The sequence below is a fragment of the Ranitomeya variabilis genome, chromosome 5 (assembly GCF_051348905.1).
Source record: "Ranitomeya variabilis isolate aRanVar5 chromosome 5, aRanVar5.hap1, whole genome shotgun sequence".
In the NCBI taxonomy this organism is placed as follows: Eukaryota; Metazoa; Chordata; class Amphibia; order Anura; family Dendrobatidae; genus Ranitomeya; species Ranitomeya variabilis.
In genome coordinates, this window is record NC_135236.1 from 647,022,413 (window position 1) to 647,310,770 (window position 288,358).

A 288,358-nucleotide genomic window follows, 5' to 3' on the forward strand; every position below is an offset into this window, starting at 1 on the left:
CCCTTTTGCTCCCTCTTCTTCAAGCCCATAAGGAATTTCTGTAGAAGAAGTGGGGCATGAATATTTTCTTTGGACTCCCAAGACCTTTCCTCAGCGCCAAATCCCTTCCAGTCAACTTAGAAAAAGGTTTTTCCTTTTACCCTCTTCAAGGCTAGAATTTTCTTTATTTCAAAGACATCTTCGGAGTTGATGGGATCAAGTGTGACACCAGGATCCTTAAAGAACGAACTCAAAATGACCGGCTTCAGGAGGGACACATGAATGAAATTGGATATTCGTAAGAAGGCTGGTAGCTCAACTTATAGAATATGGCATTAATTTGCTTGATGTCAAAGGGACTGATGAAGTGACGACCCAACTTGTAGGATGTGATCTTAAGATGGATGTACTTAGAAGATAACCACACCTTATCTCCTGGATGATAACAAGTTGGATCCAAGCGTATCTTGCCCGCATACCTCGTCGTAGGTTCAGACGATTTCTCTAGAGTGGCTTTAGTGTCCTCTCATATCGTCGAGAAATCCTTTGTAAGATCAGCTGCTGGTATGCCAGAAGTGGCTGACACCGGAAGGCTATGTGCACACGTTGCGGATTTTGCTGCGGATCCGCAGCGGATTTGATGCTGCGGATCTGCAGCTGTTTTCCATGCATTGTACAGTACCATGTAAACATATGGAAAACAAAATCCGCAGTGCACATGCTGCGGAAAAAAAACGAGAGGAAATGCAGCGGTTTACACCTGCTCCTCAATAGGAATCAGCAGGTGTAAAACCGCAGGTGGAATCCGCACAAAAACCACACAAAAAACGTGATAAATCCGCGGGTAATCCGCAGTGCGGTTTACCTGCAGATTTTGCAAAAACAGTGGGGAAAAATCCGCACACCAATCCGCAACGTGTGCACATAGCCTGATTCTCTCTACCTGTCTGATTGAGGGTGGTATGCAGATGAGAAATCCAGTACAACGTTCAGAAGCTGGCACAAAGCTTGCTAGAATCTAGATGTAAACTGGACACCTCGGTCGGAAACAATGTAATCCGTGAAAATGGAAAATGTCCTTGATGAATTTCTCTGCAAGCTCCAGTGAGGATGGAAGGCCCGGCAATGGGATGAAATGTACTATCTTCGAGAAGCAATTCACCACCACCCAGATGACGAAACAGTCTGAAGACACAGGAGGGTCTGTAATAAAGTCCATGGCTCTATGCTGCCAAGGCCCTCCGAGAACACAGGAAGTGGTAAGAGCCGCCCAGAGGAAAGTTGCCTAGGAGTCTTGTTGTGGGCACAGAAAGGACAGACGTGAACTAATTCCATGATTTCCTTACGAATGGTAGGCCACCAGTAGTGATGTGATATAATCTGTAATGCCTTTCTCTGCCCGGCATGACTGGCCTCCAGTGTCTGCCCTGGTTAGCGTTCCAGAGTCCATGCTGTTGGAGTCTGTTCCAGTATTTGAATCCTATCCGAAACCTGTCCTGCCTGTGACTCTGAGTCAGTGTCTGTTCTGACCAGTGACTCAGAATCTGTGTTGTCTGAACAGAGGCTGATTTCTGTCCTGCCAGTGACTCTGAGCCCGTGTCCATTTCTGAGATTCTGACCCCTCGGGTCAGCAGCTGCAGTACCGGTGACTACCTAGGAGTGGTATATCTGGTGGCTACCTGCCGCTCAAGCATAACTCCACCATCAGGTGCTCTAATCAAAACCAGGTTGCCTCTTAGCTATGCCCCTTCTAGGTAAACCTGCACCAGTGACACAGTGGGCCCACGATTCACGTGTGTGACACAAAAAAATCAAAACTAAAATTTATTGGGTATTGAATAGGATAAAGAATATATCTGATAGATCAGAGTACCCTGCCAACAGCCGCTTGTCACATTCACTTTAATGAAGAGGTGTCAATATGAGAATATATGGGGGTTATGGAGAGAGACAGATGGGTAAATCCTATAGATTATAATGAGAGAGCCCTGCACAAGTGAGGAGAACTCTCCATTGAAGCCTCATGTATCAGCAAGCAAGGATTTTCTCCAGAGAAGGACATTTATAGGACATATGGCATATCATGTGGAGACCACCCTCTGAACTCATAAATCTATGGGAACAGGGGTATAAATCCATAAAGTACAAGTCATACAAAATTGCTCCCCATATGTGTGTGTGCGCCCAATATGTATTTGTTGCATGTGATCTTTGATCTTCCATATCTAGTTCTGTATTAGGTCAGTTTTTATCGTTCAATTATTTTTAGACATCACCCGAAAGACAATCCTCTGTTGTAATAATTCACTAATAGATAGAAAAACAGACAGATACATCAGCAACAGATAGATGGATATATGAAATAGGCAGATAGGTAGACTGTTGGTTGGTTAGACAGATGGGATAGAAATAATGGATATATACAGTAGATGATAGATAGATAGATAATAGATAGATAATAGATAGATAGATAGATAGCTAATAGATAGATAGATAATAGATGGATAGATTAATAGATAGACAGATAATAGATAGATGATAGATAGATAGATAGATAGATAGATAGATAGATAGATAGATAGATAGATAGAGATAATACATAGATAATAGATACATCAGCGGTAGCCCTAAAACTGAAGAATGGTGCCAGCCTACAGGTTGCGGCCCAACAGCCACACCATATAAAAATTAATAAAAGTAGGCAGCACACAGAATTCATATTGTCCATGTGAAAAAAAAAAAATTTGAATCAGTCCATGTGTGCCATGGCTACGTTTTGGCTCCACAGAGCCTTAGTCAATCAGTTCATATAATGTAGCAGTCTGGTATAAATAGATATAAACATTAGCATAATGGCATAAATCAATCAATTAAGTGTGTAAAAGTAACGGCGCATTCAGACGTCAGTAGAAATCGGACAGCGGTCAGGCCACAATGCACGGACTGGCCGTGCATTAGAAATATATGAAGATGTCATGTCACACTCAGAAATGTGGCTCACAAATCTAAGGGAATCTAATAAATATAATACACAGAAATGCAACACCCACGCTGCAAATCTGAGGGATGCAAATATTAAGAAAAAAGTAGATCCAGTGCGGGAAGATCACCAGAGGTCAAAAGTTCCAAATCCCTATGGTGCATGCATGTACCGAGATCCCAGCAGGGTCATAATGACAGGGAATAAGTAAACTAATGGTCAGGCTCATCAGCCTATAGAGGAGCAGTAACGCCATATTTGAAAAGGGCATAACATAAGCTGACAATACTAGAGCGATAATAGAACAGCGCCCTCTGTGGCAATGTAGAATAGTGTCAGTGGGTTCAAAGCACAATTGGGCATGTAGATTTAGAGTGTACTGGTTGGAAAAAGGTATATATACCAGTAACAAAAAACACAGCCTTATTGGGAATATATAGCCATAAATTGTCACAGATAAGGTGGATAAAGATCCAAGTCCATGGGATTACCCTGGGGTCATTCTGACAGACCGGCAAGCAGAGTGTCCCAAGGCCAAAAACAGTGAAAAGGGCGTATCCCTAAATAATGGACACAGACTTTTCCCATAACCTCTAAGGCCTTATCGGTTATGATCCCACCATATAGACATAAATGGTACAGCAATTCCCCAAGGCATAAGTGTATAATATGTACTATAATCCCTCCACATCAATAGAATATAAAGAAAGTAAAATATTGAACTGTGGCACTAAATAAAAGGGTTAGAGTGATTTTGGAAGATTTAGGCTCATCCGTACTAGACCCAGAACACGAATTTAAAAAAATAGAAGAGAAATATGGAAAAAAAACATCATTTTTATTTAATTAATGAAAGTAAAAGGATAATAATAAAAACATGATGCATAAATAATAAACAAAAAAATTATTTCCAAATTGAAATAATGGTGTGGGGCATTCCACCTTGAATTTTCAAAAAACTAAGAAAAGGAGATAACTCATCCATAGTATCATCCCAAATGAGGAAGATATCGTCAGTGTATTGCCACAATCTAATAACATGTTGGAAGTGGTGGCAGACATACACAAGACACTCATATAGAACCCCCATAACAATGTTTGCATATGCAGGCGCTATATTCGTGCCCATTGCGGTCCCCTTTATGGTTTGTAGCAGCCATCACCAAAAGAAAGTAGTTATGTTGCAACACAAACTCAAGCAATTGAATAATAAATTTGATACTTTCAATGGGAAATGCAATACCTTGCAATCTCTAACAGCCTGCAAGCCACTCTCATGATAAATAACCGTGTACAAAGAGATAGCATCAAAAGAACCAAAACTACGTTGTTATGTAAATTGACTCTATTAAAGTTTTTAGAAAGTCAGCTGTATTCTGTATTAAAGATGCAGTACTGAACTAAGGACTTTATCTAAAAAAAAATCCAAATATTGCTAAAAAAATAGATGTCAGCTGGTTTGATGTTGACATTGCTGTTACTGGACTAGTCACACAAAGCAGACATCTCCGCAGTGGTCATATTTGCATGATGAAAAGAATAATCAATATTCAATTTTAACCCCTTCCCAACCTGTGATGCCACGTAGGAGTCACGAAAGTTGGTGCCAATCCGACCTGTGACGCCTATGTGGCGTCATGGAGGGATCGCGTCCCTGCAGATCGGGTAAAAGGGTTAACTCCAATTTCACCCGATCTGCAGGGACAGGGGGAGTGGTATTCCAGCCCGGGGGGGGGGGGGGTGGCTTCGCCCCCCCGTGGTTACGATCGCTCTGATTGGCTGTTTCACTTTCAACAGCCAATCAGAGCAATTTGTAATATTTCACCTATGAAAAGTGGTGAAATATTACAATCCAGCCATGGCGGATGCTGCAATATCATCGACCATGGCTGGAAACCCTGATCTGCCCCCCGCCACCGATCTCCTCCCCAGTCCTCCTTTCTGCCTCGTACTGTCGTCCGCTCCCCCCGTGCTCCGATCTCCCCCCCTCATACTTACCGAGCCTCCCGGTGTCCGTCCGTCTTCTTCTTGGGCGCCACCATCTTCCAAAATGGCGGGCGCATGTGCAGTGCGCCCGCCGAATCTGCCGGCCGGCAGAATCGTTCCAGGTACATTTTGATCACTGTGATAAAACCTATCACAGTGATGAAAATAAAAAAATAGTAAATGAACCCCCCCCTTTATCACCCCCATAGGTAGGGACAATAATATAATAAAGAAAATATTTTTTTTCTTCACCCCACTAGGGTTAGGGCTAGGGTTACGGCTAGGGTTAGGGCTAGGGTTAAAATTAAGGTTAGAACTAGAGTTAGGGTTAGAATTAGGCTATGTGCACACGGTGCAGATTTGGCTGCGGATCCGCAGCGGATTGGCCGCTGCGGATTCGTAGCAGTTTTCCATCAGGTTTACAGTACTATGTAAACCTATGGAAAACCAAATCCGCTGTTCCCATGGTGCGGAAAATACCACGCGGAAACGCTGTGTTGTATTTTCCGCAGCATGTCAATTCTTTGTGCGGATTCCGTTTTACACCTGTTCCTCAATAGGAATCTGCAGGTGAAATCCGCACAAAAAACACTGGAAATCCGCAGGTAAAACGCAGTGCCTTTTACCTGCGGATTTTTCAAAAATGGTGCGGACAAATCTCACACGAATCCACAATGTGGGCACATAGCCTTAGGGTTAGGGTTGGAATTAGGGCTAGGGTTGGAAATAGGGTTAAGATTAGGCTTGTGGTTAGGGCTGTGGTTAGGGTTGGGATTAGGGTTAGGATTAGGGTTAGGGTTGGGATTAGGGTTAGGGGTGTGTTGGGGTTAGGGTTGTGAATAGGGTTATATCTAGAGTTGGGATTAGGGTTTGGGGTGTGTTGGGGTTAGTGTTGGAGTTAGAATTAAGGGGTTTCCACTGTTCAGGCACATCAGGGGTCTCTAAACGCCGAATGGCGCCACCATTGATTCCAGCCAATCTTGTGTTCAAAAAGTCAAATGGTGCTCCCTCCCTTCCGAGCCCCGACGTGCGCCCAAACAGTGGTTTACCCCCACATATGGGGTACCAGCGTACTCAGGACAAACTGGACAACAACTATTGGGGTCCAATTTTTCCTGTTACCCTTGCAAAAATAAAAAATTGCTTGCTAAAACATCATTTTTGAGGAAAGAAAAATGATTTTTTGTTTTCATGGCTCTGCATTGTAAACTTCTGTGAAGCACTTGGGGGTTCAAAGTACTCACCACATATCTAGGTAAGTTCCTTGGGGGTCTAGTTTTCAAAATTGGGTCACTTGTGGGGGGTTTCTACTGTTTAGGCACATCAGGGGCTCTGCAAAGGTAACAGGCCCGCAGACCATTCCATCAAAGTCTGCATTCCAAAACGACACTACTTCCCTTCCGAGCCCCGACGTGTGCCCAAACAGTGGTTCCCACCCACATATGGGGTATCAGCGTACTCAGGACAAACAGGACAACAACTTTTTGGGTCCAATTTCTCCTGTTACTCTTGTGAAAATAAAAAATTGAAGGCTAAAAAATAATTTTTGAGAAAAGAAAAATGATTTTTTATTTTCACGGATCTGCGTTATAAACTTCTGTGAAGCACTTGGGGGTTTAAAGTGGTCATCTAGATTAGTTCCATGGGAGGTCGAGGTTCCAAAATGGGGTCAGATGTGGGGGAGCTCCAATGTTTAGGCACACAGGGGCTCTCCAAAAGCGACTGTAATAATTATAGGGGATAATTCAGGAGACTCTTTGTGTGGAACAAGACAACAGGACACAGTTTTATAAGTGGTAAAGTTTATATTATCGCAGCTTAGCAGTCAATAGGAAACTTCAGAGGTAGATGCAAACAAACCGAAAGTCTATGAAGCACAGTTATTCTTGAGGAAACTTGACACGAATAGATCCTTGACTTAGTCCAGACACAGATAGATATGCTATTAGGCAGTTCAAATCATATCTTAGCTCAACCAGGGAGGCCTGGTTAATAGTCTCAGGTTTTGCAGAGCAGAAACAGCTTACATGTCCAGCAAATGCAGATGGAAGTAACACGAGCAGCAGATGAAGGAGGATTTCTGAACACTGGTGTATGCAGCAGGAACTCAGAGCAGAGTGGCAGGATCTCCAACACAGGTTCACAGGAGCAGGTGCAGGTGCAAGGCCAGGGAGTAATCAGGAGCTGGATGCAAAGCAGAATAATCTAGCACAGACTGAAGGCTGGGGTGGAGTTTTATAGCAGGAAGACAAGTGCACGTGAGACCAAAGACGCCATGTTGGAAAAGGGCAGTAATGCACAAAAGGTAAAAAATGTTCAGAGTCCTGACATTACTCCCTCCTTAGAAGCGGCCTCAGGACGATCCTGGACCTGGTTTCTCAGGGAATCTCTGATGAAAGCGAGAAATCTTCCGTTGGGCATTGATGTTTTCCACAGGTTCCCAAGAGTCTTCCTCAGGGGGATATCCCTGCCATCTTATCAGATATTGGAGCCGATTCCTGCGAATCCTGGAATCAATAATTTCCTCCACCACGAATTGTTCTTGCCCATCAATCACCACAGGCTGCGGAGGTGGCACAACACATCCCTGGAAGGTATTAGGAGATTCAGGCTTTAGTAAAGATACATGAAAAACTGGGTGTACCTTCATTGTCCTAGGTAGCTTCAGGCGGCAGGCCACAGAGCTCACAATACCGTTGATCTTGAAAGGGCCAATGAATCTCTGTCCAAGCTATTGTGAAGGAACATTTAACTTCAGATGCTTAGTTGCTAACCACACGGAATCTCCTACCTTGAACATGGGTGCAGGTTTACGGAATCTATCAGCCGATCTCTTATAATGTTCTTGAGCCGTGGTCAGGGATTCCTTCAGAACCTCCAGATTTTGTCTCATCGCAGTCAGCCTTTCCTCCACTGCTGGAACCGGAGAATTAATTGGAGACCTAGGTAAAATACACGGATGATAACCCAGATTGGCAAAGAAAGGTGTAAATTTAGTGGAGGCGCTCTGAGAATTATTATATGAAAATTCGGCTAACGGCAACAACTCCAACCAATCATCCTGGAGATGGCTGACATAGCATCTTAGATATTGTTCCAGCGTCTGGTTGGTATGCTCAGTCTGACCATTTGTCTGGGGATGGTAAGCAGAAGAGAGACAGACATTAATATTGAGTGCAGAGCAAAACCCCTTCCAGAATCTTGAAGTGAACTGTACTCCACGGTCAGAGATGATCTCATCCGGCACCCCATGCAACCGAAAGACATTCTGTATAACCAAGTTCACTGTATCTTTAGCAGAGGGGAGGCCGGTGCACGGAACAAAATGAGCAGCCTTAGTCAGGCGATCAACTACCACCATGATTGTATTCATGCCCCCCGATGTAGGCAGCTCCACAATAAAGTCCATTGATATAGACCCCCAAGGGTGGGATGGAACAGGTAATGGTTGTAGAAGACCCGTAGGTGCCACATGAGGAGTCTTGTAACGGGCACATACCTCGCAAGAGAGAACATAGTCCTTGGTATCCTTCAGGCAAGTTGGCCACCAGAAGAATCGGCTCAGGAACTCTTGTGTCTTCTGTACCCCCCTGTGACCAGCCAACTTGGAGTCATGTACCAACTTGAGGATCTGCAGACGGACGACCTCCGGGACGTAGATACGTCGATCTCTGAACCACATGCCACCCTTAAAGATAAGATTAATATCCACAGGTGGGTTGGCCAGAAATACATCACCTTCATAGGCCTCCCTGCACTCCTTCCACAAGTCCTGATCGTGGATAACTCCGATGAAATTGGCATCAGATAGAATGGTCTTGGACGGGGCTCCAGGTACGGAATCCGCAGCATGGATTCGGGATAAAGCATCAGCCTTCCCATTACGAGAACCTGGATGGTACGAGATAACAAAGTTAAACTGATTTAAGAATAAGTTCCAACGAGCCTCACGAGGAGAAAGACATCTAGCGGATCTAAGGAACTCTGGATTGCGATGGTCAGTTAGCACTATGATCTGTTGTGCAGCTCCTTGCAGATGATGCCTCCATTCTTTGAAAGCCGCAATAATAGGCAGCAATTCCTTGTCTCCCACGTCATAATTCTTCTCTGCTGAGGTTAGTCTACGAGAAAAGAAAGCACAAGGATGTAGCAGACCTTTCTCTCCAGTTCTTTGGGAGAGAATAGCCCCCAAAGCATTATCAGAAGCGTCCACCTCCACAATGAAAGGATGTGTTGGATCTGGGTGTATCAACAGCGGTGCTGATGTAAAACAGATCTTCAGCCGATCAAAAGCTTCTTGAGCCTGTGATGACCACTTAAAGGGCTTTTCCTTCTTTGTCAAGGAAGTAATGGGACGGACAATATCAGAAAAATTTTGAATGAAGCGTCTGTAAAAATTTGCAAAACCAATAAAACGTTGGACCTCCTTAACGTTCTTGGGTACCGGCCAGTCAAGGATAGCCTGAATCTTACCAGATTCCATGTTCAGCCCCTGGGGAGAGATGATATAACCCAAGAACTGTATCTCAGAACGATGGAACTCGCATTTCTCCGGCTTGATATACAGTTGGTTCTCTTTCAGAAGTCTTAAAACAGTTTTGACATGTTCTTCATGTTCCTGTAGAGAGTCAGAAAAGATTAGTATATCGTCCAAATAGATCACCACAAACTGGTCCAACAAATTTCTGAAGATGTCATTAACAAGGTGTTGAAATGCTGCAGGGGCGTTACAAAGCCCGAAGGGCATCACAAGAGATTCAAAGTGTCCATACCGGCATCTGAATGCTGTCTTCCACTCATCCCCTGGACGAATACGCACCAAATTATAAGGCCCATGAAGATCCAGTTTAGAGAATACCTTAGCATGGCGGACTCTTTCCAGTAATTCGGGAATCAGAGGCAAAGGGTAACGGTTTCGTATGGTTACCTTATTGAGTTCCCGATAGTCAATTCAGGGTCTCAGGGTCCCATCCTTCTTCTTTACAAAAAAAATGGGTGCCCCTGCTGGTGAGGAAGAAGGACGTATGAAGCCTTTGGCCAGATTTTCATCAATATACTCCTTTAAGGCTTGAAGCTCGGGTGCCGCCAAAGGGTATACGTGACCGAAAGGAATATCTGCCCCAGGAAGCAACTCAATGGAACAGTCATAATGCCTGTGTGGAGGAAGTTGATCTGCATTCTTCTTGTCACAGAGGTCAGAGAACTCTTTATATGCTGGAGGTAAAGAAGATACCTGTACATGTGGTTCCGTAGCCGTGGACTCAGGGACAGCTTCTGTTAACGCTGAGTTGCTCCTTGTTGGAAAGATAATCTCCTTTGTCTCCCAGTTGATAATTGGGTTCTGAGAACGCAACCAAGGAATGCCTAAAATCACAGGAAAATGAGGAGAAGAAATTAGCAAGAAAGAAAGTTACTCCTGATGATTAGGCTCCAACAAAATTTCAAGGGGTACGGTCTCCTGATCCACAGGCCCAGAGATTAAAGGTGACCCATCCACTGTTTCCATGGTAATTGGAGAGGCTCTTTGCTGAATTTTAATACCATGTTCCTTGGCAAATGCGATATCCATGAAATTGCCACCTGCCCCAGAGTCAATCATATCTTAATAGGGAGAGAACAGTGAGAGTTCTTTTCCTTCAGCTCCTTGGGGGGTGAAGTCATAGAAAGTGAATGGAATACAGCGTTTAAAGGCAGGCTACATTCAGAGATGTCAGATTCATCATCACAGTTGTCATACTCCCCTACTGCTGCTAGCACCTTGTTAGGCCGTCTAGGACACTTAGGACAATTGATCAAGAAGTGGTCAGACTGGCCGGGGTAGAAACATAGACTTTCACGAAGGCGATGCTCCTGGCGCTCATTGATCTCGCGTCTCTGAACGGAATCAATTTGCATGGGCACCTCCTCCACTTCCTGAGATGTTTTACCTGCAGGCTCTTTGGAAGGAAGGGAAAAGTTAGAAATACGGTTATATGCAGCAAATTTCTCCTGCCTACGCTCAGTAAAGCGAATGTCTATGCGCACACAATGCTGTATAAATGTCTCTAGTTCTTGTGGTGACTCAGAGCGGGCTAGTTCATCTTTTATAATACTAGATGGACTCCTTTTAAAAATAGGCAATTGTGCATAACTGTCCCAATTGGTATCTACCGCCAATCTCCTGAATTCAGTGGCATACTCAATAACAGAACGTTTAGCCTGGCATAAAGACAACAAAGCAGATTCAGCGGTTGCACGGCGATTAGGGTCATCAAACATTAATTCCATAGCGGCCAAGAAATCATCCAAGTTATTTAACCGTGGGTCACGAGACTTAATCATCGGATTCGCCCAGGCGAGCGCTTGTTAGGTCAGTAGCATTATTACACACAATACTTTGGATCTATCAGTAGGAAATCGGTCAGCATGCACATCAAAATATAGCATACATTGATTCACAAAGCCACAAAATTTTTCGCGATCACCATTAAATCTGAATGGGGGCAACTTAGGTGGTCTAGCTGGTGGCGGTTGCCCAGAGGGTAAAGTCACTTGTGAAGCTATTTGCGTGCTTATGTCCTGAAAAGCCCGTCCATACTGGGACTCTATGCCAGCAAGTTTGTTTTCCTGGGCTGCCATGCGATTGGTCAAGTCCTGCAAAGTTTGTCCAAACACTTGTTGATTGTGTTCAAAGCTTCCAAACTTCTTTTGCAGACCTTCCACATCTTTCTGCAGTGATCTAATTATGGAAAACACCTGCTCTAATCTGCTCTCTGCAGTCATTGTTCCAGCAGTCTCCTTTTTTTTATGGCTAGATTATCCTGTAATAATTATAGGGGATAATTCAGGAGACTCTTTGCGTGGAACAAGACAACAGGACACAGTTTTATAAGTGGTAAAGTTTATATTATCACACGGTGATTCAAGCAGGTGCAGAGAGAAACTCAAGTCCACAACACTTGGAGTAAATAATAAACGCAGCTTAGCAGTCAATAGGAAACTTCAGAGGTAGATGCAAACAAACCGAAAGTCTATGAAGCACAGTTATTCTTGAGGAAACTTGACACGAATAGATCCTTGACTTACTCCAGACACAGATAGATATGCTATTAGGCAGTTCAAATCATATCTTAGCTCAACCAGGGAGGCCTGGTTAATAGTCTCAGGTTTCGCAGAGCAGAAACAGCTTACATGACCAGCAAATGCAGATGGAAGTAACACGAGCAGCAGATGAAGGAGGATTACTAAAAACTGGTGTATGCAGCAGGAACTCAGAGCAGAGTGGCAGGATCGCCAACACAGGTTCACAGGAGCAGGTGCAGGTGCAGGTGCAAGGCCAGGGAGTAATCAGGAGCTGGATGCAAAGCAGAATAATCTAGCACAGACTGAAGGCTGGGGTGGCGTTTTATAGCAGGAAGACAAGTGCACATGAGACCAAAGACGCCATGTTGGAAAAGGGCAGTAATGCACAAAAGGTAAAAAATGTTCAGAGTCCTGACAGCGACATGGTGTCCACTAACGACTGGAGCTAATTTTTCATTCAAAAAGTCAAATGGCGCTCCTTCCCTTCCGAGCCCTGTCGTGTGCCCCAACAGTGGTTTACCCCCACATGTGAGGTATCGGTGTACTCAGGAGAAATTGCTCAATAAATTTATTATCCATTTTATCCTGTTGCCCAAGTGGAAATGAACAAATTGAGGCTAAAAGAAATTTTTTGTGAAAAAAAAGAAGTACTTTTTCATTTTTACGGATCAATTTGTGAAGCACCTGGGGGTTCAAAGTGCTCACTATGCATCTAGATAAGTTCCTTGGGGGGGTCTAGTTTCCAAAATGGGGTCACTTGTGGGGGAGCTTCAATGTTTAGGCACACGGGGGCTCTCTAAACGCGACATGGTGTCCGCTAAAGATTGGAACCAATTTTTCATTGAAATAGTCAAATGGCGCTGCTTCCCTTCCGAGCCCTGCCGTGCGCCCAAACAGTGGTTTACCCCCACATATGGGCTATCTGCATACTGAGGACAAATTGTACAATAACTTTTGGGGTCCGGTTTCTTTTTACCCTTGAGAAAATAAAAAAAATTGTTGCTAAAAGATCATTTTTGTGACTAAAAAGTTAAATGTTAATTTTTTCCTTCCATGTTGCTTCTGCTGCTGTGAAACACCTGAAGGGTTAATAAAATCTTGAATGTGGTTTTGAGCACCTTGAGGGGTGCAGTTTTTAGAATGGTGTCACTTTTGGGTATTTTCAGCCATATAGATCCCTCAAACTGACTTCAAATGTGAGGTGGTCCCTAAAAAAATAATCGTTTTGTAAATTTCGTTGTAAAAATGAGAAATCGCTGGTCAAATTTTAACCCTTATAACTTCCTAGCAAAAACAAAATTGTGCTGATGTAAAGTAGACATGTGGGTAATGTTATTTATTAACTATTTTGTGTCACATAACTCTCTCTTTTACCAGAATAAAAATTCAAAATTTGAAAATTGCGAAATTTTCAAAATTTTTGCCAAATTTCCATTTTTTTCACAAATAAACGCAAAAATTATCGACCTAAATTTACCACTAACATGAAGCCCAATATGTCTCGAAAAAACAATCTCAGAATCGCTAGGATCCGTTGAAGCGTTCCAGAGTTATTACCTCATAAAGGGACACTGGTCAGAATTGCAAAAAACGGCCAGGTCATTAAGGTCAAAATAGGCTGGGTCATGAAGGGGTTAAACATGTTATATCAGACTGCAGTGCATTAAAGGGAATATGTCATCAAAAAGAAAATTTTAAAAAACTGAAAAAATGTAAAGCGTTAATTTTTTACTTACAAAAATAGTAACTTTTTTTAATGGTATAAAATCTGAAAAATGTTTTTAAAAGTTTTGATAGTCTCCACTTTTAAACACTAGGGGGAGCAGCTACTGAAATTTGCCATGAAAACCTAGTGTGCTGCATTATGACTGCAGTAAATGTGGGCGGAGTCTTGTCACATGTGTCTAATGTCTCCTCCCCTTCTGGGCATTTGCAAAACTATAAGGGAGGATGAAGTTTAGGATCACAGTGCGGAGACATTACTGGTGACTGCAAAGTGATACTGAGACGTGGACATTGTCATCGAGGACTGCTGTTAGTTGGTGCTGCTCTCTGTATCCTGGGATTAGATCTGTGGATTGTATCACATGCTGGGATTAGATAGAGAGCTAAGCATGGGATTAGATACAGGGCTCAGCGTACTGTATCACATGATGGGATTAGATACAGGGCTCAGTGTAGTATATCACATGATAGGATTAGATACAGGGCTAAACATGGGATTAGATACAGGGCTCAGCGTAGTATATCACATGATAGGATTAGATACAGGGCTCAGCGTAGTATATAACATGATGGGATTAGATACAGGGCTCAGCATAGTGTATAACATGATGGGATTAGATACAGGACTCAGTGTAGTATATACCATGATGGGATTAGATACAGGGCTCAGCATAGTGTATCACATGATGGGATTAGATACAGAGCTAAGCGTAGTGTATCACATGATGCGATTAGATACAGGGCTCAGTGTAGTATATAACATGATGGGATTAGATACAGGGCTCAGCATAGTGTATCACATGATGGGATTAGATACAGGCCTCAGCGTAGTATATAACATGATGGGATTAGATACAGGGCTCAGCATAGTGTATCACATGATGGGATTAGATACAGGCCTCAGCGTAGTGTATAACATGATGGGATTAGATACAGGCCTCAGCGTAGTATATCACATGATGGGATTAGATACAGGGCTCAGCGTAGTGTATCACATGATGGGATTAGATACAGGGCTCAGCGTAGTGCATCACATGATGGGATTAGATACCGGGCTCTTTGGAGTGTATCACACAGGATGGGACTAGATGCATGGCTCAGTTCCATCTTGTGTGGCACAGTCCACTGGGACATGCATCTCATCCCAAAATTTTTTTTTTGGGTTGTCGCTACATTGCAGTAAAATGGCCATATTGACAGAACAATAAAAAAGTTATGGCTCTGGGAAGAAGGGGAGTGTAAAATGGAAATGCAATAACGGAAAATAGCCCGGGGGATAAGGGGTTAAAATTCCCTGCCCCCAGTAGTATACTTCATCTTAGATAAATGGCACCACTCCAGCAACGCAATAAACACTGGAGTGGTGCTTTAAAGGGGTTGTCCGGTCTTAAAGGGAACCTGTCATGTTAAAAAAAAAGAACACCGGAAAGACAGCTGTGATGACTGGAATCTCCTTTTGCAGACATTGCTATTCAGTATCGGTGCACCCCTATGTTTGTTGGCGTTGGCCATAAATTTGGGGCAAAAAATGAGAATGTTGTAAAAACAGCAGTTTTATGTGAGGTAAACGGTGGGAGAGCTGGAGAACAGGTCACAGATTAGGGAAGGCCGCCGTGTCATGGCTCAGGTGTGCGGCTCTTCTGGGACAGAAGTGACAGGAGCCCTCAGTGACCACCAGGAGAGAGGAAGGTCGGTGCTCTGAGTGCTGGGAAGGGACTCGAAACTATGTCACTTGTGTGTTGGTTGTTTGTTTATATAAAGTTTCTTTAAAAAAAAAAAAAAAACACGGACGCGCAGCTGTCCCACAATGCACCTGGAGAGCTGTACCCGGAAGTAGCGTTACAGGAAGCACGTGGTGGTGGCTGAGGAGGAGGCAGAGCACGCAGGCTCTAGGAGCACCATGGCGAAGCGCAACACAGCGCTGCTGGCGCTCATATACAACCACCTCCTGCAGCATGGATTGTTGAAGACGGCCAGGAAGCTGCAGCAGGAGAGCGGAGAGGTGAGGGAGCCATGTGCTGGCTGCTGCGGCGGCTGCACTCGTCTGTGTTTGCCCCCAATACACTGGACATGTCATACAGTGCACAGCCCTGTGTGGAGCCAGGCTGGGGGTGGGGGGGGTGTAGACTTTGGTTACAGAGACCAGACCTGGTGCCTTAAACCTTTTTTAAAATGTATCGATTATATATATATATTATTTGATCCATCCACCCAGTATCTCACTATCAGACTATTATATGGCCGCCAGGCTGTATGAGGACATGTTATATGTTATATTGCAGGGATTAAGGAAGGGCCAGTTTGTGTAATGATCGTTCCTAAAACTTAATATTTGCTTTATTTTTTATTGTGAAACAGGTTAAAATAACTGAAAACTGCAGTGTGCATAACTATTCACCCCCAAGAGTCAGTACTTTATAGAGCAATTACAGCTGCAAGTCCCTGTGGATAAGTCTCTGAGCTTTCCATATCTTGACACTAGGATGTTTGCCCATTCATCAAGGCAAAACTGCTCCTGCTCCTTCAAGTCAATAGTTTCCTCTGGTGAACAGCAATCTTAACGTTTGATCACAGATTCTCAGGTCAGGGCTTTTACTAGCCAACTCCAGAACGTTTACACGCTTCCCCTTAAACCGCTCGAGTGTTGCTTTAGCTGTCTGCTTTGGGTCATAGTCTTGTTGGAAGGTGAACCTCCATCCCAGTCTCAAATCACTGACAGACTGAAACAGGTTTTGCTCAAGAATATCCCTGTATTTCGCACCATCCATCTTCCCCTCGATTTGGGCCATTTTTCCTGTCCCTGCTGCTGAATAACATCCCCACAGTATGATGCTGTCACCACCATGTTTCACTGTGGGAATGGTGTTCTTGGGGTGATGAGCTGTGTTGGTTTGGCGCCAGACATAACGTTTACCTCATTGGCCAAAAAGTTACATTTTGGTCCCATCTGACCACAGCACCTTCCTCCATATGCTTGGGGAGTCTCCCACATGTCTTTTGGTAAACTCAAAACAAGCTTTACAGTTTTTGTGTTGTAATACAGGATTTTTTTTTGTCCACTCTTCTATAAAGACCACCTCTATGGAGTGTATGGCTTATTGTGATCGTATGTACAGATACTCCAGTCTTCTCTTGGGAACTCTGCAGCTCCTTCAGTGTTACCTTTGGTCTCTGTGCTGCCTCTCTGATTAAAGGGAACCTGTCACCCCCAAAATCGAAGGTGAGCTAAGCCCACCAGCATCAGGGGCTTATCTACTGCATTCTGTAATGCTGTAGATAAGCCCCCGATGTATCCTGAGGGTATGTGCACACGTTGCGGATTTTGCTACGGATGTTGATTCGCAGCTGTTTTCCCTGAGTTTACAGTGCCATGTAAAGCTATGGAAAACAAAATCAGCAGTGCACATGCTGCGGGAAAAAACGCAAGGAAACGTAGCGTTTATTCCGCAGCATGTCAATTCTTTGTGCGGATTCCGCAGCAGTTTACACCTGCTCCTCTATAGGAATCTGCAGGTGTAAAACCGCAGGTGGAATCCGCACAAAAATCGCATTAAATCCGCAGGTAAAACGAAGTGCTTTTTACCTGTGGATTTCTCAAAACAGGTGCAGAAAAATCCGCAGAGGTTCCATCTACGTGTGCACATACCCTGAAAGATGAGAAAAAGAGGTTAGATTTTACTCACCCAGGGACGGTCCCGCTGCAGTCCGGTCCGATGGGCGTCGCAGTCCGAGGCCTCCCATCTTCTTACGATGACGTCCTCTTCTTGTCTTCACGCTGCGGCTCTGGCGCAGGCGTACTTTGTCTGCCCTGTTGAGGGCAGAGCAAAGTACTGCAGTGCGCAGGTGCCGGGAAAGGTCAGAGAGGCAGACAAAGTACGCCTGCGCCGGAGCCGCAGCGTGAAGACAAGAAGAGGACGTCATCCTATGAAGATGGGAGGCACCGGACCGCGACACCCATCGGATCGGACCTCCCCCCCCCCCCGCCCCCCAGGTGAGTATAATCTAACCTCTTTTTCTCATCTTTCAGGATACATCGGGGGCTTATTTACAGCATTCCAGAATGCATTCCAGAATGCTTTAGATAAGCCCCTGATGCTGGTGGGCGTAGCTCATCTTCGATTTTGGGGGTGACAGGTTCCCTTTAATGCCCTTCTTGCTTGGGCTGACTGTTTTGGTTGTTGGCCCTCTCTTGGCAGGTTTGTTGTGGTTCCATGTTCTTTCCATTTGATGGTGCTCCGGGGGATCATCAGAGATGGGGATATTTTTTTATAACCCAACCCTGACTTGTACCTCTCGACAACTTTGCTCCTGACTTGTGTGAAGATCTCCTTGGTCTTCATGGTGTTTGGTTAGTGGTGCCACTTGATAATGGTTTTGCAGCCTCTGTGGCTTTTTGTCTATTTTTCTCACTTCACTTCACCAACTTGGTGCTGATGCATCACACACAAATCTGATTACAAAAATATTTAAACACCGGCTGTAATGTAACACAATAGGTAAAAAACCGAGGGGGTGAATACTTTCGGACGTCACTGTATGTTCACACGCAATTGACATGGAAAAAATACATTGCTGGAAATTCAGCGGTGAATGAATTGCAAATATTACATGTTCGGTGATTTGCTGCTGATTCCCGCATTTCATTACTAAGGGTGAAAATCTGCATTGATGGCATGCACCAGATTTAGGGCACGTTCCTTTGTACATCACACCACAATGAATGTTGTTACATTGCGATCTGATCATTGCCCGATCGCAGCACACAAGTCATAAGAATTCATGCAGATTCCACATTTTACTGTTGGGTCACAACACATCCACATTCACTTATCTCCATGCAATGCAGCGTCCGGCCATAAGACGAGGTGATAAGCGTCAATTGTTTGAGAAATACCTTACTTATCTTTCTCTCTACAGCATTTTAATTCACACAAGAAGACACTTGAAAACATGTTCAAGCACTGGAATAAGTAAGTCGTCATCATCCTACTCTGTAAATATGAGGGGTCCAAAGACCACAACATAATATAGTGCTGGCACTGTACACTTGCAAGGATGTGAGTGCCATGGAGGTCAGACCAGAATGACTTTATCCCTTACTGGATGGGTGAGCCCCTCTTATTCATCATGCTGACAATCTACTCTAAACTTATGGGGGGAGGGCAGCAGTCAGACCCCACCGATCAGCAAGTTACCACCTATTCTACAGGCAACTGATGGCTTCTAAAGATGGGATGGGTCTGTACCACGTGCATTTCTCCATAGTGGAAATGAAGCTGCCATTATAGTAATGAGTGGGAGACGGACTCTTGTTTGGTAAGGGCTGGGGTGTAACGATATTTGACAGATTATTATGAGGCTGTGAACCACAATACAATTTATTTGTTTTCTTATTCCCAGGAAAGACAAAAAGAAAAGAGAAAAGAATGATGCATCGAGCAATAAAACCTGCCAGCAGGAACCCATCAGTGCCGAAGCCTCTGGCGACAAGGGTGATGGTAAGAAGGGGACAAATATTTTGTGGGAATCATTGTTGAATGTGATAGATTAGTGTCAACTTATTGACCTTAGCATCACTCTGGAGTTTATTTTTTTTACTTCTCCCCCGGAGTGGTATCACTAATGCCGGTTTCCTGCCCGTAGTAAAATACTGTGCCGCTCTTACCCTGCACCACCCTGATCCTGTGCCGCTATCTTGCGACCACAGCTCCTGACTGACCAGAAGTCAGAGGTAATTGTTCTCAGTGTAAGTCTGTGAGAGCCGCGTTCTGGCCTCGTTCTGCCTCTCATAGACTTACATTGAGGAGTGACTTCCGATCTGCCCAGAGCGATTTGGCAAGTCACAAACCGCAGAACAGGACTAGAGCGGTGCTGAGAACAGGAGAAGACGGCGGCTGGTAATGATTCTGCTATAGACAGGGAACAGACATTAGTGATACCACTCCGGGACTGGATTGAAAAAAATGCCCGACTGTTGCCTTAATGGCTTCTTGCGTGGTTTTTTGTTGTTGTTTTTTTTACTATTGCAGTGGGGGGAAAAGTATTTAGTCAGCGACAAATTGTGAAAGTTCTCCCACTTAAAAAGATGAGAGGCCTGTAATTGACATCATAGGCAGACCACAGCTATGAGAGTCAAAATGAGAAAACAAATCCAGAAAATCACCTTGTCCGATTTGGCAAAAGTTATTTTGCAAATTGTGATGGAAAATAAGTATTTGGTCATTAACAAAAAGTTCACCTCAGTATTTTGTTATATATCCTTTGTTGGCAATGAGAGGTCAAACGTTTTCTGTAAGTCTTCACAAGGTTGCCACACACTGTTGGTGGTATGTTGTCCCATTCCTCGATGCAGATCTCCTCTAGAGCAGTGATGTTTTGGGCCTGTCACTGGGCAACACAGACTTTCAACTCCCTCCAAAGGTTTTCTATGGGGTTGAGATCTGGAGACTGGCTAGGCCACTCCAGGACCGTCATATGCTTCTTACAAAGCCACTCCTTCATTGCCCTGGCAGTGTGCTTGGGATCATTATCATGCTGAAAGACTCATCCATGTTTCATCTTCAATGCCCTTGTTGATGGAAGGAGGTTTGCACTCAAAATCTCACAATGCATGGAGCCATTCATTCTTTCATGTACACGGATCAGGCGTCCTGGTCCCTTTGCAGAGAAATAGCCCTAAAGCATGATGTTGCCACCCCCATGCTTCACAGTAGGTATGATGTTCTTTGGATGCAACTCAGCATTCACCCTCCTCCAAACACGATGAATTTTGTTTCTACCAAACAGTTCTACTTTGGTTTCATCAGACCATATGACATTCTCCCAATACTCTTCTGGATAATCCAAATGCTCTCTAGCAAACTTCAGATGGGCCCGGACATGTACTTGCTTAAGCAGGGGGACACGTCTGGCACTGCAGGATCTGAGTCACTGGCGGCATAGTGTGTTACTGATGGTAGCCTTTGTTACGGTGCTCCCAACTCTATGCAGGTCATTCACTAGGTCCCCCGTGAGGTTCTGGGATTTTTGCTCACCGTTCTTGTGATCATTTTGACCCCACGGGATGAGATCTTGCGTGGTGCCCCAGATCGATGGAGATTATCAGTGGTCTTGTATGTCTTCCATATTCTTATTATTTCTCCCACAGTTGATTTCATCACACCAATCTGCTTGCCTATTGCAGATTCAGTCTTCCCATCCTGGTGCAGGACTACAATTTTGTTTCTGGTGTCCTTCGACAGCTCTTTGGTCCTCACCATAGTGGAGTGTGACTGTTTGAGGTTGTGGACAGGAGTCTTTTATACTGATAACAAGTTCAAACAGGTGCCATTACTACAGGTAATGAGTGGAGGACAGAGGAGCCTCTTAAAGAAGAAGTTACAAGTCTGTGAGAGCCAGAAATCTTGCATGTTTTTAGGTAACATAGTAACATAGTTATTACGGTTAAAGGAAGACTTTAAGTCCATCTATTTCAACCCATAGCCTAACCTAACATGCCCGAACATGTTGATCCAGAGGAAGGCAAAAAAACTGACAAAATACTTATTTTCCACCATAATTTGCAAAATAAATCTTGCCAAATGAGACAAGATGATTTTCTGGATTTGTTTCCTCATTTTGACTCATAGTTGTGGTCTACCTATGATGTCAATTACCGGCCTCTCATCTTTTCAAGTGGGAGAACTTGCACAATTGGTGGCTGGCTAAATACCACCCCCCCCCCCCCCCCCACACACACACACACACACACACACACACACACACACACACACACACACACACACACACACACACACACACACACACGCTCTGTTTTAGGTGTTAATTTGTGTTTCAAAGATTACAATAATTTGTCTTTTATTTGGTAGTGTTTTTGGTTTTTTTTGTTAATCAGAATTTTGTTGTCTTTCATGCATGCAAAAAAAGCAGTCCTGGTGACCCAAGACAAGAAGGTTCCTGTAAAAAGAACTGTCAAGGTGAGATCTTCTCTTTCTTTCAGCCTTCCCTTATACCCTCATATCTTCTCAGAACACAATCTGCTATCCCCGGGCACTCATGGGAGACTCGTTTTCTTTGCTTGTTTGCTAAAACTGTCATCCAGAAACTCCCTACTCACTTTCCACAAACTAAAAATGTAAATGGGGCTAAAAAATCCTTTTCATCTGCTGTGGATGTGGATTGATGGTGGAATTGAGTGTTCGGGTGCCTTTTCTATCAGACAAATCCTCCTCCTTCTCCTCTCACTTCCTAAAGCTCAATGTGGACAAAAACAAACTTGTTTTTCCTCCATCCTACTTAACTCCCCTACCTGATCTATCTATCGCAACAAATGAGATCACGCTTTCCCCTTTTACCTGAGGTCCGCTTCCGCAGAGTAACCCTTGACTCTGCCCTGTCCTTCAGACCACACATCCAAGCTCTCTCCATCTTCTGTTGCTTCCAACTCTAAAAATATGTCCGTTCCTCAACCCTGAATCTTCTAAAATGTTAGTGCATGCCCTCATTTTTTCCGCCTTGACTACTGCAATATCTTCCTCTGTGGCCTCCCTGCTAACACACTCGTACATCTCCAGTCCATTCTTTGCTGCACAAGTAATCTACCTCTCTCCTCACTACTCCTCCACTTCTACCTATCCTTCATTGGCTCCCAGTTCCCCAACATATCCAGTTCAAATTACTAACACTGACCTATAAAGCCGTCCATAATCTGTCTCCACCATATATCTCCAAACTAACCTCCTAACATCTTCCAACACGCAACCTCCGGTCCTCCCAAGACCTCCTTCTCTCCTCCACACTCAACTCAAACGCCTCCAAAACTTCTCCCAAGTATCCCCCATGCTCTGTAATTCTGTGCCCCAACACGTCCGAACTTTCAGACGCAACTTGAAAACCCATTTCTTCAAGAGAGTTTACAGCCTGCAAAGACCCCTCTGCCACCCCACCATCACCACCACCGGAGCCGCCGCAACCCCCCAACCTACTGTCATTACTCTGTAGGCTGTAAGCCCACAAGTGTATGGCTCTCCTCTCTATTTTAGTCTGTCAATGTTAGTTTGTTCTTTGTAGTTTATATTTGTAATAATGAGACATGTGATCATATCGTTATTGTCTCCATATTGCCACTTATGCATATCATTTAGGATCGTTTTGTTAAATAGCAACAGTCTGATCCATTTTACCCTGCGGCAGTCCCAGAACCTCAGCAATCACCAGGACTCCTTCATGTTCAAAACTGTAGTCAGACTTTGTATCCGAAACTCCACTTTCCATAGTGGTTGATTGTCGGCCAATGGACGGGACTTCATCCACACTGCCACACTGTCTTGCCAGAATTTTAGGAGACGTTCCTTTAACTGGGGTTTTTCCTTGTGATTGATTGTGCTGAATTGATCCCCCTTTCTGAGCATTCACAGGGTTGTCTGATGAAGACAAGTTATCAGTAGTGATGAGCGAACATGCTCGGATAAGGTGTTTATCCACCCATGCTCGTGTGCTAGACGTGTGTCTTCGGCATGCTCAAATACTATGTCCGAGTCCCTGCGGCTGCATGTCTGGCAGCTGTTCAACAGCCACAACACATGCAGGGATTATCTGTTTGTTAGGCAATCCCTGAACGTGTCAGAACAGCCGCGAGACATACAGCCGCAGGGACTCGAACATATTCGAGCACGCCGAAGTCACTCGATTAGCACCCGAGTATGGGCAGATAACACCTTATCCCAGCATGTTCACTCATCACTAGTTATCACCTATCCAAAGGCTCCATAGTAATTATATAGATTGATGGGGTCTGATTGCTGGGACCTGCACCAATCAGCAGAAGGGGGCACTTTTACATCTGTTAAAATGGAGCAGCAGTACGCATGCTCGACCGCCGCTTCTTTCGTTCCCTATGGGGCTTGCTGAGCACTGCGCTCACATTTTCCGACAGCCCCATAGGGATTGAATGAATGGAGTGGCAGTCAGGCGTCTGACCTGCTGCTCCAATTTATGGGGGTAGAAAAAGATAAAATCTGGGTCAGTCTGACACCCACGTGATCTTTTGGATTGGTCATGACTTGTTTTCACTCACCAGCCCCTTTCAGGGCAGTCGGACCCCTTTTGCGTACATTCTGTATCAGTCCAATTCAGACTTTTCTGCATCACATTTTTTTTCACAGCGCATCCTCCGTTCAGTATAAGGTTTACATCTCCTTCTGTCGGCCAGAATTTCCTCATGGCTGAACTGCTTTATTAAAATGCAGACACTCGGAAGAGAATGTGTCTGGTTTCATTCTGTTGCTCCGGGCCGTCCAGTTGAGGACTTGACGTTCCTCTGACTGCCCAGAGGGTCACTGTAGCTACAGACTGGACACTGGGATTTTGGGCTCCCCTTCTGGTAGCGGGGCCACACGCATGTTCTGTCTAGCAGTCCGGCAGTGATACTACTTTATTAGTAAGGAAATGATACTCACCCTTGTGAATGGAGGCACACCCCGATTATTGCTCACCGAGCGCACCAAATCGTGAGCAAAGTGCTATGCATCGGAGAAGAAACTCCCCGCCAGATGTTTACCCCAAAGGGATCTCTGTGGAAGGGTTAATTTTCTGCTCGACGGCTTTTTATCACACGGTCGGATTGTCGGCATTTGCAGAACTTTTTTTAAAAAGATCATTTACAGCTTCCGGGATAAATGCTGCCACGTTTCAGAATCTCCTGCATATCTTCATAGCTTGTTATTTTTTTTTTTTTTGACCAGAGGAAAATTGTCGATCCCGAGGCAATGGATGCTACTAAAAAGCCAGCATCAAAAGCAAGAGCTGCCCCTAGGAGCAGAAAGCTGGCCACACAAAGCAAGCCATCGGCTACCGAGATTCCTGCAGTGTCGGCTCAAGGCATCGATGACCCTGATGGGATGGAGGTGATGGCTTCACCAGTAACAGGTAAGGGCTCTGTCCTCAGTATTTTTAGGCTTTGGAACAAAATTAATCACTTCCTGATGAGGCCAATTTTGTTTATATTTTCACGTCCTTTAAGAGACATAACTTTTTTTTTTTTTTTTTGCCACGAGGACTTATTTTTTATATTTTTTTGCAGGGTGATCTGTAGTTTTGAACGAGATAATACAATTCACCATATAATGTACTGAAATACATAGGATGTGATACAATTTCATTGAGATTTTTTTTTTCTCATGTGGAGCAATGATGGAGTAAGTGCAGCCGTCCTAGATCTAATCACGGTCAACCAGCAGCAGCGATCACCACTATGCCTCATTCAGATGTCCATCTTCCACTGTCAGTGAGACTTTTGCACCTCTCAACAGGTGTTTTGGCCGCTCCTCAAGAGCAAACTGCTCCAGTTGTCTCGTGTTTGAAGGCTGCCTTTTCCAGACGGCATGTTTCAGCTATTTCCAAAAATGCTCAATAGGATTTAGGTCAGAGCTCATAAGGCCACTTCAGAATAGTCCAGTGTTTTCCTCTTAGCCATACTTGTGTGTTTTATCTGTGTGTTTTGACCTGCGACTGAGACCAAGCTTTCTGACACTAGGCAGCACATTTCTCTCTAGAATCCCTCGATAGTCTTGAGATTTCATTGTACCCTGCACAGATTCTAGACACCCTGTGCCAGATGCAGCAAAGCAGTCCCAGAACATAAAAGCCTCCTCCATGTTTCACAGTAGGGACAGTGTTCTTTTCTTGATACGCTTAATTTTTCTGTCTGTGAACATAGAGCTGATGTGCCTTGCCCAAAAGTCCCATTTTTGTCTCATCTGTCCATAGGACATTCTCCCAGAAGCTTTGTCAGTTGTCAACATGTAGTTTGGCAAATTCTAGTCTGGCTTTTTTATGATTTTTTTTTTTTTTTTTTTTTCAACAATAGTGTCCTACTTGGTCGTCTCCCATGAAGTCCACTTTGGCTCATGCAACAACGGATGGTGCGATCTGACACTGATGTTCCTTGAGCTTGAAGTTCACCTTTAATCTGTTTAGAAGTTTTTCTGGCTCTTTTGTTACCTTTTTTATTATCCGTCTTTGATTTGTCATCAATTTTCCTCCTGGGGCCACGTTCAGGGAGGTTGGCTACAGTCCCATGGATCTTACATTTCTGAATAATATGTACAACTGTAGTCACAGGAGCATCAAGCTGCTTAGAGATGGTCTTATAACTTTTACCTTTAACATGTTTGTCTATAATTTTCTTTCTAATCTGAGACCACTTTCCTTCACTTTCTCTGGTCCATGTTGAGTGTGATACACACCATATCACCAAACAGCACAGTGAGTATCTGTAGCCCTATATACCGGCCACTCACTGATTCCAAGATTGTAGACACCTGTGATGCTAGTTAGTGGACACACCTTGATTTTAACATGTCTCTTTGGTCACATTATTTTCAGAGGTACCATCATTTCTGTCCAGGACTATTTCATGAGTTTTATTTATTTATTTTTTTAATTCTGCGGAATCATGGTTGAAAAGCAATGTCTGACTTTCATTTGTTCAATTTCATAGATCTTTTATTTATTACTTTTGTCAGATTCAAGTTATTTCTGTGACCATTTTGGATTTTTCCTGTTATTAAGCGAGGGGCACCAATAATTTTGACCACGTATGTAGTATTTGGGGTTCATAGTCCCAATTTTCACTTTTCCACCCCTTGGGGAAAAAAAATTCTGTCCATTTTTACCCAAATCACTGACACATGGTTCTGTGAAAAACTTGTGAAGCTCTGCTTCCATTCGTCACTGACTGTTAGCTAGGAGAAGCTGGGAAAGCTGTCCTAAAAAGTCATCTGAATAAGACCACACTATGCTGTCAGGAAGGGGGTCACTAATAAAGTATAAAGTTCCTGTCACTTGGCTGCAGACACAGACTTTTGGGACAAGTCTATTTTAAATCCTCTTTAGGGGTAGAACGTTATTTGCTAGATAATTATACTACTAGGCCACGTCCACACTTTGCAGTCACCGTTCACTTTTTGCTATGATTTTTTTTTTTTTTTACATTTTTGCTGCAAAAAAACCCCTTTGGGTATATACTTGGTGAGATATCATCCAGACGGCAAAGCTTCATCCAATGCGAACCACAGCCGCTTTCACTCTATGCTTTATCTTAGGTTTTGTCCGTGCCAATTTTACTTTTATCAATTGCTCAATCATTTTTCTCATCCCGCAGAGCCCCCATTAAAGCCTACTCGAGCAGCAACCATAAAAAGCAAGACCACCAATTCCAGGGCAGCAACGCAAGTAAGTGTCCCAAGTAGATGGTCAATCTCTGCACCGTGGACAGCCCATACTTGTTAGAAGGGTCTTGTACAGGGGTTGTCCAGTCAGATCATTGGTGACGTAGACCTATGATAGGTCTTCAACATCAGATCGGTGGAGGTCCAGCACCGGGTCACCCTCACAGATCAGTGGTTATTGGCTCTGGCGGTAACTGAATGCAAGCACTGAATGGAGCTGTGATACCGAGGTGCAGTTTATTAAAAAAATAATAGTCAGTCTCCGCTGCTGCTCCGAAACCCAGAAACTCTGCCTTTGTAGACAAACGCTCCACTGCGAGCCAATGAGCTTCTTAATTGACGGCTGCAATGTCAACGTAACGTATGTGGTGGACACAGTAAGGGACACGGAGCAGCGGCAGAGACTCAGCGCTGGACCAGAAAAATAAAAACCGCACCTGGGGACCTGGATTTTCTGAAAAGGGACAACTTTTAATTTCCCTTGTAGGTTACAGGGAAATGGATTTTCTACTGGGCTTTCAGGCTGTCACTCAATAGCCCCCATATATCCGTTACCCCCAGTTCTGTAAAGCCTGTTAAGTATATTTCTGGTTGTGGCACACGAGCAGCTGAAAAATTGCTCCAAATTCATTGGACGTGCACCTTTTTAAGGAATTTGACATTTTACACCAACAGACCCTGTATATCGCCAGTCTTGAATGATTCTCTCATAAGTGTTACTTTTTTGATAGTTGCCCTTCTGCAGACCCTTCTACAGGCGATTTTCACTCTGAAGACTCTTTAATAGTAATCAATAATAATTTTATTTCTATAGCGCCAACATATTCCGCAGCACTTTACAAATTATAGCGGGGACTTGTACAGACAATAGACATTACAGCAAAACAATAATCACTGTTCAGAACAGATACCAAGAGGAGTGAGGGCCCTGCTCGCAAGAAAAAAAATTAAATCCTTAAAACGCTAGTTAAAATGAAGCTCCAAAAATATATTAAAAAAATACTCAAACCCTGACGATGGTCAAAGACATCAAAAAAGTGTTCAGAGAACAACCAGAAAAAGCTAAAAAAAAAATGTAAAAAAAATGCAGGTTTCTAAAAATCCAGACAAAATGAGCAATTCTTAAAGCATGTTGCTCTAGAAAAACTGACTGAAAACGACGGAGTTTACTTGCTACGTTCCTACCATGAGGTTTTGGTATCGCAGAATTAGGTTACTTGAATTTTTTTTTTAAGTACGCAATGTAAAAAACTCATTGTGGGAACGTAGACCAACAATTTTTGCCTTTTTAATTTTTATTTTTTTTTAATACTTTTTTTTAGCCCAAGAGAGCATCTGCTAAAACTCCTGCTTCTGCTATCGAATCCCTTGAAGCCGTCAATAGCACAGCCGTGGTTAAGAATGATGGTTCTGAGAGCAGCGATGAGACTGACATTGAGAAACAGGTGAGTCAAATGTAACGAGTGAAGGACCCTACGAAGATGTCTGTAGGGTCTTCTGAAAAGAATCCGATGATCGGTTTTCTGAGTTGGAACCATCAATGATCAGCTATGAGCCTCGGGGTAACCTGACGGCAAGCATTTGCTCCCCCTGCACCGCAGGAAATGAAGCGTTACCCTGAGCTCATTGACATCAATGTCAGATTCACTTTTGTGTAGTCTTGAGCATCAATTTAAGATGTAAACTTTTTAACGGTCTCCCTCTTGTGTAATTAAACAGAAGGCAACGGCCCCAGCAGCTTCTAAGGTGAGAGCGCCAAGAGCTGCAAAGACCACAGCAGCGCAGGCGAAAACTAAAAGGGGAAGCTCCAAAGCTACAGGTGTGACCCCAACATCCAAAGTCCGCAAAAGGTCTTCCACCAAGACCAAGGAGAACGTCGAGGACTTAAACACTGACGGCAAGGTAAGGCATAATCTGCAGTGATGAGCGAGCGTGCTGGGATAAGGTGTTATCTGAGCATGCTCTTGTGCTAACTGACTTTGGCATGTTCGAAAAATATACTCGAGTCCCCGCAGGCTGTTCGTCAGCTGCAACACATGCTGGCACGGTGACTGGAACGTATTTTCCGAGCATGGCAAAGACACTCGGTTAGCACACATGCATGCTCGAATAATACCTTACCAGAGCATGTTCGCTCATCACTAATAGCAAACAACCCATATATTTTTTTTTTTTTACGTATTACAATCTGTATTAAAAAAAAAAAAAATTTGAACTCTTGCAGTTTTCACACTGGCCACTGCAGCTTTTCTAGACTCAAATTTCCTATTTTTTCAGGTATCACATGCACATTAGCTTCAATACACTGACTCAGATGCTATATCACCATTGCACTGAAGCACCTAATGAGCATGTGCAAAGGTCACTGTGAAGTGAGGGAGGGATCTGTGACATAGCCCATTGTGATTGGTGGATCCCGTGTTATCAGCTGTGTATAGAGGTGTTACCTGTCACTGCAATCCTGCCTTTGATGGTAATGAGACCTCTGAAAACTAATCATGAAAGGCCAGGAAATATGAGCATAAAAAGACCCTGATGGCCAGGGTGGAAAATTGAAAGATTACTAACATGTTTTAATAAAGATCGTCATATAAACAATAAAGAAAAGGAAATTGCTGAGTTTATAGACAATATATTCAACGCAAGAAACTGATTTAAACAATGCATGACATATTTCCGACAGGGTTTTTTTTTTTTTCCATTTTTCTATCCACATACCCTTATGAGGACTTGTTTTATTCCGGGTAAGTTATACATTTGAATGACACCATTCAATTTACCACTTTACTCAATAACGAGAAAAAATCTACATGCGGTGACATAATGAAAAGAAAACAATTCCACCTTAGATTTTTTTTTTTTTAATGACTTTTCTTTTATGGTAAAAATGACCTGGCAATTTGATTCTCCTATGGAAAATATATACATTTTATATTTTATTGGTTAATTAGATTGTTGATCAAAAAATAAATGGTTTGTTTTCTATTTCTCATTCGTCTTATTGGGGAGCGAACACCCGAATGCTCTGTCCCGGAGAAGGAGAGAGAAAAATCACAAAAAAAGCTGAACTGGAGAGATCTCTCCCCGAAGGAGGGCTGAACCCTTAGAGGTCAACCAGATGGCAGTGAATAATCTGGTGGGAGGGAGTTTTCCCTTCCTGGGGCGGGCAGTCCTGACCTATAAGATAAATTCCGCTGGACCAGGAGGCTCACATGGTCAGCTTGCCCTATACCTGGCAGGTAATGGCAGCGATCGCTAACTGGTAACAGTGCACAGGCATGTGACCGCATCATTCTATGCGCCCATCGGCGTACCCGTGAAATGATCGCAGGGCGTCAATGGGTTGCTATAAGAGCCTTGGGTCTGTTGAAGACCTCCTTGCTTGTCATTCTGTAGCTCCCTTGAAGCTCAGTCTGTGGTCAGGCATCAAATTAAGCTGTGAGTTTTACTATATGCAGCAATATAGTGGTACTGTGTATAGTACAAGTGATTGCAGGTTCAAGTCCCCTAAAGGTACTAAAGGAAAAAAAACCAAGCAGAAACACAAGTTAAAATGACTCTCACCCCATTAAAAATTAAGGTAATAGAAAATAAAAATACACATGATATAGCCACGTTCAGGAGAGTTTAATCAATCAAAATATAAAAATAATTAGCCCGATCTGTAAACTCCATAAAAGGAAAAAAATCAACTCCAAAATAAACTTTTGGTCACTGCAACACCATAAAAAATGCTGTAAAACAAGCGATCAAATTGTAATATCCATTTCAAAATGATGTCCAAAGAAGAATTTTTGGTACACAAAGTAAAATCTTTCTTAGAGCCTTCATTGGGGGACGCAGGTAACCATGGGTGTATGCTTCTGTCGCTATGAGGCTGACGCCAAGCAAAAACAAATAAATAAAGTTGGCTCCTTCTTGGTAGGGTATACCCACCGACTGGCACAAAGCTCATCAGTTAGTGGAAAAGAAGCAGTAGGAGAAGCAACAACAAAGAACTATACTTTGGCACAACATAAGCTCAAACTTAGTGTGCGGTGTCCCCCAATGGTCTATCCTTGACTCGATAAGCTTCCAGTGTAATAGAGCGGATCCAGTGAGCGATAGTGGACTTGGAGGCAGGGAGTCCCTTATGATGACCCACAGGAATGACAAGGCATCCAAACGTCAGAAGGATGCAGTCCTTGGGAGGTAGAGACGTAAGGCTCCTGACTTAAGTCCAGGGGACGGCCAGAATGAAGGAAAATATCCTCGTTGGTATGGAATGAGGAGACTTATTTGGGAAGGAACTGGTCATAGGACCACATTTGTCCTGGTGGAGGATAAGGAAAGGAGATCCGCAAGAGAACTGCCAACTCTGAGACCTGTCTGATGGAAGGGAAGTGATTGCAACCAAAAAGGCAACCTTCCAGGAGAGAATGGAGAATGCAAAGTCCTGAATGGGTTCAAAGGGAGGTCCCTAAAGAGCGCTCAAAACTGGCTTAAGGTCCTACTGGTCCACGGGGGAACGATATGGTGGCGCAAGGCGAGCAACTCCCTGACGTAAGGTCTTGACTGGAGATGAGCGAATATTTCAATATTCTGTTCAGATTACGACTGCCGTATTTGCAATATTCGCCGAACGCCATTGGAGGTAATGGGTTTACAGATGAGCAAATGTTCAGAAATTATCGTCAAACGTAAATTCGGTATGAATTTGGCTAATTCAGAGAGAGTTTTCCTAACACATTTGCTCATTTCTAGTCTTGAGCTGGGGATGAGGGGCTAAATCCTGTTAAAACAGAATTGAGAGTGCGGAGACCTGACCCTTAAGGGTACTAAGAGATAACCCGGACTCTAGCCCTGATTGTAAGGGTATGTTCACACGCTGCGGTTTTTGCTGCGGATCCGCAGCGGATTTGGCACTGCGGATCCGCAGCTTTTTTCCATGTAGGTTACAGTACAATGTAACCCAATGGAAAACAAAACCCGCTGTGCCGACGATCCTTTTTTCCCCAGGCAAATCCGCAGCGGTTTTGCCTGCAGAAAAAAGAAGTACCTGTCAATTCTTTCTGCGGATTCTGCTGCGGGTTTCCAGCAGCCCCAATAGGAAACTGCAGTTGGAAACCCGCAGTGGAATCCGCAGAAGAAAAAGGATCAAAAACCGCAGCGAAAAATCAGTGCGGATTTTAGCTGCGGTTTTTCAAAACAGGACCTGAAAAAAAAAAGGACGGAAAAAAGGATCGTGTGAACGTAGCCTTAGGACGCCAAGATGGATGGAATGGAAAAAGACATGGGAGCTGTATGGCTGCCTTAACACCAGCGAAAGAGGGCCTTCGATATCCAGTGATAAATCCATGAGGACCTCTCCTTGTTCATGGTCTGTATGACCTGGGACGAGAAGCCAGCCTCCCTCAGGACTTTAGCTACGACAGCCTTGCCATTAAATTGAGACACCAAGCATTCTGGTTGAAGAGGGGACCTTGAAAGAGTAGGTCTGGGAGTTTCCAGGATACATCTGCAACTTGACTGACTGACTTCATGCCAGGCTTTTCTTTGCCAGTCTGGAGCCATTGGGATGACTGGAACTCCTTCCTTCTTGATCTTCTTGACGAGTTTGGGGATCAGAGGAAGAGGTGGAAAAAGGTACAGAAGTCGAAACTGATATCATGGAATGACCAGGGCATCGTAACTGACCACCAGTGGGTCGTGAGACCTGGCCCCAAAACAAGGGACCTTGTGATACAAGATGCCATTAGATCAACGTCGGGAGTATCCCACCTCTGACAGATCTGTTTGAACACAGAGCGGTTGAGGGATTGCTCCCCCGAGGAGAGGCTCTAATGACTTAAAGTTGGTGGCCCAGTTGTCCACGCCTGGAATGTGCACCGTTGATAATGCTGGCACGTGACACTCAGCCCAAGCCCAATCCGTGAGACCTCTAACACGATGGACTTGCTGCTTGTCCCGTCCTGGTGATATGTATGCCACGGTCGTGGCATTGTCCGATTGAATGTGAACTGGCCTACTTGAAGGTCCTTCCAGTGGAGAACGGAGAGGTAGATGGCTCTGAGCTCCAGGAAATTCATGGGTTAAGAGGTTTCCTGAGAGTTACAGCAACCCTGTACTGTCGCCCCCCCACCCCAACCTTCTGAGGGGACTGGTGTCCGTCGTAACAACCTGCCAGTGGAGAGGGAGGAATGATCTCCTGTGCCGAATGGAGGGGGAGAAACTCCATCATACCAATTACTGTCTGTCTGAGAGGCTGAAGTATGGGGCGATCCAGGGAAGAGATCCTTTTGTCCCAAGCTGACAGGGAGCAAGTTGAAAGGCTTGGGTATGGAACTGTGCAAAAGGGACTGCTTCCATCTTGGCAATCGTCTTTCCTTGTACTCCTGTAGAGTCAAAGAGATCGGGGGATGGGTGTCTTAGGGAACAAATCCCCATCTGGAGTGCTGAGATCTTCTTTGGGAGAAGGATTCTGGTGTGGGCGATATTGAACAGCATGCCTAGGAAAACCTAGGTGCTGGGCCGGGATCAGAGACTAATTCACAGGTAAGTGTGTGTAGTGTGATCTGAAGACTTACGTAACAGTCTTGGAAGGGACAAGCCATGACCTTCGTGAACACTCTGGGAGCAGAGGCCAGTCCGAAGGGGAGAGCTGTTAACTAGTATTGGGCCCCTGGAGCAGGAAATGGAGAAACCTCTGATGTGCGACACAAATCACAATGTGAGACTATTAGATCGGTATCCTGACAGCTTAGCAAAGCGACGCTTTGGACACCATGTCGAGTTTCGAGGATGGCTTGTTTTCTCTTGATGAGAAGGATTCCGTTCTCGCCGAGAGGAGGTCCTGGGGAGGTAAACTGTTGAAAGGAGCAAAATTAAAGAGGGGCGTGATCCCTGGAATTGGAGAAGATTGGTAAGAGATTTTTTAGATGCCGTGGCCTATAGCTAGAGTATTCTGAGCATGGTTATAATATTGCTAGTTATGCGGGCGGAGCAACTGGCATGGTCAAGAGCCCAGGCGGAGACCTACTTGGCTACTCATTTGGAAGTGAAGGCGAAAACAGAAGCTCCCGCAGCTTCAAAGGCGGTCTTGGCTAGGGCTGCGATATGACTGAAAGTCCGTGAGGGAGGAAACATCAGGGAGTGCCAGAACAGTGGTGGTGGACAGGCAGATGACTGGTGGATCCACGGCTGGGGTATGTGCAAATTTTCTGAGATCGGACCCGAAAGGATATAAGATGTTTCCTACAACTGTTTCCTACCCAGGAACCGCTTTTCCGGGTGCTTCCACTGTTTGGTAAAGATTTCCTCAAATGCCTTGTGGCTGGAAAACACGCCAGGAGGGAATTTTGCCTTTTTGAATGAGTTGGAGTTATCTGAAGGTTTAATATTGAAGGTATGATTGATAAGAGGCTGTCGACCATGTCCTGGAGCTTAAAGGCTTGGTCTGTCAGGATCGGAGTCTGACTCTGAAGCAAGGTCGGACTTTGGGGCCACCTCATAGGAGGAGTTGAATACCAAGGGTATCCTGGAGCAAGGGGAAGGGGAACCAGACTAGTAGCTGAAATGAGCCTGCTTCTTGGACCTTATCCTTGATCTGCCATGCTGAGGGTGGTGGGTGGAAGCTGCGAGTCGTCATGAGAAACGATCGGAGCACTGGTGACTCCCTCTTCGCAATCCAGGTTAATGCATCCGGAGCCCCCAAGTGAGGGGGGTTCACTGGAAATTGTCGACCCTGGGGTTTGGAGGGTTGGGGGGGGGGGGGGGTGGGGTTGACACTGAGAGGTGACCACAGGCTTCCTCCTGGCACTGATCTGAGAGGAGGGCTGGGGTGGGGAACAAAGTAAGGACCATCCGCCCTGAGACACGCTTGAAGTGTCAGGGGGTAAGTTCCTGCCTCGCAGACCAGAGAGGATATGGTGTGCATAGCACCATACTGTTTTCCTACTGTAATTTAGTTGGGAAATCGGGGGGAGAAGTTATGGGTTGTTGTAGAGAATAATCAGAAAAACAAAGAGAAAAGATTGACACACAACATGGTGACCTAAAGAACAAAATGGATCTGGGATCAAATCCAGGTCTGCCTCCAACTATAACACTAAGCTAAAACTTACGAGCTTTGTGCCAGTCTGTGGGTGTCACAACTACTGAGGAGCTAACTTTTTACTTTTTTTTTGGGGGGGGTGCAGTGTTGGCCTCCTAGCGACCGCAGCACACGCCCATGGTTACCTGTGTCCCCCAATGAAGCGAAAAAGAAGAAAACAATGATCTTACCCTGCAAAAAAGTAATCAAACAGCTCAATCAACTGAAAAACGAAAAAGTTACGGGTCTCGGAAAATGGTGACACAACCCCCAAGTGTTTTTTGTTTTGTTTTTTTTTCTGCTGTCTTTTTTTTTTTTTTTTCCACACTAAAATAATTTAAAAAACCTGGACATGTTTAGTATTGCCGTAATTGTGTTGATGAGCAGAATCATATTGTGAGATTGTTTTTCCCTTGCACTGCACGCCATAAAAACAATTCTCTAAAATCAATGTCAGAATTGTGGGTGTTTTTTCAGTTCCATCGTGCTTTGGAATGTTTTTTTTTTTTTTGGTAAAATGAATGGTGTCATTCAAAAGTACAACTTGTCCTTCAAAAAAAACAAGCTCTGTGGACAGGAAAAAAAAATATGGCTCTGGGAGGGAAAAATTAAAAAGCAAAAATGATAATTGGCCCCATCAGGAAGGGGTTAAATGCCAGAGTGGCATTTAAATGGTTAAACACCAGGTGTACTTAGAGATGACTTTGTGTAACACAGCCGGCATCCGCTGCGTGTGCTGTGGGCTCAACTCCTGAGGCCGCTCCATAAATACAGACCTAAATTCACTGCCAAATGCTCCAGCCAGTTAATAAATTTAACGATCCCCATCTTTTCTGATTAAGCAAAAGTCGCCAACCCCAACAGCTTCTAAGGCGAAAGCCGCTGCGTCAAGAGCAGCCAAAACGACAGCAACAAAGGCTAAGAAGGGGAGCGCCAAAACTGCAGCTGCGACGCTGGCATCTAAGAGTCGCACCACAGCAAGGAAATCTTCCACGATCACTATGGAGAAGAGCGAGGAATCGGACCATGACAGCGAGGTAAGTCTGGTTATTAGAAGTTTCCTGACTTAATCATTTGTTAGGGGTTGTTTTTTGGCATAAGTATTCTGAGGGCTCAGGAGCAGGTACCAGATGAGGGCTCAGGAGCAGGTACCAGATTGGCCTTAACTCCTTAGATGATTGTAGTATCTATGGAGTTTAAAGTGAGCATCCTCTGTAAGCTAATCCATGTCGCCATAATATCCTGGGGGTGATGTTACCCTAATATCCAGGTCTTAATAATGACCCCCAAGCCTGCCATATGCCAGACGAGGTTTTTGTATGTAAAGTGGTTTTACATTTTCAAAAATCTCCTGTTTTCTGCCGGCTGCAGTTTTGCGCTTTTTACCTCCCCTTTCTGGGTCTATTGAGTCTCCACAGCTGCTTCCGGTGTCTGATTGTCCGCAGCGCTCCTGTCACATCGACAGCGCTGCATACAATCGGTGAGCACTTCACATGTAGGCGAAGCGCCCTGCTCAGATCCGCTGAGGTCATTGATTGACGCTGATCACTTTAAAGTGACATCAGCACTACAATCACACACCCTTAACTTGGGTTGTAACTCAGCGCTGGACCTGGTGAGGGTGAGTGAGGTTTTGCTTGCAGTATGTGTTTTTTTTTTTTGTTTTTTTTTAACTGCAGCCTGGAGACGAGGGCTTTACAAAACTTGAATGCAAGTCTGCACTAAGGATCTGTGGCGATTGCACTGGCCAGACCCCCACTTCTGGAAGGCTTACAATATTACTCAGCAATTTAAGCAGATTGTGTATAATTTATCTTCATCTAGTCGCAGTTTGTTCCTTCAACGCCGGAAGCCGCGGCACCAAGTAACGTGCCGACATCAAACCAAAAAGCTCCGGTCCGACCCACAGCCCTGCAGTCCATGACGGATGATAGCTCAGAAAGCAGCGAGACGGAAAGCGAGGAAGAAACTGTGGTACAGGTATATAGAATATTACTAATGTAAGAGGAGTAATGTACACATGTAGCTGCCAGCTCGGGGTCACACCGTACCACGTGATACATGGCGGCATTGATTGGTCATGTTTGATCTGTTGGGTCAGAATATGTACAGGACTAAAGGCCACTTTACAGCAGTCGGGACCATCTGCTTACTCGGTCGCCTCATTGGGGGACACAGGACCACGGGATTACAGATGAAGAAAAGAGGGTCTCCTGTGAGACTCCGGGCATGGCTCCTTCCTCGGCCCCCTATTATGGAGTGCCCAGTTGAAGTAGAGATGGCTATGAGGAAGGAGCCATGCCGGGAGTCTCACAGGAGACCCTCTTTTCTTCATCTGTAATCCCGTGGTCCTGTGTCCCCCAATTAGAGGCTAAGAGAAAGAGATTTTACGGTGAGTACACAAAAATCTCCTTTTCTGGGCAGCTATTATAATTGACTAGTGAAGGTGGAGATCGAGACTATTGGCAGCGACATTATCAAAATTGTGCCAGTAATGTCGCTTTTTGTATTTTTGCTCATTTTGAAGCGTAATATGTCAGATTTGTTCAAAAGAAATACACGGCAGAAAGATTTATTAAAAATTGCACAAAAGTTAAAAAAAAAAAAAAAGAGCAACTGCCCAAACACACCGGTGACATTTCATCTTGTTCAGAGGCACCCTCGGATATTTGAGAAGTGATCGGCTCGTTATGGGCTGCTCCTTCACTTCGCATCCTCGTGTTTTCCCAACACCTTTTCTAATGCTCAATTTTTACATTGTTTTGTTGGAGCAAAAGGTGTCGGAGGTCTCAGCTTCACAAGATAAAGTAGAGCCAACAAGGGTCGAAGCTGTGACTGACTGTCCATACCAAGAGCGATTGATGGAACTGAGGCAAGTGCCGACACGGCCATTATATCCGCAAACGGGGCTTCACCAGGGAAACCCAGAGCCCTGGTGAGGCTGACGTGTCTGAGACCAGTGGTTGCTCAGACAGTGCGGTGCTTTAATCGGCAGCAGAAACGCTGCGGCCGGAGGGATGGAGGCTTTCCTACAATGTAAATGTGTCGCCAAGTACTATCTAACATAGTTGGACCTGTAGCCACTAGTCGTTTCCCACATTTTGCAGTCTTGGGGATCGCACCTGCTTTTACATACTGGGAGCAAGAGTATTAGTCACCAGAATAATTTGTTTCCCCGAAGGATCATGGGTTTCTTTTTTTTTTTTTGTATTTCAGGAGAAAACCACATCACCAAAGAAAAGGACAATCCATGCTAGTCTTGCAAAAGTTGCTAGTGCCCAGGGTCCAAAGCCTGAAGCAGCCACACAGGGCTCAGAGAGCAGTGACGAGTCTGACAGTGAACCGGAGATGAAGGCAGCCCAGGTAATATTGTGCAGTCATATCTCCTGCTTGTACAGCGACAACTTAGTCCACACTGCTTAATGGCCATTATCATCGCCGTCCCAAATGGGGCTCACAATCTGTTTCCTATCACTACATGTCCATGTTGTCCTTCGTGCAGCAAACCAATGGTAGTAACCACTGAGCCCTGCAGCTTCGGCCTTCTGGGATTAGCTATGAGGATCTGTGGGCAAAGCAGACATTCTGACTTGGTTGTATTTTTGGGTACAAGTAAAGGTACCTTCACATTAAGCGACGCTGCAGCGATAGCGACAACGATGCCGATCGCTGCAGCGTCGCTGTTTGATCGCTGGAGAGCTGTCACACAGACCGCTCTCCAGCGACCAACGATGCAGAGGTCCCCGGGTAACCAGGGTAAACATCGGGTTGCTAAGCGCAGGGCCGCGCTTAGTAACCCGATGTTTACCCTGGTTATCAGCGTAAAATGTTAAAAAAACACAGTACATACTTACATTTGCGTCCCCCGGCGTCCGCTTCCTGCAATGACTGAGCGCCGGCCCTAACAGCAGAGCGGTGACGTCACCGCTGTGCTGTACTTTCACTTTACAGCGCTCAGTCAGTGCAGGAAGCGGACGCCGGGGGATGCGAAGGTGAGTATGTACTGTTTTTTTTTTTTTACATTTTACACTGGTGACCAGGGTAAACATTGGGTTACTAAGCGCGGCCCTGCGCTTAGTAACCCGATGTTTACCCTGGTTACCAGTGTAAAACATCGCTGGTATCGTTGCTTTTGGTGTCAAACACGATGATACACGCCGGTCTGACGACCAAATAAAGTTCTGAACTTTGTTCAACGACCAGCGATATCACAGCAGGATCCTGATCGCTGCTGCCTGTCACACTCAACGATATCGCTAGCCAGGACGCTGCAACGTCACGGATCGCTAGCGATATTGTTTAGTGTGATGGTCGCTTAACACATTAATATAAGTGTCTGGTAGCCGCCTAGAGCTTTCTATAAAATTCACTCTCCGATCATAATAGATACCAGATTCATCCAAGATGCACCAAAATGTTGCATCTTTTAGCGTTCTCAAACTATTTTCACCCAGGTCCAACAATGTGGCCGGAGATGGGGCAGGACAGGGTCATGGTAAATCCCCTCCTATCAAATTCATAACGAGTTTCAGCATTCCTTACACCACAGACCTTATTCCCAAGATTTGTGGTGAGGCTTTTACGGAATCGGGAGCGTCTGACTTCCGGCATGCCAGTGTTGACAAATCAAGCCCATTGTCATTACCCCCCTAACAGTGTCACACATACACATCATTATCTGGGGGGGGGGGGGTGTATCACACAGGATGCTGCACACCCATGGTGATAGTGGAGGCACCGAACAGTGTCCACCTGGGGCGTGTTTAGGACTGACAGCCGGTCTCCTGCTCCGATGACCTCGATCATAGATCACCAAAATCACAGGCTTTTTACTCCATAGATGCCGTGGTCAATAGCGACTGCAGCATGTACGTACTCCCTCTGTCATCCCGCGATACCTGCATGATTAGCGGTTTGCACGGTGCCCCACATGGGCTTCTATTTTAGAGGGGATCCCAATCCGGAAGGGCAGAATGAAGAATTTGTAATTCTATATTCCTTTTTCCTTGATTACAGTTTTACACTTTTGACATCAATATTATATTTGCTGACTTTTTTTCTTTAAGGTGCCAACGCCAACCATAGTAGCCACAAAGTCCAGGGCTAAACCTACAGCTATGACCCCGGCGTCCCAAAGCAGCGCTGCAGTGGTGGGAAGTCCTGCCAAGATGGTGGCAGATGAGAGCAGCGAGGAATCGGACAGTGGCCATGAGGTATTTTTTTTTTTTATTTATTTTTTTTTTACCTAGTATGACTATTTTTTAGTGATGTGAAAAAGTGGAGATCAAACTGTGCTGTATTGGTCGCTCTGACAGACTGGCAGCAGTGATGGGAAAGAACTTCATCGTTTTGTTCTTCTTTTTTGGGAGACCATGCGTTTGACCTCTGCTCATTTTCTCTTGCAGCCCCTGAGGCTCCTTCCTACTGCCAGTCTATCTAGCAACTAGTGGTGGTCCAAGCTGCCTTTCCACAGGGCATTGAGGACATATCTCTCTTATATTTTGTGTTTTAGTATTTGGGCAATTACAACTAAACCTTTTTTACTACCTTCCCAGCCTAGTTCTGCGTTAAAAGCCCCTGGTCTGACTATAGGCAACCCATCACCTAAACCGTCTCTACCGATCCCGGCACTTGTTCCCGATTCAGATGCCGAATCTGAAAGCAGCGACTCCTCCGACTCGGAACTGCAACCGGTATATCAATAACTTTCCTATGATTTCATATTTATTACTAACTTTTTTTTATGTTTCAATGCACTATAATTCTAATTTTCCATTATGTATGGGTTTTGTAGGGACAGAAAGTCATTGCAAGCCAGAATAAAACTGCTGTAAAGCCTCAAACTTCAGCAAGCAAGACTATTGTGACCGGGAAGATGGTCGCACAATCAAAGCCATCGCAAGACAGTTCAGAGACCAGGGAGTCGGAGGAGGAGGAACATCAGGTAACGTCTCTTTTGATCTAGTGTCATAATTCACGACCTATATCTCTTCAATGTAACATCAGATATTTTAAACTGTTATCCATACCTTTAAAATATATCCCCCCCCCTTTTTATAGGCTGCTGTGGCCACCCCACAACAGAGAACGCTGGCACTTGGAGCCAAAGGAATAAGAGAAGTTTTTTCATCTCCACGGCCTGATGAAGAAAGCAGTTCAGAAGAAAGTGAAGATGACTCCGATGAGCCTGTGAAACCCGTAAGTCAGGTAAGGAAGGGATAATATAACTGACTTTTTCTAGACAATAGATGCCTGGGCACAAGTGTGTCTACACCCGAGCATCCAGAAATAAACGAGGACCAGACATGTTGGGTTACCACCCATATGATTCCTCCCTCTGGAGCCCACCGATGATGAAAAGATGGCTAAACAAGGTCTCTGTTTTTTTGTGTTCTGCCTCTTTCCAGGAGACCCCCTTCTTACCCAGTATCGTTTTTATTTTTGGCTATATGTCAGTTTCCAGCATAAATCAAAATTCATCCTCCATTGGAAATTCGGTTTATTTACAAAGCTTTCTGTTATTTTGCAATAACAGAATGAAACGAGAACAATGTAAATGGCTCAACATAACATGACAAGTGTCTTTAGTACTTAGCAGAGGCCTTCCGGCTGTTATAACCTGCTGCACAAGGGATGCATAACCAGACTTCTGCTTCTGGCAGTTTCTGATAAATTTTGGCTCATTTCTCATGGTCCGTAACCTCCAGGTCACAAATATTCTTGATTTTCGTGCTGCAAATGCTTCCTTCTTCAAATATCATCAAAGGTTTCCTATCGGTTTCAAGTCAGATGACTTTGACAGCATCTCCATAATCTTCCAGGACTTCCTTTGACAATTAAGTTCCTAGAGATACATTTGGAAGCAGAGTTTGCAAGTTCAATGTTATAAAATAAATTTCATAAATCAATACTACTTAGACTTAAGATTTTTAGCAGTTTCTAATTTTTATCAGAGAATCTTTTCTCCTCCTGGACTGGTCTCTGATTTTTCACTCTGAATTCATGGGTAAATTCTGTCTTGTTCACATTACTAAGATAGGAGATGACAGTTGCTGCTCATAAAATACTATGGAGGGAGGAGGAGAGGCAGCTACAGACATTTTTTTTAAAGATTACCTGAAGCAGTTTCACGTAAAGATCACTGACTACCTGGACGTGGCGTGGCCTCTGGATAAGCTGTTGTCTGGATGAGTAAGAATGAAGCATACACTGCCTACAGTGAAACACAACTGTGATCCAATGTTGCCTGTTGTGAAGCACGGTGGTGGCTCCGTGATGCCTGCAGTGAGGCATGGCGATGGCCTGGGGATGCCTGCAGTGAGGCAAGGTGGTGGCCCGGGGATGCTTGCAGTAAAGCATCAAAACAAGATGTATCCCATGCCCCAATCCATATCCCATGCAGACTTGGTATGGCCCCTCAACTAGGTTCAAAAAATTGCATGTACTCTTAAGAATCCAAAGCCCCGAGTATCTTCCTTCCACAAACATGTTTGACACCAGTGTATACACAGGAAAGTTAGCAACATTTCGGCCATACAAGGCCTTTGTCACGCTTCCTGTGAAGCATGGCGGTGGCTAGGGGAGGCTTCCAGTGAAGCATGGCGGCGGCCCTGGGAGGCTTCCAGTGAAGCATGGCGGCGGCCTGGGGAGGCTTCCAGTGAAGCATGGCGGCGGCCCGGGGAGGCTCCGCGTATGCTTTGCGTTTTCAGGCACTGGAAATCTGTAGATTGCGGAGGGCAAGATGGATTTAATCAAATATCAGGAAATTCGAGGAGGGAATGTCATGTCTTCTGTGAGGAGGCTGAAGCTTGGATGTAATTGGAGCTTCCAACAGGACGGTGATTCCAAGCATGCAACAGAGTCAAGCAAGGTTTGGCTTCAGAAGTCCTGGAAGACTCTTCAGTGGCTGTCACTGGAGCAGTTTGCCATAGAAAATTATTTTTTCCTATTCTGAGTAGAACAGTAAAATAGGCAGAAAAGGTATAAATAATGCTGCAGCTCATGATCCATTCTGCTAAACCTCCTTCACCAGCTCCTGAAGACGGGGAGTCCTTTATTCACTTATCCAGGATTGCATTGTTACACTTGTGACTTTTTTTTTTTCAATCTTAATCACTTTTTTTCTGTTTTTACCAGAAGGTACCAACTCCAGCAGTCACAGCCAGCAAGCTGAAGTCCACAATTGTACCTACAGCGGCGACTCCATTGTCCCAGGGCAGCTTTGCGGCTGTGAAAATTCCTGCCGAGATGGCGGCTGATGAGACAAGTGAAGAATCAGACAGTGACGATGAGGTACCTCTGCTTGTTAGGGATATGTTTTGTTTTTTTTTTCTAGCATGAATGACCTGCAAGAACGTACATATGTCGCTTATTACTTCCAATTTTTCTCTCGACCAGTAGAAGTTCCAGCGCTCGGGTCTTTACCATTGGGGAATGATGGCATTTTTTTATTGCATTTTAGTATGGGGAGACTACAGCTAAACCATTTTCATTTTTTTTTACGCTTTTCCCAGCCTTGTCCTGTTGTAAAAACCCCAGGTCTAACCAGAGGCACCCCATCACCTAAGACTTCTGCACCGATCCCGGCACGTGTTGCGGATTCAGATGCCGACTCTGAAAGCAGCGATTCCTCCGACTCGGGAGAAAATGTGGTAGGTTAAGTCACGACTTTATTCATTTTTTCTATCTAATGCATCACTTTGTGTCCACAGTTCCCATGTAGAGCTATGCGTTTACTTACTCCAAACAAGCAGGATCAGAATACTATAGTTGGGGAGGATTGTCCATTAATTTGGAAACGTCCTGGTCTGTATAGAAGCTGCAGACAGAATTGAAGATTATTAATTTTTTTTAAATTCTGGACTAACAGTCATAAGTTATTCAAGTGCCTCCACTTTTGCCGTTAAGATTTCACTTTTTATATATTTAGGGACTGAAACACCAGGCAAGCCAGACCAAAATCACTGTAAACCGTTCATCTTCAGTAGTGAAGACTGAAGTGGATGAGAAGACGGTCGCACAATCTAAGCCATCCCAAGACAGCTCCGAGACCAGCGAGTCAGAGGAGGAGAAGCCTCAGGTATGTTGTATTTGCTGTAGTTCTCCTTATGTAACAGAGTCCATAACTTAATAGCTTTGATTCGCCTTCCCCCTCTTTACAGCTTTCTGTAGCTACGCCGCAACAAAGAAAGACAGCACTTGCATCTACGCCGCAACAAAGAAAGACAGCACTTGCATCTACGCCGCAACAAAGAAAGACCGCACTTGCAGCTACGCCGCAACAAATAAAGCCAACACTTGCAGCTACGCCACAACAAATAAAGCCAGCACTTGCAGCCAAGGGGATGCAAGGAATTCCTGCAGTTGCCAGATCTGATGAAAGCAGCTCAGAAGAAACTGAAGATAGCGATGAGCCTGGAAAATCCGTAAGTCCTAAGGATGGCTTAACGCTCGCCATAACCTGTCATCCAGTTTGCTCACCTTCCTTGGGCAGAGGTTAATCTATTCCACTCTCGGGCGTCCTCCTTGTAGGCATCTGGTTACCCTGTGCCAAATGCTGATTTAAGAGCAGATCTCGACACTTGACTGCTCGCAGCATTAGAAAGGCAGACAAGAAGCAAAATGAGCCAGACCTTTCCATAAAAATAAAACAAACCATTTGGGGAACAGTTTACATCAGAAGGTCTCAAAATTTGTTGTGCTTTGGTAGAACAGGAATAAAAGATATGCCGGCAAATGTTGCAGGTCAGGAAAGATCTATGATCAGTCCTAGTAAACCTACCTGAAAGATGATTGCAGTATTACACTTGTAAGTTTTGTTATTTATTTTTTTTGTTTCGTTTAATTGAAGGTACCCACTCCAGCATTATCAGCCAGAAATCTAAAGTCCATATCTAAATCTACAGCTTTGACCCCAGCATCTCAAAGCAGCGTTGCTGCAGTGAGAAGTCCTGCCAAGATGGCGGCTAATGAGAGCAGCGAGGACTCGGACAGTGACAATGAGGTAACTCTGCAGCTAGTTCATTTTCTCAAACAGTATGGCAGACATTGCAGTGAGTTGCTGGTTTTATTACAGCTAAGCAAAAAGCAACTGCATTTATATCTGTGAAAGAGCTGGAGAGTGATTTGTTTTTAAGCGTGATTTGTCTTAAAAAGGTTGTCCGGGACATTTAACCCCTTCCTGACGTCGGACGGGAAAGTACGTCCGACGTCAGGTCCCCTGCTTTGATGCAGGGCTCCGCGGTGAGCCCGCATCAAAGCCGGGACATGTCAGCTGTTATGACCAGCTGACATGTGCCCGCAATAGGCGCGGGCAGAATCGCGATCTGCCCGCACCTATTAACTAGTTAAATGCCGCTGTCAAACGCAGACATCGGCATTTAACTACCGCATCCGGCCGGGCGGCCGGATATGACGTCATCGCCGACCCCCGTCACTTGATCGGGGGTCGGCGATGTGTCAGGAAGGTAACCATAGAGGTCCTTGAGACCTCTATGGTTACTGATCCTCGGTAGCTGTGAGCGCCCCCCTGTGGTCGGTGCTCACAGCACACCTGTATTTCTGCTACATAACAGCGATCTGATGATCGCTGTTATGTAGCAGAGCCGATCAGGCTGTGCCTGCTTCTAGCCTCCCATGGAGGCTATTGAAGCATGGCAAAAGTGAAAAAAAAAAGTTTTTAAAAATGTGAAAAATAAAAAAATCATAAGTTTAAATCACCCCCCTTTCGCCCCAATCAAAATAAATCAATAAAAAAAAAAATCAAACCTACACATATTTGGTATCACCGCGTTCAGAATCGCCCGATCTATCAATAAAAAAAAAGCATTAACCTGATCGCTAAATGGCGTAATGAGAAAAAAAATCGAAACGCCAGAAATACGTTTTTTTGGTCGCCGCGACATTGCATTAAAATGCAATAACGGGCGATCAAAAGAACGTATCTGCACCAAAATGCTATAATTAAAAACGCCAGCTCGGCACGCAAAAAAATAAGCCCTCACCTGACCCCAGATCACGAAAAATGGAGACGCTACGAGTATCGGAAAATGGCGCAATTTTTTTTTTTTTTTTAAAGTTTGGAATTTTTTTTCACCACTTAGGTAAAACATAACCTAGACATGTGAGGTGTCTATGAACTCGTACTGACCTGGAGAATCATAATGGCAGGTCAGTTTTAGCATTTAGTGAACCTAGCAAAATAGGCAAGCAAAAAACAAGTGTGGGATTGCACTTTTTTTGCAATTTCACTGCACTTGGAATTTTTTTCCCATTTTCTAGTACACGACATGGTAAAACCAATGATGTCGTTCAAAAAGTACAACTCGTCCCGCAAAAAATAAGCCCTCACATGGCCAAATTGACGGAAAAATAAAAAAAGTTATGGCTCTGGGAAGGAGGGGAGCGAAAAACGAACACGGAAAAATGAAAAATCCCACGGTCATGAAGGGGTTAATATTGATGCCGTATCCTAAGGATAGGTCATCAATGTCTGATCATGGGGGTGCGACATCCGCGCCCTCCACTGCCAATTGGCTGTTTCCTTTGTTGGCCGGAATTCCTCAGTTTTGAAGCTGCACAGCACAACTTTGTGAACTGTGTAGTTCACGGCCGCAGGGCTATAACGTCAACTGAGTTGTACAGCTCCATAGCTGAGAAGTTCTGGTCGATACTGGCAACAACTGATCAGACGTTGATGACCTATTCTAATGATTGGCCATCGATGTTAATGTCCGGCAACACCTTTAAGTGTAACTTGCGATTCAGTGAAGAGGTATTTGGGAATCCTGCGTCATATACCTGTGTGCATTTCTACCTAACTCATTAATTTAATTGCATCTCTTATTTTACTTGTTTTTTTCCTACAATCTTACTTTAGCTATATTTGTGTTAAGGGTTAGCTACATTGTGTTTAAGGATACATTCTGAGGTATAGGTATACTCACAAAGGGTTACTAAAAGAAACAGTTGAATAGCTAATTACAGTTAGGAAGAGGCTTATAAGGAGGAGAGGTTTGAGGGGTACTACTCAAACCTATTTGTGGTCCCGAAGAAGAATGGAACAGGGAGGTCCATCCTGGACCTAACACTCCTAAACAAATTTGTCAAGGTCCAACACTTCAGGATACAGTCCCTTCGCTCTGTCATCTCCTTGATGGAGAAGGGGGAGTTCCTAGCATCCATCGACATCAGGGATGCATACCTTCACATCCCGATCTTTCCCCCTCACCAGAAGTTCATGCGCTTCACTGTCCGAGAGGAACATTTCCAGTTCACAGCCTTGCCCTTCGGCCTCGCGACCGCCCCCAGAGTGTTCACAAAGGTCATGGCGGCCATCTTGTCCATTTTGCGCACTCGGGGCATGGTCATGTAGCCTTACCTAGACGACCTCCTAATCAAGGGACCGTCCTTCCAGGGCTGCGCGGAGTTCATGCCCATCACTATGGGTACTCTTTCTCGCCTGGGCTAGGTGATAAACCTAAGCAAGTCTTCCCCCGTTCCATCTCAGCAGATGTCCTTTTTAGGTATGACCGTGGACACTTCTCGCGGGTTGGTGATTCTTCCTCAAGACAAGGTTTTAGCCCTTCAAACTTTGTCGTCCTTATCCTCACTCTATCCGCTTCTGCATGGGGCTCCTGGGTAAGATGATGGAGGCAATAGAAGCTCTTCACTTTGCCCAGCTACACCTCCGCCTTCTGCAGCATGAGTTTCTGGCAGCCTGGGATAGGAATCCGTTCTCCTTCGACAGACCGTGCCGTTTGTACCCCCCCCGCTGGTTAAGCAGGTGCTCGGGTAGTGGACTTTGTAGTCTTCCCTCATCCAGGGAAAATCCTTTCTCCCAGTTCATTAGCTGGTGGTCACTACCTATGCCAGCCTCCGTGGCTTCCGTCACTGCCCAGGAGAGTTGGTCACCTCGGGAATCGCGTCATCCGATCAACGTCCTGGAGATTCGGGTGATTGGGTTGTCCCTGCGGCGTTTCCATCTTCTGGCGGGTCACCCCATCCTAGTTCAATCGGACAATGGTGGCATATATCAATCAAGGGGGGCAACCGCAGCAAGGCGGCAATGCGCGAGGTGGAACACATACTCCGCTGGGCCGAGAGAAACCACTAAGTCATCTCGGCAGTTCACATCCTGGGTGTGGAAAACTGGGCGGCAGACTTCACTTCTTCTGGAGGTCTTCCAACAAACCAACAGATTTGTCTTCCCTGGGGGACTCCGGATGTGGATCTGATGGCATCAAGACTAAACGCGAAGGTGCCAGAGGTCATAGCTCGGTCCCGGGTTCCAGAAGCCATCGGGGCGGACACACTGGTTCTTCCGTGGCGTCAGTTTAGTCTTCCGTACATGTTTCCCCCACTTCCGTTACTCCCAAGGGTCATCAGGAAGATCAAGGCGGAGGGGGGGTACCAGTGATCCTGGTCGCTCCGGACTGGCCACGCTGGGCGTGGTACACAAAGTTGATGCAACTTGATGTCGGCGTCCCCTGTTGACTTTCTGATCGTCCAGACTTACTCTCCCAGGGCCCGATTTGCCACCAGAACTCAGGGGCCCTGTGTTAAACGGCATGGCCTTTGAAACCTGGGTTCTAGCCAAGCTGGGTTCTCCAAAGAAGTAGTTTCCACCATGATTAGCTTTCGGAAGCCTGTATCTGTGTGCATCTATCACCGCACCTGGAAAACTTTTTTCGCATAGTGTAGAGACGGCGGTCATCCTCTTGTCTTTTCCATCCCCACCATATTGGAGTTTCTTCTTCAGTCCAGTCTGGACTCAGGTCTAGAGCTTAGGTCTCTCAAAGGTCAGGTTTCCGCTTTATCGGTTTTGTTCCAGGGCAGGATCGCTTCCAAGCCGCAGGTGAGGATTTTCATTCAGGGGTTCTCCCACGTGGTGCCTCCCTATAGAATGCCTTTGGATGCCTGGGATCTTAACTTGGTCCTGGGTGTTCTACAGGAGTCTCCTTTTGAACTACTGCGGGACGTTTTGCTAACCCACCTTTCATGGAAGGTCGTGATGACGTCAATCGGGCGAGTTTCAGAGCTGGCCACTCTGTCCTTTCGAGCTCCTTTAATAATTTTCCACCAGAACAAGGTGGCTCTCAGGCCATCTCCGTCCTTCTTGCCCAAAGTGGTCTCCTCCTTTCACCTTAACGAGGACATTGTCCTGCCCTCATTTTGCACACCTCCTGTACACCAGGTTGAAAGGGCTCTTCACATTCTGGGTCTGCTGAGAGCTCTCAGAAGGCACGTCTCATGGATGGCGCTTTTCCGTCAGACGCGTCGTTCGTGTTTCCTGAAGGTCACAGGAAGGGACTAGCCGCTTTAAAGTCTACAACAGCCAGGTGGATACGCTCGGTTGTTCACCATGCTTACCGTGTCAGGGGCAAGCCTATCCCAGTAGGGGATTAAGGCACACTCCACTCGGTCGGTGGGTACTTCTTGGGCCATTCGGCACCAGGCGTCGGACAGGTTTGTAAAGCTGCGACTTGCTCCAGTCTGCACACATTTTCGAGGCATTACAATATTCACACTTAGACTTCAGCAGATGCGGGCCTGGGCAGATGGATCCTGCAAGCGGCGGTAGCGCATCTCTAGACAGTTGGTACTTATGTCTATACTTATGCCTACTGCGCCAACAGCATTTCAGAGTAAAACAGACCAGGCAGCGATAAAGCAGCAGGTCTCTGCTTCATGCCTCCAGTGTTTCTGGCAGCATGAGCCTCTTGATGGGTTCTCTTTAATGAGCCAAAGTCTTTATCATACATGTGATGGTGTTTTGGTTTCTTATTTCCTAAAGCCGTTTCCAAAGAAGTGATATTTATTATAAAATATATTGTATCCTTATTATGATATATTTCCTTTTATTTCTATATAGTCTTTCGTGCACTGTTTTTCTGATTCGCGGTCTCTTCAGTATCTCTGTAGAATCACTGTCAGCTCCTCAGGCTACCGTGCCTCAGTACGTGACATTTTAACCTGGATGCTATGTTTCTGAGCAATGAATCAGAGAGGGAAACTAAGCGGGTATTATCTGGGTATGAAGTAAAATTGAACCTGGGATTGCTAGTTTTGCAGTTGCCTATTTTAACCAATGCTGTTACTATCGTAGGTTGAAGTTTTGGCACAGATTCCTGTTAACCCAACGGTCAAAAAAGTCAAAACCGCTTTGGCCCAAACACCAACACCATCCAAATTGGGGATTTTGAAGTCTGCAGGTAAAACTCCTGTTGCAATGGCACAAGCGGCTGGAACGATGTCGAGCAAATCCCCTGAAATGGCCTCCTACAAAGAGGTAGCTGCTAAGGTACGTGCTTTTTGCTCTCATCAGGTTGATCGTGGTTTGTGGTCTTATAACTTTTTCTACCGTATTTGCCCTTATAGGCTTGTGTACAGCTTTGCATCATTTTTATTACTAATTTGCTTAATTAATGTAAAGTTGAGCAGCCTTCTAAATAGTCTTCCTTAAATCTACCATTTTGTTTCTGATGAATTTCTAGAAGTCCTTTTCTCTAGCTTGGTGATATGCAAAAAGTGTTAGACTGAAACTTCGTGGTTACTTTTAGTTTAACCCCTTCATGACCCAGCCTATTTTGGCCTTAATGACCTTGCCGTTTTTTGGAATTCTGACCAGTGTCCCTTTATGAGGTAATAACTCAGGAATAGTGTTGAGCGATACCGTCCGATACTTGAAAGTATCGGTATCGGAAAGTATCGGCCGATACCGGCAAAGTATCGGATCCAATCCGATACCGATACCCGATACCAATACAAGTCAATGGGACTCAAGTATCGGACGGTATTCCTGATGGTTCCCAGGGTCTGAAGGAGAGGAAACTCTCCTTCAGGCCCTGGGATCCATATAAATGTGTAAAAGAAAGAATTAAAATAAAAAATATCGCTATACTCACCTCTCCGACGCAGCCTGGACCTCAGCGAGGGAACCGGCAGCGTTGTTTGTTTAAAATTCGCGCTTTTACTTGGTTACGTGAAGTCCCGGCTTGTGATTGGTCAGGGCGGCCATGTTGCCGGGACGCGGACCAATCACAGCAAGCCGTGATGAAATTACGTCACGGCTTGCTGTGATTGGTCCGCGTCCCGGCAACATGGCCGCCATTAACCAATCACAAGCCGGGACGTCACGGGAGGCTGGACACGCGCCCATTTTAAAAAGCGCGCGTGTCCAGCCTCCAGTGACGTCACGGCTTATGATTGGTCACGGCGCCATGTTGCCGGGACGCGGACCAATCACAGCAAGCCGTGACGAAATTACGTCACGGCTTGCTGTGATTGGTCCGCGTCCCGGCAACATGGCCGCCATTAACCAATCACAAGCCGGGACGTCACGGGAGGCTGGACACGCGCCCATTTTAAAATGCACGCGTGTCCAGCCTCCCGTGACGTCACGGCTTGTGATTGGTTGCGTCTCCCATGTGACTGCGACGCAACCAATCACAAAGCCGGGACGTAATTTTAAAATCCTTAAGGACCTGAAATTACGTCACGGCTTGCTGTGATTGGTTGCGTCGCCCATGTGACTGCGACGCAACCAATCACAACGCCGGAACGTAATTTTAAAATCCTGAAGGACCTGAAATTACGTCACGGCTTGCTGTGATTGGTTGCGTCCCGGTCACATGGGCGGCACGCAACCAATCACAAGCCGGGACTCACGTAAAGGAAAGAAAAGCGCAAATTTTAAACAAAGAACGCTGCTGCTTCCCTCGGTAAGGTGCAGGCTGCGTCGGAGAGGTGAGTATAGCAATATTTTTTATTTTAATTCTCTCTTTTACACATTTTTACATTAATGTTGTTTCGATACCGATACCCGATATCACAAAAATATCGGATCTCGGTATCGGAATTCCGATACAGCAAGTATCGGCCGATACCCGATACTTGCAGTATCGGAATGCTCAACACTACTCAGGAACGCTTCAACGGATCCTAGCGATTCTGAGAATGTTTTTGCGTGACATATTGAGCTTCATGTTAGTGGTAAATTTAGGTCGATAATTTCTGAGTTTATTTGTGAAAAAAACGGAAATTTGGCAAAAATTTTGAAAATTTCGCAATTTTCACATTTTGATTTTTTATTCTGTTAAACCAGAGAGTTATGTGACACAAAATAGTTAATAAATAACATTTCCCACATGTCTACTTTACATCAGCACAATTTTGGAAACACATTTTTTTTTTTGCTAGGAAGTTATAAGGGTTAAAATTTGACCAGTGATTTCTCATTTTTACAACAAAATTTACAAAACCATTTTTTTTAGGGACCACCTCACATTTGAAGTCAGTTTAAGGGTTCTATATGGCTGAAAATACCCAAAAGTGACACCATTCTAAAAACTGCACCTCTCAAGGTGCTCAAAACCACATTCAAGAAGTTTATTAACCATTCAGGTGTTTCACAGCAGCAGAAGCAACATGGAAGGAAAAAATTAACATTTAACTTTTTAGTCACAAAAATTATTTTTAGCAACAATTTTTTTATTTTCCCAAGGGTAAAAGGAGAAACTGGACCCCGAACGTTGTTGTCCAATTTGTTCTGAGTACGCTGATACCTCATATGTGGGGGTAAACCACTATTTGGGCGCACGGCAGAACTCGGAAGGGAAGGGAGCGCCATTTGACTTTTTGAATGAAAAATTGGCTCCAATCTTTAGCGGACACCATGTCGCGTTTGGAGAGCCCCCGTGTGCCTAAACATTGGAGCTCCCCCAAAAGTGACCCCATTTTGGAAACTAGACGCCCCAAGGAACTTATCTAGATGCATAGTGAGCACTTTAAACCCCCAGGTGCTTCAGAAATTGATCCGTAAAAATGAAAAAGTACTTTTTTTTCACAAAAAAATTCTTTTAGCCTCAATTTTTTAATTTTCACATGGGCGACAGGATAAAATGGATCCTAAAATTTGTTGGGCAATTTCTCTTGAGTACATCGATACCTCATATGTGGGGGTAAACCACTGTTTGGGCGCATGGCAAGGCTCGGAAGGGAAGGCACGCCATTTGACTTTTCGAATGGAAAATTAGCTCCAATCGTTAGCGGACACCATGTCGCGTTTGGAGAGCCCCTGTGTGCCTAAACATTGGAGCTCCCCCACAAGTGACCCCATTTTGGAAACTAGACCCCCCAAGGAACTTATCTAGATGCATAGTGAGCACTTTAAACCAACAAGTGCTTCACAGAAGTTTATAACGCAGAGCCATGAAAATAAAAAATAATTTTTCTTTTCTCAAAAATGATTTTTTAGCCCGCAATTTTTTATTTCTCCTTCGCCTCATTGGGGGACACAGGACCATGGGTTATGCTGCTGTCACTAGGAGGCTGACACTAAGCTGAGACAAAAAAAGGTTAGCTCCTCCCCTGCAGTATACACCCTCGTACTGGCTTCCAGACACCCAGTTCAAGCTTAGTGTCCGTAGGAGGCACACTGATTTTTATTCTCACGGATTTTTTTTCTTTTTAATCCATTCCGGACGAAGGGGGCGACGGATTCTTTCGAGGTCCGATCTCCCCCGAACCAACAACAGGCGAGCACGGGAGTTTCACCTCTCCGTATCCTCTCCTGCGACGTGGGAGCCACTGCCTGAGCTGACCATTTTTGGGCGACGGTTTTTTCCCTAAAAGGGGCGCCGATCTCCCCATGTTGTACAGAGGAGCACTGGTGTTTTACCTCCAGTATCCTCCTCTGCAGCCAGGCCTTTTTACTGCCGGACATCTGCCCTGTCCACCAGGTTCTACCCTCGGCTGTACAGTGGCCCTATCCCCGTGGCGTCCGCGCAGACCACACTGCATCACCAATGTTCCGTGTGACTCAGGTGGTGGACGGTTCCTCTCCACTCCCCTATCTGGGGCTGGTGGATGGAGGCTTCCCATCCCCTGCACCGTCCCAGCCATCCTAAGGCTCCTCTCACCTCCTCGGGTAAGTGTCTCGTGGGGGATGGGGGGGGTCGCCGGCGGTCCGGAGGGCTCCTCCTAAGCAGGGCACATTAGGGGCTGTAGCGCACTATCGGTGGCCTGTAACGTCGGCACTTTGCGGCCGCGCGCCGGGCCGAGGCCGCAAATTTAGCTCCCGGCTTCGGCCTAGCCGCTGGTCGCTGCCGATAGGCTCCGCCCACTCCTGCGCGTCATCGGCGGCGCCGCCCCTGGTCCCTGGCGCTTCTCGCAGCCGACGAGATCTCCTTCCTGATCTCGGCGGCCATCTTCACACTACATGCTGCAGCTCCTGCTCGGACGCACCTCGGTGTCACAGCGCCCACGTGCAGCCAGTTTCCTATCTCAGGCTTCTCAGTTCGGCTTCCCAGGACAGCGGGACACAGGACCGGGGTAAGGAGACATCGTCAGCTTCTTCCCTGCAGCGTCTCCCTCTGCTTCCCAGGCCAGTTTATAGTCCCTGTGGCCTCTTTCTGCATTAGAATCATGTCGCAGTCAAGGTCTAAAAAACTATCTAAAGTACATACGACCTTTTTTTCTGCGTGTACCTCCTGCCAGGCCCCACTTCCTAAGCCTCAAAGTTCTCCCCTCTGCTCTGCCTGCGATGCCCCATGTGCCCAGGAGCCCTCCACCGCCACCGACTCTGGCGTACCTAGCCCCCCCCCGTGGGTCGCTTCACTCTCGCAGTCCGTGGATTTTTTAGCCAACGCCATCAAATCCATTCAAAATCCTCCCGGGGTTCGGGGTAATCCGCTACAGGCGTTAGGAGATCCCTTCATAGCAGGGGAATCGTCGGCCAGCAGGGGCCGCTCTCCACTTAAAGAGGCTCGGTCATCCAGAAAACGGATTCGCACTACCTCTCCTGGGCGCTCTCCTCGCCGCTCAGACTCTGCCAGCTCCACCTCTCGCTCACCCTCTTTGGGGGCTCACAGCGTTCACGACTCTGAACATGAGTCCGAGGTATCATTGGACCCGGAGGCTCCGGAGTTCAGAGCTACGGTTGACTCCCTCATTGTAGCTGTCAATCACACACTTAAGGTGGATGATGACGCTAATTCCGCTCCGGAACACGCGGTCTCTTTTACCAGATCCAAACGTTCCCACAAATCTTTTGCCTCTCATCCAGCTTTTCTGGGTATAGTCAGGCGTCACAGGGAGCATCCAGATAAGCGTTTCACGGGTAAGAAGGACCTGGTATCAAAGTATCCCTTTTCAGCGGATCTCGTGAAAGACTGGACGGATCCCCCTTTAGTAGATCCGCCGGTCTCTCGCCTAGCTTCTTCATTGCTATCAGAAGGGCTCTTTGGCTCAGGGAGTGGCGCGCAGACTCCTCCTCTAAGAAATCTCTGATCTCCCTCCCTTTTCAAAGCGGGCGTCTTTTCGGCGAAAAGCTTGACCAGCTTATTTCCGACGCCACAGGGGGAAAGAGCAAGTTCCTTCCCCAACAGAGGCCCAAGGCGGCTTTCTTACTTTCGTTTTCGGCCTTTTCGTACCAGCCCAGCCTGGTCCAATCCCTCCGGGCTTTCCAGATCAGACCGTTCCTCTCGCACTGACAGAGACACTCGTCCCTCCTTCAGGCCGAATCCTTCCTGGCGCGGGAAACCGAGGCAGCCCAGAACCCGAGGTTCCAGACCTCCCAGATTCCCGTCTCAATGACTCGGGAACGGTGCCAGTCGATACCATCAGAATAGGAGGACGCCTACTCTTTTTTCAGCAAGCCTGGCTCTCCGTCGTGCACGACGAATGGGTCAGGGATCTGGTATCGTCTGGCTACAAGATAGAGTTCTCCTCTCCTCCTCCAACTCGGTTTTTCCCCTCTCGTCTTCCCAGTTCGGCAACTCAGACTCGCGCCCTTCTTTGCGCCATTCACATCCTCCGCCAGAGCGGGGTCATTGTCCCGGTCCCGGAACACGAGAGGTTCAAAGGTTTCTACTCAAACCTCTTCGTCGTGCCAAAGAAGGACGGAAAAGTGCGGCCCATTCTGGATCTGAAGCTCCTGAACAAGTGCGTAAGAGTCCGGCACTTCAGGATGGAATCGCTCAGATCGGTCATCTCTTCGATGGAAAGAGGGGAATTTCTGGCCTCGATAGACATCAAAGATGCCTATCTTCACATCCCGATTTTCCCGTCTCATCAGAGGTTCCTCCGCTTTGCCATTCTGGAGGATCACTTCCAGTTCACGGCCTTACCCTTCGGTCTCGCCACGGCGCCCAGGGTATTTACCAAGGTCATGGCGGCTGTCATGGCCATCCTTCATTCTCGAGGAGTCGTCGTGTTACCTTACTTAGACGATCTCCTCATAAAGGGCCCGTCTTTTCAAGCCTGCGAGTCCAGCGTCCACATTACCCTGGATTCTCTTTCGCGCCTAGGTTGGTTGATCAACTGGGACAAGTCCTCTCCCGTTCCTGCCCGTCGGATCTCCTTTCTGGGAATGATCCTGGACACTTCGAGGGGGCTGGTCTTGCTTCCTCGGTCCAAGGCCCAAGCACTTCAGCAAGGAACCCAAACGCTCTGTCATCCTCGCCCGCGAACCATTCGGTTCGCCATGAAGATCCTGGGAAAGATGGTTGCAGCAATCGAAGCAGTTCCTTTTGCTCAACTCCATCTCCGTCCCTTGCAACAGGCTTTGCTGGACAACTGGGACAGGAGTATCTCTTCTCTCGACCGCCCTTGTCCCCTGTCCCCGCGGGTCAGACAATCTCTCGTATGGTGGACCCTGGGCCCATCTCTTCTCCGGGGGAAGTCCTTCCTCCCGATCCGCTGGTTAGTGGTAACTACCGACGCCAGTCTTCTTGGCTGGGGGGCGGTGTTCCTCCACCACTCTGCCCAGGGCCTCTGGACAGTTCGGGAATCCAAACTCCCCATCAACATCCTGGAGATTCGTGCTATCAGACTTGCTCTGAGTCGCTTTCACCCCCTGCTCGCGGGTCACCCAGTACGAGTCCAATCCGACAACGTCACGGCGGTGGCTTACATCAACCACCAGGGGGGTACCCGCAGCAGGGCGGCGATGCAGGAAGTCTCCCTCATCCTTCGTTGGGCCGAAACCAACCATTCCATCATCTCTGCGGTGTACATTCCGGGAGTCGAGAATTGGGCGGCGGACTTCCTGAGCCGCCAGGGCCTTGCCTCGGGGGAGTGGGAACTCCACCCAGAGGTTTTTCACCAGATCTGTCTTCGCTGGGGGACCCCGGACGTGGATCTGATGGCGTCCAGATTGAACGCCAAAGTCCACAACTTCATTGCTCGATCTCGGGATCCCCAGGCCATAGGAGTGGACGCGCTGATTTCTCCGTGGCATCATTTTCAGCTCCCATACGTGTTCCCTCCCCTTCCCTTACTGCCGAAGGTGATCCGAAAGATCAAGACGGAGGGAGTTCCAGTCATTCTGGTCGCCCCAGACTGGCCTCGTCGCGCTTGGTACGCGGAGCTCGTTCAGCTCGTAGCCGACGTTCCCTTGCGGTTGCCAGACCGCCCAGACCTGCTTCGCCAAGGACCGATTTACCATCAGAGCTCAGGGGCCCTACGTTTAACGGCGTGGCTGTTGAAACCTGGGTTCTAACTCGTGCCGGTTTCTCTCAGCAGGTCATCCCCACCATGTTAAGTGCTCGCAAGGCGTCTTCCGCCTCCATCTACCACCGCGTCTGGAAATCCTTCTTCTCATGGTGTAGGCTCCGGGGTCTCCCTCCTCTTGTTTTCTCTATCCCTTGCATCTTGAATTTCCTTCAGGCTGGTCTGGACTCCGGTTTGGCCCTGAGTTCCCTCAAAGGTCAGATCTCAGCGTTATCCGTACTTTTCCAGCGTAGGATCGCCACCAACCTTCAGGTCAAGACTTTCATCCAGGGAGTCTCCCATGTGGTTCCTCCCTACAGGATGCCGCTGGAGACCTGGGATCTCAACTTGGTCCTAGGGGTCCTTCAGGAACCTCCGTTCGAACCCCTTTAAGACGTTCCGCTCTCGGTCCTCTCTTGGAAGGTTGCCTTCCTGGTAGCGGTGACGTCCATCAGAAGGGTTTCAGAGCTCGCCGCTTTATCCTGCCGGGCTCCTTTCCTTGCCTTTCATCAGGACAAGGTAGTCCTACGTCCTTCTCCGGCTTTTCTTCCAAAGGTGGTCTCTTTCCACCTCAATGAGGACATCATTCTTCCCTCCTTTTGCCCACAGCCCAAACATAGAGTCGAGAAGGCTCTCCATACTCTGGACGTGGTTAGGGCCCTCAGGAGGTACATCTCCAGAACGGCTCACTTCAGAAAATCGGACGCCCTTTTCGTGCTCCCGGAGGGTCACAGAAAGGGTTTGGCTGCGTCTAAATCCACGATAGCCAGATGGATTCGATCTGCTATCCAGGAATCCTATCGGGTCAGAGGCAGTCCTATCCCGGCGGGGATTAGAGCTCATTCCACTCGGTCGATGGGTGCTTCCTGGGCCATCCGGCACCAGGCAACAGCGGAGCAGGTTTGCAAGGCCGCAACGTGGTCTAGCCTGCATACCTTCACAAAGCATTACAATGTCCACATTCACTCCTCTGCGGACGCGGCCCTTGGCAGGTGTATCCTGCAAGCGGCCGTTGCGCACCTGTAGTCAGATGGTACACGGAGGTATTTGGTTGTATTGTTTCCCTCCCAGGGACTGCTTTGGGACGTCCCATGGTCCTGTGTCCCCCAATGAGGCGAAGGAGAAATAGGGATTTTTGTGTGTACTCACCGTAAAATCCTTTTCTCCGAGCCACTCATTGGGGGACACAGCACCCACCCTGGTAGCCTTTTCGGCTCGTGATCTTGTTTTTGATCTTGACTGTTTGTTTGACATGTTATATTCTAATGTTACTTGTTATATTGTTTCTATCCTACTGCTTTTGCACTGAACTGGGTGTCTGGAAGCCAGTACGAGGGTGTATACTGCAGGGGAGGAGCTAACCTTTTTTTGTCTCAGCTTAGTGTCAGCCTCCTAGTGACAGCAGCATAACCCATGGTCCTGTGTCCCCCAATGAGTGGCTCGGAGAAAAGGATTTTACGGTGAGTACACACAAAAATCCCTATTTTCCCAAGGGTAACAGGAGAAATTTGACCCCAAAAGTTGTTGTCCAGTTTCTCCTGAGTACGCTGATACCCCATATGTGGGGGTAAACCACTGTTTGGGTGCACGGCAGGGCTTGGAAGGGAAGGCACGCCATTTGGCTTTTTGAATGGAAAATTAGCTCCAATCATTAGCGGACACCATGTCGCGTTTGGAGAGACCCTGTGTGCCTAAACATTGGAGCTTCCCCACAAGTGACCCCATTTTGGAAACTAGACCCCCAAAGGAACTTACCTAGATGTGTGGTGAGCACTTTGAACTCCCAAGTGCTTCACAGAAGTTTATAACGCAGAGCCGTGAAAATAAAAAATCATTTTTCTTTCCTCAAAAATAATTTTTTAGCCCACAATTTTTTATTTTCCCAAAGGTTACAGGAGAAATTGGACCCCAAAAGTTGTTGATCAGTTTCTCCTGAGTACGCTGGTACCCCATATGTGGGGGTAAACCACTGTTTGGGCACACGTCGGGGCTCGGAAGGGAGAGAGCACCATTTGACTTTTTCAACGCAAGATTGGCTGGAATCAATGGTGGCGCCGTGTCGCGTTTGGAGACCCCTTGATGTGCCTAAAAAGTGGAAACCCCTCAATTCTAACTCCAACACTAACCCCAACACACCCCTAACCCCAACACACCCCTAACCCTAGTCTTAACCCTAATTCCAACCCTAACCTTAAGGCTATGTGCTCACGTTGCGGATTTGTGTGTGGATTTTTCCGCACAGCTTTTGAAAAATCTGCAGGTAAATCGCACTGCGGACCGCGGATTTCCAGTGTTTTTTGTGTGGATTTCACTTGCGGATTCCTATTATGGAGCAGGTGTAAAACGCTGCGGAATCCGCACAAAGAATTGACATGCTGCGGAAAATACAACGCAGCGTTTCCGCGCTGTATTTTCCGCACCATGGGCACAGCGGATTTGGTTTTCCATAGGTTTACGTGGTACTGTAAACGTGATGGAAAACTGCTACGAATCCGCAGCGACCAATCCGCTGCGGATCCGCAGCCAAATTCGCACCATGTGCACATAGCCTAATTCTAACCCTAATTCCAACCCTAGCCCTAATTCTAACCCTAATTCTAACCCTATCCCAAAGTGCAACCCTATCCCAAAGTGCAACCCTATCCCAAAGTGCAACCCTATCCCAAAGTGCAACCCTATCCCAAAGTGCAACCCTATCCCAAAGTGCAACCCTATCCCAAAGTGCAACCCTATCCCAAAGTGCAACCCTATCCCAAAGTGCAACCCTATCCCAAAGTGCAACCCTATCCCAAAGTGCAACCCTATCCCAAAGTGCAACCCTATCCCAAAGTGCAACCCTATCCCAAAGTGCAACCCTATCCCAAAGTGCAACCCTATCCCAAAGTGCAACCCTATCCCAAAGTGCAACCCTATCCCAAAGTGCAACCCTATCCCAAAGTGCAACCCTATCCCAAAGTGCAACCCTATCCCAAAGTGCAACCCTATCCCAAAGTGCAACCCTATCCCAAAGTGCAACCCTATCCCAAAGTGCAACCCTATCCCAAAGTGCAACCCTATCCCAAAGTGCAACCCTATCCCAAAGTGCAACCCTATCCCAAAGTGCAACCCTATCCCAAAGTGCAACCCTATCCCAAAGTGCAACCCTATCCCAAAGTGCAACCCTATCCCAAAGTGCAACCCTATCCCAAAGTGCAACCCTATCCCAAAGTGCAACCCTATCCCAAAGTGCAACCCTATCCCAAAGTGCAACCCTATCCCAAAGTGCAACCCTATCCCAAAGTGCAACCCTATCCCAAAGTGCAACCCTATCCCAAAGTGCAACCCTATCCCAAAGTGCAACCCTATCCCAAAGTGCAACCCTATCCCAAAGTGCAACCCTATCCCAAAGTGCAACCCTATCCCAAAGTGCAACCCTATCCCAAAGTGCAACCCTATCCCAAAGTGCAACCCTATCCCAAAGTGCAACCCTATCCCAAAGTGCAACCCTATCCCAAAGTGCAACCCTATCCCAAAGTGCAACCCTATCCCAAAGTGCAACCCTATCCCAAAGTGCAACCCTATCCCAAAGTGCAACCCTATCCCAAAGTGCAACCCTATCCCAAAGTGCAACCCTATCCCTAACAGAAAAACAAAAATAAATATATTTTATTATTGTTCCTACCTATGGGGGTGATAAAGGGGGGGGGTTATTTACTTTTTTTTTTTTTGATCGCTGTGATAGAACCTATTACAGTGATCAAAATGTGCAAGGAACGAATCTGCCGGCTGGCACACTGCGCATGCGCCCGCCATTTTCCAAGATGGCGGCGCCCATGGAGAAGACAGGCGGACACCGGGAGGGACGTCGGAGCTAGGTAAGTATGGGGGGGTGGGATCGGAACACGGGGGGGGACCGGGGGAGCGGACAGGAGGACCGGGGGAGTGGACAGGAGGGAGGAGGGGAGCGGACAGGAGATCGGGGCAGAAAGGACGACTGGGGAGGCGATCGGTGGCAGTGGGGGGGCAGATCGTGGTCTCCAGCCATGGCAGATGCTATTGCAGCATCGGCCATGGCTGGATTGTAATATTTCACCATTTTCATAGGTGAAATATTACAAATCGCTCTGATTGGCTGTTGAAAGTGAAACAGCCAATCAGAGTGATCGTAGCCACGGGGGGGGGGGTGAAGCCACCCCCCCTGGGCTGTAGTACCACTCCCCCTGTCCCTGCAGATCGGGTGATATGGGAGTTAACCCTTTCACCCGATCTGCAGGGACGCGATCATTCTGTGACACAGCATATGCGTCACAGGTCGGATTGGCACCGACTTTCATGACGTATACGCTGTGTCACAGATCGGGAAGGGGTTAAAATAAGAATTTTTGGACTCGCCATAAAATTCCTTTATTGGGGAACACCAGAAACCAAGGGTGATTGCTCCTGCAAATAGGTGGCTGAAACTAAGAATTACACTTCGTCTTCTATCCTGCAGATTACATCCCCTTGCAGACGCCGTACTAAACTACTTAGTGAGGAAGCAGTAGGAGAAGCTGTACAACTACTAAGAACGGTACAGTAGAACAGAGTTAAGTCCTAGGCCACAATGGAAATAACACATCCCAAAGGGACATTGGAGCTCTGCCACCCCATCAAAGGTTACGAGAAAGATATTTTATGTCAAGTATAAAAATCCTCTTCTCTTGGTCGCTTCATTGAGAGGGACACAGGAAACCATGAGATGGCCCAAGGTTGGGGATCAGATGAACACCAAGGTGTAAAGAGAGAGCCTAAGGGATCGGATTTACTATAAACCAGGTGATTACCGCTTGCTCTTCCACCCAGACTTGCGTCAGTCATCTCGAAGATATGAGCTCTAACAATTTGAGAACTTGTCGATGGAGGACCAGGTCACAGCCTACAGAACTGCAGAACAAAAGCTTAATGATGAATGGTTCAGGAAGTTCCCACCACCTGGGTGGAGTGAGTCTTAATTCCTGGGGGAGGCATTCTGTCCTTAGCCAGATACACTTCTAGAATGGTAGAACGTGTCCAGTGAGCAATGGAAACCTTAAAGATTTTGTAGAGATCCTTCTGGAAGGACAAACGGAGTCTGAACATCTGAATGAAGCAGTCATCGACAGACACACTGCTCTGACCATGTCCAACATGCGTAAAAATTATTCAGTCAGATGAGAAAAGAGATATGAACAGAAGGAAGGTAGAACACTTTCCTCATTAGGGTTGAAAATTTACCTTACGGAGAAAAGAATGTATTATAGAAAGACAAGGAACAGAGAGCTTACAGGAGAGAGCCACCAGCTGGAAAATGGTCTAATGTAAGTAATGGCTACCAGGATAGCAACCTACCTGGAGAGCAAGAGTGAGGAGATGTGAGCCATATCCTGAAGGAAAGATCTGATTTAGGGACCTGGAAGCCAGATGCTTCTAAAAAGGAGTAGTCTGGCAAGAAAACTTTTCCTATAGTGAGCTGAGACACGGACTCAAAACCCATCTGCAAGAAAGCGAGAAGGTCATAGTGGTAACATGGTGAGATACACACCAACTAATAAAGGCCTTCCAACTACGAAGAAGGGAAATTGACAAGAAGGGGCCTCCGTGCTCCAATCAGAATGATCGGGAAAAACTGGAGACTTTAGAATTTCAGCTTCAACAACCATGCCGTTAAAGTGAGCGACCGCGAATATCTGTGTAAGCAGGCACCCTGGGAAGTGATCCGGATGATCCAGTAGTTTCCATGGACCAGCTGAGAGGAGATTGATTACTTAAGCCAGGATCTTCTGGGGCTATGCAGATGACGGGAATTCCTTCCGACTTGATTTTATTGAGCAATTTTGTTCAGTCTGAATGGCATAAGGTCAACGTCTGAAATCGCAACCACCAGAAACAAATCTGGCTGAAGACATTTCTGCGAAGAGAACACCTCCCACCAAAATCCCTTTTTGGCTAGGAAATCTATGGCCTAGTAGTTCACTATGGATATATGGACCACTGAGATCGCAGAAATTCTTAATTCTGCTGATTCTGGTTGGGGTTATGCCATGGCGGTGGAACCGTCAAACATTATGTTGAATGTGGCCTGAGCAGAACAGTTGTCAGCTGTAAACGGGACAAAGCAGAAACACGGACTGCATCCGTAAATGATCCTGCCATCCAGATGAGAGGATTTGGCCTAACCCTTGGCAGACTATATACTCCGCCATCTTTTGTATCAGGACCACAGAGAGGCCCGTTTCCCTATCTAGAGGAGAAAAGAGAAAGATTAGAAAAAAATACCAGCGGCAGAGACTTTTTTTTCAAGTGTACTTCTTGGTGTGCGCCTCCTGGTGGCAGCAACACACCCCTATGGTTTCCTGTGTACCCCAATGATGCCCACTGAGAGAGTTATTTGTTAGTAACCTTAAAACAACTGTATCCCAATGGATATGATATCTGGAAGAGTATGCATAAGATATACCTCATATTGTGGGTGAAAAAAAGATGGGTACTACTTCTACCTGATGTTTTCTTTAGCAAATACTTAAATCCCCCTGTTATTCCTCCTGGAAATGTTGACAACTGTCAAGATACAGACCCCATCCAGTTAATGCTGACACCCTCAGATTCATCCAATGTTGTATTGTTGGCTGAAAAATGGGAGTATGTGCTCCCAATGTTGAGTCTGGTTTAGATTTGCCTGGCTGTATTATCAAAGTATGACTACCGGCTATGTGGTTGTAACCTGGTGTGTACTTGCCCTAACGGCCTTTAAAAGTTACTTCTATATTTTACTTATTCCACAGGGAAGAATGGAGAGTGTCCTATCAGGTCAGAAGACGGTGAAGAAAACTGCTGCCAAAGTCTCTGAAGATGGTAAGTAATAGTCACCATCTATGCCACTTCTAGAAAATGATTGCATTTTTAAGTCCCCTATTGGGATTTAAAAAAATAAATAAGTAAAAAAACACTCCAGCATATATGGTACAACGGCCGAAATGGTGAATACCCTTTTTAAAAAAAAAAAATATATATATATATATATATATATATATATATACATACATACATACATACATACATACATACATACATACATACATACATACATACATACATACATACATACACACATACACACATATATATATATATATATATATATATATATATATATATATATATATATACACTTTATAAAACCATTTTAAGTTTTTTGTTTCTTCATTACTGTTATGTCCCACCAAATACCTACCAGCCATTTTAACCACATTGATAGCTGTAGATACTCAAAACAAAAATCCCAGAAATTTTTTTTGTTCTTCAAAAAACGTATAAATATGCTAGAATTTCCCATTAAACAATATAACTTGTCCTGTGTTATAAAAAAAAATACCCTCTTATGGGTATGGTATTTAAAGTTATGGCTTTGGAAGGCAAGTAGGAAAAATGAAAAAAAGCTGCAGCTAAGGACACTGAGCCCACAAGGAATTAATATCTCAAAGCAGAATTTTCAAGTGATGGCAAAATTAAAAAAGTTGAACATGGACTGTAAGCTCACGGGTTAAGTACTTGTCTTTTCCCAGTACCTGGAACAGCTGGTGTCTTTGCGGATGATGCAAGTGAGCCAGAAAATTCCCAGGTATGTGTCGCTAAGTGCGCTTCTCTATATTGGTGCTAATTAGTGATGAGGAAATGTGCTGCATGCTCGAAAAATACGCTCGAGTCCCCGCGGCTCCATGTCTCGCGGCTGTTCGATGGCCACAATACATGCAGGGATTTCCTAACAAATAGGCAATCCCTGCATGTGTTGCGGCTGTTGAACAGCCGCGAGACATGGAGCCGCGGGGACTCGGATTAGATTTTTCAAGCACGCTGAAGACGCTCGGTTAGCACCCGAGCATGGTGGATAACACCTTACCCCAGCACGTTCGCTCATCACGATTTCTAATCATTGTACATTGTCCTAAGCGCTTCCTGATTTATTTTTTTTAGAGTCTTCTAAAAGCCACACCTAAAAAACGAAAGCTGTTCTTAGAGAAAAAAGACAAGACCACTCCAGCTAATGAGAGTACCGAAATGACAAGTGGGAAGAAGTCCAAAGTTAAAACACAGCTGGAAGCAAAGCCGACTCCACCTGCTCCGATCACCCCAGCAGGTTAGTGCAATTGTAATTGCGGAATCCAACGCTTAATTGTATATGCCGTTGAAAAGATTTTCTGAGGCTTTTGTAAAATTTGATTAAAGAGTATATAGCCAGATCTGTCACTTGTTTAATACCTGGTAAAAATCACTGAGCTCTCCCGAATCTGCCACTCGCTTCCGTTTTTTGTGCTGTATCACTCCATTGCAGAGATAAACATTTGTTGTTTTTTGGAGAGCAGTATGTGAAATCTCTGATAACAGAACAACTGGGCGTTTGTTCACAATCTTCTCTAAGGATGTGCCTTCATCCCTCCCTCACTGATGCCGCCAATCACAGTTCAGTAGCTGCTGAGCTTTGATTGGTAGTGTCTGGGAGGGAAGAGTGAAAGTGCACCCCCCCTAGAAAAGTCTCTTAAGAAACCTCTCGTTGCAGCACAAGTAGAGATTTCAAATATTGAGCTTCAGAAGAAACAAGTGTGGCTATCTCCGCAGTGGAGCGATACACAGCACAAAACGGAAGACTGGCAGAATCAGGGGGGCTCAGGGATTTATCTACAAAATATTTACACTTTTTTTGCGTAAACAGGTCCTATTTAAGTGGTCCAATTTGGAGATGGCGGGCGTCTATTGTTACCTTTGCACTGTTCACTTACAAAACTCATCTATCACCATTATCTTTGTGATCCTTTGTATCTTGGGAGGATTTCAATTTAACATAAAGACAAGCTGTGGAAAAGTTTCCATGACGTCTAAACCAATTTTACCCCCCAAAAAATAGATTTTTTTTTTGTCTTGTTTAGCATCGGTTTTACTTGTGTTCTTTCTCTAAAAGGTCTGTTGGACTCTGAAGAAGAGACGGTTTTGGCCCTTTTGGAAGGAAGAAGCCCCAAAAAGGCAAGACTGAAGAAAAATTCAAAGAGCGGGGATGTAGCAGCTGCGCCAGTGACCGTCCAGGATAGTAGTGTCCTTGAGAGAAGTCTCCCCCGACATGTCACCTCATTCCCTTCAGAAGACGAAGATTTTATTATAAAATCCCCCGCTGTCCCAGAACTCGGTCAGTTGTCTGCAAAGAAAAGTAGCAAAAAGCGGAAGAGCGCCTCTCAGGACAGTTTGTGTGAAGAAAAAGATAAAAAGGCTAAGAACGCAAAGAGGGAGGAGAAGCTGATGGCAGCTGTTGTTGCAGAAGAGACTACCAGCCTTATTCCCTCCAAAAAGGAGAAATCCGAAAAGAAAAGTGAGTGACTGCAAAGTTGGTCTGTGCGTACATGTGCCGATCATTGGGTTACACATGGGCGAGCTGCACTCGGAAGGCTTTTAAAAAGGGGGGTTTTCTCAAAATCTGCTATGCAGGAGCGCACCGCTCCCCTGCGTCCTTTAGCGATGGGCTGTGCGCTACTGATGGACAGTTTGGACCAATGGAATGGTCACATACTGCTTGCCTAAATTGTGGGTTCCCCATTCTGCAGCATCGGCGGAGGGAAGAGGATCCAGCGATCCGGCCATCTTCAGAGCAGGGCTTGCAGTCACACGCACCTTGCCTAGGAAGACTGGCCACCGCTGATGGACAGCAGAGGTGGTCAGCAATCTAGGCAATAAGCAGTAAACTACAGTAGTAATCCCTTTGTATTGGTAAACGAAGAGGATTTGTACTGAGGTAAATTGTGAAGTTACTTGTTTTGTGTTTTTTTACAAATACTTTGCCATTTTACCTATTTAACAAGATGAAACAATCCCTTTAACCCCTTCCCTACCTCCGCCATACTATTACTGCGGAGGTCGGTACCCCCGCTTTGATGCGGGCTACGGCGGTGAGCCCGCATCAAAGCCGGGACATGTCAGCTGTTTCACCCGCCGCTATTAACTAGTTAAATGCCGCTGTCAAACGCTGACAGCGGCATTTAACCGGCCATCGGGCCGGAAATGAGCGCATCGCCGACCCCCTTCAGGGCAAGGTCTTGTAGGGGTTAATATTACTCTCTTTGCACCTCTGGGGAAATGAAATATACACAGTTCCCATTGAGATCAGTTGGCTGACGGATTTATCTGGGAAGTTCTCTGCCTGCGGCTCTAATACAGAGATATTGTTCCCTGCAGAAGACGGCAATAAAACGAGAAAAGAAAGCAAGAAGCTGATGGAAAGTTTAATGGTTTCATTTGGAGAGTCCACAGATTCTGGAGTCGGGCTTCAGTCAAAACCCAAGAAAAAGGCAAGTATCGGCTATATAGGTGAATATCGTCTTTAATAAGGGGCAGCCCCCAGCTCATTATTTCAGGCGTCCGTTGTAGATTAACACTAGTGGCTCCTCAGATTCCAGGACTTTTAGAGGACGGATCCACATGTCCAAGTTGCCTCTCCAGCAGTGCTGCTCAGTGCCCATCACCACCGCCTACGGGGGCCATGGGCAATTCTCAGCCACACATGTTGGTTTGGGGTCATATATTACATGTTATACCCAGTTTAACCCCTTCCCATATGCTGCACATAGATCAGCTCTATCCTCATTAATGGCTTTATTACAATAAACTAAAAATGACCATTAACCCCCGGTAGGACCCTGGTGAGAGGAGCAGTCGGATCTCCTGGCATGTCTCTTCTGGTAATAAATGAGTAGCAGCGCTTTGGACGGAGCGTATTTTCGCTGCCTTCTGTTGAACGCATGTGATCACTGAACCGTGCGGATTTACCGCCTTCAATACATTCTATTGATGTAATTTCTGTTAAGGAGACTCGCATCTTCACAAAAAAATTGACACGCTTGCGGTCCTGTAAGACGCGCCGCATGTCAGTGTCCGCAGGCACACATGCACGTATTTCTAGAAATCCCATCCACTATGCTGTCACATCTAGCCGCTGTAGTTTCATCGCTGCATAAATACGCAGCGTGAAAACTGCAGCAATTCCTAATCGTCAGATTGTACCCTTATCTCTCTGTTATTCCTCCTGAAAATATCTATTAAATGTTTTTGTTTTTTGTTTATATACAGAGGGGAAAGAGTGACAAAGAATAACTTGCTCATAGAAGCGAAGGTAAGTGTTATTTTTGTCTATTGCTGACAGTTTATAGATATACAGCAATATTCTGCCATTTGGCTTTTAGATGAAAACAACCATTATGGATGAACCAGTGTCAAAAATAATGGTGGCACGTCTATTGTCCTTGTAAGGTGCAATAATCCTGTATGTAGAGGGGTGGCGGACCCCACTTATAGGATAACTTGGGCCCACTAATGGCTTTTGACATGTTTCCAAGCTTTGAATTGCAACAAAAATGTAGCCCCTTCACGACTTTTGACGTATATTTGTCACTAGATGGTGGCCCGATTCTAACGCATCGGGTATTCTAGTATATGTATGCTCACATAGTATATTGCCCAGTGACGTAATATATTGCCCAGTGACGTAGTATATTGCCCAACCACGTAGTATATTGCCCAGAACGTAGTATATTGCCCAGTGACGTAGTATATTGTCCAGAGCCACGTAGTATATTGCCCAGTGACGTAGTATATTGCCCAGTGACATAGTATATTGCCCAGTCACGTAGTATACAGCACAGAGCCACGTAGTATATTGCCCAGTGACGTAGTATATTGCCCAGTGACGTAGTATATTGCCCAGCGACGTAGTGTATTGCCCAGTGACGTAGTATATTGTCCAGAGCCACGTAGTATATTGCCCAGTGACGTAGTATATTGCCCAGTGACGTAGTATATTGCCCAGTGACATAGTATATTGCCCAGTCACGTAGTATATTGCCCAGTCACGTAGTATACAGCACAGAGCCATGTAGTATATTGCCCAGCCACGTAGTATATTGCCCAGTGACATAGTATATTGCCCAGTCACGTAGTATACAGCACAGAGCCATGTAGTATATTGCCCAGTGACATAGTATATTGCCCAGTCACGTAGTATACAGCACAGAGCCATGTAGTATATTGCCCAGCCACGTAGTATATTGCCCAGTGACATAGTATATTGCCCAGTCACGTAGTATACAGCACAGAGCCATGTAGTATATTGCCCAGTGACATAGTATATTGCCCAGTCACGTAGTATACAGCACAGAGCCATGTAGTATATTGCACAGTGACGTAGCCCATTGTCAAGCTACGTAGTATATTGCCCAGCCACGTAAGTGACAGGTGAAAAAATAAACATACTCACCTTCCGATCCGAAGTCCCCTTGTAGTGCGTACATACTCACCATACCTGTAGTTCTGTCGCCTGTGCTGCGCGGTACAGGCTGCAGCTTGAGGTCCTTGGGTGTGCTGACGCCGCGGTCACATGACCGTGACGTCACGGCAGGTCCTGTTCGCGCAGGCGCACAGGGCCTGTGATGACGCCGCGGTCACATGACCGTGACGTCATGGCAGGTCCTTCTAACGCGGTCCGTTACCGCTGCCATTAACCCTGTGTGAGCGGAGGGGTGTATGCGGGCGCCGGGCAGTGAGTGCGGGGAGTAAGGAGCGGCCATTTTCTTCCGGACTGTGCGCGTCGCTGATTGGTCGCGGCAGCCATGACAGGCAGCTGCCGAGACCAATCAGCGAACGAATAACGGTGACAGAAGGACAGATGGAAGTGCCCTTAGACAATTATATAGTAGATATGACGTGCCCCTTCCTTTGATGTCGGCTCGCACGCTGAGCCCATATCCTTTTTTTTTTTTGTTTCCTCTGCATATGATGACTGAGTTAAATGTGTTGTCCACTATTAGGACAACCCCTTCTTAAAGTAAATGTTTGGCCCCGAAAAAATAATAAAACCTATACTCCCCATCCCGGGACACTGATGCAGTGTCACAACAACCACATGGGAGAGCGAGTGCCGACGTTTTTTGGGAACTGCGCCGACACAGGAGGCGAGTATAGGCTTCATTATTTTATCAGGGCCAGACATTTAGTTTAAGAAGGGGTTGTCCTAGAAGTGGACAAATCCTTTAACCAGCCCATAATGTGCCTTTAACAGCCGTGCATGGATCGGAATTCTGTCCACGACTGTTAAACAGGTAAATACCAATGTCAATTTCTTAACAGCTGGATTTAAAACACGCCTGTGTGTAGGTCATAGGAAGCTGAATAAAATGATACCTTGCTAGCTGCGATTCGATGTCTTATTTCAGAGAAATCCACGTTTTTCTTAATATGTAAATGAGCTGTTAGGATCTATGGGCCGGACATAGATCTCCCTGAGAAATTGCTTCTAGATCTTGTTATAAATGACAGAGAAAGTTACCAGTGTGAGCCATGTAATGACTGACAGTCTGCTCTCCTGATCTACGTGCCTCACACTGGTCCCCTTTCATTTACAGTAAGCAGTGGAGGACCGTCCGGCCCATAGATCTTAACCCCTTACTGACATCGGACGTACTATCCCGTCCGATGTCGGCTCCCCTGCTTTGATGCAGGGCTCCGCGGTGAGCCCGCATCAAAGCCGGGACATGTCAGCTGTTTTGAACAGCTGATATGTGCCCGCAATAGCGGCGGGTGAAATCGCGATTCACCCGCCGCTATTAACTAGTTAAATGCCGCTGTCAAACGCAGACAGCGGCATTTAACCACCGCATCCGTCCGGGAGGCCGGAAATGACGTCATCGCCGACCCCGTCACATGATCGGGGGTTGGCGATGTGTCAGGACAGTAACCATAGAGAGGTCCTTGAGACCTCTATGGTTACTGATCGCCGGTAGCTGTGAGCGCCACCCTGTGGTCGGCGCTCACAGCACACCTGATTTTCTGCTACGCTGCTATGTAGCAGAGGCGATCGTGCTGTGCCTGCTTCTAGCCTCCCATGGAGGCTATTGGGAGGCTATTGAAGCATGGCAAAAGTTAAAAAAAGTAAAAAAAAAATGTGAAAAAAATAAAAAAAAATAAAAGTTTAAATCACCCCCCTTTCGCCCCAATCAAAATAAATCAATAAAAAAAATCAAATCTATACATATTTGGTATCGCCACGTTCAGAATTGCCCGATCTATCAATAAAAAAAAGCATTAACCTGATCGCTAAACGGCGTAACGAGAAAAAAATCGAAACGCCAGAATTACGTTTTTTTGGTTGCCGCGACATTGCATTAAAATGCAATAAGGGGCGATCAAAAGAACGTATCTGCACCGAATTGGAATCATTAAAAACGCCAGCTCAGCACGCAAAAAATAAGCCCTCAACCGACCCCAGGTCATGAAAAATGGAGACGCTACGAGTATCGGAAAATGGCGCAATTCTTTTTTTTTTTTTTTTTTTAGCAAAGTTTGGAATTTTTTTTCACCACTTAGGTAAAACATAACCTAGACATGTGAGGTGTCTATGAACTCGTACTGACCTGGAGAATCATAATGGCAGGTCAGTTTTAGCATTTAGTGAACTTAGCAAAATAGGCAAGCAAAAAACAAGTGTGGGATTGCACTTTTTTTGCAATTTCACTGCACTTGGAATTTTTTTTCCCATTTTCTAGTACACGACATGGTAAAACCAATGATGTCGTTCAAAAAGTACAACTCGTCCCGCAAAAAATAAGCCCTCACATGGCCAAATTGACGGAAAAATAAAAAAAGTTATGGCTCTGGGAAGGAGGGGAGCGAAAAACGAACACGGAAAAACGAAAAATCCCACGGTCATGAAGGGGTTAACAGCATATTAACCCCTTCCATTTTTTTCTTCCGCTTTCTCTTCCCCTTTCCAGAGCCATAACTCTTAAGGTACCGTCACACTAAGCGACGCTGCAGCGATAGCGACAGCAATGCCGATCGCTGCAGCGTCGCTGTGTGGTCGCTGGAGAGCTGTCACACAGACCGCTCTCCAGCGACCAGCGATGCCGAGGTCCCCGGGTAACCAGGGTAAACATCGGGTTGCTAAGCGCAGGGCCGCGCTTAGTAACCCGATGTTTACCCTGGTTACCAGCGTAAAAGTTAAAAAAACAAACAGTACATGCTCACCTGCGCGTCCCCCAGCCTCTGCATCCTGACGCTGACTGAGCTCCGGCCCTAACAGCACAGCGGTGACGTCACCGCTGTTGCTTTCACTTTCAGTTTAGGGCCGGCGCTTTAGTGTCAGGAAGCAGAGGCTGGGGGACGCGCAGGTGAGTATGTACTGTTTGTTTTTTTAACTTTTACGCTGGTAACCAGGGTAAACATCGGGTTACTAAGCGCGGCCCTGCGCTTAGTAACCCGATGTTTACCCTGGTTACCAGTGTAAAATATCGCTGGTATCCTTGCTTTTGCTGTCAAACACGGCGATACACGGCGACCTAGCGACCAAATAATGTGCAGACCTTCTAGCAGCGACCAGCAATTTCACAGCGGGATCCAGATCGCTGCTGCGTGTCAAATACAGCGATATCGCCATCCAGGTCGCTGCAACGTCACGGATTGCTGGCGATATCGCCTAGTGTGACGGTACCTTTATTCTTCTGTCCCCATAGCTGTGTGAGGGCTTATTTGCGGGAAGAGTTGTAGTTTTGGATGACACCATTCATTTTACCACATTTTACTGGAAAACTGGAGAAAAAATTAAAGTGCGGTGAAATTGCAAAAAAAAAAAAAACCTTCAATTTTGACACTTGTTTTGTTGAGAATTGTTTTTATGACTTACCTTGTGTGGTACAAATGACCTAGCAACATAATTCTCATTAGTCTGATTACTTTGATGCCAAACTTTTCCAGGTTTTATATTTTAGTGGTGGAAATTTTTTTTTTTTAATTTTGCCAAAAAGATTTGAGGGATTGTCGCCATTTTCCGTCACCTACAACTTTAACATTTTTCAGCTGATGGAACGGTTTGAAGGCTTAAATTTTGCAGTGCAAGATAATTTATTTTTCGTTGATGCCATTTGGGGATGGATGTGACATTTTGATCACTTCTTACAGCATTTTTTGTGGTAATATGGCAACAACAAAAAAAAAAAAATTAATTGTTCTATTTACGGTAGTTACCAATTGAGTTAATTATTTTTATATTTTGATTGGACTTTTCTGGACACAAATGCCAAATATGTATTAATTTTTAAAAGGTGAAAAGGGGTTGATTAAACTGTTTAATTTTTTCATATTTTTATTTATTTTTTTTATACTTTTCATTACTTATTAGTCCCCTTAAGGAACTTGAACCTGTGATCGTCTGACCGCTTGTATTATACACAGCGATAACACAGTACCGCTGCATAAAATAAAAATGACAGCCGTCTTTGACTTTTCGACACATGCTGGGTTTCGGAAGCGCTCCATAATTACAGGAATGGAGGTCTTCTACATACCCGTCATAGTAGCTCATCAGCACCCCACATTCCCATCATAGGAGCGCCAATGAGCGCATAAAATTGTTGGCAACTTTTCCTGCTGGTACTCGGAGAATTTCCAGTGTTTGGTGTATGACCACGTGCAGTAGTTGAGGGGGGAAATGATCCCACCTTTAAAAGTTGTCAACCATCCATAGACATAATGGTGGGGTCTGACCCTTTTTGAGCCACCACCGATCTCCAGAATGCCCCATCTGGATGGAGCTGTGACTGGCTTTGCGCTCTACCACTCCATTGTTTCTCCATCAGACTGCTGGAGTAGACAGAGAATGAATGGAGCAATGCTGTGCATGTCCGGCCACCGACACGTTCAGACTGGGTACTTTAGAGCCCTGTAGTCAAGCTTGGTGAGGGTGCAGGTGGTCCATTTGCCACCGCCCCAGCCAGCCCCCTATGTACACAGCACTGGTCATGTGTAACAGAGGTTACCCTTTTTGTTTTTTAGCAGAAAACCTCTTAAAGAGGCCATAAATAAAAATTGTGTGTGTGCGCATGCTGCTGTTCTCCTGAATCCGGCGTTGCTTTTCTTTTGTTCCTGCTCCTCTCTATTCCTGAGATATGGCCTCCTCTTCCTTGTAAGTATATCTAGTGTTAGTCAAATGGGTGGGGTCCTCACCAAGCCATGCCCAGCTGGCTTTAATAAATATATATAATTAGATTTATATACAGAGAAGAGGCGGCTAGATTTCAGGAACGGAGAAGTGCAGGAACAAAAGAAAAACGGCGGATTCAGGAGAACAGCGACATTTACACCAGGGAAAAAATAATTACCGTATAAGCCGAGAATTTCAGGCCATTTTTTAGGCTGAAATTGCGCCTCTCGGCTTATACTCGAGTCATACCCAGGGGTCTGCAGGGGAGGGGGAGCAGCAGCTGTCTAATAATATTCACCTGCTCCTGGCGCGGTCCCTGCACGTCCCTGATTCTCCGGGCGCTGACAGCTTCTTCCTGTAGTGAGCGGTCATATGGTACCGCTCTTTACAGTGATGAATATGGACCCCACTCCACTCCCATAGGGGTGGAGCTGCATATTCATTATTGTAATGAGCGGTACCATGTGACCGCTCAATACAGGAAGAAACTGTCAGCGCCCGGAGAACCAGGGACCGCGCCAGGAGCAGGTGAGTATAACGCAGTGCGCGATATTCACCTGTTCCGCGTTCCACCGACAGCCGCCGCTGTGTCTTCCCCATCCTCTGTCTGCAGTGACGCTCAGGTCAGAGAGCGTGGTGACGCGATTAGTGTTCACCGCCCTCTGCCTGAGCGTCACTGCAGAGGACTGGGAAGACACAGCGGCGGCCGTCGGTGGAACGCGGACCGTTGAATATAGCAACTGCCGGGGGCCTGAGAGGTATGTCATTTTTTTTTTTAATCGCAGCAACAGCATATGGGGCAAATATCTGGAGCATCTTATGGGGCCATGTGCAGCGTTATATGGGGCAAATGTCTGTATGGAGCATCTTATGGGCCATGTGCAGCATTATATGGGGCCATGTGCAGCATTATATGGGGCAAATATCTGTATGGGGCCATGTGCAGCGTTACATGGGGCAATATCTTTATGGGGCCATGTGCAGCGTTATATGGGGCAAATATCTGTATGGAGCATCTTATGGGGCCATGTGCAGCATTATATGGGGCAACTATCTGTATGGAGCATCTTATGGGGCCATGTGCAGCATTATATGGGGCAACTATCTGTGTGGGGCCATGTGCAGCGTTATATGGGGCAAATATCTGTATGGGGCCATGTGCAGCATTATATAGGGCAAATATCTATGGGGCCATGTACAGCATTATATGGGGCAAATATCTGTATGGAGCATCTTATGGGGCCATGTGCAGCGTTATACGGGGCAAATGTGTCTATGGAGCATCTTATGGGGCCATAATCAGCATTTGTGGAGCATTATATGGGGCAAATGTCTGTATGGAGCATCTTATGGGGCCATAATCAACATTTGTGCAGCATTATATGGGGCATATTTTAATATGAAGCATCTTATGGGGCCTTGTATGGAGCATTATATGGGGCTTCTGATTCAATATGGATATTCAAAAACACTTAACCTACTGATGTCTCAATTTCTCAATTAATTTTACTTTTATTGGTATCTATTTTTATATTTGACATTTACCGGTAGCTGCTGCATTTCCCACCCTAGGCTTATACTCGAGTCATTAAGTTTTCCCAGTTTTTTGTGGCAAAACTACGGGTCTCTGCTTATACTCGGGTCAGCTTATACTCGAGTATATACGGTAAATCTTTCTGGCAAGTGATTAGTCTTACGTAAAGAGCTTGAGGATCCCCCATCACTGTTATCAGCCCTGTTTTCATCCATCTTGATGTCTTACAAGTAATACCTGATTCTATTTTCCTTTCTTTCAGAACATCGTTGGATGGAAGACTTTAGACGTCGTTTTGTTTTATATGTATATTTTGTCTACACCGTTACCAGGCTAACCAGTAGAAGATAATATTTTATTACTTTTTTTAGACCTTTTATTTAAGGTTTTGTGCGCTACTCGGTTTCTACAGACGTTGCTGAATAAAGCCTGCACAGATCCGGTCCGGATATGGAACTTCTTATATTCTGCTTTTTGACCTCTTTTTGATGCTTGTATATTTATAAAAACTGATCAGTTCAAACAGAAGCAGATGACATCCCGGCTTCATTGTGAACATTATATATATATTTTTTGTCTCTGTAAGATATTTTTATACTTTTTAAGAAGCTTTACTTTGGTGAAGTGAATGATTTCGTTTGCTTTCTTTAGACTTAAGAGGTTAACGGTGACATTGTAGTGATGGTAAGAGTGACATAGGGGTTACTCTGTACCGTTCCACTGAAAATAAAATAGCAATGCTGTGATAATGCTGAAGGTGCGGGTAACTTCATCTACCTGGAATGGTACGTTATATTTCTGGCTGCCTTTAGTCACCACTAGGGGGAGCTTACGGCATACTGATGAACCAGATAAGTATACAGCGCCCTCTAGTGGAGGCTGAACGCAAGCTGAATTTTGTAATTTAAAGGGAACTTTGTGAAGGACAGAACTCCGTATATCTGTAGATAATAGGTTTATTCTGCGGGTAAATGGCATTAAGTCATGTTTGGCTGTCTTATTGGAGCAAGGGCTAAAGGAAAAACATTATATCCTCCCTGTGGCCACTGGCTTCCAGTCACTGAGGTGGTGCAGAGAGCGTTTAGTAGCTGTCCGATGACTGGAAGCGAGCGGCTACAGGGAGGATATAAGTTAAATTTTCTCCCTGCAGCTGCTGCTCCAGTAAACTAGCCCAACATGGTTAACCCTATATCTGCAGGGAAATGGTGCTTCTGGAAGTGATGGCTTCCGTTTAAGACTTTGTTCACACTGCATCCATCAAAGAATTTATTTAGAGGTATACACTATACCATGTGTTCCTCCATGAGAGGTTGCAATGTATGCAAATGTACAACAGTAATGTTTTGGATAATAACCGATATGACAAAAAATAATGGTTTCCTTTTTTTTATTATTCGGAATTGTACATTAAAAAAAAATAGTTATGACACGATAAAGACTTTGTAGAGTTGTTCCTGGAAGCCTTCATCACCTTTATGTTGAATAGGAGAGTTAGATCGGTTGTGGTCTACGGGATCCGCATTGATCCACACAGTCTGAAATCTTTGTCCTCCAGGTGCAAGACTTGCACAGAGAGTTTAAGGCCATGTTCAGACGTTTTTTTCCTCCATGTACGCAGAATAATGGAACGTGAGTCATCAGTGTTTTGGATCAGTGAGTCATCGGTGTTTGCTCCGTGCTTTTCACGTGTGGCTTAATTACGAATCTTCATATGCTTTGCACTGTTAATCATTTCCATTGGTATTTTTCATCCGTGATACCGGAAAAAACACGTACCCATGATATTCTATGGGGCTGTTCACATGTCCGTGTTGTAGCTGTGAAAACGCAGAACACCTATGTCTGAGTGTAGCCCACATAAAACCAGCCCATGTCTGCAACTTTAATTTAACCCTCTCAACCTACTTGAAACTCTTTTTATTTCTTCCGAGTCCTCAGCAGTGACCACTCCTGACCTTTTTCCTTCCCACTATGAGTTGTAATAAATAATATACACACTTGTATAAATGAGACAAGCAGCTGACTTCTGGGTTACATTGTCTTGTTCGAGAGTGTGCACAGCTATAAAATAGATTTCTACTGCAAAAATAAGAAGTACGGTAGATACAAGGGGAGGATTGCACAGCTCGTTTGCTACAAGATACAGAGGTAAGTTGATTAAAGGGGAGGAGAGCAGAATTGCACAGCTAACCTATTATGAAAAACAAGCCGGCAACTGAACACTTGGTTATGATGAAAGTTCAACAACTTTCCACCTGTGTCGGGCATTGCCTGTATGTAGCGGCACCTTCTGTGTAAGAGATGGGATGAGCTCCAGGCCTGTAAAGTGACATCTCTGCTCTCTGTAATCTCCTGCTTGTCCGTAACTGTAGACTGATCAGTCTTGACAACAGGCAGTGGACGGCAAACTGCTCAGAATGGAAAATCCCAGTAACTAGAGACCAATTTCTCTTTAAAAAAAAAAAAGCTTTTGGTAATGGAAAAAACGTTCTACTTTTGATGGTATCTATATTGGAAAAAGTTTGTTGAAACTACAGTAAGCATTTTTTTTTTTAAATCAGATAATTTTTATAAAGAAAATGACACATTTTTACAAAAAGATCAGTAGAACAAAGATTTTTAGTATTACATGGCATCAATATATATTATACATAAGATACAATAAAGTTGCCATCTTCCAAGGATTTGTGTTTTTTTTTCAATCCAACAAACTAATAAAAGCACCTTTCCCCCTAATAACACGTTATACTATTTTTTTTAATGATGTATGTATCTGTTAGGATATCTGCCCTAATATTTAGTTGTGCTTGTGTAATGACCATAGTTATATCATTTGACCTGGAATGATCATACCACAGGTGTTCCTGAAGCCAGAAATTGCCATATGTCATATCTCAGGAATACTCCAGATGGCAGGCCTGGAACATTCAACCAGCGTCCCCAAATGCTGTCAAATTTCTAGATTGCTTTTTTCTTCCTATATACCGCATTTTCCAACCAAATAATATTGTTTAGCTTATTTGTCGGTGGTTGAGCATCTAGCCACTGTTCGATAAGTTTATGTGCTTGATGCAATGTTCGCGAAAGACCTATAGCCATCGGGGATTCAAAATCGACAGATTCTCCCATATACCCCAATATACATATTTTGGGGTCTGCTTGGATTCGCACATCAAATATCCGTTATATTATTAATGGTGTTTGTCCAGTAGGAGCCCAATTTTCTGCACTACCACAACATGTGCAAATGTGCATCTCCTGTTCCACATCTTGGACAATCAGCATTTGGATGTCCCCCAATTTCTAAAGAGAAAGCTCTGTGTTCTATATACTCTGAATAACATACATCTGCGAGAGCCCACGAGATTCACATGAGGACAGTCTAGGAGTGCTTTCCAACACCTCTTACCACTGTTCTTCCTTAATCAGCCCCACATCTGCTTCCCATTTTCATTTTGTCGTTGGGATTGTCTCCCATGCGAGATTGCGTTACTGCCTCTATTGAGTCTAGTAAATAATGTTTCCGTATATCCACTGCCGCAGCGTTAAACTGAGTCAGCTATGCATGCCTAAGTTGTAGGTATTGAAAGAAGAGGTCGTGAGGAATCCAAATGCTTTTTGTAGTTTTGTTTTGTTAACCCCTTTTTCGTTTTTGCGTTTTTCTGCTCCTTTTTCCCCACAGCCATAACTTTTTTTTAATTTTTCTGTCAATATGGCCATGTGAGGGCTTATTTATTGCGGGACAAGTTGTACTTTTGAACGACACCATTGGTTTTACCATATTTTGTACTCAAAAACGGGAAAAAAATTCCAAGTGTGGTGAAATTGCAAAATAAAATTGCAATGCCACAATATTTTTGGAGATTTTTTTTTTCTTTTTTAACCATGTTCACCAAATGCTAAAACTGACCTGCCATTATGATTCTCCAAGTCATTACAAACTCGTAGACGCCAAACATGTCTAGTTTCTTTGTTATCTAAGTGGTGAAAAAAAATCCAAAGCTACGCTGTTTAGCGATCAGGTTATTTTTTTATATTAATTCTGGCAATTCTGAACGCGGCGATACCAAATATGTGTATATTTTTTTTATTATTGTTTTATATTGAATGGTGCAAAAGGGGGGTGATAGAAACTTAGAAACTTATATATATTTAAAAAAAAAACATATTTTTTTTTTTTTTTTTACTTTTGACTTACTTGAATAGTCTCCATGGAAGACTAGAAGCTGCCATAGCCCGATCGCCTCTGCTACATGCAGGCAATGATCAGATCACCTGTATGTAGCAGAATACCTCACTTGCTAAGATCGCTGACCCATCGGTGACCCGCGATCACGTGATGGGGGTCACTGATGGGCGGATTTCGGTGTGATGGCCGGAAACGCGCATTAAATGCCACTCTCAGCGTTTGACAGCGGTATTTAACAGGTTAATAGCTGCAGGTCGATCATTCAAAACAAATGACATGTCCCGGGAAAGATGTGGGCTCACCGCCGGAGCCCACATCAAAGGGGGAGACACGACATGCGCAGTACTAGTACAGCACATGTTGGGAAAGGGTTAAAGCTGTGTATCCACCAGACTTCTGCACAACACAACTGATGGTCCCAACCCCATTTATAAGACAAGAAATCCCACTTATTAAACCTGAAAGGGCACACCTGTGAAGTGAAAACCATTCCCGGTGACTACCTCTTGAAGCTCATCAAGACAATGCCAAGAGTGTGCAAAGCAGTCATCAAATCAAAAGGTGGCTACTGTGAAGAACCTAGAATATAAGACATAATTTCAGTTGTTTCATACTTTTTTAAGTATATAATTCCACATGTGTTCATTCATAGTTTTGATGCCTTCAGTGTGAATGTATAATTTTCATAGTCATGAAAATACAGAAAAATCTTTAAATGAGGTGTGTCCAAACTTTTGGTCTGTACTGTATATATGTGTGTGTATATATATATATATATATACTGTATATACACTACACACATATACCTTATATACACCACATCACTATATAATTGTCTAAGGGTCACTTCCGTCTGTCCTTCTGTCTGTCACGGATATTCATTGGTCGCGGCCTCTGTCTGTCATTGAAATCCAAGTCGCTGATTGGTCGCGGCAAAACGGCCACGACCAATCAGCAACGGGCACAGTCTGGCGGCAAAATGGCTGCTCCTTCCTCCCCGCGGTCAGTGCCCGCTCCATACTCCCATAGCACAGCCTATGCGGCATCAATAGTAAGAAGATCTAATGTTAAAAATAAAAAATAAAATGGTTATATATTCACCGTCCGTCGGCCCCTCGGATCCAGAACCGGCCTTCCCCGCTCCTCGCGACGCTCCGGTGACCACTCTATGCATTGTGGTCTGCGAGATGATGACGTAGCGGTCTCACCTCGCGAGACCGCAATGCACTCTTGGGACCGGAGCGTGCGAGGAGCATCTGTAAACGCTTTGCCTGGATCCGGGGCCAACGGAAGGTGAGCATATAACTATTTTTTATTGCTATACATTGCTATACACTACGTGGGCTGTGTTATACACTACGTGTGTGGGCTATTATATACTACGTGGCTGTGCTATGTACTACGTGGGCTGTTATATACTACATGGCCGGCCGCGAACAATCAGCGACAGGCGCAGTCTGGTCGTGAATTGGCGCGGGATTTGAACCACGCTTCGCTAATGGGTCGCGGTTGGCCGAATTCTGAGTATTCAATGGATTATTCTAAAATCTTCATAAATAAACTACATACATATTCTAGAATACCCGATGCTTTAGAATCGGGCTACCATCTAGTAAGTATTTATATATACACCACACACACACACATATATATCTTATATACACCACACACATATATTATATACACCACATTTATATTATTAATTCATATTGAAGAAAAAAAAAACTTGCCATAGTTCTTCCTGGACATCACTATAACCCGCTCACTGCAGACCCGCCACTCTAGCCAGTGCGGTAAAGAGGCGACTAGAATGGGGGTCTATGAGGGGCTCTTGAATCTCCTCCATTCTAGTCACCTCAGCACTGACCTGTCCACACTGGAGCTGTTGTGTTGTTGGAGAAAGCCCTCACAGGAGCGTCCAAGCTGCACACATCCAAGACTAACACTGATTGGCTGCAGCTTTGATTATACTCTCTGTCCATTGGCTGCACAGCTCAGCTCAGGTAAGAAGCTGTGCTGTGATTGGTGGAGAGTTTGCAGCGCGGTTGGTAACTGAAGAGTGGGCAGTCACTGTGAAGAACAGAGAAAGGTCCCGGCTCTGCTGCCTCTGGGCCAAATACAGTAAGTGACCTGTTTCCCTGAGTGGCGTTATGGCTCCTCACGGACTGGGCCCCTCCTGGCTCCTCACTGACTGGGCCCCTCCTGGCTCCTCACGGACTGGGCCCCTCCTGGCTCCTCACTGACTGGGCCCCTCCTGGCTCGTCACTGACTGGGCCCCTCCTGGCTCCTCACTGACTGGGCCCCTCCTGGCTCGTCACTGACTGGGCCCCTCCTGGCTCCTCACTGACTGGGCCTGTCCTGGCTCGTCACTGACTGGGCCTGTCCTGGCTCCTCACTGACTGGGCCCCTCCTGACACCAGCAATGTCAGTGGGGGGTCCACAGTAAAGGGTGACTCAGTGCGCCCCCATCTGGCTGGATTCACAGCTCCACTAATCAGGGCCGGGTGCAGGAGAGAACCGCTGAGGAAGAGCTGCCCCCCCCCCCCTGTCAGAGGAGCCGGAGCACAGCCGCAGTGTGTGACCCTGCTGTCTCCTGAGGGGAGCGGGGGAGGGGGTCTCTCTGCTGCAGGAGCCGGAGCACAGGTACAGGGTGGGGGGATTGCGGCCTGCACAGACCTATAGACCACAGTGTGCACAGCAGCCTGGTACAGAGGCAGGGAAACTGCTGCACATTGCAAACACCTCACTGCTGAGTGCACAGGACTGACACCTCATAGCCCAACACATAGGAAATAGCAGTGCACATAAGGCTTCTTTCACACTAGCGTCGTACTCGGCCCGTCGCACCGACGCTAGCGTTCTCTGCGCCGCACAACGGGTGCAGCGGATGCTGTTTTTCCATGCATCCGCTGCCCCATTGTGAGGTGCGGGGAGGAGGGGGCGGAGTTCCGGCCGCGCATGCGCGGTCGGAAATGGCGGTCCGTCGGCAGCAAAAAACGTTACATGTAACGTTTTTTGCAGCCGACGGTCCGCCACAACACGGCACAACCGTCGCACGACGGTTGCGACGTGTGGCAATGCGTCGGTAATGTTAGTCAATGGGGAAAAAACGCATCCTGCAAGCACTTTTGCAGGATGCGTTTTTTCGCCAAAACGACGCATTGCGACGTATTGCAAAAAAACGCTAGTGTGAAAGTAGCCTTATGTGTGTATAGCAGAGCTCTGTGCGTCTGTTATGCATCCATCTATCATGTGTCTATCCATCTCATACAGGTGCTTCTCCCAAAATTAGAATATCCTCAAATAGTGAATTTATTTCAGCTCTTCAATACAAAAAGTGAAACACATATATTACAAACAGAGTGATCTATTTCAAGTGTTTATTTCTGTTAAAGGGAATCTGTCACCCCCAAAATTCGCCTATAAACTTAAGGTACCGTCACATTTAGCGACGCTGCAGCGATCTAGACAACGATCCCGATCGCTGCAGCGTCGCTGTGTGGTCGCTGGAGAGCTGTCACACAGACAGCTCTCCAGCGACCAACGATGCCGAAGTCCCCGGGTAACCTGGGTAAACATCGGGTTACTAAGCGCAGGGCCGCGCTTAGTAACCCGATGTTTACCCTGGTTACCAGTGTAAATGTAAAAAAAAAAAAACACTACATACTTACATTCCGTGTCTGTCGCGTCCCCCGGCGTTCTGCTTCCCTGCACTGTAAGCGCCGGCCGTAAAGCAGAGCGGTGACGTCACCGCTGTGCCCTGCTTTACGGCCAGCCGGCGCTAGACGCTGGGGGATGCGACAGACACTGGAATGTAAGTATGTAGTGGGGTATTTTTTTACATTTACACTGGTAACCAGGGTAAATATCGGGTTACTAAGCGCGGCCCTGCGCTTAGTAACCAGATGTTTACCCTGGTTACCAGTGAAGACATCGCTGAATTGGCGTCACACACACCGATCCAGCGATGTCAGTGGGAGATCCAGCGACGAAATAAGGTGCTGGCCTTCTAGCTCCGACCAACGATGTCACAGCAGGATCCTGATCGCTGCTGCTTGTCAAACTCAACGATATCGCTATCCAGGACGCTGCAACGTCACGGATCGCTAGCGATATCGTTGTTAAGTGTGAAGGTACCTTAAGGCCACCGGCATCAGGGGCTTATCATCATGGGGTCACTGCCACAGCATCTGTCCCTAACCTGAAACAAAGCATTATCAGTAACCACCAGCTGGGAAAGTCCCTGCTGTATTGAGCATGCATCGGCTGCAATTCCTTCGTGTGCTCAGTACGAGCTCCCTTCTTACTGTGCAGTATTGAATTTCTCCGCGCACAGTGACAGTGCGCTCCTTCACCGACTGTGAGAAGTGAACTGTCAGTGACCATTGTAAGGAGATAACCTGGCAAGCAGAGACCAGCCCCAAAACAGACATCACTTGCATTGAGTGTCGGTACCAGAACAACAATCAACCTACCCATTTTTGGAATGGAGGGCTTGTCATGGAGGATGACCCTGGCTGCAGCATTTGGAGCAGAGGGAAATGTCCTCATTGTCGCTGAAGAGCACACTGAATTTGCATGAATCGTTCAGCAGAAAGATAGTTGGGCCCAGGGAGAAAACCGGGGCGGCACAGGCTCATGTGCAGGTAGAGAGCCCACAGGAGAGCATGATTGGAGAGAAAGTGGAGGCGTGGGCTGCTGCACTGGGCTAGGCCACAGGGAGGCTGGGCCGAAATTAGAGAATTAAAGAATGGCCTGCGAGCCTGCTAGGCCGCAGTAGAAGACGGGACCTAAAATGAGGCCCTGCTGCAGGGGGAAAAGCTCACATGGAAGCCTACTAGCCAAGACCTAAGTTAGAGACCCGGCTTTAGCGAAAGACCTGGAAGGTTGTGGGAATCATGAAGAAGCCAGGACTAAAGTAGGGATCAGTTAGACAGTGACAGTGGAGACTGCGAGATGGCGCCAAAAAGAATTGGAACGATGTGACGTAGATGCCAGGGCACAGGGTGCCCACTGTGGACAGGCAGAAGAGGTGGCCTAGAAAAAAACAGTATATACACACGTGGTTAAAATTGTTGGTACCCATCGTTTAATGACAGAAAAACCCACAATGGTCACAGAAATAACTTGAATAATGACAAAAGTAATAAAAAGTAAAAGATCTATGAAAATGAGCAAAAAGTCAGACATTGCTTTTCAACCATGATTCCACAGAATTAAAAAAAATAAAACTCATGAAATAGGCCTAGACAGAAATGATGGTACCCCTGAAAATAATGTGACAAAAGGGACATGTTAAATCAATGTGTGTCCAAAAATTTGCATCACTAATGTCTACAATCTGGGAATGATGGTACCCTTAACTTAATATTTTGTTGCACAACCTTTTGAGGCAATCACTGCAATCAAACGATTTCTGTTACTGTCAATGAGACTTCTGCACCTCTCGACAGGTATTTTGGCCCACTCCTCAAGAGCAAACTGCTCCAGTTGTCTCGTGTTTGAAGGTTGCCTTTTCCAGACGTCATGTTTCAGCTCTTTCCAAAGATGCTCAATAGGATTTAGGTCAGGACTCATAGAAGGCCACTTCAGAATAGTCAAATGTTTTCCTCCTAGCCATTCTTGGATGTTTTTAGCTGTGTGTTTTGGGCCATTATCCTGTTGCAAGACCCATGACCTGCGACTGAGACCAAGCTTTCTGACACTGGGCAGCACATTTCTCTCTAGAATCCCTTGATAGTCTTGAGATTTCATTGTGTTCTGCACAGATTCTAGACACCCTGTGCCAGCTGCAGCAAAGCAGCCCCAGAACATAACAGAGCCTCCTCCATCTTTCACAGTAGGGACAGTGTTCTTTTCTCCTACACCTCATTGGGGGACACAGGACCATGGGTGTTATGCTGCTGCCACTAAGTAAACAGAAAGATTAACTCCTCTGCAGTATACACCCCTTCACTGGCTACAATTCAACCAGTTCTTGCTTAGTGTCTATAGGAGGCACTTGGGCCTGTTTTCAGACCCCAACTTATTTTAATTTTTATTTTAATTTTTATTTTTCTGTAAATTTTTATTCAACGGAGTGAAGGGGGCGACGGATCCCTTTTATAGGGCCCGCTCTCCCCCGAACCAGCATCTGGCGAGCACGGCGAGTATACCTCCCCGTCCCTCTCCTGCGATGTTGGAGCACGCCAATTTTTACGGGGGCGACGGTTTCCATCTTTGGTCCCGATCTCCCCTCCCCCCTACAAGACGACGAGTACATAGAGCCTGCTCTAATGTACCTCTCCGGGGGCCCGACAGACAAGGCCCACACTGCATGGCGTTGCAGAAAAGGATTCCAGAAGAGGATGGAAGCTGAAAGGGGGGCACCAAATGGGAACTGCAGCAGGCACAGGATGGATGGAGCGCGCAGGTGACGGGGTCCTGCATTACCGGAGGGCACTGTGAGTACACATCCCTCCTGCGCTCCAAAGCTCTATGGGGACAGGCCCCGGCGGTACTTGCGGCAGAGTCCCTGGGGAGAGGCGTCGGGGGTCTGCGGTGGTCAGCGATGCTCCGTTGCGGCCGCTGCCGTGCATTGCCGGGCAGGCCGGAAATTTAGTCCCCGGCTTTTCAGCCGGAGTAGGCCGCAGTGGGCAGATCCCTCCCACGGCCGTAACCCCGCCCCCTATATCGGAGCTTCTCATCTGGGCCGAGAAGCGCCCTGCAGATCTCGGGGGCCATATTGCCATCTCTCTGCAAGGTGGCCCACGCTGACCAGGAACCGCCACGGCTACATTCCTCCCCGGGGACACAGGCACAGGACCGTGGGTAAGCTGCTTCAAGAAAGCTTAACCCTTCCCTGCGTATACTGCCCCGCTCTGTCTCTAAAGACACTATGTCTCAATCCAAGGAGACTAAAAAGGGTAACAAGAAGCACACAGTGTTTTTCACTGTATGTGCCACTTGCAATGCGGCCCTGCCCCGAGCTCACAGTAACCCGTTGTTGTGTGCAGCCGCCTCCCGCCGATGCCGTCGACCCTGTAGAGCCTAGCCCCCCTGAGTGGGCAGCTTGTCTGTCACGATCTATGGCTTCCCTAGTCAGGGCAATTGACTTCCTCCGGGGCCCCCCTTCAAGTCAGACCGCGGAGGATTCGGGCGACGGTACGGATACGTCCACCAGCAGGGGGCGTACTCTGTCACTTTCTACTCGGGGTTCCAGAAAACGTACCCATGCTCCATCCCCTGACCACGGGCCAGTTGGTTTTTCAGCGTCGGCGAGCTTCGCTTCCCGGTCCCCTTCTCCAGACAACCCAAACGACTCTGAATATGAGTCTGACGATTCCTACATTCAGGATTCCTCCACCTCCCAAGAGACACTCGATTCTCTCATCGAAGTGGTCAACCAGACCCTGAAGGTGGCCGAGGAATCCGTATCTACACCCGAACACGTGGTGTCGTTCAAAAAGACTAAACGTGTCCCAAAGGTTTTTGTCACTCATCCTGAGTTCAAGGAGATTGTACAAAAACACAGGGACCGTCCCGATAAATGCTTCATGGGCCAAAAGCCCATCGAGGCCAAATATCCTTTTCCTCAGGAACTAATCAAGGACTGGCTGCAGTCCCCCTCAGTGGACCCTGCTGTGTCACATCTCGCTTCCAAAACCATCCTGTCCCTGTCAGACGGCTCCTCGGTTAAGAACCCCTCTGACCGTCAGATTGATTATCTGGCTCGCTCCGTCTTCGAAGCCACAGGAGCCTCTCTCTTCTCATCTTTCGCTGCCTCTTGGGTGGCTAAGGCTATGGTCGCTTGGGCCGAGACGATTTCCACGACCATCCAAGTAGGCGATCAACCTAGCTAACCAGATAGCCCAGGCTGGGGATTTCATAGTCAACGCCTCAATAGACGCAGCCAATTGCGCTGCACAGGCAGCCGCGAATGCAATCTCCATTAGAAGAGCCCTGTGGCTCAGGGATTGGCGAGCAGATTCGGCTTCCAAGCGCTCTTTGACATCTCTGCCCTATGAGTCGGGTCATTTATTTGGAGAAAAATTAGACCAAATAATCTCGGATGCCACTGGGGGAAAAAGTAAATTTCTCCCCCAGCAAAAGCCTACCAGGCCGTTTCGGTATCAACAACAATCCCGATTTCGGCCCTTTCGTAACAATACCAACTGGTCATCTACATCCTCTGCCTCCGCATCAGGACGAGGCTCGCGTGGTGACCGAGGCTCCCAGGTCTCTTACAGACCTAACTGTAACTGGAAGCCCAGACCGAGACCACCCGGGTCTAAGGGATCCAGATCCCTTAGATTCTCCACTCAATGACTCCTTGCAACATCCGGGGGGCACCAACAAAGTAGGAGGGCATCTCCTTTTGTTCCGTCAAGCCTGGCTCTCGGTCGTTTCCGACGAGTGGGTCAGGGAACTGGTGTCCACCGGATACAAAATAGAATTTTCCTCCCCCCCCCCCCCACACACTTCTTCCAGTCTTGCCCTCCCAAATCGAAGACAACAGCCTTTCTCCAGGCCATACGGCCACTACAAAGGGACGGAGTCATCATTCCTTTTCCCCCAGACCAAAGGTTCAAAGGGTTCTACTCGAACCTATTCGTGGTCCCAAAGAAGGACGGATCGCTGCGTCCGATTCTGGACCTGAAACTTCTAAACAAATTTGTCAAAATTCGACATTTCAGAATGGAATCCCTCCATTCTGTGGTCGCGTCCATGGAAAAAGGAGAATTCCTGGCGTCCATAGACATCAAGGATGCTTACCTCCACATCCCAATCTTTCCTCCGCATCAGCAGTTCCTCCGCTTCGCATTTCGCGGAGAACACTTCCAGTTTGTGGCCTTGCCTTTCGGTCTCGCCACTTCTCCCAGAGTCTTCACGAAGGTCATGGCAGCTGCCATAGCCATTCTTCATTCCAGGGGAGTGGTGGTACTTCCGTACTTGGACGACCTACTGATAAAAGGTTCATCTTACCCAGCCTGCGAAGAGTCCGTCGTTCTCACAGTGGATACACTTTCTCGCCTGGGTTGGAAGATAAACTTCGAAAAATCCTCTCCGATTCCGGCCCAACGGATCTCCTTCCTTGGAATGACACTGGACACTTCTCGCGGTCTGGTCATTCTCCCTCAAGACAAGGCCTTGGCCTTGCAGCAGGGAGCTCAGAGTCTTTCCGGTCCAGTCTCCCACTCCATCCTTTTCAGCATGCGCATTCTCGGGCAGATGGTAGCAGCCATGGAAGCGGTTCCATTCGCGCAATTTCACCTCCGTCCCCTACAGCATGCGCTACTGTTGGCGTGGGACGGCAACCCGTCCTCCCTCGACCGCCGCTTCACTCTGTCCCCACGGGTCAGGAAGACCCTCAGGTGGTGGACGCTGAAGTCCTCCCTAATCCAGGGAAGGTCTTTTCTCCCAGTGCGGTGGCTGGTGGTGACCACCGATGCCAGCCTCATGGGCTGGGGGACGGTTTTCAATCACAGCACAAGGGCAGTGATCCACTCGAGAGTCTCGCCTTTCCATCAATCTTCTGGAGATATGAGCTATCAGGCTAGCGTTGTTCCGGTTTCACCATCTTCAGAATCCAGTCCTGACAACGCCACGGCCGTGGCGTACATCAACCCGCCAAGGGGGAACCCACAGCAAGACAGCTATGCTTGAGGTGTCCCACATCCTGCGTTGGGCCGAGTCCAACCATTCGCCCATCTCGGCGATCCACATACCAGGTGTGGAGAATTGGGTGGCGGACTTCCTCAGCCGCCAGGGTCTCGCCTCGAGCGAGTGGTCCCTTCACCCGGAGGTTTTCCAGCAGATTTGTCATCGCTGGGGGACCCCGGATCTGGATCTCATGGCATCCAGGTTGAACAACAAGGTTCCACAGTTCTTTGCATGGTCACTCGACCCACGGGCCATCGGAGTAGACCCCCTGGTCCTGCCGTGGCGTCAATACCGCCTCCCGTACATTTTTTCCCCCTCTTCCCCTGCTACCGAGGGTCATCAAGAAGATGAGGGCAGAGGGGGTACCGGTGATCCTCGTCGCGCCGGACTGGCCGCGCCGAGCATGGTACGCGGAACTGGTTCAGCTAGTCGCCGACATCCCCTGGCGTCTTCCAGATCGCGTGGATCTTCTCTCACAGGGCCCGATTTACCACCAAAACTCAGGGGCCCTGTCTTTGACGGCCTGGCCGTTGAATCATGGATTCTAGGCCAAGCGGGTTTCTCTCCCAAGGTGTCTTCCACTATGATCAGGGCTAGGAAACCTGTGTCCATGCGCAGTTACCACCGTACCTGCCGAATTTTCTTCTCATGGTGCGACGCACAACGACGATCTCCTCTGGTATTTTCTATCCCTGCCATATTGGATTTTCTCCAATCTGGACTAGAGTTGGGACTTGCACTTAGCTCTCTAAAAGGTCAGGTTTCGGCATTGTCAGTCCTTTTCCAACGAAAGATTGCCAATAGATTGCCGGTGAAGACTTTTTTCCAGGGAGTTTCCCGTGTGGCGCCTCCCTACAAAATGCCTTTGGATCCGTGGGATCTTAATTTAGTCCTCGGAGCTCTTCAGGAGACTCCCTTCGAACCGCTACAGGACGTTTCCCTGACCTTCCTCTCCTGGAAGGTAGTTTTCCTAGTGGCTATTACGTCCATCAGACGGGTTTCGGAGCTGGCGGCACTCTCCTGCCGCCCTCCGTTTCTAATTTTTCATCCGGACAAGGCAGTATTGAGGACCTCTCCTGCTTTTCTGCCCAAGGTCGTTTCTTCTTTCCACCTCAATGAGGAGATTGTTCTGCCTTCGTTCTGTCCGGCACCAGTCCATCGCATCGAAAAGGCTCTGCACACTCTTGATGTGGTAAGGGTTCTTCGACGGTACGTCTCTCGGACGGCTCCCTTCCGCACGCAGGATGTCCTGTTTGTACTTCCAGAGGGACCAAGGAGGGGTTCTCCCGCTTCCAAAGCTACTCTAGCCAAATGGATTCGGTCGGCTATTCAAGAATCCTATCGTGTCAAAGGTGTTCCTATCCCATAAGGGATTAAGGCCCATTCTACTCGGTCGGTGGGCGCCTCGTGGGCCATTCGGCACCAGGCGTCAGCACAGCAGGTCTGCAAGGCTGCGACATGGTCCAGTTTGCACACTTTTACCAAACATTACCACATTCATTCTCTCTCTTTTGCAGACGCCGCCCTTGGCAGGCGCATTCTACAATCGGCAGTACCTTAGCCATAAGCCAGTGGTACATGGGGTATTAGCATATGTTGCTCTCCACCCAGGGACTGCTTTGGGACGTCCCATGGTCCTGTGTCCCCCAATGAGGCGTAGGAGAAAAGGAGATTTTTGTGTACTCACTGTAAAATCTTTTTCTCCGAGCCAATCATTGGGGGACACAGCACCCACCCTGTTAGCCTTTTTGGCTTGTTGTTACTTCCTTGGCTTTGACATACGGTAGTTTGTCATTTGTTCATGCTCCTACTGCTTTACTACCGAACTGGTTGAATTGTAGCCAGTGAAGGGGTGTATACTGCAGAGGAGGAGTTAATCTTTCTGTTTACTTAGTGTCCTCCTAGTGGCAGCAGCATAACACCCATGGTCCTGTGTCCCCCAATGATTGGCTCGGAGAAAAAGATTTTACGGTGAGTATACAAAAATCTCCTTTTCTTGATATGCCTCATTTTTCCATCTGTGAATATAGAGCTGATGTGCCTTGCCAAAAAGTTCCATTTTTGTCACATCTGTCCATAGGACATTCTCCCAGAAGTTTTGTGGCTTGTCAACATGTAGTTTGGCAAATTCCAATCTGGCTTTTTTATGATTTTTTTTCAACAATGGTGTCCTCCATGGTCATCTCCCATGAAGTCCACTTTGGCTTATACAACAACGGATGGTGCGATGTGACACTGATGATCCTCAAGCTTGAAGTTCACCTTTAAGCTGTTTAAAAGTTTTTCTGGGCTCTTATGTTGCCATTCGTATTATCCGTCTCTTTGATTTGTCATCAATTTTCCTCCTGCGGCCACGTTCAGGAAGGTTGGCTACAGTCCCACGGATCTTACATTTCTGAATAATATGTGCAACTGTAGTCACAGGGACATCAAGCTGCTTAGAGATGGTCTTATAACTTTTACCTTTAGCATGTTTGTCTATAATTTTCTTTCTAATCCCCTGAGACAACTCTTTCCTTCGCTTTCTCTGGTCCATGTTGAGTGTGATACACACCATATCACCAAACAGCACAGTGAGTATCTGTAGCCCTATATACAGGCCCACTCACTGATTCCAAGATTGTAGACACCTGTGAAGCTAGTTAGTGGACACACCACGATTTAACATGTCCCTTTTGTCACATTATTTTCAGAGGTACCATCATTTCTGTCCAGGACTATTTCATGAGGTTTTTTTTTTTTTGTTTTTTTGTGGAAGCATGGTTGAAAAGCAATGTCTGACTTTCATTTGTTCAATTTCATAGATCTTTTATTTATTACTTTTGTCAGATTCAAATTATTTCTGTGACCATTGTGGGTTTTTCTGTCGTTACACGAGGGGTACCAACAATTTTGACCATGTCTGTATGATCACTGGGGGCAGAAACCATGTGGAGCCAGCACAATGCAGCAGGACACAAGGAGGGGGCCATACTTTCATATGGTATGTTCATCCAGCTCTCCTACTATGAAGTGCACATAATACATCACCCAGCTTTGCACATAGACTTCCCTGCTCTTTACTTTCATATGGTATGCCTTTCAGCTAACCCCAGCTTGCCCTGTGTTATTTATGACATTGTTTACTTAGGCTTGATTGTATGCATCTGGTCCACCCTTAATTCTCTGACCAAGATGAGCAGAGACCACTCCTCTCTGCTCCACACCTGAACGCACTTAGTTTTCCATATATTGCATAGCACAAGTCTGCATGACTTCAGTCTGCAGTGTGATTTCTAGAAGTGTGTTCTAAAAGTGTAGATTACATTAGAATTAAAACCTGAATTGAACCTGAAGGGAACTGAAGGTAACTGGCCAGTCACTGTAAACAATGTTTCTGTTGTCACTTTTACCCCTATATTCTTTCACTTTCTGCTACCTCCCCCAATCCCCACACCAAGTAAGGAACTGTTCATCTCCTCTTCAATCCTCCCCATCCATCTCACCTCCTCCTCAGAACTGTTCCTTAACATACAATCCTCTGTCTCAAAGCACAGGCAGCCCCCTCACGCCCTCTCCTGCTCCCACCTGCTAACACTTTCTCTGCTCCTTCTCACTGCTGGTGATATCTCTCCAAATCCTGGTCCTCCTCACCATATTCCCACAGTCATTTCTACCTCCCACCCACGCTCCATCACAAACTTCCGTAACCTCTCTAACCTTATACCCATTCACCCAGCCTCCGCTTCCCCAGTCCCACTAACAGGAGCTCTGTGGAACGCTCGCTCTGTCTGTAACAAGCTTTCCTACATCCATGATCTTTTTGTTACTACCAAACTTTCCTTCCTCGCCATCACCGAAACCTGGCTCACCCCTTCTTACACAGCCTCTCCTGCTGCACTCTCTTACGGTGGCTTCCACCTTTCTCACACACCCCGCCCCAGCAGCAAGCATGGCGGAGGAGTTGGTTTTCTCCTGTCAGATAACTGCTCCTTCACCCCAATCCCACTGCCACCCTCTGTTACCCTCCCTTCCTTTGAGGTGCACTCTGTGTGCATCTACTCCCCCTCCAACCTCCAACTGGCTGTCATTTACCGCCCCCCAGGGCCAGCCACCATCTTCTTTGACCACTTCACCACCTGGCTACTTCATTGCCTTTCTGCAGACATCCCCACTATCATCATGGGTGATTTCAACATCCCCATTGACACTTCCCTCTCAGCTGCCACTAAACTTCTATCTCTCTCTTCCTCCTTCGGCCTCACTCAATGGTCTTCTGCAGCCACTCACAAAGATGGTCACACACTGGACCTCATCTTCACCCGCCTCTGCTCCCTATCTAACCTCTCTAACTCACCTCTTCCACTCTCTGACCACTACCTTCTCACAGTCTCATCTCTCTCCACTCCATGTCTACAATCCCCACCCCACAAACTTTCACACCCTCGCAGAAATCTTAAACATCTTGACCTACATTCATTCTCTGAATCCCTCCTCCCTCTCACAGACATAAGTTCCATACACAATGCGGATGACGCTGTCGCTCTATATAACACCACAATAGCTGTAGCTTTGGAATCTGCTGCCCCACTTACACATACCAAAGCTCGCAAAATCAACAGACAGCCCTGGCACAGCAGCCTGACCAAAGAACTGAGGCGAGCTTCCAGGGCCGCTGAGCGCAGATGGAAAAGATCCCACTCCAACGACCACTTAATCACATTCAAACAGTCCCTCACTACTTTCAAGGCCACACTCGCCACAGCTGAACAAACCTACTTCTCATCTCTCATATCCTCCCTGTCTCACAACCCTAAACAGTTATTCAACACCTTCAATTCTCTCCTCCGTCCCCCAGCACCTCCTCCCTCCCCACTTATCTCTGCTGAAGACTTTGCCTCATTCTTCAAGCAGAAGATTGATAACATCAGAGACAGTTTTGGTCAACAAGCCCCAGAGCCCTTCCTCCCGAATTCCCAGCCCTCCACCTCCAAAACCAACTACTCCACCATTACAGAAGATCAATTCGCCACTCTACTCTCAAGATCGCATCTCACCACCTGTGCACTTGACCCGCTCCCATCCCACCTCATCCCAAACCTCACCACAATCTTCATCCCAACCCTAACCCATCTCTTCAACCTATCACTAACAACTGGTGTTTTCCCCTCAAGCTTTAAACATGCCTCCATCACACCTATCCTCAAAAAGCCCTCTCTTGACCCATCCTCTGTATCTAGCTATCGCCCTATATCACTTCTCCCCTATGCCTCAAAACTACTGGAACAACACGTCTACCTTGAACTGTCCTCCCATCTCTCTTCTTGCTCCCTCTTTGACCGCTTACAATCTGGCTTCCGGTCACACCATTCCACTGAAACTGCCCTAACTAAGGTCACCAATGACCTCTTAACCGCCAAGAGCAAGCGACACTACTCTGTTCTCCTCCTCCTCGACCTGTCGGCTGCCTTTGACACAGTGGACCATTCCCTATTATTACAGACCCTCTCATCGCTTGGCATCACAGACTTGGCCCTATCCTGGATCTCATCATACCTAACAGACCGGACATTCAGCGTCTCCCACTCACACACCACCTCCTCACCTCGCCCCCTATCTGTCGGAGTTCCTCAAGGTTTAGTCCTTGGGCCCCTGCTCTTCTCCATTTACACCTTTGGCCTGGGACAGCTCATAGAATCTCATGGCTTTCAGTATCACCTCTATGCTGATGACACACAGATCTACATCTCTGGACCAGATATCACCTCCCTACTAACCAGAATCCCTCAATGTCTGTCCACTATTTCATCCTTCTTCTCTGCTAGATTTCTGAAACTTAACATGGACAAAACAGAATTCATCATCTTTCCCCCTCCTCACGTGACCCCCCCAACGAACCTATCCATTACAGTAAATGGCTGCCCACTCTCCTCAGTCCCACAAGCTCGCTGCCTCGGGGTTATCCTTGACGCTGATCTCTCCTTCAAACCACATATCCAAGCCCTTTCCACTTCCTGCCGACTTCAACTCAAAAATATTGCACGAATCCGTACATTCCTCAACCAAGAATCTGCAAAAACCCTACTCCATGCCCTCATCATCTCTCGCCTTGACTACTGCAACCTCCTGCTCTGTGGCCTCCCCTCGAACACTCTCGCACCCCTCCAATCTATTCTAAACTCTGCTGCCCGACTAATCCACCTGTCCCCCCGCTATTCCCCGGCCTCTCCCCTCTGTCAATCCCTTCACTGGCTCCCCATTGCCCAGAGACTCCAGTACAAAACCCTAACCATGACGTACAAAGCCATCCACAACCTGTCTCCTCCTTACATCTGTGACCTCATCTCCCGGTACTTACCTACACGCAACCTCCGATCCTCACAAGATCTCCTTCTCTACTCCCCTCTTATCTCCTCTTCCCACAATCGTATACAAGATTTCTCTCGCGTATCACCCCTACTCTGGAACCCTCTACCACAACACATCAGACTCTCGCCTACCATCGAAACCTTCAAAAAGAATCTGAAGACCCACCTCTTCCGACAAGCCTACAACCTGCAGTAACCACCGATCAACCAACCGCTGCATGACCAGCTCTATCCTCGCCTACTGTATTCTCACCCATCCCTTGTAGATTGTGAGCCTTCGTGGGCAGGGTCCTCTCTCCTCCTGTACCAGTTATGACTTGTATTGTTTAAGATTATTGTACTTGTTTTTATTATGTATACCCCTCCTCACTTGTAAAGCGCCATGGAATAAATGGCGCTATAACAATAAATAATAATAATAATCACCTGTCCTAAAATGGGTTGATTCTGGAACACACAATCTTCTGATCTGGAGTTAGATATGATACCATTGAACCACAGAGGTGGGGTATCCTGGATTTTCTTCTCTCCGTGAAACTCACTATGCTTTGGGGGCAGACAGGAGACAAGGGGCACGGACCGTCTGCACCTGTACCGGAACGCCGACTGCATCAGGAAATGATCCTGCCATACAGACAAGAGACGATGTGGCCTGACCTAGTAAATATTTGCATTCACCATAAAAAAAACTAGTACTCTGTACAATTTCTCTGCTATTCCTCTTGGAAATGTTGACATCTGTCCAGAGAAAGACGTCATCCAGTTAGTGCTGACCCCATCAGACTGTAAAGACCCATCCTATTACTTGGTATTGTTGGCAGAAAAATTGGAGTATGTGCTCCTTCTAAATATCCATGAAAATCACTTCGATGTTGAGTCTGGTTTAGAAGGTTTGCCCGGCTGTATTATCGGAGTATGGGGGCGTGGGTGTAACCTAGTTTGTACTTGTCCCAACAGCCTTTAGAAGTTATTTCTATATTTTACTTATTCCACAGGGAAAAATGGAGAGTGTCCTATCAGGTCCGAAGACGGCGAGGAAAACTGCTGCCAAAGTCTCGGAAGATGGTAAATAATAGTCACCATGTGTGCAACTTCTAGAAAATGATTGCATTTTTAAGTCCCCTATTGGGATTTAAAAAAAATAAATAAATAAAACTTTAGTAAAATGTAAAAAAGAAACAAAACCACAAGAATATTAATACCCCTAATTGGTACAAAAACCAAAATGGTGAATAATAAAATAAATATAAAAATAATATAATGTTTTACTACTTTACAAAATATTAATAATTAAAAAAAAGCTAAGGTTAGTATCTGCATTACCGTTTTGGCCCACAAAATACCCAGCAGGCATTTTATAGCGACACTGTACACCATAGACACACATAAAGAAAACTATCCCCAAAAAATGACTATTGTTTTTTTTTTCCACAATGTGAAGAATTTCTCAATACATTATAAGATGACATTAAACAATACAACTTGTCCTGTGTTCGCAAAAAAAAAAAAGTCTTCATATGGGTATGTAAAGGTATAGCTTTTGAAGAGCAAGGAAGAAAAAAACTAAAAATCCGCTGCAAATAGACACTGAGCCCCAGATGAGTTATTACCTCAAAGCAGAATTTTGAACTGATAAATTGTAGTATAAATTTTTTTTTAATATGGACTGTAAGCTAATGGGTTAAGTCCTTGACTTTTTCCCAGTACCTGGAACAACTGGTGACTGTGCGGATGATGCAAGTGAGCCCCGAGATTCTCAGGTATGTGTCGCAAAGTGCTCTTCTATATACACTTCCATTCCTCTCATTGGACATTGTTCTAAGCGCTTCTTGAGTTGGTTTTTTTTACCAATTATTACAGCGTCTTCTGCAGGCCATACCTAAAAAACGAAAGTTTTGCTTAGACAAAAAAGACAAGACCACTCCAGCTAATGAGAGTACCGAAAAGCAAAGTGGAAAGAAGGCCAAAGTTCAAACAGAGCCGGCAGCAAAGCCAACGCCACCTGCCCGGATCACCCCAGCAGGTCAGTACAGTTGGGATTCAGGAACCAAACATTGAATTGTATGGTTTTCTGGGATTTCTGTAAAAACTAGGTAAAGAGTATAAAGCCGCATTTAAAGAGGACTTGTCACTTGCTGAAAAAAAATGAAATACCTTGTAAAAATCTCTACGCTTCCCTGATTCTCTCGCCCTTTTCCGTTGCGCTCTGCGTTACTCCATTGCAGAGATATTCACATTTGTTGCTTTTGGAGCGCGGTATGTGAAATCTCTGCTTGCAGTCCAACTAAGCGTTTCTTCACAATCTTTTCTTTAAAAAAAAAAATGACTACACAGACGTAATTATTTTTTTACAACAAGCAACTTTTTAAAAGCTGTAAAATATGAAACAAACTAAATATAGTTTGTATATTTGTACCCACTGTAGTCTGTTGTGAAATTGGATTTTGGGCTCCCCCTGTGGCCACTGGTGGAATTGAACTGGTGTGCATCATCCTCTCTGTTCACCTGTTTCCATCAGGATGTGGGAGTCGCTATTTAGCCTTGCTCCTCTGTCACTTCCATGCCGGTCAACATTGTAATCAGAAGCCTTTCTGTGCATGTTCCTGCTGCTAGACAACTCCCAGCTAAGTTGGACTTTAGTCCTTGTTTGTTTTTGCATTTTGTTCCAGTTCACAGCTGCAGTTTCGTTTCTGTGTCTGGAAAGCTCTTGTGATCTGAAATTGCCACTCTGATGTTATGAGTTAATACTAGAGTCTTAAAGTAATTTCAGGATGGTGTTTTGATAGGGTTTTCAGCTGACCATGAAAGTGCCCTTTCTGTCTTCCTGCTATCTAGTAAGCGGACCTCAATTTTGCTAAACCTATTTTCATACTACGTTTGTCATTTCATCTAAAATCACCGCCAATATTTGTGGGGGCCTCTGTCTGCCTTTCGGGGAAATTTCTCTAGAGGTGAGCCAGGACTATATTTTCCTCTGCCAGGATTAGTTAGTCCTCCGGCCGGCGCTGGGCGTCTAGGGATAAAACGCAGGCAACGCTACCCGGCTACTGTTAGTTGTGCGGCAGGTTTAGTTCATGGTCAGTTTAAGTTTCCATCCTTCCAAGAGCTAGTTCTTATGTTTGCTGGGCTATGTTCTCTTGCCATTGAGAACCATAACAGTTTGACCGGCCCAAAAAATTGACAGAGAAAGGAGAGAAAGGAGAAGTCTGCTGAAGATTTTTTTTTTTTTTTTCTCAGTTCTGAGTGTGCTTGTAATTGAATCTCTTGCAAGTCTGCCTATATTGCAGCCTTTCTCTCTCTCTCTCCTTCTAATCCTGGAATGGCTCTGTGTTCACCTGTTTAAAATGGATATTCAGAGTTTAGCTGCAGGTTTGAATAATCTCACCACGAAAGTTCAAAATTTACAAGATTTTGTTGTTCATGTTCCTATATCTGAACCTAGAATTCCTTTGCCTGAATTTTTCTCGGGGAATAGATCTTGCTTTCAAAATTTCAAAAATAATTGCAAGTTGTTTTTGTCCCTGAAATCTCGCTCTGCTGGAGATCCTGCTCAGCAGGTCAGGATTGTGATTTCCTTGCTCCGGGGCGACCCTCAGGATTGGGCTTTTGCATTGGCTCCAGGGGATCCTGCGTTGCTCAATGTGGATGCGTTTTTTCTGGCCTTGGGGTTGCTTTATGAGGAACCTCAGTTAGAACTTCAGGCGGAAAAGGCCTTGATGTCCCTATCTCAGGGGCAAGATGAAGCTGAAATATACTGCCAGAAATTCCGTAAATGGGCTGTGCTTACTCAGTGGAATGAGTGCGCCCTGGCGGCGAATTTCAGAGAGGGTCTCTCTGATGCCATTAAGGATGTTATGGTGGGGTTCCCTGTGCCTGCGGGTCTGAATGAGTCCATGACAATGGCTATCCAGATCGATAGGCGTCTGCGGGAGCGCAAACCTGTGCACCATTTGGCGGTGTCTACTGAGAAGACGCCAGAGAATATGCAATGTGATAGAATTCTGTCCAGAAGTAAACGGCAGAATTTTAGACGAAAAAATGGGTTGTGCTTCTATTGCGGTGATTCAACTCATGTTATATCAGCATGCTCTAAGCGTACTAAGAAGCTTGATAAGTCTGTTTCAATTGGCACTTTACAGTCTAGGTTTATTCTTTCTGTGACCCTGATTTGTTCTTTATCATCTATTACCGCGGATGCCTATGTCGACTCTGGCGCCGCTTTGAGTCTTATGGATTGGTCCTTTGCCAAACGCTGTGGGTATGATTTGGAGCCTCTTGAAACTCCTATACCCCTGAAGGGGATTGACTCCACCCCATTGGCTAGCAATAAACCACAATACTGGACACAAGTAACTATGCGGATTAATCCGGATCACCAGGAGATTATTCGCTTTCTTGTGCTGTATAACCTACATGATGTGTTGGTGCTTGGATTGCCATGGCTGCAATCTCATAACCCAGTCCTTGACTGGAAAGCTATGTCTGTGTTAAGCTGGGGATGTAAGGGGACGCATGGGGACGTACCTGTGGTTTCCATTTCATCATCTATTCCCTCTGAGATTCCTGAATTCTTGACTGAATATCGTGACGTTTTTGAAGAACCTAAGCTTGGTTCATTACCTCCGCACCGGGAGTGCGATTGTGCCATAGATTTGATTCCGGGTAGTAAATACCCTAAGGGTCGTTTATTTAATCTGTCTGTGCCTGAGCATGCTGCTATGCGAGAATATATAAAGGAGTCCTTGGAAAAGGGACATATTCGTCCTTCGTCATCTCCCTTAGGAGCCGGTTTTTTCTTTGTGGCTAAGAAAGATGGCTCTTTGAGGCCGTGCATTGATTATCGGCTTTTGAATAAAATCACGGTTAAATATCAATATCCGTTGCCACTGCTGACTGATTTGTTTGCTCGCATAAAGGGGGCCAAGTGGTTCTCTAAGATAGATCTCCGTGGGGCGTATAATTTGGTGCGAATTAAGCAGGGGGATGAGTGGAAAACCGCATTTAATACGCCCGAGGGCCACTTTGAGTATTTGGTGATGCCTTTTGGTCTTTCAAATGCCCCTTCAGTCTTTCAGTCCTTTATGCATGACATTTTCCGCGATTATTTGGATAAATTTATGATTGTGTATCTGGATGATATTTTGATTTTTTCGGATGACTGGGACTCTCATGTCCAGCAGGTCAGGAGGGTTTTTCAGGTTTTGCGGTCTAATTCCTTGTGTGTGAAGGGTTCTAAGTGCGTTTTTGGGGTTCAAAAGATTTCCTTTTTGGGATATATTTTTTCCCCCTCTTCCATCGAGATGGATCCTGTCAAGGTTCAGGCTATTTGTGATTGGACGCAACCCTCTTCTCTTAAGAGTCTTCAGAAATTTTTGGGCTTTGCTAACTTTTATCGTCGATTTATTGCTGGTTTTTCTGATGTTGTTAAGCCATTGACTGATTTGACTAAGAAGGGTGCTGATGTTGCTGATTGGTCCCCTGCTGCTGTGGAGGCCTTTCGGGAGCTTAAGCGCCGCTTTTCTTCCGCCCCTGTGTTGCGTCAGCCTGATGTTGCTCTTCCTTTTCAGGTTGAGGTCGACGCTTCTGAAATCGGAGCTGGGGCGGTTTTGTCGCAGAGAAGTTCCGATTGCTCCGTGATGAGACCTTGTGCTTTTTTCTCGCGTAAATTTTCGCCCGCCGAGCGGAATTATGATGTTGGGAATCGGGAGCTTTTGGCCATGAAGTGGGCTTTTGAGGAGTGGCGTCATTGGCTTGAGGGGGCTAGACATCAGGTGGTGGTATTGACTGACCACAAAAATCTAATTTATCTTGAGTCCGCCAGACGCCTGAATCCTAGACAGGCGCGCTGGTCGTTGTTTTTCTCTCGGTTTAATTTTGTGGTGTCCTACCTGCCGGGTTCTAAGAATGTTAAGGCGGATGCCCTTTCTAGGAGTTTTGAGCCTGACTCCCCTGGTAATTCTGAACCTACAGGTATCCTTAAGGATGGAGTGATATTGTCTGCCGTTTCTCCAGACCTGCGGCGGGCCTTGCAGGAGTTTCAGGCGGATAGACCTGATCGTTGCCCACCTGGTAGACTGTTTGTTCCTGATGATTGGACCAGTAAAGTCATTTCTGAGGTTCATTCTTCTGCGTTGGCAGGTCATCCTGGAATCTTTGGTACCAGGGATTTGGTGGCAAGGTCCTTCTGGTGGCCTTCCCTGTCTCGAGATGTGCGAGGCTTCGTGCAGTCTTGTGACGTTTGCGCTCGGGCCAAGCCTTGTTGTTCTCGGGCTAGTGGATTGTTGTTGCCCTTGCCTATCCCGAAGAGGCCCTGGACGCACATCTCGATGGATTTTATTTCGGATCTTCCTGTTTCTCAGAAGATGTCTGTCATCTGGGTGGTGTGTGATCGTTTCTCTAAGATGGTCCATTTGGTTCCCCTGCCTAAGTTGCCTTCTTCTTCCGAGTTGGTTCCTCTGTTTTTTCAAAATGTGGTCCGTTTGCATGGTATTCCGGAGAATATCGTTTGACAGAGGTACCCAATTCGTGTCTAGATTTTGGCGAGCATTCTGTGCTAGGATGGGCATAGATTTGTCTTTCTCGTCTGCTTTCCATCCTCAGACTAATGGCCAGACCGAGCGGACGAATCAGACCTTGGAGACATATTTGAGGTGTTTTGTGTCTGCAGATCAGGATGATTGGGTTGCTTTTTTGCCTTTAGCGGAGTTTGCCCTCAATAATCGGGCCAGCTCTGCCACCTTGGTGTCTCCCTTTTTCTGTAATTCGGGGTTTCATCCTCGATTTTCTTCTGGTCAGGTGGAATCTTCGGATTGTCCTGGAGTGGATGCTGTGGTGGAGAGGTTGCATCAGATTTGGGGGCAGGTGGTGGACAATTTGAAGTTGTCCCAGGAGAAGACTCAGCTTTTTGCCAACCGCCGGCGTCGGGTTGGTCCTCGGCTTTGTGTTGGGGACTTGGTGTGGTTGTCTTCTCGTTTTGTCCCTATGAGGGTTTCTTCTCCCAAGTTTAAGCCTCGGTTCATCGGCCCGTACAAGATATTGGAGATTCTTAACCCTGTGTCCTTCCGTTTGGACCTCCCTGCATCTTTTTCTATTCATAATGTTTTTCATCGGTCATTATTGCGCAGGTATGAGGTACCGGTTGTGCCTTCCGTTGAGCCTCCTGCTCCGGTGTTGGTTGAGGGCGAGTTGGAGTACGTTGTGGAAAAAATCTTGGACTCCCGTGTTTCCAGACGGAAACTCCAGTATCTGGTCAAATGGAAGGGATACGGTCAGGAGGATAATTCTTGGGTGACTGCCTCTGATGTTCATGCCTCCGATTTGGTCCGTGCCTTTCATAGGGCTCATCCTGATCGCCCTGGTGGTTCTGGTGAGGGTTCGGTGCCCCCTCCTTGAGGGGGGGGTACTGTTGTGAAATTGGATTTTGGGCTCCCCCTGTGGCCACTGGTGGAATTGAACTGGTGTGCATCATCCTCTCTGTTCACCTGTTTCCATCAGGATGTGGGAGTCGCTATTTAGCCTTGCTCCTCTGTCACTTCCATGCCGGTCAACATTGTAATCAGAAGCCTTTCTGTGCATGTTCCTGCTGCTAGACAACTCCCAGCTAAGTTGGACTTTAGTCCTTGTTTGTTTTTGCATTTTGTTCCAGTTCACAGCTGTAGTTTCGTTTCTGTGTCTGGAAAGCTCTTGTGATCTGAAATTGCCACTCTGATGTTATGAGTTAATACTAGAGTCTTAAAGTAATTTCAGGATGGTGTTTTGATAGGGTTTTCAGCTGACCATGAAAGTGCCCTTTCTGTCTTCCTGCTATCTAGTAAGCGGACCTCAATTTTGCTAAACCTATTTTCATACTACGTTTGTCATTTCATCTAAAATCACCGCCAATATTTGTGGGGGCCTCTGTCTGCCTTTCGGGGAAATTTCTCTAGAGGTGAGCCAGGACTATATTTTCCTCTGCCAGGATTAGTTAGTCCTCCGGCCGGCGCTGGGCGTCTAGGGATAAAACGCAGGCAACGCTACCCGGCTACTGTTAGTTGTGCGGCAGGTTTAGTTCATGGTCAGTTTAAGTTTCCATCCTTCCAAGAGCTAGTTCTTATGTTTGCTGGGCTATGTTCTCTTGCCATTGAGAACCATAACAGTAGTCATACTGAGGAATTGTGTTACCAGCTCATTTTTGCCTCACATTGAACACCATATAACCTAAAAAAAACAGTGGCGGAATTGCAAGTGTTTTTTTAATCCATTTCATCCCACTTGGAGGTTTTTTTTAACACATTATTCGGTGAAGGGACTGTTGCCATTAAAAGAACTAAAATCCCTCCTGCAAAAAATGAGCCCTCATGTGGGTATATCAGCGGAAAAATAACAAAAAAGTTATGGAAGAAGGGAAGGAGAACAGAAATAAATTAAAAATGAAGGAGATAAAGATTGTGGACACATTCAGAGACCTTTAAATGAAAGCATTTGATTGATTCTTTCAGTGAGCTCATTCTGACAGGAGTATTTTTAACTATTGTTTTCCTTCTTCGGAGCCACTCTCAGCTGATTTATGACCACATGAAAGTTGAGCTGAACTTTGTGGTCATAAGTCAGGTGAGAGAAGCTCAGAAGAAGGAAGATGAGTTGTTACACTCTCCTATCAGAATGAGCTCACTGATGGACTCTCAGTTGTCTCATTCTGGAACACAAGGACGACAAAAGACAAGCATTGCAAACGTTTTAATGGCACCCAATTACAAAAGTACATTTTTGCCCAAACATTTTTTGCTTAGCATCTGTTTATTTTCTTTCTCTAAAAGCTCTGCTGGACTCTGAAGAAGAGACGATTTTGACCCTGTTGGAGGGAAGGAGCCCCAAAAAGTCAAAATTGAAGAAAAATTCCTCTACAAAGATTAGGGATGTAGGGATTAGGGATAACAAACAAAAAAGCAAAGAAGGAGAAGAAAGTGATGGCGGAAGAGACCACCTGCCCTAAACCCACCAAAAAGAAGAAATCTGATAAGGACAAGAAAAGTGAGTGACTCTGTTAGGTTGGTCTGAGTGTCCCTTACAGATGAGCCGATCATTGGGTTTCCACGTGGGGAAGCTGCCCTCAGTGGGGCATAGGTCTGAAGAGGAGGTTTCCTCAGGTATGCTATTCAGGAGCGCAGTGCTCCTCTGCCTCCCAGCTTCCTGTGTAGCGGTGGATGGTGCGCTCCTGATGCATAGTTTGGAATAATGGCCCTAAAGGAGAGGCATCTTTGCAGCATCGATGGAGGGAAGGGGATACAGCCATCCGGCCAGCTTCAGAGTAGGGCTTGCAGTCACACGCTCCTTGCCAAGGATACCGGCCACTGCTGATAGGCTGCAGAGGTGGTCGGTAATCTAGGCAATAAGCAGTAAACTACAGAGTTAAAAATTCCTTCACTTTTGAGAACTGAGAGGATTTTTAATAAGAGGTAAATTGCAAAGTTACTTGTTTATTTCAATTTTAGACATTTAACAGGATGAAACAATCCCTTCAATATTCCTCTAGCGCCACCGCTGGTGAAATGAAATATATCTCAGCTACGGTATCTAATACAGAGATATTGTTCCCTGCAGAAGGCGGCGATAAAGCTAAAAAAGAAAGCAAGAAGCTGATGCAAGGTTCAGCAGCTTCATTTGGAGAGTCCGCAGATTCTCGAGTCGGGCTTCAATCAAAACTCAAGAAAAAGGCAAGTATCGGCTATATAGGTGAATATCGTCCTTAATATGGGGCAGCCCCCAGCTCTTGTTATTTCAGGGGTCCCTTGTAGATTAACACTAGTGGCTCCTCAGATTCAAGGACTTTTAGAGGACCGATCCACATGTCCAATTCGCCTCTTCAGCAGTGCTGCTCAGTGCCCACCACCACCGCTTACGGGGGCTATGGGCAATTCTCACCACACATGTTGGTTTGGGGTCATATATTACATGTTATACCCAGCTGGTGTCAGATCCAGTTTAACCCCTTCCCATCTGCTGCACATAGATCAGCTCTTTCCTCATTGATGGGTTAATACAATAAAATAAAAATTAACCATGAACCCCCGGCAGGACCCTGGTGAGAGGAGCAGGCGGCTCTCCTGGCATTTTATCTTCTGGTAGTAAATTAGTATTCCTTATGAATAGAATATAATAAAACGCTAGGACTTCTCGTAAAACCCTGCATTGTGCTATTCCTCTGTTATTCCTCCTGGAAATGGCTATACAATAATCTGTGTCTTTTTATATATCTACAGAAGGTAAAAGTTGACAAAGAATAACTAACTTGTTCATGGAAGCTAAGGTAAGTTTGATTTTTGTAGTTTGCTGTCATTTTACAAGTAAAAAGCAATATTCTGCTATTATTTGGCTTTTAGATGAAAACAACCATTCAATATGGATCCGAGACAAAAATAATGGTGTCATATCTCCTGCCCGTGTAACTTGCAATAATCTTGTATGTAGAGGGGATGCGGATCCTGCTTTTAGGATAACTTGGGCTCACGAATGGCTTCTGACATGTAGCCAAGTTGTGAATTATTTGATACAGAAACTTGCATCTTAAGTACAGTTATATGTAGGTGAATGAAGTGTAACAGCAGGTGAAAAAGTCTGGTTTGGAAGTGTGTAGCGTGGAGTGTCTGACGCGTTTCCGGCTGGTGCTAGGAGAGTTTCCAGTGTTGGTTTGTGATGGAAATGTATACATTCATATAGATCTCACTTGCATATATACTCACAGCTAATATATACACTATAATCAATTGCTTAACTTGACCCCATGAGCCAGATCAGCTCAAACCAGACAGCTCCTCGGCATTTCTAGACACCAAAAACAGGAACCAACACTAGATGTCTTGGCTGATGTCTAGATTTTTGCTGAATAGCAGGAAAAAACGACAGCTACTTATGAAGTGCTAACTCAGCTTGTTGTTATGCCTTAACCAGAATCTTTCATGTATTCAGACAACCAATAACAGAGGAGCTTGACAATATGGTGATTACCTAACCACCCCTTTCTATATGCAATTATAAAACCGTGTATGTACAATAAACCATCAGTATTGGTGGAATGTTATTCTGTCACGATGGTGTACAGTGTCATTCTTGATGAGCACTCAAAATACTCAGTTTTATTGGGAACAGCCGCATCACACACAGGGATAGATTTATCCAAACCAAATTTCCATAACATCTGGCGCCTGCACGCTGGGCAGTGGACAAAACACACGGGGACCATGCTGACCGGAGAGACAGGGGTGTCGGCCGCGGCCTTGGCTCACGGGACGGAGACTGCAGCTCCATAGTAAGGTAAGAAAATCTTGTCATCTTACCTGAATGTCCCTTGTGCCCAGTCCGGGTCTATACCTCTTGCCGGTCAGATGTGGTCACCACCGCATTCCCATGTAGTGTAAAAAGTCCACGCCTTTTCCAAACCCTGGGATATAAGTCAAGGTGTCTGCTGTGTGTCGTGTATGTGTTTTATGTCTGTGTAGATCCGGGAGATAGTTGGAACAGTGGCTGATTTGCTTGTGGTGGCTGGGAAACCGATAACAGGAAGTCAAATCGCTCGATAAGTTATCACAGATTCCCGTGCATAGGAGGGACAGGTGGTCCCAGACGTCCAGGCTCGGATGGTGATAACTTAGAGGGATACCACAGATTCCCATAGCCAGCGAGCCAGGCAGGACGACCGGAGCGGAGGGTGCTAAGCATTCCCACCTGCCACACAGGGGGCCCGAGCATTTGAGTGCTCTGTGCGATTGGCAGTTGTCACCGATGCAATGGATCAAGGGGGCTGGCTGGCTGACTTGTTTCAATGGCCAAGCCAGCCTCCTTGTCTCAGGTTTGTTGTTATGTTTAGGAACATTATCCAACCTCTAAAATTCTAGACCTATCTGTAGGCATAACTATGAGGTGGGACCCTTTGAGCCCCCCACTGATCTGCACAATGAGGCTGTGAAATGCCCTTTCTGAACAGAGAGGTGACTGCACTTGTGCACCTCAGCGCCATTCATTCTCCAGCAGACCCCTAGAGAAAGACCCCACACACGGAGCTGAAACATATCTGCTGTTGGTGAATATGGGATTCTTACTTTTTACTATTTTGAATGTGCTGTCTCTTTTTTAGATTTTTATATCTTTTGATAGGAAAGTTTGCCAGTTGGTACACATTTTTTTATCCTTTTTTAGTATACAACTTTAAAAGTTTCTTAAAAAGGACATAAATGTGTGCATGAATTTTTGTGTTTTTATATATGCCGCCGATCTCCTGAATCCGGCGTTGTTTTTCATTTGTTCCTGCTCCTCTCCATTCCTGAGCTATGGTTAAGTCTTCCCTGTATGTAAATCGTCCTGTTAGCCAACTGGGTGTGGTTCTCATAAAAATGCAAAGAGGAAAAAATAGGACCACGCCCGGTTGTCTAAAAAAAAAGACCAGATTTATATACTGGGAAAAGAGGGACATATCTCAGGAACGGAGAGGAGCAGGAACAAAAAGAAACACATCTCTGGATTCAGGAGAACAGCGGCATTTACACCAGGGAAAAATAATTAGATATTTCTGGCAAGTGATGGGTCTTACGAAAAGAGCTTGAGGATCCCCCGTCCCCATCACTATTATCCAGCCCTGTTTCATGCACTTGTCTGTCTTGATATCTTACAAGTAACATCTGATTATATTTTCCTTTCTTTCAGAACGTTGTTGGATGGAAGACTTTAGACTTCGTTATGTTTTATATGTATATTTTGCCTACATCGTTATGTCAGGCTAGTCAAAAGAAGATAATATTTTATTACTTTTAACTTTTAAAGCCTCTATTTAATGTTTAAAGCGTTACTCGGTTTGTAGTTGGTTTACTTTTTTTTCTTTGTTTTGTTTTTTACTTTTTATTGTACATGAGAAAAATAGAGTTCTGATACAATAAAGACTTCGTAGAGCTGTTCTGGTCGAAAGCTTTCATCACCTTTGTGCCGAATAGGAGCGTTAGATCGGTTGTGGCCTGAGCTCTGGGATATGCAGCAATCTACAAAATGGGAAACATCGGTCCTCAGGGTGCAACACTGGAGCGAAGAGTTTAAGGCTTCAGATGTGGGTTTTTTCCACATACGCAGAATAATAGAACGGGGATCACGTGATTTTCACAGACCGATTGGCTGTGCATTTTGTGACTGGCTACGAGAAAATATGGCCTTGTAGATAGTGTTGAGCATTCCGATACTGCAAGTTTCGGGTATCGGCCGATATTTGCTGTATCGGAATTTCCGATACCGAGATCCGATACTTTTGTGGTATCGGGTATCGGGTATCGCAACAACATTAATGTAATAATGTGTAAAAGAGAGAATTAAAATAAAAAATATTGCTATACTCACCTCTCCGACGCAGCCTGGACCTCAGCGAGGGAACCGGCAGCGTTGTTTGTTTAAATTTCGCGCTTTTACTTGGTTACGTGAAGTCCCGGCTTGTGATTGGTCAGGGCGGCCATGTTGCCGGGACGCGGACCAATCACAGCAAGCCGTGACGAAATTACGTCACGGCTTGCTGTGATTGGTCCGCGTCCCGGCAACATGGCCGCCATTAACCAATCACAAGCCGTGACGTCACGGGAGGCTGGACATGCGCGTATTTTAAAAAGCGCGCGTGTCCAGCCTCCAGTGACGTCCCGGCTTATGATTGGTCACGGCGCCATGTTGCCGGGACGCGGACCAATCACAGCAAGCCGTGACGAAATTACGTCACGGCTTGCTGTGATTGGTTAATGGCGGCCATGTTGCCGGGACGCGGACCAATCACAAGCCGTGACGTCACGGGAGGCTGGACATGCGCGTATTTTAAAAAGCGCGCGTGTCCAGCCTCTCGTGACGTCACGGCTTGTGATTGGTTAATGGCGGCCATGTTGCCGGGACGCGGACCAATCACAGCAAGCCGTGACGTAATTTCGTCACGGCTTGCTGTGATTGGTCCGCGTCCCGGCAACATGGCCGCCCTGACCAATCACAAGCCGGGACTTCACGTAACCAAGTAAAAGCGCGAATTTTAAACAAACAACGCTGCCGGTTCCCTCGCTGAGGTCCAGGCTGCGTCGGACAGGTGAGTATAGCAATATTTTTTATTTTAATTCTTTATTTTACACATTTATATGGATCCCAGGGTCTGAAGGAGAGTTTCCTCTCCTTCAGACCCTGGGAACCATCAGGAATACCGTCCGATACTTGAGTCCCATTGACTTGTATTGGTATCGGGTATCGGATTGGATCCGATACTTTGCCGGTATCGGCCGATACTTTCCGATACCGATACTTTCAAGTATCGGACGGTATCGCTCAACACTACTTGTAGACATTCCCTTTAATCCCTGTATGCATATGGAGGTAACGTTTCGTCATGGCAGGGGTACATTTATGTGGAGCTGAGTTATACAGCTGTAATTTGCCTGTAATAGCTAGCTCCGATCACTGCTGTTTAGCGGTTTAAGATGCTGCTACCAGTCACTAACAGCGGCATTTAAGCGGGTTATAACAGCAGGTGAGGGCTACCATGGCTGACACAGGCTGGGCTTCATAGGAGACCATCATCTGCACGATATTATGCAATACCATAGTATATAGAACAAGCGATCCATGGATCGCGGAGGTTTTAAGTCCTCCAAGGGAAGTAAAAAAAATAAGGTAAAATGGTTTTAAAAATATAAAAAAAATTATAACACTTTAATCATCCCCACCTTTTTCTATTGTAAATATAAAATTAAGTAAAATCTGGTTTCATATCGTCTGTAAAAAGCCTGATCTATCAGAATAAAAGTAATTAATTTATATGGTAAATGCTTTAAGAAATAAAAAAAATACCATACGTAAAAAAAATGCAATTAAAATGTCATACATATTGGACTTTTTTTTCCTTATTTTTAAGTACATTATATACTGTATATGGTAAATCATAAAAAGTTATGGCTCTTGGAAGAAGAGGAGGGAAATGAAAAAAAGTGCAAAAATGAAAAATCATGTACCATCTAACCAGTGTTTCCCGTTGACAGTGAATCTTACAATCTCTAAGACAAACTGTTGCCGCAAGGAGACGGATGAATGGAGGGATCACGTTACTGTAATTACGTCTTTATTTGATTTTGTGCATATCTTTATATAATTCTTAAAGATAAAAAAAAGTCAGTTTAACCCTCGCAGCAAAGAAAACATTTCTGAATGTCTAACACACACTTAAAATCATTATGACAATTTATCTGTAACATTAAGTACGTCTGTAAAATGAAATCCTAAGCGCACGATATAAAGCGGTCAGATTACTGTAAGAAACACTAAACTACAGAGAATTAAAGGCCACCAATCTTTTTGCTGCACGTACGATACTTTGCTGAGACTAAACTCTTTGGCCCTGATTCATGGAGCAGTTTTTGTCAGAATTCTGGCATAAAATGGCTTAAACTGTTGTAAAAAAAATGTCTTTAAAAATTGGATGTGAAATTGTAATACACTAATTTATTGTTCTGTCTGTTTCATAAGATAAGGCATAGTCCATTATCATAAACTTAAAAAATATGGATTTTATGGGGGACATTTTATTTTAACTTTAAGGCGTGTCTAAAAAAAAAAAAAAGCACATCTGCAAAAAGTTTTTCTGAAAAATGTTGAGTCGCTTGGATTCTGCAGCTTCTGTGTATCACCGTACATAATAGAGAGCAGAAAGAGTTAACAGCAAATCTGCCAGTGAGCTCTTCTGACTGCAGATTTTGTAACCATTATCTCTTTTTCTACATCCACTTCTAAGCTGGTATTTATGACCAGTTTGACAGTTAAAGGGAACCTGTCAGCTGATTCATGCTGTCCAAACCGCGGGCAGCGTTTTTTTTCTGCTGTATATGTAGCAGAATGGTGAGCTAATGATATCCCCGCCCACACCACTGATTGGCAGCTTCCTGTGTACCCTGCCAGCAAGCTGCCAATCAGTGCTGGGGGCGGGGTTACACAGACTAGCTGGACTGCCTTTCACGTGAGACCTAGTCAGGCAGTAATCTGCTGATAAAAGACACTGATTGTATTGAAACAACAACACACAGCCTAGTAAGTGATACATCCCTGGAATCAGTGTTTCTATCCCTATACAATTCTGTCCTCAGATTAAATATTAAAAATCTTGTGACAGATTCTCTTTAAGGGCTCATTCAGACCAGTTTCGCAAAAGAAAAATGGATCATGCATTTGGCATTTGATTTTTACGGATACATTGCACTTGTTAACCCCGGAGTTTGTGTTCGATCATGTACATGTTATACTGCTGATATATAAATATGGATGCCACACAGATGAAAAATCCGGTCACATGGATGAAAGTTTTCATACGCTTGGCTGAACTCCGCTACAGATGAGCTTCTTAAAAATCGTCCCAGTCAATCATTGAAAAAACTCAAAAGATTTTCAACTAATGTTCATCTGTGTGTCCGTTTTTGACGCCCCTGTCCGACCCTATCCTTGGTTCCTGAAAATTGCTACCACTTAAATGTCATAGTTAGGGCTGAATTGGACTCGTTGGTAAAATTGTGCTGGATTTCTTTGGTTTCTCATTCCATGACATGGGGGACTCCAGTGTATTGGGGATGGTGAAGTCAGAGGCGCCTGCTTTATTAAGAAATAAAGGTGGCGTACCCCTCCGGGACTGGGGAAAGATTTGTGGTATAAGATATGCCACACATCGCCCTGAGTTAGACAAGCAGGTGTTGCCACATCCCTTCCTGATATGTAATTAGAGCAGCATGAAAATGTAGGCACAGAGACCCTGATTCCAGCGATGTATCACTTACTGGGCTGCATGCTGTCATTTTGATATAATCACAGTTTTCGCTGCTGCAGAGCTCAAAATGCTGAGCAGTGTATAACCCCGCCCACAACACTGCTTTTTTTGTGCATATTGACAGAAAACTGCCAATCAGTGGTGGGGGCGGGGTTACGCAGAGCAGTTGACTAGAAGGCACAAGACACCTAGTCCTGTAGTGATAATCTCCTGCTGACAAAATACTGATTTTAACGAAACTCACAGCCCAATAAGTGACACATTGTTGGAATCAGGATCTCTGCTGCTCTCAGATCATATAGCAAAAGCTGCTGACAGACTCCCTTTAATAAAGTTCTTGTCTTGAGCCAGCAGAGGCCCATAGAGTGTTGGGTTGGTAATACATCAGCATTTCTATCACTCTGCTGTACTGCTTTCCCATACCACAAGCCATTGCAAAAAAAAGTATACAGCCCCATATGCCCTTTTTACAGTTGGAATCAATGGAAGCAACGTATGCCTATGCTGTGTATGTCCATGGGCCATGTTTCATAGTGCAGCTGATCTTCATTAAAGTAAATAGGGCTGAAATGCAATAACTCATGGACTGATGTGGTGCTACTTCTGAAAAAAAAGGTATTTTTACTAATACTGGCCAATATCACTGAATAAATTTGAGACCCTTTATTTTTTGGGAAGGTTTATGACAATATATGTTGATTCTCTTCCCTGTCAAACAGCGCCATTCTTGTCTACAGGCTGTGTGTGGTATTGCATTGCAGCCACCTTTGAGTTAATGGAGCTGAGCTGCGTTACTTCACACAGCCCAGGAGCAAGTGGTGCTGATGTTTGTGGCGTAAAGCAGCCATGATTTACCATTCTTACACAAGCACTTTATGGATCTTGTGGTTCATACTCGGGAGCTAAGGTTAGAATTCCGATCAAGGATGTGAAACATTAATGATTTCATAAACGCTCTTATTCTTATGGATTAAATGAACTAGCGCACGCCTGACACAAAGCTTTTATTCTCCTTTCTCAAAGTGATAAGTAACAGCAGACTAAATTACAAAGCTTGTGCTTTAAGCTGGAACCTGACAGCCTTTAGTACGGAAAGTGCAGCTCTGCGAAATCACCAATTAGTCTCCAGAAAGAGTATTTTTTACCTGTAGAATAAAATGAGAGAGAATTATACAAAGATGTAAGCAAGAACGATACGTCGATGGGTGTTCAGCGTTAATGCTCTATTATGTCACATGCACGTGACTGCGTTATTCCCTGTTTTGTGCGGAGCTGTGATAACCCTACCATTCCTCTGTGCCGGAAATTTTTTTTCCTTATGAATTTTTTTGTGAATTGAGTCGAAAAATGATTTTATTCCTTTAATAGTTCATTAAAAGCTTGTGAGTAAATACACAAAGGAAAAAAAAAATGGGCCGGATTCGTTATCGTATCTATGCCTTTTTTTTTTAGTTTGCACCATTTTTTAATTTATGCCTTGTTCTTCTTTTAATTTGCGCCTTTTTTAAAGCCTATATTATGTGTCCACTTTCTTTTGTTTTTTTTTTTGCAAATGTCCTTTTTTTTCTTTTGCTCTGATTTCATACGTTTTAATTTTTTTTTTTTTTTTGCAACATTTTAGCGGAACGTGTGACTTCTTGCTCTAAAAAATAGCAAAAGAGGTTGAGGACAAAAACGAAGAGCGTCTTTGATTAAGCACAAAATTCATGCAACATTTTGAAGATTTTGGAGCAAAACACGGCAGCGAAGACCACAAGACAAAAAAAAAAGGGATTTAAAAAAAAATGCAAATCATGAATCGGGGCTTATAGTGCGTTTTGTTCCGCAAAAATAATCTAAGACAGACTTCGGCTTCTGTCGCAGATTTCAGGTGGATTTCAATAATTGACAAGTGACTTAATAAAGTGGTTTTGAAAAGCGGGTTGAGACAACTCCATATTTGACACTGCACTATTAGTTTTGGCTTCCAAATACTGATGTAAAATACTGCACGTGTGAACATGGCCTTACATTCAGTCAATTGGATAAGAACCAATGCCCCGTAGCTGCGCATCTCGCACTTACCATTAATGCATTATTCATCATAAAGCATTTCTCCCTCTTGCTCCATCATTGGGTCATTAATGACTGTGGGGGAGGGAAAAAAAAGTGTGTTAGATGATTTATCTTTAGAGGTGTTGTCCATCCTCGGTCTCCTTCCCGATCAACATACGTGTAGAGGGGCTGATGTATGACGCAAACGAGATCAGACAGATGAATGTTATAGAAGCTTCCCATCATTCATGATGAGTTAACAGTGCTGGACAACCCCTTTAAAGGGAATCTGTCAGGAGGTTCTTGTTACGTAATCTGAGAGCAGCACGGAGGGGCTGAGACCCTGATTCCAGCGTTGTGTCACTTACTGGGCTGTGTTTTGCTATTTCAATAAAATCAGTGTTTTATCAGCAGGAGATTATCCTTACAGGACTCGGTGTCTCGTGCCTCCTGGTCCAATCTCACCCTCACAAATGATTGGCAGCTTTCTGTCAATACACAGTATACACAGAAAGCGGCCAATCAGTGGTGTGGGCGGGGTTATACAGGACTCAGCATTCCGAGATGAGATCTCCAGCTTAGAAAACAGTGATTGTATTAAAATGTCGGCAAGCAGCCTAGCAAGTGGCACATCACTGGAATCAGGGTTTCAGCCCCTACATCATGCATTACACAACAAATACCTGGTGACAGATTCCCTTTAACCTCACAGATTATAGCGCAGTGTTCCTTTTTGCTAAACCACAATTCCTAACATGCAGACAGCCGCTATTATATTTCTGTGAGCCCCGATCTGACAACCCTACAATATAAAGTCTCATACAGTCGACACATTCTCATGACTCTTTTCACGTAGTTTGTGTGATTGCAATGATATACGGGCTGTTATTACCGCTGCAGTCAAGCCTGCCCCGAGTCCTGGTTTCTGGGATCTCCGTTCCATTTCTGTAGACACACCAGCAATATCCTGTGCCCCTCCAGTGCTTGAGAAATCCCCATTGTCGTCGCACTGAGGCACAAAGGCACCAGGCATGGTGTGTTGTTGGGCTCTCATTTGGCATTGGGTCATCAATGGGGCACCTGAGACATAAAACAGTAAGTGTGAATGGTCCGTAGGCATTTGTGATGGCTCCATCTTACTGAGACGACTTCAGTGCACAGGGGAGACATAAACCAGAGAAGACAAGTGGTGGCCGAAAACCAGGAAAATGTGGAGGATTTGGGGGTTTATTTTAAATTGTTTTATAGTTTCCTATTTTAAGTTATTAATGTCACTTATAGGATATGGACACCTACTGGGGCAAGTTTTTGCGTTAACTCACATGTTGGTATTTGGGGCTAAATATCATTTAAGGTGAGGAACATGGTTGTTTATTTTTTTTTACAGGGGACAAGGGCTTCAATGGATTATAGGTGTAAAGGTGAGTATAACTGTTTTTTATTTTAAATGTGTAATACGGTGTTGAGTTTTATTTCAAATACAGGATTTTATTCTTGCTGTGTCCTTTTTACAATATGACTATGAGGTTAGTAATGTGGGTGTCTTATAGACACCTCTCCATTACTAACCTCTGGGCTTGATGTCAGCTGACAATACAAAGATGACATCAACCACAACCCTATTTCCCCACTTGCCACTGCCATAGGGCAAGTGGGAAGAGAGAGGCTAAGAGACAGATTTGGAGCATCTTATGAATGCTCCGTTTCTGGGGCTGCTGCAGGCGTTTGCTGGTAGCCTGGGAGGGGGGGGCAATATATATTGCATTTTCCCAGGCTACTAATATCAACCCACAGCTGTCTGTTTAGCCTTTGCTGGTTTGAATTTATAGAGGGACCCCAAGTCATTTTTTTTTTTTTTGGGGGGGGACCCAACTAAATTAACCAGTAAAGGCTAAGCAAACAGCTGTGAGCTGTTATTAACATAAGCCACAGTCATGGGCTTTTCCTCTGCTGGTTTTGAAAATTACGGAGGCGCCCACTCCATTTTTTTTATTTAATTCTTTGTTTTACACAGAATGTACCCAGCGGGATGGCACACGGACCACTGATCTCGCTAATACTGGTTTTTCCTGTACAGTAATCACCAGAATGTGTGAAGGAGGCCTTGGAATGAGCTCACTGGTGGATTGCAAATTAACTTATTATCTGACCAAAAAATGTGTAGGGCAACAAGGAGCCTGTAGTAGTCAAATGGTGCCAAATCTTTAATGAAACCTAGTTGCAGACATTATTTTTTAGCTCATGGGTTTTAAGTATTAAAAAAATTGTCCCACATTTAGAGATAACGGAGTTCTCCTGGAATTGTAGTTTTTATAATCACTAAGGGTACGTTCACACAGGACTTTTTTGCTGCTTTTTTTTGCTGCTTTTTTTTATGCTAATTTTCAGCTGCTTTTTACAGTACCAGTAAAACCTATGAGATTTCAGAAATCTCATGCACACACGTTGGTTTTTTGTTTGATCAGTTTTTTCTGCTTTGCTGCTTTTTTTGGACATAGGGCATGTCACTTCTTTCAGCGTTTTTGCAGCGTTTTTGCAGCGTTTTTTCACCCATTGACTTGAATGGGTGATGAAAAAAACGCTGCAAAAACGCTGAAAAAACGCATGTAGCATTATTTGCTGCGTTTTTTGTGCAGAAAATCATGGCCAGCAGGAAGGGATCTCACAGCCAAGAGCTTAGGGGTGTGGTTAGTGAGGTGTGAAGAGCCATTGTGAGCCATTGTGAGGTGTGAAGAGCCATTGTGAGGTGTCCTGTTTGTGATCTATTGTGAGGGAGTTCCTGGTAGTGAGGTGTGAAGAGCCATTGTGAGCCATTGTGAGGTGTCCTGATTGTGATCTATTGTGAGGGAGTTCCTGTAAGTGAGGTGTGAAGAGCCATTGTGAGCCATTGTGAGGTGTCCTGATTGTGATCTATTGTGAGGGAGTTCCTGGTAGTAAGGTGTGAAGAGCCATTGCCAGGTGTCCTAGCAGCTGAAAATTGGCATAAAAAAAGCAGCAAAAATCTGCAGCAAAAATCTGCAGCAAAAAAGTCCTGTGTGAACGTACCCAAAAAACGCACCAAAAACGCACCAAAAAAACGCACCTAAATTAGCATAAAAAAAGCAGCAAAAAAAAGCAGCAAAAAAGTCCTGTGTGAACGTACCCTTAGCAGGATTATGCAGAACGGCGCTTGTCTGACAAATTATTACATAGCCGAGATTCCTTGTTTTATTCTTAATAATTAAAGGGGTGTCCCAAAAGCTATATATGGGTCTTCTCTCTAATCTGCGACCACTGACTGGCTGCAGCGGTGAAAAGTTGGAAGAGAGAGAAAGGAAACTGGGTGGGGATAGGGACTGAGGTCTGGATGAACAGCGAGAGTTTAGAGCAGGTTATGTTCACCATGAGTTTATGTGTTTCCATAGTGGAAATGAAGCTGCCATTATAGTAATGAGTGGGAGACGGACTCTTGTTTGGTAAGGGCTGGGGTGTAACGATATTTGACAGATTATTATGAGGCTGTGAACCACAATACAATTTATTTGTTTTCTTATTCCCAGGAAAGACAAAAAGAAAAGAGAAAAGAATGATGCATCGAGCAATAAAACCTGCCAGCAGGAACCCATCAGTGCCGAAGCCTCTGGCGACAAGGGTGATGGTAAGAAGGGGACAAATATTTTGTGGGAATCATTGTTGAATGTGATAGATTAGTGTCAACTTATTGACCTTAGCATCACTCTGGAGTTTATTTTCCAGGTCACCACCTGACAGCACACTGGAGGACGTCCTTCTTATCCATGATGGGACAGGAAACACGAGAGGTTAAAAGGACCCTCCCCCTACCACCCTTCAGTGTTTTTTCCTGTCCCATTATGGATAGGAACGGCGAGAGGAGCTACCGTTCTGTGCGGGGGGATTGTGGATCGGGGGGCTTTGCCTCACCCTTCCCTCCATGAGGCACCCGCTGGCCGACACCCGCCCGAGGGTCCCTCTGCCTACCAGTGTAGCGCTGCTCCTGGATGAGGATCGCTTCCCCCTGCCGGGGGCTCTCGATCCTTCCGTCACGCCCCCTGGTGCATGCGATCCTGCCGGTTGCCTCTGCGGACGTCGGCGTCTCCATGCGGCCGGCATGAGGAAGCAAATCGTCGCTGCACTATCCTCTCTTTCCGGCCGCGTCACTTCCGGTTTGCGGCTGAGGGGGGCGGGCGGCGTCTCCGAAACAGGAAGCGGTAGTGAGCGCAGGAGCGCTGTACAGATGAACAGACGAGCAGAAATATAAGGTATGTGCAGTAAGCGATCTCCGGTGCATCATGGAGGACGCAGCTAGAGAAGGGCAGGAGTCCACGGCGCTAGTGAGTAGACCAGGGGACCGGTATTATGGACATTTAAAAAAAAAAAAAAAAAAAATGGGGCATTATCCTGGAGTTTTGTTATTTTTCTATAGGCGGCCTCATTACCAGAAAAACCGTTAAAGAAGCCTGGCAAAAGCAAAAAATGTCCTATTTGCGCAGCCAAACTGAAAGATACCTGGCAGAAACCCCTATGTGAAGCGTGCACCTGCAGAATCATAGGAGAGGAGCAGGCTTCTCTTATGTCAAATATGAGAGCCATGATAAGAGAGGAGGTCCAGGCTTCTGTATCAGGTCTGGCACTACCTCAAGCCTCACCTTCAGAGAGACCGAGCAAAAGGCAGAGGGTCGATTACTCTTCAGGAGATTCGTTATCTGCTGTATCGGATATAGAGGAGGAAGAGGAGAGCAGAGACCCCCCACGGAGAGGGAGAAAATACTTATTCTATGCGGCAGACATAGTAGAACTGTTGGAGGCTGTGCGGCATACTATACAGATTGAGGATCCACAACCATCTTGTTCAGTTCAGGACGAAATGTTTGGTGGCTTGCGCTCACAGACTGCAAAAGTGTTTCCAGTAAATTCCCATATCAGATCCATGATTTTGGATGAATGGGAGGAGGCGGAGAAGAGATTGACTATCCCTAAAGATTTCCGACTCCGCTTGCCGTTTGACCCGGATGAAGTTAAAGAATGGGTCGATATACCTAAAATAGACATTCCATTGGCTAAAGTGTCCAGAAGAACCTCAATCCCTTTTGAGGACTCTTCCAACCTAAAAGAGCCCATGGACAGAAAGGCAGATGGACTTTTAAAAAGGACCTGGGAGAGTTTTTCGGCGGTTATCGGAGCTAATATCGCAGCAACATCAGTGGCTCGCTCCATGGACCTGTGGCTAAATGATCTTCAGGATCAATTAATAGCCAAAACTCCTAGAGATACTATCATGAAATCTCTGCCTCTGTTAAAATTGGCAACCGCCTTTTTGGCAGACGCGTCCGCGGAGACGGTTAGGTTCGCGGCTAGAGGTCAATCTCTCTCTAATGCAGCCCGAAGAGCTATCTGGCTCAAAAATTGGTCGGGTGATATGCACTCCAAAAATAAATTGTGTTCCATACCCTTCTCTGGGGGCAGGGTCTTCGGACCGGTCCTCGACGATATATTAGAGAAAGCCTCAGACGTAAAAAAGGGGTTCCCCGAAGAAAAGCCTAAAAAATTCCAGCCCTTTCGGAGACCCCGCTATAATCAGAAACAGGATTACAGGGGTAAAGGGAAGCAAGGTAGATGGAGCTACCAGAAAGGGGGAGACAGTAGACCCAAAACCAAAGACTCGAGTTACTCAGGTCCGAGGTCTAGCTACCATAGGAAATGACGCCATCAGAGTAGGGGGTCGTCTAGCCGGATTCCTAGAAGGTTGGAGGGGAATAACAACGAGTCCTTGGGTGTTACAGGTGGTGTCCCAGGGGTACAAAATCGAATTTTTCTCCCTTCCGCCCGAAAGATTTCTGGTGTCCAGCACACATCTAAAATCATCATCCCCCATGTGGTCGGATATACAGGACCTCCTAAAAATGGCGGCAATTGTTCTGGTCCCCTCCCAAGAAGAGTACAGAGGTCATTACTCGAATCTCTTCTCAATAACAAAACCATCGGGAGAGTCGAGAACGATAATAAATCTGAAGCACCTAAACAACTGGGTGGTATACAAAAGATTCAAAATGGAGTCAATTCGGTCTACCATTCCTCTGTTGGGAAGGGGTATGGTGATGTGCACTCTAGATCTAAAGAGTGCATATTACCATGTTCCCATTTACCTAAACCACCAAAAATTCCTGCGGTTTGCGGTAAACATGGAAGGGAAGATCTACCACTTTCAATTTCGCTGTCTCCCCTTCGGCCTGGCGTCGGCTCCCAGGGTTTTTACAAAACTTATGGTAGAGGTAGTCGCATATCTGAGAAATCGGGATGTGATGGTAATCCCTTATCTAGACGACTTTTTGATAGCGGCAGAGTCAGTAAACCAGCTCAGGGTCAACTGTCAGTTCCTCATCTCCACACTAGAGAGTCTCGGTTGGATTATAAATTGGAAGAAATCGGATCTAATACCGAAATCCAGAATAAAATTCCTAGGAGTCATGCTCGACTCAGAAACAAGAATGTCCTACCTTCCGGAAGACAGGCTAAAGGGTATAATAAAAAAGGTCCATCATTTCTCCCGAGGCCGAAATACGATCAGAGACGGGATGAGAATACTGGGATTGATGACGGCCTGCATCCCTTGCGTGAGATGGAGCCAGTTTCATTCCCGACAGCTTCAGCAGGGAGTTCTGAGGAGCTGGAACAGGAGGCAAAATTCTCTAAATCAAAGACTGAATCTTTCTTTTCAGATCAAGAGGTCTCTGGTGTGGTGGACTCTCTCCAAAAATCTCCGGGTAGGAGTGTCATGGCTTCAAACCCCAAGTGTGTCAGTCACGACAGACGCAAGTCAGGAAGGTTGGGGAGGTCATGTCCTAGGAAGATATTTCCAAGGTCGTTGGGAAAGAAAGGACAGCAAGAAGTCATCAAACCACAGAGAGTTGCATGCGGTTTGGAAGGTCCTAACGGCGGCACAACATTTGCTGAAGAACAAGCATGTAAAAATCTTTTCGGACAATACGACGACTGTAGCCTTCCTTCGACATCAGGGGGGCCCAAGACATCTGGCATTACAAGATCTGGCGGAACAGATCTTCAAGTGGGCAGAGAAGTCGGTGCGGTCAATCTCGGCTGTACATCTGGAGGGATCCAAGAACCAGTTGGCAGATTTCCTGAGCAGGAAAAGTGTATCCCCTACAGAGTGGGAACTGAACAGCGAAGTATTCAGGGATCTTTGTCATCGTTGGGGGAAGCCGACTGTGGATCTATTTGCTACAAAGCAAAACGCAAAAGTCGAAACCTTTTACTCCCTAAACCCCTGGGAAAGTCCAGCTGCGATCGATGCCCTGTCACAACCCTGGAGCAACGGTCTTCTCTATGCGTTTCCGCCTCTAGCATTGATTCCAAGGACACTCAGGAAAATTTGCGAGGACGAGGCCAAAGTCATCCTCATAGCTCCTCACTGGCCGAAACGAAGTTGGTTTCCATTGTTAAAAAAATTGTCAGTGGAAGAGCCTCTCCTGTTACCAGTAAGAGAGGATCTTCTTCTACAAGGTCCAGTTCTACACCAGAACCCAGGAGCACTTCAGTTGGCAGCATGGATCCTGAACGGAAGATCTTGAGAGCAAAAGGTCTTTCAGATGACGTCATTTCTACCCTTCAAGCCAGCAGAAAGCCGGTGACATCTGCAATCTACACAAAAATATGGAAAACATTTTGTGGATTCTGTGGGGAGATGACAGTTGATACTGACCATCCAGATATCCCGAAAATTCTTGATTTCTTGCAGTCAGGATTTCAAAAAGGTCTTAGACCAAGTACATTAAGAGTCCAGATAGCGGCCCTAAGTACATTCTTTGATTTTTCTCTATCTACCCACCCCTGGATTAGTAGATTCTCTAGAGCAGTCCAGAGGCTAAGGCCATTCATTAGGAAATCAGTCCCGCCGTGGGATCTTAATCTGGTCCTGAATTTTCTGTGTGATCAGTCCTGGGATATAACTGGAGACATAGATATTAACAAACTCTCTCTTAAAACCGCGTTTTTAGTTGCGATCACATCGGCAAAAAGATTGGGGGAACTACAGGCTCTTTCGGTACAGAACCCGTATTTACAGATCTTTGATGATAAAATAGTACTAAGGCTAGATCCGGCCTTTCTCCCTAAGGTCGTCTCCGATACTAATATGAATCAGGAGATTGTTTTACCGTCATTTTGCCAATTCCCTAAAAACCAAAAAGAAAGATTTTTTCATAACCTTGATGTAAGAGAGTCAGTACTCAGGTACCTTGATCTATCTAGACCCTGGAGACAGGACAATAACTTGTTCGTTCAGTTCAGGGGTTCAAATAAGGGGAAAAAAGCGTCTAAAGCGACTATCGCACGGTGGATAAAATCTACAATTGATTTAGCCTACAAAGCTAAAGGTTTGAATTCCCCAGTTAATCTTAAAGCCCACTCATCTAGGGCCATGGCCACATCATGGGCGGAGAAAGGGGGGGCTACGGCAGACCAGATCTGTAGAGCTGCATCATGGTCTAATCTTAGTACCTTTTCTAAACACTATAAGTTAGATGTAGTTTCGCCTCAGTTGGCCTTTGGTAGAAAGGTACTTCAAGCAGTGGTCCCACCCTAAATACCATTCTCCTTTGGTATTTCTCCAGTGTGCTGTCAGGTGGTGACCTGGAAAACAGTAATTAGACTTACTGGTAATTGTATTTCCAGGAATCCATCCTGACAGCACTGTTAGTTCCCTCCCTATTGTTTGATCTTTATACTTATGTGATGTAACATTTGTATGATTGATTATTTTGTTGTAATAAAACTTGTTTTTGCATCCATCCAGATGTGTTACTTTGGAAAAACACTGAAGGGTGGTAGGGGGAGGGTCCTTTTAACCTCTCGTGTTTCCTGTCCCATCATGGATAAGAAGGACGTCCTCCAGTGTGCTGTCAGGATGGATTCCTGGAAATACAATTACCAGTAAGTCTAATTACTGTTTTTTTTACTTCTCCCCCGGAGTGGTATCACTAATGCCGGTTTCCTGCCCGTAGTAAAATACTGTGCCGCTCTTACCCTGCACCACCCTGATCCTGTGCCGCTATCTTGCGACCACAGCTCCTGACTGACCAGAAGTCAGAGGTAATTGTTCTCAGTGTAAGTCTGTGAGAGCCGCGTTCTGGCCTCGTTCTGCCTCTCATAGACTTACATTGAGGAGTGACTTCCGATCTGCCCAGAGCGATTTGGCAAGTCACAAACCGCAGAACAGGACTAGAGCGGTGCCGAGAACAGGAGAAGACGGCGGCTGGTAATGATTCTGCTATAGACAGGGAACAGACATTAGTGATACCACTCCGGGACTGGATTGAAAAAAATGCCCGACTGTTGCCTTAATGGCTTCTTGCGTGGTTTTTTGTTGTTGTTTTTTTTACTATTGCAGTGGGGGGAAAAGTATTTAGTCAGCGACAAATTGTGAAAGTTCTCCCACTTAAAAAGATGAGAGGCCTGTAATTGACATCATAGGCAGACCACAGCTATGAGAGTCAAAATGAGAAAACAAATCCAGAAAATCACCTTGTCCGATTTGGCAAAAGTTATTTTGCAAATTGTGATGGAAAATAAGTATTTGGTCATTAACAAAAAGTTCACCTCAGTATTTTGTTATATATCCTTTGTTGGCAATGAGAGGTCAAACGTTTTCTGTAAGTCTTCACAAGGTTGCCACACACTGTTGGTGGTATGTTGTCCCATTCCTCGATGCAGATCTCCTCTAGAGCAGTGATGTTTTGGGCCTGTCACTGGGCAACACAGACTTTCAACTCCCTCCAAAGGTTTTCTATGGGGTTGAGATCTGGAGACTGGCTAGGCCACTCCAGGACCGTCATATGCTTCTTACAAAGCCACTCCTTCATTGCCCTGGCAGTGTGCTTGGGATCATTATCATGCTGAAAGACTCATCCATGTTTCATCTTCAATGCCCTTGTTGATGGAAGGAGGTTTGCACTCAAAATCTCACAATGCATGGAGCCATTCATTCTTTCATGTACACGGATCAGGCGTCCTGGTCCCTTTGCAGAGAAATAGCCCTAAAGCATGATGTTGCCACCCCCATGCTTCACAGTAGGTATGATGTTCTTTGGATGCAACTCAGCATTCACCCTCCTCCAAACACGATGAATTTTGTTTCTACCAAACAGTTCTACTTTGGTTTCATCAGACCATATGACATTCTCCCAATACTCTTCTGGATAATCCAAATGCTCTCTAGCAAACTTCAGATGGGCCCGGACATGTACTTGCTTAAGCAGGGGGACACGTCTGGCACTGCAGGATCTGAGTCACTGGCGGCATAGTGTGTTACTGATGGTAGCCTTTGTTACGGTGCTCCCAACTCTATGCAGGTCATTCACTAGGTCCCCCGTGAGGTTCTGGGATTTTTGCTCACCGTTCTTGTGATCATTTTGACCCCACGGGATGAGATCTTGCGTGGTGCCCCAGATCGATGGAGATTATCAGTGGTCTTGTATGTCTTCCATTTTCTTATTATTTCTCCCACAGTTGATTTTCATCACACCAATCTGCTTGCCTATTGCAGATTCAGTCTTCCCATCCTGGTGCAGGACTACAATTTTGTTTCTGGTGTCCTTCGACAGCTCTTTGGTCCTCACCATAGTGGAGTGTGACTGTTTGAGGTTGTGGACAGGAGTCTTTTATACTGATAACAAGTTCAAACAGGTGCCATTACTACAGGTAATGAGTGGAGGACAGAGGAGCCTCTTAAAGAAGAAGTTACAAGTCTGTGAGAGCCAGAAATCTTGCATGTTTTTAGGTAACATAGTAACATAGTTATTACGGTTAAAGGAAGACTTTAAGTCCATCTATTTCAACCCATAGCCTAACCTAACATGCCCGAACATGTTGATCCAGAGGAAGGCAAAAAAACTGACAAAATACTTATTTTCCACCATAATTTGCAAAATAAATCTTGCCAAATGAGACAAGATGATTTTCTGGATTTGTTTCCTCATTTTGACTCATAGTTGTGGTCTACCTATGATGTCAATTACCGGCCTCTCATCTTTTCAAGTGGGAGAACTTGCACAATTGGTGGCTGGCTAAATACCACCCCCCCCCACACACACACACACACGCGCACACACACACACACACACACACACACGCTCTGTTTTAGGTGTTAATTTGTGTTTCAAAGATTACAATAATTTGTCTTTTATTTGGTAGTGTTTTTGGTTTTTTTTGTTAATCAGAATTTTGTTGTCTTTCATGCATGCAAAAAAAGCAGTCCTGGTGACCCAAGACAAAAAGGTTCCTGTAAAAAGAACTGTCAAGGTGAGATCTTCTCTTTCTTTCAGCCTTCCCTTATACCCTCATATCTTCTCAGAACACAATCTGCTATCCCCGGGCACTCATGGGAGACTCGTTTTCTTTGCTTGTTTGCTAAAACTGTCATCCAGAAACTCCCTACTCACTTTCCACAAACTAAAAATGTAAATGGGGCTAAAAAATCCTTTTCATCTGCTGTGGATGTGGATTGATGGTGGAATTGAGTGTTCGGGTGCCTTTTCTATCAGACAAATCCTCCTCCTTCTCCTCTCACTTCCTAAAGCTCAATGTGGACAAAAACAAACTTGTTTTTCCTCCATCCTACTTAACTCCCCTACCTGATCTATCTATCGCAACAAATGAGATCACGCTTTCCCCTTTTACCTGAGGTCCGCTTCCGCAGAGTAACCCTTGACTCTGCCCTGTCCTTCAGACCACACATCCAAGCTCTCTCCATCTTCTGTTGCTTCCAACTCTAAAAATATGTCCGTTCCTCAACCCTGAATCTTCTAAAATGTTAGTGCATGCCCTCATTTTTTCCGCCTTGACTACTGCAATATCTTCCTCTGTGGCCTCCCTGCTAACACACTCGTACATCTCCAGTCCATTCTTTGCTGCACAAGTAATCTACCTCTCTCCTCACTACTCCTCCACTTCTACCTATCCTTCATTGGCTCCCAGTTCCCCAACATATCCAGTTCAAATTACTAACACTGACCTATAAAGCCGTCCATAATCTGTCTCCACCATATATCTCCAAACTAACCTCCTAACATCTTCCAACACGCAACCTCCGGTCCTCCCAACACCTCCTTCTCTCCTCCACACTTAACTCAAACGCCTCCAAAACTTCTCCCAAGTATCCCCCATGCTCTGTAATTCTGTGCCCCAACACGTCCGAACTTTCAGACGCAACTTGAAAACCCATTTCTTCAAGAGAGTTTACAGCCTGCAAAGACCCCTCTGCCACCCCACCATCACCACCACCGGAGCCGCCGCAACCCCCCAACCTACTGTCATTACTCTGTAGGCTGTAAGCCCCCAAGTGTATGGCTCTCCTCTCTATTTTAGTCTGTCAATGTTAGTTTGTTCTTTGTAGTTTATATTTGTAATAATGAGACATGTGATCATATCGTTATTGTCTCCATATTGCCACTTATGCATATCATTTAGGATCGTTTTGTTAAATAGCAACAGTCTGATCCATTTTACCCTGTCGGCCAATGGACGGGACTTCATCCACACTGCCACACTGTCTTGCCAGAATTTTAGGAGACGTTCCTTTAACTGGGGTTTTTCCTTGTGATTGATTGTGCTGAATTGATCCCCCTTTCTGAGCATTCACAGGGTTGTCTGATGAAGACAAGTTATCAGTAGTGATGAGCGAACATGCTCGGATAAGGTGTTTATCCACCCATGCTCGTGTGCTAGACGTGTGTCTTCGGCATGCTCAAATACTATGTCCGAGTCCCTGCGGCTGCATGTCTGGCAGCTGTTCAACAGCCACAACACATGCAGGGATTATCTGTTTGTTAGGCAATCCCTGAGCGTGTCAGAACAGCCGCGAGACATACAGCCGCAGGGACTCGAACATATTCGAGCACGCCGAAGTCACTCGATTAGCACCCGAGTATGGGCAGATAACACCTTATCCCAGCATGTTCACTCATCACTAGTTATCACCTATCCAAAGGCTCCATAGTAATTATATAGATTGATGGGGTCTGATTGCTGGGACCTGCACCAATCAGCAGAAGGGGGCACTTTTACATCTGTTAAAATGGAGCAGCAGTACGCATGCTCGACCGCCGCTTCTTTCGTTCCCTATGGGGCTTGCTGAGCACTGCGCTCACATTTTCCGACAGCCCCATAGGGATTGAATGAATGGAGTGGCAGTCAGGCGTCTGACCTGCTGCTCCAATTTATGGGGGTAGAAAAAGATAAAATCTGGGTCAGTCTGACACCCACGTGATCTTTTGGATTGGTCATGACTTGTTTTCACTCACCAGCCCCTTTCAGGGCAGTCAGACCCCTTTTGCGTACATTCGGTATCAGTCCAATTCAGACTTTTCTGCATCACAATTTTTTTCACAGCGCATCCTCCGTTCAGTATAAGGTTTACATCTCCTTCTGTCGGCCCAGAATTTCCTCATGGCTGAACTGCTTTATTAAAATGCAGACACTCGGAAGAGAATGTGTCTGGTTTCATTCTGTTGCTCCGGGCCGTCCAGTTGAGGACTTGACGTTCCTCTGACTGCCCAGAGGGTCACTGTAGCTACAGACTGGACACTGGGATTTTGGGCTCCCCTTCTGGTAGCGGGGCCACACGCATGTTCTGTCTAGCAGTCCGGCAGTGATACTACTTTATTAGTAAGGAAATGATACTCACCCTTGTGAATGGAGGCACACCCCGATTATTGCTCACCGAGCGCACCAAATCGTGAGCAAAGTGCTATGCATCGGAGAAGAAACTCCCCGCCAGATGTTTACCCCAAAGGGATCTCTGTGGAAGGGTTAATTTTCTGCTCGACGGCTTTTTATCACACGGTCGGATTGTCGGCATTTGCAGAACTTTTTTCAAAAAGATGATCTACAGCTTCCGGGATAAATGCTGCCACGTTTCAGAATCTCCTGCATATCTTCATAGCTTGTTTTTTTTTTTTTTTTTTTGACCAGAGGAAAATTGTCGATCCCGAGGCAATGGATGCTACTAAAAAGCCAGCATCAAAAGCAAGAGCTGCCCCTAGGAGCAGAAAGCTGGCCACACAAAGCAAGCCATCGGCTACCGAGATTCCTGCAGTGTCGGCTCAAGGCATCGATGACCCTGATGGGATGGAGGTGATGGCTTCACCAGTAACAGGTAAGGGCTCTGTCCTCAGTATTTTTAGGCTTTGGAACAAAATTAATCACTTCCTGATGAGGCCAATTTTGTTTATATTTTCACGTCCTTTAAGAGACATAACTTTTTTTTTTTTTTGCCACGAGGACTTATTTTTTTATATTTTTTTTGCAGGGTGATCTGTAGTTTTGAATGAGATAATACAATTCACCATATAATGTACTGAAATACATAGGATGTGATACAATTTCATTGAGATTTTTTTTTTCTCATGTGGAGCAATGATGGAGTAAGTGCAGCCGTCCTAGATCTAATCACGGTCAACCAGCAGCAGCGATCACCACTATGCCTCATTCAGATGTCCATCTTCCACTGTCAGTGAGACTTTTGCACCTCTCAACAGGTGTTTTGGCCGCTCCTCAAGAGCAAACTGCTCCAGTTATCTCGTGTTTGAAGGTTGCCTTTTCCAGACGGCATGTTTCAGCTATTTCCAAAAATGCTCAATAGGATTTAGGTCAGGGCTCATAAGGCCACTTCAGAATAGTCCAGTGTTTTTCCTCTTAGCCATACTTGTGTGTTTTATCTGTGTGTTTTGACCTGCGACTGAGACCAAGCTTTCTGACACTAGGCAGCACATTTCTCTCTAGAATCCCTCGATAGTCTTGAGATTTCATTGTACCCTGCACAGATTCTAGACACCCTGTGCCAGATGCAGCAAAGCAGTCCCAGAACATAAAAGCCTCCTCCATGTTTCACAGTAGGGACAGTGTTCTTTTCTTGATATGCTTAATTTTTCTGTCTGTGAACATAGAGCTGATGTGCCTTGCCCAAAAGTCCCATTTTTGTCTCATCTGTCCATAGGACATTCTCCCAGAAGCTTTGTCAGTTGTCAACATGTAGTTTGGCAAATTCCAGTCTGGCTTTTTTATGATTTTTTTTTTTTTTTTTCAACAATAGTGTCCTACTTGGTCGTCTCCCATGAAGTCCACTTTGGCTCATGCAACAACGGATGGTGCGATCTGACACTGATGTTCCTTGAGCCTGAAGTTCACCTTTAATCTGTTTAGAAGTTTTTCTGGCTCTTTTGTTACCTTTTTTATTATCCGTCTTTGATTTGTCATAAATTTTCCTCCTGGGGCCACGTTCAGGGAGGTTGGCTACAGTCCCATGGATCTTACATTTCTGAATAATATGTACAACTGTAGTCACAGGAGCATCAAGCTGCTTAGAGATGGTCTTATAACTTTTACCTTTAACATGTTTGTCTATAATTTTCTTTCTAATCTGAGACAACTTTCCTTCACTTCCTCTGGTCCATGTTGAGTGTGATACACACCATATCACCAAACAGCACAGTGAGTATCTGTAGCCCTATATACCGGCCACTCACTGATTCCAAGATTGTAGACACCTGTGATGCTAGTTAGTGGACACACCTTGATTTTAACATGTCCCTTTGGTCACATTATTTTCAGAGGTACCATCATTTCTGTCCAGGACTATTTCATGAGTTTTATTTGTTTATTTTTTTAATTCTGCGGAATCATGGTTGAAAAGCAATGTCTGACTTTCATTTGTTCAATTTCATAGATCTTTTATTTATTACTTTTGTCAGATTCAAGTTATTTCTGTGACCATTTTGGGTTTTTCCTGTTATTAAGCGAGGGGCACCAATAATTTTGACCACGTATGTAGTATTTGGGGTTCATAGTCCCAATTTTCACTTTTCCACCCCTTGGGGAAAAAAAAATTCTGTCCATTTTTACCCAAATCACTGACACATGGTTCTGTGAAAAACTTGTGAAGCTCTGCTTCCATTCGTCACTGACTGTTAGCTAGGAGAAGCTGGGAAAGCTGTCCTAAAAAGTCATCTGAATAAGACCACACTATGCTGTCAGGAAGGGGGTCACTAATAAAGTATAAAGTTCCTGTCACTTGGCTGCAGACACAGACTTTTGGGACAAGTCTATTTTAAATCCTCTTTAGGGGTAGAACGTGATTTGCTAGATAATTATACTACTAGGCCACGTCCACACTTTGCAGTCACCGTTCACTTTTTGCTATGATTTTTTTTTTTTTACATTTTTGCTGCAAAAAAAACCCCCTTTGGGTATATACTTGGTGAGATATCATCCAGACGGCAAAGCTTCATCCAATGCGAACCACAGCCGCTTTCACTCTATGCTTTATCTTAGGTTTTGTCCGTGCCAATTTTACTTTTATCAATTGCTCAATCATTTTTCTCATCCCGCAGAGCCCCCATTAAAGCCTACTCGAGCAGCAACCATAAAAAGCAAGACCACCAATTCCAGGGCAGCAACGCAAGTAAGTGTCCCAAGTAGATGGTCAATCTCTGCACCGTGGACAGCCCATACTTGTTAGAAGGGTCTTGTACAGGGGTTGTCCAGTCAGATGATTGGTGACGTAGACCTATGATAGGTCTTCAACATCAGATCGGTGGAGGTCCAGCACCGGGTCACCCTCACAGATCAGTGGTTATTGGCTCTGGCGGTAACTGAATGCAAGCACTGAATGGAGCTTTGATACCGAGGTGCAGTTTATTAAAAAAATAATAATAATCAGTCTCCGCTGCTGCTCCGAAACCCAGAAACTCTGCCTTTGTAGACAAACGCTTCACTGCGAGCCGATGAGCTTCTTAATTGACGGCTGCAATGTCAACGTAACGTATGTGGTGGACACAGTAAGGGACACGGAGCAGCGGCAGAGACTCAGCGCTGGACCAGAAAAATAAAAACCGCACCTGGGGACCTGGATTTTCTGAAAAGGGACAACTTTTAATTTCCCTTGTAGGTTACAGGGAAATGGATTTTCTACTGGGCTTTCAGGCTGTCACTCAATAGCCCCCATATATCCAGTTCTGTAAAGCCTGTTAAGTATATTTCTGGTTGTGGCACACGAGCAGCTGAAAAATTGCTCCAAATTCATTGGACGTGCACCTTTTTAAGGAATTTGACATTTTACACCAACAGACCCTGTATATCGCCAGTCTTGAATGATTCTCTCATAAGTGTTACTTTTTTGATAGTTGCCCTTCTGCAGACCCTTCTACAGGCGATTTTCACTCTGAAGACTCTTTAATAGTAATCAATAATAATTTTATTTCTATAGCGCCAACATATTCCGCAGCACTTTACAAATTATAGCGGGTACTTGTACAGACAATAGACATTACAGCATAACAATAATCACTGTTCAGAACAGATACCAAGAGGAGTGAGGGCCCTGCTCGCAAGCTTACAAACTATGAATGAACTTTGTACTTTTTCAGTACAAGTCAATACTTTTTAAACTTTTTATATGTTAGAGGTTTTCCTTTAAAAAAAAAACACACACACAAAAAAAGCTATCGGTTTCTTCATTTTTGAGCAGAGTTACAAAAAAAATTAAATCCTTAAAACGCTAGTTAAAATGAAGCTCCAAAAATATATAAAAAAAATACTCAAACCCTGACGATGGTCAAAGACATCAAAAAAGTGTTCAGAGAACAACCAGAAAAAGCTAAAAAAAAAATTTAAAAAAAAATGCAGGTTTCTAAAAATCCAGACAAAATGAGCAATTCTTAAAGCATGTTGCTCTAGAAAAACTGACTGAAAACGACGGAGTTTACTTGCTACGTTCCTACCATGAGGTTTTGGTATCGCAGAATACGGTTACTTGAATTTTTTTTTGAATACGCAATGTAAAAAACTCATTGTGGGAACGTAGACCAACAATTTTTGCCTTTTAATTTTTTTTTTTTTTTAATTTTTTTTTAGCCCAAGAGAGCATCTGCTAAAACTCCTGCTTCTGCTATCGAATCCCTTGAAGCCGTCAATAGCACAGCCGTGGTTAAGAATGATGGTTCTGAGAGCAGCGATGAGACTGACATTGAGAAACAGGTGAGTCAAATGTAACGAGTGAAGGACCCTACGAAGATGTCTGTAGGGTCTTCTGAAAAGAATCCGATGATCGGTTTTCTGAGTTGGAACCATCAATGATCAGCTGTGAGCCTCGGGGTAACCTGACGGCAAGCGTTTGCTCCCCCTGCACCGCAGGAAATGAAGCGTTACCCTGAGCTCATTGACATCAATGTCAGATTCACTTTTGTGTAGTCTTGAGCATCAATTTAAGATGTAAACTTTTTAACGGTCTCCCTCTTGTGTAATTAAACAGAAGGCACCGGCCCCAGCAGCTTCTAAGGTGAGAGCGCCAAGAGCTGCAAAGACCACAGCAGCGCAGGCGAAAACTAAAAGGGGGAGCTCCAAAGCTACAGGTGTGACCCCAACATCCAAAGTCCGCAAAAGGTCTTCCACCAAGACCAAGGAGAACGTCGAGGACTTAAACAGTGACGGCAAGGTAAGGCATAATCTGCAGTGATGAGCGAGCGTGCTGGGATAAGGTGTTATCTGAGCATGCTCTTGTGCTAACTGACTTTGGCATGTTCGAAAAATATACTCGAGTCCCCGCAGGCTGTTCGTCAGCTGCAACACATGCTGGCACGGTGACTGGAACGTATTTTCCGAGCATGGCAAAGACACTCGGTTAGCACACATGCATGCTCGAATAATACCTTACCAGAGCATGTTCGCTCATCACTAATAGCAAACAACCCATATATTTTATTTTTTTTTTTTACGTATTACAATCTGTATTAAAAAAAAAAAAAATTTGAACTCTTGCAGTTTTCACACCGGCCACTGCAGCTTTTCTAGACTCAAATTTCCTATTTTTTCAGGTATCACATGCACATTAGCTGCAATACACTGACTCAGATGCTATATCACCATTGCACTGAAGCACCTAATGAGCATGTGCAAAGGTCACTGTGAAGTGAGGGAGGGATCTGTGACATAGCCCATTGTGATTGGTGGATCCCGTGTTATCAGCTGTGTATAGAGGTGTTACCTGTCACTGCAATCCTGCCTTTAATGGTAATGAGACCTCTGAAAACTAATCATGAAAGGCCAGGAAATATGAGCATAAAAAGACCCTGATGTCCAGGGTGGAAAATTGAAAGATTACTAACATGTTTTAATAAAGATCGTCATATAAACAATAAAGAAAAGGAAATTGCTGAGTTTATAGACAATATATTCAACGCAAGAAACTGATTTAAACAATGCATGACATATTTCCGACAGGGGTTTTTTTTTTTTTCCATTTTTCTATCCACATAACCTTATGAGGACTTGTTTTATTCCGGGTAAGTTATACATTTGAATGACACCATTCAATTTACCACTTTACTCAATAACGAGAAAAAATCTACATGCGGTGACATAATGAAAAGAAAACAATTCCACCTTAGATTTTTTTTTTTTTTTTTAATGACTTTTCTTTTATGGTAAAAATGACCTGGCAATTTGATTCTCCTATGGAAAATATATACATTTTATATTTTATTGGTTAATTAGATTGTTGATCAAAAAATAAATGGTTTGTTTTCTATTTCTCATTCGACTTATTGGGGAGCGAACACCCGAATGCTCTGTCCCGGAGAAGGAGAGAGAAAAATCACAAAAAAAGCTGAACTGGAGAGATCTCTCCCCGAAGGAGGGCTGAACCCTTAGAGGTCAACCAGATGGCAGTGAATAATCTGGTGGGAGGGAGTTTTCCCTTCCTGGGGCGGGCAGTCCTGACCTATAAGATAAATTCCGCTGGACCAGGAGGCTCACATGGTCAGCTTGCCCTATACCTGGCAGGTAATGGCAGCGATCGCTAACTGGTAACAGTGCACAGGCATGTGACCGCATCATTCTATGCGCCCATCGGCGTACCCGTGAAATGATCGCAGGGCGTCAATGGGTTGCTATAAGAGCCTTGGGTCTGTTGAAGACCTCCTTGTCATTCTGTAGCTCCCTTGAAGCTCAGTCTGTGGTCAGGCATCAAATTAAGCTGTGAGTTTTACTATATGCAGCAATATAGTGGTACTGTGTATAGTACAAGTGATTGCAGGTTCAAGTCCCCTAAAGGTACTAAAGGAAAAAAAAACAAGCAGAAACACAAGTTAAAATGACTCTCACCCCATTAAAAATTAAGGTAATAGAAAATAAAAATACACATGATATAGCCACGTTCAGGAGAGTTTAATCAATCAAAATATAAAAATAATTAGCCCGATCTGTAAACTCCATAAAAGGAAAAAAATCAACTCCAAAATAAACTTTTGGTCACTGCAACACCATAAAAAATGCTGTAAAACAAGCGATCAAATTGTAATATCCATTTCAAAATGATGTCCAAAGAAGAATTTTTGGTACACAAAGTAAAATCTTTCTTAGAGCCTTCATTGGGGGACGCAGGTAACCATGGGTGTATTAGGGTTGAACAATTAATATAAATGTTCAATTCTCTAGTTGCCTACTCCTGGCCTAATGGATATTGATCATGTGCACTAAAGAAATACACCAGACACAGTCAGCTGTAACTCTCCTTGATCAATGTGTGGCTCAGCTCCAAGAAGAAATTTATTAGTCAAACACAATGTTATATATCTCCTGTAAGGGGGCTCGGTTAGCTCTAAAATGGGAGTGATCGGATGTATTCCATTGGTTAGTGGGTTGGGCATGAGCAAGTCCATGGGCGGATCCATGAGGTCATCAAGGTGGGTTGGTCCGTGAGGTCATCAAGGTGGGCGTCACTGTGGGTGGATCCATGAGGTCATCTGGGTGGGCGTCATCTTGGATACCAGACCGCATGGTCTGCTAAAACAGGAAATGGCAGCCATCTTCAGTGTCTTCATTGTTCATCTTGGATACCAGACCGCATGGCTCTGGTATAGGAGATGGCAGCCATCTTAAGTGTCTTACTTTGTCTGAGGAAAACTTATGTAAGGTTAAACAATACATGTTATGGGTTACTTCTCTCAATTACCTTATGTGTTGAGGTTAATTAAGTATTTGATCTTATGGCTCTCCTCAACAGTCCCCCCTAAATACTTTATTAACCTTTTCTTTTATCTTGATCCCACCGTGGTTCCCTAACCCATCGATGTTAAGTGTTATTATGACATCAGAGGCTTCATGACAATATGGATGCTATAGACACCAGAGAATGTGTGACTGATTATGGGTATACTGCGGAGGTATATCGGAGCGTGTTACCAGTGTCCTCGGGACTTCCCAAACTGCTGGATCTATTACTCTCCAATCTCCCATCTCCATGGTTACTTAGAGTAAAATACACATGTGCGACTAACCCTGTTGTACACATCCTAGATCTGACCGTCTTGCCCGGGAGGGGGAATTGGAGTTTTCACCAGTTTAAGACAAGTTTTCCCTTGTGGAAAACCTCCCTTTGTAGCTGGACTTTGACAAGCAGGTCAGATCCTACTCTGTCCCTACCTGTCTAAGAAGTTTACAATGTGAGAGATGGATCCAGGAGGCGCTCAGCAATCCTGACCGAAGTGGGCACAAACTTGCATACAGCTGCTCTGACTGCCTAGTTGTGGACTGTAAAAGACCGAAGAGGGCCTAGCTGTTCTATGTCTGCAGAATAACTCACCTCCTGAGCTATGAAAATGGGCACTGATGTTTTTACTCCCCTCTCGATCATTTTCCTTACACAGGGAAGAACACAACAAACAATAATAGCTGCAACGATTAGGACGACGAGGATAACTACGCCTATCTGAGCTAGCCATTTCTGCCACCCTTTTATCCATGAAAAGTATTGGTCCCAGGGATCTTCTACACCTGAATTTTTCTTTAATTCTTTTTGTAGGGAGTTCAGCTTTTTTATGGCTACTGTAACCTTCCCTGTGGGACCTGTATTATCTGGAATATAGGTACAGCATGCAGATTTCACCATTTTGCAAACACCTCCTTTTTCTGCCAATATCATGTCAAGGGCCATTCTGTTTTGAAAAGCCATTATTGATGTAGGGCCTAGTTGGTCTGCCAAACCTTGAAGAGCTTCTCTAGTGTAATTGACAAATCTCTGTTGATTATAATAGATGTAATTGATCCAGTCTACATTTTTATTTATAGTCACTAGGGGTAAGATAAACGATTCAAAACCTGCTTTGACTTGATCCCTGGCTTTAAATTCATCTGGTACCCCCCTTGGGACTCCTATAGCGTCGATATAAATGTGGGGGTCAAAACTGCCTCTTGGTTCTAGATTTGTTTCCCGTTTTGTTCTGTGGAGATTTTCTGAAGTTAGGGTTTCCTCACCTTCTGCTGCTATGTAGAAGGGCATTATGGCTTTGGCTAGTGTACATTCTCCTATCCACTCTCCTTCTAAATGAGTTCTGATCTTCATGTCTCCACATATCCAGAAAACATCAGAAATAGACTGGGTTTGGTTAATCAGGTCCCCCCTGCTTGCATTACTGTATCTGCTGCAATATCCCTTTGTGAAATTACCCAAAAATATGCTCCCTTCAGTATTAGTGTAACAGGTGTACTTTCCTGGGTATATGGTGATGCCTTCACCTGGATTAGGTGTTTTTGTGACTATGGGATACTTCTTTTTCCAATTTTCGCAATTTGTTTCATTAAGGGATTTGTTAGTAAACAGACTCAGGAAACATTTTTCCACATCTGGGGGTAAATCTAGAGGGACAGATCCCAAGTGGGGTCTCGCTCCTGCACAGACAAAGCAATTAGATTTATTATATTGATTGGCTGTATATTTCATCCACTTCAACCATAAGTTGGTCTCAGTGTATCCTGTTTCAATAGCAAGAATATCTTCAAATGTGGGGTTTGCAATGGCTGTCACCTTGTTAAGAGGGTTTGAATGCTTATTTTTATCTTTTGGGGACATTTCTTTTATATCTGCTAATATGAATTGACCTAGATGGGCACAACTGGCACACACACCATTTACATATGTACCCAGCAGATAGGTGCCATTATCGCCAGGTTGAGGGTTCTCCAGGTTGAGGACTAAAGGGTTGCATTGGCCAATGGTATCACAGGGTTTGAGGACTTTTGTACGGGAGAGTGTCATCCTAGTGAGTAGGGATTTGCCCTGTGAGTCCTGTTTTCTTGAGGCTGTGTTTGGTCTATACCCCCAATCTTCACCAGTGTTCCACCCGACCGCCCCCCATGAACTACATGTTCGTCCCCATCCATCACCTGTAACACATATATATTGTTGTCCTGATCTCAGCTGTGCCGGTTGACTCATTGTGGAAGGTGAGGAAACCCACTTAGTGTCGCACTGTACTACATCACAATAGTCAAATTTAAAAGAAGCAACGTGTGCAGTAGTATTGTACCAGAATGTGATCACCCCCCCAGTTTGGGTGATTGCGACCTGTTGTGCTCCTACAAAGGAGTATAGAATGGCACAACACACAAAGTAAAGGATATGCAACATTATGTAGAGGGTTCTGATGGTGGCACGAACTTCTTGCAGTGAGAGGCGTGTATCCACGTCGGTCTTCCTTCAAGTTTGACCGAAGTAGGAGTAGTCAGGAGCACTTGGTAGGGACCCTCAAATCTCAACTCCAGGGAAGTCTTTCTGACGAACTTCTTAACCAGCACGTAGTCACCGGGTTGGAAAGTATGGGTACCTTCAATGGAATCTGGATCTGGAATGGATGATAAAACTCGTGCATGTGTTACTGACAGTTCTTTAGTAAGGGCAATGACATATTTCACCAAAGTATCACTTCCTAAGGCTAGCTGTTGTGGAAAATATTGACCCAGCCTTGGAGGCCCCCCAAAAAGAATCTCGTATGGTGTGAGTTTAGTGGGACCCCTTGGAGTGTTTCTGACTGAGTATAAGGCAATGGGCAAAATGTCTGTCCAAGGAAGTCTGACCTCCTGACTGGCTTTCAGTATTTTATTTTTCAAGGTGCCATTCAATCTTTCTACTTTCCCACTGCTCTGAGGGTGATATGGAGTATGTAAACCCAAATCCGCTCCCACCAGTGTCCATAGTTCCTTAGTCAGTGCTGCAGTGAACGCAGGTCCTTGGTCACTCTCAATTACCTCTGGGACCCCATATCTGCAGACTACTTCAGTCATCAGTCTCTTAACAGTCACTCTGGCAGTCATGTTTGTTACTGGATAGGCTTCGGGCCATCCTGAGAACATGTCAGTCACTACCAGTACATACTCGTACTTCCCTACTTTTGGCATTTGAATGTGATCAATCTGAATCCTCTGAAAGGGATAAAGTGGTTTAGCCAAATGTTTCTGAGTAACTTTCTGAGGCGGTGCTGGATTGCATGTTGCACACACAAGGCAGGACTTGCAATATTTTTGGGTAACAGTAGAGATTCCAGGTGCCATATAAGTCTTCCAAATTAGGTCATTCATCTGATTCTTGCCTCTGTGGGTGATACCGTGTGCCCATTCTGTCACTGAAGGGTACAGATTACGGGGTAGACAGACCTTTTTGTTCATCCTCCAGACTCCATCCTCATCCTTTTTAGCTCCTCCTTCTTGCCATGACTTCTTCTCATCATCTGATGTCTTGTCTTGATGTAGATGGATGATCCTCATAAGAGAGCCTTTAGTCCCTTCTTCAGTGTCTTGTGACACGTACACCGCTGCTTTTTCTTTCCCAAATGGATCCACAGCATAGGTTTTTGCTGTTTTGTCAGCAAAGAAGTTCCCCCTTGCTTCAGGAGAATCCAATCTCCCGTGAGCTTTGATCTTGATCACTGCAACCTCCAAAGGTAGATCTAGAGCGGCCACAAGTTCTTGTATGATAGCAGCATGTTTTACAGGAGTTCCACTGGACATTAGGTATCCTCTGGCTGCCCAGATACTGCCGAAGTCATGAGCCACTCCAAAAGCGTATCTTGAATCCGTGTAGATGTTGACCACCTTCTCCGTCGCTTCCTGACAAGCCAACGTCAAAGCTTTAAAATCCGCTTCTTGTGCAGACATGTGCGGTGGTAGCGATCCAGCTGAGATGACCTGGTCATGTGTAACCACGGCATACCCCGTATGGAATCTTCCAGTTTCATCTGCAAATCTGGAACCATCAGTGAAGAACGTCAGGTCAGCATGTGGGAGTGGGTCTTCAGACACGTTTTTCTTGGAGGCTGCTTCTTCCTGCATTTGTTCGAGACAGTCATGATCCTCTGAGTGTGTAGAGGCGTCTTCTCCGAGAGCATCAGTATCATCATCCACATCCCCCCTGGAAAGAGGAAGCAGCGTGGACGGGTTGAGGATGGTGCAGCGGACAAGAGTGACATTATCCGGAATCAAGAGGGAACATTGGAGTCTCATATGACGCTGTAGCGACAGGTGTTTAGGTTGAGTCTGGCCTAGAATAGCTTTTATGTCGTGTGGAGCCATTAAGAGAATCGGATGTCCTAAGAAGATATCAGAAGTTTTGTCCAGAAGCATATGTGCAGCATGAACAGCTCTGAGGCAAGTCGGGGAAGCTTGAGACACAGAGTCCAGGCGGGCAGAGTAGTAGCCGATTGGTCTTGTTCTTCCCCCATGTTTTTGTGCTAGGACTCCGGAAGCATGTCCTGCTACTTCACTGACAAACAAGTAAAAAGGTAGTTGATAATTTGGGATTCCAAGAGCTGGTACAGACTGTATGGCCTGTTTAAGAGCATAGAAGGCTTCAACAGATTTGGGACATAGTGGAAATGCTGACGTCTTAAGGTCATCGTACAACGGTTGCATCAGCTTGGAGGCGTCTGGAATCCATTGGCGACAATATGTGATAAGTCCCAAAAAAGCTTGTAACTGCTTAGGTCCTTTTGGTAGAGGAACGGTCTTAATAGCAAGCTTCCTTTCATCCGTTAGGTGTTTCAATTTCGGAGAGAGACAGTGACCTAAAAACACGACTTTAGGCTGACACCACTGGACTTTGTTGAGGGACACCTTACAGTTTTGTTGTGCAAGATGAAGAAGAAGACTGAGACTTGACTCTTCAGCGGTCGCCTGATTAGGACAGCATAGTAGGAGATCATCCACATATTGAAGGAGGACAACTTGATGGTTAATCTCTCTCCATGGCTGTAGACAAGTGGCAAGGGCCTGAGAGAAATGACTTGGTGAGTTCTGTGCTCCTTGTGGTAAGACCGTCCAGGTATATTGTGATCCTCTGTAAGTGAAAGCAAACAGGTACCAATCTTCTGAATGCAGTGGTATGCTGAAGAAAGCATTGGCCAGGTCTATGACAGTGAAACGTTCTGCATCTGATGGTATTTCCGACAGCAATGTATGTGGATTGGGCACAATTGGACTTTCTAGTACAGTTGCTGCGTTAACAGCCCGGAGATCTTGAACCATACGATACTTTGGAGCTTCTCCTTTTAATGTCCTCTTCTTTACTGGAAACAAAGGTGTGTTACAGGGAGAGTTACATTTGACTAGTGCCCCGTTCTCCAAGAGAGTCTTGATTTGAGTGGCCAAAGACTCTTCTTGGACAGATTTGAGTGGATATTGGGGCACCCTTGGAAGCTGAGCTCCAGGTTTAAGAATGACCCGCACCGGGGGCACAGCAAGACGTCCAATATCTTCAGGGCCAGTAGACCATAGAGTAGATGGAACTTGTGACATCACTTCTGGCGGAACACTCGAGACTGTTTTAGCAGCTTCATCCATCATCATCAGCAGAGGTGCAGCTTGAAGTTGACACTCTTCGCTCGGATCGAGCGGGTCAGTGATGGTGATGGTGAGACCATCTGATGAATAAGCTATAGTTGCTCTCAGCTTTTGGAGAAGGTCTGCTCCCAGAAGGTTGGTAGGACAAGTGGGGGACACTACTAGACGCATAAACATATCTTCGTATGGTCCAACCTGTATCTTACGGGTGAGCTTGTTAGAAGTAGGCTTGCCATCCACTCCCACGCATGTCACGGCTTCAGAGGATATCAGATCGGGAAAAGGCAGGTCCTGTAATCTGATAACACTTCTGGCTGCACCTGTATCCACAAGAAACGGTAAGGGTTTGCCTTGAACGTTGATAGTTACTTTGGCTATAGGACCAGACATGGAAGCCAAAGTAGTGGACACGGGCTTGCCCTTGTCCTATCGGGTACTTAGATCCATCAGAGCTGCGGTGTGATTGACATCGGGATGCATCTGAGCTTGTAGTGGTCGTTCGTAGTATTGGTCATTGTAACGAGGATAGTTGAATCTGCGATTATCATCGTTGTGATTCCTGAATCTGCGTCTTGGGAAAGGGACCCTACAATCTCGTTTTCAGTGACCTGGGTTGCCACAATTGAAGCAGACGTCTTTGCTACGAGGTGATAGAAGTTGCTGGTTTTGATATTGTACATCAGTCCATAGAATATGGGTCTTTTTGTTTGAGGGTATCAATTTTTAGGGAGTGTTTTTTCGAATCCCTTAGCTATTGTTAAAACATCCTTAGGATCCAATGTAGCATATTCAGGTCTGATTGCTTGAAATTGCTTCCTCAGGGCTTCTCGTAGACCTTCAACAAAAGAGGAGACGAGCAGTGTCCGTTGAACTTTTATTTGGTTACTGAAGCCAAGGTCATTAAACATTTGGGCTAAACGAGCATGATATCTCTCCACTGATTCCCCTGGTTCCTGCGTGACATCCTTGAAAGATGTTGACTGATCCGCCAACTTATCCGAGGCCCATGTCTTAAGTTGTTGGCAAAACAAAATACCAGAGTCCCATGTGGTGTCACTGGCAAGTGAGGCATCATTGAATGCGGCCTCCATAACAGGCCAATATGCATCGCCCGCTTTAAGATTTGCCAGGGAAATGAGATCTTGCCACGTGGCTGAGTAATTCCTTTGTATTTGAAGCATGCTCCTGTAGAAAGGCATCGGCTGTTTTTCTGGATCTGGAAGCTGGTTCAACAGAGTAGCAGCTTGCTGGGGTGTAAACTTGACATAGAGGGTGGGCTCTTCAGACATGAGCATCGGCACTGTTGGTGGCGGCACCTGAGGCGGGAGTAGAGATGGCACCGCGAGTACAGATGTAATCCCTTGTTTATGAGGAGCAGGAGGAGGTAACAGTCCTGGAATGAGGGGCTCTATTTGGGCAGCTCCAGTATCATGGTGTGGGGTCCAGGTGATGCAGGCAGTCTTAAAAGCTTTAACAGTCCTGTCCTCATTACTAATTAACCTGATTTCAGAAAGGCAGCAAATGCTTGGGGGGCTACACTTGTTTATTATAATTTCAACGATTTCCCTTGTACATGCATGAACAGGGAAACCGAAAATGCCAACACCAATGGCGGGAATTGTCAAGGTCTCAATGTGCTCACTAATATTTGCATACTCTAAAATGCGAGTTATTGCTGCACGAAGTTGTTGAGCACTAACGTCTGGATGAATAGGGTCATAAGTAGGGGTCACAGCATGTATGATCATTCTACATGGAAGATTGCCAGCTTTAGTCACCGCTATGTCCCCAACAGCTATCTGACCACGTGACTCAACAATGATATGACTGTCAGCTTGAATAGTCGCCCCTCCTGCTTCCACTATAGCTCTAGCTACACCTCCATTGTGCTCTAACCGAGAATTGGCAGCATTAACAATAGCGTCTGTCTCCATTGTTGTTATGTCACCCTTTCCCACCACTAACAAGGGTCCCTCAGGAAGTTCTTTTTCAAAAATAGGTTGCCAACATTCCCTCCCCTTTGTGCTTCCTGTGCTATTGGTATCCCCCTCCCACATTGAGCCCCCCCTTGATGCAGTCGCCACCGTCCCATACAGGTGTGCGCTTGGCTGCGAGACAGCCTGTGAGGTACTGGGCATAGGGTTATGTAGGCTGCGTTAGAGTGCTGTCGTGGAAGCATTGGGAGGAGAGGCCGCTGCTTGGAGCATCTCATGTGGGTGTGCGGCTAAATTGGCAGTGGAAGTGACAGTAGAAAGGGTAGGTGCTGGGGACGATCCAGGTGGGAGGACTGCTGGATTCACAACAGGAGTGATAGAGGAAAGGGTTGGTGCCCCATTGGAAACAACAGAGATAGGAAACATGGGTAAAGCCTGTTCACTTCCCGAAGGAATATAGTATTGGCCGTTAGTGGTCATTACTGGGTAACAAGGATTTGGTGATGTGGCGTGTAGCCTTAATCTGAGATGTTCACCACCAGGAGCAGCACATTCGCCATCCACAACATGGCTGCCGTCAGAATTACATTTACCACCAACAAGATGGCCGCCGTCAGAACTATATTTATCACCAACAAGATGGCCGCCGTCAGAATTATATTTACCACCAACAAGATGGCCGCCGTCAACTATATTTACCACCAACAAGATGGCCGCCGTCAGAATTATATTTACCACCAACAAGATGGCCGCCATCAGAATTATATTTACCACCAACAAGATGGCCGCCATTACATTTAGCACCTGGCTCTGGGCCACCATTTTGGCTGCTCTTACATTTAACACATTGGCCATTAACAAAATGGCCACCATTACATTTACCACATGGCTCTGGGCCACCATTTTGGCTGCTCTTACATTTAACACATTGGCCATTAACAAAATGGCCACCATTACATTTACCACATGGCTCTGGGCCACCATTATACGGTGGTGGCCGCTCACAGGATATATTTTTGTAATACACATAGGTCAAAACTCTACCTCTTTTTTTCCTTTCCTCCTCTATCCAATTTTCTCTATACAGACTTTCAGAGACTCTTTCCCATGCCCTAGCAGTAGACAACAATCCATTGTCTTCTAGGATACCTTTTCTTTCTTTCAAGACAAGCTTCCAGTCCAGGGGCTGCAACCTTCCCCCTTCTGGCATTCCACACAACTTCATAAGCTTTTTACATTGCTTAATATGACTCTTCCCTTCACGAGTCGCTACTAATGTGCATGAGTCTAACTTGCCATCTGAATTTGGCTTAGTGCCTATACGGCAGAACTGCATTAATTTCTCCATCTTTCTATAGATATACAGTATATATATCTATCTATCAAGATAACAAACACCAAACAAACAATAAGACGGGGGAGATGACTCAAACCTGAGATTCTAAAGGGAACTGAGTCTGCAGTACTCAGTTCCTATGCCTTCTTGTCACGTGGTCCCTGTCTGACTTCCGTGCTCCGTACTTTACAAACCAATTATTCCCTACTTTGTCAAATTGCTCCCTAACTTACCGGTCCCCGTGCAGAGTCAACTCACTCGATGTCACGGGGCAAAAAAAAGAAAAACTATAAATTTAATTGGCCCAAACTGAGCCAATTCGCTCCAAGTTTCAATGAGCCGCTACACAATTTATTATGCCCGAACTGAGCCAATTCGCTCCAAGATTTACCGGGCCCCCCTAGGCCGAGTCAATTCACTCCAGGTCCTAGTCTCTCTTGTACAGAACTGAAAATCTTATCACAGGCGACAACCGTATACCACAGACAAAAATTATTTTATTTTTTCTACACTTGCTTGCTTTCCTAGAAACCCGTCCTGTTCCAAACACAATGCTTCTCTTTAACTAAAAACAAACCTGTTTTTCCTGTTTTTCACTTGTTTTAGCCCTCTGTAGAGAAAAAAAAAACTTGCTTGCTTTTATCTTTTAGTCATCTCCCCTCTTCACAACATGTAACAGGCAGTAGGCAACTAAAACATGTGACGGTTCTTGCAATTAAATGACCAGCAGCGGAGATACCCTTTCTGCCGTCTTACAGATACCAAGAAAACCGGACACGGTCAGGCAATCTGCACAGGATACCCCGAAAGACACAGGTAAAGACTACAGATTATAAAAAAATCAGCAGACTTACCGTGTTCTGTTAAAGAGGTGATCAGTCTCCAGATTCGGGGTACTCAGTGCATCCAGCCGTTCCACCCGCCGGTTTTACAGGGTTCAGGGCTCTCCTCTGCTGGCCCCAGGTTGGGCGGCCAAATATTAGGGTTGAACAATTAATATAAATGTTCAATTCTCTAGTTGCCTACTCCTGGCCTAATGGATATTGATCATGTGCACTAAAGAAATACACCAGACACAGTCAGCTGTAACTCTCCTTGATCAATGTGTGGCTCAGCTCCAAGAAGAAATTTATTAGTCAAACACAATGTTATATACAGTGGGGCAAAAAAGTATTTAGTCAGTCAGCAATAGTGCAAGTTCCACCACTTAAAAAGATGAGAGGCGTCTGTAATTTACATCATAGGTAGACCTCAACTATGGGAGACAAACTGAGACAAAAAAATCCAGAAAATCACATTGTCTGTTTTTTTATCATTTTATTTGCATATTATGGTGGAAAATAAGTATTTGGTCAGAAACAAAATTTCATCTCAATACTTTGTAATATATCCTTTCTTGGCAATGACAGAGGTCAAACGTTTTCTGTAAGTCTTCACAAGGTTGCCACACACTGTTGTTGGTATATTGGCCCATTCCTCCATGCAGATCTCCTCTAGAGCAGTGATGTTTTTGGCTTTTCGCTTGGCAACACGGACTTTCAACTCCCTCCAAACGTTTTCTATAGGGTTGAGATCTGGAGACTGGCTAGGCCACTCCAGGACCTTGAAATGCTTCTTACGAAGCCACTCCTTTGTTGCCCTGGCGGTGTGCTTTGGATCATTGTCATGTTGAAAGACCCAGCCACGTTTCATCTTCAATGCCCTTGCTGATGGAAGGAGGTTTGCACTCAAAATCTCATGATACATGGCCCCATTCATTCTTTCATGTACCCGGATCAGTCGTCCTGGCCCCTTTGCAGAGAAACAGCCCCAAAGCATGATGTTTCCACCACCATGCTTTACAGTAGGTATGGTGTTTGATGGATGCAACTCAGTATTCTTTTTCCTCCAAACACGACAAGTTGTGTTTCTACCAAACAGTTCCAGTTTGGTTTCATCAGACCATAGGACATTCTCCCAAAACTCCTCTGGATCATCCAAATGCTCTCTAGCAAACTTCAGACGGGCCCGGACATGTACTGGCTTAAGCAGTGGGACACGTCTGGCACTGCAGGATCTGAGTCCATGGTGGCGTAGTGTGTTACTTATGGTAGGCCTTGTTACATTGGTCCCAGCTCTCTGCAGTTCATTCACTAGGTCCCCCCGCGTGGTTCTGGGATTTTTGCTCACCGTTCTTGTGATCATTCTGACCCCACGGGGTGGGATTTTGCGTGGAGCCCCAGATCGAGGGAGATTATCAGTGGTCTTGAATGTCTTCCATTTTCTAATTATTGCTCCCACTGTTGATTTCTTCACTCCAAGCTGGTTGGCTATTGCAGATTCAGTCTTCCCAGCCTGGTGCAGGGCTACAATTTTGTTTCTGGTGTCCTTTGACAGCTCTTTGGTCTTCACCATAGTGGAGTTTGGAGTCAGACTGTTTGAGGGTGTGCACAGGTGTCTTTTTATACTGATAACAAGTTTAAACAGGTGCCATTACTACAGGTAATGAGTGGAGGAAAGAGGAGACTCTTAAAGAAGAAGTTACAGGTCTGTGAGAGCCAGAAATCTTGATTGTTTGTTTCTGACCAAATACTTATTTTCCACCATAATATGCAAATAAAATGATAAAAAACCAGACAATGTGATTTTCTGGATTTTTTTGTCTCAGTTTGTCTCCCATAGTTGAGGTCTACCTATGATGTAAATTACAGACGCCTCTCATCTTTTTAAGTGGTGGAACTTGCACTATTGCTGACTGACTAAATACTTTTTTGCCCCACTGTATCTCCTGTAAGGGGGCTCGGTTAGCTCTAAAATGGGAGTGATCGGATGTATTCCATTGGTTAGTGGGTTGGGCATGAGCAAGTCCATGGGCGGATCCATGAGGTCATCAAGGTGGGTTGGTCCGTGAGGTCATCAAGGTGGGCGTCACTGTGGGTGGATCCATGAGGTCATCTGGGTGGGCGTCATCTTGGATACCAGACCGCATGGTCTGCTAAAACAGGAAATAGCAGCCATCTTCAGTGTCTTCATTGTTCATCTTGGATACCAGACCGCATGGCTCTGGTATAGGAGATGGCAGCCATCTTAAGTGTCTTACTTTGTCTGAGGAAAACTTATGTAAGGTTAAACAATACATGTTATGGGTTACTTCTCTCAATTACCTTATGTGTTGAGGTTAATTAAGTATTTGATCTTATGGCTCTCCTCAACAGGTGTATGCTTCTGTCGCTATGAGGCTGACGCCAAGCAAAAAATAAATAAATAAAGTTGGCTCCTTCTTGGTAGGGTATACCCACCGACTGGCACAAAGCTCATCAGTTAGTGGAAAAGAAGCAGTAGGAGAAGCAACAACAAAGAACTATACTTTGGCACAACATAAGCTCAAACTTAGTGTGCGGTGTCCCCCAATGGTCTATCCTTGACTCGATAAGCTTCCAGTATAATAGAGCGGATCCAGTGAGCGATAGTGGACTTGGAGGCAGGGAGTCCCTTATGATGACCCACAGGAATGACAAGGCATCCAAACGTCAGAAGGATGCAGTCCTTGGGAGGTAGAGACGTAAGGCTCCTGACTTAAGTCCAGGGGACGGCCAGAATGAAGGAAAATATCCTCGTTGATATGGAATGAGGAGACTTATTTGGGAAGGAACTGGTCATAGGACCACCTTTGTCCTGGTGGAGGATAAGGAAAGGAGATCCGCAAGAGAACTGCCAACTCTGAGACCTGTCTGATGGAAGGGAAGTGATTGCAACCAAAAAGGCAACCTTCCAGGAGAGAATGGAGAATGCAAAGTCCTGAATGGGTTCAAAGGGAGGTCCCTAAAGAGCGCTCAAAACTGGCTTAAGGTCCTACTGGTCCACGGGGGAACGATATGGTGGCGCAAGGCGAGCAACTCCCTGACGTAAGGTCTTGACTGGAGATGAGCGAATATTTCTCCTTCGCCTCATTGGGGGACACAGGACCATGGGTTATGCTGCTGTCACTAGGAGGCTGACACTAAGCTGAGACAAAAAAAGGTTAGCTCCTCCCCTGCAGTATACACCCTCGTACTGGCTTCCAGACACCCAGTTCAAGCTTAGTGTCCGTAGGAGGCACACTGATTTTTATTCTCACTGATTTTTTCTTTTTAATCCATTCCGGACGAAGGGGGCGACGGATTCTTTCGAGGTCCGATCTCCCCCGAACCAACAACAGGCGAGCACGGGAGTTTCACCTCTCCGTATCCTCTCCTGCGACGTGGGAGCCACTGCCTGAGCTGACCATTTTTGGGCGACGGTTTTTTCCCTAAAAGGGGCGCCGATCTCCCCATGTTGTACAGAGAAGCACTGGTGTTTTACCTCCAGTATCCTCCTCTGCAGCCAGGCCTTTTTATTGCCGGACATCTGCCCTGTCCACCAGGTTCTACCCTCGGCTGTACAGTGGCCCTATCCCCGTGGCGTCCGCGCAGACCACACTGCATCACCAATGTTCTGTGTGACTCAGGTGGTGGACGGTTCCTCTCCACTCCCCTATCTGGGGCTGGTGGATGGAGGCTTCCCATCCCCTGCACCGTCCCAGCCATCCTAAGGCTCCTCTCACCTCCTCGGGTAAGTGTCTCGTGGGGGATGGGGGGGGTCGCCGGCGGTCCGGAGGGCTCCTCCTAGGCAGGGCACATTAGGGGCTGTAGCGCACTATCGGTGGCCTGTAACGTCGGCACTTTGCGGCCGCGCGCCGGGCCGAGGCCGCAAATTTAGCTCCCGGCTTCGGCCTAGCCGCTGGTCGCTGCCGATAGGCTCCGCCCTCTCCTGCGCGTCATCGGCGGCGCCGCCCCTGGTCCCTGGCGCTTCTCGCAGCCGACGAGATCTCCTTCCTGATCTCGGCGGCCATCTTCATACTACATGCCACAGCTCCTGCTCGGACGCACCTCGGTGTCACAGCGCCCACGTGCAGCCAGTTTCCTTCTCAGGCTTCTCAGTTCGGCTTTCCAGGACAGCGGGACACAGGACCGGGGTAAGGAGACATCGTCAGCTTCTTCCCTGCAGCGTCTCCCTCTGCTTCCCAGGCCTGTTTATAGTCCCTGTGGCCTCTTTCTGCATTAGAATCATGTCGCAGTCAAGGTCTAAAAAACTATCTAAAGTACATACGACCTTTTTTTCTGCGTGTACCTCCTGCCAGGCCCCACTTCCTAAGCCTCAAAGTTCTCCCCTCTGCTCTGCCTGCGATGCCCCATGTGCCCAGGAGCCCTCCACCGCCACCGACTCTGGCGTACCTAGCCCCCCCCCCCGTGGGTCGCTTCACTCTCGCAGTCCGTGGATTTTTTAGCCAACGCCATCAAATCCATTCAAAATCCTCCCGGGGTTCGGGGTAATCCGCTACAGGCGTTAAGAGATCCCTTCATGGCAGGGGAATCGTCGGCCAGCAGGGGCCGCTCTCCACTTAAAGAGGCTCGGTCATCCAGAAAACGGATTCGCACTACCTCTCCTGAGCGCTCTCCTCGCCGCTCAGACTCTGCCAGCTCCACCTCTCGCTCACCCTCTTTGGGGGCTCACAGCGTTCACGACTCTGATCATGAGTCCGAGGTATCATTGGACCCGGAGGCTCCGGAGTTCAGAGCTACGGTTGACTCCCTCATTGTAGCCGTCAATCACACACTTAAGGTGGATGATGACGCTAATTCCGCTCCGGAACACGCGGTCTCTTTTACCAGATCCAAACGTTCCCACAAATCTTTTGCCTCTCATCCAGCTTTTCTGGATATAGTCAGGCATCACAGGGAGCATCCAGATAAGCGTTTCACGGGTAAGAAGGACCTGGTATCAAAGTATCCCTTTTCAGCGGATCTCATGAAAGACTGGACGGATCCCCCTTTAGTAGATCCGCCGGTCTCACGCCTAGCTTCTAAAACGCTTCTTTCAGTTTCGGAGGGCGCTTCAATTAAGAGTCCCACTGAACGCCAGCTAGACTCTCTAGCTCGTTCAGTGTATGAAGCCTCTGGCTCTTCCCTGGCCCCCTCCTTCGCCGCGGCTTGGGTGACCAAGGCTATGGTTTCCTGGGCGGATGCTCTAGCGAAATCCATTAATGAACAGGACCTCCCGTCTGAGATGGCAGACCTAGCCAAGCAGTTAGCCATGGCTAGCGATTACGTGATGTTCGCTTCCCTCGACGCGGCGAATTGCGCAGCATCGGCGGCTTCCAACGCCATTGCTATCAGAAGGGCTCTTTGGCTCAGGGAGTGGCGCGCAGACTCCTCCTCTAAGAAATCTCTGATCTCCCTCCCTTTTCAAAGCGGGCGTCTTTTCGGCGAAAAGCTTGACCAGCTTATTTCCGACGCCACAGGGGGAAAGAGCAAGTTCCTTCCCCAACAGAGGCCCAAGGCGGCTTTCCAGCGCCAGCCTTACTTTCGTTTTCGGCCTTTTCGTACCAGCCCAGCCTGGTCCAATCCCTCCGGGCTTTCCAGATCAGACCGTTCCTCTCGCACTGACAGAGACACTCGTCCCTCCTTCAGGCCGAATCCTTCCTGGCGCGGGAAACCGAGGCAGCCCAGAACCCGAGGTTCCAGACCTCCCAGATTCCCGTCTCAATGACTCGGGAACGTTGCCAGTCGATACCATCAGAATAGGAGGACGCCTACTCTTTTTTCAGCAATCATTTATCCGGAGAACAATGAGTGGAATAATATACCAAACCATCAAATTTAGATTAAATAGCTATTTTTATTTATTTCATGCCATCAAACTTAAAACATAAATACCAATAAATACAAAGGTCATATATGTAAATTCTTGTGAATCACACTAAAGTGCAAGTTTATGACACAGGGTAGATTAGGTCAAGCTGCAATTGCAGGGCAAACTAATGGGGGACCATCAGATTTCATACATTGTATACTGATTTAATCCCACGGAATTCATGTATTGATACCGAAACTGATTCATTCCCCCTTATATTACCATATTGACACCATTCACAATGAATGGTTAATGAAACAAAGTGCCAATTGGAAAAAGCCCATTATCCACATAGTGTACTGCAAATAACTTAGTTCCTCATTTATCTATTCAAAAAGTAATATCATTTACCCATGGTGGGATGAGGCGTCCTGTTTCCAGCCTGTGTCAGAGTCCTTTTGGTAATTAATTGTTCATTAACTGATCCCTTTTTCCATTATTGTTATTGTTTTTGTTTTGGTGTACTTCTGTATTTTGCCATTTTTATGTATTTGCTATTGGGTACGTTTAGATATAGTCTTGTGATAAATTGATGTAAAAAGGTCCATATTATTAATATTCATGCACAGTACACTTTAATTGTACACATTGCACATTATTAGAATAGGCGATATATGCCTCCAAAAGAAGTTTACATGCACTGAGCACTTTAATTAATTATTTTTCTATATTTAATATGAACACTCTATTGTAATTAATTGCGGCACATTTTGTTACCAATGGCGCACCTGACGTCCCAGGTAGTCATTCTTCTGGCCCCTATGCGGCTGTTCGTCCTGTATGAGCGTGGTGCGAGGCCTGGCGCCGGCCCGCCCACGTGATTCCGGGATGACGTCCGCTCTGGGTCCTGTTGATATGACGACGGGACGCGGTGCGCACGCGCACGCGCACTACACGCGGTCACTGTTAGGCTGCTGCCTGGTTGATATGACGACGGGACGCGGTGCGAGTGCGCACGCGCATTAACCGCGATCATTGATAGGCTGCCGCCTGGTCTTGTGACCGGAACGGCGCACTATTTAAACTCAAGTAAATTATCACTTAAGCCACGCCCCCTGAGGAAGCGGCACACGTTGCACGCGAAACGCAGCGTTGGGGACTCTGACACAGGCTGGAAACAGGACGCCTCATCCCACCATGGGTAAATGATATTACTTTTTGAATAGATAAATGAGGAACTAAGTTATTTGCAGTACACTATGTGGATAATGGGCTTTTTCCAATTGGCACTTTGTTTCATTAACCATTCATTGTGAATGGTGTCAATATGGTAATATAAGGGGGAATGAATCAGTTTCGGTATCAATACATGAATTCCGTGGGATTAAATCAGTATACAATGTATGAAATCTGATGGTCCCCCATTAGTTTGCCCTAGCAATTGCAGCTTGACCTAATCTACCCTGTGTCATAAACTTGCACTTTAGTGTGATTCACAAGAATTTACATATATGACCTTTGTATTTATTGGTATTTATGTTTTAAGTTTGATGGCATGAAATAAATAAAAATAGCTATTTAATCTAAATTTGATGGTTTGGTATATTATTCCACTCATTGTTCTCCGGATAAATGATAGTTATATGAGTTGTTATACCTACATGGGTCAGTGATTGCTTCTGGTGTTGTATAGAGTAATCTTTTTTCAGCAAGCCTGGCTCTCCGTCGTGCACGACGAATGGGTCAGGGATCTGGTATCGTCTGGCTACAAGATAGAGTTCTCCTCTCCTCCTCCAACTCGGTTTTTCCCCTCTCGTCTTCCCAGTTCGGCAACTCAGTCTCGCGCCCTTCTTTGCGCCATTCACATCCTCCGCCAGAGCGGGGTCATTGTCCCGGTCCCGGAACTCGAGAGGTTCAAAGGTTTCTACTCAAACCTCTTCGTCGTGCCAAAGAAGGACGGAAAAGTGCGGCCCATTCTGGATCTGAAGCTCCTGAACAAGTGCGTAAGAGTCCGGCACTTCAGGATGGAATCGCTCAGATCGGTCATCTCTTCGATGGAAAGAGGGGAATTTCTGGCCTTGATAGACATCAAAGATGCCTATCTTCACATCCCGATTTTCCCGTCTCATCAGAGGTTCCTCCGCTTTGCCATTCTGGAGGATCACTTCCAGTTCACGGCCTTACCCTTCGGTCTCGCCACGGCACCCAGGGTATTTACCAAGGTCATGGCGGCTGTCATGGCCATCCTTCATTCTCGAGGAGTCGTCGTGTTACCTTACTTAGACGATCTCCTCATAAAGGGCCCGTCTTTTCAAGCCTGCGAGTCCAGCGTCCACATTACCCTGGATTCTCTTTCGCGCCTAGGTTGGTTGATCAACTGGGACAAGTCCTCTCCCGTTCCTGCCCGTCAGATCTCCTTTCTGGGAATGATCCTGGACACTTCGAGGGGGCTGGTCTTGCTTCCTCGGTCCAAGGCCCAAGCACTTCAGCAAGGAGCCCAAACGCTCTGTCATCCTCGCCCGCGAACCATTCGGTTCGCTATGAAGATCCTGGGAAAGATGGTTGCAGCAATTGAAGCAGTTCCTTTTGCTCAACTCCATCTCCGTCCCTTGCAACAGGCTTTGCTGGACAACTGGGACAGGAGTATCTCTTCTCTCGACCGCCCTTGTCCCCTGTCCCCGCGGGTCAGACAATCTCTCGTATGGTGGACCCTGGGCCCATCTCTTCTCCGGGGGAAGTCCTTCCTCCCGATCCGCTGGTTAGTGGTAACTACCGACGCCAGTCTTCTTGGCTGGGGGGCGGTGTTCCTCCACCACTCTGCCCAGGGCCTCTGGACAGTTCGGGAATCCAAACTCCCCATCAACATCCTGGAGATTCGTGCTATCAGACTTGCTCTGAGTCGCTTTCACCCCCTGCTCGCGGGTCACCCAGTACGAGTCCAGTCCGACAACGTCACGGCGGTGGCTTACATCAACCACCAGGGGGGTACCCGCAGCAGGGCGGCGATGCAGGAAGTCTCCCTCATCCTTCGTTGGGCCGAAACCAACCATTCCATCATCTCTGCGGTGTACATTCCGGGAGTCGAGAATTGGGCGGCGGACTTCCTGAGCCGCCAGGGCCTTGCCTCGGGGGAGTGGGAACTCCACCCAGAGGTTTTTCACCAGATCTGTCTTCGCTGGGGGACCCCGGACGTGGATCTGATGGCGTCCAGATTGAACGCCAAAGTCCACAACTTCATTGCTCGATCTCGGGATCCCCAGGCCATAGGAGTGGACGCGCTGATTTCTCCGTGGCATCATTTTCAGCTCCCATACGTGTTCCCTCCCCTTCCCTTACTGCCGAAGGTGATCCGAAAGATCAAGACTGAGGGAGTTCCAGTCATTCTGGTCGCCCCAGACTGGCCTCGTCGCGCTTGGTACGCGGAGCTCGTTCAGCTCGTAGCCGACGCTCCCTTGCGGTTGCCAGACCGCCCAGACCTGCTTCGCCAAGGACCGATTTACCATCAGAGCTCAGGGGCCCTACGTTTAACGGCGTGGCTGTTGAAACCTGGGTTCTAACTCGTGCCGGTTTCTCTCAGCAGGTCATCCCCACCATGTTAAGTGCTCGCAAGGCGTCTTCCGCCTCCATCTACCACCGCGTCTGGAAATCCTTCTTCTCATGGTGTAGGCTCCGGGGTCTCCCCCCTCTCGTTTTCTCTATCCCTTGCATCTTGAATTTCCTTCAGGCTGGTCTGGACTCCGGTTTGGCCCTGAGTTCCCTCAAAGGTCAGATCTCAGCGTTATCCGTGCTTTTCCAGCGTAGGATCGCCACCAACCTTCAGGTCAAGACTTTCATCCAGGGAGTCTCCCATGTGGTTCCTCCCTACAGGATGCCGCTGGAGACCTGGGATCTCAACTTGGTCCTAGGGGTCCTTCAGGAACCTCCGTTCGAACCCCTTCAAGACGTTCCGCTCTCGGTCCTCTCTTGGAAGGTTGCCTTCCTGGTAGCGGTGACGTCCATCAGAAGGGTTTCAGAGCTCGCCGCTTTATCCTGCCGGGCTCCTTTCCTTGCCTTTCATCAGGACAAGGTAGTCCTACGTCCTTCTCCGGCGTTTCTTCCAAAGGTGGTCTCTTCTTTCCACCTCAATGAGGACATCATTCTTCCCTCCTTTTGCCCACAGCCCAAACATAGAGTCGAGAAGGCTCTCCATACTCTGGACGTGGTTAGGGCCCTCAGGAGGTACATCTCCAGAACGGCTCACTTCAGAAAATCGGACGCCCTTTTCGTGCTCCCGGAGGGTCACAGAAAGGGTTTGGCTGCGTCTAAATCCACGATAGCCAGATGGATTCGATCTGCTATCCAGGAATCCTATCGGGTCAGAGGCAGTCCTATCCCGGCGGGGATTAGAGCTCATTCCACTCGGTCGATGGGTGCTTCCTGGGCCATCCGGCACCAGGCATCAGCGGAGCAGGTTTGCAAGGCCGCAACGTGGTCTAGCCTGCATACCTTCACAAAGCATTACAATGTCCACATCCACTCCTCTGCGGACGCGGCCCTTGGCAGGCGTATCCTGCAAGCGGCCGTTGCGCACCTGTAGTCAGATGGTACACGGAGGTATTTGGTTGTATTGTTTCCCACCCAGGGACTGCTTTGGGACGTCCCATGGTCCTGTGTCCCCCAATGAGGCGAAGGAGAAATAGGGATTTTTGTGTGTACTCACCGTAAAATCCTTTTCTCCGAGCCACTCATTGGGGGACACAGCACCCACCCTGGTAGCCTTTTCGGCTCGTGGTCTTGTTTTTGATCTTGACTGTTTGTTTGACATGTTATATTCTAATGTTACTTGTTATATTGTTTCTATCCTACTGCTTTTGCACTGAACTGGGTGTCTGGAAGCCAGTACGAGGGTGTATACTGCAGGGGAGGAGCTAACCTTTTTTTGTCTCAGCTTAGTGTCAGCCTCCTAGTGACAGCAGCATAACCCATGGTCCTGTGTCCCTCAATGAGTGGCTCGGAGAAAAGGATTTTACGGTGAGTACACACAAAAATCCCTATTTCAATATTCTGTTCAGATTACGACTGCCGTATTTGCAATATTCACCGAACGCCATTGGAGGTAATGGGTTTACAGATGAGCAAATGTTCAGAAATTATCGTCAAACGTAAATTCGGTATGAATTTGGCTAATTCAGAGATAGTTTTCCTAACACATTTGCTCATTTCTAGTCTTGACCTGGGGATGAGGGGCTAAATCCTGTTAAAACAGAATTGAGAGTGCGGAGACCTGACCCTTAAGGGTACTAAGAGATAACCCGGACTCTAGCCCTGATTGTAAGAACGCCAAGATGGATGGAATGGAAAAAGACATGGGAGCTGTATGGCTGTCTTAACACCAGCGAAAGAGGGCCTTCGATATCCAATGATAAATCCATGAGGACCTCTCCTTGTTCATGGTCTGTATGACCTGGGACGAGAAGCCAGCCTCCCTCAGGACTTTAGCTACGACAGCCTTGCCATTAAATTGAGACACCAAGCATTCTGGTTGAAGAGGGGACCTTGAAAGAGTAGGTCTGGGAGTTTCCAGGATACATCTGCAACTTGACTGACTGACTTCATGCCAGGCTTTTCTTTGCCAGTCTGGAGCCATTGGGATGACTGGAACTCCTTCCTTCTTGATCTTCTTGACGAGTTTGGGGATCAGAGGAAGAGGTGGAAAAAGGTACAGAAGTCGAAACTGAGATCATGGAATGACCAGGGCATCGTAACTGACCACCAGTGAGTCGTGCGACCTGGCCCCAAAACAAGGGACCTTGTGATACAAGCTGCCATTAGATCGACGTCGGGAGTATCCCACCTCTGACAGATCTGTTTGAACACAGAGCGGTTGAGGGATTGCTCCCCCGAGGAGAGGCTCTAATGACTTAAAGTTGGTGGCCCAGTTGTCCACGCCTGGAATGTGCACCGTTGATAATGCTGGCACGTGACACTCAGCCCAAGCCCAATCCGTGAGACCTCTAACACGATGGACTTGCTGCTTGTCCCGTCCTGGTGATATGTATGCCACGGCCGTGGCATTGTCCGATTGAATGTGAACTGGCCTACTTGAAGGTCCTTCCAGTGGAGAACGGAGAGGTAGATGGCTCTGAGCTCCAGGAAATTCATGGGAAAAGAGGTTTCCTGAGAGTTACAGCAACCCTGTACTGTCGCCCCCCACCCCAACCTTCTGAGGGGACTGGTGTCCGTCGTAACAACCTGCCAGTGGAGAGGGAGGAATGATCTCCTGTGCCGAATGGAGGGGGAGAAACTCCATCATACCAATTACTGTCTGTCTGTGAGGCTGAAGTATGGGGCGATCCAGGGAAGAGATCCTTTTGTCCCAAGCTGACAGGGAGCAAGTTGAAAGGCTTGGGTATGGAACTGTGCAAAAGGGACTGCTTCCATCTTGGCAATCGTCTTTCCTTGTACTCCTGTAGAGTCAAAGAGATCGGGGGATGGGTGTCTTAGGGAACAAATCCCCATCTGGAGTGCTGAGATCTTCTTTGGGAGAAGGATTCTGGTGTGGGCGATATTGAACAGCATGCCTAGGAAAACCTAGGTGCTGGGCCGGGATCAGAGACTAATTCACAGGTAAGTGTGTGTAGTGTGATCTGAAGACTTACGTAACAGTCTTGGAAGGGACAAGCCATGACCTTTGTGAACACTCTGGGAGCAGAGGCCAGTCCGAAGGGGAGAGCTGTTAACTAGTATTGGGCCCCTGGAGCAGGAAATGGAGAAACCTCTGATGTGCGACACAAATCAGAGTGTGAGACTATTAGATCGGTATCCTGACAGCTTAGCAAAGCGACGCTTTGGACACCATGTCAAGTTTCGAGGATGGCTTGTTTTTTCTTGATGAGAAGGATTCCGTTCTTGCCGAGAGGAGGTCCTGGGGAGGTAAACTGTTGAAAGGAGCAAAATTGAAGAGGGGCGTGATCCCTGGAATTGGAGAAGATTGGTAAGAGATTTTTTAGATGCCGTGGCCTATAGCTAGAGTATTCTGAGCATGGTTATAATATTGCTAGTTATGCGGGCGGAGCAACTGGCATGGTCAAGAGCCCAGGCGGAGACCTACTTGGCTACTCATTTGGAAGTGAAGGCGAAAACAGAAGCTCCCGCAGCTTCAAAGGCGGTCTTGGCTAGGGCTGCGATATGACTGAAAGTCCGTGAGGGAGGAAACATCAGGGAGTGCCAGAACAGTGGTGGTGGACAGGCAGATGACTGGTGGATCCACGGCTGGGGTATGTGCAAATTTTCTGAGATCGGACCCGAAAGGATATAAGATGTTTCCTACAACTGTTTCCTACCCAGGAACCGCTTTTCCGGCTGGAAAACACGCCAGGAGGGAATTTTGCCTTTTTGAATGAGTTGGAGTTATCTGAAGGTTTAATATTGAAGGTATGATTGATAAGAGGCTGTCGACCATGTCCTGGAGCTTAAAGGCTTGGTCTGTCAGGATCGGAGTCTGACTCTGAAGCAAGGTCGGACTTTGGGGCCACCTCATAGAAGGAGTTGAATACCAAGGGTATCCTGGAGCAAGGGGAAGGGGAACCAGACTAGTAGCTGAAATGAGCCTGCTTCTTGGACCTTATCCTTGATCTGCCATGCTGAGGGTGGTGGGTAGAAGCTGCGAGTCGTCATGAGAAACGATCGGAGCACTGGTGACTCCCTCTTCGCAATCCAGGTTAATGCATCCGGAGCCCCCAAGTGAGGGGGGTTCACTGGAAATTGTCGACCCTGGGGTTTGGGGGGGGGGGGGGGTTTGACACTGAGGGGTGACCACAGGCTTCCTCCTGGCACTGATCTGAGAGGAGGGCTGGGGTGGGGAACAAAGTAAGGACCATCCGCCCTGAGACACGCTTGAAGTGTCAGGGGGTAAGTTCCTGCCTCGCAGACCAGAGAGGATATGGTGTGCATAGCACCATACTGTTTTCCTACTGTAATTTAGTTGGGAAATCGGGGGGAGAAGTTATGGGTTGTTGTAGAGAATAATCAGAAAAACAAAGAGAAAAGATTGACACACAACATGGTGACCTAAAGAACAAAATGGATCTGGGATCAAATCCAGGTCTGCCTCCAACTATAACACTAAGCTAAAACTTACGAGCTTTGTGCCAGTCTGTGGGTGTCACAACTACTGAGGAGCTAACTTTTTACTTTTTTTTAGGGGGGGGGGTGCAGTGTTGGCCTCCTAGCGACCGCAGCACACGCCCATGGTTACCTGTGTCCCCCAATGAGGCGAAAAAGAAGAAAACAATGATCTTACCCTGCAAAAAAGTAATCAAACAGCTCAATCAACTGAAAAACGAAAAAGTTACGGGTCTCGGAAAATGGTGACACAACCCCCAAATGTCTTTTGTTTTGTTTGTTTTTTCTGCTGTCTTTTTTTTTTTTTTTTCCACACTAAAATAATTTAAAAAACCTGGACATGTTTAGTATTGCCGTAATTGTGTTGATGAGCAGAATCATATTGTGAGATTGTTTTTCCCTTGCACTGCACGCCATAAAAACAATTCTCTAAAATCAATGTCAGAATTGTGGGTTTTTTTCAGTTCCATCGTGCTTTGGAATGTTTTTTTTTTTGTTTGTTTGTTTTTTGGTAAAATGAATGGTGTCATTCAAAAGTACAACTTGTCCTTCAAAAAAAACAAGCTCTGTGGACAGGAAAAAAAAAATATGGCTCTGGGAGGGAAAAATGAAAAAGCAAAAATGATAATTGGCCCCATCAGGAAGGGGTTAAATGCCAGAGTGGCATTTAAATGGTTAAACACCAGGTGTACTTAGAGATGACTTTGTGCAACACAGCCGGCATCAGCTGCGTGTGCTGTGGGCTCAACTCCTGAGGCCGCTCCATAAATACAGACCTAAATTCACTGCCAAATGCTCCAGCCAGTTAATAAATTTAACGATCCCCATCTTTTCTGATTAAGCAAAAGTCGCCAACCCCAACAGCTTCTAAGGCGAAAGCTGCTGCGTCAAGAGCAGCCAAAACGACAGCAATGAAGGCTAAGAAGGGGTACGCCAGAACTGCAGCTGCGACCCTGGCATCCAGGAGCCGCACCACAGCAAGGAAATCTTCCACGATCACTATGGAGAAGAGCGAGGAATCAGACCATGACAGCGAGGTAAGTCTGGTTATTAGAAGTTTCCTGACTTAATCATTTGTTAGGGGTTGTTTTTTGGCATAAGTATTCTGAGGGCTCAGGAGCAGGTATCAGATGAGGGCTCAGGAGCAGGTACCAGATTGGCCTTAACTCTTTAGATGATTGTAGTATCTATGGAGTTTAAAGTGAGCATCCTCTGTAAGCTAATCCATGTCGCCATAATATCCTGGGGGTGATGTGTTACCCTAATATCCAGGTCTTAATAATGACCCCCAAGCCTGCCATATGCCAGACGGGGTTTTTGTATGTAAAGTGGTTTTACATTTTCAAAAATCTCCTGTTTTCTGCCGGCTGCAGTTTTGCGCTTTTTACCTCCCCTTTCTGGGTCTATTGAGTCTCCACAGCTGCTTCCGGTGTCTAATTGTCCGCAGCGCTCCTGTCACATCAACAGCGCTGCATACAATCGGTGAGCACTTCACATGTAGGCGAAGCGCCCTGCTCAGATCCGCTGAGGTCATTTATTGACGCTGATCACTTTAAAGTGACATCAGCACTACAATCACACACCCGGAACTTGGGTTGTAACTCAGCGCTGGACCTGGTGAGGGTGAGTGAGGTATTGCTTGCCTTGTGTGGGTTTTTTTTTTTTTTTTTTTAACTGCAGCCTGGAGACGAGGGCTTTACAAAACTTGAATGCAAGTCTGCACTAAGGATCTGTGGCGATTGCACTGGCCAGACCCCCACTTCTGGAAGGATTACAATATTACTCAGCAATTTAAGCAGATTGTGTATAATTTATCTTCATCTAGATCCAGTTTGTTCCTTCAACGCCGGAAGCCGCGGCACCAAGTAACGTGCTGACATCAAACCAAAAAGCTCCGGTCCGACCCTTCGCCCAGCAGTCCATGACGGATGATAGCTCAGAAAGCAGTGAGACGGAAAGCGAGGAAGAACCTGTGGTACAGGTATATATAATATTACTAATGTAAGAGGAGTAGTGCACACATGTAGCTGCCAGCTCGGGGTCACACCGTGCCATGTGATACGTGGCGGCATTGATTGGTCATGTTTGATCTGTTGGGTCAGAATATGTACAGGACTAAAGGCCACTTTACAGAAGTCGGGACCATCTGCTTTCTGGGCAGCTATTATAATTGACTAGTGAAGGTGAAGATCGAGACTATTGGCAGCGACATTATCAAAATTGTGCCGGTAATGTCGCTTTTTGTATTTTTGCTCATTTTGAAGCATAATATTTCAGATTTGTTCAAAAGAAATACACGGCAGAAAGATTTATTAAAAATTGCACAAAAGTGAAAAAAAAAATGGAGCAGCTGCCCAAACACACCGGTGACATTTCATCTTGTTCAGAGGCAACCTCGGAAATTTGAGAAGTGATCGGCTCGTTGTGGGCTGCTCCTTCACTTCGCATCCTCGTGTTTTCCCAACACCTTTTCTAATGCTCAATTTTTACATTGTTTTGTTGGAGCAAAAGTTGTCGGAGGTCTCAGCTTCACAAGATAAAGTAGAGCCAACAAGGGTCGAAGCTGTGACTGACTGTCCATACCAAGAGCGGTTGATGGTACTGAGGCAAGTGCCGGCATGGCCATTATGTCCACAAACGGGGCTTCACCAGGGAAACGCTGAGGCTGACGTGTCTGAGACCAGTGGTTGCTCAGACAGCGCGGTGTGCGGTGCTTTAATCGGCAGCAGAAATGCTGCGGCCGGAGGGATGGAGGCTTTTTCCTACAATGTAAATGTGTCGCCAAGTACCATATAACATAGCTGGACCTGTAGCCACTAGTTGTCTTCTCTCCCACATTTTACAATCTTGGGGATCGCACGTGCTTCTACATACTGAGTGCAAGAGTATTAGTCACCAGATTAATTTGTTTCTCCAAAGGATCATGGGTTGTTTGTTTTTTTTTGTATTCCAGGAGAAAACCACATCACCAAAGAAAAGGACAATCCATGCTAGTCCTGCAAAAGTTGCTAGTGCCCAGGCTCCAAAGCCTGAAGCAGCCGCACGGGACTCCGAGAGCAGTCACGAGTCTGACAGTGAACCGGAGATGAAGGCAGCCCAGGTAATATTGTGCAGTCATATCTCCTGCTTGTACAGCGACAACTTATTCCACACTGCTTAATGGCCATTATCATCGCCGTCCCAAATGGGGCTCACAATCTGTTTCCTATCACTACATGTCCATGTTGTCCTTGGTTCAGCAAAACAATGGTAGTAACCACTGAGCCCTGCAGCTCCGGCCTTCTGGGATTAGCTATGAGGATCTGTGGGCAATGCAGATATTCTGACTTGGTTGTATTTTTGGGTACAAGTAACACATTAATATAAGTGTCTGGTAGCCGCCTAGAGCTTTCTATAAAATTCACTCTCCGATCATAATCGACCCGATTCATCCAAGATGCACCAAAATGTTGCATCTTTTAGCTTTCTCAAACTATTTTCACCCAGGTCCAACAATGTGGCCGGAGTTGTGGCAGGACAGGGTCATGGCAAATCCGCTCCTATCAAATTCATAACGAGTTTCAGCATTCCTTACACCACAGACCTTATTCCCAAGATTTGTGGGGAGGCTTTTAAGGAATCGGGAGCGTCTGACTCCAGCATGCCAGTGTTGACAAATCAAGCCCATTGTCATTACCCCCCTAACAGTGTCACACATACACATCATTATCTAGGGAGGTGTATCACACAGGATGCTGCACACCCATGCCATGGTGACAGTGGAGGCATCGGAGCGGTGTCCACCTGGGGAGTGTTTAGGACTGACAGCCGGTCTCCTGCTCCCGACGACCTCGATCATAGATCACCAAGATCACAGGCTTTTTACTCCATAGATGCCGTGGTCAATAGCGACTGCAGCATCTACATACGTACGCCCTCTGTCACCCCGCGATACCTGCATGATTAGCGGTTTGCAAGGTGCCCCACATGGGCTTGTATTTTAGAGGGGATCCCAATCCGGAAGGGCAGAATGAAGAATTTGTAATTCTATATTCCTTTTTCCTTGATCACAGCTTTACACTTTTGACATCAATGTTATATTTGCTGACTTTTCTTAAAGGTGCCAACGCCAACCGTAGTAGCCACAAAGTCCAGGGCTAAACCTACAGCTGTGACCCCGGCATCCCAAAGCAGCGCTGCAGCGGTGAGAAGTCCTGCCAAGATGGTGGCAGATGAGAGCAGCGAGGAATCTGACAGTGATGATGCGGTATTTTTTTATTTATTTTTTTATCTAGTATGACTGTTTCAGTGATGTGAAAAAGTGGAGATCAAACTGTGCTGTATTTGTCACTCTGACAGACTGGCAGCAGTGGTGGGAAAGAACTTCATCGTTTTGTTCTTCTTTATTGGGAGAACACTCGTTTGACCTCTGCTTCTTTTCACTTTGCAGCCCCTGAGGCTCCTACATACTGCCAGTCTATCTAGCAACTAGTGGTGGTCCAAGCTGCCTTTCCACAGGGCATTGAGGACATATCTCTCTTATATTTTGTGTTTTAGTATTTGGGCAATTACAACTAAACCTTTTTTACTACCTTCCCAGCCTAGTTCTGCGGTAAAAGCCCCAGGTCTGACTATAGGCAACCCATCACCTAAACAGTCTGTACCGATCCCGGCACTTGTTCCCGATTCAGATGCCGAATCTGAAAGCAGCGACTCCTCCGACTCGGAACTGCAACCGGTATATCAATAACTTTCCTGTGATTTCATATTTATTACTAAGTTTTTTTTTTGGTTATGTTTCAATGCACTATAATTCTAATTTCTTTCTCGCTTCATTGGGGGACACAGGTAACCATGGGTGTATGCTGCTGTCACTAGGAGGCTGACACTATGCAAATAAAGAAGTAACTCCTCCCCGGCAGTATACACCCTCCGACAGGCACCAGGCAACTCAGTTTTTGCTTAGTGTCTGTAGGAGGCGGACCTGGATCTAACACCAGATCCGCATTTCTTTTACAGGGATTTGTTGTTTGTTTTTAATCATTTTCCCTTTCTTTTTCAGATACTTTCTTCAGGGTAACAGGGTGCAGTTTTCTCACCCTGTCTTCCCCACTTTGAGCGACCGAGAGAGCAGTGTGGTATCACCCACATCGCACCCTCTCGGACCCGCTGGGCAGGACTTTGTCCCCTGTCACCCATTTAGGTGTTCAGGGTGACCCTTTCTTCGGTGGCCAGTCCTGCCCGTTTCCCCTCCTCATCCCTCTCCTCGGAGCGGGCTGAGAGGAAGACGGCGGTCACATCCAGTGACCCTCTCCCCCTGTTCAGGGGTCGACGCCGTCTTCTGCGCCGGAGAGTCGTGGCGCGGGAAGGAGGACTACTTCCAGGACCCTCTATCTACCAGGGATCCTGATGATTCCTCATCTGCAGGTAGGGAATCTTCAATCAACAACCCCCCCCCCCACCCCCACCAATTCCCTGCCCAGCAGCGATCTCCTCTTACCATAGGGGAGCATCTGACAGGGAAGTGGGCTGCATATTCGGGCGTTGAGACCACGTAGGAATGAGAGCAGGAAGGCTGGCATCTTTTCCCCCTCCTTATTCAAACTTGCAGGCTCGTTCGCCCGCCATTTCTCTCTGCCTCATTTTCCCTTTCTTAGCGCTTGAGCGCCCTCTGGTGGTGGCCGGAATTAGTGCGGCCGGGATGTGCAGCGTCTCCCTGCTTTTCCCTTTCTTGCCGCTTGAGCGCCCTCTTGTGGCGGTCGACGGTATAGCGGCCGGATTGCTTTCAGTTTTACAGGGGGCGTTCCTTTCTTTCCCCCCTTCGGTCCTGTGCACGCCCACAGCGTCGCACTTCTCCGCGCTCTTTTCTCCTGCTTCCTGCTCCCTGTCAGCGTCTGCTCATCGCGTGGGACACAGGATTTCTCGGGGGAACACAGGCACCTGCGGTTACCGCTGTCTTTCACCAGGCTCAGCGCTACCTCCTACTCCACCTGGCAGTATTCTCTGGGGACAAGGTAATATCCACCTATGTCCGACCCCACCCCGGCCTTTGCCCCTACGGCCATCCATTACGCCTGCGCTCACTGTAAGAAAAAGTGGGTTTCAGGTCAGCCATCTCCTTTCTGCCCGTCCTGCGTTCCTCCCACCATGTCAGCTCCCCTGGAAGCTTCAGGGTCCCGGGACGAGTGCACCCCCCCCTCCCCCGGAGTGGGCTGTTGCTATGTCTCAATCTGTGTCCGACCTGACTAAGGTTTCTCAGTCCCTGGTCCAGGCACTTGAACGCATCCCGCTTCTCTCTAATGCCACCAGTGCCACGAACGCCTCTCACGGCGATTCGCCCGCACCTGTCCTAGACTCTCACAGAGGCAGACCGGACAAAAGAGACAGAAAACGGACTTTATCTAGATCCTTCTCCAGTTCACCGGACCACATCGGGATTCCCCTATCTGCCCGTTCCCCTTCCTCACAGGCGGACCTCGGGTCTGACGTAACTTCTCAGTCGGAATCTGACTCGGATGCAGATCAGACTTCCGGAACACAAGACATGGTTGATAGCCTTATCTCAGCTATCATTCAGACGCTTGATCTTAAGGAGGATGAGGCAAGCTCTCAGGACGTCTCCATTGCTTTTAAACGGATTAAACGTCCCTCTAGGGTTTTCCCTAATCACAAGGAGTTTGACAACACTACCGCCACTCACTGGGAAAACCCTGGCAAGCGTTTCCCAGGCAGGAAACTGCTTGATGTGTTATACCCTTTTCACTCCGACCTGGTCTCCAAGTGGTCCGAGTCTCCTAAGGTCGACCCGCCTGTGTCCAGGCTATCCTCACAGACAGTTCTGTCTATTCCGGACACGGCTTCCCTTAAGGACCCCTCGGACAGACAAATCGAGGCGCTAGCAAAATCAGCATTTGAGGCCTCCGGAGCCTCCCTTTGCCCTAGTTTCGCCTCGTCATGGGTAGCCAAGGCTGTTTCAGCCTGGGCCAAGACCCTGCGCAGGGGCATTTCGGCCTCTGCTCCTGCTGAAGAACTGTCTGAATTAGCGGATCAGATTTCACTGGCAGGAAAATACCTGATGAATGCCTCCCTTGATGCAGCGGCCTGCTCTACCAGGGCTAATGGCAACATTGTCGCCATTCGCCGGATTCTTTGGTTAAAGGCGTGGAACGCTGACCCCGCATCTAAGAAATCGCTCATGGGTCTGCCCTTCCAGGGCTCCAGACTCTTCGGCTCGCAGCTAGATCAAATGATCTCGGACGCTACTGGCGGTAAGAGTACCTCCTTACCCCAGTCCAAGCCGAAACGTCCCTTCAACAGGAGGGGTCCCCAGTCCTTTCGTCCCTTTCGGTCTTTTGCCTCTTCAGGAAAGGAAACCCCGTCCAGGACCGTTCCTCCTCACAAGGGGACCGAAGAAAACCTTCTTTCAGGCCTCCGCCACGCTGGAGAGCCAAGAGCCACCCCGCAAAACCATCGGGATCTCGGGGCCGCAGGTTTTCTAATAAATGACGGGTCGCCCCCACCTGGAACTCCTTCCAGGGTGGGAGGCCGCCTTCTTCTATTCTCAGAGGTTTGGCTTTCAGTAGTCGACGACGCCTGGGTCAGGGAGATCGTCACGTCAGGCTACAAAATAGAGTTTTCTTCGCCCCCAGGAAGACGTTTCATGCTCTCTCGTCCTCCCAAAAAGCCCTCTCATCTCCCAGGGCTTCTCCAAGCCGTCGATTCGCTCCTCGCCTCGGGAGTCGTAGTGCCGGTGCCTTTTCGTCAGCGGTTTTCCGGGTTTTATTCAAACCTGTTCGTGGTTCCAAAAAAGGACGGCTCTCTCCGTCCGATTCTGGATCTCAAACGATTGAACCGCCACCTTCGGATTCAACACTTCAAAATGGAATCTCTGCGCTCGGTGATCGCGTCCATGGAGCCGGGAGAGTTTCTGTGCTCAGTGGACATTCGGGATGCGTACCTTCACATTCCTATTTGCGTGCAGCATCAGAGGTTCCTCCGATTCGCGATCAGGGAGCATCATTACCAGTTCACTGCCCTCCCCTTCGGGCTGGCATCTGCTCCCAGGGTCTTTACGAAGGTCATGGCAGCTGTCATGGCCATCCTGCGTTCAAAAGGGATTCTGGTAATCCCATACCTCGACGACCTATTGATCAAGGGCTCATCCCAGGGGGATTGCAGCCAGAGCCTCCATCTTACTCTGGACACCTTAGTTCGCCTAGGCTGGTTGATCAACTACCAGAAATCTTCCTTGATTCCAACCCAACAGCTGGAGTTCCTAGGCATGGAATTCGATACCTTTCGGGCTCAGGTCTTCCTTCCCAAGGAGAAGTTTCTTTCTCTTCGTCGGGGTGTCAGATCGCTAAAGGGTCCGAGTCCTCTGTCCCTTCGTCTAGCCATGAGAGTTCTGGGGAGAATGGTCGCTTCTATGGAAGCGGTCCCCTATGCTCAGTTCCACTCTCGTCCCCTCCAGCTGGCTCTTCTGTCTGCCTGGGACAGGAACCCGCTTTCCCTGGACCGTCTGTTTCGCCTCTCCCCCAGGGCGAGACAGTCTCTCTCTTGGTGGACGCTGTCCACCTCCATTCTGCGCGGGAAGTCATTTTTACCCCCCCACTGGCAGGTGATTACCACCGACGCCAGTCTCCAAGGTTGGGGAGCGGTCTTTCTCCACCTCACAGCCCAGGGCCGCTGGACTGCTCAAGAGGCGTGCCTCTCGATCAACCTCTTGGAAATCAGAGCCATCTTCCTAGCCCTCATCCGCTGGGAGTCTCTCCTTTCGGGAAAGCCGGTCCGCATTCAGTCGGACAACGCCACGGCCGTGGCATACATAAATCACCAAGGGGGGACTCGCAGCAGTCAAGTCATGGCGGAAGTAGCAAAAATTTTCCGCTGGGCGGAGGGTCATGTTCCCTCTCTGTCAGCCGTCCACATCCCAGGAGTGGACAATTGGGAGGCCGACTTTCTAAGTCGCCAGGGCATCGTGGCGGGCGAGTGGTCTCTTCTTCCAGCAATCTTCAGCCAGATTTGCCAGCGGTGGGGCGTTCCGGACGTCGACCTGATGGCCTCCCGGGCAAACCACAAAGTTCCCCAGTACGTCGCCAGGTCTCGGGACCCGATGGCCGTCGGATGCGACGCTCTCGTGATCTCTTGGGCCCAGTTCCGGATGCCCTATCTGTTCCCGCCTCTCCCTCTGATCCCAAGGGTCGTAAAGAAGATCAAGTCGGAAGGGGTCCCCGTACTCTTGGTAGCTCCAGATTGGCCTCGCAGAGCATGGTACGCAGAGCTGATAAACATGTTATCGGATGTTCCGTGGAGACTTCCGGATCTTCCGGACCTTCTTTCACAGGGGCCTCTCTCCCACCCGAATTCTCGGTCGCTGAATTTAACGGTATGGCCGTTGAGGCCGCGGTCCTGAAGAACGCGGGTTTTTCTCATAGCGTCATCCAGACTATGATAAGAGCGAGGAAACCGGCCTCATCGCGTGTCTACCACAGATGTTGGAAGGCCTTTTTCCGGTGGTGTCAGGATAACAATCTGTTTCCTATGACCTTTTCCCTTCCTTCCCTTCTCAGCTTTCTTCAAACGGGCCTAGATTCGGGTCTTTCCCTTAGCACCTTGAAGGGTCAGATCTCCGCTCTATCAATTCTTTTTCAAAGAGACCTGGCTTCCCTGCCTCAGGTGAGGACCTTCATCCAGGGGGTCGCTCATATAGCTCCCCCTTACCGGTCTCCTGTTGAGCCTTGGGATCTCAACCTCGTCTTAGCTGCCCTGCAGCGGCCGCCCTTTGAACCGCTTCAGGATGTTTCCTTCTCGCTTCTATCCTGGAAGGTAGCCTTTTTGATCGCCATCACCTCCATTAGAAGGGTTTCAGAGCTGGCGGCTTTATCCTGTCGTTCTCCCTTTCTGGTCCTGCATCAAGACAAGGTGGTTCTTCGTCCGGTTCCTTCCTTCTTACCGAAAGTTGTCTCATCTTTTCATATCAACGAGGACATTGTCCTCCCGTCCTTTTGCCCTTCCCCGGTTCATCCATTAGAGAAATCCCTTCACAAGCTGGATGTGGTCAGGGCTATCCGGATTTACATCGCCAGAACTGCCTCTTTTCCTATCGCCACGACAGCACCCACAACGAGAGAGGGGATCCGCCCACCTTCCGGACAGGAACCTACAGGTTAAAAAAGGGCGGCCCCCCCTCGCCCTCCAGTTTTGGGTTCCTGTCCGGACGGCGGGAGCCTACAGGTCAGCTTACCCAGGTCCGCCAAGCCTCTGTGCGGTGTCCGGGTGAGAACGGCAGAGTCGGGGGCCTGGAAGCAGCGTCGGGGGAGGTTCTGTGTTCAGCCTCCCCCCTCGTCTGGCAGGGACCGGCTCGGTGGAGAGAGCGGTCGTAGTGGCGTTCCCGGGGGAAGGCACGCCGCCCCGGGTCGACCACGCGCGCAGGACGCTGGAAAGATGTCGGCGCTTGTGACCCGGAAGTAGATGAACGACTTCCGGAGGAGGCCGGGAGGAAGAGCGCGGGACCTTTGAAAAGAAGGCAGCGCTTGGTGAGTAGTGTGCGGCAGCATGTCTTCTACAGGAGACGCCGAACACCGACCGTTAGGTGAGCAGAGGAGCAGCAGCAGATCTCACGCTGGAGATGTGGCACGTGGGCAGCAGGACCCTGGCACGTCACGTCGCATCTCACCCCCTCAAAAACCGGTACTTTATTGTTTCATCAGCAGTGGTGAGTTTTATATTAAACCATTGACTGATACAGATTGTCCCCTGTACTATGTTTTCTTATAGGGAAAAAAGACCTCAAAATCCAAGCATAAGCAATGTGCGTTATGCACGGAGCCACTACCTGACACCTATCTAAAAAAGCTATGTCAGTTGTGTATATGCCGCACGTTAGAGGAAGAGGCTCCCCTCCGTGTATCAGATTTAAGGGAAGTAATTAGGGAGGAAATAAAATCATCCCTTAAAACCAAGCGGCATGAAAAAATCAGCATGGAGGTGATATCTGATTCCAGCCCTTCATTACAAGAGGGCGAGTGCTCGGACACCTCATCATCGGCCTCCTCGGATGAGGAAGGAAGACCTTGTTTCTCCACGGAAAATATGGACGCGTTAATTAAAGCAGTCCGTACAACGATGGGGGTGGCAGAGAGCAAAGAGCCAAAAACCACCCAGGAGATCATGTTTGCAGGACTAAACCAGAGGAATCGTAAAGCCTTCCCCGTGGTTGAGACCATTAAAGATCTAGTCAGACGGGAATGGGACAAACTGGATAAGGGGTTCTTACCTTCGGCTGCAAAAAGGAGGTATCCCTTTGAAGATGACACCTTGTCTCAGTGGGTAAAAATCCCGAAAGTGGATGCGGCAGTAGCCTCTACTTCAAAAACTGCCTCACTACCATTAGAAGATGTGGGACTCCTTAAGGATCCCTCAGATAGGAAGGCTGACATGCTTCTTAAAAAAGTGTGGGAAGCATCATCTGGAGCCTTTAAACCTGCAATTGCAGGCACCTGTACGGCAAGGTCAATCATGGTCTGGGTGACGCAGCTAGAAGAACAACTTAAAGCAAAAACACCTAGGGATAAGTTGTTGAACTCCCTATCTCAGGTCAGAGAAGGAGCGGCTTACCTTGCAGATGCCTCAATCGACTCCCTGAAATTAGCTGCGAGATCGGCGGGGCTCTCAAACGCAGCCCGAAGGGCACTTTGGCTAAAGTCTTGGAAGGGGGATGCCCAGGCTAAAGCCAAGTTGTGCTCTATTCCGTGTAGGGGTGAGTACCTGTTCGGCTCGGTGCTGGATGAAATACTTGCAAAGGTGGAAGATAGAAAGAAGGGATTTCCTAAAGCATTTAATCCCACTTTTAGGAACGCCTTCCGGAGACGCATGCCCTTCAGGAAGTTCCAGTCAGACCAGCAGGGATATAATCGTGACTGGGAGTCGTCGGATCAGAAAAAGAAAGGTGGATACTATAAAAACCCTTCATCTTTCTCAAGACGGAGACGCAGATAAAGCAGGTCTGCCAGTAGGTGGAAGATTAAAGTTCTTCTCAGCAGAGTGGCAGAAGATAACATCTAGTGCCTGGATAATGGGGGTAGTCGGGGCAGGCTTAAGATTAGAATTTCTGAAGACTCCCCCAGATCGTTTTATTGTAACATCACTAGATACTCTGGCCCAACAACAGGCCTTAGAGTTAGAGATTCAACAATTACTGACAAAGCGAGTCATTGAAGAAGTACCAAGAGATCAGGAGAAGACTGGCTTTTATTCTCCGCTGTTCTTAATCTCTAAGCCTGATGGGTCCTTTAGGACCATTATAAATTTACGCAGATTGAATGAATATCTTCAGTACCGCGCCTTTAAAAATGGAATCCATCAGATCAACATCTAAGCTTTTGTTTCCTAGGTGCTACATGTCTGTGTTGGATCTAAAAGATGCGTATTACCATCTTCCAGTTCACCGGGATCATCGGCAATTCCTCAGGATGGCTGTATGGGTAAACCATCAGATTAAGCATTTCCAGTTCTTAGCAATGCCCTTTGGCCTATCCATGGCTCCTAGAATTTTTACAAAGGTTGTGTCAGAAGCAATGGCCCATGTCAGGGAAAGAGAAACCCTGGTGGTGCCCTATCTAGACGATTTTTTAATAATTGGAAATTCTATCGCTCAGTGTACATCTAGGGTAAATGCCATAATATCATCCCTACAGGGTCTCGGGTGGATAATCAACTGGAAAAAGTCAAGACTAGAACCAACAAGACATCAATCATTCTTGGGAGTTCTTTTAGACTCAGAAAAGCAGGCATCCTTCCTACCAGAAGAAAAGAAACAAAGGATCATTCAGAAGATCAAGGCCGTAAGGAAAGCTCCAAACTTAAGGTTAAGAGACGCAATGTCTCTTCTAGGTTCTTTGACGGCATGCATATCGGCGGTGAGATGGGCTCAATCTCACACCCGAATGCTTCAGTACGAGGTGCTTCAGGCAGAGAAAGATCTTCACGGAGCTCTAAGCAAGAAGTTCAGTATAACGCCTGCCACTCTTCACGATCTCAGATGGTGGCTCAATCCAGTAAATTTGTCGAAAGGAGTCCTCTGGACCATCACCCCGGACAACGTAGTCACGACAGATGCCAGTCCGTTCGGTTGGGGAGCCCATATGGGAGATATTCTAACCCAAGGGCGTTGGTCAAGTCTAGAGTCCCAGAACTCTTCAAACCTAAGGGAGCTGTCAGCAGTCAACCAGGCTCTTCTTTCCCTGCTACCTTCCCTGGAGAGTTCACATGTTCAAATACAGTCAGACAATATGACTGTAGTATCCTACATCAATCATCAGGGAGGGACAAGGTCACGTTCCCTAATGACCACTGCAGCACAGATATTGTCTCTGGCCGAAGATCACTTACAATCTCTGACAGCGGTTCACATAGAAGGGAAACTCAATATAGAAGCAGACTACCTCAGTCGCCATTCCCTTCGTCAGGGAGAGTGGTCCCTAAACCAGCACATATTCAATCACATAGTCAATCTATGGGGATTACCGACAATAGATCTGTTTGCTACGAGGGAGAACAAGAAAACCAGGAGGTTCGCATCCTTACACAGGGCAGACCATCCTCTCATAGTAGACTCCCTTCGTGTCCGTTGGAACTTCCGACTAGCGTATGCATTCCCTCCTATGTGTCTAATTCCGATAGTTCTCAGGAAGATCCGGGAGGAAGGAGCCAGAGTAATCTTAATCGCCCCCTTCTGGCCCAGGAGGCCTTGGTTCTCTCTCCTCAAAACAATGTCTGTCACCGATCCCTGGGTATTACCAGTAGTTCCAGATCTCCTCTCTCAGGGTCCATTCCGTCATCCAGATTTGGAGACTCTTCACTTAACAGCGTGGAACTTGAGAGGGAGCTTCTGAGGGAGAGGGGGTTCTCCGAAGCTTTAGTAAATACCTTGTTAAAAAGCAGGAAGGAGGTTACAACAAAAATCTATTCAAAGATTTGGAAAAGATTCCTTATGTTCTACCAAAAACCATTGGGGAATAATGCTCCGATCTCAGCCATTTTAGAATTCCTTCAAAAGGGCTGGGAGTTGGGTCTAGCGGTCAACACTCTAAGAGTTCATGTATCAGCCCTAGGAGCTCTGTACAACAGTGACATAGCTGGTAATAGATGGGTGGCTAGATTTATTAAAGCATGTCAGCGTTCTAACCCAATCCATATTGCCAGGGTACCTCCTTGGGACCTCAACTTGGTGCTTGAGGCATTGACTGAACCCCCCTTTGAGCCCTTAGAATCTATTTCGATTAAAAATCTCACTTTAAAAACAGCCCTGCTCTTAGCGTTAACATCTGCCAGAAGGGTCAGTGATATTCATGCCTTGTCAGTAGATCCTCCCTACTTGATAATTCTCCAAGATAAAATTGTCTTAAAACCTGATCCTGCGTACTTGCCAAAAGTGGCAACTAAATTTCATAGGAGTCAGGAGATTTATTTACCATCTTTCTATGAAAATCCGGGTTCAGATGAGGAGAAAAAATATCACACACTAGATGTTAAGAGGGTAATATTAGAATACCTGAATAGGACACAAAGCTGGAGGCAGAGTAGGGCTCTGTTTATTTCTTTCCAGAATCGGAAAAAAGGTTCTGGTGTCACGAAAAGCTCTATCGCCAGATGGATTAGAGAAGCAATATGTCTTGCCTACTCTGCCAAGGGAGTAACACCACCTGAAGGCATCAGGGCGCACTCCACTCGGGCCATGGCATCATCCTGGGCGGAGAAGGCAGATGTCCCCATTGAAATGATATGTAAGGCGGCAACTTGGTCATCACCTTCCACCTTTTATAAGCACTATCGCCTTGATCTATCTGCTAATTCCACCTTACAGTTTGGCCGCTCAGTGCTTAGTGCTGTGGTCCCTCCCAGTTAATAGTCTTTGAAAGTCTCTCGTTGTGGGTGCTGTCGTGGCGATAGGAAAACCGGTTTTTACGTACCGGTAATAGGATTTTACAGAGTCCACGACAGCACCCATACATTCCCCCCCGTATTTAGTTACTTATTCCTGCACTCTGTTGAGGGTGTGCTTTAGAGATCACTCTATAGAGGTGGTGGTATTTAGTAATGTTTAAGATAATATTGTCATGTACTGATTCATTGGCGGTATCCCTTGTACTCTGGAACACAAACTGGAGGGCGAGGGGGGGCCGCCCTTTTTTAACCTGTAGGTTCCTGTCCGGAAGGTGGGCGGATCCCCTCTCTCGTTGTGGGTGCTGTCGTGGACTCTGTAAAATCCTATTACCGGTACGTAAAAACCGGTTTTCGTCAGGCCGATCCTCTGTTCGTCGTCTCGGATGGGCGTCGAAAGGGTCTTCCTGCCTCCAAGTCCACGATTGCTCGTTGGATCCGTTCAGCGGTTTTGGAGGCATACCGCGTCCAAGACAAACAGCCTCCTTCGGGGGTGAAGGCTCACTCTACCCGGGCAGTGGGAGCTTCCTGGGCAGTTCGTCACCAAGCTTCGGCCTCGCAGGTTTGCAAGGCCGCTACGTGGTCTTCCATGCACACCTTTGTCAAATTCTACGGGGTGCATACTCAGGCTTCCGCGGACGCGAGCCTGGGTAGGAGGATACTGCAGGCGGCGGTTTCTCACCGGCCAACCTGACTCCTCTTTTTCTGCAGAATACCCGCCCTAGGGACTGCTTTTGGACGTCCCATGGTTACCTGTGTCCCCCAATGAAGCGAGAAAGAAAGAGGGATTTTTGGTTCTTACCGTAAAATCTTTCTTGGAGCCTTCATTGGGGGACACAACACCCTCCCTTGAAGTTGTACCGTGTTGGCTAACGTGCCGTTGTTGTGGGTTGGTACATAGGTTGAGTTTTATATTACCTGTTCCTACTACTGCTTTTGCACCAACTGAGTTGCCTGGTGCCTGTCGGAGGGTGTATACTGCCGGGGAGGAGTTACTTCTTTATTTGCATAGTGTCAGCCTCCTAGTGACAGCAGCATACACCCATGGTTACCTGTGTCCCCTAATGAAGGCTCCAAGAAAGAGATTTTACGGTAAGAACCAAAAATCCCTCTTTTCCATTATGTATGGGTTTTGTAGGGACAGAAAGTCATTGCAAGCCAGAATAAAACTGCTGTAAAGCCTTCAACTTCAGCAAGCAAGACTATTGTGACCGGTAAGATGGTCGCACAATCAAAGCCATCCCAAGACAGTTCAGAGACCAGCGAGTCGGAGGAGGAGGAACCTCAGGTAATGTCTCTTTTGATCTAGTGTCATAATTCACGACCTATATCTGTAATCCATACCTTTAAAATATATCCCTCCCCCCCCCCCTTTTATAGGCTGCTGTGGCCACCCCACAACAGAGAGCGCTGGCACTTGGAGCCAAAGGAATAAGAGCAGTTTTTTCAGCTGCACAACCCGATGAAGAAAGCAGTGCAGAAGAAAGTGAAGATGACTCCGATGAGCCTGTGAAACCCGTAAGTCAGGTAAGGAAAGGGATCATATAACTGACTTTTTCTAGACATTAGATGCCTGGGCACAAGTGTCTACACCCGAGCATCCAGAAGTAAACGAGGACCAGACATGTTGGGTTACAACCCATATGATGCCTCCCTCTGGAGCCCAATGGAAAGATGGCTAAACAAGGTCTCTGTTTTTTTGTGTTCTGCCTCTTTCCAGGAGACCCCCTTCTTACCCAGTATCGTTTTTATTTTTGGCTATATGTCAGTTTCCAGCATAAATCAAAATTCATCCTCCATTGGAAATTCGGTTTATTTACAAAGCTTTCTGTTATTTTGCAATAACAGAATGAAACGAGAACAATGTAAATGGCTCAACATAACATGACAAGTGTCTTTAGTACTTAGCAGAGGCCTTCCGGCTGTTATAACCTGCTGCACACGGGATGCATAATCTAAGACATCTGCTTCTGGCAGAGTTTCTGATAAATTTTGGCTCATTTCTCATGGTCAGTAACCTCTAGGTCACAAATATTCTTGATTTTCGTGCTGCAAATGCTTCCTTCAAATATCATCAAACGGTTCCTATCGGGTTCAAGTCAGGTGACTTTGACGGCGTCTCCATAATCTTCCAGGACTTCCTTTGACAATTGAATGTTCCTAGAGATACATTTGGAAGCAGAGTTTGCAAGTTCAGTATTAAAGACAAACCATTGTTATAACAAAACTTTCATAAATCTATACTGCTTAGACTTAAGATTTTTAGCAGTTTCTAATTTTTATCAGAGAATCTTTTCTCCTCCTGGACTGGTCTCTGATTTTTCACTCTGAATTCATGGGTAAATTCTGTCTTGTTCACATTACTAAGATAGGAGATGACAGTTGCTGCTCATAAAATACTATGGAGGGAGGAGGAGAGGCAGCCACAGACATTCTTTCTCCTTCGCCTCATTGGGGGACACAGACCGTGGTGTATGCTGCTGCCACCAGGAGGCTGACACTAAGGCTACTTTCACACACAGCATATTTGCTGCGTATTTTTACGCGCGCGTATTTTGCTGCTGCTTTACCTGTTTTTTTAAAAAAGGGAAAAAACATGAACGGCCGGGACATCACCTGATTGGTCCAATCAGCTGATGTCCCGGCCCGTTCAGTTGATTGATAGGGATACCCACAAACCACCCGATGTCCCGGCCGGTCAGCGAGACAATCAGCTGATCTGCCAGACGCTGGAAGCCGCGGAGGGGACCGGACGCCTCATCCATCCATAGGATAGGTGAGCATCCATTTTTTTTGCTTTCTGTATGTAGTGCAGACATGCTGCCACTACATACAGTGCACGGGGGACACACACGGCACACGCACAGGGGGCACACACACGGGGGATACTTACCGTCTCGATCAGCAGCCCCACGTTTATGCTCATTCTGTTGAAGGACTCCATGCTGCTTCACTGGGGGGCGGGGGCTTCCCTCTTCCTGTCCGACGTCACGTCCGGTCCTGGGTGTCAACCCCTCCGTACAAAGACGCCGACACCCAGGACAAAGGCGCTGTGTGTGGACGGTAATATGGGGCCCTATGGGGATACGCAGACACGCCGCTGCGTAAAGAATTGACATGTCAATTCTTTTTACGCCGGCGTGTTTGCAGACAAAAGCGCCGCGTTTTTTTGCGGTGTGTCTGAACGGCAAAGTGAATTTCTCATTCACTTTGCCGGCAGACGAAAATGACATTTCGCATTTTTGAAAAGCGCCCGCAAAATAGCGCTCAAAAATGCGCTATGTCTGAAAGGAGCCTAAGTATTACAAAGAAAGCTAGCTCCTCCCCTGCAGTATACACCCCTCTGCTGGCTCCCAGCTAACCAGTTCTTGCTTAGTGTCCGTAGGAGGCACACGGACTGGTCTGCTATTCAGACCCAAAGAATCTTTTTACTTTTACCTTTTACCGGACGAAGGGGGCGACGGATTCTTTCATGTTCCGATCTCCCCCGAACCAACAACAGGTGAGCACGGGAGTTTTACCTCTCCGTATCCTCCTGCGACGTGGGAAGCCACTGCCTGAGCTGATTCTAGGGGCGACGGGCCCCTTCATGGGACCGATCTCCCCCTCCCTTATCAGACGAGCACTGGAGTGTCACCTTCAGTATCCTCTTCTGCAGCCAGGCCTATTGCCGGGCATTCAGCCCTGCCCACCAGGTTTTACCCTCGGCTGTACAGAGGCACAATCCAGCGTGGCGTCCGAGCAGCCCCCACTGCACCACCACTATTAAGAGCGGATGGTACAAGGAGGTGGACGGTTCCTCTCCTCCTCCCTAACAAACGGATGATGGATTGAGGTTTATCCCTGCACCGTCCACGCTGCACAGAACAGCGCTGAAACCCACATCCGCGGCGGCTCCATGCCGGGACGCGCACCGATGGTGAGTGGATCCATCTTCAGAGGGATATCCATAAAGGCGCAGGCAGCCTTAGCCACTTTCCTGTGGCCCACCTCTCTGAGGTAACGCTCTGGCCGGCTACAAAAATTTAGCCCCTGGCTTCGGCCGATGTGTAGGCCGCATCCCGGAAGTCTCCTGAAACGCCCCGCTGGTGTCGCCCGCCTGCTACAGAAATTTAGGCCCCGGCTTGGGCCTATTCAGCATCGTGTCCGTCGCTCCGCCCCCCGAGTTGGCGCTTCTCGCTCTCTGCGAGATTTTATCTACTCTGCAGCTCACAGTGGCCATCTTGGTCCACCCGGCCGGCTCACACTGAGGCAACGATTTTTAGCATTAAGGGGGCACAACCACTCTACATCTAGGCATTAAACGCGCAAGTATTCTCCCTTCTTAAAGGCACATGTAGTATTGTCTGGTTTTAAAGGCGCATGTCCAGTATTGTCTGTTCTTAAAGGCGCATGTCCAGTATTGGCTGGTCTTAAAGGAGCATGTCCAGTATTGGCTGGTCATAAAGGCGCAGGTCCAATATTGTCTGTTCTTAAGGGCGCATGTCCAGTATTGTCTGGTCTTAAAGGAGCATGTCCAGTATTGTCTGGTCTTCAAGGCGCATGTCTAGTATTGTCTGGTCTTAAAGGCACGTGACCAGTTTTCCCTGGTCTTAAAGGCACATGGCCAGTATGCCCTGGTCTTAAAGGCGCATGACCAGTATTCCTGGTCTTAAAGGCACGTGACCAGTATTCCCTGGTCTTAAAGGCGCATGACCAGTACTTCTTGGTCTTAAGGGCACATGTCCAGTATTACCTGGTCTTAAAGGCACATGACCAGTATGTCCTGGTCTTAAAGGCACGTGACCAGTATGCCCTGGTCTTAAAGGCACATGACCAGTAGGCCCTGGTCTTAAGGGCACATGACCAGTATGACCTGGTTTTAAAGGCACGTGACCAATATGCCCTGGACTTAAAGACACATAACCAGTATGCCCTGGTCTTCAAAGCATATGACAAGTATGTCCTGGTTCTTAAAGGCACATGACCAGCATGCCCTCCTCCTAAAGGCACAAGACCAGTATACCCTGGTCTTAAAGATGCACGACCAGTATTCCCTAGTCTTAAAGGCGCATGACCAGTATTTACTGGTCTTAAGGGCACATCATCAATCCGAAGCTGGTCACCCTAACTGAGCTCTGGAGCCTTCGCCACTCATCCCCTAACCGCAACCCATGGTTTTCTCGGACCAAGAGATTGAATCCCTCTGTGAACCCTCTGTGGCTCGGAGTGCTCGCAGGACCGAGATACATGGTCCCTCTCCTACATGGGAGCGTCCGCTAGCAGGGGCCGCAAGTGTTCTAGAAAAACGTACAGGTGTCTGCAAAACGGAAGTTTTTCATTTCCTAATCTCTCCCCCATGATTTGTTGAGAACAACGCTGAATATGGATCGCATATTGCCTTGGATTGCAAGAGCTTCAGAAAAGGAGGGACTCTCCTATTTATACCATCAACAAATCGACGAGCAATTCACTGGACAGAAGCCGCTAAGTAGGTTGCCATACCTGGTCTGATTTTTATGGGCGACGGGTCCTTTTAAGGGCACCGATTCCCCCCACATCTTCAACAGACGAACACATGCAGTGTCGCCTCTGTATCCTCTTCTGCATCCAGGCCTAATGCCAAACAACCTGCCCTGTCCACCCGGGGACCTCAACTCTGGGGATGTACAGAGGCACACATCTTTGGCGTCCGAGCACCCCCCTTTGTATCAATTTAGGGGATGATGCAAGAAAGCGGACGATTCCTCTCCACGTCCCTGTTAACAGAATGGTGGATCGAAGGTTCCTAATTTTCTACTCTGCACGAAGATGGCAAGAGGCCTGCTGGTTGCAGCCCCGTATTCTGCCACTTGGCAGTCTAACCGGGTGGAATTTCTTGTAGTATACCTACCAGTATCCCTGCCCGATGTATCATCAATTAAAAAACCACAGACGGTCGGATAGCAAATCTGGTTCGTTCCGTCTTGTGGCTTCGGGTTCAGCGCTCTACCCTTCTTTAGCGCCACATGATGTTGCTTGACCAATAGTCTCCTGGTCAGAGACCTTATCTACTTCAATTCAAATCAAATCTTCTGAGCGGGAGACTAACAAGGGATCGTATTTTTCTACAGACCCATCCAGCAGTAGAAGCATTGTCCTGGACAGTCTAGATCTAAGAGATCTTGGTTTCACGAAGGAGAAAATGAAAAGTATGATCATTCCTGGACCTCAAACTTCTAACAACCTTTGACAAGGCCCTCCTTTTTCAGATGCAGTTCCTCCGCTCAGCCATTACTTAAAAAAAAAAAAAAAAAGTGGAGTTTTCTGGCATCCATCGACATTCGGTTTTCTTACCCTCACATGCCTACTTTTTTCCCCTCTACAATTATCTCTTCTCCTTTCCATTCGCGAACAGCATTTTCAAGTCACGACCTTGCCCTTCAGCCTGGCTACCGCACCACAGTGGTCGCAACGCTCATAGCAGTTGTCATGTGCTTCTTGCACCCTAGAAACATGGTCGTCCTGCCCTACTCGGTCGACTTTCTAGCCGCTCTACAAGGACTACGCTAAGTCGTCTATATCACTTGCAGTACCCACTCACTTGGGCTAGCAGCTAAACTTAGACAAGTTTTTTCCTCATTCCCAGCCCAGCAGATCCTCTTTGACGATGATCCTGCACAAGAAGGATGGTAATTCTCTCTCTCGAGTCAAGGTCGTGGCCCTTCAACACGGAGCTTGTGCACTTGATCACTCATTCCCTCGGTTCATTCAATTAGCTAGGAGGGTTCTGAGCAATAAGACGAAAACGGAAGTAGTTTTCTTTTGCTCCGCTCGTTTTCAGCAAGTCAATCAGGCTTTCAAAAGGTAGTCTCTAAGCTCCTTCCTCATCCAGAGCCTTCTTCTGGTCCAATGGTTATTAGGGATACCAATGCCCGTCTTCTTCTCCCGATCATTTCTCTGGGGATCCGAACAGTACGGCTAATCCTACAGCAGGTCCACTGCCCTTAGGCGGGTCAACCATCCATCTTCAATTTGGATAATGCCACGGCTGTGCCATACGTCAATCATCTCGCAGGTACCCACAGTCAAGCGCCATGGCCGAGGTACCTCGCACTCTCTGATGGGCCGAGATCTATCATTCGGTGATCTCAACAGTACATGTCCCTGGAGTAGAACACTGGGCGGCTGACATATTCAGCCGTCAGGGTTTTCTCCTCAAGTGAGTGGAAACTTCACTCGGAAGTCTTCCTTCACATCTGCCTTCACTGGAGTACTCCAGATGTAGGTCGGATGGCGTCCAAGCTGAACGCCTATGTACTCCAGTTCATGGTTTGGCTTCAAGATCCAAGTCCATCGCAGTGCATGCTCCGTCTCTTCCACGGTACCAATTTCCATAACTCCTCTTCCACTACGTCTTGAGATCTTTTTGGAAGCAGAAAAGGCCCCCAGTGATCCCGGGAGACCCGCACTGACCATGTCAGGTTTTCTCGCTTGCGGTAATAGTATTTCTCTGTCTTATTTCGTCAAAACTGGAAATATGGACCTTCTCGCAGGGAGCCTTCACCTGTAGTTCTTCCCTACCGCGTACCGTTAGATCTGGGGGACCTTAATGGTCCTGGGGATCTTACAGTAGACTCCTTTTTCGATCCAGAAAGACTTTACTATCAGGGAACGTCACTCCCCTTTTTTCTCTGCTTTCTTGTCATCCTGATGAGTCTTCAGAGCTTGCCACTCTGTTCCTTTCAGTCTTTTTTCCTTATTACCATCAATGCATCGTTGCCCTCAAGCCATCCCCTTCCCTCATTGCCAAGGTGGTTTTGTATTCCCACTGTTGCAGGGGCATCGTCCTCTCATCTCTTTCGGCTCCAGTCCACACAACGGAATGGGTTCTCCATAATCTGGAAGAAGTGAGTGCTCCAAGTGGGTACGTATCGAGGACGGCGTCCTTCCGAAGGTTGGACACTTTGCTTGGGCTTCTCGATGGTAAGTAGGCTTCCCGACGGTCACAGGAAGGGTTTAGCTGTGTTCATCGGCCACGTTAGCCTGGTGGATTCTTTTCACCATCCAGGAGTCCTTCCGTGCTAGATGTCAGCCTATCTCCCTGTCTCAGGGCTCTAGGCACCAGGCGTCGGCAAGCACGACCGCAAGCTTGCGAATTCCTCCAGTCCGCATGCATTCTTGAAGCACTGTAATTCACACACTTCCACAGATGTGAGTCTGGGCAGGCGGACTTTGCAGGCCGCCTTGGCGCACTTGTCAGTAGCGGTTACACGGCCTGATCTGATGTTGTCCCCACCCAGGGACTGCTTTGGGACGTCCCATGGTCTGTGTCCCCCAATGAGGCGAAGGAGAAATAGGCATTTTTGTGTACTCACCGTAAAATCCTTTTCTCCGAGCCATTCATTGGGGGACACAGCTCCCTCCCTATTATTAGTTGTATTTGTTTTTATCATTTGATATGTTATACTCTCATATATAATGTGACATGCTATACGCTTATATGTTGTTATTGATCTCCTACTGCTTTTGCACCGAACTGGTTAGCTGGGAGCCAGCAGAGGGGTGTATACTGCAGGAGAGGAGCTAACTTTCTTTGTAATACTTAGTGTCAGCCTCCTGGTGGCAGCAGCATACACCCTTGGTCTGTGTCCCCCAATGAATGGCTCGGAGAAAAGGATTTTACGGTGAGTACACAAAAATCCCTATTTTAAAGATTTCCTGAAACAGTTTCACGTAAAGATCACTGACTACCTGGATGTGGCGTGGCCTATGGATAAGCTGTTGTCTGGATGAGGAAGAATGAAGCATACACTGCCTTCAGTGAAACACGACTGTGATCCAATGTTGCTTGTTGTGAAGCATGGTGGTGGCTCAGTGATGCCTGCAGTGAGGCATGGCGATGGCCTGGCGATGCCTGCAGTGAGGCAAGGTGGTGGCCCGGGGATGCTTGCAGTGCAGCATCAAAACAAGGTGTATCCCATGCCCCAATCCATATCCCATGCAGACTTGGAATGGTCCCTCAACTAGGTTAAAAAAATTGCATGTACTCTTAAGAATCCAAAGCCCCGAGTATCTTCCTTCCACAAAAATATTTTTGACACCAGTGTATAGACAGGAAAGCAGCAGCATTTCAGCCACAGAGAGCCTTTGTCAGGCTTCCAGTGAAGCATGGCGGGGGCCCAGGGAGGCTTCCAGTGAAGCATGGCGGTGGCCCGGGGAGGCTTCCAGTAAAGCATGGCGGTGGCCCGGGGAGGCTTCCAGTGAAGCATGGCGGTGGCCCGGGGAGGCTTCCAGTGAAGCATGGCGGTGGCCCGGGGAGGCTTCCAGTGAAGCATGGCGGTGGCCCGGGGAGGCTTCCAGTGAAGCATGGCGGTGGCCCGGGGAGGCTTCCAGTGAAGCATGGCGGTGGCCCGGGGAGGCTCAATGTATGCTTTGCTTTCTCAGGCACTGGAAATCTGTAGATTGCGGAGGGCAAGATGGTTTTATTTAAGTATCAGGAAATTCGAGGAGAGAATGTCATGTCTTCTGTGAGGAGGCTGAAGCTTGCACGTAATTGGAGCTTCCAACAGGACGGTGATTCCAAGCATACAACAGAGTCAAGCAAGGTTTGGCTTCAGAAGTCCTGGAAGACTCTTCAGTGGCTGTCACTGGAGCAGTTTGCCATAGAAAATTATTTTTTCCTACTCTGAGTAGAACAATAAAATGGGCAGAAAAGGTATAAATAATGCTGCAGCTCATGGTCCATTCTGCTAAACCTCCTTCACGAGCTCCTGAAGACGGGGAGTCCTTTATTCACTTATCCAGGATTGCATTGTTACACTTGTGACTTTTTTTTTTTCAATCTTAATCACTTTTTTTCTGTTTTTACCAGAAGGTACCAACTCCAGCAGTCACAGCCAGCAAGCTGAAGTCCACAATTGTACCTACAGCGGTGACGCCATTGTCCCAGGGCAGCTTTGCAGCTGTGAAAATTCCTGCCGAGATGATGGCTGATGAGACAAGTGAAGAATCAGACAGTGACGATGAGGTACCTCTGCTTGTTAGGGATATGGTTTTTTTTTCTAGCATGAATGACCTGCAAGAACGTACATATGTCGCTTATTACTTCAATTTTTCTCTCGACCAGTAGAAGTTCCAGCGCTCGGGTCTTTACCATTGGAGAATGATTGCATTTTTTATTGCGTTTTAGTATGGGAAGATTACAGTTAAACCATTTTCATTTTTATTTTTTTTACGGTTTTCCCAGCCTTGTCCTGTTGTAAAAACCCCAGGTCTAACCAGAGGCACACCATCACCTAAGACGTCTGCACCGATCCCGCCACGTGTTGCGGATTCAGATGCCGACTCTGAAAGCAGCGACTCCTCCGACTCGGAAGAAAATGTGGTACGTTAAGTAACTACTTTTTTCAATTTTCCAATCCAATGCATCTTTTTGTGTCCACAGCCCCCATGCAGAGCTATGCGTTTACATACTCCAAACAAGCAGTATCGGAATACTGTAGTTACGGGGGGGGTTGTCCATTAATTACAGAAACGTCTGTATAGAAGCTGCAGACAGAATTGAAGATTATTAATTTGCGATTTTTCGCTAACTTTTTTTTAAATTAACAGTGATAAGTTATTCAAGCGCCTCCACTTTTGCCTTTAAGATTTCACTTTTTATATGTTCAGGGACTGAAAGACCAGGCAAGCCAGACAAAAATCACTGCAAACCGTTCATCTTCAGTAGTGAAGACTGAAGTGGATGAGAAGACGGTTGTACAATCTAAGCCATCCCAAGACAGCTCCGAGACCAGCGAGTCAGAGGAGGAGAAGCCTCAGGTATGTCGTATTTGCTGTAGTTCTCCTTATGTAACAGAGTCCATAACTTAATAGCTTTGATTCGCCGTCCCCCTCTTTACAGCTTTCTGTAGCTACGCCGCAGCAAAGAAAGACAGCACTTGCAGCTATGCCGCAACAAAGAAAGACAACACTTGGAGCTACGCCGCAACAAATAAAGCCAACACTTGGAGCTACGCCGCAACAAATAAAGCCAACACTTGCAATTCCTGCAGTTGCAAGATCTGATGAAAGCGGCTCAGAAGAAACTGAAGATAGCGATGAGCCTGGAAAATCCGTAAGTCCTAAGGATGGCGTAACGCTCGCCATAACCTTTCATCCAGTTTGCTCACCTTCCTTGGGCAGAGGTTAATCTATTCCACTCTCGGGCGTCCTCCTTGTAGGTATCTGGTTACCCTGTGCCAAGTGCTGATTTTAGAGCAGATCTCGTCACTTGACTGCTCGTGGCATTAGAAAGGCAGACAAGAAGCAAAATGAACCAGACCTTTCCATAAAAATAAAACAAACCATTTGGGGAACAGTTAACATCAGAAGGTCTCAAAATTTGTTGTGCTTTGGTAGAACAGGAATAAAATATGCCGGCAAATGTTGCAGGCCAGGAAAGATCTATGATCAGTCCTAGTAAACCTACCTGAAAGATGATTGCAGTATTACACTTGTAAGTTTTGTTTTTATTTATTTTTTTGTTTCTTTTAATTGAAGGTACCCACTCCAGCATTATCAGCCAGAAATCTAAAGTCCATATCTAAATCTACAGCTTTGACCCCAGCATCTCAAAGCAGCATTGCTGCAGTGAGAAGTCCTGCCAAGATGGCGGCTGATGAGAGCAGCGAGGACTCGAACAGTGACGATGAGGTAACTCTGCAGTTAGTTCATTTTCTCAAATAATATGGCAGAGATTGCAGTGCGTTGCTGGTTTTATTACAGCTTAGCAAAAAGCAACTGCATATATATCTGTGAAAGAGCTGGAGAGTGATTTGTTTTTAAGCGTGATTTGTCTTAAAAAGGTTGTCCAGGACATTTAACATTGATGCCGTATCCTAAGGATAGGTCATCAATGTCTGATCGTGGGGGTGCGACATCCGCGCCCTCCACTGCCAATTGGCTGTTTCCTTTGTTGGCCGGAATTGCTCAGTTTTGAAGCTGCACAGCACAACTTTGTGAACTGTGTAGTTCACGGCCGCAGGGCTAAAACGTCAACTGAGTTGTACATCTCCATAGCTGAGCAGTTCGGGTCGATACTGGCAACAACTGATCGGCAGTCTCCCAACTGATCGGACGTTGATGACCTATTCTAATGATTGGCCATCGATGTTAATGTCCAGCCAACACCTTTAAGTGTAACTTGCGATTCAGTGAAGAGGTGTTTGGGAATCCTGTATCAAATACCTGTGTGCATTTCTATCTAACTCATTAATTTAACTGCATGTTCTTATTTTACTTGTTTTTTTTTCCTACAGGTCACAAATCTCTTATCTTTAGCTATGTTTGTGTTAAGGGTTAGCTACATTGTGTTTAAGGATACATTCTGAGGTATATTTGTATACTCACAAAGGATTACTAAAAGGAACAGTTGAATAGCTGATTACAGGTAGGAAGAGGCTTATAAGGAGGAGACGTTTGAGGGGTTCTACTCGAACCTATTTATGGTCCTGAAGAAGGATGGAACAGTGACGCCCATCCTGGACCTAAAACTGCTAAACAAATTTGTCAAGGTTCGGCACTTCAGGATACAGTCCCTCTGTTCTGTCATCTCCTCGATGGAGAAGGGGGAGTTCCTAGCATCCATCGACATCCGGGATGCTTACCTTCACATCCCGATCTTTCCCCCTCACCAGAAGTTCCTGTGCTTCGCTGTCCGAGAGGAACATTTCCAGTTCACAACCTTGTCCTTCGGCCTCGCGACCGCCCCCAGAGTGTTCACAAAGGTCATGGCGGCCGTCTTGTCCATTTTGCGCACTCGGGGCATGGTCATGTTGCCTTACCTAGAAGACCTTCTAATAAAGGGACCGTCCTTCCAGGGCTGCGTGGAGTTCATGCCCATCACTATGGGTACTCTTTCTCGCCTGGGCTGGATTATAAACCTAAGCAAGTCTTCCCCCGTTCTATCTCAGCAGATATCCTTTTTAGGTATGACCGTGGACACTTCTCGAGGGTTGGTGATTCTTCCTCAAGACAAGGTTTTAGCCCTTCAAACTTTGTTGTCTTTATCCTTACTCCATCCGCTTCTGCATGGGGCTCCTGGGCAAGATGGTGGAGGCAATAGAAGCTCTTTCCTTCGCCCAGCTACACCTCCGCCCTCTGCAGCATGAGTTTCTGGCAGCCTGGGATAGGAATCCATTCTCCTTCGACCGACGGTGTCGTTTGTACCCCCGCGGGCTAAGCAGGTGCTCGGGTGGTGGAAGTTGTAGTCTTCCATCATCCAGGGGAAATCCTTTCTCCCAGTTCATTAGCTGGTGGTCACTACCTACGCCAGCCTCTGCGGCTGGAGAGCTGTCTTGCGTCACTGCCCAGGAGAGTTGGTCACCTCGGGAATCACGCCATCCGATCAACGTCCTGGAGATTCGGGTGATTGGGTTGTCTCTGCGGCGTTTGCATCTTCTGGTGGGTCATCCCACCCTAGTTCAATCGGACAATGGTGGCATATATCAATCGAGGGGGGCAACCGCAGCAAGGCGGCAATGCGCGAGGTGGAACACATACTCCGCTGGGCCGAGAGAAAACACTGTCATCTCGGCAGTTCACATCCCAGGTGTGGAAAACTGGGCGGCAAACGTCACTTCTTCCGGAGGGCTTCCAACAGACCAACAGATTTGTCTTCCCTGGGGGACTCCGGATGTGGATCTGATGGCATCAAGACTAAACACCAAAGTGCCAGAGGTCATAGCTCGGTCCTGGGTTCCAGAAGCCATCGGGGTGGACACACTGGTTCTTCCGTGGCGTCAGTTTAGTCTTCCGTATGTGTTTCCCCCACTTCCGTTACTCCCAAGGGTCATCAGGAAGATCAAGGCGGAGGGGGTACCAGTGATCCTGGTCGCTCCGGACTGGCCACGCCGGGCATGGTATGCAGAGTTGGTGCAACTTGTTGTCGGCGTCCCCTGTCGACTCCCGGATCGTCCGGACTTACTCTCCCAGGGCCCGATTTGCCACCAGAACTCAGGCCCTGTGTTTAACGGCATAGCCATTGAAACCTGGGTACTAACCCAAGCTGGGTTCTCCAAAGAAGTAGTTTCCACCATGATTAGCGTTCGGAAGCCTGCATCTATCACCACACCTGGAAAACTTTTTTCGCATGGTGTAGAGATGGCGGTCATCCTCTTGTCTTCTCCATCCCCACCATATTGGAGTTTCTTCTTCAGTCCAGTCTGGACTCAGGTCTAGAGCTTAGGTCTCTCAAAGGTCAGGTTTCCGCTTTATCTGTTTTGTTCCAGGGCAGGATTGCTTCCAAGCCGCAGGTGAGGATTTTCATTCAGGGGTTCTCCCACGTGGTGCCTCCCTATAGAATGCTTTTGGATGCCTGGGATCTTAACTTGGTCCTGGGTGTTCTACAGGAGTCTCCTTTTGAACTACTGCGGGACGTTTTGCTAACCCACCTTTCATGGAAGGTCGTGATGACGTCAATCGGGCGAGTTTCAGAGCTGGCCGCTCTGTCCTGTCGAGCTCCTTTTATAATTTTCCACCAGAACAAGGTGGTTCTCAGGCCATCCCTGTCCTTCTTGCCCAAAGTTGTCTCCTCCTTTCACCTTAACGAGGATATTGTCCTGCCCTCATTTTGCACAGCTCCTGTACACCAGGTTGAAAGGGCTCCTCACATTCTGGGTCTGCTGAGAGCTCTCAGAAGGTACGTCTCATGGACGGCGCCTTTCCGTCAGATGCGTTGTTCGTGTTTCCTGAAGGTCACAGGAAGGGACTAGCCATTTTAAAGTCTACAATAGCCAGGTGGATACGCTCGGTTGTTCACCATGCTTACCGTGTCAGGGGCAAGCCTATCCCAGTAGGGATTAAGGCACACTCCACTCGGTCGGTGGGTACTTCTTGGGCCATTCGGCACCAGGCGTCAGAATAGGTTTGTAAAGCTGCGACTTGGTCCAGTCTGCACACATTTTCGAGGCATTACAATATTCACACACAGGCTTCAGCAGATGTGGGCCTGGGCAGACGGATCCTGCAGGCGGCGGTAGCGCATCTCTAGACAGTTGGTACTTATGTCTATACTTATGCCTACTGCGCCAACAGCATTACAGAGTAAAACAGACCAGGCAGCGATAAAGCAACAGGTCTCTGATTCATGCCTCCAGTGTTTCTGGCAGCATGAGCCTCTTGATGGGTTCTCTTTAATGAGCCAAAGTCTTTATCATACATGTGATGAAGTGTTTTGGTTTCTTATTTCCTAAAGCAGTTTCCCAAGAAGTGATATTTATTATAAAATATATTGTATCCTTATTATGATATATTTCCTTTTATTTCTATATAGTCTTTTGTGCACTGCTTTTCTGATTCGCGGTCCCTTCAGTATCTCTGTAGAATCACTGCCAGCTCCTCAGGCTACCGTGCCTCAGTATGTGACATTTTAACATGGATGCTTTGTTTCTGAGCAATGAATCAGAGAGGGAAACTAAGCGGGTATTATCTGGGTATGAAGTGAAATTGAACCTGGGATTGCTAGTTTTGCAGTTGCCTATTTTAACCAATGCTGTAACTATCGTAGGTTGAAGTTTTGGCACAGATTCCTGTTAACCCGACGGTCAAAAAAGTCAAAACCGCTTTGGCCCAAACACCATCACCATCCAAACTGGGGATTTTGAAGTCTGCAGGTAAAACTCCTGTTGCAATGGCACAAGCGACTGCAAAGGTGTCGAGCAAATCCCCTGAAATGGACTCCTACAAAGAGGTAGCTGCTAAGGTACGTGCTTTTTGCTCTCATCAGGTTGATAGTGGTTTGTGGTCTTATAACTTTTTCTACCGTATTTGCCCTTATAGGTTTGTGTACAGCTTTGCATCATTTTTATTTCTAATTTCCTTATTTAATGTAAAGTTGAGCAGCCTTCTAAATAGACTTCCTTAAATCTACCATTTTGCGTCTGATGAATGTCTAGAAGTCCTTTTATCTAGCTTCGTGATATGCAAAAATTGTTAGACTGAAACTTAGTGGTTACTTTTAGTTTAAAATAAGAACATTTTGGGCTCGCCATAAAATTCCTTTATTGGGGAACACCAGAAACCAAGGGTGACTGCTGCTGCCAATAGGTGGCTGAAACTAAGAATTACACTTCTATCCTGCAGATTACATCCCCTTGCAGACGCCGTACTAAACTACTTAGTGAGGAAGCAGTAGGAGAAGCTGTACAACTACTAAGAACGGTACAGTAGAACAGAGTAAATTCATAGGCCACAATGGAAATAACACATCCCAAAGGGACATTGGAGCTCTGCCACCCCATCAAAGGTTACGAGAAAGGGATTTTATGGCAAGTATAAAAATCCTCTTCTCTTGGTCGCTTCATTGAGAGGGACACAGGAAACCATGAGATGGCCCAAGGTTGGGGATCAGATGAACACCAAGGTGTAAAGAGCGAGCCTGAGGGATCGGATTTACAATAAACCAGGTGATTATCGCTTGCTCTTCCACCCTGTCGACTAGAAGATATGAGCGCCAACATTTTGAGAACTTGTGGATGGAGGACCAGGTCACAGCCTACAGAACTGCAGAACAGGAGCTTAATGATGATTGGTTTAGGAGGTTCCCACCAACTGGGTGGAGTGAGTCTTAATTCCTGGGGGAAGGCATTCTGTTCTTAGCCAGATACACTTTTTGAATGCTAGAACGACGTATCCAGTGAGCAATGGAAACCTTAAAGATCTTGTAGAGGTCCTTCTAGAAGGACAAACTGAGTGAACAATCTGAATGAAGCAATCACCGACAGACGCACTGCTCTGACCATGTCCAACTTGCATAAATATTATTCAGTCAGATGAAAAAAGAGAGATGAACAGAAGGAAGGTAGAACACTTTCCTCATTAGGGTTGAAAACTTACTTTACGGAGAAAAGAATGTATTCTAGAAATACAAGGAACGGAGAGCTTTACAGGAGAGAGCCACCAGCTGGAAAATGGTCTAATGGAAGTATTGGCTACCAGGAGAGCAACCTAACAGGAGAGCAAGAGTGAGATGTGAGCCATATCCTGAAGGAAAGATCTGATTTAGAGACCTGGAAGCCAGATGCTTCTAAAAAGGAGTAGTCTGGCCAGAAAACTTTTCCTATAGTGAGCTGAGACACGGGCCCATCTGCAAGAAAGCGAGAAGGGCATAGCAGTAACATGGTGAGATACACACCAACTAATAAAGGCCTTCCAACTACGAAGATGGGAAATTGACAAGAAGGGGCCTCCATGCTCCAATCAGAATGATCGCAAAAAAAAATGGAGATTTTAGAATTTCAGCTTCAACAACCATGCCGTTAAAGTGAGCGACTGCGAATATCTGTGTAAGAAGGCACCCTGGGAAGTGATCCAGATGATCCAGTAGTTTCCATGGACCAGGCTGAGAGGAGATTGATTACTTAAGCGTACCAGGATCTTCTGGGGCCATGCAGATGATCTTCTGGGGCCATGCAGATGACGGGAATTCCTTCTGACTTGATTTTATTGAGCAATTTCGTTCAGTCTGAATGGCATGAGGTCAACGTCTGAAATCGCAACCACCAGAAACAAATCTGGCTGACATTTCTGTGAAGAGAACACTTCCCACCAAAAGCCTTTTATTGGCTTAGGAAATCTATAGCCTAGTAGTTCACTGTGGATATATGGACCACTGAGATTGCAGAAATTCTTAATTCTGCTGATTCTGGTTGGTGTTAAGCCATGGCGGTGGCACCGTCAAACAATATGTTCAATGAGGCCTGAGCAGAACAGTTGTCAGCTGTAAACGGGACAAAGCAGAAACACGGACTGCATCCGGAAATGATCCTGCCATCCAGATGAGCATTCGGCCTAACCCTTGGCAGACTATACTCCGCCATCTTTTGTATCAGGACCACAGAGAGGCCCGTTTCCCTATCTAGAGGAGAAAGATTAGAAAAAAAAATACCAGCGGCAGAGACAACTTTTTTTCAAGTGTACTTCTTGGTGTGCGCCTCCTGGTGGCAGCAACACACCCCTATGGTTTCCTGTGTACCCCAATGACGCCCACTGAGAAAGTGATTTATTAACTGTTAAACAACTGTATCTCAATGGATATATCATCTGGAAGAGTATGCATAAGATATACCTCATATTGTGGGTGAAAAAAAGATGGGTACTACTTCTACCTGATGTTTTCTTTAGCAAATACTTAAATCCCCGTTATTCCTCCTGGAAACGTTGACAACTGTCAAGACAAGGACCCCATCCACTTAGTGCGGACACCGTCAGATTCATCCAATGTTGTATTGTTGGCCGAAAAATGGGAGTATGTGCTCCTAATGTTGAGTGTGGTTTAGATTTGCCCGGCTGTATTATCAGAGTATGACTACCGGCTACGTGGGTGTAACCTGGTGTGTACTTGTCCTAATGGCCTTTAAAAGTTACTTCTATATTTTACTTATTCCACAGGGAAGAATGGAGAGTGTGCTATCAAGTCAGAAGACGGTGAAGAAAACTGCTGCCAAAGTCTCGGAAGATGGTAAGTAATAGTCACCATCTATGCCACTTCTAGAAAATGATTGCATTTTTAAGTCCCCTATTGGGATTTAAAAAAATAAATAAGTAAAAAAACACTCCTGCATATATGGTACAACAGCCGAAATGGTGAATACCCTTTTTAAAAAAAAAATATATATTTTTTTATACTTTATAAAACCATTTTAAGTTTTTTGTTTCTTCATTACTGTTCTGTCCCACATAATACCTACCATCCATTTTAACCACATTGATAGCTGTAGATACTCAAAACAAAAATCCCAGAAATTTTTTTTGTTCTTCAAAAAACTTATAAATATACTAGAATTTCCCATTAAACAATATAACTTGTCCTGTGTTAAAAAAAAATAAATAAATTAAAAAAAAAAATACCCTCTTATGGGTGTGGTATTTAGGCTGTGTGCACACGTTGCAGATTTTTCGTGTTTTTTTCGCTATAAAAATGTGAAAAAAATGCATACATTATGCATCCCATCATTTAGAATGCATTCCGCAATTTTTGTGCACATGATGCGTTTTTTTCTGCTAAAAAAAAGCAGCATGTTCATTCATTTTGCGTTGTTTTTTTTTTTTTGTGGATTTCCCACTATATTATTGCATTGGGAACCTCCGGAAAAATCCACAAAAAAAACGCACCAAAAATGCGAGAAAAACGCATGCGGATTTCTTGCAGAAAATGTCCTGTTTTGCTCAGGAAATTTCTGCAAGAAATCCTGAACGTGTGCACATAGCCTTAAAGTTATGGCTTTGGAAGGCAAGAAGGAAAAAATGAAAAAAAGCTGCAGCTAAGGACACCGAGCCCACAAGGAATTAATATCTCAAAGCAGAATTTTCAAGTGATGGCAAAATTAAAAAAGATGAATATGGACTGTAAGCTCACGGGTTAAGTACTTGTCTTTTCCCAGTACCTGGAACAGCTGGTGTCTTTGCGGATGATGCAAGTGAGCCAGAAAATTCCCAGGTATGTGTCGCTAAGTGCGCTTCTCTATATTGGTGCTAATTAGTGATGAGGAAATGTGCTGCATGGTCGAAAAATACGTTCGAGTCCCCGCGGCTCCATGTCTCGCAGCTGTTCGATGGCCACAATACATGCAGGGATTTCCTAACAAATAGGCAATTCCTGCATCTATTGCGGGCGTTGAACAGCCGCGAGACATGGAGCCGCGGGGACTCGGATTATATTTTTCAAGCACGCTGAAGACGCTCGGTTAGCACCCGAGCATGGTGGATAACACCTTATCCCAGCACGTTCGCTCATCACGATTTCTAATCATTGTACATTGTCCTAAGCGCTTCCTGGTTTATTTTTTTAGAGTCTTCTACAAGCCACACCTAAAAAACGAAAGCTGTTCCTAGACAAAAAAGACAAGACCACTCCAGCGAATGAGAGTACCGAAATGACAAGTGGGAAGAAGTCCAAAGTTAAAACACAGCTGGAAGCAAAGCCGACTCCACCTGCTCCGATCACCCCAGCAGGTTAGTGCAATTGTGATTGTGGAATCCAACGCTTAATTGTATATGCTGTTGAAAGGATTTTCTGAGGTTTTTGTAAAATTTGAGTAAAGAGTATATAGCCAGATCTGTCACTTGGTAAATACCTGGTAAAAATCCCTGAGCTCTCCCGATTCTGCCACTCTCTTCCGTTTTTTGTGCTGTATCACTCCATTGCAGAGATACACTATTGTTGTTTTTGGAGAGCAGTATGTGAAATCTCTGATAACCGAACAACTGGGTGTTTGTTCACAATCTTCTCTAAGGATGTGCCTTTATCCCGCCCTCCCTGATGCCGCCAATCACAGTTCAGTAGCTGCTGAGCTTTGATTGGTAGTGTCTGGGAGGGAGGAGTGAAAGTGCACCCCCCCAGAAAAGTCTCTTTAAGAAACCTCTCGTTGCAGCACAAGTAGAGATTTCAAATATTGAGCTTCAGAAGAAACAAGTGTGGCCATCTCCGCAGTGGCGTGATACACAGCACAAAACGGAAGAGTGGCAGAATCAGGGGAGCTCAGGGATTTATCTACAAAATATTTAACCCCTTCATGACCCAGCCTATTTTGGCCTTAATGACCTTGCCGTTTTTTGCAATTCTGACCAGTGTCCCTTTATGAGGTAATAACTCAGGAACGCTTCAACGGATCCTAGCGATTCTGAGATTGTTTTTTCGTGACATATTGGGCTTCATGATAGTGGTAAATTTAGGTCGATAATTTCTGAGTTTATTTGTGAAAAAACGGAAATTTGGCGAAAAATTTGAAAATTTCGCAATTTTCACATTTTTAATTTTTATTCTGTTAAACCAGAGAGGTATGTGACACAAAACAGTTAATAAATAACATTTCTCACATGTCTACTTTACATCAGCACAATTTTGGAAACAAATTTTTTTTTTGCTAGGAAGTTATAAGGGTTAAAATTTGACCAGTGATTTCTCATTTTTACAACAAAATTTACAAAACCATTTTTTTTAGGGACCACCTCACATTTGAAGTCAGTTTGAGGGTTCTATATGGCTGAAAATACCCCAAAGTGACACCATTCTAAAAACTGCACCCCTCAAGGTGCTCAAAACCACATTCAAGAAGTTTATTAACCCTTCAGGTGTTTCACAGCAGCAGAAGCAACATGGAAGGAAAAAATGAACATTTAACTTTTTAGTCACAAAAATGATATTTTAGCAACAATTTTTTTATTTTCCCAAGGGTAAAAGGAAAAACTGGACCACGAACGATGTTGTCCAATTTGTCCTGAGTACGCTGATACCTCATATGTGGGGGTAAACCACTGTTTGGGCATACGGCAGGGCTTGGAAGGAAAGGAGCGCCATTTGACTTTTTGAATGAAAAATTGGCTCCAATCTTTAGCGGACACCATGTCGCGTTTGGAGAGCCCCCGTGTGCCTAAACATTGGAGCTCCCCCACAAGTGACCCCATTTTGGAAACTAGACCCCCCAAGGAACTTATCTAGAAGCATAGTGAGCACTTTAAACCCCCAGGTGCTTCACAAATTGATCCGTAAAAATGAAACAGTACTTTTTTTTCACAAAAAAATTATTTTAGCCTCAATTTTTTCATTTTCACATGGGCAACAGGATAAAATGGATCCTAAAATTTGTTGGACAATTTCTCCTGAGTACACTGATACCTCACATGTGGGGGTAAACCACTGTTTGGGCACATGGTAAGGCTCGGAAGGGAAGGAGCGCCATTTGACTTTTTGAATGAAAAATGATCTCCATCGCTAGCAGAGACCATGTCACGTTTGGAGAGCCCCCGTGTGCCTAAACATTGGAGCGCTCCCACAAGTGACCCCATTTTGGAAAGTAGACCCCCCAAGGAACTTATCTAGAAGCATAGTGAGCACTTTAAACTCTCAGGTGCTTCACAAATTGATCCGTAAAAATGAAAAAGTACTTTTTTTTCACACAAAATTTCTTTTAGCCTCAATTTTTTCATTTTCACATGGGCAACAGGATAAAATGGATCCTAAAATTTGTTGGGCAATTTCTGCTGAGTATGTTGATACCTCACATGTGGGGGTAAACCACTGTTTGGGTGCACGGCAAGGCTCGGAAGGGGAGGCGTGCCATTTGACTTTTTGAATGGAAAATTAGCTCCAATCGTTAGCGAACACCATGTCGCGTTTGGAGAGCCCCTGTGTGCCTAAACATTGGAGCTCCCCTACACGTGACCCCATTTTGGAAACTAGACCCCCCAAGGAACTTATCTAGATGCATAGTGAGCACTTATAACCCCCAGATGCTTCACAGAAGTTTATAACGCAGAGCCGTGAAAATAAAAAATAATTTTTCTTTCCTCAAAAATGATTTTTAGCCCAGGATTTTTTAATTTTCCAAGGGTAATAGGAGAAATTGGACCCCAAATGTTGTTGTCCAGTTTGTCCTGAGTACGATGATACCCCATATGTGGGGGTAAACCACTGTTTGGGCACACGGCAGGGCTCGGAAGGGAAGGCACGCCATTTGGCTTTTTGAATGGAAAATTAGCTCCAATCATTAGCGGACACCATGTCACGTTTGGAGAGCCCCTGTGTGCCTAAACATTGGAGCTCCCTAACAAGTGACCCCATTTTGGAAACTAGACCTCCCAAGGAACTAATCTAGATGTGTGGTGAGCACTTTGAACCCCCAAGTGCTTCGCAGAAGTTTATAACGCAGAGCCGTGAAAATAATGTGTTTCCTTTCCTCAAAAATATTTTTTTAGCCCAGAATTTTTTATTTTTGCAAGGGTAACAGGAGAAATTGGACCCCAAAAGTTGTTGTCCAGTTTCTCCTGAGTACGCTGATACCCCATATGTGGGGGTAAACCACTGTTTGGGCACATGCCGGGGCTCGGAAGGGAAGTAGTGACGTTTTGGAATGCAGACTTTGATGGAATGCTCTGCGGGCGTCACGTTGCATTTGCAGAGCCCCTGATGTGCCTAAACAGTAGGAACTCCCCACAAGTGACTCCATTTTGGAAACTAGACCCCCCAAGGAACTTATCTAGATGTGTGGTGAGCACTTTGAACCCCCAAGTGCTTCACAGAAGTTTATAACGCAGAGCCGTGAAAATAAAAAATCATTCTTCTTTCCTCAAAAATTATGTCTTAGCAAGTAATTTTTTATTTTTGCAAGGGTAACAGGAGAAATTGGACCCCAACAGTTGTTGCCCAGTTTGTCTTGAGTACGCTGGTACCCCAAATGTGGGGGTAAACCACTGTTTGGGCACACGTCGGGGCTTGGAAGGGAGGGAGCACCATTTGACTTTTTGAATGCAAGATTGGCTGGAATCAATGGTGGCGCCATGTTGCGTTTGGAGACCCCTGATGTGCCTAAACAGTGGAAACCCCTCATTTCTAACTTCAACACTAACCCCAACACACCCCTAACCCTAATCCCAACTGTAGCCATAACCCTAATCCCAACCCTAACCCCAACACACCCCTAACCACAACCCTAACCCCAACACACCCGTAACCCTAATTCCAACCCTAGCCCTAATTCCAACCCTAACCCTAAGGGTATGTGCCCACGTAGCGGATTCGTGTGAGATTTTTCCGCACGACTTTTGAAAAATCTGCAAGTAAAAGGCACTGCGTTTTACCTGCGGATTTACAGCAGATTTCCAGTGTTTTTTTGTGCGGATTTCACCTGCGGATTCCTATTGAGGAACAGGTGTAAAACGCTGCGGAATCCGCACAAAGAATTGACATGCTGTGGAAAATACAACGCAGCGTTTCTGCACGGAATTTTCCGCATTATGGGCACAGCGGATTTGGTTTTCCATAGGTGTACACGGTACTGTAAACCTGATGGAAAACTGCTACGAATTCGCAGCGGCCAATCCGCTGCGGATCCGCGGCCGATCCGCTGCGGATCCGCGGCCGATCCGCTGCGGATCCGCGGCCGATCCGCTGCGGATCCGCTGCCAAATCCGCACATGCCATAACCCTAACCCTACCCGTAACCCTAACCCTAGTTCTAACCCTAACCCTAGTTCTAACCCTAACCCTAGTGGAAAAAAAAAATAATAATATTTTCTTTATTTTATTATTGTCCCTATCTATGGGGGTGATAAAGGGGGGGGGTTATTTATTATTTTTTTTATTTTGATCGCTGTGGTAGAACCTACCACAGCGATCAAAATGTACCTGTAAGGAATCTGCCGGCCGGCGGGCGTACTGAGCATGCGCCCGCCATTTTGGAAGATGGCGGCGCCCAGCGAGGAGACGGCCGGACACCGGGAGGATCGGTAAGTATGAAGGGGTGGTGGGGGGGTGGATCTGAGCACAGGGGGGGTGATCGGAGGACGGGGGGAGCGGACAGCAGGACGGGGGAGCGGGCAGGAGCACGGGGCAGCGGAGCACAGGACGGAGGGGACCGGACCACGCACCGGAGCACTGGGGGGGCGATCGGTGGGGTGGGGGGTGGTCACTTCAGGTTTTCCAGCCATGGCCGATGATATTGCAGCATCGGCCATGGCTGGATTGTAATATTTCACCTGTTTTTTAGGTGAAATATTACAAATCTCTCTGATTGGCAGTTTCACTTTCAACAGCCAATCAGAGCGATCGTTGCCACGGGGGGGTGAAGCCACCCCCCCTGGGCTGAAGCACCACTCCCCCTGTCTCTGCAGATCGGGTGAAAATGGAGTTAACCCTTTCACCCGATCTGCAGGAGCGCGATCATTCCATGACGCATACGCTGCGTCATAGGTCGTTTTGGCACCGACTTTCATGACGCAGCGTATGCGTCAAAGGTCGTTAAGGGGTTAATTACTTTTTTTTTGCGCAAACTGGTCCTATTTAAGTGGTCCAATTTGGAGATGGCGGACGTCTATTGTTACCTTTGCACTGTTCACTTGCAAAACTCCTCTATCACCACTATGTTTGTGATCCTTTGTATCTCGGGAGGATTTCAATTTAGCATAAAGACAAGCTGTGGAAAAGTTTCCATGACGTCTAAACCAATTTTACCCCCCAAAAAAATTAATTTTTTTGTTTTTTTTTTAGCATCGGTTTTACTTGTTTTCTTTCTCTAAAAGGTCTGTTGGACTCTGAAGAAGAGACGGTTTTGGCCCTTTTGGAAGGAAGAAACCCCAAAAAGGCAAGATTGAAGAAAAATTCAAAGAGCGGGGATGTAGCAGCTGCGCCAGTGACCGTCCAGGATAGTAGTATCCTTGAGAGAAGTCTCCCCCGACATGTCACCTCATTCCCTTCGGAAGACGAAGATTTTATTATAAAATCCCCCGCTGTCCCAGAACTCGGTCAGTTGTCTGCAAAGAAAAGTAGCAAAAAGCGGAAGAGCGCCTCTCAGGACAGTTTGTGTGAAGAAAAAGATAAAAAGGCTAAGAAAGCAAAGAAGGAGAAGCTGATGGCAGCTGATGTTGCAGAAGAGACCACCAGCCCTATTCCCTCCAAAAAGGAGAAATCCGAAAAGAAAAGTGAGTGACTGCTAAGTTGGTCTGAGCGTACATGTGCTGATCATTGGGTTACACATGGGCGAGCTGCACTCAGGCTTTTAAAAAGGGGTTTTTTCTCCAAATCTGCTATGCAGCAGCGCACCGCTCCCCTGCGTCCTTTAGCGGTGGGCTGCGCGCTACTGATGGACAGTTTGGACCAATGGAATGGTCAAATACTGCTTGCCTAAATTGTAGGTTCCCCATTCTGCAGCATCGGCGGAGGGAAGAGGATCCAGCGATCCGGCCATCTTCAGAGCAGGGCTTGCAGTCACATGCACCTTGCCTAGGAAGACCGGCCACCGCTGATGGACAGCAGAGGTGGTCAGTAATCTAGGCAATAAGCTGTAAACTACAGTAGTAATCCCTTTGTATTGGTAAACGAAGAGGATTTGTACTGAGGTAAATTGTGAATTTACTTGTTTTGTGTTTTTTACAAATACTTTGCCATTTTACCTATTTAACAAGATGAAACAATCCCTTTAACCCCTTCCTGACCTCCGCCATACTATTACTGCGGAGGTCGGTACCCCCGCTTTGATGCGGGCTACGGCGGTGAGCCCGCATCAAAGCCGGGACATGTCAGCTGTTTCTAACAGCTGACATGTGCCCGCAATAGCGGCGGGTGAAATCGCGTTTCACCCGCCGCTATTAACTAGTTAAATGCCGCTGTCAAACGCTGACAGCGGCATTTAACCGGCCATCGGGCCGGAAATGAGCGCATCGCCGACCCCCTTCAGGGCAAGGTCTTGTAGGGGTTAATATTACGCTCTTTGCACCGCTGGGGAAATTAAATATACGCAGTTCCCCATTGAGATCAGTTGGCTGACGGATTTATCTGGGAAGTTCTCTGCCTGCGGCTCTAATACAGAGATATTGTTCCCTGCAGAAGACAAAACGAGAAAAGAAAGCAAGAAGCTGATGGAAAGTTTAATGGTTTCATTTGGGGAGTCCACAGATTCTGGAGTCGGGCTTCAGTCAAAACCCAAGAAAAAGGCAAGTATTGGCTATATAGGTGAATATCGTCTTTAATAAGGGGCAGCCCCCAGCTCGTTATTTCAGGGGTCCCTTGTAGATTAACACTAGTGGCTCCTCAGATTCCAGGACTTTTAGAGGACGGATCCACATGTCCAAGTCGCCTCTTCTGCAGTGCTGCTCAGTGCCCATCACCACCGCCTACGGGGGCCATGGGCGATTCTCAGCCACACATGTTGGTTTGGGGTCATATATTACATGTTATACCCAGTTTAACCCCTTCCCATCTGCTGCACATAGATCAGCTCTATCCTCATTAATGGCTTTATTATGTCTCTTCTGGTAATAAATGAGTAGCAGCGCTTTAGACGGTGCGTATTTTCGCTGCCTTCTATTGAACACATGTGATCACTGAACCGTGCGGATTTACCGCCTTCAATACATTCTATTGGTGTAATGTCTGTTAAAAAGACTCGCATCTCCACAAAAAAAATTGACATGCTGCAGTCCTGAAAGACGCGCCACATGTCAGTGTCCGCAGGCACACATGCACGTATTTCTAGAAATCCCATCCACTATGCTGTCACATCTAGCCGCTGTGGTTTCATCGCTGCATAAATCCGCAGCGTGAAAACTGCAGCAATTCCTGATCGTCAGATTGTACCCTTATCTCTTTTGTTACTCCTCCTGAAAATATCTATTAAATGTTTTTTGTTTTTTTTTTGTTTATATACAGAGGGGAAAGAGTGACAAAGAATAACTTGATCATAGAAGCGAAGGTAAGTGTGATTTTTGTCTATTGCTGACAGTTTATAGATAAACAGCAATATTCTGCTATTTGGCTTTTAGATGAAAACAACCATTATGGATGAACCAGTGTCAAAAATAATTGGTGGCACGTCTATTGTCCTTGTAAGGTGCAATAATCCTGTATGTAGAGGGGTGGCGGACCCCACTTATAAGATAACTTGGGCCCACTAATGGCTTTTGACATGTTTCCAAGCTTTGAACTGCAACAAAAATGTAGCCCCTTCACGACTTTTCACGTATATTTATGTCATGTGACGTGCCCCTGCCTTTGATGTCGGCTCACACGCTGAGCCCATATCCTTTTTTACTCTGTCGCCTCATTGGGGGACACAGGACCATGGGTGTTATGCTGCTGTCCACTAGGAGGCGACACTATGCATAATCTGAAAAAGATTAACTGTGGCTCCTCCTGTGCAGTATACACCCCTGGACGGCATCAGCCTTCTCCAGTTTTTGCTTAGTGTCGCAAAGGAGGCACACCTAAAGATTTTTACTCCGTTTTCCGACGGGATTACAGATGAAGAAAAGAGGGTCTCCTGTGAGACCCCCGGCATGGCTCCTTCCTCGGCCCCCTATTATGGGGTGCCCAGTTGAAGTTGAGATGGCTATTCCCCATGCTGCTCCTTCCCCAGCCCCTCGGGTGCTGGTTCGAAGTCGAGACCCCCCTCCTTCCCCAATTCCTTTTGGTTTCTAGGTTGAGGTCAAGGCGAGGATAAAGGCCCCTGAAGGTGTGACAAAAGCACCCTCCCTATCCCCCTCTGGGGTTGAGACACCTCAGGTAGGGCCTGTACAGGCAGCATCCTACAGCTTCCAGCATACTGCGCCTGCATCCAGGGACCCCAGCCCAGCTGCGGGCTCCTGTTGGGGCCGGGGGGAGTGCAGGCAGGCATGGCACATACAGACACAGGGCTCCCTGCGTCCCTGTCTCTGCGGCAGCACCAGCTCTATACTGCCTCAGGGGGACCCGTCACCGGGCTCCCCCTTCCGCTTATAGCCCCACCGCCATCCTGCCTTCAAATCCGGAGGGGTCCGGTTCAGATCCGACCCCCTCCCGGACTTTCGCGCCGGCCTGGAGCCCTTCTGGGCCTCAGGCATCTAATTTAGGCCCCGGCTTCGGCCTAGCTGAAGCAGCAGCCTCCTCTCCGCCCCCCGGATGACAAATATGACACTCTACCGTGTCATACAGGGGGCGGATCGAGACAGAAAGGGCAGGTTTTTTATAGCCTTGCCGCCTTTTTCCAGCTCTCCGCCCCCTTCTCGTCCTCTCTCCTCTGTCTCTGCAGCCATTTTTGGCTGCAGATTAACCCTGCATCTCCCGGTCTGCAGGACCAGGACCAGGCAGCCAGTCTCCGGGGGGCACAGGACTGTGGATCTTCGGCGCTGGACCTCGGGGCACACTGGTGGGGTAAGATCACAGCTGGGTTATTTTTACTCAGCTGTGAATCCATATTACCTATAAGACTCCCCTGTAGGTTCTCTACCCCTATAAGGTCCATCTGCTGGCAGCACTTCTGCACTCTGTGCACTATGCCGGGCTCAAGGTCTAAGAGAACCAGGCAGAACTGCTATTATGCATTCTGCACAGCCTGCGGGACCGCTCTCCCCAGTAGTAGCACGTACCCGCATTGTCAGAACTGTATACAAATTACTGTGTCACAGCCTCAAGAAGCCCCTGCCAATGCCTCGGTGTCTAATGCCACACCGGAAAGGGCTACTCAGATATCGCAATCTATGACGCAGTCTATAGATAACCTAACTTCCACATTGCTTCAGGCTCTGCAGGGTCATGCCCCGGCTATGACCATTACCCAGCAAAGGGAGAGCTTGACTCAGGAACAAGATGACCCTGGCACATCCACGTCTAGGTCACGACGCAAGCGGATCCATAGATCAAGTCCATCTGCGTCATCCCATAGCACACGGTCATCCCCCTCTAGGGAGAGACACCGTTGCTCCAGGTCATCTAGACCGTCCCATTCCAGGGACAGACAATGCAGATCTCCGCAATCCCCAACCAGAGAAGGCCTCCTCCCCAGCTCACCCAGCAGGGGACGCCTCAGTGATACACAGGATTCGGAAGGCATCTGCGACTCTGACTCAGACAGAGAAACGAGGGGTCCCTGATCCCAATCCCTCCTAGCAATACAGCGCTAGTTGAGGACATAATATCGTCCATCCATCGGGTGCTGGACATTTCTGATCCGCCACCAGAGGCCCCAGAACATCAGATTTCCTTTGAAGGACCTCTGAAGCCGCCTAAGGTTTTCTCTAACCATCCAGAGTTTAAGGCGATCCTTAAAAAAACAGCTCTCACAGCCTGAGAAAAAATTCGCTAATCGCAAATATCTGGAGGCGAGGTACCCCTTCCCACAGAAGGACACCAAGGAATGGACAGATCCACCTGAAGTGGATCCCCCAGTCTCCAGGCTAGCAGCACAGAAAGGGGAGTCCCCTCCTTTCACTGCCAGATAGCTCAACCCTAAGGGACGCAGCAGACCGGCAGGTAGAACGCATGGCTCGTTCAATTTTCGAGGCAGCAGGGGCATCCCTGGCTCCCGCGTTCGCCTCAGTTTGGCCTGCCAAGGCCATCCTGGCCTGGGCAAACAATTTACAAGCCTTCCAAGCATCCGCTCCTGAACTGTCGGACCAAGCGGTTCAAATTGCTGTTGTAGCAGATTACATGCTCCATGCAGCTCTGGATTCAGCAAGGGGAGTCGCGGGGATAGCATCAAACGCCATCACGATTCGGCGTATCCTCTGGCTGCGGGAATGGAAAGCGGACGCAGCCTCAAAGAAGTCCCTCACGCACCTCCCCTACCTCAGTGGGAGACTTTTCGGTGAACAGTTGGACACTATGATATCCAACGCCACAGGGGGGTAAGAGTACTTCTCTTCCCCAACTGAAACCTAAACGCACTTACAAGAAGCGTAACCAAACTCGATTCCGATCCTTTCGGAATTCCTCCGGCTGGTCCGTCTCACGTCCAGTACAAAATCGTAACCGTTCCCCACGCAGGGACAACTCACGATCGACGCAAAGGTCGGACAAGACCTGGCAGTCAAAAGCAGGCCAGTCTAAGCCCAGAGGAGGAAAATCTCAGACTTTCTCCTCCTCATGACTCACGGACTCCGAAAGACACCACACCAGTAGGCGGCCGACTTTTGCTCTTTCATTAAGTCTGGCTGCCTATTACAGAAGACAGGTGGGTCACGGAACTAGTGTCTTCCGGATACAAAATAGACTTTACCTCCAACCCACCGGACCGGTTCTTCCTCTCTGTCCCCCCAAAACCGCCAGCCAAGGCTCGAGCCTACCACCAAGCGGTCTCCTCGCTTTGTCAATCAGGAGTCATAGTACCGGTACCCACGACCGACCGCTTCCGAGGGTTCTACTCCAATCTGTTCGTAGTTCCCAAGAAAGGAGGCAGCGTACGGCCCATACTAGTACGGGTCCGTCATTTCCGCATGGAGTCCCTTCGGTCCATCATTGCGTCCATGGAGAATATCTCGCCTCCATAGACATACAAGACGCATACCTGCATATACCCATTGCACCTGCCCATCAGAGGTTTCTCAGGTTCGCAATAGGCCAGGACCACTACCAATTCGTGGCTCTCCCCTTTGGACTCGCCACGGCTCCCAGAGTGACCAAGGTCATGGCAGCCACCATGGACGTCCTGCACTCCAGAGGCATAGTAGTCGTTCCATACCTGGACGATCTACTCATCAAGGCTCCCACCTTCAAGGACTGCGAGCTCAGCGTCTCAATCACAACCGATACTCTCAGTCGCATGGGCTGGTTAATCAACCTACAAAAGTCATCACCAACCCCGAGTCAGTCCCTGACCTTCCTGGGAATGTTATTCAACACCTCCAGGGGTCTAGTGCTCCTTCCCAAGGACAAGGCACTGGCTCTCCGACTTGCAGTTCGCACCCTCCTCCGCAAACCCCCTCGATCTCTCCGGTTTGCCATGAGAGTCCTCGGCAAGATGGCAGCGGCAATAAAAGCTGTCCCATTTGCCCAGTTTCACCTCAGACCTCTCCAACTAGCCATTCTCAAGTCCTGGGACAGGAATCCCTTTTCTCTCGACAGGGAGTTCCAGCTAACGTCGTCAACCAGGAGGTCCCTGCACTGGTGGCTCAAGCCAACCTCGCTAGCAAAGGGGAAATCCTTTCTCTCAGGTCAATGGAAGGTCCTGACCACCGACGCGAGCCTGACGGGTTGGGGTGCGGTGCACCTACACCACAGGGCACAGGGCAAGTGGTCCCCAGCGGAAGCGACCATGCCCATCAACATCCTGGAAATTCGTGCCATCCTACTGGCATTGAGGGCCTTCCATCACTTACTGGCAGCCTCTCACATCAGGATACAGTCGGACAATGCCACGGCTGTGGCATATGTGAATCATCAAGGGGGGACCCACAGTACCCAGGCGATGCGGAAAGTGTCACATATCCTCCGCTGGGCGGAGGACACAGGGTCGGTTCTTTCGGCGGTCCACATTCCGGGTGTGGACAACTGGGAAGCAGACTTCCTCAGCCGACAAGGAATAGACTCGGGAGAGTGGTCTCTCCATCCCGAAATTTTTCAACAGATCTGTCTCCGCTGGGGGACCCCGGATGTGGACCTAATGGCATCCCATTTCAATGCCAAGGTCTCCAACTTCATTGCCAGAACACACGATCCGCGGTCGCTCGGAGCAGACGCTCTGGTTCAGGACTGGACCCAGTTCCAGCTTCTGTACATTTTTCCACCTCTCCCCCTGATATCCAGAGTGGTGAGGAAGATCAAACAAGAGGGAGTTCCAACCATCCTCATTGCACCGGACTGGCCCAGACGCACAGGGTACGCCGACATCGTACAACTCACAGCAGACGCCCCTTGGCGTCTCCCCGACCGCCACGATCTTCTATCACAAGGGCCGTTCTACCACCAGAACTCAGGGGCTCTCAATTTGACGGCGTGGCCCTTGAGACCTGGGTTCTAACCCAGGCAGGGCTCTCGGCAGATGTCATTGGAACCATGATCAGAGCAGGGAAACCAGCCTCTGCCAAGATTTATTACCGTACCTGGAAAGCTTTCTTTACCTGGTGCGAATCTCGTGGCCAGATCCCACTCCGTTATTCCATACCCAAAGTACTTGGTTTTCTCCAATCGGGTCTGGAGGCCAGGCTGTCATTGGGCTCGCTTAAGAGCCAGGTGTCAGCCCTCTCAGTGCTTTTCCAAAAGCGCATTGCTACCAAGCCGCAAGTAAGGACTTTCCTTCAGGGGGTTTCCCGATTGGTTCCCCCCTACAGACGACCACTAGAAACGTGGGACCTCAACCTGGTCCTGACAGCATTGCAGGAACCACCCTTCGAACCTCTTAAGGAGGTCCCGCTCCGCCTTCTTTCCCAGAAGGTGGTTTCCTGGTGGCAATCACCTCGCTACGCAGGGTGTCTGAACTGACAGCACTCTCCTGCAGACGGCCTTTCCTGGCATTTCACCAGGACAAGGTAGTTCTTCGTACGGTCCCATCCTTCCTCCCGAAGGTTGTGTCCGACTTCCACCTCAATGAGGAAATTTCACTACCATCCCTTTGTCCGGTTCCGGTTCATAGAGTGGAGAAGGCTCTGCATACGCTTGACCTTGTCAGGGCTTTGCGTATATACGTGTCTAGGACTGCGTCCTTCCGGAGGTCTGATTCCCTTTTCCTCCTTCCGGAAGGCGGCCACAAGGGTATGCCAGCTTCCAAAGCTACTCTTGCCAGGTGGATCAAATCCACCATACAAGAGGCGTACCGCCTTAAGAATTCTCCTCTTCCAGCCGGTATTACGGCACACTCTACACGGGCGGTAGGGGCCTCCTGGGCCATTCGGCACCAGGCTTCGGCACAACAAGTGTGTAAGGCGGCCACTTGGACTAGCTTACACACGTTTACTAAACACTACAGGGTTCATACCCAGTCCTCAGCGGACGCGAGCCTGGGTAGACGTGTCCTGCAGGCGGCGGTGCCCTAAGTGTACAGGCCTGTCTGCACAATATTCGTCCATTGCTTCCCACCCAGGGACTGCTTTAGGACGTCCCATGGTCCTGTGTCCCCCAATGAGGCGACAGAATAAAGGAGATTTTTGTGTACTCACCGTAAAATCTCTTTCTCTTAGCCTCTAATTGGGGGACACAGCTCCCACCCTGTTGCCCTTTCCGGGCTGTTGTAACTGTTGAGTTCTCATATTGTTTCTTGAGCTCGTACATAGTTGCCTTCTTACAGGCATAATTATGTTATTCATGTTACGTTCCTCCTACTGCTTTTGCACAAAACTGGAGAAGGCTGATGCCGTCCAGGGGTGTATACTGCACAGGAGGAGCCACAGTTAATCTTTTTCAGATTATGCATAGTGTCGCCTCCTAGTGTACAGCAGCATAACACCCATGGTCCTGTGTCCCCCAATTAGAGGCTAAGAGAAAGAGATTTTACGGTGAGTACACAAAAATCTCCTTTTTTTTTTTTTTTTTTTTCCCCTCTGCATATGGTGACTGATTTTAATGTGTTGTCCACTATTAAAACAACCCCTTCATGACCCAGCCTATTTTGGCCTTAATGACCTTGCCGTTTTTTGCAATTCTGACCAGTGTCCCTTTATGAGGTAATAACTCGGGAACGCTTCAACGGATCCTAGCGATTCTGAGTTTGTTTTTTCGTGACATATTGGGCTTCATGTTAGTGGTAAATTTAGGTCGATAATTTCTGAGTTTATTTGTGAAAAAAATGGAAATTTGGCGAAAATTTTGAAAATTTCGCAATTTTCACATTTTTAATTTTTATTCTGTTAAACCAGAGAATTACGTGACACAAAATAGTTAATAAATAACGTTTCCCACATGTCTACTTTACATCAGCACAAATTTGGAAACAATTTTTTTTTTTGCTAGGAAGTTATAAGGGTTAAAATTTGACCAGTGATTTCTCATTTTTACAACAAAATTTACAAAACCATTTTTTTTAGGGACCACCTCACATTTGAAGTCATTTTGAGGGTTCTATATGGCTGAAAATACCCAAAAGTGACACCATTCTAAAAACTGCACCCCTCAAGGTGCTCAAAACCACATTCAAGAAGTTTATTAACCCTTCAGGTGTTTCACAGCAGCAGAAGCAACATGGAAGGAAAAAATGAACATTTAACTTTTTAGTCACAAAAATGATCTTTTAGCAACAATTTTTTTATTTTCCCAAGGGTAAAAGGAGAAACTGGACCACGGACATTGTTGTCCAATTTGTCCTGAGTACGCTGATACCTCATATGTGGGGGTAAACCACTGTTTGGGCGCACGGCAGGGCTCGGAAAGGAAGGAGCGCCATTTGACTTTTTGAATGAAAAATTGGCTCCAATCTTTAGCGGACACCATGTCGCGTTTGGAAAGCCCCTGTGTGCCTAAATATTGGAGCTCCTCCACAAGTGACCCCATTTTGGAAACTAGACCCCCCAAGGAACTTATCTAGAGGCATAGTGAGCACTTTAAACCCTCAGGTGCTTCACAAATTGATCCGCAAAAATGAAAAAGTACTTTTTTTTCACACAAAATTTCTTTTAGCCTCAATTCTTTCATTTTCACATGGGCAACAGGATAAAATGGATCCTAAAATTTGTTGGGCAATTTTGCCTGAGTACACCGATACCTCACATGTGGGGGTAAACCACTGTTTGTGCACACGGCAAGGCTCGGAAGAGAAGGAGTGCCATTTCACTTTTTGAATGGAAAATTAGCTCCAATCGTTAGCGGACACCATGTCGCGTTTGGAGAGCCCCTGTGTGCCTAAACATTGGAGCTTCCCCACAAATGACCCCATTTGGGTAAACCACTGTTTGGGCACAAGTCAGGGCTCGGAAGGGGGGTAGTGACGTTTTGAAATGCAGGCTTTGATGGAGTGTTCTGCGTGCGTCACATTCTATTTGCAGAGCCCCTGATGTGCCTAAACAGTAGAAACCCCCCACAAGTGACCCCATTTTGGAAACTAGACCCCCCAAGAAACTTATCTAGATATGTGGTGAGCACTTTGAACCCCCAAGTGCTTCACAGAAGTTTACAACGCAGAGCCGTGAAAATAAAAAATCATTTTTCTTTCCTTAAAAATGATGTTTTAGCAAGCAATTTTTTATTTTCACAAGGGTAACAGGAGAAAGTGGACCCCAATAGTTGTTGCCCAGTTTGTCCTGAGTACACTGATACCCTATATGTGGGGGTAAACCACTGTTTGGGCACAAGTCGGGGCTCGGAAGGGAGGTAGTGACGTTTTGAAATGCAGGCTTTGATGGAGTGGTCTGCGTGCGTCACATTTCATTTCCAGAGCCCCTGATGTGCCTAAACAGTAGAAACCCCCACAAGTGACCCCATTTTGGAAACTAGACCCCCCAAGGAACTTATCTAGATGTATAGTGAGCACTTTGAACCCCCAAGTGCTTCACAGAAGTTTATAACGCAGAGCCGTGAAAATAAAAAATCATTTTTCTCTAGTCACCTTCCACGACGGCATATGGAGGTTGTCTCTTTGCCCTAATGGGGAACAGGAAACACAGAGGTTAAAAGGACCTCCCACTTGCCAGTGTCTTTCCTGTTCCCCATGGGACAGGTAGAGGTTTCCTCATGTGCTGTAGTGGCCGGTGGCTACGGTACCTTGCAGGCGCTGCCTGTTTAGCCGGGCAGCAGATGGTCGCCTCTGGCCTCCTCCTCATGCTGCTCCCGTCGTCCTGCTTGCAGGTCCTCGGGACCCCCTCCCGGCCTTCCCGCGCCCCCACGAGGGCAAAGCAGGCCGGGGTTCCCTGACCGGGCTCCTCCTGGAGCTGCCCGGCGTCCTCCTCCTCCATGTTGTCGGCTCGGCGTTCCGGAAGTGACATCAGCGGCTCTCGCGCGTCACTTCCGGTTTCTTCATGCATTCAGAAGCCGGTACTTCCGGGTTTCGCCGGCCGGCGTGTCGGACCGCACAGCTCCCTCACCTGGATTCTGGAGGGGGAGGGGGATTAATCGCTGGAGCAGGTGCTTGGACGGCGTCTATAAAAGCCTGCTGAACCACCACTGAGGTAAGGCTATCTCCTTCAATATGGAAGGTTCTTCATGCCCCGTATCTGCGGAGCCCAGCGCCACCCCTGCCTCTGTAAGTGTTCGCAGGGATGGGATCCGGGAGGAGTGTAGCAGGGGTTAGAAGTCCTCACCCCTCTCTCCCTTTATATATTTCAGGGAGAAAAACCTGCCCCTAAAGGTGCCTATAGAAAAAAGTGCCCTATCTGTTCCTCTAAATGTCCTCCTAACTGGGACAAGAAACTCTGTCAGTCATGTACGGACAAGATAATAAGAGCTGAACAGCCATCATTATTGGATGAGATTCGCTCATTAGTAAAACAGGAGGTACAATCTTCTCTGGCAGCCTTTACACCTCCACCCCCACCTCCATCTCCGCAGCCACAACCTCATTCCCCGGCTAAGAAGAGGAAAATTCAGGTTGTGGAATCTGACTCTGATTCGGACCTCTCTCATGCCTCATCTGTTGGCTGGGAGGATCCAGTATCTCCTAAAGCTGAGGTCAGGAAATACCTCTTTTCCTCAGACTATATTGAGGATCTAGTCTCTGCTGTCCGTAATACCATGGGACTAGAAGAGGAACCTGTACCGCAGTCCATACAGGATCAGATGTTCGGTGGTCTTTCATCGGAGAAGAGAGTGGGCTTCCCAGTTCATGCCAATATCATCAGTATGATTAATCAGGAATGGGAACTACCTGAGATGCGTCTTAGTACCCCTTCAGAAATGAAGCACAGATTTCTGCTTGAGGATGACCTTAAATTAGATATTCCCAAGGTCGATGTGCAAGTGGCTAGAGTCGCCAAGAGAACTGCACTCCCCTTTGAGGATTCTTCTCAATTGAAGGATCCCATGGATAGGAAGATCGAAAGTCTCCTCAGAAAATCATGGGAAACTTCTGCAGCTGTCCTTAAGGCTAACGTCGCCTCCACCTGTGTGGCAAGAGCTCTCTCCTGCTGGCTTGAAAAATTAGAGAATCACATATCTCAAGGTACCTCAAGAGGCGAGATATTGGATTCCCTACCCATTTTGCATAAAGCTACAGGGTATTTGGCGGACGCTTCTCTGGAATCTGTAAGAGTCGCCGCCAGATCCCTCGTACTTTCCAACTCTGCCAGAAGAGCCCTCTGGCTTAAGCTCTGGAGTGGGGATATCACCTCTAAGTCTAAGCTCTGCACCATACCCTTCAAAGGAGACTACGTCTTTGGTCCTGCCCTAGACGATATTCTCGATAAAGCCACCGACAAAAAGAAGGCGCTCCCTGAGCAAAAACAGCCTAGGAAACGTTTTTTTCGTGGCCCACAGCCTCAGTCCTCTCAAGCAAGAGGCAAAGGAAAAACCGGCAGGTGGAGCTACGCAAAGGGTAGGGGAAAGAATATCTTTGTCCCGCAACAGCAGCAACAATCCCAGCAGGACAAACAATGACTCCGACCCGGTGGGGGGAAGGCTCTCGAAATATGTGGTTCAGTGGGAGGATATTACCAGCTCCCACTGGGTTCTCAATGTCATCAGAGACGGCCTGTTAATAGAGTTAATTTCTCCCCCACCTCAGGGTCTAAAAGTCACTTCCCTTCCATCATCAAGGGATCGCAGTCTATTGTCCTTAGGTCTCAAAGACCTTATCAGATCAAATGTAATTTCCCCAGTCCCACAATCAGAGTGGGGGAAAGGACACTACTCCCGACTCTTCCTGGTTCCAAAACCTTCAGGAGACGTCCGGATTATTATAAACTTAAAGGGTCTGAACCAGCACGTGAAATATCGCAAGTTCAAGATGGAGTCTGTAAGATCTGCGATTCCTCTGATAGAACATCACTCTTTTATGGCTACCATCGATCTCAAGGATGCGTATTTCCACATCCCTATTCACCCGAGACACAGAAAATATCTCAGGTTTGCGATACAGGGGAATCCTCGGGTGGAGCACTATCAGTTTGGAGTCCTTCCCTTCGGCATTTCATCAGCACCGAGGGTGTTCTCCAAGGTGATGGCCGAAGTAGTGTCATTTATCCGAAAGCAAGGTGTCTGTATAGTGCCCTATCTGGACAATCTTCTGATAGTAGCTTCCACCGAGATAACCCTGATAGCACATGTCTCTACCACCCTAGACATTCTGAGATCTCTAGGTTGGATTCCGAACCTACAAAAATCTCAGCTTCAACCTGCAAAAACCAGGAGATTTCTGGGAGTAATGCTGGACTCAGCAAGACAAATGTCCTTCCTCCCAGACGATCACAGGCTTCCCCTACTAACAAAAGTCAGGAAGTTCAAAGAAATGAGATCCCCTACTCTGCGAGAGGGAATGTCGCTGTTGGGTTCCATGACAGCCTGCATACAGTCGGTGGCTTGGGCTCAAGCCCACTCAAGGACTCTACAAGCCCACATTCTACACAATTGGGATGGTCGACCTGGCACTCTTGCCAAGAGGATCCACACTCTGGGCAGAGTGAAAGCCTCTTTAACATGGTGGATGAAGCCCAGGAACCTTCTGAAAGGAGTATGCTGGATTCAGTCTCCTCTAACCACCATCAAAACAGATGCCAGCAAGAGAGGCTGGGGAGCCATAGTGAACCATGTCCCCTATCAGGGCCAGTGGAGCCAATCGATTTCCGAGAAATCATCAAATTTCAGGGAGCTCAAGGCTGTGGAAGAGACTCTACTAGCGGCAAGTCATCAGATTTCGGGTCAACATGTACAGATTTACTCGGACAACATGACCACGGTGGCCCATATCAGGCACCAAGGCAGTACAAGAACCCTCAGTCTAATAAAAATCTCCGCTCGAATCTTTTCTTGGGCCGAAAAGCACTTACTATCCCTGACGGCAATCCACCTCAAGGGAACTACAAATATTCAGGCAGACTACCTAAGCCGCCAGGAAATCCATCCTGGCGAGTGGAGCCTGGATCCTCAAATATTCAGCATGCTGGTTCACAGATGGGGTCATCCAGACGTCGACCTCTTTGCCTCTCACCAGAACGCAAAGGTCGAAACCTTTTTTTCCCTGAACCCGAGAGGCAATCCCAGGGGGTTGGATGCTTTAACCCAAGATTGGCCGTTTCATCTAGCTTATGCTTTTCCGCCAATCCCCATCCTTGCCAAGGTTCTACGGAAGATACGCCTAGAAAGGTCTTCAACTATCCTGATAGCTCCATTGTGGCCCAAAAGGAGTTGGTTCAACCTAATTTCCCAACTACAAGTGGATGGACCAGTAATGTTGCCGATAAAACACGATCTTCTTTCTCAGGGTCCCATTCTCCACCCAGACCCTCAGAAGTGGAGCTTGGCGGCGTGGTTGCTGAAACCCAGGTTTTAAGAGCTAAAGGACTATCAATTCCTGTCATAGCTACCCTACAAAAATCGAGAAAACCGGTGACCAACGCCATCTACAACAAGATCTGGAAAAAGTTTTCTTCATTCTGTCTGCCTAACCTTCCAGACCCCCTCAAGCCTAATATACCCATTATATTGGACTTTTTGCAAAAAGGCTTGGAAATAGGTCTCAGGCCCAGTACCCTCAAGGTCCAGGTCTCTGCACTTAGCTCGGTCTTTGACCAAGATTTAGCGAGTCATCGCTGGTTTAAAAGGTTCATGACATCAGCTACTAGAATGAATCCTAGAAAACAGGTCATAGTTCCCCCATGGGATCTCAATATAGTTCTCCAGGGTCTGACAGGTCCACCCTTTGAACCACTATCATCTTGTTCTCCACAAAACCTAGCCTATAAAGCCGTGTTCTTGGTTGCCATTACTTCAGCCAGAAGGATTGGTGAATTACAGGCCTTGTCTACACGAGAACCTTATCTTCTGGTAAGAGATGATTCAATTGTGCTTCGTCTTGATCCGTCCTTTCTTCCGAAGGTTATCTCTGACTTCCACCGTTCTCAAGAGATTTTTCTACCAACCTTTTGCCACAATCCAACAAACTCGGAAGAAAGAAGATTCAACACCTTGGATGTTCGACGTATTCTTTTACAATACTTGGACCACACCAGTACATTCCGAATTGATCATAACCTGTTTGTCCATCTCTCAGGACAAAACAAAGGGAAAAAAGTAGCCAAAAGTACCATCGCTACATGGATCAAGAAGGCTATTACGGAAGCCTATCTCGCTCAAAACAAGTTACCTCCAGTAGGTATCAAAGCCCATTCAACAAGATCCACATCGGTTTCCTGGGCAGAAAGAGCAGGCGCATCTCCGGAGCAGATTTGCAGGGCAGCAACGTGGTCTTCACTCCATACCTTCTCTAAACATTACAGACTAGATGTATTGTCCAACAAGGACTTAGCCTTCGGCCGCAAAGTACTCCAGGCCGTTGTCCCTCCCTAGTGCCAAAATTAGTTGGTATTCCTCCATATGCCGTCGTGGAAGGTGACTAGAGAAAATAGAATTATTCTTACCGTTAATTCGGTTTCTAGGAACCTTCCACGACGGCACTAATTTCCCACCCGATATATATTCCTGGATTAGTTCTGGGATTTTAAAGGTAAACCAGTGCAATGGTCTCAGTTGTAAGTCACTGGCAAGTGGGAGGTGGGAGGTCCTTTTAACCTCTGTGTTTCCTGTTCCCCATTAGGGCAAAGAGACAACCTCCATATGCCGTCGTGGAAGGTTCCTAGAAACCGAATTAACGGTAAGAATAATTCTATTTTCTTTCCTCTAAAATTGTTTTAGCAAGCAATGTTTTATTTTCGCAAGGGTAACAGGAGAAATTGGACCCCGATAATTGTTGCCCAGTTTGTCCTAAGTATGCTGGTACCCCATATGTGGGGGTAAACCACTGTTTGGGCACACGTCGGGGGACGTCGGGGGGAGGGAGCACCATTTGACTTTTTGAACGCAAGATTGGCTGGAATCAATGGTGGCGCCACGTTGCGTTTGGAGACCCCTGATGTGCCTAAACAGTGGAAACCCCTCAATTCTAACTCCAACACTAACCCCCAACACACCCCTAACCCTAATCCCAACCCTAACCCCAACACACCCCTAACCCCAACTCTAGCCATAACCCTAATCACAACCCAACCCCAACACACCCCTAACCACAACCCTAATCCCAACCCTAACCCTAATCACAACCCCAACCACAACTTTAACCCCAACACACCCCTAACCCTAACCATAACCCTACCCACAAGCCTATTCTTAATCCTATTTCCAACCCTAGCCCTAATTCCAACCCTAACTCTAATTCCAACCCTAACCCTAAGGCTATGTGCCCACGTTGCGGATTCGTGTGAGATTTTTCCGCACCATTTTTGAAAAATCCGCAGGTAAAAGGCACTGCGTTTTACCTGTGGATTTACCGCGGATTTCCAGTGTTTTTTTATGCGGATTTCACCTGCGGATTCCTATTGAGGAACAGCTGTAAAACGCTGCGAAATCCGCACAAAGAATTGACATACTGCGGAAAATACAACGCAGCATTTCCGCGCGGTATTTTCCGCACCATGGGTACAGCGGATTTGGTTTTCCATAGGTTTACATGGTACTGTAAACCTGATGGAACACTGCTATGAATCCGCAGCGGCCAATCCGCTGCGGATCCGCAGCCAAATCTGCACATAGCCTAATTCGAACGCTAACCCTAGTTCTAACCCTAACCCTAGTTCTAACTCTAACCCTAGTTCTAACCCTAGTGGAAAAAAAAAATATTTTCCTTATTTTATTATTGTCCCTACCTATGGGGGTGATAAAGGGGGGGGGTCATTTACTATTTTTTTTATTTTGATCACTGTGATAAGTTTACCACAGTGATCAAAATGTACATGGAACGCATCTGCCGGCCGGCAGATTCGGCGGGCGCACTGAGCATGCGCCCGCCATTTTGGAAGATGGCGGCGCCCAGGGAGAAGACGGACCGACTTCGGGAGGCTCGGTAAGTATGAGGGGGTGGTGGGGGGGTGGTTTCGGAGCACAGGGGGGGATCGGAGGACGGGGGGAGCGGACAGGAGCACGGGGGAGCGGACAGGGGGACGGAGGGGGGTACCGGACAGAACGGAGGACTGGGGAGGAGATCGGGGGCGGTGGGGGGGGGGGCAGAACATGATTTCCAGCTATGGCAGATGATATTGCAGCATCGGCCATGGCTGGATTGCAATATTTCACCATTTTCATAGGTGAAATATTGCAAATTGCTCTGATTGGCTGTTGCACTTTCAACAGCAGCCACGTGGGGGCAAAGCCACCCCCCCTGGGCTGAAGTACAACTCCCCCTCTCCCTGCAGATCGGGTGAAATAGGAGTTAACCCCTTTCACCCGATCTGCAGGGACGCGATCATTCTGTGACACAGCATATGCGTCACAGGTCGGATTGGCACCGACTTTCATGACGCATTTGCTGTGTCACAGGTCGGGAAGGGGTTAAAGTAAATGTTCGGCCCCGAAAAAATAATAAAACCTATACTCCCCATCCCGGGACACTGATGCAGTGTCACAACAACCACATGGGAGAGCGAGTGCCAACATTTTTTGGGAACTGCGCCGACACAGGAGGCGAGTATAGGCTTCATTATTTTATCAGGGCCAAACATTTGGTCTAAGAAGGGGTTGTCCTAGAAGTGGACAAATCTTTAATCAGCCCATAATGTGCCTTTAACAGCCATGCGTGGATCGGAATTCCGTCCATGGCTGTTAACCAGGTAAATGCCAATGTCAATTTCTTAACAGCTGGATTTAAAACACGCCTGTGTGTAGGTCCTAGGAAGCTGAATAAAATGATACCTTGCTTGCTGCGATTCGATGTCTTATTCCAGAGAAATCCATGTTTTTCTTAATATGTAAATGAGCTGTTAGGATCTATGGGCCGGACATAGATCTCCCTAAGAAATTGATTCTAGGTCTTGTTATAAATGACAGGGAAAGTTACCAGTGTGAGCCATGTAATGACGGACAGTCTGCTCTCCTGATCTACGTGCCTCACACTGGTCCCCTTTCATTTACAATAAGCAGTGGAGGGCTGTCTGGCCCATAGATCTTAACAGCATATTAACCCCTTCCATTTTTTTTCTTCCGCTTTTTCTTCCCCCTTTTCAGAGCCATAACTCTTATTCTTCTGTCCCCATAGCTGTGTGAGGGCTTGTTTTTTGCGGGACGAGTTGTAGTTTTGAATGACACCATTCATTTTACCACATAGTGTACTGGAAAACTGGAGAAAAAATTCAAGTGCGGTGAAATTGCAAAAAAAAAAAAAAAAAAAAAACCTTCAATTTTGACACTTGTTTTGTTGAGAATTGTTTTTATGACGTACCTTGTGTGGTACAAATGACCTAGCAATATAATTCTCATTAGTGTGATTACTTTGATGCCAAACTTTTCCAGGTTTTATATTATTTTAGTGGTGGAAATTTTTTTAAAAAATTTTGCCAAAAAGATTTGAGGGATTGTCACCATGTTCCATGACCTACAACTTTAATATTTTTCAGCTGATGGAACGGTTTGAAGGCTTAAATTTTGCAGGGCAAGACAATTTTTTTTTCTCATTGATGCCATTTGGGGATGGATGTGACATTTTGATCACTTTTTACAGCATTTTTTGTGGTAATATGGCAACAACAACAAAAAAAAATGCAATTGTTCTATTTACGGTAGTTACCAATTGAGTTACGGTAATTATTTTTATATTTTGATTGGACTTTTCTGGACACAAATGCCAAATATGTATTTATTTTTAAAAGGTGAAAAGGGGTTGATTATTCTGTTTAATTTTTTCATATTTTTATTTTATTTTTTTATACTTTTCATTACTTATTAGTCCCCTTAAGGAACTTGAACCTGCGATCGTCTGGCCGCTTGTATTATACACAGCGATAACACAGTACCGCTGCATAAAATAAAAATGACAGCCGTCTGACTTTTCGACACATGCTGGGTTTCGGAAGCGCTCCATAATTACAGGAATGGAGGTCTTCTACAGACCCGTCATAGCAGCTCATCAGCACCCCACATTCCCATCATAGGAGCGCCAATGAGTGCATAGAATTATGCACCCCCATGCCGGTTCGCTGTTAATGACGCTGTTGGTCTTGCCAGTGGTCGCTAACAGTCGTGGGTGGATCTTAGGACCGCTCGCTTGTTAGAGGAGGTATGGGGCAAGTTCACCACGGGAGCCCACTACGTACACCACTACTGACTTGCGCCGTCCATGTACGGTAAGGGGATAAGAAAAACGTGGATTTCTCTGGAACACATCAGATTTCAGATATCAAAGTATGACTTCATTCAGCTTCCTATGACCTGCACCCATATAGACGATTAGGTGGGCTGATCCTGCTGACCAGTCCCTTACAGAACGGGTAAATTTAGGGGAGTGAGGTTTAACTAAATTGCATGCAGTAGGTTTAAAAAAAAATAAAAAAAAATCAGGTTTTGAAATGTGTAGCATGGTCTGTTGGCAACTTTTCCTGCTGGTACTCAGAGAATTTCCAGTGTTTGGCGTATGACCACGTGCAGTAGTTGAGGGGGAAACGATCCCACCTTTAAAAGTTGTCAACCATCCATAGACATAATGGTGGGGTCTGACCCTTTTTGAGCTACCACCTATCTCCAGAATGCCCCATCTGGATGGAGCAGTGACTGGCTTTGCGCTCTACCACTCCATTGTTTCTCCATCAGACTGCTGGAGTAGACAGAGAATGAATGGAGCAATGCTGTGCATGTCCGGCCACCGACGCGTTCAGACTGGGTACTTTAGAGCCCTGTAGTCAAGCTTGGTGAGGGTGCAGGTGGTCCATTTGCCACCGCCCCAGCCAGCCCCCTATGTACACAGCACTGGTCATGTGTAACAGAGGTTACCATTTTTGTTTTTTTACCAGAAAACCTCTTAGAGGCCATAAATAAAAATTGTGTGTGTGCGCATGCTGCTGTTCTCCTGAATCCGGCTTTGCTTTTCTTTTGTTCCTGCTCCTCTCTATTCCTGAGATATGGCCCCTCTTCCTTGTAAGTATATCTAGTGTTAGTCAAATGGGTGGGGTCCTCACCAAGCCATGCCCAGCTGGCTTTAATAAATATATATAATTAGATTTATATACAGAGAAGAGGCGGCTATATTTCAGGAACGGAGAGGTGCAGGAACAAAAGAAAAACGGCGGATTCAGGAGAACAGCGACATTTACACCAGGGAAAAAATAATTACCGTATATAGTCGAGTATAAGCCGAGAATTTCAGCCCATTTTTTTAGGCTGAAATTGCCCCTCTCGGCTTATAGTCGAGTCATACCCAAGGGGTCGGCAGGGGAGGGGGAGCAGCAGCTGTCTAATAATATTCACCTGCTCCTGGCGCGGTCCCTGCACGTTCCTGGTTCTCCGGGCGCTGACAGCTTCTTCCTGTAGTGAGCGGTCATATGGTACCGCTCATTACAGTAATGAATATGGACCCCACTCCACTCCCATAGGGGTGGAGCTGCATATTCATTACCGTAATGAGCGGTACCATGTGACCGCTCAATACAGGAAGAAGCTGTCAGCGCCCAGAGAACCAGGGACCGCACCAGGAGCAGGTGAGTATAACGCAGTGCGCGATATTCACCTGTTCCCCGTTCCACCGACGGCCGCCGCTGTGTCTTCCCCATCCTCTGCAGTGACGCTCAGGTCAAGGAGCGCGGTGACGCGATTAGTGTGCGCCGCCCTCTGCCTGAGCGTCACTGCAGAGGAGACGGGGAAGACACAGCGGCGGCCGTCGGTGGAACGCGGACCGGTGAATATAGCAAGTGTCGGGGACCTGAGAGGTGAGTATGTCATTTTTTTTTTTTTTTTTAATCGCAGCAACAGCATATGGGGCAAATATCTGGAGCATCTTATGGGGCCATGTGCAGCGTTATATGGGGCAAATATCTGTATGGGGCCATGTGCAGCGTTGTATGGGGCCATGTGCAGCGTTCTATGGGGCAACTTATCTATATGGGGCCATGTGTAGCATTATATGGGGCAAATATCTGTATGGGGCCATGTGCAGCGTTATATGGGGCAAATATCTTTATGGGGCCATGTGCAGCATTATATGGGGCAAATATCTGTATGGGGCCATGTGCAGCGTCATATGGGGCAAATATCTTTATGGGGCCATGTGCAGCGTTATATGGGGCACATATCTGTATGGGGCCATGTGCAGCATTATATAATAATAATAATCTTTATTTTTATATAGCGCTAACATATTCCGCAGCGCTTTACAGTTTTGCACACATTATCATCGCTGTCCCAAATGGGGCTCACAATCTAAATTCCCTATCAGTATGTCTTTATATGGGGCAACTATCTGTATGGGGCCATGTGCAGCATTATATGGGGCAAATATCTGTATGGAGCATCTTATGGGGCCATGTGCTGCGTTATATAGGGCAAATTATCTATGGGGCCATGTGCAGCGTTATACGGGGCAAATATCTGTATGGGGCAATGTGCAGCATTATATAGGGCAAATATCTATGGGACCATGTACAGCATTATATGGGGCAAATATCTGTATGGAACATCTTATGGGGCCATGTGCAGCATTATACGGGGCAAATGTGTCTATGGAGCATCTTATGGGGCCATAATCAGCATTTGTGGAGAATTATATGGGGCAAATGTCTGTATGGAGCATCTTATGGGGCCATAATCAGCATTTGTGGAGAATTATATGGGGCAAATGTCTGTATGGAGCATCTTATGGGGCCATAATGAACATTTGTGCAGCATTATATGGGGCATATTTTAATATGAAGCATCTTATGGGGCCTTTTATGGAGCATTATATGGGGCTTCTGATTCAATATGGATATTCAAAAACACTTCAACTACTGATGTCTCAATTTCTCAATTTTACTTTTATTGGTATCTATTTTTATTTTTGAAATTTACCGGTAGCTGCTGCATTTCCCACCCTAGGCTTATACTCGAGTCATTTTTTCCCAGTTTTTTGTGGCAAAATTAGGGGTCTCTGCTTATACTCGAGTATATACGGTAAATCTTTCTGGCAAATGATGGGTCTTACGTAAAGAGCTTGAGGATCCCCCATCACTGTTATCAGCCCTGTTTTCATCCATCTTTGATGTCTTACAAGTAATACCTGATTCTATTTTCCTTTCTTTCAGAACATCGTTGGATGGAAGACTTTAGACGTCGTTTTGTTTTATATGTATATTTTGTCTACACCGTTACCAGGCTAACCAGTAGAAGATAATATTTTATTACTTTTTTTTAGACCTTTTATTTAAGGTTTTGTGCGCTACTCGGTTTCTACAGACTTCGCTTGAATAAAGCCTGCACAGATCCGGTCCGGATATGGAACTTCTTATATTGTGCTTTTTGACCTCTCTTTTTTGATGCTTGTATATTTATAAAAACTGATCAGTTCCAACAGAAGCAGGTGACATCCCAGCTTCATTGTGAACATTATATATATATATATATATATATATTTTTTGTCTCTGTAAGATATTTTTATACTTTTTAAGAAGCTTTACTTTAGTGAAGTGAATGATTTCGTTTGCTTTCTTTAGACTTACGAGGATAACGGTGACATTGTAGTGATGGTAAGAGTGACATAGGGGTTACTCTGTACCGTTCCACTGAAAATAAAATGGTAATGCTGTGATAATGCTGAAGGTGAGGGTAACTTCATCTACCTGGAATGGTACGTTATATTTCTGGCTGCCTTTAGTCACCACTAGGGGGAGCTTACGGCATACTGATGAACCAGATAAGTATACAGCGCCCTCTAGTGGAGGCTGAACGCAAGCTGAATTTTGTAATTTAAAGGGAACTTTGTGAAGGACAGAACTCCGTATATCTGTAGATAATAGGTTTATTCTGCGGGTAAATGGCATTAAGTCATGTTTGGCTGTCTTATTGGAGCAAGGGCTAAAGGAAAAACATTATATCCTCCCTGTGGCCACTGGCTTCCAGTCACTGAGGTGGTGCAGAGAGCGTTTAGTAGCTGTCCGATGACTGGAAGCGAGCGGCTACAGGGAGGATATAAGTTAATTTTCTCCCTGCAGCTGCTGCTCCAGTAAACTAGCCCAACATGGTTAACCCTATATCTGCAGGGAAATGGTGCTTCTGGAAGTGATGGCTTCCGTTTAAGACTTTGTTCACACTGCATCCATCAAAGAATTTAGAGGTATACACTATACCATGTGTTCCTCCATGAGAGGTTGCAATGTATGCAAATGTACAACAGTAATGTTTTGGATAATAACCGATATGACTAAAAATAATGGTTTCCTTTTTTTTATTATTCGGAATTGTACATTAAAAAAAAATAGTTATGACACGATAAAGACTTTGTAGAGTTGTTCCTGGAAGCCTTCATCACCTTTATGTTGAATAGGAGAGTTAGATCGGTTGTGGTCTACGGGATCCGCATTGATCCACACAGTCTGAAATCTTTGTCCTCCAGGTGCAAGACTTGCACAGAGAGTTTAAGGCCATGTTCAGACGTTTTTTTCCTCCATGTACGCAGAATAATGGAACGTGAGTCATCAGTGTTTTGGATCAGTGAGTCATCGGTGTTTGCTCCGTGCTTTTCACGTGTGGCTTAATTACGAATCTTCATATGCTTTGCACTGTTAATCATTTCCATTGGTATTTTTCATCCGTGATACCGGAAAAAACACGTACCCATGATATTCTATGGGGCTGTTCACATGTCCGTGTTGTAGCTGTGAAAACGCAGAACACCTATGTCTGAGTGTAGCCCACATAAAACCAGCCCATGTCTGCAACTTTAATTTAACCCTCTCAACCTACTTGAAACTCTTTTTATTTCTTCCGAGTCCTCAGCAGTGACCACTCCTGACCTTCCCACTATGAGTTGTAATAAATAATATACACACTTGTATAAATGAGACAAGCAGCTGACTTCTGGGTTACATTGTCTTGTTCGAGAGTGTGCACAGCTATAAAATGGATTTCTACTGCAAAAATAAGAAGTACGGTAGATACAAGGGGAGGATTGCACAGCTCGTTTGCTACAAGATACAGAGGTAAGTTGATTAAAGGGGAGGAGAGCAGAATTGCACAGCTAACCTATTATGAAAAACAAGCCGGCAACTGAACACTTGGTTATGATGAAAGTTCAACAACTTTCCACCTGTGTCGGGCATTGCCTGTATGTAGCGGCACCTTCTGTGTAAGAGATGGGATGAGCTCCAGGCCTGTAAAGTGACATCTCTGCTCTCTGTAATCTCCTGCTTGTCTGTAACTGTAGACTGATCAGTCTTGACAACAGGCAGTGGACGGCAAACTGCTCAGAATGGAAAATCCCAGTAACTAGAGACCAATTTCTCTTTAAAAAAAAAAAAGCTTTTGGTAATGGAAAAAACGTTCTACTTTTGATGGTATCTATATTGGAAAAAGTTTGTTGAAACTACAGTAAGCATTTTTTTTTTTAATCAGATAATTTTTATAAAGAAAATGACACATTTTTACAAAAAATCAGTAGAACAAAGATTTTTAGTATTACATGGCATCAATATATATTATACATAAGATACAATAAAGTTGCCATCTTCCAAGGATTTGGTTTTTTTTTTTCAATCCAACAAACTAATAAAAGCACCTTTCCCCCTAATAACACGTTATACTATTTTTTTAATGATGTATGTATCTGTTAGGATATCTGCCCTAATATTTAGTTGTGCTTGTGTAATGACCATAGTTATATCATTTGACCTGGAATGATCATACCACAGGTGTTCCTGAAGCCAGAAATTGCCATATGTCATATCTCAGGAATACTCCAGATGGCAGGCCTGGAACATTCAACCAGCGTCCCCAAATGCTGTCAAATTTCTAGATTGCTTTTTTCTTCCTATATACCGCATTTTCCAACCAAATAATATTGTTTAGCTTATTTGTCGGTGGTTGAGCATCTAGCCACTGTTCGATAAGTTTATGTGCTTGATGCAATGTTCGCGAAAGACCTATAGCCATCGGGGATTCAAAATCGACAGATTCTCCCATATACCCCAATATACATATTTTGGGGTCTGCTTGGATTCGCACATCAAATATCTGTTCTATTATAAATGATGTTTGTCCAGTAGGAGCCCAATTTTCTGCACTACCACAACATGTGCAAATGTGCATCTCCTGTTCCACATCTTGGACAATCAGCATTTGGATGTCCCCCAATTTCTAAAGAGAAAGCTCTGTGTTCTATATACTCTGAATAACATACATCTGCGAGAGCCCACGAGATTCACATGAGGACAGTCTAGGAGTGCTTTCCAACACCTCTTACCACTGTTCTTCCTTAATCAGCCCCACATCTGCTTCCCATTTTCATTTCGTCGTTGGGATTGTCTCCCATGCGAGATTGCGTTACTGCCCCTATTGAGTCTAGTAAATAATGTTTCCGTATATCCACTGCCGCAGCGTTAAACTGAGTCAGCTATGCATGCCTAAGTTGTAGGTATTGAAAGAAGAGGCCGTGAGGAATCCAAATGCTTTTTGTAGTTTTGTTTTGTTAACCCCTTTTTCGTTTTTGCGTTTTTCTGCTCCTTTTTCCCCACAGCCATAACTTTTTTTTAATTTTTCTGTCAATATGGCCATGTGAGGGCTTATTTATTGCGGGACAAGTTGTACTTTTGAACGACACCATTGGTTTTACCATATTTTGTACTCAAAAACGGGAAAAAAATTCCAAGTGTGGTAAAATTGCAAAATAAAATTGCAATGCCACAATATTTTTGGAGATTTTTTTTTTCTTTTTTAACCATGTTCACCAAATGCTAAAACTGACCTGCCATTATGATTCTCCAAGTCTTTACAAACTCGTAGACGCCAAACATGTCTAGTTTCTTTGTTATCTAAGTGGTGAAAAAAAATCCAAAGCTACGCTGTTTAGCGATCAGGTTATTTTTTTATATTAATTCTGGCAATTCTGAACGCGGCGATACCAAATATGTGTATATTTTTTTAATTATTGTTTTATATTGAATGGTGCAAAAGGGGGGTGATAGAAACTTAGAAACTTATATATATTTAAAAAAAAAACATATATTTTTTTTTTTTTACTTTTGACTTACTTGAATAGTCTCCATGGAAGACTAGAAGCTGCCATAGCCCGATCGCCTCTGCTACATGCAGGCAATGATCAGATCACCTGTATGTAGCAGAATACCTCACTTGCTAAGATCGCTGACCCATCGGTGACCCGCGATCACGTGATGGGGGTCACTGATGGGCGGATTTCAGTGTGATGGCCGGAAACGCGCATTAAATGCCACTCTCAGCGTTTGACAGCGGTATTTAACAGGTTAATAGCTGCAGGTCGATCATTCAAAACAAATGACATGTCCCGGGAAAGATGTGGGCTCACCGCCGGAGCCCACATCAAAGGGGGAGACACGACATGCGCAGTACTAGTACAGCACATGTTGGGAAAGGGTTAAAGCTGTGTATCCACCAGACTTCTGCACAACACAACTGATGGTCCCAACCCCATTTATAAGACAAGAAATCCCACTTATTAAACCTGACAAGGCACACCTGTGAAGTGAAAACCATTCCCGGTGACTACCTCTTGAAGCTCATCAAGACAATGCCAAGAGTGTGCAAAGCAGTCATCAAATCAAAAGGTGGCTACTGTGAAGAACCTAGAATATAAGACATAATTTCAGTTGTTTCATACTTTTTTAAGTATATAATTCCACATGTGTTCATTCATAGTTTTGATGCCTTCAGTGTGAATGTATAATTTTCATAGTCATGAAAATACAGAAAAATCTTTAAATGAGGTGTGTCCAAACTTTTGGTCTGTACTGTATATATGTGTGTGTATATATATATATATATATATATATATATATATATATATATACTGTATATACACTACACACATATACCTTATATACACCACATCACTATATAATTGTCTAAGGGTCACTTCCGTCTGTCCTTCTGTCTGTCACGGATATTCATTGGTCGCGGCCTCTGTCTGTCATTGAAATCCAAGTCGCTGATTGGTCGCGGCAAAACGGCCACGACCAATCAGCAACGGGCACAGTCTGGCGGCAAAATGGCTGCTCCTTCCTCCCCGCGGTCAGTGCCCGCTCCATACTCCCATAGCACAGCCTATGCGGCATCAATAGTAAGAAGATCTAATGTTAAAAATAAAAAATAAAATGGTTATATATTCACCGTCCGTCGGCCCCTCGGATCCAGAACCGGCCTTCCCCGCTCCTCGCGACGCTCCGGTGACCACTCTATGCATTGTGGTCTGCGAGATGATGACGTAGCGGTCTCACCTCGCGAGACCGCAATGCACTCTTGGGACCGGAGCGTGCGAGGAGCATCTGTAAACGCTTTGCCTGGATCCGGGGCCAACGGAAGGTGAGCATATAACTATTTTTTATTTTAACAGGGATATGATGCCCACATTGCTATACACTACGTGGGCTGTGTTATACACTACGTGTGTGGGCTATTATATACTACGTGGCTGTGCTATGTACTACGTGGGCTGTTATATACTACATGGCCGGCCGCGAACAATCAGCGACAGGCGCAGTCTGGTCGTGAATTGGCGCGGGATTTGAACCACGCTTCGCTAATGGGTCGCGGTTGGCCGAATTCTGAGTATTCAATGGATTATTCTAAAATCTTCATAAATAAACTACATACATATTCTAGAATACCCGATGCGTTAGAATCGGGCTACCATCTAGTATTTATATATACAACACACACACACACACACACACACACACATATATATCTTATATACACCACACACATATATTATATGCACCACATTTATATTATTAATTCATATTGAAGAAAAAAAAAACTTGCCATAGTTCTTCCTGGACATCACTATAACCCGCTCACTGCAGACCCTCCACTCTAGCCAGTGCTGTAAAGAGGCGACTAGAATGGGGGTCTTATGAGGGGCTCCTGAATCTCCTCCATTCTAGTCACCTCAGCACTGACCTGTCCACCAGACTGGAGCTGTTGTGTTGTTGGAGAAAGCCCTCACAGGAGCGTCCAAGCTGCACACATCCAAGACTAACACTGATTGGCTGCAGCTTTGATTATACTCTCTGTCCATTGGCTGCACAGCTCAGCTCAGGTAAGAAGCTGTGCTGTGATTGGTGGAGAGTTTGCAGCGCGGTTGGTAACTGAAGAGTGGGCAGTCACTGTGAAGAACAGAGAAAGGTCCCGGCTCTGCTGCCTCTGGGCCAAATACAGTAAGTGACCTGTTTCCCTGAGTGGCGTTATGGCTCCTCACGGACTGGGCCCCTCCTGGCTCCTCACTGACTGGGCCCCTCCTGGCTCGTCACTGACTGGGCCCCTCCTGGCTCCTCACTGACTGGGCCCCTCCTGGCTCCTCACTGACTGGGCCCCTCCTGGCTCGTCACTGACTGGGCCCCTCCTGGCTCGTCACTGACTGGGCCCCTCCTGGCTCCTCACTGACTGGGCCTGTCCTGGCTCGTCACTGACTGGGCCTGTCCTGGCTCCTCACTGACTGGGCCCCTCCTGGCTCCTCACTGACTGGGCCCCTCCTGGCTCGTCACTGACTGGGCCCCTCCTGGCTCCTCACTGACTGGGCCCGTCCTGGCTCCTCACTGACTGGGCCCCTCCTGGCTCGTCACTGACTGGGCCTGTCCTGGCTCGTCACTGACTGGGCCCCTCCTGGCTCCTCACTGACTGGGCCCCTCCTGGCTCCTCACTGACTGGGCCCGTCCTGGCTCCTCACTGACTGGGCCCCTCCTGACACCAGCAATGTCAGTGGGGGGTCCACAGTAAAGGGTGACTCAGTGCGCCCCCATCTGGCTGGATTCACAGCTCCACTAATCAGGGCCGGGTGCAGGAGAGAACCGCTGAGGAAGAGCTGCCCCCCCTGTCAGAGGAGCCGGAGCACAGCCGCAGTGTGTGACCCTGCTGTCTCCTGAGGGGAGCGGGGGAGGGGGTCTCTCTGCTGCAGGAGCCGGAGCACAGGTACTGGGTGGGGGGATTGCGGCCTGCACAGACCTATAGACCACAGTGTGCACAGCAGCCTGGTACAGAGGCAGGGAAACTGCTGCACATTGCAAACACCTCACTGCTGAGTGCACAGGACTGACACCTCATAGCCCAACACATAGGAAATAGCAGTGCACATAAGGCTTCTTTCACACTAGCGTCGTACTCGGCCCGTCGCACCGACGCTAGCGTTCTCTGCGCCGCACAACGGGTGCAGCGGATGCTGTTTTTCCATGCATCCACTGCCCCATTGTGAGGTGCGGGGAGGAGGGGGCGGAGTTCCGGCCGCGCATGCGCGGTCGGAAATGGCGGTCCGTCGGCAGCAAAAAACGTTACATGTAACGTTTTTTGCAGCCGACGGTCCGCCACAACACGGCACAACCGTCGCACGACGGTTGCGACGTGTGGCAATGCGTCGGTAATGTTAGTCAATGGGGAAAAAACGCATCCTGCAAGCACTTTTGCAGGATGCGTTTTTTCGCCAAAACGACGCATTGCGACGTATTGCAAAAAAACGCTAGTGTGAAAGTAGCCTTATGTGTGTATAGCAGAGCTCTGTGCGTCTGTTATGCATCCATCTATCATGTGTCTATCCATCTCATACAGGTGCTTCTCCCAAAATTAGAATATCCTCAAATAGTGAATTTATTTCAGCTCTTCAATACAAAAAGTGAAACACATATATTACAAACAGAGTGATCTATTTCAAGTGTTTATTTCTGTTAAAGGGAATCTGTCACCCCCAAAATTCGCCTATAAACTTAAGGTACCGTCACATTTAGCGACGCTGCAGCGATCTAGACAACGATCCCGATCGCTGCAGCGTCGCTGTGTGGTCGCTGGAGAGCTGTCACACAGACAGCTCTCCAGCGACCAACGATGCCGAAGTCCCCGGGTAACCTGGGTAAACATCGGGTTACTAAGCGCAGGGCCGCGCTTAGTAACCCGATGTTTACCCTGGTTACCAGTGTAAATGTAAAAAAAAAAAAACACTACATACTTACATTCCGTGTCTGTCGCGTCCCCCGGCGTTCTGCTTCCCTGCACTGTAAGCGCCGGCCGTAAAGCAGAGCGGTGACGTCACCGCTGTGCCCTGCTTTACGGCCAGCCGGCGCTAGACGCTGGGGGACGCGACAGACACTGGAATGTAAGTATGTAGTGGGGTATTTTTTTACATTTACACTGGTAACCAGGGTAAATATCGGGTTACTAAGCGCGGCCCTGCGCTTAGTAACCAGATGTTTACCCTGGTTACCAGTGAAGACATCGCTGAATTGGCGTCACACACACCGATCCAGCGATGTCAGTGGGAGATCCAGCGACGAAATAAGGTGCTGGCCTTCTAGCTCCGACCAACGATGTCACAGCAGGATCCTGATCGCTGCTGCTTGTCAAACTCAACGATATCGCTATCCAGGACGCTGCAACGTCACGGATCGCTAGCGATATCGTTGTTAAGTGTGAAGGTACCTTAAGGCCACCGGCATCAGGGGCTTATCATCATGGGGTCACTGCCACAGCATCTGTCCCTAACCTGAAACAAAGCATTATCAGTAACCACCAGCTGGGAAAGTCCCTGCTGTATTGAGCATGCATCGGCTGCAATTCCTTCGTGTGCTCAGTACGAGCTCCCTTCTTACTGTGCAGTATTGAATTTCTCCGCGCACAGTGACAGTGCGCTCCTTCACCGACTGTGAGAAGTGAACTGTCAGTGACCATTGTAAGGAGATAACCTGGCAAGCAGAGACCAGCCCCAAAACAGACATCACTTGCATTGAGTGTCGGTACCAGAACAACAATCAACCTACCCATTTTTGGAATGGAGGGCTTGTCATGGAGGATGACCCTGGCTGCAGCATTTGGAGCAGAGGGAAATGTCCGCATTGTCGCTGAAGAGCACACTGAATTTGCATGAATCGTTCAGCAGAAAGATAGTTGGGCCCAGGGAGAAAACCGGGGCGGCACAGGCTCATGTGCAGGTAGAGAGCCCACAGGAGAGCATGATTGGAGAGAAAGTGGAGGCGTGGGCTGCTGCACTGGGCTAGGCCACAGGGAGGCTGGGCCGAAATTAGAGAATTAAAGAATGGCCTGCGAGCCTGCTAGGCCGCAGTAGAAGACGGGACCTAAAGTGAGGCCCTGCTGCAGGGGGAAAAGCTCACATGGAAGCCTACTAGCCAAGACCTAAGTTAGAGACCCGGCTTTAGCGAAAGACCTGGAAGGTTGTGGGAATCATGAAGAAGCCAGGACTAAAGTAGGGATCAGTTAGACAGTGACAGTGGAGACTGCGAGATGGCGCCAAAAAGAATTGGAACGATGTGACGTAGATGCCAGGGGACAGGGTGCCCACTGTGGACAGGCAGAAGAGGTGGCCTAGAAAAAAACAGTATATACACACGTGGTTAAAATTGTTGGTACCCATCGTTTAATGACAGAAAAACCCACAATGGTCACAGAAATAACTTGAATAATGACAAAAGTAATAAAAAGTAAAAGATCTATGAAAATGAGCAAAAAGTCAGACATTGCTTTTCAACCATGATTCCACAGAATTAAAAAAAATAAAACTCATGAAATAGGCCTAGACAGAAATGATGGTACCCCTGAAAATAATGTGACAAAAGGGACATGTTAAATCAATGTGTGTCCAAAAATTAGCATCACTAATGTCTACAATCTTGGAATGATGGTACCCTTAACTTAATATTTTGTTGCACAACCTTTTGAGGCAATCACTGCAATCAAACGATTTCTGTTACTGTCAATGAGACTTCTGCACCTCTCGACAGGTATTTTGGCCCACTCCTCAAGAGCAAACTGCTCCAGTTGTCTCGTGTTTGAAGGTTGCCTTTTCCAGACGTCATGTTTCAGCTCTTTCCAAAGATGCTCAATAGGATTTAGGTCAGGACTCATAGAAGGCCACTTCAGAATAGTCAAATGTTTTCCTCCTAGCCATTCTTGGATGTTTTTAGCTGTGTGTTTTGGGCCATTATCCTGTTGCAAGACCCATGACCTGCGACTGAGACCAAGCTTTCTGACACTGGGCAGCACATTTCTCTCTAGAATCCCTTGATAGTCTTGAGATTTCATTGTGTTCTGCACAGATTCTAGACACCCTGTGCCAGCTGCAGCAAAGCAGCCCCAGAACATAACAGAGCCTCCTCCATCTTTCACAGTAGGGACAGTGTTCTTTTCTCCTACACCTCATTGGGGGACACAGGACCATGGGTGTTATGCTGCTGCCACTAAGTAAACAGAAAGATTAACTCCTCTGCAGTATACACCCCTTCACTGGCTACAATTCAACCAGTTCTTGCTTAGTGTCTATAGGAGGCACTTGGGCCTGTTTTCAGACCCCAACTTATTTTAATTTTTATTTTTCTGTAAATTTTTATTCAACGGAGTGAAGGGGGCGACGGATCCCTTTTATAGGGCCCGCTCTCCCCCGAACCAGCATCTGGCGAGTATACCTCCCCGTCCCTCTCCTGCGACGTTGGAGCACGCCAATTTTTACGGGGGCGACGGTTTCCATCTTTGGTCCCGATCTCCCCTCCCCCCTGCAAGACGGCGAGTACATAGAGCCTGCTCTAATGTACCTCTCCGGGGGCCCGACAGACAAGGCCCACACTGCATGGCGTTGCACAAAAGGATTCCAGAAGAGGATGGAAGCTGAAAGGGGGGCACCAAATGGGAACTGCAGCAGGCACAGGATGGATGGAGCGCGCAGGTGACGGGGTCCTGCATTACCGGAGGGCACTGTGAGTACACATCCCTCCTGCGCTCCAAAGCTCTATGGGGACAGGCCCCGGCGGTACTTGCGGCAGAGTCCCTGGGGAGAGGCGTCGGGGGTCTGCGGTGGTCAGCGATGCTCCGTTGCGGCCGCTGCCGTGCATCGCCGGGCAGGCCGGAAATTTAGTCCCCGGCTTTTCAGCCGGAGTAGGCCGCAGTGGGCAGATCCCTCCCACGGCCGTAACCCCGCCCCCTATATCGGAGCTTCTCATCTGGGCCGAGAAGCGCCCTGCAGATCTCGGGGGCCATATTGCCATCTCTCTGCAAGGTGGCCCACGCTGACCAGGAACCGCCACGGCTACATTCCTCCCCGGGGACACAGGCACAGGACCGTGGGTAAGCTGCTTCAAGAAAGCTTAACCCTTCCCTGCGTATACTGCCCCGCTCTGTCTCTAAAGACACTATGTCTCAATCCAAGGAGACTAAAAAGGGTAACAAGAAGCACACAGTGTTTTTCACTGTATGTGCCACTTGCAATGCGGCCCTGCCCCGAGCTCACAGTAACCCGTTGTTGTGTGCAGCCGCCTCCCGCCGATGCCGTCGACCCTGTAGAGCCTAGCCCCCCTGAGTGGGCAGCTTGTCTGTCACGATCTATGGCTTCCCTAGTCAGGGCAATTGACTTCCTCCGGGGCCCCCCTTCAAGTCAGACCGCGGAGGATTCGGGCGACGGTACGGATACGTCCACCAGCAGGGGGCGTACTCTGTCACTTTCTACTCGGGGTTCCAGAAAACGTACCCATGCTCCATCCCCTGACCACGGGCCAGTTGGTTTTTCAGCGTCGGCGAGCTTCGCTTCGCTTCCCGGTCCCCTTCTCCAGACAACCCAAACGACTCTGAATATGAGTCTGACGATTCCTACGTTCAGGATTCCTCCACCTCCCAAGAGACACTCGATTCTCTCATCGAAGTGGTCAACCAGACCCTGAAGGTGGCCGAGGAATCCGTATCTACACCCGAACACGTGGTGTCGTTCAAAAAGACTAAACGTGTCCCAAAGGTTTTTGTCACTCATCCTGAGTTCAAGGAGATTGTACAAAAACACAGGGACCGTCCCGATAAATGCTTCATGGGCCAAAAGCCCATCGAGGCCAAATATCCTTTTCCTCAGGAACTAATCAAGGACTGGCTGCAGTCCCCCTCAGTGGACCCTGCTGTGTCACATCTCGCTTCCAAAACCATCCTGTCCCTGTCAGACGGCTCCTCGGTTAAGAACCCCTCTGACCGTCAGATTGATTATCTGGCTCGCTCCGTCTTCGAAGCCACAGGAGCCTCTCTCTTCCCATCTTTCGCTGCCTCTTGGGTGGCTAAGGCTATGGTCGCTTGGGCCGAGACGATTTCCACGACCATCCAAGTAGGCGATCAACCTAGCTAACCAGATAGCCCAGGCTGGGGATTTCATAGTCAACGCCTCAATAGACGCAGCCAATTGCGCTGCACAGGCAGCCGCGAATGCAATCTCCATTAGAAGAGCCCTGTGGCTCAGGGATTGGCGAGCAGATTCGAATTCCAAGCGCTCTTTGACATCTCTGCCCTATGAGTCGGGTCATTTATTTGGAGAAAAATTAGACCAAATAATCTCGGATGCCACCGGGGGAAAAAGTAAATTTCTCCCCCAGCAAAAGCCTACCAGGCCGTTTCGGTATCAACAACAATCCCGATTTCGGCCCTTTCGTAACAATACCAACTGGTCATCTACATCCTCTGCCTCCGCATCAGGACGAGGCTCGCGTGGTGACCGAGGCTCCCAGGTCTCTTACAGACCTAACTGTAACTGGAAGCCCAGACCGAGACCACCCGGGTCTAAGGGATCCAGATCCCTTAGATTCTCCACTCAATGACTCCTTGCAACATCCGGGGGGGCACCAACAAAGTAGGAGGGCGTCTCCTTTTGTTCCGTCAAGCCTGGCTCTCGGTCGTTTCCGACGAGTGGGTCAGGGAACTGGTGTCCACCGGATACAAAATAGAATTTTCCTCCCCCCCCCCCCCCCACACGCTTCTTCCAGTCTTGCCCTCCCAAATCGAAGACAACAGCCTTTCTCCAGGCCATACGGCCACTACAAAGGGACGGAGTCATCATTCCTTTTCCCCCAGACCAAAGGTTCAAAGGGTTCTACTCGAACCTATTCGTGGTCCCAAAGAAGGACGGATCGCTGCGTCCGATTCTGGACCTGAAACTTCTAAACAAATTTGTCAAAATTCGACATTTCAGAATGGAATCCCTCCATTCTGTGGTCGCGTCCATGGAAAAAGGAGAATTCCTGGCGTCCATAGACATCAAGGATGCTTACCTCCACATCCCAATCTTTCCTCCGCATCAGCAGTTCCTCCGCTTCGCATTTCGCGGAGAACACTTCCAGTTTGTGGCCTTGCCTTTCGGTCTCGCCACTTCTCCCAGAGTCTTCACGAAGGTCATGGCAGCTGCCATAGCCATTCTTCATTCCAGGGGAGTGGTGGTACTTCCGTACTTGGACGACCTACTGATAAAAGGTTCATCTTACCCAGCCTGCGAAGAGTCCGTCGTTCTCACAGTGGATACACTTTCTCGCCTGGGTTGGAAGATAAACTTCGAAAAATCCTCTCCGATTCCGGCCCAACGGATCTCCTTCCTTGGAATGACACTGGACACTTCTCGCGGTCTGGTCATTCTCCCTCAAGACAAGGCCTTTGCCTTGCAGCAGGGAGCTCAGAGTCTTTCCGGTCCAGTCTCCCACTCCATCCTTTTCAGCATGCGCATTCTCGGGCAGATGGTAGCAGCCATGGAAGCGGTTCCATTCGCGCAATTTCACCTCCGTCCCCTACAGCATGCGCTACTGTTGGCGTGGGACGGCAACCCATCCTCCCTCGACCGCCGCTTCACTCTGTCCCCACGGGTCAGGAAGACCCTCAGGTGGTGGACGCTGAAGTCCTCCCTAATCCAGGGAAGGTCTTTTCTCCCAGTGCGGTGGCTGGTGGTGACCACCGATGCCAGCCTCATGGGCTGGGGGACGGTTTTCAATCACACAGCACAAGGGCAGTGGTCCACTCGAGAGTCTCGCCTTTCCATCAATCTTCTGGAGATATGAGCTATCAGGCTAGCGTTGTTCCGGTTTCACCATCTTCAGAATCCAGTCCTGACAACGCCACGGCCGTGGCGTACATCAACCCGCCAAGGGGGAACCCACAGCAAGACAGCTATGCTTGAGGTGTCCCACATCCTGCGTTGGGCCGAGTCCAACCATTCGCCCATCTCGGCGATCCACATACCAGGTGTGGAGAATTGGGCGGCGGACTTCCTCAGCCGCCAGGGTCTCGCCTCGAGCGAGTGGTCCCTTCACCCGGAGGTTTTCCAGCAGATTTGTCATCGCTGGGGGACCCCGGATCTGGATCTCATGGCATCCAGGTTGAACAACAAGGTTCCACAGTTCTTTGCATGGTCACTCGACCCACGGGCCATCGGAGTAGACCCCCTGGTCCTGCCGTGGCCTCAATACCGCCTCCCGTACATTTTTTCCCCCTCTTCCCCTGCTACCGAGGGTCATCAAGAAGATGAGGGCAGAGGGGGTACCGGTGATCCTTGTCGCGCCGGACTGGCCGCGCCGAGCATGGTACGCGGAACTGGTTCAGCTAGTCGCCGACATCCCCTGGCGTCTTCCAGATCGCGTGGATCTTCTCTCACAGGGCCCGATTTACCACCAAAACTCAGGGGCCCTGTCTTTGACGGCCTGGCCGTTGAATCATGGATTCTAGGCCAAGCGGGTTTCTCTCCCAAGGTGTCTTCCACCATGATCAGGGCTAGGAAACCTGTGTCCATGCGCAGTTACCACCGTACCTGCCGAATTTTCTTCTCATGGTGCGACGCATAACGACGATCTCCTCTGGTATTTTCTATCCCTGCCATATTGGATTTTCTCCAATCTGGACTAGAGTTGGGACTTGCACTTAGCTCTCTAAAAGGTCAGGTTTCGGCATTGTCAGTCCTTTTCCAACGAAAGATTGCCAATAGATTGCCGGTGAAGACTTTTTTCCAGGGAGTTTCCCGTGTGGCGCCTCCCTACAAAATGCCTTTGGATCCGTGGGATCTTAATTTAGTCCTCGGAGCTCTTCAGGAGACTCCCTTCGAACCGCTACAGGACGTTTCCCTGACCTTCCTCTCCTGGAAGGTAGTTTTCCTAGTGGCTATTACGTCCATCAGACGGGTTTCGGAGCTGGCGGCACTCTCCTGCCGCCCTCCGTTTCTAATTTTTCATCCGGACAAGGCAGTATTGAGGACCTCTCCTGCTTTTCTGCCCAAGGTCGTTTCTTCTTTCCACCTCAATGAGGAGATTGTTCTGCCTTCGTTCTGTCCGGCACCAGTCCATCGCATCGAAAAGGCTCTGCACACTCTTGATGTGGTAAGGGTTCTTCGACGGTACGTCTCTCGGACGGCTCCCTTCCGCACGCAGGATGTCCTGTTTGTACTTCCAGAGGGACCAAGGAGGGGTTCTCCCGCTTCCAAAGCTACTCTAGCCAAATGGATTCGGTCGGCTATTCAAGAATCCTATCGTGTCAAAGGTGTTCCTATCCCATAAGGGATTAAGGCCCATTCTACTCGGTCGGTGGGCGCCTCGTGGGCCATTCGGCACCAGGCGTCAGCACAGCAGGTCTGCAAGGCTGCGACATGGTCCAGTTTGCACACTTTTACCAAACATTACCACATTCATTCTCTCTCTTTTGCAGACGCCGCCCTTGGCAGGCGCATTCTACAATCGGCAGTACCTTAGCCATAAGCCAGTGGTACATGGGGTATTAGCATATGTTGCTCTCCACCCAGGGACTGCTTTGGGACGTCCCATGGTCCTGTGTCCCCCAATGAGGCGTAGGAGAAAAGGAGATTTTTGTGTACTCACTGTAAAATCTTTTTCTCCGAGCCAATCATTGGGGGACACAGCACCCACCCTGTTAGCCTTTTTGGCTTGTTGTTACTTCCTTGGCTTTGACATACGGTAGTTTGTCATTTGTTCATGCTCCTACTGCTTTACTACCGAACTGGTTGAATTGTAGCCAGTGAAGGGGTGTATACTGCAGAGGAGGAGTTAATCTTTCTGTTTACTTAGTGTCCTCCTAGTGGCAGCAGCATAACACCCATGGTCCTGTGTCCCCCAATGATTGGCTCGGAGAAAAAGATTTTACGGTGAGTATACAAAAATCTCCTTTTCTTGATATGCCTCATTTTTCCATCTGTGAATATAGAGCTGATGTGCCTTGCCAAAAAGTTCCATTTTTGTCACATCTGTCCATAGGACATTCTCCCAGAAGTTTTGTGGCTTGTCAACATGTAGTTTGGCAAATTCCAATCTGGCTTTTTTATGATTTTTTTTCAACAATGGTGTCCTCCATGGTCATCTCCCATGAAGTCCACTTTGGCTTATACAACAACGGATGGTGCGATGTGACACTGATGATCCTCAAGCTTGAAGTGCACCTTTAAGCTGTTTAAAAGTTTTTCTGGGCTCTTATGTTGCCATTCGTATTATCCGTCTCTTTGATTTGTCATCAATTTTCCTCCTGCGGCCACGTTCAGGAAGGTTGGCTACAATCCCACGGATCTTACATTTCTGAATAATATGTGCAACTGTAGTCACAGGGACATCAAGCTGCTTAGAGATGGTCTTATAATTTTTACCTTTAGCATGTTTGTCTATAATTTTCTTTCTAATCCCCTGAGACAACTCTTTCCTTCGCTTTCTCTGGTCCATGTTGAGTGTGATACACACCATATCACCAAACAGCACAGTGAGTATCTGTAGCCCTATATACAGGCCCACTCACTGATTCCAAGATTGTAGACACCTGTGAAGCTAGTTAGTGGACACACCACGATTTAACATGTCCCTTTTGTCACATTATTTTCAGAGGTACCATCATTTCTGTCCAGGACTATTTCATGAGGTTTTTTTTTTAGGTTTTTTTTGTGGAAGCATGGTTGAAAAGCAATGTCTGACTTTCATTTGTTCAATTTCATAGATCTTTTATTTATTACTTTTGTCAGATTCAAATTATTTCTGTGACCATTGTGGGTTTTTCTGTCGTTACACGAGGGGTACCAACAATTTTGACCATGTCTGTATGATCACTGGGGGCAGAAACCATGTGGAGCCAGCACAATGCAGCAGGACACAAGGAGGGGGCCATACTTTCATATGGTATGTTCATCCAGCTCTCCTACTATGAAGTGCACATAATACATCACCCAGCTTTGCACATAGACTTCCCTGCTCTTTACTTTCATATGGTATGCCTTTCAGCTAACCCCAGCTTGCCCTGTGTTATTTATGACATTGTTTACTTAGGCTTGATTGTATGCATCTGGTCCACCCTTAATTCTCTGACCAAGATGAGCAGAGACCACTCCTCTCTGCTCCACACCTGAACGCACTTAGTTTTCCATATATTGCATAGCACAAGTCTGCATGACTTCAGTCTGCAGTGTGATTTCTAGAAGTGTGTTCTAAAAGTGTGGATTACATTAGAATTAAAACCTGAATTGAACCTGCAGGGAACTGGCCAGTCACTGTAAACAATGTTTCTGTTTGTTGTCACTTTTACCCCTATATTCTTTCACTTTCTGCTACCTCCCCCAATCCCCACACCAAGTAAGGAACTGTTCATCTCCTCTTCAATCCTCCCCATCCATCTCACCTCCTCCTCAAAACTGTTCCTTAACATACAATCCTCTGTCTCAAAGCACAGGCAGCCCCCTCACGCCCTCTCCTGCTCCCACCTGCTAACACTTTCTCTGCTCCTTCTCACTGCTGGTGATATCTCTCCAAATCCTGGTCCTCCTCACCATATTCCCACAGTCATTTCTACCTCCCACCCACGCTCCATCACAAACTTCCGTAACCTCTCTAACCTTATACCCATTCACCCAGCCTCCGCTTCCCCAGTCCCACTAACAGGAGCTCTGTGGAACGCTCGCTCTGTCTGTAACAAGCTTTCCTACATCCATGATCTTTTTGTTACTACCAAACTTTCCTTCCTCGCCATCACCGAAACCTGGCTCACCCCTTCTTACACAGCCTCTCCTGCTGCACTCTCTTACGGTGGCTTCCACCTTTCTCACACACCCCGCCCCAGCAGCAAGCATGGCGGAGGAGTTGGTTTTCTCCTGTCAGATAACTGCTCCTTCACCCCAATCCCACTGCCACCCTCTGTTACCCTCCCTTCCTTTGAGGTGCACTCTGTGTGCATCTACTCCCCCTCCAACCTCCAACTGGCTGTCATTTACCGCCCCCCAGGGCCAGCCACCATCTTCTTTGACCACTTCACCACCTGGCTACTTCATTGCCTTTCTGCAGACATCCCCACTATCATCATGGGTGATTTCAACATCCCCATTGACACTTCCCTCTCAGCTGCCACTAAACTTCTATCTCTCTCTTCCTCCTTCGGCCTCACTCAATGGTCTTCTGCAGCCACTCACAAAGATGGTCACACACTGGACCTCATCTTCACCCGCCTCTGCTCCCTATCTAACCTCTCTAACTCACCTCTTCCACTCTCTGACCACAACCTTCTCACAGTCTCATCTCTCTCCACTCCATGTCTACAATCCCCACCCCACAAACTTTCACACCCTCGCAGAAATCTTAAACATCTTGACCTACATTCATTCTCTGAATCCCTCCTCCCTCTCACAGACATAAGTTCCATACACAATGCGGATGACGCTGTCGCTCTATATAACACCACAATAGCTGTAGCTTTGGAATCTGCTGCCCCACTTACACATACCAAAGCTCGCAAAATCAACAGACAGCCCTGGCACAGCAGCCTGACCAAAGAACTGAGGCGAGCTTCCAGGGCTGCTGAGCGCAGATGGAAAAGATCCCACTCCAACGACCACTTAATCACATTCAAACAGTCCCTCACTACTTTCAAGGCCACACTCGCCACAGCTGAACAAACCTACTTCTCATCTCTCATATCCTCCCTGTCTCACAACCCTAAACAGTTATTCAACACCTTCAATTCTCTCCTCCGTCCCCCAGCACCTCCTCCCTCCCCACTTATCTCTGCTGAAGACTTTGCCTCATTCTTCAAGCAGAAGATTGATAACATCAGAGACAGTTTTGGTCAACAAGCCCCAGAGCCCTTCCTCCCGAATTCCCAGCCCTCCACCTCCAAAACCAACTACTCCACCATTACAGAAGATCAATTCGCCACTCTACTCTCAAGATCGCATCTCACCACCTGTGCACTTGACCCGCTCCCATCCCACCTCATCCCAAACCTCACCACAATCTTCATCCCAACCCTAACCCATCTCTTCAACCTATCACTAACAACTGGTGTTTTCCCCTCAAGCTTTAAACATGCCTCCATCACACCTATCCTCAAAAAGCCCTCTCTTGACCCATCCTCTGTATCTAGCTATCGCCCTATATCACTTCTCCCCTATGCCTCAAAACTACTGGAACAACACGTCTACCTTGAACTGTCCTCCCATCTCTCTTCTTGCTCCCTCTTTGACCGCTTACAATCTGGCTTCCGGTCACACCATTCCACTGAAACTGCCCTAACTAAGGTCACCAATGACCTCTTAACCGCCAAGAGCAAGCGACACTACTCTGTTCTCCTCCTCCTCGACCTGTCGGCTGCCTTTGACACAGTGGACCATTCCCTATTATTACAGACCCTCTCATCGCTTGGCATCACAGACTTGGCCCTATCCTGGATCTCATCATACCTAACAGACCGGACATTCAGCGTCTCCCACTCACACACCACCTCCTCACCTCGCCCCCTATCTGTCGGAGTTCCTCAAGGTTTAGTCCTTGGGCCCCTGCTCTTCTCCATTTACACCTTTGGCCTGGGACAGCTCATAGAATCTCATGGCTTTCAGTATCACCTCTATGCTGATGACACACAGATCTACATCTCTGGACCAGATATCACCTCCCTACTAACCAGAATCCCTCAATGTCTGTCCACTATTTCATCCTTCTTCTCTGCTAGATTTCTGAAACTTAACATGGACAAAACAGAATTCATCATCTTTCCCCCTCCTCACGTGACCCCCCCAACGAACCTATCCATTACAGTAAATGGCTGCCCACTCTCCTCAGTCCCACAAGCTCGCTGCCTCGGGGTTATCCTTGATGCTGATCTCTCCTTCAAACCACATATCCAAGCCCTTTCCACTTCCTGCCGACTTCAACTCAAAAATATTGCACGAATCCGTACATTCCTCAACCAAGAATCTGCAAAAACCCTACTCCATGCCCTCATCATCTCTCGCCTTGACTACTGCAACCTCCTGCTCTGTGGCCTCCCCTCGAACACTCTCGCACCCCTCCAATCTATTCTAAACTCTGCTGCCCGACTAATCCACCTGTCCCCCCGCTATTCTCCGGCCTCTCCCCTCTGTCAATCCCTTCACTGGCTCCCCATTGCCCAGAGACTTCACTACAAAACCCTAACCATGACGTACAAAGCCATCCACAACCTGTCTCCTCCATACATCTGTGACCTCGTCTCCCGGTACTTACCTACACGCAACCTCCGATCCTCACAATATCTCCTTCTCTACTCCCCTCTTATCTCCTCTTCCCACAATCGTATACAAGATTTCTCTCGCGTATCACCCCTACTCTGGAACCCTCTACCACAACACATCAGACTCTCGCCTACCATCGAAACCTTCAAAAAGAATCTGAAGACCCACCTCTTCCGACAAGCCTACAACCTGCAGTAACCACCGATCAACCAACCGCTGCATGACCAGCTCTATCCTCGCCTACTGTATTCTCACCCATCCCTTGTAGATTGTGAGCCTTCGTGGGCAGGGTCCTCTCTCCTCCTGTACCAGTTATGACTTGTATTGTTTAAGATTATTGTACTTGTTTTTATTATGTATACCCCTCCTCACTTGTAAAGCGCCATGGAATAAATGGCGCTATAACAATAAATAATAATAATAATCACCTGTCCTAAAATGGGTTGATTCTGGAACACACAATCTTCTGATCTGGAGTTAGATATGATACCATTGAACCACAGAGGTGGGGTATCCTGGATTTTCTTCTCTCCGTGAAACTCACTATGCTTTGGGGGCAGACAGGAGACAAGGGGCACGGACCGTCTGCACCTGTACCGGAACGCCGACTGCATCAGGAAATGATCCTGCCATACAGACAAGAGACGATGTGGCCTGACCTAGTAAATATTTGCATTCACCATAAAAAAAACTAGTACTCTGTACAATTTCTCTGCTATTCCTCTTGGAAATGTTGACATCTGTCCAGAGAAAGACGTCATCCAGTTAGTGCTGACCCCATCAGACTGTAAAGACCCATCCTATTACTTGGTATTGTTGGCAGAAAAATTGGAGTATGTGCTCCTTCTAAATATCCATGAAAATCACTTCGATGTTGAGTCTGGTTTAGAAGGTTTGCCCGGCTGTATTATCGGAGTATGGGGGCGTGGGTGTAACCTAGTTTGTACTTGTCCCAACAGCCTTTAGAAGTTATTTCTATATTTTACTTATTCCACAGGGAAAAATGGAGAGTGTCCTATCAGGTCCGAAGACGGCGAGGAAAACTGCTGCCAAAGTCTCGGAAGATGGTAAATAATAGTCACCATGTGTGCAACTTCTAGAAAATGATTGCATTTTTAAGTCCCCTATTGGGATTTAAAAAAAATAAATAAATAAAACTTTAGTAAAATGTAAAAAAGAAACAAAACCACAAGAATATTAATACCCCTAATTGGTACAAAAACCAAAATGGTGAATAATAAAATAAATATAAAAATAATATAATGTTTTACTACTTTACAAAATATTAATAATTAAAAAAAAGCTAAGGTTAGTATCTGCATTACCGTTTTGGCCCACAAAATACCCAGCAGGCATTTTATAGCGACACTGTACACCATAGACACACATAAAGAAAACTATCCCCAAAAAATGACTATTGTTTTTTTTTTCCACAATGTGAAGAATTTCTCAATACATTATAAGATGACATTAAACAATACAACTTGTCCTGTGTTCGCAAAAAAAAAAAAGTCTTCATATGGGTATGTAAAGGTATAGCTTTTGAAGAGCAAGGAAGAAAAAAACTAAAAATCCGCTGCAAATAGACACTGAGCCCCAGATGAGTTATTACCTCAAAGCAGAATTTTGAACTGATAAATTGTAGTATAAATTTTTTTTTAATATGGACTGTAAGCTAATGGGTTAAGTCCTTGACTTTTTCCCAGTACCTGGAACAACTGGTGACTGTGCGGATGATGCAAGTGAGCCCCGAGATTCTCAGGTATGTGTCGCAAAGTGCTCTTCTATATACACTTCCATTCCTCTCATTGGACATTGTTCTAAGCGCTTCTTGAGTTGGTTTTTTTTACCAATTATTACAGCGTCTTCTGCAGGCCATACCTAAAAAACGAAAGTTTTGCTTAGACAAAAAAGACAAGACCACTCCAGCTAATGAGAGTACCGAAAAGCAAAGTGGAAAGAAGGCCAAAGTTCAAACAGAGCCGGCAGCAAAGCCAACGCCACCTGCCCGGATCACCCCAGCAGGTCAGTACAGTTGGGATTCAGGAACCAAACATTGAATTGTATGGTTTTCTGGGATTTCTGTAAAAACTAGGTAAAGAGTATAAAGCCGCATTTAAAGAGGACTTGTCACTTGCTGAAAAAAAATGAAATACCTTGTAAAAATCTCTACGCTTCCCTGATTCTCTCGCCCTTTTCCGTTGCGCTCTGCGTTACTCCATTGCAGAGATATTCACATTTGTTGCTTTTGGAGCGCGGTATGTGAAATCTCTGCTTGCAGTCCAACTAAGCGTTTCTTCACAATCTTTTCTTTAAAAAAAAAAATGACTACACAGACGTAATTATTTTTTTACAACAAGCAACTTTTTAAAAGCTGTAAAATATGAAACAAACTAAATATAGTTTGTATATTTGTACCCACTGTAGTCTGTTGTGAAATTGGATTTTGGGCTCCCCCTGTGGCCACTGGTGGAATTGAACTGGTGTGCATCATCCTCTCTGTTCACCTGTTTCCATCAGGATGTGGGAGTCGCTATTTAGCCTTGCTCCTCTGTCACTTCCATGCCGGTCAACATTGTAATCAGAAGCCTTTCTGTGCATGTTCCTGCTGCTAGACAACTCCCAGCTAAGTTGGACTTTAGTCCTTGTTTGTTTTTGCATTTTGTTCCAGTTCACAGCTGCAGTTTCGTTTCTGTGTCTGGAAAGCTCTTGTGATCTGAAATTGCCACTCTGATGTTATGAGTTAATACTAGAGTCTTAAAGTAATTTCAGGATGGTGTTTTGATAGGGTTTTCAGCTGACCATGAAAGTGCCCTTTCTGTCTTCCTGCTATCTAATAAGCGGACCTCAATTTTGCTAAACCTATTTTCATACTACGTTTGTCATTTCATCTAAAATCACCGCCAATATTTGTGGGGGCCTCTGTCTGCCTTTCGGGGAAATTTCTCTAGAGGTGAGCCAGGACTATATTTTCCTCTGCCAGGATTAGTTAGTCCTCCGGCCGGCGCTGGGCGTCTAGGGATAAAACGCAAATAGATAATGGCTGCACTCAAGTTTATTGTGCTAAAGCAAGGAAATGTGCAATACATGAAATGTGAACAGCATAATGGCTTGTGAAATTTATGAAAAAACACATGAGATTTTTAGCACAAAATTTGGCCAAATATTGTGAGCCCATTCACCAAACGTCAAGGTAATCTCAGATCGAATGGGTAACTAACCTGTCTGCCTAGTGTGAACACTTAAGTGCATGTATTGCACATTTCCTTGCTTTAGCACAATAAACTTGAGTGCAGCCATTATCTATTTGCTATGTAAGACTTTTTGGTTATGCACCAGTTCAGACTAGATGGCTGTTCAGTCAGTTTTTCTATATTTACTAGGGATAAAACGCAGGCAACGCTACCCGGCTACTGTTAGTTGTGCGGCAGGTTTAGTTCATGGTCAGTTTAAGTTTCCATCCTTCCAAGAGCTAGTTCTTATGTTTGCTGGGCTATGTTCTCTTGCCATTGAGAACCATAACAGTTTGACCGGCCCAAAAAATTGACAGAGAAAGGAGAGAAAGGAGAAGTCTGCTGAAGATTTTTTTTTTTTTTTCTCAGTTCTGAGTGTGCTTGTAATTGAATCTCTTGCAAGTCTGCCTATATTGCAGCCTTTCTCTCTCTCTCTCCTTCTAATCCTGGAATGGCTCTGTGTTCACCTGTTTAAAATGGATATTCAGAGTTTAGCTGCAGGTTTGAATAATCTCACCACGAAAGTTCAAAATTTACAAGATTTTGTTGTTCATGTTCCTATATCTGAACCTAGAATTCCTTTGCCTGAATTTTTCTCGGGGAATAGATCTTGCTTTCAAAATTTCAAAAATAATTGCAAGTTGTTTTTGTCCCTGAAATCTCGCTCTGCTGGAGATCCTGCTCAGCAGGTCAGGATTGTGATTTCCTTGCTCCGGGGCGACCCTCAGGATTGGGCTTTTGCATTGGCTCCAGGGGATCCTGCGTTGCTCAATGTGGATGCGTTTTTTCTGGCCTTGGGGTTGCTTTATGAGGAACCTCAGTTAGAACTTCAGGCGGAAAAGGCCTTGATGTCCCTATCTCAGGGGCAAGATGAAGCTGAAATATACTGCCAGAAATTCCGTAAATGGGCTGTGCTTACTCAGTGGAATGAGTGCGCCCTGGCGGCGAATTTCAGAGAGGGTCTCTCTGATGCCATTAAGGATGTTATGGTGGGGTTCCCTGTGCCTGCGGGTCTGAATGAGTCCATGACAATGGCTATCCAGATCGATAGGCGTCTGCGGGAGCGCAAACCTGTGCACCATTTGGCGGTGTCTACTGAGAAGACGCCAGAGAATATGCAATGTGATAGAATTCTGTCCAGAAGTGAACGGCAGAATTTTAGATGAAAAAATGGGTTGTGCTTCTATTGCGGTGATTCAACTCATGTTATATCAGCATGCTCTAAGCGTACTAAGAAGCTTGATAAGTCTGTTTCAATTGGCACTTTACAGTCTAGGTTTATTCTTTCTGTGACCCTGATTTGTTCTTTATCATCTATTACCGCGGATGCCTATGTCGACTCTGGCGCCGCTTTGAGTCTTATGGATTGGTCCTTTGCCAAACGCTGTGGGTATGATTTGGAGCCTCTTGAAACTCCTATACCCCTGAAGGGGATTGACTCCACCCCATTGGCTAGCAATAAACCACAATACTGGACACAAGTAACTATGCGGATTAATCCGGATCACCAGGAGATTATTCGCTTTCTTGTGCTGTATAACCTACATGATGTGTTGGTGCTTGGATTGCCATGGCTGCAATCTCATAACCCAGTCCTTGACTGGAAAGCTATGTCTGTGTTAAGCTGGGGATGTAAGGGGACGCATGGGGACGTACCTGTGGTTTCCATTTCATCATCTATTCCCTCTGAGATTCCTGAATTCTTGACTGAATATCGTGACGTTTTTGAAGAACCTAAGCTTGGTTCATTACCTCCGCACCGGGAGTGCGATTGTGCCATAGATTTGATTCCGGGTAGTAAATACCCTAAGGGTCATTTATTTAATCTGTCTGTGCCTGAGCATGCTGCTATGCGAGAATATATAAAGGAGTCCTTGGAAAAGGGACATATTCGTCCTTCGTCATCTCCCTTAGGAGCCGGTTTTTTCTTTGTGGCTAAGAAAGATGGCTCTTTGAGGCCGTGCATTGATTATCGGCTTTTGAATAAAATCACGGTTAAATATCAATATCCGTTGCCACTGCTGACTGATTTGTTTGCTCGCATAAAGGGGGCCAAGTGGTTCTCTAAGATAGATCTCCGTGGGGCGTATAATTTGGTGCGAATTAAGCAGGGGGATGAGTGGAAAACCGCATTTAATACGCCCGAGGGCCACTTTGAGTATTTGGTGATGCCTTTTGGTCTTTCAAATGCCCCTTCAGTCTTTCAGTCCTTTATGCATGACATTTTCCGTGATTATTTGGATAAATTTATGATTGTGTATCTGGATGATATTTTGATTTTTTCGGATGACTGGGACTCTCATGTCCAGCAGGTCAGGAGGGTTTTTCAGGTTTTGCGGTCTAATTCCTTGTGTGTGAAGGGTTCTAAGTGCGTTTTTGGGGTTCAAAAGATTTCCTTTTTGGGATATATTTTTTCCCCCTCTTCCATCGAGATGGATCCTGTCAAGGTTCAGGCTATTTGTGATTGGACGCAACCCTCTTCTCTTAAGAGTCTTCAGAAATTTTTGGGCTTTGCTAACTTTTATCGTCGATTTATTGCTGGTTTTTCTGATGTTGTTAAGCCATTGACTGATTTGACTAAGAAGGATGCTGATGTTGCTGATTGGTCCCCTGCTGCTGTGGAGGCCTTTCGGGAGCTTAAGCGCCGCTTTTCTTCCGCCCCTGTGTTGCGTCAGCCTGATGTTGCTCTTCCTTTTCAGGTTGAGGTCGACGCTTCTGAAATCGGAGCTGGGGCGGTTTTGTCGCAGAGAAGTTCCGATTGCTCCGTGATGAGACCTTGTGCTTTTTTCTCGCGTAAATTTTCGCCCGCCGAGCGGAATTATGATGTTGGGAATCGGGAGCTTTTGGCCATGAAGTGGGCTTTTGAGGAGTGGCGTCATTGGCTTGAGGGGGCTAGACATCAGGTGGTGGTATTGACTGACCACAAAAATCTAATTTATCTTGAGTCCGCCAGACGCCTGAATCCTAGACAGGCGCGCTGGTCGTTGTTTTTCTCTCGGTTTAATTTTGTGGTGTCCTACCTGCCGGGTTCTAAGAATGTTAAGGCGGATGCCCTTTCTAGGAGTTTTGAGCCTGACTCCCCTGGTAATTCTGAACCTACAGGTATCCTTAAGGATGGAGTGATATTGTCTGCCGTTTCTCCAGACCTGCGGCGGGCCTTGCAGGAGTTTCAGGCGGATAGACCTGATCGTTGCCCACCTGGTAGACTGTTTGTTCCTGATGATTGGACCAGTAAAGTCATTTCTGAGGTTCATTCTTCTGCGTTGGCAGGTCATCCTGGAATCTTTGGTACCAGGGATTTGGTGGCAAGGTCCTTCTGGTGGCCTTCCCTGTCTCGAGATGTGCGAGGCTTCGTGCAGTCTTGTGACGTTTGCGCTCGGGCCAAGCCTTGTTGTTCTCGGGCTAGTGGATTGTTGTTGCCCTTGCCTATCCCGAAGAGGCCCTGGACGCACATCTCGATGGATTTTATTTCGGATCTTCCTGTTTCTCAGAAGATGTCTGTCATCTGGGTGGTGTGTGATCGTTTCTCTAAGATGGTCCATTTGGTTCCCCTGCCTAAGTTGCCTTCTTCTTCCGAGTTGGTTCCTCTGTTTTTTCAAAATGTGGTCCGTTTGCATGGTATTCCGGAGAATATCGTTTCTGACAGAGGTACCCAATTCGTGTCTAGATTTTGGCGAGCATTCTGTGCTAGGATGGGCATAGATTTGTCTTTCTCGTCTGCTTTCCATCCTCAGACTAATGGCCAGACCGAGCGGACGAATCAGACCTTGGAGACATATTTGAGGTGTTTTGTGTCTGCAGATCAGGATGATTGGGTTGCTTTTTTGCCTTTAGCGGAGTTTGCCCTCAATAATCGGGCCAGCTCTGCCACCTTGGTGTCTCCCTTTTTCTGTAATTCGGGGTTTCATCCTCGATTTTCTTCTGGTCAGGTGGAATCTTCGGATTGTCCTGGAGTGGATGCTGTGGTGGAGAGGTTGCATCAGATTTGGGGGCAGGTGGTGGACAATTTGAAGTTGTCCCAGGAGAAGACTCAGCTTTTTGCCAACCGCCGGCGTCGGGTTGGTCCTCGGCTTTGTGTTGGGGACTTGGTGTGGTTGTCTTCTCGTTTTGTCCCTATGAGGGTTTCTTCTCCCAAGTTTAAGCCTCGGTTCATCGGCCCGTACAAGATATTGGAGATTCTTAACCCTGTGTCCTTCCGTTTGGACCTCCCTGCATCTTTTTCTATTCATAATGTTTTTCATCGGTCATTATTGCGCAGGTATGAGGTACCGGTTGTGCCTTCCGTTGAGCCTCCTGCTCCGGTGTTGGTTGAGGGCGAGTTGGAGTACGTTGTGGAAAAAATCTTGGACTCCCGTGTTTCCAGACGGAAACTCCAGTATCTGGTCAAATGGAAGGGATACGGTCAGGAGGATAATTCTTGGGTGACTGCCTCTGATGTTCATGCCTCCGATTTGGTCCGTGCCTTTCATAGGGCTCATCCTGATCGCCCTGGTGGTTCTGGTGAGGGTTCGGTGCCCCCTCCTTGAGGGGGGGGTACTGTTGTGAAATTGGATTTTGGGCTCCCCCTGTGGCCACTGGTGGAATTGAACTGGTGTGCATCATCCTCTCTGTTCACCTGTTTCCATCAGGATGTGGGAGTCGCTATTTAGCCTTGCTCCTCTGTCACTTCCATGCCGGTCAACATTGTAATCAGAAGCCTTTCTGTGCATGTTCCTGCTGCTAGACAACTCCCAGCTAAGTTGGACTTTAGTCCTTGTTTGTTTTTGCATTTTGTTCCAGTTCACAGCTGTAGTTTCGTTTCTGTGTCTGGAAAGCTCTTGTGATCTGAAATTGCCACTCTGATGTTATGAGTTAATACTAGAGTCTTAAAGTAATTTCAGGATGGTGTTTTGATAGGGTTTTCAGCTGACCATGAAAGTGCCCTTTCTGTCTTCCTGCTATCTAGTAAGCGGACCTCAATTTTGCTAAACCTATTTTCATACTACGTTTGTCATTTCATCTAAAATCACCGCCAATATTTGTGGGGGCCTCTGTCTGCCTTTCGGGGAAATTTCTCTAGAGGTGAGCCAGGACTATATTTTCCTCTGCCAGGATTAGTTAGTCCTCCGGCCGGCGCTGGGCGTCTAGGGATAAAACGCAGGCAACGCTACCCGGCTACTGTTAGTTGTGCGGCAGGTTTAGTTCATGGTCAGTTTAAGTTTCCATCCTTCCAAGAGCTAGTTCTTATGTTTGCTGGGCTATGTTCTCTTGCCATTGAGAACCATAACAGTAGTCATACTGAGGAATTGTGTTACCAGCTCATTTTTGCCTCACATTGAACACCATATAACCTAAAAAAAACAGTGGCGGAATTGCAAGTGTTTTTTTAATCCATTTCATCCCACTTGGAGGTTTTTTTTAACACATTATTCGGTGAAGGGACTGTTGCCATTAAAAGAACTAAAATCCCTCCTGCAAAAAATGAGCCCTCATGTGGGTATATCAGCGGAAAAATAACAAAAAAGTTATGGAAGAAGGGAAGGAGAACAGAAATAAATTAAAAATGAAGGAGATAAAGATTGTGGACACATTCAGAGACCTTTAAATGAAAGCATTTGATTGATTCTTTCAGTGAGCTCATTCTGACAGGAGTATTTTTAACTATTGTTTTCCTTCTTCGGAGCCGCTCTCAGCTGATTTATGACCACATGAAAGTTGAGCTGAACTTTGTGGTCATAAGTCAGGTGAGAGAAGCTCAGAAGAAGGAAGATGAGTTGTTACACTCTCCTATCAGAATGAGCTCACTGATGGACTCTCAGTTGTCTCATTCTGGAACACAAGGACGACAAAAGACAAGCATTGCAAACGTTTTAATGGCACCCAATTACAAAAGTACATTTTTGCCCAAACATTTTTTGCTTAGCATCTGTTTATTTTCTTTCTCTAAAAGCTCTGCTGGACTCTGAAGAAGAGACGATTTTGACCCTGTTGGAGGGAAGGAGCCCCAAAAAGTCAAAATTGAAGAAAAATTCCTCTACAAAGATTAGGGATGTAGCAGCTGCAACAGTGACCGTCCAGGATAGTAGTGTCCTTGAGAAAAGTCTCCCCCGACATGTCGCTTTGTTGCCTAAAAGTCAGAACTCGGAAGACGAAGATTTTATTATAAAATGCCCGGCTGTCCCAAAACTCAGCCAGTTGTCTGCAAAAAAAAGAGGCAAAAACCACAAGAGTCCCTCCGAGATCAGGCTGTTCTTTAAGAAGAAGCCTATAACAAATAAAAAAGCAAAGAAGGAGAAGAAAGTGATGGCGGAAGAGACCACCTGCCCTAAACCCACCAAAAAGAAGAAATCTGATAAGGACAAGAAAAGTGAGTGACTCTGTTAGGTTGGTCTGAGTGTCCCTTACAGATGAGCCGATCATTGGGTTTCCACGTGGGGAAGCTGCCCTCAGTGGGGCATAGGTCTGAAGAGGAGGTTTCCTCAGGTATGCTATTCAGGAGCGCAGTGCTCCTCTGCCTCCCAGCTTCCTGTGTAGCGGTGGATGGTGCGCTCCTGATGCATAGTTTGGAATAATGGCCCTAAAGGAGAGGCATCTTTGCAGCATCGATGGAGGGAAGGGGATACAGCCATCCGGCCAGCTTCAGAGTAGGGCTTGCAGTCACACGCTCCTTGCCAAGGATACCGGCCACTGCTGATAGGCTGCAGAGGTGGTCGGTAATCTAGGCAATAAGCAGTAAACTACAGAGTTAAAAATTCCTTCACTTTTGAGAACTGAGAGGATTTTTAATAAGAGGTAAATTGCAAAGTTACTTGTTTATTTCAATTTTAGCCATTTAACAGGATGAAACAATCCCTTCAATATTCCTCTAGCGCCACCGCTGGTGAAATGAAATATATCTCAGCTACGGTATCTAATACAGAGATATTGTTCCCTGCAGAAGGCGGCGATAAAGCTAAAAAAGAAAGCAAGAAGCTGATGCAAGGTTCAGCAGCTTCATTTGGAGAGTCCGCAGATTCTCGAGTCGGGCTTCAATCAAAACTCAAGAAAAAGGCAAGTATCGGCTATATAGGTGAATATCGTCCTTAATATGGGGCAGCCCCCAGCTCTTGTTATTTCAGGGGTCTCTTGTAGATTAACACTAGTGGCTCCTCAGATTCAAGGACTTTTAGAGGACCGATCCACATGTCCAATTCGCCTCTTCAGCAGTGCTGCTCAGTGCCCACCACCACCGCTTACGGGGGCTATGGGCAATTCTCACCACACATGTTGGTTTGGGGTCATATATTACATGTTATACCCAGCTGGTGTCAGATCCAGTTTAACCCCTTCCCATCTGCTGCACATAGATCAGCTCTTTCCTCATTGATGGGTTAATACAATAAAATAAAAATTAACCATGAACCCCCGGCAGGACCCTGGTGAGAGGAGCAGGCGGCTCTCCTGGCATTTTATCTTCTGGTAGTAAATTAGTATTCCTTATGAATAGAATATAATAAAACGCTAGGACTTCTCGTAAAACCCTGCATTGTGCTATTCCTCTGTTATTCCTCCTGGAAATGGCTATACAATAATCTGTGTCTTTTTATATATCTACAGAAGGTAAAAGTTGACAAAGAATAACTAACTTGTTCATGGAAGCTAAGGTAAGTTTGATTTTTGTAGTTTGCTGTCATTTTACAAGTAAAAAGCAATATTCTGCTATTATTTGGCTTTTAGATGAAAACAACCATTCAATATGGATCCGAGACAAAAATAATGGTGTCATATCTCCTGCCCGTGTAACTTGCAATAATCTTGTATGTAGAGGGGATGCGGATCCTGCTTTTAGGATAACTTGGGCTCACGAATGGCTTCTGACATGTAGCCAAGTTGTGAATTATTTGATACAGAAACTTGCATCTTAAGTACAGTTATATGTAGGTGAATGAGGTGTAACAGCAGGTGAAAAAGTCTGGTTTGGAAGTGTGTAGCGTGGAGTGTCTGACGTGTTTCCGGCTGGTGCTAGGAGAGTTTCCAGTGTTGGTTTGTGATGGAAATGTATACATTCATATAGATCTCACTTGCATATATACTCACAGCTAATATATACACTATAATCAATTGCTTAACTTGACCCCATGAGCCAGATCAGCTCAAACCAGACAGCTCCTCGGCATTTCTAGACACCAAAAACAGGAACCAACACTAGATGTCTTGGCTGATGTCTAGATTTTTGCTGAATAGCAGGAAAAAACGACAGCTACTTATGAAGTGCTAACTCAGCTTGTTGTTATGCCTTAACCAGAATCTTTCATGTATTCAGACAACCAATAACAGAGGAGCTTGACAATATGGTGATTACCTAACCACCCCTTTCTATATGCAATTATAAAACCGTGTATGTACAATAAACCATCAGTATTGGTGGAATGTTATTCTGTCACGATGGTGTACAGTGTCATTCTTGATGAGCACTCAAAATACTCAGTTTTATTGGGAACAGCCGCATCACACACAGGGATAGATTTATCCAAACCAAATTTCCATAACATCTGGCGCCTGCACGCTGGGCAGTGGACAAAACACACGGGGACCATGCTGACCGGAGAGACAGGGGTGTCGGCCGCGGCCTTGGCTCACGGGACGGAGACTGCAGCTCCATAGTAAGGTAAGAAAATCTTGTCATCTTACCTGAATGTCCCTTGTGCCCAGTCTGGGTCTATACCTCTTGCCGGTCAGATGTGGTCACCACCGCATTCCCATGTAGTGTAAAAAGTCCACGCCTTTTCCAAACCCTGGGATATAAGTCAAGGTGTCTGCTGTGTGTCGTGTATGTGTTTTATGTCTGTGTAGATCCGGGAGATAGTTGGAACAGTGGCTGATTTGCTTGTGGTGGCTGGGAAACCGATAACAGGAAGTCAAATCGCTCGATAAGTTATCACAGATTCCCGTGCATAGGAGGGACAGGTGGTCCCAGACGTCCAGGCTCGGATGGTGATAACTTAGAGGGATACCACAGATTCCCATAGCCAGCGAGCCAGGCAGGACGACCGGAGCGGAGGGTGCTAAGCATTCCCACCTGCCACACAGGGGGCCCGAGCATTTGAGTGCTCTGTGCGATTGGCAGTTGTCACCGATGCAATGGATCAAGGGGGCTGGCTGGCTGACTTGTTTCAATGGCCAAGCCAGCCTCCTTGTCTCAGGTTTGTTGTTATGTTTAGGAACATTATCCAACCTCTAAAATTCTAGACCTATCTGTAGGCATAACTATGAGGTGGGACCCTTTGAGCCCCCCACTGATCTGCACAATGAGGCTGTGAAATGCCCTTTCTGAACAGAGAGGTGACTGCACTTGTGCACCTCAGCGCCATTCATTCTCCAGCAGACCCCTAGAGAAAGACCCCACACACGGAGCTGAAACATATCTGCTGTTGGTGAATATGGGATTCTTACTTTTTACTATTTTGAATGTGCTGTCTCTTTTTTAGATTTTTATATCTTTTGATAGGAAAGTTTGCCAGTTGGTACACATTTTTTTATCCTTTTTTAGCATACAACTTTAAAAGTTTCTTAAAAAGGACATAAATGTGTGCATGAATTTTTGTGTTTTTATATATGCCGCCGATCTCCTGAATCCGGCGTTGTTTTTCATTTGTTCCTGCTCCTCTCCATTCCTGAGCTATGGTTAAGTCTTCCCTGTATGTAAATCGTCCTGTTAGCCAACTGGGTGTGGTTCTCATAAAAATGCAAAGAGGAAAAAATAGGACCACGCCCGGTTGTCTAAAAAAAAAGACCAGATTTATATACTGGGAAAAGAGGGACATATCTCAGGAACGGAGAGGAGCAGGAACAAAAAGAAACACATCTCTGGATTCAGGAGAACAGCGGCATTTACACCAGGGAAAAATAATTAGATATTTCTGGCAAGTGATGGGTCTTACGAAAAGAGCTTGAGGATCCCCCGTCCCCATCACTATTATCCAGCCCTGTTTCATGCACTTGTCTGTCTTGATATCTTACAAGTAACATCTGATTATATTTTCCTTTCTTTCAGAACGTTGTTGGATGGAAGACTTTAGACTTCGTTATGTTTTATATGTATATTTTGCCTACATCGTTATGTCAGGCTAGTCAAAAGAAGATAATATTTTATTACTTTTAACTTTTAAAGCCTCTATTTAATGTTTAAAGCGTTACTCGGTTTGTAGTTGGTTTACTTTTTTTTCTTTGTTTTGTTTTTTACTTTTTATTGTACATGAGAAAAATAGAGTTCTGATACAATAAAGACTTCGTAGAGCTGTTCTGGTCGAAAGCTTTCATCACCTTTGTGCCGAATAGGAGCGTTAGATCGGTTGTGGCCTGAGCTCTGGGATATGCAGCAATCTACAAAATGGGAAACATCGGTCCTCAGGGTGCAACACTGGAGCGAAGAGTTTAAGGCTTCAGATGTGGGTTTTTTCCACATACGCAGAATAATAGAACGGGGATCACGTGATTTTCACAGACCGATCGGCTGTGCATTTTGTGACTGGCTACGAGAAAATATGGCCTTGTAGATAGTGTTGAGCATTCCGATACTGCAAGTTTCGGGTATCGGCCGATATTTGCTGTATCGGAATTTCCGATACCGAGATCCGATACTTTTGTGGTATCGGGTATCGGGTATCGCAACAACATTAATGTAATAATGTGTAAAAGAGAGAATTAAAATAAAAAATATTGCTATACTCACCTCTCCGACGCAGCCTGGACCTCAGCGAGGGAACCGGCAGCGTTGTTTGTTTAAATTTCGCGCTTTTACTTGGTAACGTGAAGTCCCGGCTTGTGATTGGTCAGGGCGGCCATGTTGCCGGGACGCGGACCAATCACAGCAAGCCGTGACGAAATTACGTCACGGCTTGCTGTGATTGGTCCGCGTCCCGGCAACATGGCCGCCATTAACCAATCACAAGCCGTGACGTCACGGGAGGCTGGGCATGCGCGTATTTTAAAAAGCGCGCGTGTCCAGCCTCCAGTGACGTCCCGGCTTATGATTGGTCACGGCGCCATGTTGCCGGGACGCGGACCAATCACAGCAAGCCGTGACGAAATTACGTCACGGCTTGCTGTGATTGGTCCGCGTCCCGGCAACATGGCCGCCATTAACCAATCACAAGCCGTGACATCACGGGAGGCTGGACATGCGCGTATTTTAAAAAGCGCGCGTGTCCAGCCTCCCGTGACGTCACGGCTTGTGATTGGTTAATGGCGGCCATGTTGCCGGGACGCGGACCAATCACAGCAAGCCGTGACGTAATTTCGTCACGGCTTGCTGTGATTGGTCCGCGTCCCGGCAACATGGCCGCCCTGACCAATCACAAGCCGGGACTTCACGTAAACCAAGTAAAAGCGCGAATTTTAAACAAACAACGCTGCCGGTTCCCTCGCTGAGGTCCAGGCTGCGTCGGACAGGTGAGTATAGCAATATTTTTTATTTTAATTCTTTATTTTACACATTTATATGGATCCCAGGGTCTGAAGGAGAGTTTCCTCTCCTTCAGACCCTGGGAACCATCAGGAATACCGTCCGATACTTGAGTCCCATTGACTTGTATTGGTATCGGGTATCGGATTGGATCCGATACTTTGCCGGTATCGGCCGATACTTTCCGATACCGATACTTTCAAGTATCGGACGGTATCGCTCAACACTACTTGTAGACATTCCCTTTAATCCCTGTATGCATATGGAGGTAACGTTTCGTCATGGCAGGGGTACATTTATGTGGAGCTGAGTTATACAGCTGTAATTTGCCTGTAATAGCTAGCTCCGATCACTGCTGTTTAGCGGTTTAAGATGCTGCTACCAGTCACTAACAGCGGCATTTAAGCGGGTTATAACAGCAGGTGAGGGCTACCATGGCTGACACAGGCTGGGCTTCATAGGAGACCATCATCTGCACGATATTATGCAATACCATAGTATATAGAACAAGCGATCCATGGATCGCGGAGGTTTTAAGTCCTCCAAGGGAAGTAAAAAAAATAAGGTAAAATGGTTTTAAAAATATAAAAAAAATTATAACACTTTAATCATCCCCACCTTTTTCTATTGTAAATATAAAATTAAGTAAAATCTGGTTTCATATCGTCTGTAAAAAGCCTGATCTATCAGAATAAAAGTAATTAATTTATATGGTAAATGCTTTAAGAAATAAAAAAAATACCATACGTAAAAAAAATGCAATTAACATGTCATACATATTGGACTTTTTTTTCCTTATTTTTAAGTACATTATATACTGTATATGGTAAATCATAAAAAGTTATGGCTCTTGGAAGAAGAGGAGGGAAATGAAAAAAAGTGCAAAAATGAAAAATCATGTACCATCTAACCAGTGTTTCCCGTTGACAGTGAATCTTACAATCTCTAAGACAAACTGTTGCCGCAAGGAGACGGATGAATGGAGGGATCACGTTACTGTAATTACGTCTTTATTTGATTTTGTGCATATCTTTATATAATTCTTAAAGATAAAAAAAAGTCAGTTTAACCCTCGCAGCAAAGAAAACATTTCTGAATGTCTAACACACACTTAAAATCATTATGACAATTTATCTGTAACATTAAGTACGTCTGTAAAATGAAATCCTAAGCGCACGATATAAAGCGGTCAGATTACTGTAAGAAACACTAAACTACAGAGAATTAAAGGCCACCAATCTTTTTGCTGCACGTACGATACTTTGCTGAGACTAAACTCTTTGGCCCTGATTCATGGAGCAGTTTTTGTCAGAATTCTGGCATAAAATGGCTTAAACTGTTGTAAAAAAATGTCTTTAAAAATTGGATGTGAAATTGTAATACACTAATTTATTGTTCTGTCTGTTTCATAAGATAAGGCATAGTCCATTATCATAAACTTAAAAAATATGGATTTTATGGGGGACATTTTATTTTAACTTTAAGGCGTGTCTAAAAAAAAAAAAAGCACATCTGCAAAAAGTTTTTCTGAAAAATGTTGAGTCGCTTGGATTCTGCAGCTTCTGTGTATCACCGTACATAATAGAGAGCAGAAAGAGTTAACAGCAAATCTGCCAGTGAGCTCTTCTGACTGCAGATTTTGTAACCATTATCTCTTTTTCTACATCCACTTCTAAGCTGGTATTTATGACCAGTTTGACAGTTAAAGGGAACCTGTCAGCTGATTCATGCTGTCCAAACCGCGGGCAGCGTTTTTTTTCTGCTGTATATGTAGCAGAATGGTGAGCTAATGATATCCCCGCCCACACCACTGATTGGCAGCTTCCTGTGTACCCTGCCAGCAAGCTGCCAATCAGTGCTGGGGGCGGGGTTACACAGACTAGCTGGACTGCCTTTCACGTGAGACCTAGTCAGGCAGTAATCTGCTGATAAAAGACACTGATTGTATTGAAACAACAACACAGCCTAGTAAGTGATACATCCCTGGAATCAGTGTTTCTATCCCTATACAATTCTGTCCTCAGATTAAATATTAAAAATCTTGTGACAGATTCTCTTTAAGGGCTCATTCAGACCAGTTTCGCAAAAGAAAAATGGATCATGCATTTGGCATTTGATTTTTACGGATACATTGCACTTGTTAACCCCGGAGTTTGTGTTCGATCATGTACATGTTATACTGCTGATATATAAATATGGATGCCACACAGATGAAAAATCCGGTCACATGGATGAAAGTTTTCATACGCTTGGCTGAACTCAGCTACAGATGAGCTTATTAAAAATCGTCCCAGTCAATCATTGAAAAAACTCAAAAGATTTTCAACTAATTTTCATCTGTGTGTCCGTTTTTGACGCCCCTGTCCGACCCTATCCTTGGTTCCTGAAAATTGCTACCACTTAAATGTCATAGTTAGGGCTGAATTGGACTGGATTTCTTTGGTTTCTCATTCCATGACATGGGGGACTCCAGTGTATTGGGGATGGTGAAGTCAGAGGCGCCTGCTTTATTAAGAAATAAAGGTGGCGTACCCCTCCGGGACTGGGGAAAGATTTGTGGTATAAGATATGCCACACATCGCCCTGAATTAGACAAGCAGGTGTTGCCATGCCCCTTCCTGATATGTAATCATAGCAGCATGAAAATGTAGGCGCAGAGACCCTGATTCCAGCGATGTATCACTTACTGGGCTGCATGCTATCATTTTGATATAATCACAGTTTTCGCTGCTGCAGAGCTCAAAATGCTGAGCAGTGTATAACCCCGCCCACAACACTGCTTTTTTTGTGCATATTGACAGAAAACTGCCAATCAGTGGTGGGGGCGGGGTTACGCAGAGCAGTTGACTAGAAGGCACAAGACACCTAGTCCTGTAGTGATAATCTCCTGCTGATAAAATACTGATTTTAACGAAACTCACAGCCCAATAAGTGACACATTGTTGGAATCAGGATCTCTGCTGCTCTCAGATCATATAGCAAAAGCTGCTGACAGACTCCCTTTAATAAAGTTCTTGTCTTGAGCCAGCAGAGGCCCATAGAGTGTCGGGTTGGTAATACGTCAGCATTTCTGTCACTCTGCTGTACTGCTTTCCCATACCACAAGCCATTGCAAAAAAAAAGTATACAGCCCCATATGCCCTTTTTACAGTTGGAGTCAATGGAAGCAACGTATGCCTATGCTGTGTATGTCCATGGGCCATGTTTCATAGTGCAGCTGATCTTCATTATAGTAAATAGGGCTGAAATGCAATAACTCATGGACTGATGTGGTGCTACTTCTGAAAAAAAAAAGGCATTTTTACTAATACTGGCCAATATCACTGAATACATTTGAGACCCTTTATTTTTTGGGAAGGTTTATGACAATATATGTTGATTCTCTTCCCTGTCAAACAGCGCCATTCTTGTCTACAGGCTGTGTGTGGTATTGCATTGCAGCCACCTTTGAGTTAATGGAGCTGAGCTGCGTTTCTTCACACAGCCCAGGAGCAAGTGGTGCTGATGTTTGTGGCGTAAAGCAGCCATGATTTACCATTCTTACACAAGCACTTTATGGATCTTGTGGTTCATACTCGGGAGCTAAGGTTAGAATTCCGATCAAGGATGTGAAACATTAATGATTTCATAAACGCTCTTATTCTTATGGATTAAATGAACTAGCGCACGCCTGACACAAAGCTTTTATTCTCCTTTCTCAAAGTGATAAGTAACAGCAGACTAAATTACGAAGCTTGTGCTTTAAGCTGGAACCTGACAGCCTTTAGTACGGAAAGTGCAGCTCTGCGAAATCACCAATTAGTCTCCAGAAAGAGTATTTTTTACCTGTAGAATAAAATGAGAGAGAATTATACAAAGATGTAAGCAAGAACGATACGTCGATAGGTGTTCAGCGTTAATGCTCTATTATGTCACATGCACGTGACTGCGTTATTCCCCGTTTTGTGCGGAGCTGTGATAGCCCTACCATTCCTCTGTGCCGGAAATTTTTTTTCCTTATGAATTTTTTTGTGAATTGAGTCGAAAAATGATTTTATTCCTTTAATAGTTCATTAAAAGCTTGTGAGTAAATACACAAAGGAAAAAAAAAAAGGGCCGGATTCGTTATCGTATCTATGCCTTTTTTTTTTAGTTTGCACCATTTTTTAATTTATGCCTTATTCTTCTTTTAATTTGCGCCTTTTTTAAAGCCTATATTATGTGTCCACTTTCTTTTGGTTTTTTTTTTGCAAATGTCCTTTTTTTTTTTTTTGCTCTGATTTCATACGTTTTAATTTTTTTTTTTTTTGCAACATTTTAGCGGAACGTGTGACTTCTTGCTCTACAAAATAGCAAAAGAGGTTGAGGATGAAAACGAAGAGCGTCTTTGATTAAGCACAAAATTCATGCAACATTTTGAAGATTTTGGAGCAAAACACGGCAGCGAAGACCACAAGACAAAAAAAAAAAAGGGATTTAAAAAAAAATGCAAATCATGAATCGGGGCTTATAGTGCGTTTTGTTCCGCAAAAATAATCTAAGACAGACTTCGGCTTCTGCCGCAGATTTCAGGTGGATTTCAATAATTGACAAGTGACTTAATAAAGTGGTTTTGAAAAGCGGGTTGAGACAACTCCATATTTGACACTGCACTATTAGTTTTGGCTTCCAAATACTGCACGTGTGAACATGGCCTTACATTCAGTCAATTGGATAAGAACCAATGCCCCGTAGCTGCGCATCTCGCACTTACCATTAATGCATTATTCATCATAAAGCATTTCTCCCTCTTGCTCCATCATTGGGTCATTAATGACTGTGGGGGAGGGAAAAAAAAGTGTGTTAGATGATTTATCTTTAGAGGTGTTGTCCATCCTCGGTCTCCTTCCAGATCAGCATACGTGTAGAGGGGCTGATGTATGACGCAAACGAGATCAGACAGATGAATGTTATAGAAGCCTCCCATCATTCGTGATGAGTAAACAGTGCTGGACAACCCCTTTAAAGGGAATCTGTCAGGAGGTTCTTGTTACGTAATCTGAGAGCAGCACGGAGGGGCTGAGACCCTGATTCCAGCGTTGTGTCACTTACTGGGCTGTGTTTTGCTATTTCAATAAAATCAGTGTTTTATCAGCAGGAGATTATCCTTACAGGACAAGGTGTCTCGTGCCTCCTGGTCCAATCTCACCCTCACAACTGATTGGCAGCTTTCTGTCAATACACAGTATACACAGAAAGCGGCCAATCAGTGGTGTGGGCGGGGTTATACAGGACTCAGCATTCCGAGATGAGATCTCCAGCTTAGAAAACAGTGATTGTATTAAAATGTCGGCAAGCAGCCTAGCAAGTGACACATCACTGGAATCAGGGTTTCAGCCCCTACATCATGCATTACACAACAAATACCTGGTGACAGATTCCCTTTAACCTCACAGATTATAGCGCAGTGTTCCTTTTTGCTAAACCACAATTCCTAACATGCAGACAGCCGCTATTATATTTCTGTGAGCCCCGATCTGACAACCCTACAATATAAAGTCTCATACAGTCGACACATTCTCATGACTTTTCACGTAGTTTGTGTGATTGCAATGATATACGGGCTGTTATTACCGCTGCAGTCAAGCCTGCCCCGAGTCCTGGTTTCTGGGATCTCCGTTCCATTTCTGTAGACACACCAGCAATATCCTGTGCTCCTCCAGCATTGCGTGCTTGAGAAATCCCCATTGTCGTCGCACTGAGGCACAAAGGCACCAGGCATGGTGTGTTGTTGGGCTCTCATTTGGCATTGGGTCATCAATGGGGCACCTGAGACATAAAACAGTAAGTGTGAATGGTCCGTAGGCATTTGTGATGGCTCCATCTTACTGAGACGACTTCAGTGCACAGGGGAGACATAAACCAGAGAAGACAAGTGGTGGCTGAAAACCAGGAAAATATGGAGGATTTGGGGGTTTATTTTAAATAGTTTTATAGTTTGCTATTTTAAGGTATTAATGTCACTAATAGGATATGGACACCCATTGGGGCAAGTTTTTGCGTTAACTCAAATGTTGGTATTTGGGGCTAAAAATCATTTAAGGTGAGGAACATGGTTGTTTATTTTTTTTTACAGGTGACAAGGGCTTCAATGGATTATAGGTGTAAAGGTGAGTATAACTGTTTTTTATTTTAAATAAATGTGTAATACGGTGTTGAGTTTTATTTCAAATACAGGATTTTATTCTTGCTGTGTCCTTTTTACAATATGACTATGAGGTTAGTAATGTGGGTGTCTTATAGACACCTCTCCATTACTAACCTCTGGGCTTGATGTCAGCTGACAATACAAAGATGACATCAACCACAACCCTATTTCCCCACTTGCCACTGCCATAGGGCAAGTGGGAAGAGAGAGGCTAAGAGACAGATTTGGAGCATTTTATGAATGCTCCGTTTCTGGGGCTGCTGCAGGCGTTTGCTGGTAGCCTGGGAGGGGGGGCAATATATATTGCATTTTCCCAGGCTACTAATATCAACCCACAGCTGTCTGTTTAGCCTTTGCTGGTTTGAATTTATAGAGGGACCCCAAGTCATTTTTTTTTTTTTTTTTTGGGGGGGGACCCAACTAAATTAACCAGTAAAGGCTAAGCAAACAGCTGTGAGCTGTTATTAACATAAGCCACAGTCATGGGCTTTTCCTCTGCTGGTTTTGAAAATTACGGAGGCGCCCACTCCATTTTTTTTATTTAATTCTTTGTTTTACACAGAATGTACCCAGCGGGATGGCACACGGACCACTGATCTCGCTAATTTTTCCTGTACAGTAATCACCAGAATGTGTGAAGGAGGCCTTGGAATGAGCTCACTGGTGGATTGCAAATTAACTTATTATCTGACCAAAAATGTGTAGGGCAACAAGGAGCCTGTAGTAGTCAAATGGTGCCAAATCTTTAATGAAACCTAGTTGCAGACATTATTTTTTAGCTCATGGCCTCATGGGTTTTAAGTATTAAAAAAATTGTCCCACATTTAGAGATGACTGAGTTCTCCTGGAATTGTAGTTTTTATAATCACTAAAGCAGGATTATGCTTGTCTGACAAATTATTACATAGCCGAGATTCCTTGTTTTATTCTTAATAATTAAAGGGGTGTCCCAAAAGCTATATATGGGTCTTCTCTCTAATCTGCGACCACTGACTGGCTGCAGCGGTGAAAAGTTGGAAGAGAGAGAAAGGAAACTGGGTGGGGATAGGGACTGAGGTCTGGAGGAACAGCGAGAGTTTAGAGCAGGTTAGTGAATTTATCTTAAATTTTAGACCCACCATTGACACATTTTCTTAAAGGGAATCTATCAGAAGCAGTAGCATAGAGCAGTGTGCCGATACAGTTAAACTCTGCGGCAGAGCTGGAAGATATGATCTCCCTGCACTGCTGGCAGTGCATAGCAACTTCAACTACCGCTACAGTTGAAAACCAATGATGAAGGGAGCGTCAGTTGACTATGGGGCGCATTATACTGTTTGGACTATGGGGAGTGCATTATACTATACAGAGGACTATGGGGCACATTATGCACATTATACTGTATAGACTAGGGGGAGTGCATTATACTATACAGAGGACTATGGGGCATGCATTATACTATACAGAGGACTATGGAACACATTATACTGTATGGACTATGGGGAGTGCATTATACTATACAGAGGACTATGGGGCGTGCATTATACTATACAGCGGACTATGGAACACATACTGTATGGACTATGGGGAGTGCATTATACTATACAGAGGACTATGGGGCATGCATTATACTATACAGAGGACTATGGAACATACTGTATGGACTATGGGAAGTGCATTATACTATACAGAGGACTATGGGGCATGCATTATACTATACAGAGGACTATGGAACACATTATACTGTATGGACTATGGGGAGAGCATTATACTATACAGAGGACTATGGGGCGTGCATTTTACTATACAGAGGACTATTTAGTGCATTATGTTATACAGAGGACTATGGGGCGTGCATTACACTATACATATACAGAGGACTATGTAGTGCATTATACTGTATGGACTATGGGGCATGCATTATACTGTATGGACTATGGGGTGCATTATACTACACAGAGGACTATTGGGCGCATTATACTGTATGGACTATGGGGAGTGCATTATACTATACAGCGGACTATGGAGCACATTATACTGTATGGACTATGGGGTGGTGCATTATACTATACAGAGCACTTTGGGTGCATTATACTGTATGGACAATGGGGGGCATTATGCTATATGGAGGATTATGGGGGTGTATTATGCTGTATGGACTATGGGGTGCATTATACTGTACGGACTATGGAACGCACTATACTATATGGACTATTGGATGCATTATACTATATGGACTATGGGGTGCATTACACTATATAGAGGACTATGGAGTGCATTGTGCTGTATGGACTATGAGATGCATTATACTGTATGGACTATGGGGGGCATCATATTATACAGAGGACTATGGGATGCAATATACTATACAGAGGACTATGGTTTGCTTTATACTCTATGGACTATGGGATTGCATTATACTATACAGAGAAATTATGGAGTGCATTATACTGTATGGACTATGAGGTGCATTATACTATACAGAGGACTATGGGGCGAATTATACTGTATGTGCTATGGGATGCATTATACTATACAGAGGACCATGGCATGCATTATACTGTATGGATTATGGGGTGCATTATGCTGTATGGATGATTATTTGTGTGCATTATGTTGTATGGACTATGGGTGCATTATACTACACAGAGGACTATGGGACACATACGGCAGCGGCTCAGCATTGGGGTATCAGCATAATAAGGCGTTTGTGCAGGTTGGGGATAGATGGGGACGGTGCTGAAAATATGAGAAGTGAAATGTGTCTTTGTTGTAATCTCTGCAGCCGAGTCCTGGCTGGAGAAGTTGTCATGTCGGTCTGGGCCAGATGGAAAAGACGGGAAAAATGAACGATTCCATCAGAAAGAACGTCAGCGGTAAGTCACTATCTGTAACTGTGCTGTGATCTGTTATATCTTCTGCAGGGCTGGTATCTACCACTATATGGTCACCGTATGGCGGTAATATCAGTGTTCGTCTGCTAGATCTGCAGAAAACTGTAACACTATCACAATCAAAACTGCTGCATCCAGTAAACTAAATGACACATCACTGGAATCAGGGTCTCTGCGCCTACATCATGCTGCTGTCAGATTGCCTTTAAAACAGAAGTCTGCATAGATTATTATTTATTCTATATTAACACTACATACTAGACTTAACATACACAAGACATGTACGGATACAAGATACAGGAGGAGGACGGGCGAGCTTACAATAGAAGTTCATGGAATACTTCCAAAAACATCTGGAATCTCATGAAATATGTGGTGGGGAATACTGAGATTTGGAGCCTGACATGAGGGAGGACTGGTGTGAGTAGATATACTGGGTTTTTAGCTAACATAGGTCATATTCATAACGTCAAGTCCTGCTTTGTTATCAGTCATGTTTGCTACGAAGGTTTCCACAATAGACATAGGAGGGAACATATATTCACCACTCGGGGTTTCATCGATAAAACGGGGCACTGATTCGGTTGAGTAACTGGTAGAGGCATAAACCAGGATTCCACTTGTTCCAAACTCAGCAGGTAGAAGGTCCCTTTCCTGCGGTACATTGGCTCCTGAAGAAGAAATTGTGAACACTATGAAATGCAGTGGACAGAAGCGGTGTGTAGCCCATGTGTTACATCGCACTGGTGACCAGTATGGGAGGAAATTGACCATTTTTGGGTTTCTTCGTAGAGGACTCCTGGTTTATGCATCTACCAGGAATATGGTCCACATCTAAACTAAAGTTACAAAAAAATGACCACCCACAAAGGTGGAAAAGTATTCTGACCTACATTACACATTGCACATGGTCCCCAGGTCCAGGAGCCACATTGGTTCGCAGGGCCCTGGTCCATCAGCCACTGACTACCAACATGGCTGCCTGACCAGGTTCCTCTCCGTCTTTTGCTCAACATCTAACTACTGCCTTTAATAGTGATCCACATTACCGTTCAGTACCTCCATATGCCATACATTTCATGGCATGAAAGTTGCCTCTCTCACATTCATGTGGAATCCAGGGAAAAAATTGTGGAACCTACAGTTGCATCCAACACCATGGTAATGAGATAATCACTATAATATATCTCTATAATACTGTGCTGTATAGTGGCATTACAGGGCGGCAATGGGAGTGGCTACATAGCTTCAGAACCATACACACATACAGCTCTGCCATATGTGCCCCATTACACTCATAATATATCTCCATAATACTGTGCTGTATAGTGGCATCGCAGGGCTTCACTGGGAGTGGCTACATAGCTTCAGAACCATACACACATACAGCTCTGACATATGTGCCCCATTACACTCATAATATATCTCCATAATACTGTGCTGTATAGTGGCATCGCAGGGCAGCACTGGGAGTAACTATATAGCTACAGAACCATGCACACCTACAGCTCTGGCATATGTGCCCCATTACATTCTCATAATATCTCTCAATAATACTGTGCTGTATAGTGGCATCATAGAGCCGCACTCGTAGTGGCTACATAGCTACAGAACCATGCACACCTACAGCTCTGCCACATGTGCCCCTTTACACTCATGTAATATATCTCCATAATACTGTGCTGTATAGTGGCATCACAGAGCCGCACTCGGAGTGGCTACATAGCTACAGAACCATACACATATACAGCTCTGGCATATGTGCCCCTTTACACTCATATAATATATCTCCATAATACTGTGCTGTATAGTGGCATCACAGGGCAGCATTGGGAGTAACTACATAGCTACAGAACCATGCACACCTACAGCTCTGCCACATGTGCCCCATTACACTCATAATATATCTCAATAATACTGTGCTGTATAGTGGCATCACAGAGCCGCACTCGTAGTGGCTACATAGCTACAGAACCATACACATATACAGCTCTGGCATATGTGCCCCTTTACACTCATATAATATATCTCCATAATACTGTGCTGTATAGTGGCATCACAGGGCAGCATTGGGAGTAACTACATAGCTACAGAACCATGCACACCTACAGCTCTGCCACATGTGCCCCATTACACTCATAATATATCTCAATAATACTGTGCTGTATAGTGGCATCACAGAGCCGCACTCGGAGTGGCTACATAGCTACAGAACCATGCACACCTACAGCTCTGCCACATGTGCCCCATTACACTCATAATATATCTCAATAATACTGTGCTGTATAGTGGCATCACAGAGCCGCACTCGGAGTGGCTACATAGCTACAGAACCATACACACATACAGCTCTGCCATATGTGCCCCATTGTCACTTTCTGTAGATCTTACAGTTGTAGATTTGGTACCTTCTCTAGTAGTGGAATTTGGAGCGTTCTCTGGTCCTTTGGAGTTCTGCACTAAGTAAAACAGATACCACTGCTGCATCCAAGAGTCAAAGAGCTAAAAGATGAAGAAACAAAAATTATTATTCCAGGGTCCGCAAGTCTTAGTCTTCTCTTAAATTAATCACACATGGGAGGAAAACACAACATTATGGTTTAATACACTGAACTGGTCCATTGGTAATTTTATGGAACTATTATGAATATAGAAGAACTTTCGGCATGTTATGGAACATTTGTCCATTTCCAACTTGTTAAAGAGAATCTGTGACTTGTAATGAATATGTATATTTTTGACATCATGTACATACCCCTGTTCTCCTGAATCCGACAATGTTTTTCTTTTGTTCCTGCTCCTCTGCGTTCCGGAGATATGGACTCTTCTTTCCTGTATGCATATGTAGTACTGTTAGCCAAGTGGGTGTGGTCCTCACCTGTTCTTCATGGGATTGTGCTTGAGGATCACACCTCCTTGGCTAAGAACACGAGGTTTATTTACAAGGAAGAAGGGGCCGTATCTCAGGAATGGAGAGGAGCAGGAACAAAAGAAAAATAACGCCGGATTCGGGGGAACAGTGACATTTCACTCAAATATAAAAAACATATTTATGGGAAGTGACAAGTCCTATTAAAAAGATCATTTGATACTGTTTTCCAGTTGGGATTCCCAACAATAGCTGTAATCTGTGAGGAAACCTGGAAATAACTGTATAATTACCTGCAGCGCCACAACAGGAGAAATAAAGCATTACACAAGGGTCATTCAAATCGACAGGTTCTCTGTGTAATGTAGGAAAGGACAGGGTCCTCAGAGTAAGAGACCCTTTATATAACCGAGACAGACCGAAGAGGGACCCTGTGAAGGAACGGTCTTGGACAAAAGCTACCTCTTAGGACCCTACGCACGGGAACCAATGATATGTCCACCCCTGAACCGCTGTCCACTTTGGCCACTGGATAAAGATCTTGCACTGAGGGACCCTCACTCGGGGTCTACTAACGGGGTACACGAAAAAGGGTTTTCTAACTAGACCGCCCCTTTAAACAATGGGTTTAGTTATTCCTAACAGAATGTGCCCGATTTGCACTCACCATCCATTCCTCATAGCTCAAAGACCTCCGCAACTTCCTGAGGTTGTCCAGGGTGGTGCCATTGAACGTTGGATATTTTCTCAAAGGATTGGAGAACTACGGTCAACAGAGAGACACGCAAGGCATAGGGTGAGAGAGAAGAAACGCAAGTAGCTCCCTTTTGGTCTTCCTACATATCATGACATGGTCGGTTGCGTCAATCAAAGATCAACTAAAGTTACACAATTCCTTAAAGGGTCTTTCCATCAAAAATTTAGTGGTATCGAGAGAAGCGGATGAGAATCTAGTCGGTATGTGACCGCCCTACAAGCGATGGACATAGAGGGCGATCCTGACAGTGTGAGCATTGCACCTCATCACGATTTGGCATGCCGTGAGTGCAGACCTTTCTGCTGAGCTTGGAAAACCCCTTTAAGTTATGATCATTGGTCAGTTCTTAGTATGTATTTGGTAAAAGATGGCCAACGTTATCCTGAAGACATAAACCCGTAATTTGAGACTTGTGAACAGGAAATCATACTGAGCGTCATCCTCTAGGGGCGCTGTAATAGCATCCGACAAGTTGCAGTCGCTTACCAGGAGCATGTATTCTGCAGCATCCCCAATGCTGTTGCTTGCCATTGCCTTTTTTTCCAGTTTCTGTGAATTTAAAGCAAAATCATTCCAATGACCATCAAAAACTTGTCCCGAACGTAACAAATGCCCCCACTTTTAATGTATTATTTGGGTGTCTTTATGCGTTCGGACCCCTTAAACACCCCGATAAAGGTGAGTGAAACCTCCCGTTTCAAGCACAGAAGCTCTTTCATAGCCGTCACAGATCTCTTATGGGTCTGCATCACTAGTGCCCTCCTTGTACAGTCACTCCCTTTTCTAAGGAAGCTGCTCTAGGGACACAAGGTGTTATTTTACTGGTACCAAGCTGACCAAAAAATGTTTGGGAAATGCAGGTTTTACTTTGGTGGAAATGCTTATAATTACCTGTTGGGATCCATCATCATCTTTAAAAGCCAAAGGAATGTTGAAAGTTGCCATTCTTAGTTTTGGTCGATTTGGGGAAGGAGCTGTTAATGTATATAGGGTCATAAGAAGAGGCAGGAAACAAGCAAGTTTTATTATTTTTAAATGAGATATCACATAATTATAGGATGATTATGAACCTGCAAACTATTATTGCATAAAGGTAACTAATACAATCCCTGCTGCCACCACTAGAGGGCGCTTACTGCATTCTGTAAGTAAATCTGTATGCAGTGAGCCGCTCATCTCCCTCTAGTGGTGACTGTAGGGAGACACAATTTTATTATTAATTATAAACATATCTATAATGAAATATTATTAAACTCATTAGGAAAATGTCCAATTAAGTAAAATAGTACTGACGTGAGCCGGGAAGTTTTTTAATCATTTCGTTCAGCTTTATCTGCCTTGTTGTCTCGTCCAGCTCACTGATCTTGCTCTGCTGTTGAGTGATGAAGTAGATGGACACTGCTTGGCCGGCGATGAGAAGTGCGACAAAGATGGAGAGGAACGGAACAACTTTTCCTCTGTTACATGTCATAGCACTGGAGAAAAAAAAACAATCTTTAAATACCCGGTCACGAGTAGAGGAATAAAAGCGGCACTATATGTAATAGATTGAGATAAAACTAGGATCTAGTGCACTGAAGTGAGGTCAATCCGTGGTCTGCTTCATAAATGTTCGTACATAAATGCTGTATTTTCCCTGTCCACCCATCTGGAAATGTTCAGTGGGGGAGGAGGGGGATGCAGCTTCAGTGTCTCTGCCTCTATCAAACAGTAAGAGAGGAGGAGGAGCATTCGGGGGTAATCTGATTGGTCAGGTCACACCATTAATGGGGTTGTCTGATGAAAACAAGTTATCACCTATCCACAGGGCAGGTGTTAACTTGTTGACCGCTGCAACCGATCAGCAGTTAGAACAGAGCGGAAGTATACATGCTCGATCCTTTCCCTATTGGGGTGTTGAGTGCTGCACTCAGATTTTTCCAGCAGTTCCATAGAGAATGAATGGAGGAGCGGTCGGCATCTGGTTGGCGTGGATCCAAGTGGTCGGACACACACTGATCTGGAAATTATCACCTACCCACTGGATTAATAATATTTTGTTTTCTCTGGAAAACCCCTTTAAGATCACACCGGAGAGAGAATACAGACACTGGATGGAAAGAATAAACAGTTTATATAAATGAACATATCAAAAGGGGAAAAGAATACTGCTGGTTGTTTGCACTATAGCTAAAACACTTCAGTATTTACCCCAAGGAAAGGCCCTAATTGATGCTTTTCTGTGCAAAAATGGGTAATTTTGAGATTGAAAATGTGCAATTACAAACAACACCACCAGGTGTCACTGTCCAGGGATCTTCATCCCCAGCGCTGTGCATTAGCTAAGAATCAGGTGATCAGTGTGTCCCTCTGCTGGGCCCTCCAGGTATTACATGTAATCTATTAGGTAAACTAGCAGTTTGTTCTCAATGTCTCTACAGCGCCACCACAGGTAAAAATCAGAATTACACAATGTCCATTTAAATCAATGCAATGTCTATACAATACAGGTCAGGTCATGCAGAGCGAGAGACACTCTTCCTTGTGACCACTCTTTACTGTAGAGATCAGGAGACGAACTTTTCTAGACGTTCCATCCCAACCCTTGCAAGGAGCTGGATCATTTGTAAAATGTACTTATGGAGCGCCCCCACACCGCCGCAGAGCCTAGGGGTACTCGGAGCCGGGCCTCTGGGTCTCAGTTCAGGAGTGGTCACGGTGGCTAGACCCGGTCCGTGGCCCTGTCTGTCAGTGGGGGACGTCCGGTGAAATAAGTGGTGTTGTAACGGTGCAGTTGTGGGGTGCAGGTCGCGGTAAATAATGAGGACACCAGGTTGCAGTCTCTTTACCTCTTTACTGAAGATCTCTGAGTCCTCAATCCAGAATACGGTTCACCAGGCTGCGCAAGTCCGGCCGGTCCAATGGCACTTCCAGAGTTCTCTTCACAGGAGGAAATCTGTGCCTTCCCCCTAGCGCTATGTGTTGTAGTCCTTCCCTGCTGTGCTTACGGAAAGTACCCCACAACTGTTGTGTCTGTTTCTGATGTTCCCTCACAACTCGATTAGATGATGTTCTGCTAATCCTCCGTCCCTCCCTGAGGTTCGGGTAGGAACGGCACCCGTTTGACGGGTAGGCCTGGAGTTCTTCCGGGACCCTAGAGACGCCCCTCTCCCGCAATTGCCTCCCAAGACTTCATAGGTGATTTGAGTTAGACAGCCCGCCTGAGACTGACTGCCCTGCCGCTGTTTGGAGTATTGCTTGAAGCTGAATGTTATTCTACTCCCTCGGCGTTCCGGCCACCGGTAGTGCGCCTCAGTAGGATGTTGCTTCGGTCTTACAGCACGACTCCTACTGGTATTTCTCCTTTGCATGATCCCGTTTCTCACTCAGCACAATCTATCTCTCTTCTAATCCTTTCTTGGGCACCGCCGCTACCCGGAGCAGGCACGGTCCCGTTACGTTCGTTCTCGTTGCCAAGCCTCTGTCAGGATCCCACCCCTGGCAGAGACCCTACTGTATCTTCCCCCACAACACCCTCTGCCACAAGGTGTTGCCTGGTTCCAACCCAGTCAGCTTTCTGATCTAACTTCCTGCCTGACCCCCAGTTTACCCACTATGGTGGGGAGTGGCCTAATGAATAGCACCCTTAGCTCCCCCCGGAGGCCCGGCTGTGAAATGTATTGGTGTCTGTGATACCTGATCAGATGAACTCCTTCAGTGCCATCGGACGCACCATGGCTCCCCATAGTGGCGGAGCCACAGTACTGCAACGACCAGGACTCTGGGGCGCTGCACTTACCCTTATAAAGCAATTTTTTTTTACATATTTTAATAAGTTACATTTAGAAAATGATAAATTTACCATTTTATTAAAAAAAAAAAAAAAAAAAAACAGGGTCATTGTGATGATAAGTCTTCTTTCAACCCCAACATTCGGCGTATTGGTTTTTTTTTCTTTTTACTATACATACTAGTCCCATAAGGGGTCTGCGAAAATTTGATTTTAGTGTTTGACAATCTGACAATTAGCCAATCAGGACCTGCCTGGATGTACAGTTGTGGGAGGGGCTTAAAGGGGTTGTCTGGAGAAAACAAGTCATCATCTATCAGCCTGATAGTTGGTCTGGAGAAAACAAATCATCATCTATCAGCCTGATAGTTGGTAAATCACTGATCGGTTGCAGTCTGGCCACTGGGACTCGCACTGATTGGTAGAATGGGAATATTTTTTCCCCGATTGGGCACTATAATCTCTGTTATGAAATGTCACGGCAGATCAAACACCCAGCTCCATTCATTCTCTAAGGGGCTGCCAGGAAAAACTGAATGCAAAAAAAGTTATAAAAATTAGAATGAATATATTGTTAGCATTAATAATAGCACTTCCTATAACATCCGGATTTTAGCTTTATGGCTTTTGTTTGAGAAGCAACAAATGTCGTTCATCCCTGTGTCCCCGAAATCTCTACAATAACGAACGAGCTGCAAGATGCCTCTGCCTGGCAACTGGTGACATCACGCAATCCTAGGTGTATGATTGGTTGAGTAATCAGTTATTATTTCCACACGCCATTTATGCTAATAAGATCCTGTGCTGATGTGACGGGTCGTTAGCCCCAGTTACCGGAGATCAGAGATCTACTGTTATAATGTCTAAGGCCTCGTTCAGACACCACTGATTTTTTTGCATACGCAAAACAAAAAAAAAAACAATCTGAGGGGTTTAAATCACATTTTCACTATTGTATGGTCAGCGGCAATTGTAACGTTTTCACCATCAGTTTGTGTATAGACGTGCGTGTTTCTCTCTATATGCATATATGTATCCCCGTCTTTCTATCTCTCTCTCCCCCTCTGTCTGTCTCTCTTTACTTCCCTCCCTCTGTCTCCCCCTCTCTCTCTCTCTCTCTTAACTCTCTCTCTCTGCTTCTGTCTCTCCCCCTCTCCTTCCCTCTCTCTGTCTCTCCCCCTCTCCTTCCCTCTCTCTGTCTCTCCCTCTCTCACGCCCTCTCTCTTTCTCTCTGTCCTTCCCTCTCTGTCTCTCTCTCCCTTTCCTCACTCCCTCTCTTTTCCTTTCTCCCTTTACTTCCTCTCTCTCTTCCTTTCTCTCCCTCTCTCACCCTTCCTCTCTATCTGTCTTTCCGTCTCTCTCTCACCCTTCCTCTCTCTCTCCCTTTGTGTCCTCTCCTTTTCCTTCCTTTTTCTCTCCCTCTCTCTCTCCATCCCCCTCTCTCTCCCTTCCTCGCTCCCTCCCTCTCTTTCTGTCTCTCCCTCTCTCTCTCACCCTTCCTGTCTCTCTCCCTTCACTTCCTTTCTCTCTCCCTCCCTCTATCTCCTCATCCCCCTCTCTCACCCTTTCTTTCTGTCTCCCTGTCTCTCTTCCTCACTCCCTCTTTCTGTCTCCCTCTCTCTCTCCCTTCTTCTCTCTCTCTGTATGTGTATATATCTATCTATCTACATATATAATTTCTCTCTCCCTTTCCTCCTTCCTTCTTTCTCTCATCTCTCTCTCCCTATCTCCCGCTCTATCTATCTATCTATCTATCTATCTATCTATCTATCTATCATCTATCTATCTATCTATCTATCTATCTATCTATCTATCTATCTATCATGTCTATCTATCTATCTATCTATTTATCATCTCCACCTCTTGTGTCTCCCCTTTTCCACCTCTTGTGTCTCCCCTTTTCCTCATAGATTGTAAGCTTGCGAGCAGCAGGGCCCTCATTCCTCCTGGTATCTGTTTTGAACTGTGATTTCTGTTATGCTGTAATGTCTATTGTCTGTACAAGTCCCCTCTATAAGTTGTAAAGTGCTGCGGAATATGTTGGCGCTATATAAATAAAATTATTATTATTATTATTTTATTATCTATCTATCTATCTATCTATCTATCATCTATCTATCTATCTATCATCTATCTATCTATCTATCTATCTACATATATACTTCCTCTCTCTCTGTGTAATGTGGAATGTTTTCCTCGGCTGCACACACGATGAACAGTGCGATATTTGCTGGAATCTGCAGTGTGTGGACCCAGCCTTACGTTATAGAGGATGGTCCATCTGGCACATTGTCTGTGGTGGTGAATATTGCGGATTTCTGTATTAGTCTGCGGTGCGGCTGACGACCTTGTATAGGACACAATGTGCGTCTGTGACTGGGACAGAGGAGAATGTGGCGGCTCCAGCCGAGGCCGTGCGACCGTAGCCGTCATAGGATGTCGCAGGCTCCTGTCCTCCGCTGTATCAGGTTCTACACTATATCTGCGTCACTGCATTTGACGCTTGTGAAATAACAAACCCTGAAATTAGATGTTTGTTCTTGAAATATTATCTACAAGCAGGAAATGCAGAGACGGCTCATTTACATTGTTATATTAGAGTCTGTTACTGAGGTAGGGGATTATATAGGGGCTTATATAAAAACTCTGGGGCCACATAGCAAAGGTCAGAATCAGCATTCGCCACCATCACAGCAAATCATTGGCTTCCTGAGACTGCGTTGTGAAGACCCAATGGGATTGCAGAGGGAGCCTTCCCGTCTGACCGCTTATATATCTAGGCTGCCGTTCACCGCATCATCAGAGGGGTTATTCTGCTGTGATCAGAGCTGGCTCCAATCACAGCACTCACAGGCTGGTGTCTGCTATGTAAAATAGCTGAAACCCTCCAGGAATGGAGCAGGTTCACCACGTGAACCCGCTCCATGCCGCTCATCCCGACTTCAGCCATACATATACAGCGTATGTCAGGAGAACGTCAGGCAAGCCGTGAGACCACAGTCGCATACTTTATTGCTATTCACGGGGTGCCACTGGGGTCATGTATAATGATACTTGTATCCGTGGTGGGCTACAGGCCCCACAAGCCACATCTGGACTGACTATATACACCAATGCGATAGATCGCTGTTTTTATATATTGTGCTGTTTCACCTTCTAAGCTGATCCTAATTGAAGTAAATGGTGCTGTGTTGCAATACCAGACTCAGCCCATAGACAAGAGTGGCGCTGTTTATGAAAAAAAAAGAACACATACTATCATACCGTCAATGGGCTACTCTCAGAGATGGTTCTAATCGGGTCAGGAGAGGGTTAACTTAATGCTGATAATTGTCCTAATGGTCATGACTTTGCATAAACACATGATACAACTCTGCCCTCGGGGGCAGCAAAGCCCATTAATATTAGATGGGGGGAGTCTTAGCGGGCACTCGTACTGATCTGTTATAAATAGGCTGAAAATGAAGGATAGTCCTTCATTATTAAGAACTGGAAGACCCCGTTAATAATTATAAAATGCATATTAGTGATGTAGTATTAGATATATATTACAATATTAGTAAATGACTGATGAGCAAAGTGAAAAATTTAATGCAAATCACTTGGAAAATAAAAGCGAAAGTCTCCGGTGACGAGACAATCATGAGCTTCTTCAGGGGGTCATATATAATTGGCGAAACCTATGCATCCGACGGGGGTCCAAGAGGTTTCAGGAGGTTAGAGGGCCACTTCCACCTCAAGGCAGGTGGAATTGTGCATTATGTACTGTCCGTGCACAGGGGCCCCTTCTGTCAGTGCCCACTCCTGAGCTTCCCATGCTGCTGATAGTGGTGGCGTGTAGTCCAGCTTTGCTTCGCTCCAGTGATCCGCAATATCACCGTGTCACCCGTATCCTCAGAGTATATGGACCCAGGCAAAAAAAACTCCTGTATCCCAGGTTCCCGAAAACTCTGATTATGACACTGCAGAAAGTCACTTCTTTCAGCATTTTTGCAGCAATTTTTCAACCATAGAAAGCAATGAGTAAGTGCACAAACACAGGTATCAGGTTTAGCTGCGTTGTTAGTGAAAAAAAAAGCAAGTACGGCAGGGTGTGAAACACATTTATTTTTGTGATTTTCCCAAGTTTAAAACATAATGTCTTGGTCTCCTGAGAATGACAGGATTACCACAATTTAACAAAATTAGCGATTTGTGCTAAGTACACATCGGCTGACCAAGGTGTGAGATTGAACAAGACCCGAGCAACTCAAGGGCCGACCAAAGTGTGAAAAGTAACCAGTGTCCTACAAACTCAATGCTCTGCCAACGTCTCAGGTAAACTATTCCCGACCAACTCGCCTATCCCTGCTATAACGTCTGTAATTGTGTATTTTTCCATGAACTCGTGTGAACTTTTTTGTTGAGAATAATCGCTATTTTTTCCGACATAAAAATCTTTTTCCACTAAATAGTTTGATCAAATTGCTCTTTTTTTCCAAAATAGTTTTGTGGTTTCACATATGTCTTGCATTGGTGATCTAACACATTGCATTGCTCATGCTTCTGTGGTGGAAGCAAAACTAAACTATGGGATCCTGAAAAACCCGGCAAAAAACGCAGCCTGAAAAAGGCTCACAACCCTGAGCCGAAACGTTGCCACTTTGGTCTGTTAAATAGCACCTTTCTTCACCTTTAACTGGTGGGCTACCTCCATTTTTATTTTCTATCTATCTATCTATCTATCTATCTATCTATCTATCTATCATCCATCTATTATCTATCTATCTATTATCTGTCTATTATCTATCTATTATCTATTAACTATCTATTATCTATCGATTAACTATTATCTATCTATTTATTATCTATCTATCTATTATCTGTTTATTATCTATCTATCATTTACCTATCTATCTATCTATCTATCTATCTATCTATCTATCTATCTGTCTATTATCTATCATCTACCTATTATCTATTATCTATCTATTTATTATCTACCTATCTATCTATCTATCTATCTATCTATCTATCTATTATCTATCATCTATCTATTATCTACCTATTATCTATCTATGTATTATCTATCTTTCACATTTATAACCTTCAAAAAGAACCTCAAAACTCATGCATTCAAAAATGCTTAGATCCTGCAATTACCGCGCTGCAACCTCCCACCCGCCCCACTGTGTCCATCACCAATACCCCGTAGACTGTAAGCCTGTGATGGTGCTGTACACTCTGTACCTGTCTGACAATCTGTTTATAAATATGGTGGCTCAGTGGTCAGCACTGTTCTTTTGCAATACCGGGGTCCTGGGTTCAAATCCCACCAAGGAAAACATCTGTAAGGAGTTAGTATGTTCTCCCCGAGTTTCCATGGGTTTCCTCCGGGTGCTCCGGTTTCCTCCCACACACCAAACACATACTGATAGGGAATGTAGATTGTGAGCCCCAACGGGGACAGAGATAATGTCTGTAAAGCGCTGCGGAATATGATGGCGCTATATAAATAAGCATAATAAATAATATATGCCACATGTATGCTACCCCCTTTTTCATATGCATAGCACCCTGATATAACGGTGCTTTAAAAAAAAATAAATAATAATAATAATAATAATGCATCTTTCTACTCCGTATATTCATACCGTGGTTCCCTGTCGCCCATGGTGATCACGTCCTCGGCCGGCACCTCATGCTGCACCAGGTTCTGGGCTTCCTCGGCCATTCTTCTGGTTCTGGTCTGCTCCTCTCCGGACCCGTGTTCTGGACGCACTGATTTAATAGCCGCACTGGCTAATATCTAAAAGTGGCTAAAATCTCCTGCAAGAACCAATGAAGCTTCGTTAGGAAGTGAAAGTGACTTAAAAATACTTAAGAACAACACAATAATTGGAAATACCCTGAGCAGAAGAGGTTTTTTTCCTCAGTCGGAGTCCACATCTAGACTACTGATTGGCTACAGAACGGCATCACTTGTTACCGAGCAGACAGGCTTCCACGGTGCGGGACTTTCTGGTTCTCTCAGACTGTGTGCTGTAATATGGGGGAAGGGAGCGTAATACAGGTATAATCTCCGGCTCTAAACCTAAAGTCCACATCGGGGCCGTGTATATAAAGGAGTCGTCAGCCAGGCTGATCTGCAGAGATTCGAATTCAGCAAATCTTGTGAATTTATCAGGAAAATTTCATTCACATCGAAGTTATTAAAAGCAAATTGAGTGTTGTTTATGTTTTGGGGTCTGACGAGCCCCCACCGTCCGGTCCTCCATGCCTCTTCTTTCCACTTCACCCCTCATGTGGATCCTCCTCGACTTGTTTCACTCAGCGCTGCGACCTATGGCCATCGTCCAGGCTTCTGACTTCACTGCGCACCATGACAGTGAGTCGCCGGCCTGGACTCGGCACAGGGTTCGGTACTCACAGGGGAATGTCACGGTGGCGTCGACCGGGTCCATGGCCCTGGGCGCCCTTTAAAGGGAGTGTTCTTAAAGGGTTTTTTGGAATAGAGTTTGTTCGTGACGCCACCTGTGGCATTCGGTCAGTAGGGACCGACGCTGCTTAAAGGGGTCCTCTGGGGTGGTGTTGTTGCAGCAAGATGGTATAACTTCCCACAGGTGAAGTAGGTCCCCAGGGCTCCTGGTGTATGGTAAGGATGGTGTATGCCGGCAAATAAGTGGAGGACACAGATTGGTAAAGTCTTTACCTGGTTTACTGATGGTAGTAGTAGGCTTCAGTCCAGGGTACCAGGCACAGATGTAGCTGTGGTCCGGCTGGCTTGGAGGCAATAAGCAAATCCCCTTTCCCAGGTGAGGTCCGTAAGCTTTTCCTACTTGCGCTGATGTGCGAAGTCCCTGCTTCCTGAAGCTTGCTGGCAAGGTACTCCTTTCCTCTCCTGTCCTGGGACAGGTGCCTGCATGGTGGGCAGTGTGAGCCATTTTACAGGGTCTCTATCACGACCCGGGCTCTTAAGATACTGCTTCACCTCAGACTTGGTGTGGGCAAGTAACATGCAGTCTAATGCCCTCCGGTTCTGTCATGCGTCCTGGAGAGCGACACGACCTCGGGCTCCCGGTGCCCGGCTTCTGCTCTCTGGCTCTGAGGGTGCCTGGTCACAGTTCCCCTCTGAGCCTCTTTTCCTCCACTGTGCTCCTTCCCTCTTTGGCTCCACCACTTTCAACCCCTCGTGTTCTCCTTATTTCTTAGAGCTGCAGATCAGCTATGGCTGCACAGCTCCGTTATCTGCACTCAGATCCAGACTTCCTTCTCTTTCCGACTAACTGTCTAACTCCTCCTCCAGACCAGGATATATCTATCCAAGGGAAGCTCCCCAGAATCCTTGTTCAGAGCTCTCTTTTCTGGCCTGGATTGGGAATGTGTAGTGTGTGGGTGCCTTACCTGGTACAGAGAATCTCCCTTGCCTCCAAGCATGATATCACCCTCCCCGAAAGGAAGGCAACATCACTGTAACAACCGGTTACCTGGGGCATGACAGGAAGTGATGTCAGAGGCCCAGTTGGCACCTGGAAGCCTCGGCCTCAACTACCTGTGCTTCTCACAAAATTTGAATATCATCAAAAAAGTTACTTTATTTCAGTTCTTCAATACAAAAAGTGAAACTCATATATTATATAGAGTCATTACAAACAGAGTGACCTATTTCAATTGTTTATTTCTGTTAATGTTGATGATTATGTTTTACAGCCAATGAAAACCCAAAAGTCATTATCTCAGTAAATTAGAATAATTAACAAAAAACACCTGCAATCTTGCCTTGTGCAGGCATGTACTACGGAGGACAGAGAATGAACTTCAATCCAATATTGCAGCCAGCATGCAGCCGGCAGGTAAGGAAAGGGTGCATCAAACACCCGAAAACCCCGCCCCTAGGTCTAAAGATTGTTCCCTCCAAATTCAGGTGACAGTGTCCCTTTAAGAAAAGGCCATTCAAAAATTGAGGGAGACTCAGAAGGAGTGGACTGCTGCTGGAGTCATTGCTTCAAGAGCGACCACACACAGACGTATCCAGGACATGGGCTACAAGTGTCACATTCTTTGGGTCAAGCCACTCATGACCAATAGACAACGCCAGAGGCGTCTTACCTGGGCCAAGGAGAAAAAGAACCGGACTGTTGCTCAGTGGTACAAGGTGTTGTTTTCAGATGAAAGTAAATTTTGCATTTCATTTGGAAATCAAGGTCCCAGAGTCTGGAGGAAGAGTGGAGAGGCCACAATCTAAGCTGTTTGAGGTCTAGTGTGAAGTTTCCACAATCAGTGATGGTTTGGGGAGCCATGTCATCTGCTGGTGTAGGTCCACTGTGTTTATCAAGACCAAAGTCAGCGCAGGCGTCTACCAGGAAATTTTAGAGCACTTCATGCTTCCCTCTGTCAACAAGCTTTTAGGAGATGGAAATGTCATTCTCCAGCAGGACTTGGCACCTGTCCACACTGCCAAAAGTACCAATACCTGGTTTACAAACAACAATATCACTGGGCTTGATTGGCCAGCAAACTCGCCTGACCTTAACCCCATAGAGAATCTATAGAGTATTGTCAAGAGGAAGATGAGAGACACCAGACCCCACAATGCAGACGAACTGAAGGCTGCTATCAAAGCAACCTGGGCTTCCATAACACCTCAGCAGTGCAACAGGCCTCCATGCCACGCCGCATTGATGCAGTAATTGATGCAAAAGGAGCCCTGACCAAGTATTGAGCGCATTTACGGAACTTACATTTCAGTAGGCCAATATTTTGGATTGTAAAATAAAATTTCAAGCTGGTGTTATGAAGCATTCTTATTTACTGAGGTAATGACTTTTGGGTTTTCATTGGCTGTAAGCCATAATCATCAACATTAACAGAAATAAACACGTGAAATAGATTACTCTGTTTGTAATGACTCTATATAATATATGAGTTTAACTTTTTGTATTGAAGAACTGAAATAAATTAACTTTTTGATAATATTCTGATTTTGGGAGAAGCACCTGTAAGATAGTGGGCGTTTCACTTCCAAGCAGAAGCCGCCTGAAGAACGGTGAGGTCACTACATTTAGACAATTCACAGTTTCGAACCCTGAAGGGGCAAAGTGACAAAACCCATGTGCACAGCAAGCCATTTTGACATTGCTGTGGACATATTCATGCTTTTTGACAATTTTTAGCTCTTTTTCAAGCAGGTTCCAGGTGGAATCCACCTGAAAAAAATGTCATGTGAACATACCCATACTCATGGGGACTGCTAGCTGCAAGAATAAGAAGCCTGAAGATAGGAGTTTGCTGTGGGGACGACGCAATTAAATTGGTAATTGTGGTAAGGAATCTGGAGTAGCTCTATTGGTTTGGTCAATAATGCAGAAGATATGGGACAAGGCCAGCATCTATGGTGCTCTATTAATGTGCAGGCGCACGTACACCGAAGTGGCCAATATACAGGCATATCAACTAACACCAAAACCAAAGAAATGAGCCGGACTATAAACTGGTATATGTGCAAAGAGTAAGGGCATCTTCACATTGTAATCATTTCACACACAAAAAAAAACCTAAACAAAATGAGCATAAATAAGAATAAATAATTGCATAGTAATAGTACATATAAAGAACATTGAGTACTTAGCTCTATTTTGATTTTTTTTTTAAAAAGTATAAAAGCCATCCCACCACGTCACGGTGCACCCACCGGGATGGTCCTAACCTGTCTCTAGTACTGCAACCTTACCATGTGTCAAATGACTTTAATGTGGATAAGGGCAGTTTTCCATGATTATGTTTTTGGCAATATTCCAATTATGCAATGTTTTTACACCTCTTAGGATGGGAAAACCCTTTCCTATCAATGGGAACTTGTACTTGTGAATTCACCAATTTATTGAGGGTCCATACATAGTAACCAACATTGTTGTTGACAATTTAGAGAATGCGTTAGTCCTATTTTAGTATCACCACCAATTCCCCTGCGAATTGTCCATTAATTGATCTTTTCCACCTTGGACACTAGAAATTTGCCGGAAGTGAAAACAAAAATGTGGTACAGGTAGCATACATGTCTATAGCATCTCACGCATTTTCCTGTAAATGCCACTAGGGGGAGCTCACTGCATAGATATATGCCAGCTTCTACTGAGTACAATAGCTGACTTAGAAAAATCTGTACACACTCAGCTCCCCCTAGTGGTGGCTGCAGGCAGCCTGAGATTTCTCATCTACTGTGTGTAAGGGAATAGTAGCTGAATGTGGTATTTTTATTAATGCATCTATGCTAGTTGTCTGCTGTAAATGTATTGAAAAATATTATATTCAGACTATAAACCCCATATTTATGAAGCCCGTGTGCCACTTTTTTCAACAACATACAAATGAGGGAAAAGTGAGCAGAGCTCACTGCATGCACTTTATTAAAACATTCCTCCACTTTAATCATTAAAGTGTGGGGGAACTGTGGGGACATCATACTGTGTTAGAGGTCACTAGAGGGACCTTATAATGTATGTGGGGGAACTGTGGGGACATCATACTGTGTTAGAGGTCACTAGAGGGACCTTATAATGTATGTGGGGGAACTGTGGGGACATCATACTGTGTTAGAGGTCACTAGAGGGACCTTATAATGTATGTGGGAGAACTGTGGGGACATCATACTGTGTTAGGGGTCACTAGAGGGACCTTATAATGTATGTGGGGGAACTGTGGGGACATTATACTGGGTTAGGGGTACTAGAGGGACCTTATAATGTATGTGGGAGAACTGTGGGGACATCATACTGTGTTAGGGGTCACTAGAGGGACCTTATAATGTATGTGGGGGAACTGTGGGGACATTATACTGTGTTAGAGGTCACTAGAGGGACCTTATAATGTATGTGGGAGAACTGTGGGGACATTATACTGTGTTAGAGGTCACTAGAGGGACCTTATAATGTATGTGGGAGAACTGTGGGGACATCATACTGTGCTAGGGGTCACTGGAGGGACCTTATAATGTATGTGGGAGAACTGTGGGGACATCATACTGTATTAGAGGTCACTAGAGGGACCTTATAATGTATGTGGGAGAACTGTGGGGACATTATACTGGGTTAGGGGTCACTAGAGCGACCTTATAATGTATGTGGGAGAACTGTGGGGACATCATACTGTGTTAGGGGTCACTGGAGGGACCTTATAATGTATGTGGGAGAACTGTGGGGACATCATACTGTGTTAGAGGTCACTAGAGGGACCTTATAATGTATGTGGGGGAACTGTGGGGACATTATACTGTGTTAGAGGTCACTAGAGGGACCTTATAATGTATGTGGGAGAACTGTGGGGACATCATACTGTGCTAGGGGTCACTGGAGGGACCTTATAATGTATTTGGGATAACTGTGGGGACATCATACTGTGTTAGAGGTCACTAGAGGGACCTTATAATGTATGTGGGAGAACTGTGGGGACATCATACTGTGTTAGAGGTCACTAGAGGGACCTTATAATGTATGTGGGGGAACTGTGGAGACATCATACTGTGTTACAGGTTACTAGAGGGCCCTTATAATGTAAGGGGGGACTGTGGGGACATCATACTGTGTTAGGGGTCACTAGAGGGACCTTATAATGTATGTGGGAGAACTGTGGGGACATCATACTGTGTTAGGGGTCACTAGAGGGACCTTATAATGTGTGTGGGAGAACTGTGGGGACATCATACTGTGCTAGAGGTCACTAGAGGGACCTTATAATGTATGTGGCAGAACTGTGGGGACATCATACTGTGTTAGCGGTCACTAGAGGAACCTTATAATGTATGTGGGAGAACTGTGGGGACATCATACTGTGTTAGAGGTCACTAGAGGGACCTTATAATGTATGTGGGGGAACTGTGGGGACATCATACTGTGTTAGAGGTTACTAGAGGGCCCTTATAATGTATGTGGGGGAAGTGTGGGGACATCATACTGTGCTAGGGGCCACTAGAGGGACCTTATAACATATGTGGGGGAACTGTGGGAACATCATACTGTGTTGGAGGCCACTAAGGGGACCTTTTTATGTGTGGTGAAACTGTGGAAACCTCTTACTGTGTTAGGGGTCACTAGTAGGACCTTATAATGTATGCGGGGGAACTGTGGGGACATCATAATGTGTTAGGGGTCAATAGAGGGACCTTATAATGTATGTGGGAGAACTGTGGGGACATTATAATGCATTATGGCATCAAAGACCTCGCCCTATCCTGGATCGCCTCGTACCTTTCCAACCGCACATTCAGTGTCTCCCACTCTCACACTACCTCCTCATCCCACCCTCTCTCTGTTGGAGTCCCCCAAGGCTCTGTTCTAGGACCCCTACTCTTCTCAATCTATACACTTGGCTTGGGACAACTCGTACAGTCCCAGTACCACCTCTATGCTGATGACACTCAGATCTACCTCTCTGGCCCAGATGTCACCGCTCTGCTGTCCAGAATCCCAGAGTGCTTATCAGCTATATCCTCCTTCTTCTCCTCTCGCTTCCTCAAACTCAATGTGGACAAATCTGAACTCATCATCTTTCCTCCATCCCACAGATCTTCCTTACCTGACCTATCTATCGCAATCAATGACATCATGCTTTCCCCCGTACCGGAAGTCCGCTGCCTCGGAGTAACCTTCGACTCTGCCCTGTCCTTCAAACCGCACATCCAAGCTCTTTCCACCTCCTGTCGCCTCCAGCTCAAAAATATCTCCAGAATCCGTCCTTTCCTCAACCTTCAATCTATTAAAATGCTTGTACATGCCCTCATCATCTCCCTCCTTGACTACTCCAACATCCTTTTCTGCGGCCTCCCTGCTAACACTCTCCAGTCCATCCTTAACTCTGCTGCCCGACTAATTCATCTCTCTCCTCGCTACTCCTCTGCTTCTCCCCTCTGCAAATCTCTTCACTGGCTCCCATTCCCTCAGCGTATCCAGTTCAAATTACTAATACTGACCTACAAAGCCATCCATAACCTGTCTCCCCCATATATCTCTGAACTAATCTCCCGATATCTTCCCTCACGTAATCTCCGGTCCTCCCAAGACCTCCTTCTCTCCTCCACACGTATTCGCTCCTCACCCAACCGCCTCCAAGACTTCTCCCGAATATCCCCCATCCTCTGGAATTCTCTGCCCCAACACGTCCGACTATCAACCACATTAGGATCCTTCAGACGGAACCTGAAAACTCATCTCTTCAGGAAAGCCTACAGCCTGCACTGACCCCGCTGCCTCCTCACCACTACCGAAGCTACCACCTCACCAACACCGGAGCTCCTGCAACCCCCAACCTACTGTCTCCTTCCCCACCATCCTGTAGAATGTAAGCCCGCAAGGGCAGGGTCCTCGCCCCTCTGTATCAGTCTGTCATTGTAAGTTTGCTTACTGTAAGTGATATCTGTAATTTGTACGTAACCCCTTCTCATGTACAGCACCATGGAATCAATGGTGCAATAGAAATAAATAATAATAATAATAATAATTAGTAGTCACTAGAGGGACCTTATAATATATGTGGTGAAACAGTGGGGACCTCAAACTGTGATAGGAGTCACTATGAGGACCTTATAATGTTTGTGGCGGAGCAGTGGGGACACCATACTGTGTCAGTAATCACTATGAGGACTTTACAGTGTGTGTGTGGACATCATACTGTGTTAATGGGTCACTGTGGGGGCTTTATATTGTGGGTGGGAAACAGTGGGGACATTGTTCGATGTTCGGTGTCACTATGGGGACATTTTAATGTGTGTAGGGGAACTGTGGGGACATCATACTATGTTGGGGGCATCATATTCTGTGGACAGAGTAGGAAAATGATATAGGAGGTATTATACTGCATATATGGGGCATTTCTGGAGGCATCATACACTATAGGGGACATGGTAGGTGAGAATACTAAGGGGCTTCAGTAGGGGCACTATTACTTTGTGAGTATAGCAATATGTGTCCCTCCCCCTGTCTATAAAAGTTGGGAGATATGCCCCTATATGATTGCGCTGTGACCCCGCAAACATTTTTTTACGACTGGTGTGGAGCCAATTAGAACTTTTACTATGGGTCCCCATCATTTCCATGAATATACAGTGAGTCCAGTAGTTTATATTGCATGAATACGTTCGTACAATGCCGAAGAAGTTCCCCTTTAGTGGTTACTGACGACTCAGACTTAAAAGACAGAAATTCCCCTTCCTTTCCTCAGTCTGGAAGAAAAACCGAAACATGGAAAGTGCCATAAGTATCAGTATGGTAAGCAGTCTCCTGCCGTGGTCAGACTATGGTCACACTACCATTTGCACATTTAATTGTGTCTTCTATTTTAGTAACAAACGGTATTCATGTGCAAAAGTCATCCACTGTATCAGAACAGCAGACGCGGCCCATTCATTATTAAGGGGCCCATCTCAATTTCGTTTGGTGGCTGCGCATGCAGGACCTTTTCTTCTGTTCTAAAAAAAAAAAAAGAGGAACCCAGACGGACCCCATGATAATCAGTGGGACCCCTCTGCTCATGTCTGCATATGTAGTAGGTATAATAATAATAATACCAGCAAATTCTTCCAATTAGAAATGTAGTATAGTTCTTCTGATTCGCTATGTCTCTTTCCTCATGTGCAGGCTTTGCAGGACTTTAACCATGGTTAAATACCACTAGCATCTAGCGAACTGTCGCTATATCAGTGGTCGTAACCATGGATCCTAAGATCCTGCAATGCCTGTACATGAGGAAAGAGACATAGCAATGTCGGCAACTCGCCAATGAAAGTCTTAAGGGTCAGTCAAAAAAATGGACATCACTCTGATGCCACATGAGAAGGTGGAGAAACTTTATTTTCTCGGAGGTGAAAAAATCCCCTAATAAAACGCTGGACAAACTCTGATGAAAATCTGATAAAAATCACAGAGAAACTCAGTTCGTTTTTTCATATGTGAAGAAAACTGGCATCTGAATAGGGTCTTAAAGAAAGCATGTAAAAAAAAAAAGTTAAATATATTATAACGTGTTTTTTTTTTTTTAACTTACAAGGACACTTTGTTAAATTTGTGACAGATCGCCCATCTTTGTTTCTCTTCTCTGCAAAGTTAAAAGTGAGAGG

At 46.1% G+C, this 288,358-nt stretch overlaps 5 protein-coding genes and 2 long non-coding RNA genes across 14 annotated transcripts; 4 read left to right on the forward strand and 3 right to left on the reverse strand.

Annotated features, from left to right (window-relative positions):
• Positions 1 to 15,576: 15,576 nt before the first annotated feature.
• On the forward strand, positions 15,577 to 77,491 carry LOC143776671 (uncharacterized). Of its 4 annotated transcripts, none has more exons than XM_077266319.1 (28): positions 15,577 to 15,734; positions 18,650 to 18,702; positions 19,133 to 19,230; positions 21,659 to 21,708; positions 24,475 to 24,658; positions 26,895 to 26,965; positions 28,284 to 28,406; positions 28,681 to 28,863; positions 35,875 to 36,069; positions 36,857 to 37,012; positions 38,249 to 38,395; positions 40,099 to 40,245; positions 40,588 to 40,725; positions 40,827 to 40,976; positions 41,093 to 41,239; positions 43,169 to 43,324; positions 43,546 to 43,683; positions 43,962 to 44,111; positions 44,194 to 44,457; positions 44,883 to 45,035; positions 50,139 to 50,333; positions 64,303 to 64,372; positions 65,083 to 65,138; positions 65,492 to 65,654; positions 66,474 to 66,875; positions 67,736 to 67,848; positions 68,627 to 68,669; positions 76,322 to 77,491. In XM_077266319.1, the coding sequence occupies exons 1-27, from the start codon at positions 15,633 to 15,635 to the stop codon at positions 68,648 to 68,650; spliced, it is 3,828 nt and encodes a 1,275-aa protein (XP_077122434.1). In that variant the 5' UTR covers positions 15,577 to 15,632; the 3' UTR covers positions 68,651 to 68,669; positions 76,322 to 77,491. The 4 variants fall into 4 exon arrangements, with proteins under 4 accessions (XP_077122434.1, XP_077122436.1, XP_077122435.1 ...); XM_077266321.1 differs by having other exon boundaries at positions 41,093 to 41,230; XM_077266320.1 differs by having other exon boundaries at positions 21,662 to 21,708.
• Positions 77,492 to 77,614: 123 nt separating this feature from the next.
• Positions 77,615 to 82,180, reverse strand: LOC143776674 (uncharacterized). The gene is made up of 3 exons (XR_013215889.1): positions 81,979 to 82,180; positions 80,721 to 80,827; positions 77,615 to 78,565 (listed from the first exon to the last, which is right to left on the reverse strand). It is a non-coding gene; the product is annotated as an uncharacterized LOC143776674 (long non-coding RNA).
• A 64-nt stretch (positions 82,181 to 82,244) lies between these two features.
• On the forward strand, positions 82,245 to 109,159 carry LOC143776673 (uncharacterized). Of its 2 annotated transcripts, none has more exons than XM_077266323.1 (7): positions 82,245 to 82,369; positions 97,233 to 97,302; positions 97,942 to 97,997; positions 98,098 to 98,260; positions 105,817 to 105,929; positions 106,476 to 106,522; positions 108,913 to 109,159. In XM_077266323.1, exons 2-6 carry the CDS (start codon positions 97,239 to 97,241, stop codon positions 106,497 to 106,499), a joined length of 420 nt encoding a protein of 139 aa, XP_077122438.1. In that variant the 5' UTR covers positions 82,245 to 82,369; positions 97,233 to 97,238; the 3' UTR covers positions 106,500 to 106,522; positions 108,913 to 109,159. The 2 variants fall into 2 exon arrangements, with proteins under 2 accessions (XP_077122438.1, XP_077122440.1); XM_077266325.1 differs by having other exon boundaries at positions 98,110 to 98,260.
• A 2,155-nt stretch (positions 109,160 to 111,314) lies between these two features.
• Positions 111,315 to 116,642, reverse strand: LOC143776679 (uncharacterized). The gene is made up of 3 exons (XR_013215892.1): positions 115,947 to 116,642; positions 115,085 to 115,147; positions 111,315 to 114,165 (listed from the first exon to the last, which is right to left on the reverse strand). It is a non-coding gene; the product is annotated as an uncharacterized LOC143776679 (long non-coding RNA).
• A 1,923-nt stretch (positions 116,643 to 118,565) lies between these two features.
• On the forward strand, positions 118,566 to 223,697 carry LOC143776677 (uncharacterized). The gene is made up of 26 exons (XM_077266330.1): positions 118,566 to 118,688; positions 126,306 to 126,367; positions 129,038 to 129,221; positions 131,455 to 131,525; positions 132,977 to 133,099; positions 133,374 to 133,556; positions 160,576 to 160,770; positions 161,559 to 161,714; positions 162,687 to 162,833; positions 163,833 to 163,979; positions 164,313 to 164,450; positions 175,791 to 175,940; positions 176,033 to 176,179; positions 184,485 to 184,640; positions 184,860 to 184,997; positions 185,285 to 185,434; positions 185,517 to 185,729; positions 186,155 to 186,307; positions 190,161 to 190,355; positions 193,043 to 193,112; positions 194,035 to 194,090; positions 194,443 to 194,605; positions 199,670 to 200,068; positions 200,973 to 201,079; positions 201,795 to 201,837; positions 222,005 to 223,697. Exons 3-25 carry the CDS (start codon positions 129,062 to 129,064, stop codon positions 201,816 to 201,818), a joined length of 3,441 nt encoding a protein of 1,146 aa, XP_077122445.1. The 5' UTR covers positions 118,566 to 118,688; positions 126,306 to 126,367; positions 129,038 to 129,061; the 3' UTR covers positions 201,819 to 201,837; positions 222,005 to 223,697.
• Positions 223,698 to 228,838: 5,141 nt separating this feature from the next.
• Positions 228,839 to 255,676, forward strand: LOC143776678 (uncharacterized). The gene is made up of 8 exons (XM_077266331.1): positions 228,839 to 228,857; positions 243,182 to 243,251; positions 243,891 to 243,946; positions 244,047 to 244,209; positions 251,347 to 251,763; positions 252,334 to 252,446; positions 252,993 to 253,039; positions 255,430 to 255,676. The coding sequence occupies exons 2-7, from the start codon at positions 243,188 to 243,190 to the stop codon at positions 253,014 to 253,016; spliced, it is 837 nt and encodes a 278-aa protein (XP_077122446.1). The 5' UTR covers positions 228,839 to 228,857; positions 243,182 to 243,187; the 3' UTR covers positions 253,017 to 253,039; positions 255,430 to 255,676.
• A 2,156-nt stretch (positions 255,677 to 257,832) lies between these two features.
• CD74 (CD74 molecule) lies at positions 257,833 to 279,151 on the reverse strand. Of its 4 annotated transcripts, none has more exons than XM_077266333.1 (10): positions 278,907 to 279,130; positions 270,798 to 270,979; positions 270,396 to 270,478; positions 269,991 to 270,053; positions 269,415 to 269,510; positions 268,287 to 268,380; positions 266,424 to 266,549; positions 262,432 to 262,626; positions 261,572 to 261,634; positions 257,833 to 260,664 (listed from the first exon to the last, which is right to left on the reverse strand). In XM_077266333.1, the coding sequence occupies exons 1-9, from the start codon at positions 278,984 to 278,986 to the stop codon at positions 261,582 to 261,584; spliced, it is 972 nt and encodes a 323-aa protein (XP_077122448.1). In that variant the 5' UTR covers positions 278,987 to 279,130; the 3' UTR covers positions 257,833 to 260,664; positions 261,572 to 261,581. The 4 variants fall into 4 exon arrangements, with proteins under 4 accessions (XP_077122448.1, XP_077122447.1, XP_077122450.1 ...); XM_077266332.1 differs by having other exon boundaries at positions 278,892 to 279,117; XM_077266335.1 differs by lacking the exon at positions 266,424 to 266,549 and having other exon boundaries at positions 278,907 to 279,151.
• Between the last annotated feature and the right edge of the window lie 9,207 nt (positions 279,152 to 288,358).

Excerpts from the sequence above, each read along its gene's own strand:
- LOC143776671 (XM_077266319.1), top strand. The coding sequence starts at position 15,633 with ATGGCGAAGCGCAACACAGCGCTGCTGGCGCTCATATACAACCACCTC. Across the intron at positions 41,240-43,168 it reads CTGTGAAACCCGTAAGTCAG|AAGGTACCAACTCCAGCAGT; the intron begins GTAAGGAAGGGA and ends TGTTTTTACCAG. Across the intron at positions 65,139-65,491 it reads GTGAGCCAGAAAATTCCCAG|AGTCTTCTAAAAGCCACACC; the intron begins GTATGTGTCGCT and ends TATTTTTTTTAG.
- LOC143776673 (XM_077266323.1), top strand. The coding sequence starts at position 97,239 with ATGGAGAGTGTCCTATCAGGTCCGAAGACGGCGAGGAAAACTGCTGCC. Across the intron at positions 97,303-97,941 it reads TGCCAAAGTCTCGGAAGATG|TACCTGGAACAACTGGTGAC; the intron begins GTAAATAATAGT and ends ACTTTTTCCCAG. Across the intron at positions 105,930-106,475 it reads AATCAAAACTCAAGAAAAAG|AAGGTAAAAGTTGACAAAGA; the intron begins GCAAGTATCGGC and ends ATATATCTACAG.
- LOC143776677 (XM_077266330.1), top strand. The coding sequence starts at position 129,062 with ATGGATGCTACTAAAAAGCCAGCATCAAAAGCAAGAGCTGCCCCTAGG. Across the intron at positions 190,356-193,042 it reads ACAAAGAGGTAGCTGCTAAG|GGAAGAATGGAGAGTGTGCT; the intron begins GTACGTGCTTTT and ends CTTATTCCACAG. Across the intron at positions 201,080-201,794 it reads AGTCAAAACCCAAGAAAAAG|AGGGGAAAGAGTGACAAAGA; the intron begins GCAAGTATTGGC and ends GTTTATATACAG.
- LOC143776678 (XM_077266331.1), top strand. The coding sequence starts at position 243,188 with ATGGAGAGTGTCCTATCAGGTCCGAAGACGGCGAGGAAAACTGCTGCC. Across the intron at positions 243,252-243,890 it reads TGCCAAAGTCTCGGAAGATG|TACCTGGAACAACTGGTGAC; the intron begins GTAAATAATAGT and ends ACTTTTTCCCAG. Across the intron at positions 244,210-251,346 it reads TGCCCGGATCACCCCAGCAG|CTCTGCTGGACTCTGAAGAA; the intron begins GTCAGTACAGTT and ends TTTCTCTAAAAG.
- CD74 (XM_077266332.1), bottom strand. The coding sequence starts at position 278,986 with ATGGCCGAGGAAGCCCAGAACCTGGTGCAGCATGAGGTGCCGGCCGAG. Across the intron at positions 270,980-278,891 it reads CCACGGTATGAATATACGGA|TGCTATGACATGTAACAGAG; the intron begins GTAGAAAGATGC and ends TTTTTTCTCCAG. Across the intron at positions 269,511-269,990 it reads CTGCAGAATACATGCTCCTG|TTCTCCAATCCTTTGAGAAA; the intron begins GTAAGCGACTGC and ends TGTTGACCGTAG.